At 45.8% G+C, this 288,358-nt stretch overlaps 1 protein-coding gene across 1 annotated transcript; it reads right to left on the minus strand.

Annotated features, from left to right (window-relative positions):
• Positions 1–13,923: 13,923 nt before the first annotated feature.
• Positions 13,924–235,088, minus strand: HECA (hdc homolog, cell cycle regulator). The gene is made up of 4 exons (XM_069234306.1): positions 234,442–235,088; positions 118,733–119,773; positions 59,673–59,827; positions 13,924–18,133 (listed from the first exon to the last, which is right to left on the minus strand). The coding sequence occupies exons 1-4, from the start codon at positions 234,680–234,682 to the stop codon at positions 17,969–17,971; spliced, it is 1,602 nt and encodes a 533-aa protein (XP_069090407.1). The 5' UTR covers positions 234,683–235,088; the 3' UTR covers positions 13,924–17,968.
• Between the last annotated feature and the right edge of the window lie 53,270 nt (positions 235,089–288,358).

Here is a 288,358-nt window from a genome sequence, read left to right on the forward strand (position 1 = left end):
CATCTCTCTTGGTGAGGCCCTGTTCCCCACCATTACTGTACACTGCCTTCAGCCATAAAATACCGGGTCTGGCAACAGAGTCTGGGTAAGGATCAACACCGAGGCCTAGATTAACTAACATTTATGCAACGCAGAGAAGTGCTGAGTGAAAATCAGCATTGTATGGTCTTCCTCTTCTGGAGCATATGCCTCAAAAATGTTCATTAACCATTAATGTGCAATGTAATCAGCAATTAGACCCTAGTCATTACTTAGCACCTAAAATGAATGTGAAATGCATGCGTATGTTTTTGTAAGTTATTAATATTTTTCTGAGATCACAAATACAGAAAAGGAAGCCCATGAGGCTAAGACTCTGACATTTTAAAGCAGGCGTTCCTGTTTTGAGCCACTACACTATAAATGCGCACTGTGATCAGCAATTTGACCCTAGGGACTACCTAACAATTAAATATGAGTAATGCATGTGCTTCCAAAAATGTTTTTTTCCAAGGAGTCCAGCATCATGAGTTTGCAAACCTTAGCCATGCTGAGGGGAAATACTTACAGCTAAAACGTGCTTTATTTAGTAGGCTAAGGCCATATCTATGGATATTCTAGCATCCCCAGTGTTACAATCTTTAAACATTAAAGGAAAATCAAGGGGGAAGCCTCTGGATTCTATAATCTCAGTGCATCAGCTACACTTATGCCCATTACTAGCACAACTCTAGGTCAAATGGCAAACGTTAATTAATGCATTCTGATGAGGAATGGGCTAACATTATTATGAACATGGATAAGGGAATCAGAGAGGCCAGAATGAAAATTCCTCTCAAAAGTCTTCATAACTGGTGCTGGTTCCCACCAAAACGCAAGGGAGTAGGTTTACTACAACATTATACCTTCTGGAGGTGTCCATAAGAGGCTTGTGATCTACTACACACTTTATTCCGATGTCCAGTTTTGAAGGAATACTGGTCTTCCATTACTGCCTCTCTACAAGCAGCAATACATATGCCCAGCCCTTTAATGAATAAATTGATTCTATTACATGATGTTAATGATCTCCCAAATCTAACAAACCATATGAGACAATTGATAACTATTACAATAATTGTCGTGAAAATGTGTATCTTACAACAATGGAGTACACCACAACATTGTAGGAAAGTACCCCCTTTTTCTGCCTGATGTCAGTGTGTTTGACTGTGTTCACTGGGATCCTGCTAACCAGGACCCCAGTGATTATGCTGTCACTCCCAAAAGTCTGTATTTCGCCCACAATCGGTGCACTTGTGCCTCATTATAAGTCCCTAGTATATGTACCTAGTTACCCAGAGCATCTGGGTTCCAGGGGGTCCGTTTGGGCGGCAGCATATATTTTGCCACCCACAGGGAGCCCAAGCAAAGCGTTCTGCAGGACTGCCATTGCAGCCTGCATGAAAAGTTGCAAGCACCCTTTCACTGCCACTTTTCACTCCATCACATCACTTATAAGTCACCCCTATGGTAGGCCTTCCAGGCCAGATGGCAGGGAGCCAAGTATCTGTGTGTGAGGGCATGCTTAGACCTCCTCCAAAGGGTCCCTGGGTTTTGCCATCTTGGATTCAAGGTTGGGAGGGGACTCTGGGAGCATCTTAGGGACCAGTGCCAGCAGGTGACATCAGAGCCCCCTCCTGATAGGTGGTCACCCAGCTAGGTGACCAATCCCCCTTTCGGGGCTATTTTGGGTCTCTCTCTTTCATGGTTCCTCAGATTTGGATAGCAAGACTCCAGCAAGAATCCTCTGCATCCTCCACTTCTAACCGAAGAAACTGCATCTTGAATCTTTAGGACCCTACACGCTGCAACAAAGAAGCATGATGCCTTCTGCAACATTATTTCTCCAGCTCCTTCCAGCAACTGTAATATTTCCCCTGTCGTGCATCCTTTGAGGACAGCCCGTCTTCAGCCTGCACCAGAAGAAAGATGGAATCTCCCCTAAAGTGAAGGAGTCACTCCACTGCTTCTGCAGGTACCACCTGCGACGACGACTGGCTGCGTGGATCCCCTCTCCTGCTGAGTTGCGTGGATCCTGAATCATGGGTGGTGGACTGAAGTGGTCCTGACGGTCCTCTCTTTCAACTGTCCAACTTGGGTGAAGGTAAACCCTTGCCAACCCACACAGAAAAGTACCCCCGTTCACTGCATTCTTTGCAGCTGCCAAGGCTTGTTGGAGTCCTTCTTCCAAGATCTTCAGGCATCCTGAAGCACCAGCCTCCAGCACTCCTTCCTGCAACGCACAGCTCCCTGAGTGGTTCTCCGGCGGCGTGGGAGCCTTTCTCGTAGTGCTGTGTGGGCCTCTACTGGGACTCTCCTCTACCTGTTTTGTGGGACTCCTGTGGGTGCTGCCCAGGCTTCTGTGGGCTCTCTGTGTTGCAGAGGGCCCCTCTGGCTCCCCCTCCTAGGATGAGTCCACCTGGTCCTTCCTGGTCCCCAGCAGCTTCCCTTTCAGCTAACCGCAAGTTTTGTGTGTGTCCAGGCTTGTTAGCGGAACACGAAGATGCAAACCAGACTGCAATCCTCCATCCGGCGTGGGACGTCACCTGCATCCGCCAGGAACCCGACTTCATCTTCTTAGGTGCAGTGCAGATGCTTCTTCTTCACCAGTGGTTCAGTTCTTGCACCTTCATCCTGGTGGGTAGGGCTACTGCCCTTCCTGAACTCAGCTGTGCTTCTTGGACTTAGTCCTCTTCTTCCACAGGTCTTCTTGTCCAGGAATCCACTGTTGGAGTCTTGCAGTCTCTTCTGGGTTTTGCAATATTCTTCTTTACTTCTCTGTGTGTGTGCTGGGAAACTTACTGTGATTTACTCCTGGTTTCCTGATTGTTGCGGTGGGTTGTGGTACTTACCTTTCGGCTTTCCTAGTACTCCCAGCTCCCCTCTACACACTTCACTTACCTAGGCGAGGGACCGACTTTCGCATTCCATTTTTTTAGTACATGGTTTGTTCTCCCTGTAGGAGGCTGGCCTGGTTTACAGTGGGTACCTTGGGGACTTACACCAGGTTAAGTTATCCCTTATTAGTGAAATGTAGTAGTGTTCTATCAGCTTAGGCTGATAGAGGTAGCTGTAGCAGAGCAGCTTAGGCTGAACTAGGAGACATGCAAAGCTCCTGCAATAACACTTATAGTTACACAGTACTTATACACAAGTAAAGACAATACTCTGTGTTCCCAAAAATAAAGGTAGTTTATTTGGGTGACACAAGGCCAAAAATATCTTAGAGGCAATACTCCTTCTGGACATAAGTATTATACACAATATATACACTAGACACCAAAACAAGGTAAATAATTAGACATAGGATAGTGCAAACAATAGGAAATGCTGTAGAATCCAATGGGGCAAAATAGGTCTAGCGGCAACACAAACCATATACTAAGAAAGTTGAATGCGAATCACGAATTCCCCCCTAGACAAGTGTTGTGTGTGCAGAATCGCTGGGAGAGTAAGACTACAGTAAAGGTAAGTAAAATACCCACCCCAGAGCCCAGAAAAGCAGGAGTAAAGTACTGCAAGGTTCCTTAGGACAAACTACAAGTCATCATTAGAGTTATTTCAAGAACCAAGGAAGACTGCAAACAACAAATGGTGTATTCCTGGACCTGAAGACCTGCAAAGGAAGGAGACCAAGTCCAGAAGTCGAAAGAAGTTCCAGGAAGGACAAGGGCCCCTGCCAACCCAGAAGAGGGTGCAAAAGAAGAGTCCCCGTTAGTACGAAGACTGCAGAAATGCACCCAAGGAAGATGTCCGCGGATTCCTGCGTGATGCACTGGATGTCCCACGAAGAGAAGATGGATGCAGGCGAGTTTTGGTGCTGGATTTCTCCAACAAGCCTTTGTTCCGGCAAAGTTGCGTTTTCCGTCAAGTTGCACTATCTGGACCCAGGAGGGACTTGGAGGCCTCAACTCTGTGTGAGGAGGAAGAGGGGGCTCTCAGCACTTCAGAGAGCCCTCAGGACACCAGATACCACCTACAGGAGTCCCAGGACACGGGGACAAGGGAGGTACAAAATGTGATTGGTGCAGCACTACAAAGGAAGGTCCCACGCCGCTGGATAACAACTCAGTGAGTTGAGTGTCACAGGATAGAGTGCTGGGGACCTGGGCCAGGCTGTGCACAATTCTTTTTCTTCAAATATTGCACAGAGGCCTCAGGAGATGAAGAAGACGCGGTGTGCAGGGGTACTATCATTCTTGGGGAAGGCAAGGTCATACCTTCTCAAAATGGGACAGCAGGACCTCAGGACAGTCTGTGTCGATGGGGTCCACCCTTTGTGTTCCAAGGAGCACGCTCGTCACCAGGAGAGGAGTCCAAGAGAACCGGTCGTCGACTTAGAAGTTGCCTACGTGAGCAGGGAAGTGACTCCGTCACTTCATGGGAGATTTCTTTGGTCCTTCTGGTGCAGGGTGAAGACAGGGAGTCCCCAGAACGTGCACACTGTGGAAACTGTAGCAGTTGCTGGCTGGAGCTGAAGTTGCAGAGGAAATGTAGCTCTTCTGGATAATTTGTCGCTGTTACAGCAGTTCCTGGAGCAGTCTGCGGTTGATCTGAGGTCAGAGGATGAAGTAGTAGTTGCAGAGGATTCATGCTGGAAACTTGCAAGTAGAATCTCTTATCAGGTAAGGACCTATCAGGGGGGGTCTATGACATCACCTGCTAGCACTGGCCACTTAGAAGCCTCAGAGTGCCCCACACCTTGCAAAGCAAGATGGCTGGAGTCTGGGACACACTGGAGGAGCTCTGGGCAGCACCCCTAGCGTGGTGATGGACAGGGGAGTGGTCACTCCTCTTTCCTTTGTCCAGTTTCGCACCAGAGCAGGGACTGGGGGTCCTTGAACTGGTGTAGACTGGCTTATGCAAGGAGGGCACCATCTGTGCACTTCAAAGCATTTCTAGAGGCTGGGGGAGGCTACCCCGCCCCAGCCTGTTACACCTATTTCTAAAGGGAGAGGGTTTAACACCTTCCTCCCAAAGAAAATGCTTTGTTCTGCTTTTCTGGGACTGAGATGCTCAGACCCCAGGAGGGTAGAACCCTGTCTGTGAAGTGGCAGCAGCTGTAGCTGCATTGCAAGCCTCAGAGAGCTGGTTTGGCAGTACTGGGGGTCCATGGTGGAGTCCCCAGGATGCATGGAATTGGCTCCCCAATACCATATTTGAAATGGGGGGAAAATTCCATGATCTTAGACACATTACATGGCCATATTCGGAGTTACCATTGTGAAGCTACATATTGACCTATATGTAGTGCACATGTGTAATGTCGTCCCCACACTCACAAAGTCCCAAGAATTGGCCCTGAACTATGTGGGGGCACCTTTGCTAGTGCAAGGGTGCCCTCACACTTAGTAACTTTGCACCTAACCTTCAGCAAGTGAAGGTTAGACATATAGGTGTCTAACCTTACTTAAGTGCAGTGAAAATGGATGTGAAATGGTGTGTGCACTATTTCACACAGGCTGCAATGGCAGGCCTGTGGAAGGGTTTGTCTGTGCTCCTTATGGCTGGCAAAAGAAATACTGCAGCCCATAAGGATCTCCTTCAACCCCAATGCCCTGGGTATCTAGGTACCATATACTAGGGACTTATAAGGGGGGGTCCAGTGTGCCACTTGAAATTGGAAAATGAAGTCACTAGCCTATAGTGACAAATGGAAAAGCAGAGAGAGCATAAGCACTGAGGTTCTGATTAGCAGAGCCTTAGTGACACAGTCAAACACTATACACAACACACACATTAGGCCATAAACTATGAGCACTGTGGTCCTGACCAGCAGGATCCCAGTGAGACAGGCAAAACATACTGACATACAGGTAAAAATGGGGGTAACATGCCCAGAAAGATGGTACTTTCCTACACTCCCCCAGGCCTATTTCTCTCGATTGTGATTTTCACTAATTGCACTGTTTTCTAACTGTTTATATGCCTATTTCTGCATACTAGTGTATATAATTTGTGCATTACTTACCTACTAAGGGAGTATAGCCTCTATGGTATTTTTGGTATTTGTGTCCAAAATAAAGTACATTTAGTTTTGTAAACCTGACTGTCTTCTTTCATGTGTGCGAGTACTAAGTGTGACTACAGTGGTATTGCATGAGCTTTGCATGTCTCCTAGATAAGCCTTGGTGGCTCATCCACAGCCAATTCTAGAGACACTGACTACACTACACTAATAAGGATACCTGGACATGGTATAAGGTGTAAGTACCATAGGTACCCACCACACACCAGGCCAGCCTCCTACAAACATCCTATGCATGATGAATGACTTATTGAAATGTATAAAATGGCACAATATGAAAAATTGCAGATTGCAGGATGATGTTTGAATTTTCATCCAAAATTTAAAACCCTTTCTAGCTAATACACATTCTAATTCTGGTAATGCTTAAGATGTTTCTTCCTATTTAGGAAATACAATAAAAGAGTTCCTCCAATTTTTCACCTCTTCTCCTTATTACCTCCCATCACAATCATTATTTGTATTTATTCTGACATCATTGAGACTGTTGGTGCTTTAGTCATTAATACTTTTTGGGACTTACTGTTCACATATTGGACATTGTTGAAGTAATAGGAATATCTCCATTTGGAATGTTATATCTGTGGAATTCTATATTATCTCTTCTATCTTCTACTTATAATATATGGATTAATATTTATTGTATAGTATCTACATCTTCTCCTCCCTTGTTCACCTCCCTATTTCTTTCCAGCTCTTCTTTTCAAGATTAAATTCACAGTTTGATGCATTATGAATAATATCTCTGCTATTGTAACTATTGATATATGCATTATGTTTTTAGGTTTAGAAATCTGAGAAGTTATCATGTCATAGTATTTTACTGTGTGACTATGATTTCATTTATTGTCTAATTCACTTTCTAAACCTTGGCAAGCGCTGGACGGTTGGGAGCGGTCCGCCGCCGCAGTGGGCATGTGCGTAGGACGGCTCCCAGCTGTCCTTGCATACACCTTGGGCTGCTCGCCCCACCAGGGAAGGCAGTGAAAGCACTTCTGCTGCCACCCCTCCCCCCTTGGAGATATGACAACATTGGTGAGTCATCATCAAATCCAGCCAGGACCATGCTGGAAGCCATTTCCTTCCAGCGCAGTCGGAGGAAAGGTTGGTGTTTTCCTCCAAGGAGGGTTTGGGCCAGCCAAGGAAGCATTGCGGAGGAAGAAAAGGGTTTTCCTTTCTCCCAATGTCTCTTCAGGGTGCATTCCTGCTGCATGATCATGCTTGGGGCCATAATCGTGCAGCAGAAATGCCTGCTAGACACCAAGGATTCTATTTTAGGGCCATATTGTTGTTGTGGGCAGCGGCCCCTTGGGGCAAGGGTCGCTCCCCTTTTTGGTATAAATGTTTTGGCCGTTTCTGCCCACTTGAGGACAAATAGGCCATAAATTATTATGCCCATCTACCCCCAAGAGGGGCAGAAGCCACTAGACACCAGAGATTTATGTACATGGCAATTGTTTTGCTTTCGGGAGCAGCCACTTGGGCAAGGGTCACTCCCTTTTTGGGGGTGAATGTTTTGCCCATTTCTTCCCCTCTTGGGGGCAGACCAGCCATATATTATTAGGCCCACCTGCCCCCAAAAGGGGGTGGAAGCCACTAGACCACCAGGGACTTATTTATATAGCTATTTGTTGTTTTAGGGAGCGGCACGTGGGCAAGCATCGCTCCCCTTTAGGGTGTGAATATTTTGGCTGCTTCTGCCCCCCCATATTTCTAGGCCCATATGCCCCTCAGGGAAAGTTTCTGTGGCTGGCAGTGTGTGTGGACTTGCTCTTGGCTGACGGTCTGCGTAGGCGGGCCCTTGCCTGGTGGTATGTGTAGACTGGAGCATGCCTGGTGGTGTGTGTGGACTGGGGGAATATTTCCATTTGTAAACGTAATGTTTTATTTCTCCATTTTTATTTTTGTGCAAAACGTCAATTCCTTTGCCGTTACTCCTGCTAGATATGCAGAATGCGTAGTTGAATGCATTTGGTAAGAAAAATCTTCTGTATTGTTTACTCCAAAGGAGTATCATTGCCATGCATGAATTAATTTCTAGTAAATGGTGCGATAATAGCAGCATATTTTGCTTCTGCTTTATTGTGTGTAAAAATTCTCCTTGGATTTGTGCACAATGTGTATTGTGTTATCTTGTGTGTAATGTTCTTTTCTTTTTCCTTTCTTGTGGGATATGGTAGGTGCTTGCTATGTCTATGCAGAGAAGATGGAGGTGATCCTGAGTCTAGCTGTCTCTGGCCAGTGAGTGGTATCGGGTTCGAGTATATCGGTTTTTGTATGCTTTGTATTGATTTACTTTTCCGTCCAGGTTACTATATGCCAGTAGTTTTGCTTTCTGTTTGATAAAGCCACACTTTGTGTATTACTTCTTTTACACAGTGTTGGGGATTGTTGACTTATTTGTCAAGTTACTTTTATTAGTGGGGATTATGGCTAGCCTCAGGATTACCACTCAGGAGGCTGTTGGTGTGCTTTTCGATTCTTCTTCTGTCATAATTATGAAACTGACACTGCATCTGAGGCAGAGGGGGAAGTGCAAGATTCTGACAGTGAATGTTCTGCCCATGAGGAATCACTGGATGATGAAGCCACTCTCAGTGCGGTGGAAGTGCCTAGTTTAGAGGAGAACACTGATGTGTGAATAGTGTAGCAAGAGTTATCTGGATTGCAGCCCGGGGTGAAAGGCTTCCCATTGGAACCTTGGGTTACCCCATACTTGGCGAGGATGGCCTTGCCTGCCTTTGTCTCAGGGTGTAGAGTGAACACTAAAAACTTTTTGCCCATACATTTTTTTCAGTTGTTTAAGGACGGTGTATTTTTGGACGAGATTGTTGAACAGACTAACTTGTATGCTGCACAACATTTGAGGGACAGCAGTGCCAGCCGCAAGCCCCACTCTAGAGCTACCCAGTGGGCTTTCACAAATCTGGATTAGTTGAAGAAGTTCTTGGGTTTAACTTCGTTGATGGGCTTGATAAGGAAGCTGTCACTGTCATTATATTGGTCTATCAGTCCCTTGATAGCAACAGCCGTATTTCCTGCACTCATGAGTCGTGATCGGCATGTGCTACTGCTCTGGATGCTGCATTCTGTTGATAATGCTTCTGCGTTGCCACAAGATCACCCCGATTGTAACCGTCATTTTAAGATTCAGCCTGCCTTTTATCACTTTGTAGATTGATTTTCAGAGATCTTTGTCCCAGGGAAAGAAATAGTTGTGGATGATTCTTTGGTCCTGTTCAAAGGTAATTTGGTTTTTAGGCAATACATTCCTACAAAGAGGGCACATTATGAAATAAAATGTATATACTGTCTGAGAGTAGTACTGAATAAGTCTGTAATTTCAGGGTGTACACTGGTAGGGATTTCACTATTGACCCCCTGGTTGTCTGTCCACTTTTGGAGTTGGTGAGAAAATTGTGTGGGAACTTGGTAGAGGATTTTTTTAAGAAAGGTCACCATTTATATGTAGATAACTTCTCCACGGGTGTACAATTGTTCAGGGAATTGTACAAAGTGGACATTGTTGTTTGTAGCACAGTCGGTCCTAACTGTAAAGGTTACCCAAAAGAGCTTGTTTGTAAAACACTTTAGAGGGGACACTGCAGTGCCTCGCGTAGTAAGTAGAATTTGCTAACAGGAACTTCACCTGTGAATGTTTGGGGCCAGGATTCTGAAGTGCGCAAACATGTGCATTTTAGACTACAATAAGCAGCTGGGTGCTGTAGATGCTGGAACCTTACCCTGCTGTTCATAAGGCTTACGTTTGGTATAAGAAATTGGCTATCCATTTGTTTTATCTAGCAAACTTCAATGCTTTTGTTGTATTTAAAGATTGTTCTCCAACGTCAAAGATGACATTTGTTCAGTTTCAGCATTCTGTGATAGGCAGCCTTGTTGTAGTGGAACAGGCAAGTGTTCCTAGAGTTGGAGTGGAGAAGGATGTGGCAAGACTGAAAGATCGCCACATTGTGGATTACATTCCTCCAACTCCCCCACCCCAAAAAAGCCCTGTAGGAGATGTGGAGTCTGTATCCGAAGAAGTGTGCAGAAGGAGAGTGGTATGTACTGTTCTGAGTGTCCTTCTAAACCTAGGCTGTGAGTGCCCACATGTTTTAAATTGTACCGCACGCAACAGAGTTTTTGGGAACAACCGTGAGCCTAAAAGTGAACTGGCTGGTCTGTGTTGTTTTGTATTTTTTGTTCAGATTTCATGGTTGGCATTAATGTGATGTATTTAGTTAAAGCTATTGTGCTTGTAGTTATCGTTTTGTATTTTACTTATAATTAGTTTGTGTTTTCTTTTTTGTGAAAAAATATTTGATGCCCGCGTGTGTGAGCTGATGCTTGGATACCGGTGTGTGTGAGCTGGCGCTTGGCGGTGTGCATGGACTGGTGCTTGGCTGGAGTTGTGCGTGGCTTGTGGTGTGCGTGGAGTGGCGTTCGGCTGGTGTGTGTGAGCTGGCAATTGGCTGGCGGTGTGCAAGTAGTAACTGGCTGCTGGTCACTACACACACACACAGGGCACTAAGCCCAGCCACACAAGTGAGGCACCATTTTTTATCAGGAGGCTTGGGGGAGTGCCAGGTGGATGGAAGTTTGTGGCTCCCTGTGGATTCTAGAACTTTCCACCACAGAAATGTGAGGAAAATTTGTTTTTTTAGTCTAATTGTTTGAGGTTTGCAGGGGATTGTGGGTATCTAAACATGGATAGAGCCACACAATTTATCCCACCCTGGAAACCATTAGATGTCTAGTTTTCAGAAATGTATAGGTTGGCTTAGGTACCAGCTGATTTAGGGAAATCTGGAGCTACCCACTTTCGGAAAGGAGGGTCAGTTTTGGGTGGAAATATATGCTGCCTCAATTTTGTATTTTGGGCCGGTTCCTGTTGCGGGCACTAGTTCTACCCACACAAGTGAGGTACCATTTTTATCAGACTTGGGGGGAATGCCGAGTGGACGGAAGTTTGCGGCTTCTAAAACTTTCCATCACATAAATGGGAGGAAAATGTGTGTTTTTAGTCAAAGGTTTGAGGTTTGCAAGGGATTGTGGGCACTAAACATGGATACCCCTGGGTGTCTAGTTTTCAACAATGTACAGATTGGCTAGGTTTCCCAAGATGTCAAATCTAGAAGAAGAAGGGAAATCTAGAGCTACCCGCTTAGGGAAAAGAGGGTCAGTTTGTGGTGGGAAAATGTGCTGTCTCCATGTTGTGTTTTAGGCTGGTTTCTGTCATGGGCACTAGGTCTACCCACACAAGTGGGATTCCATTTCTATTGGTAGACTTGGGGGAGCACGGAATAGTAGAACATTTGTTATAACCAATTAGATTTTGCTACTTTTGTGCCTTTCAAATGTAAACCAGAGTATAAGAAAGATGACATATTGAAAAATACACTCCAGATCATACGCTATTAAGGGTACCAACAAATTCAGCAATATATAAATTACCACTGTTCGTAAACTCTACATCTTGTGCCCATTTCAGAAATATACGTTTTCTTGATACCCAGTTTTCAATCTGTCTATTTTGCTATAAGAATTGATCTGTTCTCAATGAAAACTAATAGTATGGTACAACTCAGGTGCTTGCTCTGGGTACCTTAGGTTCTTGTAGAACCTACAAATCCTTTATATCCCCAGCAACCAGAGTTATCTAGCAGATAAAATGGTATATTGTCTGCCATTGTGACAATAAGTTACAGATAAAATTTTTGTCACAACTGCCCACAATATTTTCAATATTTCTTTATTTCAACAGTTATTTTCCTAGTGAAAATCATAAGGGATCTACGCATATGACCCCTTGCTCAGTTCTGAATTTTATCTAGTTTTCAGAAATGTATAGCTTTTCTGACTCACGCATGGGTTTCACCACAAACTAGAAGTAGGTTGAAAGCACAAAAAATAGGTTAGGTAGGCTACTTCTTAGAAAAATCCCAAAATTGTGGTACAAAATAGGTTTTTTGATCCAGCTATGCTTGTTCCTGAAAGCTGTGAAGACAGTGACTTTAGTACGGCAAACCGTTCATGGATGCCATTTTTAGGGGGAAAAAACAGACACTTATCTGAAGCTCTTTTTTACTATTGCTTTAAAAAAACTCGAAATGTTCTTATATTTTGGCTATTTTCTCTGTGCACTCCAGACGAATCCACAAACACTGGGTATTTTTAGATTTCCTAGATGATGATAAAAAGGACACAAATTTGGTGTGGGTACCTTACCTAGAAAAAAGAAAATGGGGCCCTAAGCGCAAACTACCCCAAAAAGGCTATAAAATGCTCAGCACTGGAGGGCAAAAGGCCTAGCAGCAAAGGAATTAAAGTATTGTTTATATATTGACATATAGTTCTCAATAAAAACAAACAATCAAAAAATGCTGTTTAAGGTGAGGCACCTTTTAAATCCACAGTAAACAATCCCTCCGGAACGTGACTGCACTGCCCCAAACACCACCCATCTCTAGGGTCATAACCCCCTCATAACCATTTTAATGATTTACTATCCAAGTTGCAGCTGAAATAGTAGAAGCTGTGAAGCTTGGGGCATATCTCTGGCTGGGAATGAGTTATAGACTTCTGTTTTATGCTGATCATTATTTTATGCATAGTAACCTTTACTTGAGTGCATTAAAGTAACTTTCACTGAACCAGCAAAGCTTAAGAGAATATAAAGTTATTGTTTGCGGAGTGTCTACAAGGACGTGATCTCCTTGAGCAAGCTTTGGTCTGCTCCGATTCATTAACCATGAGAGAGTCAAGTGAAAAAAGAGTTCTTGGTCATTAATTTGGGGATTCAGTACTACTGTGACTTCAGGACATGAATGTCTTGGTTACAAGTAACTTTAGATGCATGTAAGCAGAACTATTGTTTCTAAAACATAACATGTATGTTAAGTGGGGTCTGGGTCAACCCCTTGTTCAAAATGGGAAAATTGAAAGAGACAGGGCATTTGATAAAAAAGGATTTTTGCAATATAACACATTTTACACTTTGTAAAGAGGTGTTGTTTATAAAACTTTACGACTTTAGTCCAAAGTACCTACTGGATTGAACAGCAGTTGCAGATGTCAGAGTGTGTCATGCAAGATAGGGGCTGAAACCAGGCAGAGGCCATTTCGACTTTCATTCTCTATATGCCAAACAACTACATTTTGAAGGGCGATTTCGTACAGAAACTGGCTAAAAGATATAGGTTTTGTTTTTCACTCATTGTCCCATTACATAAAACCAACAACTTACCATCTTGAGCAGCACAGAAGAAGTGTATGTCTTCCATAGGTTAGTTCATCCACTGTTTACATGAACGAAACCAGCTATAACATTAAGTGAATTGCACCCTTTCTCTCCATGGGATTCAAGGATAGTTGAACCAAGTATGATGGCTCAGTGGACTAGTGGATCCCACTCCGGCGATCTGTGTTTGACCCCATGGCCACAGACTTGAATTTAAGTGGACCCACCCAACATTTCATCATTCTGAAGCCAACAAAGTGAGCACCAATGGTTTGGGTAACAATAAATTGTGTGATTCTATATTGCCTTGACGGCTTTAAGAATTTAGTGGCCTGCACATGCCTTTCTGTTTTCACCACTCGACAAGCCACTGTACCAAGTCCATCACTGGTTTGTTATCTCTTCGCCAGTACTGATGACCGAGCTCCATTTGCAGGCCTCTGGAAGTAGCATGTCCAGTGGAGTTGGGCGGAATAAAGAAATCCAGTTTTAGAAGATAAGTGCATTAGTGATTTAAAATATATTATTTACATAAATTATGGAATTCATCTGAATTTGGCCCATGGCGACCTTCCTTCTCCATCCCTCCCACCTCATGAGACAATTGCAGGAGATATGACAACTCACTGACAGTGTTGTTTCTGCACCTTTTATTACCGTTTTTGACACAGAAAAAAATCACCAACATATAAAAAACTCATCAAAAAGTACAAATGATAAGTGAATAAAACATTTTAATGTTGCCAACATTAATTCGTTCTTTTTTTCGTAGCAATGGTCAAATAGATCATCTTTATAAGCAACAAGAAAAGTGTTAGTCTCGCCTTTACACATTGTTCTACACCTCGTCACTTTTCACGTTTTTTATTTATCTTCCCTGATCATTGCTGAGCAGTAAAGTTGCTCATTACGTTCACATTTATTTTGCAACAATTTACCCGCATTTCTCTTACCACATAACTTCACCACATTTCGCCATCGATCCAGACTGCCCAGTTGCCCAAACAAGAGTTTTGCACAAAAGCATGAAAATGTTGGCAGAGCGAGAAAAAAAACATTTACACCCAGCATACATTCTGCCAAGTGACTCTAAAAGTAAATTCCACAAGGTGAATAAAAAATAATAAATCCCTGCTGACAGTAACCGTTCAATCTCTCTTTCCTCACTACAACAGTAAAAAGAGTGATACTTGCTTTTACATTTCGTTTCGGCCTTTCACGCACCGTAAATACTGTTTCCCCAGTTAAATATAGCTATCTTCAAAGAAAAATACAATATCGGTTGACGTACAGAGACATTTCTATTGTTCTTGACTCAACAATCTATGCAACTTTTTTAGATGTGCAGTAATAGGAAACCAAAAAATAATCCTGACCTGGAAAATCACTGCACTCGGGAATATAATATATTCACTTCCTTAGCAAATGCATCTTAGCTGGAAAACTCATGTTCTGCAGATGCATCTTAATGCAAGGAACTTTCTGGGACTAAATTACTGTTTTTTAAACAATTATTAACATTAACTTTAAGATAAAAACTCACTCTTTATTTGAAAGAAATATCTTACAAATCTGTAAAACAATATCAGTCTTTGCAAATTAACCCAACAGTGAATTTAGGAATCCCACCACAAAGGGAGCAAGTCAAACGAGAGGCAACCTAGTAAGTGTGGTGAACCTGAGCCAGCTGGGCATCAATACCATTGCCGTATTTTGCAGATCACTTGTAATCTCTTGTCTTGCTCGCTGTCACTCAAAATATTCCTGGGAGCCCAGGAGCGCTGGTTGTGTGATTCTTTGGGCAGAACATTTTCATCAGGTCTATGCCAATACTGGGCATCCAAGACTTGGAGCCTGTGGAACACCACCATAGGTGCCCCACTAATTAAGTGACAGGGGCTTAAACCATGTCTCATCTGAGAGACTTGTGCCCGGAGAATCCACTGGTTAGAGCGACGGCTTAACCACTGGGAATATTTTCATGACTGTTAAATTTGACTAATAACACTTGTAGTCTGCAAGGCAAGCAAGCGCTAGTATGACAGTCTACTGACAGATAGCAAGCTGGAGGGACGGGAAAAGCCTACTCATTTTTTTTAGTATTTTTGAGGGAGAGAAGCCAGAAACAGGGAAATATAACTTCTGATACTGGTGTTTTGCAGTGTAATTTCATGTGTTTCTTTTAAAAACATGCGTGCATATGCACCGGAAGTAATAACCCTTTAGTAATCTACTTGTTGCTGTCTCTTCTCTATCAGTATGTCCCGTGGTCGGAGTCAATGTCAGGAGAAGTATGACATCACTTTTTAGAGCTGTTTATGGAGAAACGAGGCAGGGAACATTAGCATTTAATTAAAAAATAGAATGCCTGAACCTCATTTTTTGGCCACAGTTCCTGCTGAAACAGGGACATACAGCCAACCCTAAATGTGCTGTCTCCGCTCCTTTTATTACGCCGCACATGAGCCAGTCCCTCTCGAGACTTTTTCCTGATGTAAATGCAAAAAAAAAAAAAGGATGCGTCACGGCTTTCCTGCATAGTTGAGAAAGTACGTTTACAAACTGTCAACAAATGTTTTTCCAAATATATGCCTTATACTTTTCTAAATATATGCTTAAAAAGTGCCTGCAAATGCCACTCCATTAAACCTACATGCCACAGACTAGAAACGGGTGTTTTTTTAATGAAACCGTAATTAGGACTGAGTGTGAATGGCCAAGGGAGCATTCGGGCTTTGCTCTCAACAGGACATATTTCTGATTGTCAACGGAGCCAAAAAGCAGGAAGAGGAGGACTTTACAAAGTTCGTTATGCACCTTGCAAGATCCAACTGTGTCACGTGTTCATTTTAAAGATATATAAATTGCAAGTCAAGTAGTACGTTTGGGCTTTAAATACATAACCCAAAATGCAGAATGCAGCCTTAATATTGGAACGAAAGAGAGAAAAATAAAGAGTGTGATTCTGAAGCAAAAGAGCCAGGACTTCAGTGTGTGGTTGTCATAGACAAGACACAACCAAAAAAGTCATCCATGAACCACTGTTGATGAAGCCACACCACCACAATATTTCCAGAAGGGAGGCATTGTACTCATGGACCCTCCACCCAATTAGGGGTAGTTGGGTCGTGTATTTTTGCATTATTGTGCGAAAACGTACACTCCATATGGCTGCAACAATTGTATTGCCTATAATTCCACCATAACTTATTTCGATTATGATTCTCTATTATCCTTTGCAGTTAAGATATTTTTCAAAAGTCAGGGGAATAAATGTAATTGACATTATGAAAACTAGCCTAAATGGAGAAGAGAGTTTGCAGTACTGTTTTGTATACACTTCAATTCTGAACAGAGAACAGTAGAAATCATTTTACTTTATATTCCTTTGGAAAATGCGCAAGATACAAACGCATTTTTCTTAAAATGATCCCTGTGGCAGCTACGTAGCTACTGAATAAGGTATGACAGAAAACCCCTTGCAACCAATGTACCACTATGTGCAAAACTATGTTTTGTTTCAAACAAGAGCAGGCATTTTCCCAGCATTAACCACAAAGCAGTGAACCACAAGCACTCGCTCTCATTGTTTTAATAGAAATGCAAAACGAAAATATTTTTAGTTATTCAAGAGTAGAGACACTGCACTTCCAATGGCTTTAGCATTTGGCAATTTGTACTACATGGCGTAGCACTTCCCAAATTAATACTTAATCATATGTCAATTTAAACAAAATCATTGTCAATTGGCCTTATGTATACATCTTTTCAGCTCCTCTTCAATACCAGAATTGGGAGAATTTGTTTTTTCTAAAACAAATTTGTTCTCAAATGAGGAACAAACTGGACTGCACCAAAATCAAATATGTCAGCAATACAACATGAAGATTGCATTGAAAAAAATGCACAGTCAGTATGATTTTAGAATGGGTGAATCCTAAATGCACCTAGAACTTGATTTCAACCTTCAAGGCACAACACAGATAAATGTATCCTTCATACTCATCGGAACTGCCTGGGAACATGCCATATTTCTCTGTGAGCTCACCTTTTATGGAATCCAAAAGGTACACATCTCTGTAATTCAGAACAAAGTGCGTGGAAAGGATCAACCCCTTTCTGGCTGGCCATTGGATGAAAGAAAAAAATTGGAAAAGACATTGCAAAATAGACCCGCACTCAGTTCGTATCCTCTAGTTATCTAATATAAAAACCCTTTCCCCTCAAAAAAAACTACACCACACAAAAAACTAATTTCCAGAGCAAATGGCCTCATAAGAAAAAAATACATTTTGGTATAAATATTTTATCATGTTTTGAATACTGGTAAAACAGAAATCGTGTTCCAAAGTGCTAGGTAAGCAGGGAAAATGCTAGTATAGATAAATATCGCAAACATTATGGCAAAAAAATAGAAACTATTTTTAAAATGTTTCCGGCACCAATTTACATTCACTCGTCATACAATAGCTTACTTTTTCCATCTGGGAGGAATCTGAATTTGGATCAGCTGATACCATTTATACGTTTTATATGTTTTTGCAACATACTGCTATGTAATGTAAAAGTGTTTTTTAGATAGAAAAGAATTTACCTTTGTCGATGAATAGTTCCTATAAAATATACGTAACAAAGTAGCAATACCTAAAAAATAGCCATTACTAAAAACAAAGCTTTCGTCAATAAGCCTCTAGAACTTTAAATGAGGAGAATGGCTTGACAAAGTGGTAGTCTAGATTGCCACAATGAGGGCACTGTTGCACGTTGCTGTATTCAGAGAAGTACTGCATTCCAATGCGGACATCGACCACAGGCTTCCCACAGTGCTTACAGTTTAGTCGAGCCTATCAGAAAAATAAAAAAAGGAAACACCAGATTAGAAAATCCTGCTATTTTTTAAGCGCGGAGAGTGAAGAAGAAAGGATGGAAAAAGTCTGAAGGGAGAGAAGAAGAGTTGTGAGGAGGGACAAAACAACAGCTGTAAGAAAATGTATTATTATTTGGGGCCAATGACTATTCACCTCAAGGAATAAGAACAATCCTTGGCAGATTGAACCCTCGAAGTCAATACATTAATCTGAGCTCACCACCTGGAAGCTGTGGCACAGAGCAGAAAGGCTCAACTTATGGCAATATGCAAAGTATGTATGCAATACCAAAACAGTAATAGAGTCAAAATGCAATACAATGAAAATCCCAAGGCAGATTAGAAAACAGAGTAAAATGTAATAAACAAAATGACACCAAAATGACAAAAATCTAGTAAGAGGAACAGGAGACAGTGGGTTTTAAAGGTCTCAGTAGATATAGCACCAAGACATGCTAGGCACCGTCTATTTTTCCAGTACAGAGGGACCTAGGTACAATTTGAGGCTGATTGCCACAAAGCAATGGTTGAATACACCAAGCAGGATGTCCCGGCCAGAGTTTACCTTCTGACTTCGTTTTTTTTTAAGTCTCCAGAGGGGTACACTTCCAAAGCCAAGGACTTCAGGGAGGAATTTACAGACTCACAGTAGGTCAGAGAGAGGCCAACAGCAGGGTACAGTCCATATCCAGTTGCCACTGTTCAGCTGGGCACATTCAGAAGATAGGGCCTTGCTGTTTTATGTTTCCCTGTAGCCACACAGGATGTCAGGCAACTGAGCCTTGGAGTCCACTTGTTTACCCTGGGTGTAAGAGGGAGCAGGTCCAGTATTTTGTTGCTACTCTCAGGTCATAGACAGCATGCCCAGTTTACTTCACATTTCAGCAGGTCCAGAAAGTGTTCTGAAGTGGGTGCCTGGATGTGCCAATTTTTAAGCCTGGCACCAGCTGTGGTATAAAATAACTCCTAGGCATGCTCTCACAAATGAGGTTAAAGTTCCCTGAGCCAATTCTAACCACTTAGGGCATTTTCAAGATACCAAAAGTCTTCGACCACAATAAATGTGAGCTCAAAGGGCTAGGTGGGGTGGATGGAGTGTACAATGGTAATTCTAGTGTCCTCGCACAACTATCAAGAAAATCCAGTTTAGGATGACCAATGTACCCAGAATAACCCAAGAGACAGGGGACTGGCAGGGCAAAAGCAGAGGCCTTCAGCAACAGAGTACGCATGCACAAGAATTCTCTTGACATCCTGTTCTCTCCCCTTTCAAGTGTGACACAAGTGTTATATGTAAACTCAGAAACAAACATCTTGTGGGACACAAACAGTTCTTCAGCAACCAGACAGTGGAGCCACAAGGACCGTCCTGAAATTGCATCCTGTTCTCTTCCTTTTTAGGTATGCTGATGTGTTAATTGTGAACCCAGAAGACCAGCCACGCAGAATTTGCCACCCCAGCAGGACCTCACATGGTTGTGTCAACAGGGATGCCCACCGTCCTCAACCTCCATATTCTGTGAAGGTCAATGGAGTAATCTCAGCCCATTCAGGTTAGCCCTTTGTTTGCTCCTGGGTGACATTTCACAACTAATCACACTTATTTAAGTCAAATTATGGTTGAGACATGATGGCATTTAACTTCCAGGCCCTGGGTACACTTTGTACCATATGCTGGGGACTTATAGGCAAGTTAAATATGGCAGTTAGAAGTATGCTAATTCAACCATGTTTAAAGGGGAGAACATACACTTAAAATCTGGTTAGCAGCGGTAAACTGCACAGAACTCTAAAGCCAGCAAAAATACAGTGTTCAGTAAAAGGCAAAAAAATCAAAGGTGAACCATGCAGAAAAGGTGGTTTTCTTACAACAGCATTCTAGTGAACAGGAGAAGAAGCTCCTTTGGGGCAGGACTACAACACAACAGAGGTAACAAGGCAATTTAGCTCTGCAAACATAGGAAAATGTATAGGGCAAACCAAAGGATGAAAGCCTTGCTTTGAATTAAATAAAGTCTGCTTTGCCTGGTATTCTGTAAAAAGAACAAATCATGGCTCTTCGTTCACAACAAATGTGGTAGAGTTCCTCCACGGAAGATGCACCCTTTAGTAATGGACAAACACATACATTTAAAAAATCTTTATTCAAGACAAAATCTGATTATCTCAATACCTGTATCGCCCACTAAAATAATTTTTGAACAGCTATTCTGAATATTGGCAACGTTATAGAAACCTCCTTGCTGTGCTACTGAAGCAGAAACCCAGCACTGATTCTGTGGTGAAATAGCAATATTCTTTAGTACTAGGATTAAGATGATTTCAGGGTACAAACGTTTCAAGAATTTTTACACCCCCCCATACCTGTCTGTACCAGTCCAATGATAGGAGAATTTATTCAGAATGTCAGATCTGGTTCTCCAAACAATATGGGCCAATCTGCAGTTTTTCATTCAACATCCTGCTTCACAGACATTTTAGATCTCTACAGGAGTAGTATTTGAAAAAAAGATTAAATTAGCACTCCTTTACTCAAAAAGGCGTAGCCGGACAGCTCTTTTGAAAACAAGTACAGCCAGATCACCCTTCTTCTTTTCAAGAGTAGAGTTACAGAGAATGCTGCACCAAACCAACTCTCTGTATACTTAAAAGAAAATCACCTGTTGGACCCCTGGGAGTTAGGGTTCAATCCTGTTAGAGGGCATTAAACTACTCTTGCTAGAGCAGTATTGAACTGAGGAGCACAGTGGAAGATGGAGATGCAGTTGGTATGATCCATTGGACCAACTTGCCGTATCTGATGTAGTTGTCTATTCTATCCTCCTGGCAAGGCTGGGCGAGGTGGGGAACTCAAAACTGTGGACGCCTGGTTTGTCTCACTCCTGGAAGGTTGCGCCCCACTCACTGCTGTTGTCAACTTATCATTCTGCATGGTATGTGGTCCCATGTGGAGTCAGTTAGATGATGGCACAACAGCTGGTAACACAGCGCTAACTGCTTAATAAGGAACTTAAACCATCCCTGTGCTCAGCTCAGTACTTAAAATTCTGAGTTCGTGTTACATACCTCTAAACAGGCAGTCATTGCCCAACCCTAGATTTTGTTTTAATTTCTCCTACCAATCATCCCTCCTGTCTTTTTTTTCCTACTTTACAGACAGATGCTCTGAGAACCTGGGATTTTTTCTGTCTTCCTACGCTACCTGTTTCAAATTGTCAGCTCAGACACTGGGGAAGAGTGTCTGGATTTGCGATTCTTCCCGGGACTCCCAAGTCTAAGACTGCAGGAGGAGGAACAAACTGGGGTTGTCTGGAATGTTTTCAGGTTGTATTTCTAGGATCAGTTCATGATGTTGATAATAAAGTCAGTTGCATATGATGTCTAGTGTTTGGTCAGCCTTAAAGAGGGTGGCCTATAAATTCTATACCATTGCTTAGGGGTTCTACTCTACCTGTTGTGCTATTTCAAAAACATTTCTTACCACAAGCTTTAACACTACCAATGATATTTAAGTTAGAAAAAGAGCAGCAAAGGTACTTTAAAGCCATGCCTGCTGTGTTTGCTTATGACATTATCAACGTTCCGGCCAATGAGAAGAGACTAAGGGCCTGATTTACATATTGGCAGAGAGGGTTCTCTGGCGCAACAGAGTTTCCCTCACGACCAATATAGTGGGCCACCAAATTTAATTGAAGGCAGACCTTAAGTTTGACCACAGCAGAGACTACCCAGGGCCATCTGAGAAATGGCTACATGTCCACCCATCCAATTTAGATGAGCAGACATGTAGTCATTTTATACTGTTCCTTACCACCAGTTAAAACCTTCCGGTAAGGGACAGTAAAACAATTTTAATGCTCCCCTTGCCATGGGAGAAGTCTGCCATGGCTAAGGGAGCATTACAGTTTCTCTTTTTAAAAAGAAAATCCTATTTTGGGATTTTCTTTTTGAGTAGGAAAAAAGAAGCAGCAGCAAACAATAAAATGCATTGACAGGAACTGTTGTGGCAGCAGTTCCTGCCAATGCCTTTATAAAATGACCGCCTGCTTGGCGGCCATTTATAAATTAATTGGGCGGCCTCTCCACCGTGAGGATTTAATTTATTCTGGATCCACGGGCTGTTACGCGTACCTTAAAATCGGGCCCCAAGTGACTGCAGATAAAATCAAATTGTTTAGGGGTGAGTGAAGGTTTAAACCTTACTAGAGGGTGTGGCTTCGGGCGTCAAGATGGCGGTCGCACTCTGAGAGTGCTCTGGACCCCTCCGTCATCCGCCCCATGAAGCTGCCATTATCTACACTATTGGCATTGCCCTAAATATGCCAGACGGCTCCTGGACCCCAGGGATCCCCCCGGAAACGAACAACGGCAAATCTGTGCCGTAAACGCCGGCCGCGACCGGATCGATAAATTTAAGATGGCGGCCGGGACTGCGGCGCTCTGCTGAACCCGAGGTGAGGGGCTCCCCCGCTGATGCAGCTGCTCTGTGGGTGACGCCGGGGACGTCGGCCCTGCGCTTCGGAGCCCGGGCCCCCCATAAGCCGAAACGAGATTGTGGTGGAGACGACCGAGGAGAGCTCCTGGCGACCCGGACCCCGCTGTGCATCTGCGCGGAGGTCCGGGAGGTGTAAGAGACGACCCGGGATGCGGAGAGGTCTTTTCTATCCGGACTGACTGAGGCGAGGTGATCGTGACGCCCGGCCGTGCCTCTGTGAGGAGCCTGTCCTGAGTGGTGAGATCGACGCCGAGGGTGCCGGCGCTGCGCACCGGGACCCGGGCCCCGGTGGATTGGGCCGAGATTGCACGAGTGGCTGCGGTAGGGCTCCCGGCGGCCCGGACTCCGCTGTGCAGGTATGCGGGGCTCCGAGAGGCAAGCTGAATTAAATGAGGAGACCGCCATGTGGGGCATTCCCACTCCCGGTCGTCGGCTCTGAGCGCCTGGGACGGAGTGGGTGGCCCCCCGGTGGCCGCTGGTTTTGGGCCCTGGGAGGTGAGAAGACACCGGGCCGGGAGGTGGGGCCCCTCCCCCCCCTTGGAAGGAAAAAGGTGCTCCGGCACAAACTCGGCAGGGAGAAAGGTCCCAATCAAAGCAATGCACCGCATGATTGAATCCATAAAAGAATAAGACCTACCGTCCCGACTGATGCGGAGGGACCTCTCCGTGCCCTAGCCACGTCCCGGGGACGCAGCGCAAGAAGTGTATTCCGAACAGCCCCGGCCAGGGGGATCTACTAGAGGCGTGCAGGACCACGGGGAAAGCAAAGAGCCCTACGATCTACTGATGACCTAGAGGTGCGAGGCAGGGCCTGCCGCAGGACCGAGCAGTCGCTTGGCAGCGTGAATTAGCGGAGTGGTGAGGACCAGTGCCCGCCAGACCCCAGGGAGGTGACTGGGTCAGTGCCCACCCGCATGTGCATTTGATACCCCGCTGGTGGACCTGGGCGCCGACAAGCCGCCCAAAATTACCTGAGACAGAATGGGAAAGGACAAAGCGAACAAACAACCCCCGGCCTCCCAGCAAAAGATCGACCAGTTCACGATGCCAGCGGGCCCCAGAAGAGAAGGGGAAACTGCTAGTGGAGGCCCAGCGCTAGACGGAGTAAGCGCCATCCTCCAAGCAATTCAGTCGTCGCAGTCGGCTGTGGAGACCAGAATCGGGGAAGTGCGTGAGGATATGGGCCTTATCAGGCAGGACCTCAGAAATGCAGTGAGTCGAATTACTGAAGTGGAAGGCCGGGTCGCCCAAACTGAGGACGAACTGGCTGATCTTAGAACAAAAGTGGCCCAGCTACAGACTCGAACTAGCGAGCTGCACCGCCATGCAGAGGATGCAGAAAATCGATCTAGATGCAATAACCTGCGTTTTATCGGATTCCCGGAGGGCGCAGAGGAAGACAAAGTTTCGGAATTTTTGGAGCGCTGGATCAAGACCTGGATACCAGACCAGGCCCTCTCACCCTGGTTTGCAATTGAACGCGCCCACAGAGCCCTTGCACCGCGGCCCACTCCGGGTGGCCCGAAGCGCCCAATGATCGCACGTTTTTTTTACTTCAAAGATCGAGACAATATCCTTAAAGAGGCGAGACGCTTGGAAGATCTTCAATGGGAGAATCACAAGATCTTAATATGAGGTCCAGACCCGCCGCCGATCGTATGAGCAAATCAAACAAAAACTTAGAGCAATGCAACTCTCATACATGCTCCTCTTCCCCGCGCGGCTTAAAGTCATTATGGCTGGTAGGGCGCATTTCTTTGAATCTCCGGAGGAGGCATGGGACTGGCTGACCGAGGAGAGCATTGGAGCCCAAAGGGGACCCCTGAAACAAGGAGGAGAACCCGCTCGGGATAGGCCCCCCCCTATGGGAGGACCCCAAAGGAGCCGGAGGCGCACCAGATCCCGGAAGGGGGGGCGAGGGGACCTAACCGTTCCCGGAAGTGGAGAGATGGCTGGAGACCCTGACCCCCGGATGGAGGGGGCCTCCGTTGAGTCCCCGGAGGTGCAGGACCGGTTGCGAGCCGAGGATGGCGGCCGTCTGAGTCAGTCCCCGGTGCTTGGCTGAAATGTTACACGGAGCTCCCATTGTGACACATGGAGGGGACCGAAGGGACCGATCGCCCATATGGGGCCCTCCGGGGCGCATCGTCGGATGGCCCGGCGGCTCCCTGGGGTTCGCCAAGTACGACTTGACGACTTTTCATTGATGATTGCAGAATGATCCTACTGAATGGAGGGGTCCACCACTCCACTCCCACGACAGTGTTATTGGCTGTTTTGTTCTGGTTGGGTACATGGGCGACAGATGCTTCCGGGGTGGGAGTATGGGGTGGGGGGCAGTTGGGGGGTGAGAAGTTTGAGTTAGATAGTAACACTCAGTCACTTATTCACTATAGGTTTAGTATTTCAATGTTATGTTTTAAGCGGTCATGCTTGTTTCCACTGACGGACACCGGACAAGATACGGCACCCACGCAGCCCACGACTGGTCCTCACTGACACAAATCATCTCCTGGAATGTAAGCGGGCTCTTAGACAAGATCAAAAGATCCGCAGTTTTCAACACCCTCCGCAGATACTCCCCCTCAGTGGTCCTACTGCAGGAAACCCATCTTCTAGGAACTAAATGCCCTATGCTCACACGGGGAGGATTTGATAGGGTTTACCACGCAGGTTTCTCCAGGGGATCCAGGGGAGTGGCCATCCTACTTAGTCACTCACTACCTATGGTGATTACATCTACACTGTCTGACCCACAGGGCAGGTTCGTAGTAGCTTAGGGGTGCTTCATGGCTCACCGCTGGACCTTATATGCGCATACGCCCCCCCAGCGGGATTCGATGCCTTCCTAATCTCACTCCGCAAGGTGGTAGCAGGACTCCCCCAGGGAACCACGTTGATAGGAGGGGATTTTAATGCTGTTCTGGACCCCAAACTGGATGTATCCGGTGACATTACCGCTGGTAGGTCCTCCCGGGCTGCGAGTCTTAACGGATGGGTGGAGAGCCTTGGCCTCTGCCAGGTATGGAGAACCTGGCACCCTAAAGAACGTCAATACACACACACATCAGCCGCCCACTGGACACATTCCATAATTGACTTAATATTTATGCCTGCTTTAGACATCACCGGTCTCACAGGGGCTGATATACTGCCACGAGGGGTCTCAGACCACGCACCTGTGCGAGTCCGACTGGGTGGAACAGACCCCACCAGACGCCCGATATGGCGACTGAACGCATGGTATTTACAAGATAACTAATATACCCTTGAAATAAGAGACCGCCTTGCTCAGTATTTTGAACTGAACTTGGGTACGGTCCAGTCCCCAGGTATAATATGGGCCGCTTGCAAAGTTACACTAAGAGGACATGCCAAGTATCTTCTTCGAGCACGTGAGCGTGCTCGAGACTCACGAGTGTCTGAGTTGGAGGCTGAGACGCTAAACTTGGAGCGCCAACAAACGACCTTATCCTCGGCCTCTACTCTGAGGCAACTCACTAGGACCCGAGAGGAAATCAGGCACTTAGTGCTTGAGTCGGCAAAACACCTATGGAGAGCATCGGCCGCCCGAATATATGGCTGGGGGGAAAAGAATGGAAAACTTCTGCATTGGTTGGCCACTCGCCCCTTGGCCAATAGAATCATACCTGAGATCAGAGACGACTCGGGTGCTCTCTCTAAAGCGCCCATTGAGATTGCACGGAGCTTTGCCTCTTATTATGCACGCCTGTACACAGAACACCCTCGGCCCACCATTGAAAGGGAATCCCCCCTCCTGAACGACATAACTCTTTCTAGAATCTCCCAGACGGCCAGGAGTAGGATGGATGAGGAAATCAGCCTCACAGAAATAACCAGTGCGATTGCCAGCCTGGCATCAGGCAAGACCCCAGGTCCCAATGGATTCCCGCCAGAGATATACAAGAAATGTAGTGATATTCTGGCTCCACACCTGCTCAATATGTATGAAGAGGCTGAACAGAAGGGCCACTTCCCTCCTGGGATTGACCTAGCGACAATAGTAGTGATCCCCAACCCCCGTCGCAACACTGCTCGGCATACCGACCAGGCCTAGATTCCGGGGTCTAGTGAGACTACTTTATTCTAATCCAACGGCCCATGTCCAAGTGAACGGGGTAATCTCTGACCCATTCCCTATCGGCCGTGGCACCCGGCAGGGATGCCCATTATCCCCCCTGCTTTTTGCACTAATAATAGAGCCTCTGGCGAAATTGTTACGGGAAGACCCGCTGATAGAGGGCTGGCCCTGGCCCGTCTGCCAAGAGGACCGCGTGGCATTGTACGCGGACGAAGTCCTGTTGTACATCTCAAACCCAGCTAAGAGTGGCCCCCGCATTCTACACATTTTAGGTCTCTTCTCGGAAGCCTCAGGGTTGACCCTAAATCCTAGTAAATCCTTGCTGGTATCAATCTCGAGACTGTATAGACTGGCAGCAAAAAATTCCAATACGAAGGAATAGCTTTAAATACTTGGGTGTGCATGTCTCCTTGCTCCCTGAGCTAGCATGGGAGCTTAACATCACACCATTAACCAAGAGAATAAAAAACGACCTCCAACGATGGAGAGACCTCCCCCTTAATCTGCATGGGAGAATCGCACTTTACAAGATGATGGTTCTCCCCAGACTTCTTTACCTCCTCCAGAATTTCCCTCACCCTATCCCCATGAGATGGTTCAGAGAGATGGACTCACAGGCATGCCAATTTTTATGGAATGGCACCCATCCTCGATTGGCGCTTAAAACCTGTCAGAGAGACGTTTATGAAGGGGGATTGGGAATGTCCAACATCCATTACTACCACCTAGAAATGCAACTACTAGTGATCAATGATTGGGTGGGGGGTGGATGGACAGATCCGGCGTATCGGCTAGAACTCCAGACCATGAGTTATCCAAAGATCTTTGATGCCCTGTACGGAGGCCCGATCTCACGCGGGACACCGGAGGTGACCGGGGTGGTGCTGCGGGGTTGGCGGACAGCCCAAAAGGTGACAGGGTGGTGGGGGCGCCACACCCATCAGACCCCACTATGGCAGGGAACACATTTAAGGGAAGTAGCAGGTCTGGAAGGATTTCAGAAGTGGGACAACATAGGTATTTCTACACTGGGCGACGTATGGGACGGCTCACACATGCGCTCTTTTGAAGACCTCCAGAAAATGTTTTCACTAAACAAGACACAATTCCATAGGTACCTCCAGATCCGCCACGCCTTACTGACAGAAATCCAGATAGGGGACGACATACCCGAGTACAGCCCTATGGAGGCGAAAGCTCTGATGGGGAACCTGGGTAGAGGAGGTGTCTCCCAGATATATCGTTCGTTAATCGCCATCACTGCCGATTCCCTAGAGGGGCTCCGCCGGAGATGGGAGGGGTGGGTGGGTCCTGTGGAAGAGGTAGACTGAAATGAAGCATTAGCAGCTCCACACACTTTAACGATGACGACTTGTCTCCGACTAATACAGACTTACTATCTCCATACGGCCTACCTAACACCCGTCAGGTTGTACAGGGCAGGTCTCCGTACCGCAGCCGACTGTCCACGTTGTATGGACCCAGACGCAGACTTTTTCCACATGGTATGGTCCTGCCCAATCATTAAAGCTTACTGGAAGGCTGTTACAAGGGAGGTCTCAACGGCCTTACAGATGGACATGGGGTTGACACCAAAGCCGCTCCTGCTGGGGATTATGGGTGATATTGGACTGAGGAGGGCGGAACGGACCTTTCTGGGGGTGACGTGCTTAGTGGCTAAAAGAGACATAATGGCAGACTGGAAAACCAAAAACGCACCAACTTTGACTAAATGGAGGCGAGGAGTGGATTGGTGTGCTCAACGTGAAAAACTCGTCTACGAGGCTAGAGGGTGCCCGAATAAATATAATAAGGTGTGGGGGAAATGGGAGGCCACAGCAATCAACCTCCCTGCATTATCGACTGGCTCAACGCCGGAAGAGCCTGAACAAGCCCTTCCTTCTCCCCCTTCTAATGGGTGAAAACATTCACGAGACACTTTTGCAGGGAGGTGCATAATCTTCCCACTCAGTGTGTTGTCCAGGACTCGGGATTGACCTTGTTCGGTGCCCGTTGGCGCCTAGTTACATGTATGTATCACTGTTTTACCTTGCAAAACCAATAAAAATGTCTTTATAAAAAAAAAAAAACCTTACTAGAAGCAGAACAAAGCACACAATTTCAATAAAATGTATCAAATGTGTGTACTTAACGTGTGGAATACATTTCCTGCATAACCAAGTTTTTGCCTGAGAATTATTTCTGTAGAAATATTTTTGCGAGATTCTCCTACTAAAGCAGGTTTTTCAAAATATGTCTTCATGCAAGCCCACTTTGTGGGGATTCTTTTTTTCTCCCATTATAAAAACGTTTGCGAACTTTGTTGATCTAACAATGATTGCATAGTTTTAAACAAAACACGTAGTGGAGGAAGCAACTTCACAACTCTTGCACTGCTACAATATGAAAACACTACATTGGTCCTTTATCAAATTTTTTATGTATGGAAGGTGTGAAATAACACTTCAGAGTGTAAATGTGTACATCATACCAAAAGCTCTGATCGCAGGATCTGGAGATTCCCGAATGCAGGAACATTATTCACTTTTATTTGTAGCCTGTCTCTTCAATTGGGTACATCAGATATTGAAGAGCTTCCATTCTGAAGAAGACTTTGTATTGGAGAGCCCTCTAGTGCCCATTAGCGGTATTACTTGAATCGTTTTGAGAATTAAATTTTGATGTAACTATTTAGGATTTCAGACATAGCTCTGAAATGCACTGCTGTGTGCGCTTTAAGAATGCTATGCTTCTCTGGCTTCTATGGCACCCGTTTTCCTGCAAGCAAAACCACTATCTACAATGCTTAAAAAACGTGCTTGCGTTACAGCTCATCTGTTCAAGACCAGAACAATGGAGGGGATGCAGGGGTCTTTTTGCAACGAGGACTCGTTCACATTTCAAAGCAGAATGAATCCTTATAGGGAAAAGGCAGCTTTCATAGAAGCGAAGGAGGCTGAGACAGAGTTTCATAAACGTTAAATCTCAAGCAGAGTTATGTTTGTTCTTCGTTTTAAATATACTGTGAGGGCCTGGTTGTTGGATTTCAAGTAGTTTTGATCTTTACACTGTTTTTCTTTTCTGTCCTGTCATGTGCCTTAGTAAATACATCCCCTAGATCAGAGGTCTCCAAACTTTTTAATGCTGCGCCCCCCCAGTTGAAAAATAAAAATCATTGGGCCCCCTTCAGAATTGTTCACACTTATTTTATAAAGATGGCAATGTTTAAATATGTCTAAACCTATTTAAACATTGCAGTTAAGTACTGTTACCTTTGTAAAACTGCAATAACCTGCTTCTGCTTAAAAAAAGGGCCTTTTATCTGTATACTATTTCGTTTGGCCAGAGTCTCCCCCCCCCGCCCACCCCCCCCCCCCCCGTGATCACTTGAGGCCCCCCAGTTTGAAGATCTCTGCCTTAGATGATGTTGTTTTCTTGCACTTGTACCCTTTGGCTACGAAGAGGACGTTCTTTTCTGTCTAAATATTAGTTTTTTTCTGTCGAGATCTTAACCCCCTTAACGATCTTCTGTTCCCCATCGATAGGATGCCTTTAGCAGTGTCTCCCAATCACATACTTATAGCTGTAGTCTTTATGAGAGCCTGTCCGCCCAACCTGCACCGCAGATCTCTGAAAGTAAGGAGATTTGGGGATTCATTCATGCTACCTTGGGGTCTAGCCATGCCACTAACTACATCCTTGATCTGTTTTCTTTCTGCCCTGAGTTCACTTATTTGTGCACTGTCCTTCCTTTGTCTGGCTTTCGCCTTCGCCCTATTCAAGAATGTTACAAATTCTCAAAGCCACATAGCACCTTAATTGGAAAGGGATCATTACGACGGAAAAGCCACTAATGGACACTGATGTAGGAGAATGTGTGGTGTTTCACACCTTGGACTCTTTAGGAATTAGCAAACTAGGAGACATATGGGGAACCGATGGAATGATCACTTAGGGACAGCTGCAGAGAAAATGCAACCTGGCCGATAAAGAGGTAGTCTTAAATACATACCACATAAATCAATGGTAGAAGATCCCATCCCAATAAAGGTGAGGGTGTTAGTTGAACCACTCCCTCAGAATGTGATATCTCTCATATATAGGAAAATTGTTAACAATGAAGGAGATGTACTAGAGAACTTAGAGACCCAATGGGAGAAAGATGTGGGAAGCTTCCAGGATGGGAAATGGGAGATGGGACTTCGTTCCCCGTGGGAAGAAGCAAGTAAAGTGGGATTTCAACTAGTTCAATGAAAACGTTTACATACATCACACTTAACCAGAACGTGTTTGGCTACAGTTGGGGCGCCCCTACGAATTTATTTCTTAGAAGAAGGGGTTGGAAGGGCATTTATTTCCACACACTCTAGGGCTGCTTCACCCTCACGCCATTTTGGAGGGGTGAGGGAATTTGTCACTAACACTGTTGAAACAAAGATACAGTCAGAGCCGAAATTATACATTTTAGACATTTTAGGTGAAAGAACTGTAAATAGATACTGAAAGATCTTTTCCACTTGGGTCACATGGTGACAAGGCAAAACATTGTCTAACAGTGTGGAGCACCCACAATTCCTGAAATGGATCAGTGGAAGGTGGATCTAGATTAGTGCATGCTAGCGTGAAAAATGTATATGATGGATGGGGATGTTTGAAAAAGAATGGACAAGATATGGGTTTCCTGGAATGGATACAGAGGACTAGATACTTGGTAGTAATCTACTCCAAAACAACATGCAATGTATTATATCTGACGCATGCATAGATGACACATCGGCTTGCTTGAAGGTTATTTGTCTTGGTCCCTCACAAGGTTTACAATGTCCTACATATCAGAAGCTGACCTCACATCGCGCCTTCTTCGATCCCCAATTCCTACTCCTGCCTGTTGCCTTCCTTTTCCCGGAAGTTCCTCTTTGAGGTCAGCAGCTAGACCACTGACTTATGCCGACATTACATCATGCTTTGCCCCATGGGGGAGACAGAGCCATTTGAGGAGGGAGACAAAATGTATAAAGTAGTTATATTGTGGTTTCAATGGAATGTTAATTATTGTGTACTGAGCTGTGCATTACAAGGTTATGCACTTGTTCCTTTTTTCTTTCTTTCTTTCTTAATAAAAAGACACTCATGGCAGACATATCTGCTAAAAATGAAGACACTGAGGCGAGATTGTGCTGCCTATTCCTATAATTGGCCTGGTTGAATCCACTAACATGTTATGATTGAATGTATGTCGGAACAACGCATGTTGCAACCACGAATGCCTAAACAATGCGATTCGAACAACAACCGTGTTACCACTAATGTCGTTACCACGAATGCCTTAACAACGATTTTTCGCTGTAAAGGCATTCTGGTAAAGGCATGCATGGAATGGCATGCATGGTTTCAGCATGTGACCCCTCTGGACCCCCCATCAATGGCCCCTAAAACTACCACAACCGCACCACCACTGCTCCTAAAGCCTAAAACTACCCCAAACCCCCACCCTCACCCCTAAAATTACCGCAACTCCCCACAACCTAAAATCACCCCAACCCCCCACCCTGCCCCTAAAACTACCGCGACCCCACCACCTCTGCCCCTGAAACCACCATATACCGCCCCTAAAACCTAAACTACTCCAACTTCCCACCCGCCCCTAAAACTAACGCCACCCCCCAGCCTGCCCCTAAAACATAAAATTATGCCCCTAAAACTACCCCCCAACCCTATCCCAGCCCACTTACCTGACCGCATCCTCTCCGATCCAGTGTCTGTTTTCCTCTGCCTTAACCACGCATGTTCGTTGTTCCAGACATGTGTGGTTAAGGCAGAGGAAAACAGGGTTGTTGTTCAGGAAAGTGTTGTTCCGCTTTTGTGGACAACAACACTCGTTGTTCCACCGTCGTGGTTTAGGCTGCTTCCCGTTATGCTCAGATGTCTTTATTGAAAACCGGTTAGTCAAGCTCTTTCATAACTTCAGTTTTTCAATCACATTACTGATGGAGAGCGTACACAGATTTCTTGCCCAGAGACCTCCACCTGGGGCACCCCAGAGGCCGATAACTCATGTGCTAAACTTAAAAAAATAAAATAAAAAAAAAGGGTACAATTCTGCAAGTAATATCAACTGATTGGTGCTAGTTAAAAGTTGTTCTTGTTCGCAGGGCAGCACTGCATCTATAATGTTCTCACTATGACGTGTCTGACATTGCCATCGTGCTGTAGTGTAAGATGCTTTTCACCATGAGGTACAGAATCAATAAATAAACACGATATTATGTTTTTGAATATATTTCTTGTGATATCAGATTACACTAAGGGTTTAGGGTCACAAGGGTCTCAGTATCACTCAGAAAACGGCTCTGGATTGACAGTCCTTCTTAGAACCTCAAATCTAAGTCCGAATAGGGTTTCAGGGCACATAAGCAAGACCAACAAGGGTACCAGAGAAAGATGTAATGGTAGAAAGAGCAAAAAGTAATTCAATCCAGAACCTGCCTCCTGAAAAAAGTGAAACCCTTCTTTTGTGCAACCAACTTCAAAACAACAGTGCATTCCCAGCTGGGCTCGCACATGGACGGAGGCAATGCTGTGCTTCATAGCCTACTTTGCACCATTCTGGCACCCACCAAAACATAGTACAAACCGGGGCACATCTCATCAAGGATCTACACTGAAGGAACTTTATTGGATCCTGCTACAAGTCTGCATCAACCTCAAGACCAGCTGCGTCCTCTTCATGGCGATCAGAAACACCGCCACGGCCCACATGGCTAGGAACTGATCATATCAGAAGAATAACACCAAACCACAAACCATGGCAATGCTAGGCTGGAGACTACAATGAGTAATACATAAAGCATAGAGCAAAGGCAAAGGCTAGGGAAGTCAAAAGATGGGGGAGCTGCAAACCTGACCGGGAGCTAAAGACGCAAGAGATAAATCTGTATAAGTAACCACTCTTACTCCAAGGAAAAGGGTGTTCAGGCCGAGGCGAGTGCGGTCTTGCTGCAACCTCTGAAATGGCAAGGCAACATCTATGGTACCAGGCATGAGAGAAAAAGCTTTTGCAAAACCAATAGGACTAACTTTTAACATGATTTTCGAGCTATTGGCTGTGGCAGTATTTGCACTAGTACTGACAAAAAGAAAATAATTGTAAGTAAAGGCACTATGTCTGGTCTTGGTAAGCGTGCAATGTTTTATCTCTGTTTTTTTTAAACATATGCAATATGCTAAGAAAATTGGCAACAATATAAAGATAAATGAGTGGCCCAGCAGTCAAGGCACTGAAGTGCATTCCTTCTCAGGTAGCTGTGAATATGTACATAGGAAACATGTTGTCAATCACAATACAAGGCAGCCATTGGATGAAGTTTGTTGACCCACTGCCCAATAGTGTATGCTGTGGTGGGCAGAACCAAAATGTGACCGACATTTGAACAACTCAATGGAGAAGCAGGGCTGACCGAAAGGCACTCTTTGTAAATGTATATTTGTTTTTATAGTGTATTATTTCCAAAGCATGAGGCTAATTAAATAACTAAAGGTGCTTCTAGGCCAGACCTAAAAACAATCCAAAATAACCACAACGCATTAGTACATATGTACACTCATGGGGAGGCCATCGTGGAATGGTTTTCTAATAAAGATAAGCATTCCAAGGTAGTCACCGATGAGTGTGTGTATGTGCATACATTGCAAAGCACTATCAGCTATTTTGGAATTGGATTTTAAACTTCAAGTTATCATTTCAAGAAGCAACAGCCTTTTTAGAATGGTAAATTTGAAAAGAACAAAGTATACTGGAGATGATCCACAAAGAAAAAGAAGCAAACAGCCAAGCGGCAGAGTGAAGCAGCAAGGCTGTTGGACCTGGTACTTTTTTCACAGAGTTATCCTCAAGCTTTTTTTGTCTTCTTCCACCTATTTCTCTTTTGCTTGTTTTTGTTGGCTTTAGGATTCTGTGCACTTTACCACTGCTAACCAGTGCTAAAGTGCAAATGCTCTCTGACTAAAATGTCTTAGTGATTGGTTTCTCCATGACTGGAATATCTGATTTACTAGTAAATCCCTAGTAAAATGAGCTGTGTGCGCCCAGGGCCTGTAAATCAAATGCTACAGGTGGGCCTGCAGCACTGATTGATTGTGCCACCTGCATGAGTAGCCCTGTTAACTTGTCTCAGACCTGCCACTACAATGTGTGTGTGTGTAGTTTTAAACTGCCATTTTGACCTGGCAAGTGCACCTACTTGCCAGGCCCAAACCTTCCCTTTTACTACATGTAAGTCACCCCTAAAGTAGGCCCAAGGAAGCACCCTGGGCAGGGTGCAGTGTATTTAAAAGGTGGGACACGTACTGCTCTGTTTTACATGCCCTGATAATGAAATACTTCGAAGTTCTTTTTTTACTATTGCAAGGCCTATCCCTCCCATAGGGTAATATAGGGATTGCCATGAAATATCTTAAGTGTAGTTTCCCATTTGGGCAGACAGAGATATGGAGCTTGGAGTCTCTGAATTCACAATTTAAAAATACAACTATTGGTTAAGTTGGTTTTTGAATTATAAGTTTGAAAATGCCACTTTTAGAAAGTGGGCATTTTCTTGCTTACCCTTTCTGTGCCTCTCCTCTGCCTGTGTGCTGAAGACACGTCTGGATCAGGATGACAGTTGGTCTGTTTTATGTATTCACTCTAGACAGTCAGACAAAAGGAGCAGAGATGTGCCTTGCATATCCTGATGGCCCATCACCAGGCTGATGGGTCTTCCTGAGCTAGAGTGGTGGGAGGAGTTGAGACTTGCACTAGAATAGGTCAATGCCTTTCCTCACACAAAGCAATCTCCAACCTCCTGGAGTATGTCTGGGGCAAGGGCAGGGAAAAGCAGGGTCTTGTACACTACAAAGACTTCTCTCTGAAGTTTCCCAACTTCAAAGACAGAAATGGGTTTAAGTACTGGACCTCTGACACCACAGAGTTAGAACATGTGTGGACTGAGGACGTTCTGCCAGGAAGAGGAGCTGGATGCTGTAAGAGGGACTGCCGCTCTGCCTGTTGCTTTGCTGTGCTGGCCTGCTGCTTGCTGCTTCAGTCCTGGGACGGAAAGGAATGGACTTGGCCTTCTACATCCTGCTTTCCAAGATTTTCCAAGGGCTTGAACTGAGCTTCCCTCTTGTTAAGATGTCTCAGGGCCATCAAAGACTTTACCTACCAGCACCTGGGCTCTCTTGCTGAGAGTCCTAACTTGCCAAGTGGTGCCAAATCCAGTTAATGCTCAGGGGCAACTAAGAAGAAACTAAGCATATCAACTCCAGAGCAACTTTGGAGCTGGCGCTGCTCTCAGATTCTGCGCCGCCACCTGCACATGTGGCCCGTGGTGTGATCGCGACACTACATAGACACCTCTCACCTTGACCTTCTGGATTCATGGACTCCACTGCGTCATAAGAAGTCGACGCTTCGCCACTTATTGTGCATCACCTCCCATTCAACCGTAAGGAGCTGAAGCCTCACCTCCCCTACCTAGCAGTAAAGAGCTAACGACTCATCTCCCAGTAGCAGTATGGAACCGACGCTGCACTGGCTTCAGCAATGCCTCACCTCCCCGACTTCGTGTAACATCTTTGTCTCCTTATTGTTTTCTGAGGTACTGTACCCGGGGCCCGTGCGACTCTGTGACTGTCCCGCACTCTCTCATGAGTGGTGTTGGACTGTTGGGAACGACTCCGTTAAGACACAGTGATAGCCCTAGCTGGAGTTATTGTGTTTCTGAGAGTTATGCTAGGATTTAATCTTTGGAAATGTGTATCTTTACTTGTGTATTTTAGATTTGTTTGCTTTGGTCTTGTTTTACTCAGACAAATATTGGCTATTTTCTAAACTGGTGTGGAGTACTTTTGTGGTGTTTTCACTTTGTTACTGTGTGTCTATACAAATTGCCTCTGAGATAAGACTGACTGCTCGTGCCAAGCTACCAAAAGGTAGGGAAGGGGTTATCTTAGCTGTGTGACTCCCTTACCCTAACTAGAGTGAGGGCCCCTACTTGGGCAGGGTGCAAACCACTGCTAACTAGAGACCCTATTTCTAACAAAGGTCATCGCAGAACTGTCTAAAAAAATAGGAATAAAACATGGTAGCGAAGAGGAGTACCATGGAGCAATGAACTACCATTGAAACGACTGTCCTGGTACCAGTGTGCAGTTGCCAAGCCCTCCCACAATTCATCATTATTTTTTTTTCAAAACAAATTTGACAAAAAACTAAATTGGGTGGGAAGCTGGAGACATGGGAGCAACAGACAAGTGGAGAAGGCAAAGGGTAGTGGTGAGCGCCACATGGAGTGAGGAAATCTATGCACTCCCATGGAGGGAGGAGTGCTGAAACTGAAATGAAAAAAAGTTCCCAGACACCAGCAGAGGAAGGATACATATTAGTCAATAAAAAATGTTCCAAGAGAGGGACAAGAGCAGCAATGTGAAGAAAAGCCAAGGAATGAGACTGAGATAGACAAGAAAGCCACCCAATCACGAGCAAGGAGCTGACCCAAAGCCCACTTTGTATTACTGTTAGGTTAACATAAGGCTTTCAACCACAGCTAAAGCAGCCTGCAGATTAACCTAAAATCACAGAAGTGATTCAAGACGTTGTAAATGGGTAAGGATAGTTTCACAGATAATATAACAACAACAGGCTATATTTGGGGCTTGATGGGGGAACATAAATGAGTCACTATTGAAATTTTCCAAGAGATAACATAGCATTTGAGGATGTGACAAATTCTTCTGCTGGTAAAAAATAAATGAGGTTTTAATAAGATTGAAATTCTGGTTTGTTCAAAGTAGTATTGAACTGAAGGACGGCTATAGCTCTGTAGCACTATATCAGCATAATGGTAATAGTGGGAACATTTACAGATTTGTTAAAAGAAATATACTACAGATATTATAGCTTTTTGGGAGGACAGACGATCTTTTCCACATAGTAGTGCTAGATTATAGACTATAAAATGGACAACACTGCATTCTATTATGAATTATTGGACGCAAATCAAACAAAAACAGATCTGATGTGGGTGTGGCCAAAGGCACATTTAAAATATCTGCATACTGCCCAAAAGAAATAACTGAACATATATTAAGGGCTACTGTAATTATGCACTTCTGTTACCACAGCATTTTCTGCATAATTTTGGATGTGCCACATAATACATCATCTTCTGCAGATTTTAACCAAAAAAACTGTTTCTGGCCCATATGGATGAAAAGTTACTAAAAAGCGTTAAAACGTGTACCATGCAGTGGAAGGCCCTCCAGAAAGGTTGACTGGTCTATTTTCAGTTGCTATTCTATTTGGTTGATACGCTGTTTCTGACCATTAAAGTACCAGTTTTGCGTTGTAGGCATCTCCTTAAGAATTAGTCAATTTCATCTACCATTGTCCTTTCAACATGTGACCTCTTTACTGAAACTGCCAGCTGAAGAACCTGTTAATGTAAATTGTGATGACACTTTTCAGTACCTCTTGGGTGCTGGCAACTGGACAGACAGCAAAAGGACATTCGTTGAAGGTCATTTAACACTGCAGATGTCAGTTAGGGGATCTCTGCGGTTCATGAACAACCTGAGTTTGATGTATATTTCGGTTGCGCCCGTTTAAAAAGTTACATCTAATAAATGCTTTACAGCAGTGGTTCTTAACCTGTGATCAGAGGGCCAAGGGGGGCAGTAAAACCTACTCATGGGGCAACTCATTTACAAAAATAAAACAGCATGAAAATTAATACAATGAAAATAATAAGGTATGTACAGATAAAGAAGCAAAATTAAACATTTGAACACTTTTTCTCTTGTTGATTGGGATACTTGAGCATTTGTTTAGTGTATACTTGCTTTTGTATTTTGGTGCATTGTTTTGAGGATCAAATTATCCAATTTGCTTGGGCCAGCGGTCCCCGCTTCCAATAATGACTCAGTGGAGGTTTCCCAATTCCAGTAATGATTCAGTGGGAGGCCACAGAAGTCGAAAGGTTAAGGACCGCTGCTTTTAGGGCACTCCGATTCAGTCGTTTTGATATGCGTCTAACCGTATACATGCTAAATATTCTGTTTTTTGGTAGTAATTCTAAAATAAAAAATCATTGTAACAACTAGAAAAGAGTCTTCCATTTCTTCCATATCCAATTAAAATGTTTTTACCTTCTCTGTAAAGAGAGGAGGGGTCGGGGCACAGCCTGAGCATAACAACATAATTCACTAATAAAAGAAACATGTAAGTGCCGCTGTTTCTCTCCGGGATCCTGAGGTTATGCATTTTTGCCCTAGATGACGTTAGTTACTAGTAGCCAGCCATCCCGGCCCTGCTAACTGCGTGCTGTGGCTTTCTCATGCAAAGTGGTTATTTCCATTAGACGAACCTACTTGTTCCTTGCGCCTGGCTCCGCAAACAGTTCACAGTGACTTTACTAATAATATTTATTGGGGCATGGCCAAGACAGGAATGGAGTGAGACATGTTTCGTCTTAGATCTGGCTCCCCCTGGCCTCTTACGCTGTATTACTGCTCTGGGACACCCTTACAGTTTCTGCTGGAGCTGCTAGCGCCACTGTAGGCTTGTGCAACAGGTCTGCTGAACAGAGGTGCGGACACCCCTGAATCACTGGGTGTCCTGAGGAAGGTGCGGCCTCACTGATCCACCATCTTAGGCACCCAGCCCTGACACACGCCTCTCACTGCATCAGGCCTCTGGCCAGGGCCGGCTGTTGGGCGGTGCGTCCGCACTGGACGCTGACCTCAGGGGGCGCTGTGATAAGCAATAACTTCCGAAACGTGCGATTTAAAAGCACCTGCTGAAAAGTTCCTTGCGCGTTTAGCCTTCAAGAAACAATAAAAATGTCAAGATACCTCTTGTGATTAATGTTCCTGCTAGGGAGAGAGATGGGAGTTTTGCCTAGTGGCAGCTTTGACTCAACATCAAGTATCATAGAGGGTTAATATGCCTGCTTCAAAAAACAGAACTATGGGGCATATTTAAGAAAAGAGGCGCTGCACACAGTGCAGTGCCACTTTTCTTGCACCCCTTAGCGCACCCCTAACGCCACCATGTGTGCATCATATTTAAAATACAGTGCACCATGGCAGTAGTTAGGGGACTAGCTTCAGAAGTTTTTACGCTACTCTGGCGCTTTGCAGGATTAGCGCCAAAAATGTTGACGCAAATCTTGCAAAGCACCCAGAGGCCCATTGTAACCAATGGAAGCCTAATTTAATGTCTGCTCTGAGCCGGCGTTAAAACTGGCAGAAACAAATGACGCAAAGAAATCTAACAGATTTCTTTGCGTCATTTTTTGGGGCCCCCTAACGGGGGATGCCCCCTTTAGATTCATTATGCGTGGCGCAGGCATAATGTAGGGCAAAGGGCTACAAAGTGACGCACTGCATGCATTGCGCCTTTTGTAAATACAGCGTAGTGTTTTTCCCCTTCTAACGCCATGTTAGTGTAAAAAAATTACACTAATGTGGCATTAGAATGGCACTGGGGCTCTTAAATATGTTCCTATGGCAGTGCTTAATTTGTACTTGTTTACTGTGCACAGCACCGGCACTTTTTTTTAAGGACTGCGCTTATTTTTCTTCCTCAAGCATTTACTGCGAGAAAAAGACACATATGGGAAAGACAGAGGAAGAGAAAAAGGAAAAAGCGTCACAATGAGAAAAAGCAGAAATACACAAGAGTGGCAGGGAGTGCCTGTAAATGGATTGAAGAGGCTCGAGATGGCTTCAGGATTACGCTGCCTCTGTATTCCGTGTTCACACAATTAATTGCAGCAGCCGCATGTTTAAGAGGAGGGCTCTGGGCACCGGCACCTTTTTATTTACAAATTAAGCACTGCCCTATGGGGCATATTTGAAAAAAGTGGCGCTGCATACAGTACTGCACCACTTTTCTTGCGCCCTTTAGCACCCCCCAAATGCCATCATGTGTGCGTCATATTTAAAATACCGTGCACCACAGCAGTAGTTAGGGGACTAGCGTCAGATTTTTTTTACACCAGCCCGGCGCTTTGCAGGAATAGCGGCAAAAATGTTAATGCTATTCTTGCAAAGCACCCAGAGGCCCATTGTAACCAATGGAAGCCTCCTTTTAATGCCTGCTCTGAGCAGGCGTTAAAAGTGGCGGAAAAAAAATGATGCAAAGAAATCTAACAGACTTCTTTGTGTCATTTTTTGGCCCCCCTAACGGGGGGATGCCCCTTTGCATATGTTATGCCTGGCGCAGGCATAATGTAGCGCACAGGGTTACAAAGTGGCGCAATGCCTCCATTGCGCCACTTTGTAAATATGGTGCAGCATTTTTGGCCTTCTAACGGCACATTAGCTTAAAAAAAAGTACACTAATGTGGCGTTAGAATGGCACTAGGGGCTCTTAAATATGCTCTAAGGGGCATATTTGAAATAAGTGGAGCTGCACTGAGTGATGCACCACTTCTCTTGTGCCCCTTAGCGCTCTCCTAACACCACCACGTGTGCACTGTATTTAAAATACGGTGCAACATGGCTGTAGTTAGGGGACTATTGTCAGCATTTTTTATGCTAATTCGGTGCTTTGCAGGATTAGCATAAAAAATGTTGATGCTAATCCTGCTGAGCACCCAGAGGCCCATTGTAACCAACAGACGCCTCCTTTTAATTCCTGCTCTGAACAGGCTTTAAAAGTTCAGGGAAAACATTTTTGGCCCTCCCTAACAGGGGATTGCCACCTTTGCATACATTATGCCTGGCACAGAAATAATGTAGCACAAAGGGATACAAAATGGCGCAATGCATGCATTGCGCTACTTTGTAAAAATGGCACAGCGTTTTTGGCCTTCTAACGCCACATATGCGTAAAAAAATGAAACTAATGTGGCATTAGAATGGCGCCTGGGGCTCTTAAATATGCCCCTATATTTAATGGGGTTAGCTGACTGGATTAATAAAGCCAGCCTTTACAAGTGTTTTGAAACACATGAATGTATGTGAAAGGGGAGCTATGGAGAGGTGAGGGGCACATTTGCTGTGTGGTAGTGAGTGAAACCGAGGAGGAGGTAATGGCGTGGGGGGCACCACAATAAACTGTCGCACAGGGCGCCACCAGTCCTAAAGCCGGTTCTGCCTCTGGCCCATTGTCCCAAGCCATCTACTCTAGAAGTCGGCCACTGGGGATGCCAGGCTCGTTCCTGCACCAGTTTGGGGACCCCCTAGTGGTGAACCTACCGAGCAAGAGGGAGGCCACGGAGAGGACTGCCAACAAGCGAACTTCACCAAGCGCCCCAACCCCGCAATGAGTGACTGAGTTGGATGATTGGGTTGGGTGGGGGTATGTGAGTCGACAAGCCACAGATGGGAGTGGGGACACTCACTGGCCTACTGATGCAGGGACCCCGGCATGGTTGAGGCCTGAGATCGTAGGGTTGCACTTGATCGAAGCGCTAGCCTTCGGTGGTCGGCCATGAATATTTTAAGGCATCTCTCGGCCCGCTGCACCCCATGCCTGATGACCCATCTGAGGTGCTGATGCCAGGCCTGCCTGCCGCAGCACCTGAGCAAAAACAACAGATGATGGACGGAATGCAGAACAAATGAAACATTCACCCCCAATCACAGATCTGGGTTTAATCCAACAGTTTTTTTTTGTTTTTTTTTGCTTGCCATGCCATTCCAGTTTGGACCCAGCCATATGCAAATCAGTCTTGACCCTGTTCCCCATGGGAACAGCCCAGCCCGAACTGCCAGACCAGGTCTTTCCTGGACCAGAAATAAGCATCCTGGGACCGGTTTCAGGGTATCACCCTTCATCAGCCAGGCTAGCTTGAATCTGGTGGCATAGCAAGCACGGGACCCAAGTCTGGGCATACCCTTCCCACTTGGGGTGACAAACGCAAAAACAACAGATGATGGACGAAACGCAGAACAAATCAAACATTCACCCCCAATCACAGTTCTGGGTTTAATCCATCATTTTTTTTTGCTTGCCATGCCATTCCAGTTTGGACCCAACCATATGCAAATCAGTCTTGACCCTGTTCCCCATGGGAACAGTCCATCCCGAACTGCCAGGCCAGGTCTTCCCTGGACCAGAAACAAGCATCCTGGGACCGGTTTCAGGGTATCACCCTTCATCAACCAGGCTAGCTTGAATCCGGTGGCATAGCAAGCACGGGACCCACATCTGGGCATACCCTTCCCACTTGGGGCGACAAATACAAAAACAACAGATGATGGACAGAATGCAGAACAAATCAAACATTCACCCCCAATCACAGATATGGGTTTAATCCATCAGTTTTTTTTGCTTGCCATGCCATTCCAGTTTGGACCCAGCCATATGCAAATCAGTCTTGACTCTGTTCCCCATGGGAACAGTCCAGCCCGAACTGCCAGGCCAGGTCTTCCCTGGACCAGAAACAAACATCCTGGGACCGGTTTCAGGGTATCACCCTTCATCAGCCAGGCTAGCTTGAATCTGGTGGCATAGCAAGCACGGGATCCACGTCTGGGCACTGCTTCTCCTACCAAAACACTGGGGGTGGCCATCCTGTGCAAGGCAAGCTTTTGCTCCACAGTTCTAAAGTCTACCTAAGACAAGGATGCCCGTTACTTGAAACGGATGTGTGAGGGAACAACACATGCACCAACCACACATGCCTGAACAACGCAGTAGGAACAATGACAACGTTGTTTCCACAAATGCCTTTACCACGCATGCATTTCCAACTATTTTTCGTTATAAAGGAATGGCTAGTAAAGGCATGTGTGGAACGGCATGCATGGTTTTTGCATGCCACCCCCCACCCTATAAACACAACTACTCCGAACCCCCATCCACCCCTAAAAACGACCCTAATATCCCCCACCCACCCCAAGCCCTCAAACCTACCCCTACCACCCCACCGCCCTAAAAACTGAACCCACCCCAAAGATAAAACTACCCAGCCCCTAAAAACAAAATTACCCTGATTTCACCACCCCCACCCACAAAATAAAACTACCCTGACCATCAACCCACAAAATAAAACTACCCCAATCCCCCCACCCGCCCCAAAAATAAAACCACCCGACCCCCCCATCCCCCTGAAAACTACCCCGATACCCCCACTCACCCTGAGGCATAAAACCTACCCCAACTCCCCACCGCTCATAAAAAACAACTGACCCCCACCCCCTAAAATAAAACTAGGCCACCCCTAAACACAAAATTACCTGGAACCCCCACCTCTACCCCTAAAAACAAGACCTCCCCCACCCGCCCTAAATACAAAATTACCCCACCCCTAAAAATCCTCCACCCACCCACCCTAAATATAAAATTACCCTGACTCCCCCACCCTGCCCCAAAAAACAAAATTACCCCAGCCCCCTCACCCCCACCCTAAAAACCAAAGTACCACGACACCCCCCACCGCCCTAAAAACAAAACTACTCAGGCACCCCCAGCCAGGCCCCTTAAAACCTCACCGCCCAACCCCTAAAAACTACCACACCCCTAAAAAATACCCTTAACCACCCCCCAGCCCCACTTTCCTGACCGCATCCTACCCCGACCCATTCACCCTGCCTCTAAAAACCCGCCCCCCACCCACCCTAAATACAAAATTACCCCGACCCATCCACCACCGCCTCTTAAAACCTGATGCCCCACCCGTCCTAAATACAACATTTCCCGACCCCCCCACCAGCCCTAAATACAAAATTACCTTGACCTCCTCACCCCGCCCCTGAATAACAAAACTACTCTAAAAACTACCCCCAGCCCCACTTACCTCACCAAGTCCTCTCCCAATGCTGACTCCCTTTTTTTCTGCCTTAGCCACACATGTGTTGTGCAGCACATGCATGGTTAAGGCAGAGAAAAAGGGAGTAGTTGTTAACGCAAGCAAAGTTCCTCTTGCATTAACAACACTGTTGTGGTTCCGGTGTCGTTGTTCCGGATGTTTCTGCTTGAAACTGAACATCCTACAGACCTGGGGGTCGGTGGACCTTTGGCGATACAGGCACCCTGACACACAGGACTACTTCTTTTACTTCCACATTTGTGTCTTATACTCCTGCACCAATTACTTCTTCCTCACTCACTAACTGCTTCATGATCTGAAAGCGGTGGGCATTTTTAGACAACTCAACCTCGGACCATGCTCATGTGGATCTGTTGCGGGTCAGGAATGCTGGCCTGTGTCGAGGTCCTCCGCAATGGTGATTTTTTCCACAACTTCTTAGAGTCCCGGTAGACATGACAGAGACCCATAAAAGAATCATGGACTATTTCGAACTTAACAATCTCCCGGTTATATCACCCCAAACACTATAAGATGGGTTTAAGGCTACAATCAGGGGATGAACTCGACCATAGCTACTGCACGAGCGAGGGAGTCCTGGCTGATGGAGACAGGCCTGGTGGCTGAGATTAAAGCCCTAGAGCGCCTTGACCCAACTGCCCCACCAAGCACAAGTGATCGACAGTTGAGATCTCATAGGACCCACAGGACTGAGCGATCCCTTCTGGCTCTGAAGCAGAAATACTATGAATGGGAGGGGGGGGGGTGTTCCCTACTTGCCTATAAACTGTCAACACCAAGCTCAATCCCATACCACCCAAATCCGGACGGGTGACATGACTGGGGTAATCATAAGGAAGGGCAAAGCAACAAGCATTTCACAGCTACTACCAAACTCTTTACGCTCAAGACGATATCTCTCTGGACTTAATAAATACATACTTACTCAACTGCAACTAGGACCACTTTGAGACACAGCATGTAGAACTTTTAGATGCTATACCGAACTCTGCAGGAACTCCCGGTCAGGAAGACGTCAGGCCCTGACGTCCTCCCGGTTACTTCTTATAAAGCATTTCTTCTCAACCTCCAAGATCGCCTGCTGTCAGTATTTTACTTCCTCACCCAGGACACACAAACCAGGAAAGGACCCCATGTTATGCTCATCCTATCACCCTATCGCTCTCTTGACCACGGACGTCATGACCTTCATGAAGATCCTGGCAAACTGATCGAAGCAATACCTTCCCGGCCTTATTGACCCTGATCAGGTGGGTTTCATCTGGAATAGGCAAGGCGCAAATAATATCCACTGGATTGCACACCTGGTAGAAAAATCCCACCATCATAATATCCTTTCTTGTCTTCTATCGCTCAATGGCGAGAAGGCTTTTGACAGGGTCATCTGGACTTTTCTCTGTCTGTGCTCGATAAGATTGGTTTAAGCTCAGACATTATCAATAAGATCATTGCATCTTATATCCGCCCTGCCACCTCAATTCATATTAATGGACAGCAAACAAGTCTGCTCCATTATGCTAGAGACACCTGGCAAGGATGCCCACTGTCACCCTTGCTGTTTGCCCTGGTGGTCGAGCCCCTAGCCATTACAGTTGGACAAACGGCATCCATTGTGCGCCTCCCCCTTGGTGGGTGATCCCACAAAATAAGTCTATTTGCAGATGACCTACTCCTTATTCTCACTCAACCCACTACCTTCCTACCTGTGTCTCACATTCTTTGAAAATGTCTCCAGTTTTACAGTAATTTGGACCAAATTGTATGCTCTAAACCTCACCATACCCAAACAGGACCACCCCGCCCTTCAAGTGCCAGCTCTCTTTCAGTGGATGCCTAGCAGAATTTGGTGCTTAGGTCTTAATTTACGCTGACATCTTGGACACAAGCTAACTGGCCAGAATATAGAAAGTCCATTCTGGCAGACCTCTGGCGTTGGAAGCAGGCTGCACATCTCAAGGCGGGGCCGATTTAATGTTATCAAAATTAATGTCCTCAGTAGAATTCTTTACATTTTCAATCTTTGCCCACGCTCATCCTTCCTGACCACATTCTATGTCGACAGCGAGACGTATGCACCTTTATTCTGGGAGGTAAGCACCCCAGGCTATCAAACTCAGTCTTAATTTTGCCCAGAGACAGGGGACGTCTAGCCTGCCCCAATCTTCTTGACTACTATTGGGAGGTCCATCTCCACTATATTTCCGAGTGGGTGGTCCACAAAAGCGAAAAGCACTGGTCCACATGCACCGAGCAGTAGCTTGTCATCCCCACTGGGATTTAGCATGCTCCCCACACAGACAGTCCTCAAGATATGGGACAAGACAGCGCTTAGCAAGGGTCTCAACCTTCCCTTCCCCCAACAAGCCACTTGCACGAAACATGGACTACTCACCAGCCTTTGACACTCCCTTTTCCCCACACACACACACACACACATTTCCCAGCTGTGAGTGTAGAATTCTGTGCGATTTCTTCAAGGGAGGTGCTATTTAATCCTTTGAACAATACAAAGTGGACTTTAAAGTCTCTGAATCCCTGCAACTACAATATTGCCAAATACGCCACGGGGCACTACACCAATTTAACATGTAGGGAACCACGCAGGCCTATACCCTCCTTGAGAAATTGGTTAGAGCATACAATGGTACTGGAGGCTTAATATATTGCACCTACCAAGTATTCCAACATACTACTCTGCCGCAGCTTCAAAGCTATCACTAGCAATGGCAGATTAGCATTGAAGGCAGCATCTCACAAAAACAGTAGAAAATACATTGGCAAGACATCCCAAACATTTACAGACGTATACAGCAACACAAGACAGCATACAAGATCATGACACAACAGTACTACACAGCAGCACACTATCTACCCCACTACCTCTGTCTTCTGTTGGCGCTGCAAAAATGAGCTGGGGGATTTGAAACTGCCATATTTGGTTGTCATGCTCTCTCATTACTACTTATTGGAAGGAGATCCTAGGTCACATAAAAGGCTGTGTGGGGAATCCCACTGCCTGCCGCCTATACCACACTTATTTGGAGTATCCGACCCCTTGAATTAGAAGCAATGACACACACTGACTGGAGGCTCATTAGCCTCATTTTAGGTGCAGCGGAGCAGCTTATAGCAATCAACTAGAATAAAACCATTGCCCCATCCATCGCTCAATCTTTTACAAGTCTTCGGCATGTTATGGCAATGGAACTTTTGTCCCACAAGTTTTTGTCCCTAAATTCAACCATATTTGGCAACCACTGAATTGTGTCTGATAATCATTAATAAACAGATTCAAGGACAAAAACTTCATATTTATTCATTTGATTTTTGATTTGTAGAGCGCTCGAATGCCCTGAGGCGTCTAGGCACTGTATTTGTCGTACTGAAAGAGATGCTTCCCTAGTTGCTTAATAGCCAGGCTTCAAGAGATTTCCTGAAAGATAGAAGATTTGGCTTGTTCTTCAGATTCACTGGTAGCACATTCCATAAACTTAGCAATTACCTGAATGATACTTCTACCTCCCCAAGAAGCCCATTTATTCTTGAGGATCACTAAAAGTTTGAGAGTGGAAAATCCAAGTTTTCTTGGTGGGGAATAGCACATAAATCTGTCAAGTAACTTGGCCCAACATTATTCAATGCCTTAAAGGCAATGCACAGTTTCTTAAATGTAAGTATTTTTCCTATAGGCAGCTAGTGCAGTGTGACCAATGGCTGTGAGGCAGACTGATATTTAGGGATATCCAAAAGAAACCCTACTGCCGCATATTGCAGCATCTGCAGTTTGTGGACCAATCTCTTTTGGATATGCAGATATAAAGCATTGCTGTAATCCAATTTTGATGAAGCCAATGCCATTACTACATACTTCCAGAGTTCTATTGGTATGAAAGGACATATCTTCCTGATCATTTTCAAGGTGAAAAAACAGATGATAATATTGCATTTATGTTATCTCCAAATGTTAGTTTGTCCTGAAAAACAACCCCTTAGTTCCTCACTTTCCTCATAGGTGTGGGTAATGAGCCCAAACTGGTGACCAACGGAGGAATTATTGCCCAAAAGGAGGACCTCAGTTTTCCCAGAATTAACCTTCAAACAAATGACTTTCATCCAATAATCAATCTGTCTCATACAGAGTATTGAATCTGACTGCTGCTTCCTCAGGATTGCTAGATACAGAGACCACTATTTGTGTGTCATTTGCATAAGAGACAACAGAACAAAATATTTGATGAGCTTTGTCAGAGGGGTGACATGCAGACTGAAAAGGGTGGGGCTCAAGGAGGAGCCTGCGGCACACCACAAGACAAACAGATGGTTTCGGATTCCCCCATCGCTACATGTTGTTCCCTTTTCAAAAGAAAATATTTCAGCAGACTGAGAGCAGAGCCTCTTATTCCAAGATCAAAAAGCCAGTCAATAAAGATGTTATGATTGAGCGTGTCAAATGCTGCGGAGAGGTCCAGTAGGATCAAGGAATCCTTGCCGCCTCCATCCAATAGGCACTTTAGATCTTCCAATGCAATGATCAGAGCTGACTTGGTGTTATGTGCCCCTCTAAAACCAAATTGTGTTGACTGCAGAAGCTTATTTACATCAATGAATGATGCCAATTCAGAGGTTAAACCATTTTTTCAGGATTTTAGACAGAAATGGAAGCTGGGTTATGAGCCTATAGCTGCTAGGCTCCTGAGGATAGGGTTTCTTTAGAAGCGGAAGAATTTAAGCTATCTTCCATTCAAGAGGAAAGCAACAGGTAATCATTATATATTTAAAAATTTAGGTGGGCACTTACAATTTCCTGGGCAAGGTGTACAATTTCAGGTGGGCAAGGATCCGGGGGAAAACTGGACTTAGAGGACCTGAGTAGGCTAAAGACCCGTTCTGTGATAAGCGGGGAGAAGGTATTTAAAATCTCTGAACTGAGAGGAGCTTCTCTTACCAACTGCTGTTCTGGCACACTCTACATACTGATAACAAGGGTGTTAAAAACATCCTCCAACTCTTTTTGAAAAAAATCTTGCCAGTGAATCGCAAAAAGCTTTAATATCATTGTTACTGGTAGTATCGGGCATATTGGCTATACCTTTTACTGTCCTAAATAACTCTTTGACAGAATGCTCAGATTGTAGAATCTTATTAGAAAAATACTTTGTTGTTCCTCAAAAAGTAACCTTTTATATTCTGTGACCAATTGCATATAGACTAGCTTTTTACAGAGCTGTTCATGAGGTCTAAGCCAGTCCGTAAACCATTTTTCCAATGTTTTTTTTTTCTCCAACTCGTGTAGTTTTGTTTTTGGGCGCAAGTTCCTCTATTGTTGTCCAAATCCATGACTAGTAATTCTGTATTGCTAATGTAGGATCTATCCTGTCGGTAGGGTCCAGTGTCTCACAGTAGTGTTTTAGAAATTTTACGGCATTAATATTGTTCCAGGCCCGACCCCTCCTGAACCTGGGAATAAAGCATCTTGTGGATTGCAAAGAAGAACTACTAATCCAGAATATAACTGCTCTATGGTATGATCAAACCAGTGGCAGGGTGTCAGTGCCTGGAGGAATGGGTTTCTGGTTAAAATGCCATCTAAAGTATGGCCTGCACTATGAGTGCGAAGGTTCACCATTTGATATAATCCAAGGCTTGCCATAGAGTCAATCAATCAAAAACCTGTATTGCTGTCCTCAGACTTTTCGAGATGGAAACTGAAATCCCCCAGCAAAGTAAAGTCTGAGGATTTGATAATGGATTCAAGCGGTGGACTCATGTTTTGCACAAAAAAGGATCAGATACCTGGAGGGCGATATACCAAAAGCCCTTTTAAAGGGTATAACTTTTGGTGAGTTCAATTAGGAACAAAAAGGTTTCACAGTTAGAGCTACTTGAAACCGATGAACAGGATACACAAAGATGGCCGCGAGAGACAATGGCCAGCCCGCCACCCGTTTGACAACCCAGTCTAATCTAGAACTAGCGAATCCTGCCGGAACTTACTGGACCAAGTCAGGTCCGAAAGCTAAGTCTGCCCAGGTTTCTGTAACAAATAAGATATCAGGCTTATGGGTGCCTAGAAATTCTGCTAACTCAACATTATGTTTAATTACAGACCTTGAAAACTTCATGTAGAACTGCTAACAAGGACTGGTCTGGGCCCATGAATTGTCTTTCTTGAACAGTATCCTTACTAAAAGCGATGTCGTATGAACGACACCATCCTAAATCCGACTCAAGGTGAGGTTCAAAAGTGACAGTGAATATTCTCACTTCCCTTGGTAAAACCCATAAAGGTATCCCCTGAGTACCCTCGTGTGAGCAAGGTGCTTCTGAAGAAAAAAGGCCAGGGTTTCTGGCGCCTGGAGCGAACCAGGTACAGACGGCCTCACCTTAAGAGCACCCGCTGAGACCCACACTGCTGCCATGAATTTAAAGGATCTGGAGCTCTTTCAGACTCCCCCGTCACCGCTGTAGTTAGTTCCCCTGACCAATTAGAAAGCAACACTGCCTGTCCTCAGCTGGTGCAATACCTTCTCTTAAACATACTAAAGTGTGATTTAAGAATGCGTGCTAAACATTAAAGACAAAGCTATGAATTACTAAAAATGAGTCTAGGCAATTTAAATTGCAATGTGGAAGGTTGTGCAAATACAGCAAATGTAGAGCAGCTTTTTCTTACTGGGGCGCCCCGCACTGCCGCCATGAATTTAAAGGGGCCAGAGCTCTCACAGACTCTGCCCATCTCTGATGTTATTGGTTCCGCCCAACCAATTAGAAAGCAACATGGCGTATCCTCAGTCCGTGCGACCTCTCAAGCATACTAAAGCGCGATTTAAGAATGTGCAGTAAACATTAAAAACAAAGATACAAATTACTAAAAATAGGACTAGGCAATTTAAAAAGGCAAAGTACAAGTTTGGGGAAGAAGGACATCTCACAGGCTTGTTGTGTGTAAAAGGCCACTTTATTGGAAACAGGTGCACTCACATTTACTTATACCCTAGGCCTTCTGCCTCACAAAACTAAAGCCTCACTAGACATAAAATTTCCTACTTCCTCTCTCCCCCCAACCCTACCCCTCCCACCCCCCTCCCCTACTTTGAACCGCATGTCCTATTAACCTTTCAACTGTAACTCATCTTGTCATAATCCAAACGTCAACGTTACTAGTCTCCTAAAGTCCAACTATCTGTCCTAATTGTCCTGCTGTCGTCCACTCCCTTTCCCACCTGCAAATATGTTGTCGGCACTGCTGTCCTTCCCTGTTGTCATATTCCTGCGATCTGGCCCAATCCCCGCCACCAGGAAAAGGCGCTCCCTTGCCTTTTCCTGCCCCCCCAACCCATCTCTGCTCCTCAAGTTTAAACCACCGGGAAGAGAGCCTTCAAAGTTTCCCTCAACTGCAGCAGGTATAGCTCCATGCCCATGAAGGACAAGTGCACCAGGTCGTCCCTAAAAAAACTCTTTGTCCTCAAACTTCAGGTCACCGTGCTCCAAGCATGTGATACCATGGCTCACACAAAAAACTCTAATCTCCTTGTTTATTTTCCTCTGTGCTTTCTCTATAGCCCCTGGTTTCCCTGCCCCCTCCAAAATCTGCGGGGTACAAACACTGTCCATACTAGATGGCACCCATGCCAAAATCTCTTAATCTCCATTAAATTACCCTTCATGTCCTTAATGACGTCTAGCCCAGTCCTCTGCACCAAGTCATTCTCCCCTAAATGCAGGAGCAACACGCCTGGACAAAACACCTGGCCCTTCAAGTCCTTCAAAGTCAACAACAACTGTCTCCACTTCATCCCCTCTTTCCCTGACCACCTCACCCTATATCTGTCCCTGTCCAGCCCTAAACTGTCCCCTATTGCTGTAGCCCAAGCTTGACGTTGCGCCCACTTCACAAAGGAGTGTCCAACAACCCGTATGTGCAGAAACTGTACCTCCGGGCCCGGCACAGAACCTGTGATAAAAGGAAAAATTCATGTCACTCTACTAAACAGCCAAACCCGACCCCCCTTTCCTCACATAACGCCTATACGCGTCCGACTTCCATCTCTCCAAAACCATTATGCGACTGTCCGCCCATCCCCAACACCCTGCTTCCGTCGCCATCCCGATCCGAAATGAATGAGTACCAAACTGTAACTCATTCTGACCAATGTGCTGCAAGCCTGACCACAAAACACCCAATAACTGATGGGGTGACACCCACTCCCCTGACCGATGCCTAAAAACCCCTTGTCATTTCTCCCAAGACGTCCGCCTCAACTCACGCGCCCAACGAAAAGGACATACAGCGCAGTCAGGGTAAGAGGCCAAAACCACCCGCGCCCCAAAACCTTGTTGGTCTGTTTTAGAGCTCCCGATTCGCACAACCAAATGACCACGTCCAAAGGTTATGTCGTCCCACGTCACCTCACTGTGTCCCCTTGTCCCCAGGAGCTCCGACGCCCTGAAAGCTTCGAAAAACATCCAGGTCATCTAAGTATGAAACAGTAGGCATTCAAACCCATCATAACAAATGCTCCCGAGAACTTGCGTCACTCTCTTCAGTAAATCCAGTGTCAGCGGTTGTCTTTCCGATCCTTGTCTCCCGTCCTCTTTTTCCCAACCATCCAGAATACGCTGTCCCAACTCACCCGCCGATGGGGGATAACCCCATAATAGTTTGCCCATAAATGCAATGCCCGCCAATTTCCCAGAGATGGTAACCCTGGACTGTCGTCCCTCCACCAACTCCATGATAAAACGTACCACATCGTCCACGCCATCGCGCTCGTCGTCCCTACGACAAGCTCCTGATCGTGTGAATTCCGTCCACACCCGCATATACGCCTGCTGTGTGGATGGCGCCAACGAGTTCAACAGCAATTGAAGCATTCTGTCTCTCCTGCTGACCACAAAACCTCCGGCATCCGCGTCCTGCACAAGTCTTCGCCCGCAACCAGCCAATGGAATCTCTTCCATTGTGAACGAGACAACGCATCCGCAATGTCATTGTTCACTCCCGGCACATGTCGAGCAGTAAAATGAATATCGCGACGTAGGCAGTGAAGAACAAAAACGTGTAGTAACCGCAGCACCTGCAGCTCCCTTGCAGACTGTCTATTGACTACGTGCACAACTGCTAAATTGTCCACACGGAAAAGGACCCTCCGATGTTCCAATAGATGCCCCCAGACGCAAACCACATGATGATGCGGTAGCTGCTTGCCAAAAGGGCCATCCCCAGTCTTCTACAAAAAGTCAGTCCGGCCCGCACGACCCGACACGCCAAATTGAGATGACCCAGCAGCACCTGAATGTCCCTCACTGTCACCTTACGTCTCCTCAAGATCTTAGCAATCGTCCTCACCATGACCTCCTTCTTCTCGAGCGGCAACCTCGCCACCATCATGTGAGTATCCAACTCAATGCCCAGAAAAGTCAGCGCTACACAGGGCCCAACCGTTTTCTCGGGGGCCAGGGGCACACGCAGGTCCCCCATAAGAGCCTGAAACCGCCGCAGGACGACCGCACATTGGTCCGACTCTGACGGCCCCACAAAAAAGAAATCATCTAAATAGTGCGTCACAGCAGTATGCCCTGTTGCTGTGGCAAAGATCCACTGTAGAAACGTACTGAAACACTCAAACAAAGCGCATGAAATGGACTAGCCCATGGGGAGCGCCCTTGTCCACATACCAGCGGCCTCCAAACTGAATACCCAACAATTCAAAATCGCTGGGGTGCACTGGCAACAGTCTAAATGCCGACTTAATATCAGTCTTGGCCATCAAGGCCCTTTGTCCGAAAATCTGCACCAATTCAATGGCCACGTCAACCGACGCATAGGACACCTTGGTCCGTTCCTCCGGAATGAAATTGTTAACCAAGGACCCCTCTGGCCACGACAAATGATGTATGAGTCTGTACTGTCCCGGCTCCTTCTTAGGAACAACCCCAATAGGGGAAACCATGAGATTCTCCCTGCCATGCGACCCTCTTCTATTTCCTTTTGCAGCTTGTCCCGCACAATGTCCTCTTTCTCAGTCACCGATCGTAAATTATCCGCCCACCGGCGCACCAGTGGCCCTTCGTATCCCAAGAAAAAACCCTCCGCAAAACCGTGGAACAAAAGTGTAGCAGCCTGTCTGTCTCCATACGCACGCAACCACGGGTCCAATCTGTCCAATCTAACCGGCGTACAAGCCTTTTCCCAAAGGCCCCTGTCCACCCCGATAATGCCCAGGCTGCTGACCCTGCCCTGTGCCGGCAACCCCTTGTGTTGCTGGGGCATTACAATGCAAGATCGCATGTCGTCCCGAGCAGCGAGAGCATTCGTCTCGAAATTTACAGTATTCGCGGGTGCACAGACCCTTGTTGTAGTCCCAACAAGCGCCTGTCTTGGCGGGACCACTCCCTGCGGCAGACCCTCTCTTTGCCACAGTGCCTGCCCCACCCTGAGTGGGGCGCTCTCGACAGGGCCGGTAGGTAATGGGCAAACCACTGGCCGTAAACACTGTCTTACCGAATTTTGCGGGCCCCATAGTATGCTGCCAAAGATCCGTGTCAATCTCACCCCATTTAACCTCCTCATTGGCCGCCATTCTTGCCCGAAATTCCTCATCATACTGTACCCAGGCGTAACCGCCATAATTAAGATACGCCTTCCTAATGACGTCCATATATTTAAAGAGCGCCACAGCCCTTTTCAGGGAAGCGCTCACAATATACACTGGCATATATTAAGAACGCAGCCGTCCAATTTTTGATAGTGACCGGCACCTTCGGACGCATAGCAAGCTCGTTCTCCTCCTCCTTCGAACCCTCTTTTGCCCTGATTTCCCGATGCAACAATTTGAGCATCTCCACGTACTCCCCCTTCCAAATCTTTTCCTTAGTGGCCAACATTAAGTGGGCCCCCAGAGGTTTCACTGTCCCCATGTACGGCAACTTATTGGCCTTGTCTGCCCCGACAACAGACTTGCCTGTCCCCGATTCCGCTGCCTTCTCCTCCTTCGTCTCCCCACCGCCGAAGATGCCCCTTTGTCCTGCTGCGACCCTTTGTCTGCCTTGTCCCCTTCAACTTGATCAGGTCCGACCCTGACATCTGCGACGTAGACCCCTTTATATAGCCGGTCCTGAGTATTGCCTACCTTCGCTTCCACTGCCACCGAAACAGCCCCAGTGCGCACCGTACTGTGCCTCTTACCTGCCTTCAACACTTGAGGCCGCTCCAGTGTCCTCCTCCGTAGTGGAACTTGCTGTCTGCGATCCTGTTCTGGGGTCTGAAACGACTGAACAACAGCGTTAGACGCCCCCCCACTGGCGCTCCACCATGCACACTCGTCCTCCTCCCGCAGTTCTCCTTCCTCCAGACTGTCCTCATCAAAATCCAATTCCTCCATCACGTCAAGCCCCTCATCCTCCACAGACAGGGCGCCCCCAAAAAGCCTTGCCTGCACCTGAGCTGCATCCACTGAAAATTGCGCAGATCCTGTAAAGGCCTTACCAGGTTGCCGCCCCCGCAGAAAAGCCACGACGGGAGTGCAGAACCCACTCCGCCACTGCTCCCTGCGGAAACCCCCTTGGTCGCGGTCCCGCCGTCCGCAACTTCTCTAGACGTCCTCCGGCCGGCCGCGCTGGGACCCCGCATCACTTCCTCCTGGGGTCCTCAGGCCGCCCCTGACCCGCCCAGGTCCCGATGCAGCCGCTCATCACCCTGCCACGAAAAGCCCGGAGTGCCGGTAAATCCTACATGCAAGACGCTCCCCGAACCTTCAAAAACCTCCCAATCCCCTAACCCCTCACCCTCCCCCTCCTCACCACCCTCTACTCCGTCCTCCTCTACTCCCCTGACCTCCCCTCCGTCACCAAAACTCTCCTTGTATTCCGCCTGTGCGTAGGTGCGGCGAGGGGGGAGCATGCGTAAAGTAATACCATCCTCCTCTACCCCCCAAGATCCCCCTTCCTCACCATCACTCCAATCCCAACTTGTGGTCCCTCCTGCCACCATTACCTCCTCAGCCCCTTCTGACTTGCCTGAGGACTCCCCATCCCCCCCAGGATGACCTCCAACCACACGGCCCTGCCGCTCTGTGTCCTCTAGGTACAAAAACCCTTCCTCTTCCTTACCTGCCGTGGCCCCGATCTGCCTAGGGGACCTGGGCCCCCCGACCCGTACTGCCTGCTCTGCAGGCTCACCCGCCCTTTCATGAGCTTGGCATGGAGCCGCGACTCTGTGCAGCTCCTCTCACTCTCCTCCGCAGGCAGGCCCGGGCCGTGGACGCGCGGCCCGCCGAAATCCTCGGCTGCCGTGCGCCCAAGCCCAAGCTGCACAGAGTGCTGCTTCCCGGGGCGCGGGCGCGAAACCCAGCCCTGCGCAGACTTGGAGCCACAGGGAGGCCGGACCTCCGAGGCGGCGAGGCCCTCCCGCGGCCCCTTACAGCCGCGCCTCCAGCCCTGCACCTCCCTCTGCCCCTCCTCCTTAACGCGTTCCTGTCTTTCTGAGCCCGCGGCGAGGAGCAGGCGATCACCGCTGCCGCCACGCCACCGGAGGCCCGTCGCGGTGGGCGTGACAGGCCTTCCACACCCTCCTTCAAAATGGCCAGACGGCCAGCCTCCCACAGGAGACGGAGCGCCTCCTGCACCTTGCTCTCTGCTGCCATGGCACGTAAACGACTACCGAAAAACTTTCACCTGAGAACTGGATTTAGTTTATTGTTTTTTTTTTTTTTTTTTTTAACCAAGTTGAACCAAATACTGCTAAATACTATCCTAAGCACGCACACCAAAAATACCCTACTACCGGCTACTGTGTCGCACCAACAAAATAGTGCTGATACCTAAGATGGCAGGATTAAATACTTGCCGCCAATAGCCCAAAAGCACCCAACGGCGTCCATGGGCTATACCACTTCCCCAAACCTCCCGGGGGAGACCTCATTCTTCGGCGGTCTCCCCCGGGGCCTCCTTTTGCAAATGCTGGAAACAAGGAAGTGTAGAGGAGCTTTTTCTTACTTTTTGATAGGGAACAGACAGGCTCAGCTCTGGTGTCAGATTCAGTGGCGTGTTTGGAGTGTAGAAAAGTGTTTCCAATCTCTTGTACAATCAGTGCGAAAAGAAGCATTGTAAAAGCCAATAGGTCTCAGCTATGAGAGCTATTGGCTTTGGCAATGTTTTGTAGCCATGCTGTACCACAGCTCGGATGCTTTACAGTGTGGCTAAAACTCATTTCAATTTTAAAAAGTGCTATGACGCAGCTAAGACAAAAGCGCATTTATTTGAGTAAATTCATCATTATCTTTTATTTATTATTATATTTAGCCATGCTGCACAGCAGCCACGCATGTTATACAGCATGGCTACAAATCATTGCCAAGGTCGGCAAATGCCCCTGCTGTACTGCAAGAACAAAGGCACTGGCAGAGCCATCCGTCTCAAAGGCAAGACCTACATGCTTTGCCAATGCTAGTTACGTCCAAGCACAACACGCTGTGTTTCAGGATAAATCAATTAATCTCCCTATGCATGAAGAAAAAAAATTACATTTTGGCAAAAATTCCTACCATATAAAGAAAGAGAGCATTTGCGTCCATGTCCATGTCTTAATGAAAATATTTAGAAACTATCTGTTGTCCTAACATACACCCATTTCAAGGGAGAAAAGGGCTTCTATGAAGTGTATGAGACATAGTAAAAGATAGCTTCAGTTGGCTAGAGGTTCAACAAGGACGAAAGGGAAGAAGTTAAAATAAACATAGTACCTCAATCACACCGCGATCAGTAGAAGGACAGCAATCAAGCTGAAGCAATCAGTACTTGGTCAGTGCACCAACAGAACAAAGAGGAAATAAAGCCAGTATGCATTGGCAAATTAGAAGGTAGCAAATAAGAGAGACAATGAAGCCAACAAATGTAAAGCAATAGGTGAGCTGCAAGCCCCTTGTATATAGTATCTCTTGCAAGGGAGAGTACATGCAACACATGTGCTGGCCCAGACAAGACCTAACAATGAATTCTGCTTAAGAGGGGTATGCACTGTGAGCCTATCTTACATGGCTAAGGAATGGGCAGCACATTACAAACTCCGGTAGCCCACCTCAGGGGAAAAAAACACGATGGGTACGAATATAAATGTTAAGATACCGAAACACTTGTTTGTTCTTTTTTAAAGGTAACTAAAAAATAGCAGGACTAAATGGGAAATTTCCAAAAAGAGCACACATTTTCCCTGCAGATCTCAAGGAAAACCGTGAGGATTTGTTTACAAGTAATTAGTGTTTTGCTATAAATACACATTGGCTGTCATAGTCCATTGCTAGCCTAGCAGCTGTAATAGTAGTATTGATTAGCATGCCTATGTTGGGGCGTCATCAGTGTTCTCGGGCTGGCACTTGGCAAGTACCAATCCTTCTACTTGTTTTACATGGCGTCATCATGTTTAGTTTCAATAGCAGTGCCACGAGCACTGTTTGTCCTATCCTTGCCACAGAGGACTAGGAAAGAGGGACCAGATGATAAGAGAACTTTAAAAAAATAACTGCATTAAGCTAAGAATAAAACTCCAAAATCTTTCAAAAGCCCCTAAGTACTTTTAAACCTAGATAGAAACTCAGTAGAGACTTAGAAATAATTTTTCATAGCTGCCAATGGAACCATTGTTTGAACACAATTATTTTCTGTTTTTTTTCGGGCAAGATGGTATTCATTTTATCAGATACGGATGTGCTAATTGTAGATACTAAACCTTCCCACACTTCTCCATCCAACTTTTATAGCACCTGCAAAACGCTTCCACGACGCGCAGGTCTACAATCAGCCAGATTGGAGGTGCATAACTTAATACTCGTGCAGGAGTGCCTTAAGGCCTTCGTGTACTGTACAGTCAAGGATCTCAGCCAATGCTACTTGGCTGCTGCAAACGTGAAAGTTGGCACTGCACAATTATCAAGAGTATGGCTGTTTTTGTTTCTATAGAGTAAACTGTGTAGCCCAAGGATATTTACCCAAAAGAAAAAAAGCACAATATCTAATACCAACTGCAGTACATTGAACAAATTAAATTTCGCAAACAGTATCTCGAACATCAACATGCTCTATGGATAACTCGCCTAATACCCACCTGACAACATGGAGAGGCAGCCAAGATATCATAGGTATACATTGTCCCCAACTGATGCCAGCTTCCATCCCATCGGGATTTACATTTGATACAGATGATTTTGTGAACGCCTTCTAAACAGTCTACACAAACCGCATATAGATGCATAAGCCTGCCTGCAGGAAGGAAGCGAAAGGTTGTTCAGACAAAATGTATAGCGTACATTGCGACAGCTTTTAGAACACTGGTAACAAAAAATGACAGTACCGAGTGCAGTTTTTGGGAGATCAAGTGTGCCAACCCGCCATCCACGTACGTCATTCATATGTCACTGAATTAATAATGCACTCCTCCAACATTGCAGCTCAAAATAGTTGCTTGTAACTATCAGGTAGTATGCCTATACCTGGATTTCCCAAAAACGTTTTGAGTGAAGAATTACCACGAATAAGTTAACGCAGAGATATTTGCAAATTAGAGTCAGGTATTCAAGCTCTTTTAAAATTAATTTTAAGAGCCACTGAATGAATTACGAATTTCATCGACATAACGAAAGCATTTATTTAATCGTCAAGAATAGCAATTCATAAAACTAGTTAAAACAAAACACATAATATTTTCTACATAAATTAAAATATAAATAAAAACCATTAGCATTAAACTCATTCAGATCAAATCATCAATCAGTGCGCAAAATTTAAAACGTACAATATTAAATAAGCTAAAACAACAGATTCTATACTGTAGCTGATAGTCACAAGATTATATTTTTCAGAAAAACTCAAAAGTACCAGGCAACTTAGCCAAGGGTGATAAGCTCTTTTTGTCTTGTGGAGCAGGCCGCAAATATATATTTGACACAGCTGTTACAACCAGTAGTGACATATCACTTTTGCATACTCTATAGGCACTGACACGGTTAGAAAGTGTTAGAGTTTTGTATACAGGCACAATCCATTTTCTCCACAATGCTGCAAATCTTGGACAAAAGAAGAGAAAGTGTTCAGCAGTTTCATTGGTCCCCAAGACACAATCTGCACTTGCTATCGACATGTCCCATAGAAGACCACGGGGCCGTCAGAGCAGCAACAGGTAGAATGCTGTATCTAAACTGTAAAAACAAAGACTGAGCACGGGCTGGTCTAATTAAATCCATAAAAAGCTCCACTTCTGGATGTTGCTTGACTTGTAAAAATTCACTAGTGAGGCAAGCCAGTCCTGCCCACATGGATGAGCCGAGCAGATGCTTTTGCCCAGAATTTCTGTTTAACTAAGGGGACAGCATTAGATGTAATCAATTTGGGTTTATCCCAATAATGGGAAAAGCCAAGCTCTGCTCATGCTAATTTTAACTTCCTAAACTAACTTACTTAATCCAGAACCTTGGCTTGTCCCATTATATCCCTTAAACCCTCCCTATAAAGCTCTAATTCCTCCATCCTCCAAAGGCAGATCGAATATAGTAGAGGCTTTAAAATTGCCAAGTCTGCGATTGAAGTTAATCCTAGATCTAATTTAAGCGGTATCAACGGTGCACCCTTCCCCATCCCTGTGGTATACCTACGAAAATTATTATCTCTTACTACAAGAGTATTCAATTTGCTTAGGCACCACGACTCTGCCCCATACTGAGCTGCAACCCTTACCTAAGTTTTTTATATTTCCATTACAGGATTAATTGGTGTGCTCAGAGTTGCTCCATCCCTCTGCCCTAAGGCTCCCAGTGACTTACTATGTGGGAGCATTTCATAATGTGTGCATCCCAGTCGCCTGAATAAGATAATATGACTCCTAGATAATCAAACACAGTGACTCTTTCCAAACCAAGAGAGTTTAGGGTCACAAGACGTTCACCTGTTTCCTCCCAGAGCTGCATACTATCAACTTCGTTTTTGCTGCATTAACATTTAGCCCAAACTCATTACAGAACAAACAAAAATTATTGACTAGGTTCTGGAGACCTCTCTTTTGTTGCCAGTATGAGGGTATCATCCGCATAAAACAACCCCGGCATTTTCTGACCTGCCAGGCTGGGGGAGTCATTCACACAGTGCTTCAAATACTCAATGCAATTATTGATGTATGAAAGAAAGAAAGACACAGCCTTGCCGAACCCCCCTCTCAGCCTTAACTGGGTCTGTTAATTCACCATTATTACCACTTCTAATTTGTGCAAAAGTGTCTTAGTGTAAACAAATATTTAAAAGGTCAGGTGAGACACCTATATTCTGGAGCGCACACCACAGGAATTCCCCTAGGAATTAGGTCAAAGGCTACTTGAATATCAATATAAGCTACATATAGGTCCCCCCCTTATGTCCACAATCTTCCATCTAATCAATACAAATCTCAAACCCTGGTCTACAGCACTTACTGCTGGTCTAAATACTGCCTGTAAACTTGATTTAGCCCCATTTTCCTCGATCTAATCTAACAACCTGTCTAAAATTTGTTTGGAAAAAATATTTGCAGATAATGGAACAGACTGATCGGCTGATAATTTACGGGGTCCCTCTGGTTGCCCTTTGTAAAAAGAAGGACTATTTCTGCCCCCTTCCAAGTGGGTGGCATTTGCACACCTGCTGCTACTGCACTGCACACAAAATTAATTTAACATGGCCAAATATCCGTATCAGACTTATACAGGTCCCCTGGTATTTTATCGAGGCCAGGGACCTTGTCCCACTTAAGTGAGCTAATGGCCACCAAAGTTTCAGTTAACGAAAACTCAAGTGGAGTTGATCTCTTCCCCCCCATCATTGCCACTCACTTCTAGTCTGGGATTATCAAAGCAGAAAAAAGGGGTCCAAAATATGAAGTCCATTCTTCTGATTGAACTGACGACACCGTTGGAGACTGGGGGAGCCCACTGTCATGTGATACCAATTTCCAAAACCGTCTTTGGTCATTAAGCCTGGTGGCTTCCATGATGTTTTCCTAATATTTTATCTCCTATTGCCTCCTGGCCCGTGTTAATTCCAACCTATTTCTTGCCCTAGTTTGTTTTATAGAATAATTATCCCCACTTTTCAGTGCCTTTAATAGCCCTTTTTTGGTTTCCCAGCATATTTAGTATAGCACCCTCTGATTCACTTGGCCTCTCCTAACCTGCTAGTTTTTTAACAATATCCCTTTAAGGGAATCGTAAAGGTTCAAATACACTTCTGCTATCTTCCCATGACTGAGGCCAAGTGTAAGCATAATTTCCATTTAGTTTGACAGCTGTTTGTAAAGACAGTCTTAAATGTTTCCCATTTGACATTAAGCTTGTTATTGGTCCCTTTAAGTTGGTGCCCAAGAACACCAAAACCAGAGTCATCTAAACATGAGAACACATTTCTAACAGAGAGCAGCAATGGACTGTGATTGCTCTCTTCATGCTCCAACACCTCCATGTCAACCAAATAGCCCCACAGATGAATATCTAGAAGTACAAGATTAATGCGGCTCCTATGTATCCCACGTCTAAACGTTGGGGCTAAATTGGCATCCGAACGAGAACTACCATTATGCCCGGAGTCCATGTGACAGAGTGATGTCAACAACCTGCAACGAGTCAACCTACATCCATTAGGTGCAGCCAATTGCGGGTTGCCCCATAATTGGTCCTCTTCCCTGCAAAGTTCATGAGCCACTAAGTAAGGTTTGAAGGTGGTATTAAAATCCCTGCCATGAGGACATAGAAATCTCTTTTGCACCCTGAAAACAAGTTATCTAGCATACATAGAGTTTCTGACTCTGCTCTTACCCACACTTCTGTTATAAATGTTTATCAGAAGGAGTGGGATCTCTATTTATTGAAAAGACTAGTCCCTGATTATCGGCGGAGCTAAAATCTAATTCTCTTGCTTTAAACTTCAGATTACTGCTAAACCAGATTGATAAGCCTCCTAAGGGCCTGCCAGAAACCGTCCCAAGAGCGGGGATCCAAAAGCTTTTAAAACTAGGCCTATGCCTGGGCTCCATAGCCCCCTTTTCCTGAAAAATGCAGATCTTGTGCTGGTCTATAAAACTCCCCCAAGTCAGATTACTAAATTTGGCCTCTAGACCTGCCATATTCCAATTTATGATAGTAGCCAGACACTTCAAAATAGGAGAGTTACGAACTGGGAGTGCATCAAATAAATCTTGGCCACCTGTCCCTCCCTCTTGAAATTGGATTGGGTGCCACTGGGGGATTTGTTGATTCTGTACTAGAGAGCTTAAGTATTCAGGCCCATATGGGCCCCCGCCATCAGTCCCCTTAGGAAGGGGTCGAAATTCGACTGGGGAACCGAGAGTCCACAATTTTCTGAAAGGATCCCTCCTCTGAACATTACTACAGTGGAACGTTGCAGATCCTTGACAACTCCAAGAGGCACATTCTCTAAAACCCCACTGCTATCCCAGTGAAACGCACTAGCCCCCTAGCTACTGTGCCTCCCTCTTTGTTAAACCTTGCCGCTTGCCAGTTAGCATGTTCCCTATCACTTCTATTCCTTGAAATGTATCCCCAGCCCCATTAAATGTGGAGGAATCTGTGGTACTCTGCTGTTGCTGCTCCAAGGTTATCACAATAGGTATAGCCCCCTGGGGCTTATGGGGCTCAGTATCAGCTCCTATTGAAGGAAAAACAGCCCGGCTATGAATGACAGAGCTAACCAGGTCTCTGAAGGGTGAGAAACCCCAAACGGACCTACCATCGGTGCTGGACAAGATGGAGGCAATGACCGATGAGAAGTTAGTTTAGATAGAAGTTCATTTGCAAGCATTTGAAAAACTTTCCCCAAATTCTCCTCAACAGAGAGATGCTCAAGAACTTGTTGGAATCTCTTCTCTATCTCCTCCGCAAGCGAATCTGCTGAGAGACCATTTATAACAGCTGGAACCACCTCGGCCCCTTTTCAATCCGTTCCTGGCTCTGTGAATACAGTATTACATGCACGTTTACTCTTAATGGGTTTCCCAGTACGTTTCCTTTTTCCTCGAGCAACCATTTTCCTACCTGGCTGGCAATATTCTAAACAATCCTCTGCAACTGCAGGTTTGACCAAAGATGTAACAGAGGGGTTTGCAGGCTGCTTCTCCTCGGCATAGCCCAATACAGACCCCTGATGACTGGGTGACAGTATTAACTGGGGCATAGAAGAAGACCACAGTTGAACAGCAGAAGCAAGCGAGCAACACTGCAAAGCCACCTCTCTGCAGACTCATTCTCCCTTTCGAGAGCTCTGAGAGATTTTTGTAAAAACCCATCCAAGTTATTGTTCCCTGACGGGTTGCTTGCCTCGGAGGGTAATTTGCGCTTGCCCATCTTGCTCCGTCAATTAGGAAATTCAAAAGGTTGTCACCATCAAAAATCACCTAGCCCTTCTTACAGCAAAGGGCATAAAATTAGTAGCGGTTGCGTTCCTGTTTACAGTTTTAGTCCTGGGCCGGCGTTGGAGGGGTGGCCCAGCCTCTTGCAGATGATGACGGGCCTGCTTTTTGCCTGGTCCTCGCCCAGGTACGCACCCAAGTGCGTCCGGCGCTGCAGGTGGGCGCAATGGATTTTATGTGCCTCTTGGCACTCTGGTGGATGTCAGCAGCATGACCCTGGCTGCAAGCAATGGTGGGAGGCACCTAGTTCCGTGAAGCGTGTCCCCCACTGCAGATGAGCGTGATGTATTTTATGCACCCTCTGGCGCTCTGGCGGATGTCAGCGGCATGTCCCTGGCCGCAAGCAATGCTGGGAGGGTGAGTTCTCCAGCCCCTAGTCCTGTGAAGAAGACCCGTGCTGCGGGTGAGCACGATGGATTTTATGCGCCTCCTGGCACTCTGGTGGATGTCAGCGGCACGACCCTGGCCGCAAGCAATGCTGGGAGGGCGAGTTTTGCATTCCCCAGTCTGGTGAAGTGTACTGCGCTGCGGGTCAGTGTGATGGATTTTATGCACCTCGTGGCGCTCTGTTGGATGTCAGCGGCACGTCCCTGGCCACAAGCAATGCTGGGAGGGTGAGTTCTCCAGCCCCTAGTCCCGTGAACAGTGTCCCCAAACAGCCACTGAAATGTGCCTGTAAATATGAAACTACTGCCCTGTCTGTCTCAATCACTCTCTCTCTTCCACTCCTTCCCTCCCTCTCTATTCAGGAAAAATGTCATACATTTGTTTCACTGAATATTTGTAAATGAACAAATAAAATTCTACTCAAGGAACACATGGTACACAGAAAATGCAGTTTCCATACTGACGGTGAGGATAGGTCCAATAATTCTCAATGCCCTGTAGTTGATAAAATACATAGACTGGCCGAACCTAGGTTACACAAATCCCCCTGGGCGTGTTTGTGTAATAGCACTTTACCCTAGGGCTTGAGGGCTGCTCTGGTCTCATAGTTTTCACTCGCTCGCAGTGCACAGACACTGTAGAAGATGCGTATCACAAAAACATCACACACAGGCGTTCCTGGTTTCCAGTGCCTGACAGGAAGAGATTTATGTTGTGCCATGGCAGCTATGCATATTGGCCATTCTTCAGGTAAGTATTTTAACTCACGAAATAAGCAGGGAAATGAGATTTCACTTGAGAAGGGACCAAAACTAATAATAATAATAACTGGAAGTATATCTTTTAAGCATGATCAAACGTAAGCTCTGGTTTACATTGCCAGTGCAATGGGCATGTCTTACCTGCTCTGGCAGATGCTTGGATGTAGGCGACCTAGAACCAAGCAAATATGATTAAGGTTGGAGCTGCATTAACGGGGCAGCATTACCTTCCAGCACAACCAAAAGGCTCGGTTCACAATGCTACTGCTGCTTTCCAGGCAGATTCTTGATAGAGAACACGACAAGAGGCAACTTGAAAATCTAATGCTAGTATGCTGGGAAAGAAAGCTAAAATAGAAGACACTAGAGAAGACAGGCTGTTAAGTGGATCGTTTGCAACACTTAGTACAGCATGCTACAGAGCTGAACATCACTATTTCAAGATGGCCCACGGAATGTGCACCCTGGTGTGAGGTGGCGATCTTGGAATGTTTTTTTCTTAAAACGAAAAGAAAAAACATTCCAAGGTGGGTACTATGCATGTGCACACATATCATAATTCTATGTCAGGACCGGAGGCTTCGGATTATGCTTTCTCTTTCTTTACTTAGGAAAATACAGCACCCAATCAACACTAAGTAACACAAAAAACTATATATCCCAGCAATCCTGGTAGTCCATAGTGCCCAATCCCAGGCCTGCATTTCATATAAATGTCTGTCCCTTTACTCCTTCCTCTTTCTTTGCTGCTTGCAGCTATAAGCTAAGTACTCCTATGTGTTTCTTATTATATGTAGATTTCATGCTTGATGTGTTACATTACCTTCGGCCGTGGAGCGGGAGCAGGAATCGAGCGGCGCTCATTTGAGGAATCCTCTAATTTTTCACATGCTGTCGCACCCGGGGTCGGCCGACCTCTTTAGATAGGAATGGATCGGCTGCGTCGGGTGCCAACTTCTGTTTATGTTGAAGCGGAGCACTTCTGCTGGGCGTTTTCTGTATTTTGCTCCCAGATATCTGAAGTGTTTTTTCTGTCCTCCAGTGGAGGACAGTCAAGCGCTGTCCTCTTTCTATCTCCAGGATCACAAATGCAAGTGAGGCAGTTCCTGGCTTCGTTTCTCTGTTGGGGATTTTCTCGGGTGCAACGCAAGTCAGAGAAGTTTTATTCCCCTGTTAGAACGCTCGACAGGGTGCAAAAATGGTGCAGGTCCTTTGCCCTAGGCAAAATTGTGCAGGTGCTCCCTCCACTCTGATTTTAGGCCGTTTTTTGAGAGATTTTGTCTCATAATTATCAGGAGTTTCTCCTGTTGTTTAATCTGCCGGGGCATTCCACCCCACCCCCCTTTTTTTGAACTCCTTCATCTTCTCTTGTCTGGTGACATGGTGTATTACACGGATGAGGAAGAATATTTTCAAGATGAGGCAGAAGTGCACTATGATTACCAAATGGAGGAGAGACTCGTTCAGGCCTTGGGTCACCATGTACAGGATTCAGTTAACCAAGCCTTGATTAAGGCTTAGAAGCCTTTTCCTCAACCTCTTAAGAAGTTTGGACAGAGAGAACTAATGGGGTGATCCCCCTCCGAGACGCTGTCTAGAGAAAGTCAGATTTCTGATGTGGGCCTTGCCCCAAGGGCCTCAGTGGAAACTCTGTCCTCCGCAGACATTTTTTCACAAATGGCTTCTTCGGTCCTCAAAGACCACAAACACGGCCTTGGAGTTTCTTCTGACCCTCCTGTTCCTTTTCTGGCTTCTGCGCCACAGCACACTGAGGTTTCTCACTCCCCTGCTTTGCAGTCTTCGAACTCTGAACAAGGGCTAAGCGACACAAAACTTTCAAGCAAGAGTAAACTTAAAACCCATCATACTTCAACTGATACCATGACTCAGAAGAACCTGTTTTTTGATCCGGAAAGTATAATTAATCTGGAGGATATCGGGGGCGCGGGGTGAGCGGCGCCGCCGCACCGGCGCGCGAGGCGCGAGTGTGACCCGGAGGACCGGGGGCCCTCCCTGACCGCCTGGGCGGCTTGCGGTGCTGCGCTGGGGCCGTGGCGGAGGCCCTGGCCCCCGAGATCCCTCTGCTGGGGGGAATTTAAATTTGAAGGCGTGCTGGGGACCAGGACCCAGCTGAAAAGCGGAGTGGTGCCCGGGGGGGCAGGGAAGTGAATCGAAGACCGGGGGGGTGGAAGGAGAAGACGAGCGGTGACGCCCCCGCCCCCCCCGTCCCTGCAGCAACAAGAGGGGACTCCAGGGCCTGGGGACTTGGCTCCGGCCTCTCTCGGGCCTGAGCCCAGGTGGAGCGCGAGCTGGACTGCGGCAAAATCTGGACTGCGAGCCGAGCGGTGGAGGGCAACACCTTGAGGCAAGTGGATACCCTGGGTTCCGGGTCGTGCTTGGTTGACTTTAGACCCTGGTCGGAACGACCTGAGAGATCGAGAGCGCGATCGCGACGGCACGAGGCCTACAATGGAGGCGCAGAGCCCTTAAGGTGGAGAGACCTGGGTCTGGGTCTCGGACGGGTCCCCCCCAACTGGTGGAGAGAGCGAGAAAAGGAGCTGAAAAGAAGGGACCAACGGTGTCATTGCCGGCCGTCCTTACGTGATCAGACACAGCGAACCCACCCACAGTCCATGGTACTTAACAACGCACTAAATTCTCAGGCTTGAAACCGCGTTAAGGAAGGTGTGGCCCACCTGACGCCCGCCTCAAGTGCCACGATGGGGAAGGATAAAACGAACAAACAACCTCCGCCCTCCCAACAAAAAATCGACCAGTTCACCACTGCGACGGGCCAACGAGGAGTGGGAGAAGTGGCTGGTGGGGGTTCAACCCCGGACGGGGTGAGTGCCATTCTCCAAGCTATTCAATCATCGCAGATAGCCGTGGAAACGAAAATTGGTGAGGTGCGAGTGGACATGGGCCTCATCAGACAGGACCTTAGAAATGCTGTAACCCGAATTACGGAAGTGGAAACCCGAGTCTCCCAAACCGAAACTGATTTGTCTGACCTCAAAGCCAAAGTAGCCCAGCTGCAGTCCCGAACCGGCGAGCTTCACCGTCGTGCAGAAGATGCGGAAAACCGGGCCAGGCGCAACAACCTACGCTTCATAGGTTTCCCGGAGGGCATAGAGGATGACAAGGCCGCCGAATTCCTGGAGACGTGGATCAAATCTTGGATGCCTGACCAATCCCTCTCGCCCTTGATTGCAATTGAAAGAGCCCACAGGGCGCTTGCGCCTCGCCCACCTCCGGGCGGTCCGAAGCGCCCGATGATCGCACGATTCCTTAACTTTAAGGACAGAGACAATATCCTCAGGGAAGCAAGGCGGCAAGATGGTACGCAGTGGGAAAACCACAAAATCCTAATTTTCCCGGACTACACCAGAGAAGTCCAGACCCGCCGTAGGTCGTACGAACATGTTAAGCAAAAACTAAGGGCAATGCAGCTCTCGTACATGCTCCTTTTCCCCGCTCGCCTCAAAGTCCTCATGACTGGGAAAGCTTACTTTTTTGATTCCCCGGAGGAGGCTTGGGACTGGCTGACGGAGGAGGGCATTGGAGCCAGAAAGGGTCCCCCTGGGACCACTGGAAGAACCCCACATGTCGGGCCCTCACCATCAGAGGGGCCCCGGAGGAGCAGGCGGCGCACCAGATCCCGGAGAGGCAGACAGAAAGACACGATCGCTCCTGCAGAGAACGAAGCAGCCCGGGACTCTAGTCCTCAGACTAAATCTAACATTGAGACTCTTCCGGTGGCCCGAACACCGTCCCAACCCGCCGAGGATGGGCGATTGAGTCAGTCTCCGGTACTCGGCTGACAGGAGATGTAGGACCCCTGCGCGAGACGTAAGGGGATTTGGGCTTCGCCTGATCCTCTCAGGCGACCCCTAGCGAGATTAACATTGATGACTCCGGAGGCTTCCTAGAGTATGGTGTTGAACGCTTGTTTTGTGACTACTAATTGCAATTGATCCGAAAGAAAGGAGGGGTCCACCACTCCACCCCAATGACAGTTTTACTGGCTGTCTGGTTTTGGTTGGGTACATGGGCGACAGATGCTTCCGGGGGGGGAGTATGGGGAGGGGGGGAGTTTAGGGGGGAGGGGAAGTTCAAGTTAGGTTTAAGAGGCGACAAGTTGGTTAGCCTGGTTTGTAGATTTAAAATTTTACGGTCATGTCCGAAACGGTCATCCCTGGGCTTGCTCCCGCACATCCAAACATGCCCAACAGTGTTACACCTCACGCTTGGTCCTCAGTAACCCAGGTCCTCTCCTGGAATGTAAACGGCCTGTTAGACAAGATCAAACGATCTGCAGTATTTAACACCCTCCGCAGGTATTCTCCCTCAGTAGTTCTACTACAAGAGACCCATCTTCTTGGGTCCAGATGCCCTATGCTTGCGAGAGGAGGATACGATAGGGTATATCATGCAGGGTTTTCCAGAGGCTCTAGAGGAGTGGCCATTCTGCTCCACCGATCTCTGCCCATGGTAATCACTTCCACGCAATCTGACTCACAAGGTAGATTCATGGTGGTCACGGGGACTCTTCACGGACAACCGCTAAACTTGGTGTGCGCCTATGCGCCCCTGGCAAATCACGACTCCTTCCTACTTTCGCTCCACCGAGTAACCTCAGGATTACCCCAAGGAACTACCCTGCTGGGAGGCGACTTTAACGCAGTCCTCGACCCAAGGCTGGACATTTCTGGGGAAGCTACCATACATAGATCCAAGCGGGCCTCAGCCCTAAGTAGTTGGGCGGAGAGCCTTGGCTTGTGTGAGGTGTGGCGCACCTGGCATCCCAGGGAGCGCCAATACACACATACCTCGGCAGCCCACCAGACGCAATCCAGAATAGACCTGGTATTCATGCCCGCCCTAGATTTCTTAAAAGTAGCAGGAGCTGAGATTCTTCCACGGGGGGTCTCCGATCATGCGCCAATACGGATCCGGCTGGGTAGAGCAGACCCTGCCAGACGGCCTATGTGGCGCTTGAACGCGTGGCACTTACAAGATACAGAGTACACCCAAGAGATCAGGTTGCACCTCGACCAATACTTCGAATTAAATGAAGGCTCGGTTCGATCCCCAGGAATGCTATGGGCTGCTTGCAAGGCCACTATTAGAGGACATGCCAGAAGCATTCTTCGGTCCCGTGAACGAGATCATAATTCCCAAATCACCGAGCTAGAGAACAAGGCCCGGAGACTCGAATGCCAACATATAAACTTGGCATCGGCCACGACCATGAGGAAACTGACCAGGGTAAGAGAAGATATTAAACATATAATGCTAGATTCGGCCAAGCACATGTGGAGAGCCTCAGCAAGCCGAATTTATGGATGGGGGGATAAAAACGGGAAACTACTGCATTGGCTGGCCACCCGCCCCATGGCTAACAGTATTATACCGGAGATCTTAGATGACTCAGACACCCTTGTCAAAACAGCAGTGGAAATCGCACATAGCTTCGCCTCCTACTACGCCCGTCTATACGCCAGGCATCCACGCCCTGCTGTTGAGAGAGAGTCCCCCCTACTAAATGAGATTACCCTTCCCGTGGTAACTCCAGAGGCGAGAGACAGACTGGACGAGGCCATCGGTCTTGTGGAAGTCTGCAGCGCAATATCGGGACTGGCATCAGGCAAAACACCAGGCCCCGACGGCTTTCCAGCGGAATTTTATAGTAAATGTAGCGATATTCTGGGTCCCCACCTGCTCAACATGTACGAAGAAGCGGAGAATCAAGGCCGCTTCCCAACAGAGATTGATCAAGCCACTATTGTGGTGATCCCCAAAACTCAACCCCCATCACGACAATGTTCAGCGTACCGGCCTATCTCGCTCCTAAATGTGGAAGTCAAGGTGCTCTCTTCGATCCTTGCTTCCAGACTGAGGGAGGTAATGCCCACGCTGGTGCACCCTGACCAGTGTGGTTTTATGCCCACTCGTAGCACAAGACACTGCATCAGACGATTACATCTTGCTTTGGCGCACCGCAAAGTGCTATCGCATACGCAGTTGGCACTGCTTTTACTCGACTTCGAAAAAGCCTTTGATACGGTAGATTGGTCCTTCCTCAATCAGGTCCTATGTAAAAACGGGCTTGGACCTAAATTCCGGGGACTGGTGAAACTCCTATACTCTAACCCGACGGCTCGAATCAGGGTGAACGGAGTAGTCTCCGACCCAATCCCCATTGGTCGTGGGACTCGACAGGGATGCCCGTTATCTCCCCTGCTCTTCGCACTAGTGATAGAGCCACTGACGATATTAATGATAGGCGACCCACTGATCGAGGGCTGGCATTGGCCCTCTGGTTCGGAAGACAGAGTGGCTTTGTACGCAGATGATGTGCTCCTGTATATCTCTAATCCATCCAAAAGCGTCCCACGCGTCCTAGAGATCCTTAGACTTTTCGCGGAAGCCTCAGGGCTGACCCTGAACCCAGCCAAATCTTTACTGATCCCCCTTCATCGCTCACACGACTGTATAGATTGGCAACGGAATATCCTGATACGGAGAAACAGCTTTAAATATCTTGGGATACATATCTCACTTCTCCCCGAGCTAGCGTGGGAACTCAATGTCACGCCGCTATCAAAGAAAATCAAAACCGACCTTCTGCGCTGGAGGGCCCTCCCCCTGAATCTACTTGGTAGAATAGCGCTGTACAAGATGATGATTCTCCCCAGGATCTTATACCTCCTGCAGAATTTTCCACACCCCTTCCCCGTGAGATGGTTCAGGGCGATGGATTCTTTAGCACGCCAATTCATATGGAGTGGCTCACGTACAAGACTGTCGCTAAAAACCTGTCAGAGGGATGTTTATGAGGGTGGACTGGGCATGTCGAATATTCAATACTATTATCTAGCGATGCATATACTTGTAATTAATGACTGGATGGGAGGTGGATGGACAGACCCCGCATACCAACTAGAATTGCAGACAATGGGCTACCCACAGATCCTTGACATACTCTACGGGAGCCCGATACCCCGGGATACTCCAGATGTGACCAAAATGGTACTTCTGGGATGGCGTACAGCCCAGAAAGTGACGGGTTGGTGGGGGCGCCTAACCCAACAAACCCCGCTATGGCAGGGGAAGCAGCTGATACATGTAGCAGGTCTGGAGGGCTTCCAGAAATGGGACACCATAGGGATCTCCACGCTGGGAGATATTTGGAGAGGGACACATATACGATCTTTTCAAGACCTCCAGAAACAATATTCCTTGAACAAAACACAATTCCATCGATATCTCCAACTACGTCATGCCCTACTAGTTCACCTGCAGACAGGAGACACCATACCTGAGCACAGCCCCATGGAAGCCAAGGCACTGATGGGAGTCCTGGGAAGGGGAGGGGTTTCTCAGATTTACCGCTCCTTAATCACCGCCACTGGGGGACCCCTGAGAGAGCTTCGCCAAAGGTGGGAGAGTTGGGTGGGACCCATGGAAGAAGCGGACTGGACAGAAGCACTAATGGCCCCACGCTCCCTAACAATGGCCACACGCTTCCGTTTAATACAATCCTATTTCCTTCACACCGCATACCTCACACCCGACATGTTACATAAAGCAGGCCTCCGCCCCACAGCGGAATGCCCCCGCTGCAGGTATCATACAGCGGATTTCTACCACATGGTATGGACATGCCCGATTATAATGGCCTATTGGGAAAGGGTGGTGCAAGAGATATCTGAGGCCCTACAGAAGGAGGTAAAGAGGTCGCCATTGCCCCTCCTTCTCGGGGTAATGGGAGATACAGAGCTACGAAGAGCAGATCGGTCCTTCTTAGGGGTGGCATGTCTGGTGGCCAAAAGGGACATAATGGCAGACTGGAAGGCCAGGGTGGCTCCGGCACTGACTAAGTGGAGACGGGGAGTGGATTGGTGTGCGCAGCGAGAGAGACTTGTGTACGAGGCCAGAGGTTGCTTACACAAACACAAGAAGATATGGGGGAAATGGAAGGATGTAGCGGGCCTTTAAGAGGGGATGGTGAGTAACATTAGTGATGAAAGCAGCAGGGACCGAGGACTTGACCATTATTGTATTGTTTTGATGCCCGTTGGCATCATGTTGTGCTGTATTCATAATTGTTCTATGCAAAATTTAATAAAATGTCTTTATCAAAAAAATAATAATCTGGAGGATATCATGGCAGCTGCGGATTGGTCTTCTGACACTACGATTTAGGTTTTCTATCATAAACCTATTGTGGATGTGGCGTCTACAGTGGTGGATCAGCTTTGAACTAGCATAATCCGAAGCCTCCGGTCCTGACATAGAATTAAAAACAATTCTAGCTTTCGCGTCAAGAATTTTCAACTCTATTAAGGACACGGAGGCGAGCATTATCCCACCCTTATTGTTATTATGATTGTTAAAAATGGGGTTTCTGGTTGGCTAGGGTATGCACCTAAGCCAGGCAGAATCCACCCACTCTAGTCAGTGCAAGGGAGTTACATGTCCAAGATAACACCTGCTCACCTCCTTGGTAGCCTGGCACGAGCAGTCAGGCCTATCCCAGAGGCAATGTGTAAAGTGTTTGCACAACACACCCAACACACCTGACGCACTATCCCCGCATGTCTCCCTCGGAGAAACGGATGCTCCGAATGTGGGCAGGCTCCGGAAAGGGTGCCTGCTTGTGCCCTGGGGACGATCCGCAGAGTGCGCTTCGCCCCAGGGGCACAGTGGGAGAACGCTCGCTCCTTCTCTGATATTACACGTGCCCCGGGGGCACCTCCAGAAGCGCACTCTCGATGCCCTCGATTCTCTGCAGTGGTTACTCACTGTGATGAGCGCTCCACAAGCACTGAGGTGCCATGGTTGCGCTTTCCAAAGAACTTAGGATGCCAATCAGCAGCGCTCTTCAAAGCACCACGGCAGCAGGCAGGCGATATGGCCATATAAAAAAAACAGCACAACAGCACTCCTCCAGGGTCACCGCAGGCAGTTGCAGGGGTCAGGGGCCACAGCACCCTGCCCCTGGGGGACAAAGTACTCAAGAAGCACAGGGCGGCAGGGCCCAGCAGCAGGCCACCACAAAGTAAATGCAGGCAAGTGGCAGTTCCTTACAGTGACCAAGCAGGTCACAGGTCAGCACAGCAGCAGTAGTCCATGGCAGTTCCTGGTGAGTCCCTCCAGCACTCTGTGTCCAGTTCCAGGTAAGTTCCAAGAGTTCCCAAATTGTGGGGAAAACTCCTCTGGACGTATACTCAGTTTTCCAGTGTGTCCACAAAGGAAGGGAGAGGAGGTTCCAACCAGTTACAACTGGTTATGGGAGTGCCCCCTCTCTCCTCTAGCACAGGCTCCAAACATCAGTTGGGGGTAAACAACCCTATTGTGAGAGGCCAGGGCACACCCTTTACAAATGCAGGTGTGTCCCACCTCCCCCTTCTCTCAGCCCAGGAAGACTATTCAGCATGTAGATGCACCTCTGTGACACCCCCACCCTCCCTGTGTACAAGCTGTCTGAAAAGTATGCACAAAGCCCAACAATCACTCTGCCCAGGCGTGGATTGGAGTCAAGCTGCAAAGCGCCAGTCATAAGCACAGAAAAATGTTCACTTTCTAGAAGTGGCATTTCTGTAATAGTAATAAAAAATCCACTTACACCAGTAAGCAGCATTTCTCATTACCATTACAACCATACCAAACATGCCTACGCTACCCCTCATAAATCAGACAATACCCCCTACATATAAGGCAAGGAATTTCTAATGCAATCTTATGAGAAGGCAGCACTCACAGCAGTGAGACACCAAGTTAGGCTGTTTGACACTACCAGGACAGGCCACGCAACCTGCCACATGTCCTGCCTTCTACATACATAGCACCCTGCCCATAGGACTAGCTAGGGCCTGGGCCTGGCAAGTAAATTTAGAGGCCAGGTCCCTGTGGCAGAAAACTGCGCACACAGGAACTTCGCTAGCAGGCCTAAGACAGGTTTGAAAGGCTACTTTAGTGGGTGACGCAAGCAGGGCTGCAGGCCCACTAGTAGCATTTAATTTAGAGGCCCTGGGTATAGAGATACCACTGTACAAGGGATTTACAGGTAAATTAAATATGCCAATTAGGTATAGGCCAATCATACCAACTTTAGATGGGAGAGCACCTGCACTTTAGCACTGATCAGCAGTGATAAAGTACTCAGAGTCCTAGAGCCAACAGCGAGTGATCAGAAAAAATAGGAGGAAGGAGGCAAAAAGTCAGGAGGTGAACCTGCCACAAGGGCCAGGTCCAACAATGATGATTTGTGATATTTACTACAAATGTGGTATAATTACGATCTATCTGTTGTGTTTTGTAATATGCATAATGTGTTTTCTGATATACTTTTGTTCCCTCCTGTAAGTATTGTTTCTTGAATCATTACCAGGTTGGCACTTTTTGTTTTGTTTTTGGATCAGATAATTAAGGTACATGACTTCAGAGTTTCATGGGGGACTAGATAATCGCACCAGTTTGGACAACGGCTTCAGTTGTTCATTTTCGTTGGAACTTTGGAGAATACAGTTGAATATCAGGCTGTTTTGTTCTGCTTATTTGCAAAGAAAGAGGAAGGACTAAAGGGACAGAGACATTTATATGGAGTGCAGGCCTGGGATTGGGCACTATGGACTACCAGGATTGCTGGGATATGTAGTTTTTTGCGTTACTTACTGTTGATTGGCTGCTGTATTTCTCAGTAAATGTTCTACTGCTATGCCCATTGTTGGCACCACGACCTTTGAGTACATTAACCTGCTGATCAAATTGGTTAGTACCTGTCAAAAAATTCAGGACGCCACTGAATATGGCGTTCATATGCAGCCAGTCAATAACGATAAGCCCTGCCTCCTAGGAACATGTTTTTACAACCTTGTAAGCGACACACTTTGTGCGACCATCTAATGCAAGTACTTAATTAAAAACATTTAATCCACATTGCAGAATATAAAGTGCAAGGTTTGCTCTAAAGAGTACGAATATGTAATCAAGAAATCTGTGCAACCACCTAATACAAGTACTTGATTGAAAACATATAACCCACAGTGCAAAGTATAAAGTGCAAGGTTTGGTCTACAATACAAATAATGGTAACAACCACCTGACACAGCCATTGTATTTAGCCCAGGGGGGCAGAAATATGTAAGAAAACGATTTGAGCGGGAGTGTGGGAAAGTGCAATGTGTCTTTATAATAGACATTTATAGGCGGGCGTTAAATGGGGTCAGGTAACAAAGTGCTGATAAGACCATTCAGTGCACACTACAAAACTGCCAACGGAAAGCTACCCAATAATGTTTTTGTAATTCTTGTGACTTGTATATCTACCACATTCAAGCAATTCCATTCTGGGTGATAATGGTTTTGTAATTCTTGTGACTTGTATATGTATCACATTCAAGCAATTCCATTCTGGGTGTCAGGTGCTGCGGGTGCACACATGAGCAGCAGCCGTTTACGAATGATTTTAATTAAAGCGAGAAAAAAAATCTGAGATTTCAGAATGCTGAGTGGAAGCATAATGTATGTGTAGGATGCTGCGCAAATGGGGACGAGCAATAGCAATGTGCAGCTGGAGGGCATCACAAATAGTTCCTTCATCTAAGTCAAAGTTATGGAGCACAACATTTAGAAGAAATACGTGAGCTATCAAAATAAGGAAAATGAAGAAAATGAAAACAAACAATGGCAAAGCCAATAGGTCTCGTCTGTGCAAAAGCTATTGGCTTTGCCAATGTCTTTTAGTCATGTTGTACACAAGCGTGGCTATTGCTCAGCGTAGCTAAACGTTAGTGGTGTAGAGAAGAGTCACATGGAATGTTGTATAGTGGAACGGCGAGGAGTGGAGTGGCAGAGAGTGTTGTGTATTGGAGGATCATAGTGTGGAATCGGGTAGAGAGGCATACACTGTAGTGGCACAGAGTGGAGTGGTGTAGACTGCATTGGTGTAGAGTGTTGCAAAATATAGTGGCATAGAGTGCAGTGGAACTGAATGCAGTGGCACTGAGTGCAGTCTCAATGAGTGCAGTGGCATTGAATCCAGCAGCATACAATGCACCATCGTAGAATGCAGTGGTGTATAAAAGAGTGCAGTGGTGCAGTGTGGAGAGGCGCAGAGCAGAGTGTGGCAGAGTGCAGTGGCACAGAGTGGTGGAGAACAGGGTGGTGTAGAGTTGAGTGATGCAGATGGCAGTGGTGCAGAGTAGACTCGAGTGCCAGAGTGCAGCGGCGTAGAGCGCAGAGTAGAGTCTAGTGGCAGAGTGTAGTGGCGTATAGTGGTCCAGAGTAGAGTAGCACAGAGTAGTCCAGAGTTAAGTATAGTGCAACAGAGTGCAATAGCATAGAGGTAAGTAGTGCAGAGTGGGGTGGTGTAGAGTTCAGTTGCAGAGAGTGCAGTGTTGCAGAGTGTAGTCGTGTAGAGTGACATAGGGAGCAGTTTTGTAGAGTACAGTGATCTGAGTAGAGTGCAGTTGCAAAAACAACAAGGTGATGGATGGACTGCTTGAATTAACCTCAGCCACTGGAAATCACTTGGGCCGTATCCCAATTTGTTTTTTTGTTGCCCACAATGCCATCCCAGTTTGGACCCAGCCATGTGCAAATCAGCCTTGACCCAGATCCCCATGGGAACAGTCCAGCCCAAACTGCCAGGCCAGGTCCTTCCTGGACCAGAAAAAAGCATCATGGGACCGGTTTTGGAGTATCACCCCCTCAACAGCTAGGCGAACTTGAATTCAGTGGCACAGTGAGCCCTGGATCCACGTCTGGATATACCTGGCGCACTAAGGGCAGCAAATGCATAAACAATAAGGTGATGGATGGAATGCTTGAATTAATCTCAGCCACTGGCAATCAAACAGGCTGCATCCCAATCTATTGTTTTTTGCCCACCACGCCACCCCAACTTGGACCCAGCCATATTCAAATCAGTCTTGACCCTCCTCCCCCATGGGGACAGTCCAGCCCGAACTGCCGGGCCAGGTTCTCCTGGACTGGAAACAAGCATCATGAGACCAATATCGGGGTATCACCCCTCATCATCCAGGCTACCTTGAATCCAGTGGAACAGTGTGCTCAGAACCCTGTCTGGGCATACCTGGCGCACTAAGGGCAACAAATGCAGATCCAACAAGGTGATAGATGGAATGCTTGAATTAATCTCAGCCACTGGCAATCGCTTGGACTGCATCCCAATCCATTGTTTTTTGCCCATCATACCAACTCAGTTTGGACCCAGCCATATACACATCAGTCTTGTCCCTGCGCTCCATGGGAACAGTCCAGTCTGAACTGCCGGCCAGGTCATCCCTGGACCGGAAACAAGCATCCTAGGACTGGTTTCAGGGAGATCAACCCTCATCAGCCAGGCAAGCTTGAATCCCAGTGGTGCACTGAGCCTGGGACCCACGTCTGGGCATACCCAGCACACTAAGGGCAGCAAATGCAAAAATAACAAGATGGATGTATTGCAGAAGAGTGCAGTGGGATAGAGTGCAGTTGTGTAGAGTGCAGTCGTTAAGAGTTGAGTGGCGGAGAGTGTAGTGTCGCAGAATGGATTGTTTCAGAGTAGAGTGAAGTGGCATAGAGTGGAGTGGTGTAGAGTAGAGTGCAGCTGTATAGAGTGTGATCACGTAGAGTAAAGTGGTATAGAGTGCAGCGGTGCAGAGTAAATTAGAGTGGTGTACAATGGATTGGTGTAGCCTGCAGGGGCATTCAGCTGAGTGTTATAGAGTAAACTGTACCGGCATAGAGTTTATTGGCATAGACGGCAGTGGTATACTATGCAGTGTTGCAGAGTGGCGTAGAGAACAGTGGGGGCGGATTGGAGTGGTGCGGAGTAAAGAGGCATTGAGTGGTGTAAAGAGGAGTGGTGTAAAGAGGAGTGGTGCAAAACAGAGTGGAGTGGTACAGAGTGGAGTGGTACAGAGTGGAGTGGAGTGGCATAGAGCAGAGTATGCATGGTATGGTATGGTAGAGCACTGCCATTACAGAGAGCAGATTTTCAATTGAAATCACTATTACATTTGTACAGACTTACAGTATACCAATAAAACTATACAGTGCACACACAAAAATGTGTGGAAATTGCATCAAGTAGTGTCATGATTTATTCTGATGAACATAAAATATTTGTTTCCAACACACTTCAGAAATAACAAAAAATTTGCTTAATTTGTGTTCCTTATTCTAAATGTTGTTGTGTGCTAGAAAAACACCTCTTTCCTACACCCTGTATTCAGCAGATTGTCACATAAATCTTCTCACTTTGAAGTCAGAGAAATAAAAGTAAACAAGTGCCTTTGGAAGTGCCTGAAATTCTACCTTAGCCTTTGAATGCACAGCAAATGTGACAAGATAAGAATACGCTTTAAAGGCTTGTTTACAGAAAGTAAGTTTGTGGAAGAATACAGTAAACACAGTTTAGGCAACGGGAGCAACAAACTGAACCTCAATAAAGCCAGCAAATAGAAAGCCAGAAAATGTGAGTTACAAATCACAAAGCCAATAAAGTCAAAATACAAGAGATACAATGAAGAGGCCCAATAAAGGAGTTGGGAATTGCTTTGAACTACAAAAAAGGTGGTTTGGTTGTAGTTGATGAATCAAGGAACTCCAAAGCAGAAGCAACTCCTTAAAGTTTAAGATAAGGCAGATGTTATAATTTAGAGATGCACTCAATGCAACAGCAAAAAGAAAACAAGCACTGGCAAAGCCAATGGGGTTAGTCTTGGCAATCATTATTCCACGCATATGTCCCAAAAATAAAAGTAAAAACGTGGTGCCATCTACACATGGCAGCCATGGTGGGGAGGGGAGGTAGGTAGCCAAGATGGAACCCATGTAGGAGCCTTCTTCTGGGGCTCCAATGCACTTGCCACAAACAGCCCAGGGCACCCCACTGCTGAAATATATGGCTTGGAGAGCGAGGGCATTGCCGGCAATCACAGCTCGCCAGCTGGAGCCGCATTGCAGCGGTGAGCAATTCTTTTTGTGGTAGGAAGCAGCCGTCTGACAGCTCCTACATGGAAAATTGCAGCCACTGCACATGAGATCACTGAAGCCCACCAGTGACAGAGAAAGCCGGAGAAGCTCAGTGGCTGGCAGGCAGTGTGTGGCAGTTCCTGACAGCCCCCACTTGCCTCATGCATCAGTACACGACTAGGACAGACTCCTACCCTCCCCATCAGGAGACTGCCAACAGTCTAGCGGTGCCCGTGGGCAGAGCAGGTCAGGCCAGGAGCCCCCATCACTGAAACTCAGCACAAGAGCCAGCGCAAGTGCACCCACCAAAGGTGAATGGCAACACTCCCACCAGACCACAGGGAGGCTGAATTCTGGAGGTGGCAGGGAGTGTGAGGCAATATCCCACTTCCCTACTGTGTGCTGGAGTTGCACCCCCATGTTGTGCAGCATAATCTCCACCAGGCTCAAAGTCAGTGACAAGATGGTGGTACTGAGGACAACACATCCACCAAGCCAGTGTGACAGTCAGCAACTTGAGGAGGGTCATATACCCTATCCTATTCGGGGGGACATCTTCCCGCTCGAGCTCCATAGCCATGTGATCGGCAGGACTGGCACCTTTCCAAGGCAGTGTGAGAGGGACAAGCCACACTGCCCCAGATCCGCACAGCAGTGATCCCTGGCATGAGTGCGCAGGGTGGCCTTTCATGATTGCACACTGCAGCGCACTGTCAGGATTGGATGTGGAATGACTGCCACGATTGCACCTTCCCGCAACGGAGTAGCATTGAGTACCTTCTCAGCGGACTGTGAAGGAGATACAGTTGTAGTGATCTCTATTAAATTCCAGCATAGCACTGACCAGCTGAACCCAACCCAAGTGAGGAGCCCCGACATTGGGGTTACCCTGGTGGCCTGCATGTGATGCTCTTTACAGCCACATGCGTGCATTTGCCATGCCGCCAGGTGAGTTCTAGAAGTAACTCCCTACGTTCAAATCCCCACTGGTCCCTGGGGCCCAAAGTGGCATTGGAGGACAGTAACATTCAGTATTTTTCTTGGCAAGCGCCCCAGAATCGTGAGTGGTTTGCCTGCTGCTATGGTGGCTCATTGGGGCAAGAAAGATACCACCATTAAGGACATGCTTTCTAAGTCTGCCACTAGAAGTATGGAGCAGACCCAAGAACCTACGTCTCCTCCATGATTCCTTTCCACAGTTTCACAGGAAGGCCACAGGGATGATGCCCCAATTTTACATAGGTTCATGGAAACCCTTTTCCTCATGTTGCGCGATGACATAGCAGCACTTAAGCAGGAAGTAGCCAGAGATATCAAGGAGGTCGGACGTGAGATGGACGATATGGGCCAATGGATCAATGCCTTGGACAAGGACAGTGATGCCAGGGAGGAGGAACTCAAGGTGTACTGATGCGAGCTGACTGAGCTTCAAGAACAAAATGAGAGTTCATCTGGAGGATTTGGAGCACAGATCCAATATCCAAATTAAAAGGGTCCTTCAGCAGGCAGACTGGAAGATTATGCCCTTTTCCTCTTCTGCCACATAGTGCCGGTGCTCTCTGACAGGATATAATTTTGGACGGCATTCACAGACTAGGCCACCCCTCCAACACCCCTGGGGCTCCGCAGGACATACTGACCTGTATACACCACTACAGTCAGAATGCACAGATTATGTCTGCTATGAGAGACCAAAGGACCAAGGTTCGGTCACCTTTGAGGGATCGAAAGTTTTACTCTAACAAGACCTCTCCTACATCCCTCTCCAACATTGCAGGGCATTGAATTCAGCCACCACCTTCCTCAGGGAGAAAGGAGTCAAATACAAATCGAGGCATCCCTTCCACCTTATTTTTATCTAGAATGGTGAGACGCACTGTGTGCACAGCCTTGACGCAGCCCAACTGATCTTGGGGCTGGAGCAGGGGAAGGATGGCCCCCCACCCTCATAACACCAACGGTCTTTGTCCACAGCTGCCTGAAAGACCCTGCCACAGAAGAAGAACAGCAAGCCTTCAGCTGCCGAGAGACAAAGTGAATAGTCAGTCTTCTTGTAGCACCTGCATCAACGGGACCCCTCCTCAGATCATGCTTTGGACCGATGATGATCATAAATGAGTCTCCGGGATGCATGCCGTATCAGGGGAACCTTCCCTGTGGTGTCGCAGGAGTCAGACTGTTGACAGCCTACCCCCCACCCTGCAGCTATGGTTTAAGTATTGAATCTCAAAGTCCGGGGTCTCAATGTTCCAATGAAATGGCTTTCGCTCCTCGCTATGTTGAAAGACTCCTATTGCGACGTATGCTTCCTGCAAGAGACTCATCTTCTTCAACGGGACTAGGGATATATGAAGTCCAAGTGGTTTGATAGACAGTGCTTCTTCCCTGGGCCTGGGAAAATGGGAGGTGTGACAATTCTACTAGTGGTGCACTTCCAGGGTCAGGTGCCTGAAATTCAGGTACATTTGGAGCTAGCTGGTTGGCTCCTCACCTTATGACTTTCTCTCCACACTTGTACCCTCACTGTGGCCAGCATCTACGCACCTGATGAATGGCAAGAAGAGTTTATTCAACGAGCAGTGGGGAGGGTCATCATGCCTCCTGATGCTGAAGTTTTAATTGGGGGGGGCTTCAATCTGGTATCTGGTAACTTGGAAGACCAAGTTAGGGCCTTAAAAAATGTCCACAGACAATCCGGTTAGCATAAGATAAGACGCCAACTCACACTGGCCAGAAAGCAACATAAAGCATTAGATAGGGGTTCTGTGGAACATCCCCTTCTTTGCGCTAGGCAGAAATAAGGTGCTGGGGGCAATAAGGTGGGATGCCTTCCCACTCATCGACTGAGGGCTCAAGTCCAACGCCATAGGGTCGAAGAGATACAGGGCCTATTTGGTACTAAGGTATGCCACAATGAAGGTATTGCGGCAGAATTTAAACGCATCTATGCAGAGTTTTATTCAGTGGATTGGCTCGATCACGTTATGGCCTCTGAGTATATGGCACAAGTTCCCCTGACCAGCTTTTTTGAAAGGGGTGCTCTCCACCTAGACAGGGCCATCACAGCAGAGGAAGTCCTTGGTACCCAGCCAGGGAGGACCACACTCCCTTCTTCATACCACTTCATTTCACTTCTCAATGTTGATGCAAACATTTTTACTAGCATACTCTAATCTCCCTTGGGTCCGACTATGCAGGAGTTAATAGACCCAGATCAAGCAGGGTTTATTCCCAGGAGAAATTGCAGCAATAATACCAAGCGAATCCTCCACCTTAATGATAAAAAAAACCTCAATTTGCGTATGTCTTCATTATTAATCTCGATCGATGCAGAAAAAGCATTTGAATGGGAGCACTGGTCCTTCTATCAACTGGTCTTAATGAGGGTGGGGTTGGGTCTGCGTTTCGGCAGCTGGGTCTTGTCCAGCTATGCCGGTCCCATTGCCTCTGTGTTTGTCAATGGGTTGTTGTCCAAGCCTTTCCAAATTTCACAAGCAACTTGTCAGATGGTGTCCTCTGTCACCACTTTTATTTACTCTCTATATGGAGCCACCGAGTCGATTTGTGTGCATCCACAACCTGGCCAGCTACACAGATGGCATCCTTGTGACCATCTCTCAAACTCCTAGTTTCTTGCCTCCCCTGCTGCAAGAGGTTGAGATGTTTGCCAGAGTCTCTGGCTTCAAGATTAATGTATGGAAAACCCAGGCCTTCAACCTCCCCTTCCTGGTTGGTGAGAGGACTCAGCTGGAGAATATTTTCCCCTTTCCCTGGGCGACTCAGGGGGTCAAATATTTTGGTATCCAACAGTTCTTCAGCCTTGACAGAACTGCAGACTGCAATTATACATCCCTGCTGGCCACCACCTGTTCCATAGTTCAGTCTTGGAAAGGAGGCCCTTTATCATGACTTTGTAGAATATCACCCATCAAGATGTCCCTTCTTCCAAAGATTCTCTACTTAATGCAGATGCTCCTCTACAACCACACCCAGACGTCTTAGAGAGTATCCAACATCTTATGGAACAATTATCTGGGATGGAAAGCGGCCACGTATGGCTAGGAAGCACGCTTACTTGCCAGTAGCGGTGGGAAGGCTAGGTATCCCCCATCTGGTGCGCTATTATCAGGCGTCATAGCTGAGATTCATGATGGAATGACAGTGCCACATTCTGAGAAACACTGGTGCTTTATAGACCAAGCAATCAATGGCATACACATATGGAAAATACCTTGGCTTCTCAAGAAACATCGCCCTCCAGGGGTCTATATATCTGATCGTGGGACATGGGACAGACTCCAATTAGCTATAAGGCTCTCCACGCCTGTTTTACCACTCACACCTATAACAGGGAATCCAGACTGTCCCCCGGCATTACATGGCAGACATTCTCTTCTTGGTAAGAGGCTAAATGCAAGCAGATTGGGTATCTGTTCGATTTACAAGGCTTGCTTCACTTCCAACTCAAGGCTGACTATGACCTACCTGACATTGAATAATGGTGCTAAATCGCCCTTAAGCACTGGGTAACACATACTCTAGTTTGCCCTTTCACAGGCAGATGCCTCACACGCATTGAAAAGTGGACCCTCACCAGACTTAAGACAAATATATCTTCTTTGATATCAATGCACTTCTCAACACTAGCCCAAATTCTAACATCTCCTCTGCCCACTCACGTTGGGAATTGGAGTGTGAATGCCAGTTCTCCGATAAGGAATAGTTGGACATCCTACATTGAGCTGGCACATCAGTCTGTAGTGTTTCTGGGAAAAAAACCCTAATTAAAATTATTCACTACTGGTATTATATGCCAGCGAGAATTGCCAAGTGGAAGCAAGGAAGTGATGACGGCTGTTGGCGTAGTTGTGGACAAACTGGTGCATTATCTCATCTGTTATGGCATTGCTCTAAAATACACTGTGACTGGACAGACATCCTGGCAGATGCTGATGAAATGTACGACACTGAGATACCTCGGTTTCCCACTTATATTTTATTGGGTCTCCCCAACGCTTTGACCTACCACTGCGATCGACACATGATTACCCTTGCCCTTAGGGCAGCCAAACAGGTTATTTTGTTGAACTGGGGCACAGAGGTGGTGTCAACACACAGACTGGCTATATAACCTATGGGACCTTCTTGATACTGATAAACTGACAGCCTTTGTTGAACATATGCTTCCCCCATTTGAGGAAACATGGGGTCCATGCCTTCAGATCCTGACGCAGAAGTTCCAGGAGTTGATTGTGAGCATCTCGTCCTTTTTCCTTGTTTCCCTCCAACCCCTCCTTCTACTTCACCCAAGTTTAGCATCTTCCCCAACCTGGGTACCCGACAACTTTCATTTCCTATTTGTTAATGAAGTCCCTTCTAAGGAATCATTTTTTCATTTTAATCTTTCACGGTGGTCCACTGGGTTAACTTGGTTGTCACTGCTCTCCCAAACATCAAAGTTGCAGGACTTTCACCTGTGGTCGAGTGAAGTGTTAAATAATAAGCTTGTAGAGTAGAATTTTAAACTGCTTCCAAATTGAGCTTCTCAAGAGTTGTACACTGCACTGCTTTCTTTAGCGTACTCAAAAAACGCTCAACAAGCCCATTGGCCTGTGGCCATAAAGTTGTGTTTTTTTTATGCTTTATGTTCAGATGCTCTACAAAATCCTTTAAATTCTGTACTGTTGAAGGGAGGACCATAGTCAATCTTTAGTGTGGCTGGCATGCCCAATGTTGCAAAGATGCCATCAACTTTTTCAATTGCTCGTTCATGAGTCATGGATGAGAGATCTTCAGCTAAGGAAACCTTGAGTATTCATTACCATTAACTTTAAATGATGTCCATTATCAAGTGGACCAAAAAAATCAGCAGCTATTCTCTTAGGGAGCTTTGACACGTTCAGTGTACATTGAGTAATCTGGTTGATAGACAACTGCAAATATGACAGGCCTTGAATTTCTTTTCAACTCTTCTAATTATGGAAATCAAACTCAGTCTTCAAGAGCTCTCTTTGTGGCGTTTACACTCCAATGCCCTTCGTGAGCCATTTCAATCACTTTTTGTTGCAGACTCCCTGGAATCAGGATCCTCGATCAATATAACTCTTTCCTGAGTTATAGACAATTAATCTTTGACATTTTTGTATTTTTGATATTCACCATCATTAATAAGAGTTTGATGGGCTTGTTCCACGACTGATGTCTAATTATGTTTTTTAAAGTTGGCAGGTCACTAATGTGACTCGCGGCATTGACAATCTGGGCTAATGATACACTGCTGCTGTACTTGACTTGACAATGAAATTGATGTAGGTCTCAGACGTCTTGACCTTGTATGGGCGCGTTCAAGAAGTAGTCAGCAGGATTTTGATCCTTTCCTGGACGTTGCACAATTGTACTCTTGCAATCTCAATTCCCATCTTTCAATTCAAGAAGGTATCTTGGCTTTTAGATTGACAAAGATGGTCAGCAAAGCTTGTTAATCGGTCACCAGAGTAAAAGCTTTCCATACAAGGAACACACAGAAATGCTCACAAGCCCACACCACAGCCAAACCTTCTTTCTCAGGCTGTTAGTAAGCATGTTTGTCTGAGACAAACTTCTACCAGCATAGCCCACAATACGTCGTCTAGCTTGCTGTGCAAGTATAGCACCTAACCCAACCGGGCTACCGTCAACCACAATCTCTGTATGAAGCTTTGGATTAAAGTATGCCATTTCCGTAGCATTTTTAATGGTATGTTTGATTCTCTTGAAACTTTTCTCACATTATTTTGACCACTGAAAAAAAACATTTTTCGTCAACTCTCGTAATGGAGCACTGACAGTGGCAACGTCTTGTATGTTTCTTGAACAGTAACTGGCTATTCCAAGAAAATAACTTAGCACTGAAACATCTTGTGGGTGTTCAGCATTTGTCAAAGCCTGTACTTTTGCAGGATTTGGAGACATGCCCACACAAGAAAAGACATGGCTAAAGAATCTCAATTTTGTCCTATTGAACTCACATTGTCAGCGTTCGAAGTCAGACCAGCATTACTGAGTGACTGACATACTTGTGTGAGAGCTCTATTTTGTGCCTTCTGTGCAGTTCCGAAAACTAATATGTCATCACTATAACTCAATGCATTTGACAACAGATTGTATGAGATGTCGAATGACATCTTGGAAAAGTTCTACAGTCAATGACGCACCAAAACTAAATCTATTTAAACAAACTAACATGTGTAGAAAAGGTTGTAATACACCACCAACTTTCTTTAAGTTCCAATTGATAATAACCTATATTCAAACCAAGTCAAGAGAAAACCTTGGCACCATTCAGTTGTGTTATCATGTCAGTAAGGTGCGGACATGGATGTTGTCTCATTCAATTGCTTTGTTTGTCTGGCGCTTGTCAACGCACAGTTCCGTCACAGTCTTTTTTGGGCACTACTACTATGGGAGAAACCTATGGTGTTGGACTAGTGGAAAGTTAAATAATATCATGCTTAAGTAACGATTCAAGTTCTCTTTCAACAGCTTCCTGTAAATGAAAAGAAAAAACTTGTCTATGTCTACGAGCAATAGGACAGACATCCTCATTAATATGCAGCTCTATTTTCACAGTCGTTAACTTTCCTAAACCAATTAAACAATGAAGGCTATTTTGTGATGAACATTCATGTTGTAATTCACAGAAATTAGTCAGCAGTTGTGTTGAAACTGGGCAAGGAGGCACTTGACGCTGTACCGTAAGACACATGGATCTGTGCTGGTACTTTTGCTTTCTTTTTTCACTGTCACTACAAATGAATCTTTACTCTTCATGGGTGTCAACACTTTGGTCTTTGATGGCATAAGCCGCAGTTACGGAAACAGTTCATCGTACTTTTCATCAAGAATTATATTTATCAATGCACTGTTGTTGATAATGAGGGTATAGAAATTCCATTTATTTTTAATATAATTTTTGTATGGTTTTTGTATGGTTTTATTGCTTTGACATGTTGACTTTTCTTTGTCTGACCTTTTTCTTCACATGCGACCAATCCAACATGTGCATGTTTTGCTGATGTACAGATCCACTTGGCACAATCACTTTCTTCACTTTCACTTATTACTGAAGCAGAAGAACTGTTTGAGGATGACTTAGATTAAGACAGACTTTGTTTATTATCTACTTGCTTCAACTGATGTCGCCGCTTGTCTTTGTGGTCATGCATTTACCGTTGTTTCTGGAACGTTCTGGTAGCCATTATGTCTTTGAACTGTAACACACTTACTTTTTCCTTCGCTTTAATCTGACAAGCATCTATCAATAACTCGATGTCAAATGGTATCTTCATCATTAAATTCATTGAACTTGCAGTGTCTGATGAGTGTGTTGAGTCTTTCCACAACTTCACTGATCATCTCATCAACTCTGAACGAGGCAAACTCTCCAGGAGAGCACTTTCTTTTTCGAGTTACTTATCCCCTATCTTGCCATCAGTCGTAGCATCTTCCCAGGCCTGGGTACCCACCAATGAGCAGGCCACACACGGAACTGTAAATCACACGTCTTTATTCCTCTGCATGGACCTCTAAGCTCCCAAATTCTAAACCAAGCTCTTATTAAATTACATACTAACAATTACATCACACTGATACAGAGTCTGCTGGGAGTCAGAAAGGTTCCGTTCTAAATCATGCAGGACACAACATCAAGGACACTTGATTCCATCCTATTCCTTCTCCATTCATTCCTCCCTTTCGAGTTGTTAACCATTTTGTTTTCTTCCTCGCTGGCCAGTAGATGCAGGTGAGGCTATGTATTATATTGGTTAGAATCCATTTATATGAAAACCAATAAAATCAATTGATTCCTAAATATGTCAGCCATGCGTTTGCAAAAAAAATATATATATTTTTTAAAGGAACCATTGCATGCAATTTTAATAGCAATGCACAGGTAATTAATAGCAGGCAGACTTATAAACTTTTGGAATTGTTTCTGCATAGAAGAACATGATTGTTAGTGGTGCAGAAAATATTATTGGCATTTTAGTATGAAAAAATGGCTTAAACACACAAGTACAACTGAAAAAATAACAAAATGATTAATAACATGAAGCCTACTCATAAGATAAGTATGAGCCACGCATCCTCACCAACTTCACACTTTTTAGGTGTATGCCAACGTGATCAGGAAAAAAGGTATACCTTCATTCAGACAGCAAGACAACAAATGTTTGAAGTAGGGTGACCCTTTACCAGATGCATTTTGCTGTGGTAGGTGGAACCAAAATGTGAATGAATGCTAACAGACCAACAGATAAGGAGGGCTAACAAAAAGTCCTTTTACGTATGTATATCTGTCTGTGTTTATATTCATATTTTTTTCCTTAAATTAGGCTGGCCTATGGGGACAACTGATTCACTACAACAAAATGGAAAATAATAGATATTAATGCTGGTAATTAAAATGAGACCATGGAGATAAGTAAATTATTTGAAGCAGATAGCCCCTTATGTGCATTCAACTTAGGCAGTTTTTTCATTTATAATGTTAAACTTGAAGAAATGCAAAAAGCGTTAGTTTTGGATGCAATATCCAGGATTATATACTTGACTTTTAATGGAAAGATCTGTACTTCCCAATAAGAAGCAGCAGTATGTTGTGATGGGCTCCAAAATAAAATATACAAAAAACACATCCAAAATATAATATACTTTTTGGGTACTCTAGAGGATACAGAAGAGGAGACAGATGTCTAGAGGAACTTTACTCAGCTTAGACAAATTTTATAGACTATGGCCCTCATTATGACACTGGCGGTAAATCCTGCATACAGCCGCAGTGACGGGTGCCAACATACCGCTGCGGGGGCGAATATCCGCTCGCCATATTGTGACACACACACCAATCTGACAGACACACACACCAATCACATACACAAATCCGCCAGCACAAAGGTCAGTGGAAAAGTGGCGGTCCCAACACCCATACAGTTCTGCCAACAAAACAATGCCCATCACATTATGACCCACGAATCACCATGGCAGACATTCAATGGCGGTAAACAATTGGCGGTACATACAGTCGCACTCAGAATCGACACTCACATACAAAACAACACCACATTGGCCAATAGTAAAGACACACACCGGACACTCATACACACACCACACCCACACCACTATAAAACACACACCCAGATTACCCACAAACCTTTACAAATACAAATCATTGCCCCCAGACTGACACCAAGACCCCTGCAACAACTAGACACACACACCACTTACACCCATACATCCCTCACGCACACATCACGCACCCCACCACATTACTCAACACACTCTCACCAACACACACCAACCAACACCCATGTCCCCACAAAGGCACCACCATTTCACTGATGAGGAGTTAAGGGTCATGGTGGAGAAAATTGTCAGGGTAGAGCCACAGCTGTTTGGCGCACAGGTACAGCAGATATCCATTGCCAGGAAGATGGAGCTATGGTGGAGAATCATGGACAGGATGAAAACCGTGGGACAACATCCAAGAACAAGGGTCGACATCAGGAAGAGGTGGAACGACCTATGGGGGATGGTACGTTCCATAGCAGTAAGGCACCAGCTCGCCATACAGAGGACTGGCAGTGGACTCCCACCTCCTCCCCCACAGCTAAAAGCATGGGAGTAGCAAGTCTTGGCATTACTGCATCCTGAGGGACTCACTGGAGTAGCCGGAGGACTGGACACTGGTAAGTCAATATTTACCACTTATCACCCTCATACCTGCATGCCATCACACCCCCTCACCCTCACTCCCATCACTCCACCACATCCCACATATTGTACCTACACATATGACTAACCAAAATGGCAAGCCCTGCATGCTATACCAATGAATGGACAGCCCTCCCAGCCCTGCATGGACACCCCTCACAAAAGCATGCCCAGCATAGGGAAACTAACAATCACACAATATGTCACCGTACACAAGCAAAAGTTGGCAGGGCAACACCAACGATAGAGGGGAAGCCAGGGATGTACAATATGTCACGAACATGAAGCATAATACATCACTTACATCCCCACAGATACCCTAGCCAATGTCAGCGGAGAGGAGGTGTTACGACTATCCAGTCCCCCAACAGAAGATGCCCCCAGTGATGACAGTAACTCTGGACTTCAGCATCTGGATGACCTACCTGGCCCATCAGGGACCACTGGACAGCCGGTCACCCAAGCCCACTCACAGTCCACCACAGAGCCTCCCCCATGAGTATCCAACACCACAGCACCCACCCAGCGTGACCCACACCTCTGTCCCCAGGACACGTCAATCAGCAGTGTGCCCACCTGTATAGGGACCCCAGACCACACTTCATACCCAAGACAGTCAGGAACCTGGGGTCAGTGGCAGTGGGCACACCGTTCAGGGGACACAGGCACAGGCCAACAGGGACACTGGGAGGCCCGCTGTGCACCAGGGGGAGGACAGGACCAGGGAACAGACTCTCCAGGAGGCACTCTATGAGATCCTGGGAGCCTACCAACATTCCCACGACACGATGGGCCAGATCCTTGACAATGTGCAGGAGAACAGGTGTCGGAAGGACCAACAGTATCAGGGGATCAGGGAGGACTTGCAAGCCATTAACACCACCCTGATCTCCATAGCAGGGGTGCTGGCAGACATGGCCAACATCATGAGGTAAGCAACAGCACACCAGCAGGCCCCTACCACTAGCCAGTCCATTGACAGCCCTCCACTTCCGCTGCAGCTAGTGGGCAGGAGGCCCTGGCACACGACCCACAGGCCACCAGCACCCCTCCCCTGCAGAAGGTGAACTACCCCGCAAACGTTCCCTGCGAACCAGACAGAAGCCAGATAACTGTACACTGTGGGAGCATAGAAATAATGACCTGTAGCTGGCTGTAGTCAGTACACAGTTGTTCTAACACCAACATCTGTAAAATGACAAGCCATAGGTGACAGTAAGTTGAGATGCAAAGGAAGTTAATGCCATCATGCAACAGCCACACAGAATACACCAATACTCATAGGAATGTGAAGTTGCTCTGTCTCACCTGTGTGTCATTGGAATTATTGACTGATAACTGATGTTCGGTTGTCCTCATCCTCAGCCTTTTCATCCTCACTGTCATCAGGTTCTACTGCTGCCACAGGGGCATCTCCTGTCTCCTCCTCCTGCAGAAAGGGTACATGGTGTCTGAGGGCCAGGTTGTGCAACATGCAGCATGCCACTATTACCTGGCAGACCTCCTCGGGTGAGTAGCACAGGGATCCACCTGTCAGATGGAGGCACCTGAACCTGGCCTTCAGGAGGCTGAAGGTCCTCTCAATGATCCATCTGGTTCACCCATGTGCCTCATTATAATGTTCCTCAGGTTTGGATAGCCAAAGTCACCTGCAAGTATTGAGGGACCACATTCAGCTTCACACAATCCGATGGGGGGGGGGGGGGGGGGGGGGGGGGGGGGGGGACACCTGAAGGTATACACTAACATACAGTGGGTGGGGACCAAGGCTCACCTATTAGCCACACCCTGTGCCTCTGTAGTTGGGCCACCACATTTGGGATGCTGCTATTCCTCAGAACAAAGGCATCATGCACCGACCCAGGATACTTAGCATTGACGTGGGAGATGTACTGGTCCACTGGGCACACCATCTACATATTCAGTCAGTGGAAATAATTCCTGAACACCTGTTCATTCTGGCGGGGGGAGGGACAAACGCAATATGTGTCCCATCAATCGCCCCAATAATGTTGGGGATATGTCCCACTGCATAGAATCCGGCCTTCACAGTGGCCAAATCTTCCACCTGGGGGAAAGAAATGTAGCTGCATATGTGTTTGACTACGGCTGACAAGACTCTTGTCAGCACGATTGAGAAGATCGGCTGTGACATTCCTGCTGCCAAGCCTACTCTCACTTGGAAAGAACCAGTTGCCAAGAAATGGAGCACTGATAGCACTTGCACAAATGGGGGGATCCCAGTCGGATGATGGATAGATGAGATCAGGTCTGGCTCCAATTGGGCACACAGCTCTGTGATTGTGGCCCTGTCCAATCTATAGGCGAGGACAATGTGCCTGCCCTCCAGTGTAGCCAAGTCCACAAGGGGTCTGTACACAGGGGGATGTCTCCACCTCCTATTCATCCGCAACTGTAGGAATTTAAGGGACACAAGAATGAGTAGGCTGTCACAACTGGAACAATGGAACCACAACTTCAGTGTACTTGGTGCACATATGTAATGGGACAGTGTTAAAGGCAAGGGATGTGCCAATCTAATCTGTGACGCAGTTAATGTTGACACGACCACTGTTCCCCCCCCCCCCGAAATGGCGCCTGTCCTGTATGTAGGGACAACTAGAAGTGAGGTAATTCCGCCAACGTTGTGCGTCATAGCGGGAGGCGGTCTTGCATCACTGTGCAATTCCTCATTGGATAATATGGGGCTCTATGGAGTACAGTGGCCAATGGGGAGGTGTGATGGTGTACACCGCCGCGGACGTGACCGCCATTTTCTATCTGATTCCTCACTTGTTTCCTGACCTTCAACAGGAGAACACCTAAACTGTGTGTGCTGCTGTGACCTGTGTCTGGAACCCACCATGGCCCGTGTGACTGGGGAAAGGGCCCCTGCCTTCAATTCGGAGGAGTTGGAGCGACTGGTGGATGGGGTCCTAGCCCAGTACGGACTGCTGCATGGGCCTCCAGACCAACAGGTGAGTACACATTGGGCACGATGCATGTGGGAAGGATGCATGGAGATGAGTGTGCAAGCATTGTGTTATCAAGGGTGAGGGGCGGGGGAAATGTCTTGTGGTGGTGTACATGATGTGCACCGGGCGATGTGTGTGCCAGTGGTGATGGAAACGGGTATGGTGGGCCATTTGTGTGACAGGCTGGACTGATTGTTTAATGGTGTTCTCCTGTCTGTATTGCCTCTGCAGGTCAGCGCCCATCAAAAGAAGGGATTATGGTGTGCCATCGCCAAGGAAATGCGGACCCTGGGTGTCTATGGCAGGCAGAGCGCCCACTGTCAGAAACGGTGGGAGGACCTGAGACGTTGGGCACGGAAGACCGCAGAGGCCCAGCTGGGGATTGCGTCCCAACGAGGAAGGGATGCCTGTCGGAACCTGACCCCTCTGATGGCCCGCATACTGGCAGTGGCCTACCCTGAGCTGGATGGGCACTTGAGGGAATCACAGCAGCCACAAGGGGGTGAGTACACTGTGTAGCATTCCAAAATTTGGCAGGTGGGGTGGGATCCGGGTGGTGGATGTGAGGTAGTGGGTTCCCCTAAGGACAGGCCAGACATTGCAGCGTGGGTCAACTCTAAGGTAATGGGTTTATAGCAAATGCAGGTAAACTAGCTTGTTAGCATTCCATTTCAGACAGGGCTTTGTGGGTACCAGGAGGGGTGCAGTTGGCAGTGTGTGACCCTCATCTTGCCTTAGCATCTAGCTATATCACTGGCATTGCAATGCATAGTGCTTAAGCCTGATCCCTGTGTGTGACAGCTGTGGTGTTGGTGCAGTAATCTACCCAGTGTTTCCTTTGTCTCTCTCCCATCTTTCTCGTTCTGTCATCCTGTCCTTGTGTGCATTAGCATTATCTGGTGGAGGAGCAGGTGCACCGGTGACAGAGGGAGCTGTATCCCACAGGACCCAGGAGGTAGAGTCCACCGACGCTGAGGGAACCAGTGGGACGGAGGGCGAGAGGAACACGACGGCAGAGACAGGAGGTGACAACACAGACTCAGATACCTCCTTCGGTGGGAGCTCCCTGGAGGTGGCGGACACCTCTATGACCACCCCAGCTGCAGGTACAGCCACCACCCCCGTACCAGCACCGTCCTCCCAGTAACCCCTAAGCAAGCTGCCCATATCCGCTCACCCAAGAGAGTGGGCATCTCCTTCGCCCCAGGCACCTCAGGCCCTGCCCCAGTGAACCCTGCTGCCCTGAGTGAGGAGGCTATTGACCTCCTGAGATCCATCTCCGTAGGGCAATAAACCATTTTGAATGCCATCCAGGGGCTGGCAGACCAAATGCAACAATGCAATGCATTCCTGGAGGGCATTCACGGTGGATTGGTGGCACAACAGAGATCGATTTAGGCTCTGGCCTTCTCTCTAATAGCAGCCATTGTCCCTGTTTCTACCGTCCCCCTCCAACTATCACTTCCCAGTCTTAATCTCCTCAACCCCAACCCATCCCAGGCACACATCGATGCGCATGTACACAAGACAACACCCAAGAGTGGCACAGGCAAACACAGGCACCACACTTCATTCCACCAGCATTCACGCAAATACCAGGCAGTTGCAGACACAACAACATCCACTGCCTCCACTGTCTCCCCCTCCTCTTCCACCTCCCTCCCAGTCACGTCCACACTCACACCTGCATGCACTGCACCAACATCCACCACCAACATCAACACACCAAGCAGCACACACACACCTCACTAGCAGACACCTCCACAACATCCATGCACACGTCCCCCGTGTCCTCTCCCACCCTGTCTGTACCCCCCCTCCTAAAGGACACAAACACAAGCACTCACACACCCAACAGCCATCCACCTCACATCAGCATACTGTCCATGCACCTGCACCCAAATCCAGCAAACATACACCTCCTACAACCACTACCTCAACCGCCACTCCCATCCCTCTTCCATCCTCCTGCTCCACCGTCCCTAAGAAGCTTTTCCTTGCCCAACTTGACCTCTTCCCTCCCCCGTCCTGCCCGTAAGAGCAGGGTCCCAACTATCCACCCCAGCACCTCATCCAAACACTCCAACGGCCAGTGGTGGCACCACCTAGTCATGGTGGGAAGTCAGTGAAGGATCTCACTCCACCAGCCACGAAGGGGAAGGATCCCACACCTCCAGCCAGAAAGAGGAAGGAGCCTGCTCCTCCAGCCAAGAAGGGGAAGGAGCCTGCACCTCCTGCTTTGAAGGGGAAGAAGTCCTCGACTCCTGTCCGGAAGCCTAAGGAACACGTACAACCTGCCATGAAGGGGAAGAAGCCATCTACCCCTGCCAGGAAGGGTAAGGATTCCACGCCCCATGTCATGGAGAGTAAGAAGCCCTCTCAGGGTGACACCTCCACCACCACCAGGGGTCACAGGCCCCCACCGCCAGCTGAGGAAGTGCAACCATCACCACCTGCAGAGGCTGCCCAGGAGGCACCTCCATCAGCCACCACACTGCAGCTATCAACACCTGCAGAGGCTGCCCATGTGGCACCTCCATCTGCCACCACACTGCAGCCATCACCACCAGCAGAAGCCATGTGGGCCACCCTCCAGAACCAGTGGGAGAGTCACCCACTCCAGAGACTGTGGCTTTGCACTCCCCAGCAGAGAGAAATGGGCATGGATGCAAATAGTTTTTTGTGTGCAGCTGTACATGTGTATGGTGTGTGTGTGTCTGGTGTGTGTTGTGCGTGTATGTGTCACTCTCCTTTTCCTCCCTCCCTTGTGTGCTAGGAAGATGTATTCACCATTGTTGTCTTCCTTGGTGTTCCAGGTGGAGCATAACGTAGAAGATCATTGGAAAAACTTCAGTTTGGGTTCCATGGTGGTGTTGTTCTTCCCTGTCTCCCCGATGGCGAGTCTTTTGGTGAGTCTTTGTCTCCCGCCTGGCTGTTGATGGTGACCACAGGCGTGCGTGGTGTTTCTGCCCTGGCGGATGTGAGGTACATTGGCTGTCTATGGGAGTTATCAACGCCATGGCAGGAATTTGGCAGTAATTATCGTCAGCCTGTTGGCAGTATTACCGCCACTTTATCACTCACCGCCAGGGTGTAATGAGTTCTAAATAGCAAACTCTATATAGAATGCATGAATACAGAAGACCAAGCATAGAAAAAATATGTTCACTTGCACACAATAGTAGGAATACCCAGGCAGATCAATTCAGCTTTGGGGTTCACCCGAATATAGTAAGAGAGAAATTCAGAAGGTAATGACAACTGAAACAATTGATGAAGCAGTTCTGTTACAGCAAAAACACCATTTTTGCTGGGCTTAAAATAAAGTAGGGTTAAGAACATAATGCAGATTTTAACTGTGGAAGATACAGCTTATTTCACACAGTCTGAAAATGTAGCCAGGTATGAACTAGATATGAACTAATGCAAATATACAGGGAGTGCAGAATTATTAGGCAAGTTGTATTTTTGAGGATTAATTTTATTATTGAACAACAACCATGTTCTCAATGAACCCAAAAAACTCATTAATATCAAAGCTGAATATTTTTGGAAGTAGTTTTTAGTTTGTTTTTAGTTTTAGCTATGTTAGGGGGATATCTGTGTGTGCAGGTGACTATTACTGTGCATAATTATTAGGCAACTTAACAAAAAACAAATATATACCCATTTCAATTATTTATTATTACCAGTGAAACCAATATAACATCTCAACATTCACAAATATACATTTCTGACACTCAAAAACAAAACAAAAACAAATCAGTGACCAATATAGCCACCTTTCTTTGCAAGGACACTCAAAAGCCTGCCATCCATGGATTCTGTCAGTGTTTTGATCTGTTCACCATCAACATTGCGTGCAGCAGCAACCACAGCCTCCCAGACACTGTTCAGAGAGGTGTACTGTTTTCCCTCCTTGTAAATCTCACATTTGATGATGGACCACAGGTTCTCAATGGGGTTCAGATCAGGTGAACAAGGAGGCCATGTCATTAGATTTCCTTCTTTTATACCCTTTCTTGCCAGCCACGCTGTGGAGTACTTGGACGCGTGTGATGGAGCATTGTCCTGCATGAAAATCATGTTTTTCTTGAAGGATGCAGACTTCTTCCTGTACCACTGCTTGAAGAAGGTGTCTTCCAGGAACTGGCAGTAGGACTGGGAGTTGAGCTTGACTCCATCCTCAACCCGAAAAGGCCCCACAAGCTCATCTTTGATGATACCAGCCCAAACCAGTACTCCACCTCCACCTTGCTGGTGTCTGAGTCGGACTGGAGCTCTCTGCCCTTTACCAATCCAGCCACGGGCCCATCCATCTGGCCCATCAAGACTCACTCTCATTTCATCAGTCCATAAAACCTTAGAAAAATCAGTCTTGAGATATTTCTTGGCCCAGTCTTGACGTTTCAGCTTGTGTGTCTTGTTCAGTGGTGGTCGTCTTTCGGCCTTTCTTACCTTGGCCATGTCTCTGAGTATTGCACACCTTGTGCTTTTGGGCACTACAGTGATGTTGCAGCTCTGAAATACGGCCAAACTGGTGGCAAGTGGCATCGTGGCAGCTGCACGCTTGACTTTTCTCAGTTCATGGGCAGTTATTTTGCGCCTTGGTTTTTCCACACGCTTCTTGCGACCCTGTTGACTATTTTGAATGAAACGCTTGATTGTTCGATGATCACGCTTCAGAAGCTTTGCAATTTTAAGAGTGCTGTATCCCTCTGCAAGATATCTCACTATTTTTGACTTTTCTGAGCCTGTCAAGTCCTTCTTTTGACCCATTTTGCCAAAGGAAAGGAAGTTGCCTAATAATTATGCACACCTGATATAGGGTGTTGATGTCATTAGACCACACCCCTTCTCATTACAGAGATGCACATCACCTAATATGCTTAATTGGTAGTAGGCTTTCGAGCCTATACAGCTTGGAGTAAGACAACATGCATAAAGAGGATGATGTGGTCAAAATACTCATTTGCCTAATAATTCTGCACTCCCTGTAGTAGTTAAATTGTTTGGTTGTCTTTTCTTTCACAAGTTCTGGAAAAATGGGCATGCAAAGCGGGAGTCCTCATACCAAATGAAGATGATTTTCCTTAATAAAAGACCTCGGCTCCAAGGGTATAAGAATTGTGTTTTTTCACAAATCTGAGGTCCGGAGCACCATTATTTAAGGGTTACACACATTAGTTGTGAAACATTATAGGAACAGTAATGTATGATGATCCACAGAACATAGTAAATTAATATAAACATATGGGAATACAACTGGAATACTAACACCACAATTAAGATGTTTTGCTAAACTTAAACGATAATCACTGAGGACACCAGATTAATGTCAAGCATTTCTTAGACTGTGTGATTATTACTTGATGTTGAATTACAGATTTGATAACTGGTGCATTTTAGCGCTAGACAGCTCTCAATCAGTTTGACCATTAGCCAGAAAACAGATGATGAGAATAGCAGCAGAAAGGAAAAAATATACACCTTCTACTAAGAAGCAGCACCAATTTTCAACAAAAGATATTTTATTGATTAGTGCTGCGAGAAAAGCTTTTTCTATCTTTGGATCTCTTCTAGACCTATTGTCATATTATTCAGTAGTATTAATGATTTTATTAGCAGGGTTTAGAAATCCAGCATTAAAGAGCTGACAAATGGAATGCAAATTAAAAGAACCAAAAATCTTCCCATTGCAAGGGGTACTTTTGAAGAAATAGTCAACGAGTTAAAGAAACCTTAGTGTGTTCCAATGCCCAGTACAGTAGAGCAATGCGATCAGGCCGTTGGTATCAACACCACTATAATAAAAATGAAAAATCTCTAGATTGCTTTGTTCAGTTATGCGTACAATTTAGCATACTGAGAGTAATTCCAGGCAGAAATTCAATGCTACGAGGTTTCCCAATTTCCAAAAATAATTCACTTTACAATGCCCTTGGACAACCACTACAGGTCTGTACTGTTTTTTAATATTTACGCTTTCCGTTTATGGTACTGTTGTAATCTGTGGTTCCTTCTGCTGTGTATTTTTCATGCACAATTAATATCAATGTCTTAATACAGTATTTTTAGAATACACACTAGGAATGGGGCATGAACAGCACACTGCGTAAACAACTGGTAGCTTGTGTTTACTGTATTGTAAATGTAGATGCTGTGGTTTCTCCTTTGTACACAGGTATTATTTTGTCAGCCTCAACTATGGTGGTCATTATGACTTTGGCGGTCTTCAAGGGAGACCGCCAAAATCACGGGTAGTTGATTGTCCGACTGGGGAGGGAGATAGAGGGTGGAGGGTGATGTGTGTGTGTTGTCTGCGTGCATGCATGTAAGTGTGTATGTGTGTGTATGCAAGAATGAGTGATATGGTGAATGCGTGTTTCTCTGCGTGTCACTATGCGTGTTTGGATGGGTGTGAGTATGAGTGTTTGGATGGGTGTGAGTATGCATGTTTGCGCTTGAATATGCGTGGTTGCGCTTGAATATGCGTGGTTGAATGTGTGTGTGAGTGCTGAGGTGAATGCGAATATGGAGGCATGTGAGTGAATGCGTGTATGTAAGTGTAGGTGAATGAATATGCATGGTGAGTGTGGGTGTCTGTGTGCGTGTGCATGTTTGCAGGGGGAGGAGGGACGGGGTGCTGTGTCTGGGGGGGAGTTTAGTGTTTGCTGTGGGGGTGGGGGATTCGTCTACCAGTGACGGGGAAGAAATTCCCTGTCACCAGTAGCCTTTCTGTCAGGGTTTTCGTTGCAGTGCTAGTGTCAGGGAAACCCTGGTGAAAGGGCAGCCCCTAATACCGCCAGCGGTCTTCTGTGGACTGCCGGGTCGGAGATGCACATCTCCAGCCTAGCAGCTCCGACCGCCATGGCAGTATGAGTGGAGATGTGGCGGTTTGGCAGAGGTCAACCCGCCACACTCATAATGTGGCAGTCTTCGCCGCCAACCTGTTGGTGGTGAAACCGTCACCTTTGCCCTGGCAGTGACCCTCTATGTTTGCAAGGTTAAGAAGAGTATTAGAAAGGAAAGTCACCAAAACAGTGCCGTCATTCAGGATACCAATTGAAGGGCCTGATTTAGATACTGACAGACGGGTTACTTTGTCACAACGGTGACGAATATCGCGTCCGCTGAAATCGAAATCCCATTATATTATAGGGGATTTGGATTTCAGCTGTCGGGATATCCATCACCGCTGTGACAGAGTAATCCATCTGCCAATATCTAAATCAGACCCTAAGTTACTGAAGGCAGCAGAATCATTCTATTAATGGTTCCAAACAAGATCTACATCCCAAAATGGATAGGGCTTGTGCCCAATATGGAAACAACCCTTCAGATTGATGTTCAACTACATAATTCTGAAGGAAAGATGCAAGTTCCTGTTGGCTTATATTGCATACAGATGGGTACTGCAGGCCTTCACCCGGATACTAGGTGATAGACAAAAAAAGCATATGACAAAAGGTTAATCTCTCTCTCCCCCGAGCCTACTTAGGGAAATACAACCTATAGTTCTCTCTTTCTTTGGATGTGCACTACAATGCCAACAGTGAGATGAAGAATGCCATAACGAGATGACTACATGTACAAGGTATTACATCTTTACTACATCAGTACAGCTGGAGTTCAGGGAGTGTCTCACTGACTGAAAGGAACACTAGTCACCAAGATGAGTTTCTCCACAGAATATAGTAATTTACAGTAACATGCCAGTTGTTTCAGTCCACAGCAACATAGCGCTATTCTGACTGAAGGAAAGGGAATGGTTAAGGAATTTATGGTACAGACTCTTGCACTCACAGACAGCTGGAAATTTACTGAGATTGAGATCAGGATGGATATTTTAGGTAAATTATTTTTTTATTTTACAAGTCTGAAACGGACTAGGTATACAGAAGTCGTATGTATTGCCAACTACTACACTAGCTCTTACCTTGATGAGCATGGGGATGCTAAAGAGCCTGATTGCAAGATGGCAGCCATTGCGTGAGGCTCTGCTGGCCAGAGTTGCATATCCACTACTAACCCACCTTAAAATGTGGCACTGGGACTTGCTGACAGGCTGCCCACATCTATGATGCTCAGCTGAACCCAACTATCCCTGTGGAGTCGCCGCTGAGGACACAGAGGAGCGGTTTGCTGGTTGCAACTGGGTGACAGCCTGGCTGCTGTTGCCGCGTGGAGTGGGCCCAATAATCTGTCTCTTGTGGCCCTGTGCCACTCTGCTGGAAGCAGCTGGAGAAATAAAGAGCTGCGGCTGCTCCTGCAGAAGGGGCTACAGCTACTGGGCAGACCTATGGAGCGTTGACGAAAGCGGCACTGGCTTCTTTGCGGGTCACCTGCTCGGCTCCAGAGTTGCAGCCTCTGTGGCCTGCTCAGACGCCAGGACATGTTTCGATGCACAGCCGCCCCCCGTCCAAGTGTGGGCCAGATGAGGAAACAGAAGTGCGTCGCACTTTGTAATTATACTGGTCCCTGGGGAGGTGCGGCGATGCACTGGAATTGCCAGGTGTCCAGCGGCTGGGAAGCGAAGCTGAGGAGTGGCCTGACATTTCAGCATGACCGCCCCTGGGGACTACTTCCAATCCCCTGTGGGCTTCATTACTCTACTGTTGGCGGGAACATGAATGGTGCATCACTGACCTTAATAATTAGTGCAGGTGACAGCATCGCCCACGCACGTCCCCCTGCCCGTCTGGATTGCTCCTTGGGCTGCTGCCCCCGGCGTGAACACACTGGTCCTGCCTCTCCCACTGGCCTAAACAACATAACGCCTGGTTCAGGCTCCCGACTTTTGCAGCATAATTAGACTCACTGCCTCGGTTGCAGATGGCACTGGGAGAAACCGTACATCCGGTGGAGGCGCACAATTGCAGCTGAGATCCCTGCCCAGCCAGCCTGCTTGTACCCCCTGTGGAGCCTTCCCAGGGCATTGTAGGGTCCTAGCCAGCACTACTTGTGACATCCCTGCAACACAGAGTGCCCTGGGCTCTTCTCCTGTGACACCCCCTTCATGGACTTCTCCTATGTGGTATCCGGCCCATTCCCCAACCCCCCGCCGTCCTTGCAACTCCTGCATGATCGCCCCAGGGAGCAACTAACGCATCTCACTGGGCCCGGTCCACGAGCTGCTGCAGGGTATAATACTAGCCTCTACACACCTACCGCTTTGCCCCTCCCTCCAATAAACAAAGACTGAACTTCTCGTAGAAAGTCCCTAGCTAGGGGGCAATAGCACTGCCTAAGATGAGGACCTCAGAAGGTCACCTATCCTAGACACCAGACCCTTGGATGCCGTTGCCACTCCTGGTGGCTTATTCAGGTGGATGTGTTAAGGGAATATTTCTGCTCAGGAGAGGTATGGCTGCACCACGTCAAATCTCCCCCCGGCCAGCCTGCTCGTGCCCACTTCGGTGCCCTCCCAGGGTGTGGCGGGGCCTTGCCGGCATAATTTGTGGATTCCCCTCCACCAGCCCTCTTACTTCGGAGGTGAGGTGGAGTCCCGGGACTGGTGGAGAGCACCGGTGGGAAGCGCATTCTGAACAATCTCCCCTGGACCACCCTGACGGGGTAGCCAGGCAAGATGGTGAAAACCAGCGCCAAACAATCTAAATTATCCTTTGATCAGTGCTGCCAGATGAGCCACTGCCCAGGACCCTAATGGTGCTCAGCCAAGGCAATCGCAAACGGATGACCCCACATAGGATCCAGATAGCTGCCCAATATTCTTAGACCTGAAGCACAGTCTAAAGGCTTTTGATACTAAAACCGATTTATTAACAGACAGATATGACCGCATGAAGCACAAAGCCGACAATCATGATGAACACATCGACCACCTGGAATGACGCACCTCAAAGGTTGAAAATAGCCACCAGACGACTAGCAAGAGACTATTAAAAATGGATTTTTTTTATTCCTGGAAGTGGTGCGTAGAATAACAATTTGGGAGGGCAGTGTAAAAGGAACAATATATGGATCATAGGGATTACAGAAGAAACGGCGATGGGCCAAATGGAAAACTATGTTGAGACCATGCTGTTTGGGGATTCCCTTTCTAATGTGCTCATTGTAAAGTGTGCCCATCAATCACTTGGACAGAGGTCATCCCCAGGGCACCTGAGAGACACATCATCGCCCTTCTCAATTATCGGGACCGCGAAACGGTTCTGCGCCTGGCCAAGGAGTGACAGACTTTACACTACCAGGGCAACACGGTCTAGATTTTTAGAGACTTCACCTCTGTGGTACAGGCTGTCCAGAGAGATTTTCTACTGATCAAACGCACCCTAATGAAGACAGATGCAAAGTATTCACTTATTTTCCCTGCCAAACTCTGAATATTTCATTCAGGAAAGACAGACTATTTTAACTGACCCGAAGGCGGCTGGCAAATTTGTTAAAACCATTCAGAGGGCCTCACCATGACCGTTCCCAGTTGCAGAAAACACTGAGACTTGACATCTCAGCAAAAACAGCTGTGTGATGGAACATTATAGGGGTAGTACTTACTACAGACCAAGCTGGTGGTCTGCTTTGGCATGTCTTGGCCACCTACCTGTTTCTACTCCGGCCACCCGGCAACTTTGTGACTGGGAGGGTGTCAGACCTCTAGTCCCCCCCGTACGGAATGAGTTCCTGCTACTTTTCTCTATTCTCTAAATTGGACATTTTCAGTGATAGGGATGGGCAGATTTGGCCTATTGTGGGGTCAAAGTGGGAAGTGGGTGGATTGTTGGGGTAATATTGTTGTTTACAGTTGTTAAACTAAGTGAAATTCTTCCCTTTTCCCTTCACTGGCCACTCAGCATCATTCAGCGAATTTTCAAACAGGCAACCAATATCAAGTACATAAGGTACTCCTTTTTTCCTCCTCTCGTTATCCTATGCGCCTGCTTAGGTGTTTAACGTGTAACATACGCAAGGGGCAACATGTGCTGACCTACCTGTAGCATCAGCAGATAGACATAGGCTTTTTGGAAGAGGTACACTGGTACACACTCTAGCACGCTTACGAGCAGGATGGGTTGGTGAAAAACATGTAGCCTATTACCTGTGTTATGCAAAAGGTGTGGCGAAATTACTCCGCAAGGGTTTTTACTGGCACACCCGCCGGGTCCTTTGTGACCTTTCAGGCCGTTAGGTATTGGTTGCTAGGACACTGTAGGGCAATCCACTGAGACTGCTATCAATCTATGACCCTAATGTTGACGACCCCTGCTTCTTCGCTGGGGTTTGCAAGCTGGTAGGCACCCTGGGTCCAGGCGCAGCTTTGTGGGTTAGAAACTTCAGCATGGTCCTGCACCCTATAGTTGACTGTTCCAGCGATACCAGATGTCCACACATGGGCTCTGCTGTGCAGTTGCATCGTCTTATAGACAACAATTGCCTCTGGGACCTCTGGTACGCTAAGCATGTGGGAGACGCTGAAGGCACATGTATTATGTCTACACATTCCACTTGGTCACACATCGACTACTGGCTGGTGACATGTCATACTGATGCTTGGACCACTAAGGTGGAACATTTGGCCAGGGTGCTGTCCGACCACGCACTGGTTCTGCTGGAACTGAGCCCACCGGACTGCACTAGGCGCAGCTTAACGTGGCGGCTCTCTCCGGGAGCCTTGCGGGATCATGTCTTTAGAGAGGAAGTTAGAGGTGCCATTGTGGACGGTTTTGAACAAAACAGGCATTCTGTTTCTACCCCCTCTACACTCTTGGAAGCTTTCTAAGTGGTCCTTAGCTGGGTTTTTTATTGCTAAGCAGGCGGACGTGCTGTAGGCGCTGTTGGTTGAGCTAGGCTGCCTGAAGGCAGAGATCTGCACATCTGAGAGCCAAAATTTTGAGCAGTGCTCACCCGCGGTGTTGGCAAGCATCAAGGGCAGGCTGGCAGACCATGAAGATGCGGCACAGCTGGAGACTCACTATCTGTGAACTGAAACATGAGGCAGGTAAGCATTGGCTTTACACCTGAAACCACTTACCTGTGATGAAAGGGTTTTTACCCGAAACACATCACAACATTGTGAGACCTGTTATTTTATTCTGAATAAAAGCGATTGGAAGTTACTGGAGCTGGGCCTTAGCATTTCGTTTTGGCTACATATATGTATGTATACATACATACATATATTTCCATGTGGCGATCGCCACTAGGTAGTTATAGTTAGGACCATGTCTCCATAGAAAAAGCATATTTTGACTTGCCTATATCTTTAGCAAATCTTCATGGAAAAAAAAAAGTGCCCTGGTGATTCTTGTTGCGCACTGAAAGTTTCGGGGTGATCCATTAAGCAGGGGCAGAGAAAAAAAAAAGGCCTACCTCCAATGCATGTCTGGCTTGGACTAGGTGACAGCTACACTTGTGCATTACCTTAATACACCCGCTACACAGGATACTCAGCTGCATCTGCATTCACCCGCATACTGATGTGTCTTCCTGAGGAGGAGTGTGGGAAGGGCTCTCACTTATACCTCAAAGGGTAGTGGCCAGGGCCCTCACAAAGGGGCTGATTACTTCCAACTGATAGTTTGGAGATGGGGCTGAGCTGAAAGGGGGACCTGTGCATTTCACAGAAACCTTTTTAAGTTGCCCCCCACATCAAAGGCGTTTTCTAGTACTGGACCTCCGACCACTCAAATAAGTACACTTCTGGACTCAAGGAAACGCTGCTGGAGTAATCAATCAACCAATCAGTAATTTGTTAAGCGCGCTACTCACCCGGTAGGGTCTCAAGGTGCGGGGGGTGTGGAGGGGTGCTACTGCTCGAAGAGCCAGGTCTTGAGGCACTTCCTGAAGGTCAGGAGGTCCTGGGTCAGACGTAGGTTGACGGGGAGGGAGTTCCAGGTTTTGGCGGCAAGGTGGGAGAAGGATCTGCTGCTGGTTGAGTAAAGGCTGCTGTGAGTCAGTATTACCACTCTGCCAGGACTGCCCGTTCCCAGGACCGGCTGCCCCGCACTTTTGACTGCTGAGCTCTGCCCAGTAGCCAAGGACTCATCAAACTGCCCAAAGTGACTCCGAGTGGCTTTGCAATACTTTGCCACACTCTTTCTTCAACAAATCTGAGCGGCTTTCCTGGACGCTGCCGTCCACTTTTATCAACAACCCTGAGCGGCTTTGATGGACTTTCTCGCCCACTTTCATCAACATCCCTAGCAGCTTTGCTGGACTATGCCGCCCGCTTTCATCAACAACCTTAAACCGCTTTGCTGAACATGGCCATTCGCTTTCATCAAAGGCCTGAGCAGCTTTGTGCATTTTACTGTCCCCTTCAACCTTCATGGCCCAGTGCTGTGGCAGTGTTTTCCCCATGTTGCCACCTGCCTCCACCTCGCAGTTCCCCAGTGGTCCCCACCTGTTTCCTTGCGACCGTGCTGGAGAGTAAAGCTACCTAACGCTCAGCCACTCTTTAAGAAGAACGCTCCCTTGACATTACTGTACTCTGTGGAGATGACACTCGTACAGAGGCGTCCCCTGCACCACTGCTTTATCCTGTAACCATACATCAGCCTTGTTTTGCTTCACCCTAAAAAGTGATTAACTACATAATTAATGGATTGGATTTCTGCCTTTCTGATCTTGATTTATGCAGATAAACAAGCTTTGTTTTTCAACACCTTTGTGGAGTCCATTGTGGTGGACCTCCTGTGATTACTGTGTGTATGTTGCACAAAAACTTTACACATCGCCTTCTAAGTTAAGCCTGCCTGCTCTGTGCCAAGCTACCACAGGGTTATCACAGGTTAATTTAGATCGTGCGTTTTAACTTGCCCCAACTGTGAATGTGATTTCTTCTTGGACCACTGCCAACTAGAGACCCCATTTCTAACAGTTCAATTGAGCACTGGAGGGAAATCAACTATTTAATAATTAATTTATTCAAATTTTGCCTGCCTCCCCAGGCCTCCTATACAGAGCAATGGATCCTCAAGAGATACCAATTATATATTAATTTATTACATTTTTCCTGCCTCCCACAGGGGCCCTACGGATCCCGGAGGGACAGCAACTATTTAATAATTATATTGATTTTTGCATGCCTCCCAAAGGTGCGCTGTGGGACCTGTAGCGATACCAGGTATTTTTATACTAATTCGATTGATTGTTACCTAAACCCTTCCAGCCTTGAGGTATTCTACCATTTATTCTTTTATATGATTGTTGCCTGCTCCTTCCCAGTCTCACTTAGGAGCCCCATTGGTCCTGAAGGTACACCATCTATTTATTAATTTACATGATTTGTGCCTAAGCCTCCTCTCCCATCTCTCCTAGGGGCACTACGGGTCCTGTAAAGACAACAGTTATGTTTATATTAATTCAATCCATTTGTATAATATTGTTATGATGACAATGTTGGTGATGTTTACATGCATTGCACTGACAAGAATTGCCAGGTTTCACTCTCCGCCTCCTTGACTGCAGGTGCACAAGAGGATATTATTAAGGTGCAGAGAAGTCTTTGAATTTGCTGACACGGAGGTCCAGAGACCTTTCTGCTAAGTGTTTCTGCTCGTCTTGCAATGCTGACCCATACAAGAAGTAAAGAAGATAGCCTCAAAGATGGAGGTTCTTGACATGAAAATGGCCAATGAGAAGACGTCTGCTGTGCATGCCACCACTGACACTTGACCTCATCCTTTTTTCAGGGCAACAAAGCACACCTACTGCACCCTCCTCTAGGCAGGAAGAGGTTCTGAAACGATCACCCCTGGATCAACAATAGCACCACCACCACTATCAAACTAAAACAGATGTTTCTCAGAACTGCAGTGAGTTCAGTCATGGCTAAAAGCAATGAATCAGAAAAAATTGGCCCCAGCAGCAAACTGAATTTTCATCACAAGAAATGTAACAACCACCACAGTATGCTACACTAGATCTTCCAGAGGTAAGGGCACACAGGAAAGCTGCTGTTCTGACTGCTCTTCTATTCCAAATTAAGTTCACAACCTCCCACAAGAAAAAAGAGCAATTCACCATTTCTCTAACCCCCTCGTCTAATGATCTTGATATGGACTTGCTCCCCACTAAAACCCACCATGGGAGAAAAAGGGAAAAGAAGGTTGCAGAAGCCTTGGAAGTGGGAAAATTATGAACCACTGATAGTTTGTGTGGAGAGTGGCACAGGGCAGGTGGCTTTATTCACCCTCCTCCGAGTCGTGTAATATGACTAACAACCCCAAGATTCTATCATTTTAATAGCCCCAAAACCTGTAGTAACCACCACCAACATTACCAAAGTATCTGCCCACCTAAGAGAAAGGCCAACAACCACCTAGGTCCACCTAAACAAAATCTCCAGGCACTAGCTCTGTAAGAAAGCTCTCCTTCCCAGTTTGGGGGTTGCTCACTTTGCAGCGAACCACATTGGACACACCATTTTGGATACAGATAAACAATCACGGAGGACTCGGGCATTTGGCCTGGTGACTAATTGGTTAGTGCTAACAAAGAAAGCTAACTGACCATAGGCTTTGCAGCTGGAAATCAATTTTATCCAAGTCAGAAATAGATGTTCACAAGCTGACCATTACTTGAAAAAAAAAAAAAGATGCCTGTCTCCCATGCCTGGCCCTATATTCCCATTCTTAGCTGTAAGTGAGGCAAAGGTTTGCATCACACCGCTTATGTATGAAGCTTCCACAAGAGAAAAAAGAAGCATTGGCAGGTAGATGGACAACGCACTTCAATCAGATAACACTGGGTCCAAACCGAGGTGGCATGGTGTGCTAAATAATGATGGACTGGGATGTGGCACAAGCAATTACCAATTGCTGAGATTAATTTGGTCATTCCATCCATCACTTTCTTTTAAAGTTTAATGTGTTGCCCTAAGTGGTTAGTATGCCCAACTGTGTCAATGAAGCCAGGCTATTCCCAGCTGATGAATCCTTAACAAGAGCAAAACTAGGCCTGGGTTGTTTGAGCTCCGGTTTAGGGAGGGCCTGACTTCGCAGTTCTGACTGGACTGCTCCCACTGGAGCAGGATCAAGACTGATTTGTATATTGCTGGGTCCAAACTAAGGTGGCATGGTGTGCAAAATAACAATGGACTGGCATGCGACCCAAGTAATTACCAGTAGCTGAGATTAATCCAAGCATTCCATCCATCAATTTTTGTATAGTTTAGGACATTGATGATGGGCACAGCTAAACATTTGTATTGTTTAGGTGATCATGCAGGTTAGTTGCAGCTAGCTGTTTGTGACTGATGGTACTAGATTGGCCCTTAGGAAATTATATGGCAGCTTATATGGTCTGCACCTCGTGCACCATGTTTTCCTTGACTCTTGAATATTGCCATTTTCTCTTTTCATTCTACCTTCCCTTTTGCAAAGTAGAATCTCCATGAGGCTCTTGGCCTGTACTTCACCCCTGCTCTCAAGAAGGACAATGCCAGAAGAATGCCGCCTCACCATTTTCTTCACTTTCATTGTAAATAATTTTGAACTCTGTGTACCGCTACCATTTTGGACTTCAGTCTAGATAGTTATTTATATCTGCGGAGTCTGTTGCTGCTAAAGACGGAGTATCACTAACTGTGATCTTCTCACCATAACAGAAGTGCCACTCTCACGGACTTGTTGAATGCTTTGTTCGTCTCGCTAAACGCATACTTAACTCTTTTACTTACTTATCCAATCATCAAATCCCTTACCCTCTTCCTTCAAATTGTGATATTATTGTATGCTAATCCCCTTCCCCCAAGTTTTGAGATTTATTGTGCTGTTAGCTATTTCCACAAAAAACAGATCTGACAATTGGAGGGGGGGATATGTGCAAGCACGAGTGAACTGTAGCAGGGGGAGGTTATAAAACATTGGCAATTTGTCTACATCATCCCCCTCATCTAGGCCAGAAAGCGACATAAGTGCAGACAATATATTATAAAAATAGTAGGACATGGACAGCAGTGTGCAATTTTTCTAATACAAAGTATGTCTAACGGAGGATCACTCTGTCTTATGCTTACTTTAGTAAATGACTCCCACTTTACACTATGTTGTCTGAATTATGTTGGTACTGGATTTTCCAGTCAGTCATTCTTTTTTTGTTTCTGGTTGCAGAATGAGAATCCTTCTATGGTGGTTTGCTTGCTCCTTTCAGAATAAGAATAATATTGTTTTTCCTGTGACCTCCTCACTCCTTGGGCCAGTTAGGGCCACAGGCGGTTAATCCTCTTAAGTAAACCGATGCAGCAACAACTTTGAGAGAGAAGGCCAACAATACATTTCTGTTAATGGTAAGAACTAGAAGTAGGGAGTAGTTGAGTCCTATGCCAGGACTATGCATAGTGTAAAAACATCTCTTGTATTCCACAGGCTTTTGTAACTATTATTCCTCCTTAGTGGTGAGTGTAAACTTGATTTGGTGGATAGAACAGTACACAGATATTACTACTGACTGATGGGAGGGGTGAGTGTTCTCAGGTGACAACAAATCACGAAGGGGAGAGGCGAATGTAATATATCATCAATTTTCTAACAATGATTGCATGAGGGTAATGGCCTTGGGACATGCATTGGGGTTATCCTAGTGGAAATGTAGCTCAAAACTAGAGAGACTTTGATAAAGGTATACAACAGGACAATTTATTTGTCATGGGTCTGGTTCGAGGCTCAGTGTTTACTCTTACAGGTAGGCAGATAGCCATGATAATAATAGTAATAAAAACCTACAAATGGGAAAACATCGTGTTTATTTTTTAGAAAAAAAAACAACTCACCCACAACATCTGCAACAACCCCTCCCACTCCTTAAATACCTTACAAATCCACAAAACAAAACTATTCTAAATCTAACCTCTTCTATCCCTTCCTAACTGCTCCCGACTACACCACCCTCAACATGCCCATCCATCTCCAAAATGACACCCCTATAAACGGTTAAATTTTTCTTTAATTTCCCTCCTACCCCGATTTAGTTCTTGAGTACTTTTGAGGAATTTTTGAAGGAGGGCCTTCACTGTTAAGAGGAGAGTGGTGGTGGCTGCTGTGTGGGGCGCGGATCCGCATGACGATCTGTGGTGGCTAGGGCAATGGTGCCCTGTCCTCGGTTTTACCGGCTTGGCCCTGGTCAAAGGGAATGCCACTGCCTCCTTCGCCACGATCACCAGCCTGCAATAAATATCGCAGTCGTCTTAATTTTTTTTTTTTTTTTTTTTTTTTTAGAGGCACAGCACAGCAGCTACCACCTGCAAGTACCCGCCTCCATGGTAACATCAGTGGAGCTTGGAAATGGGTCTCGACCAGGAACACCAGGTTTTGTGAGAAAAGAAGAAAACAATGTGAATTGTACCACCCATTGGAAACATGCTTTCTCAGTCAATCAGGCACACTGGTGCAGGGTCTCTAGGGCCACTGGAATATTTTATGTGTTCCTATGTCCCTATGACTTACACATTATTCACATCATTACTATTTACTGCACCTTGCTTTAGTTAACCCACAACAAGCACCAACATAATTAAAAAAATACTTTTGTGCTCAAAAGAAAAAAAGAAAAGGTTAAATAAATGATTTCACGTGGTAACACTTTGTTCCACCCAACACTTAAGTAATGTGTGTTTAAAAATTGACTAGACTGCAAAGTTAGATACGTTACAATTAGAAACATTCACACTTAAAATTTATGATGCACATTTTATTTTACTATATCATGCAACATTAATAAAGCTAACCTGGCAGGGCAACATGTTTTTTGGACAACTGCTAGCCCATGACAATAGTTCCAGTGTCACTACTCTTTCCGTACTCCAGAGTCCTCTCCAGAGTCTCACCGCCTGACACCATACCCTCTCACTCCTACTTAATTACCAGTACAACAAATTTTATTCCTGAGTTAGGGAGAAGGTGAGAGTGGAGAAAGGTTGATGTTTTAGGCCAGGGCTTGGGCTAGGTTTAGGTTGTGCTATGAACACATTGGATGGTTAACTGAAGGTAGAAGACAGACCAGTATAGGTGATCACATATAAGGGAGTACCTTCAGAACAAGTTGAGTGAGAATTTAGAGCAAATTTAAGGAAAGGGACGATATGGGCAGTGACAGGTATAGTATCGGAGAGCATTAGGCGCTGGGCCTGGATAACATGAACATACCTTTTCTTCTTTCCTTAATTTAAATGGCGATGGGGAAAGACAAACACAGGATGATGGATAACTGTGGGGTTCGGTCTTAGAAAGAAGCATAAAAGTAAAGGACTACTTTAACAAAATGTAATGCAGCAGTTGTTACTCAGAAGGGAGTAGGAATCTGGCTTACTACTTGTCCCAACAACCCCTTGCTCCTCCTTCTCTTCCTCAAAATCTTCATCATGGCTATCCTCATGAGTATCTGCCTTGGCAGGTTCTACAAAAAGAGGCACTTATTTAGTAATGTCACCACCAACTGCAGTGTTTTTCACAAGTAAATAAAAATACCTAACAACACTGAATTTATTACTAGACAAAGAGTCACTTTCAAAGGTGTACTTTGATATTTTAAATATTAAACAAAAACACTGAATGCTTTAAAAGTTTAAAAAACGGGGAAACTGTTAGGAAAGGATCAGAAAAACAATGATTAAAGGAAGGAGAAGAGAATGGAGAGGGGGGCGAAAGAGAGAAGTTGATGACGCAACCTTAAAAAAAGGGTTGGGGGTGCAAGGGAAAAACAAAGAAAACAGGAGAAAGTAGGCTGCAGAAACAGAAAGGGCTATAAACAGCAAACACAAGGCAGTGTGCGGGGTGTACGAACACTACCTAAAGTAGATAAAGGTAAAGTTAGTAAAGAGATAAAAATAGGAAAATACAGATTGACAGAAGGTCACACTGCATTATTATATGTGAGTTTTTTGACTGACATTTAAGAAGAGTAAATAAATAATTTTACATGACGTAACAGCTCTAGAGGGAATGCTTATTGGCATGGTGGAGGCAGCCGAAGATGCAGGCTTCCCAGTCCGGAGTCTCCTCTTCTTCACTGTTCCTGAAAGCAGCAAAGAAAAAAAAGATACTGATTATTAGTAAAGGTATGTACAATAATAATAAAGCACATGCAATATGTATTTTCAGGCAAACAAATATACGTTAGAACAACTGACTCAATTCCCACCCTTTAACCTCCAACCCAAAAGCTGCTCCCTGTCATACGAGTTAATTATAACTACAAATCATAATTCTCCTCCTCTACCTTCATACGTTTCTGATATCATCTGCAATTAAAGTCGACAATATTTGGCTGCACGCCAGGGAGAAGGAAACTGTGCAGCGACAGTAAAGTCATAGAAAAGCCCTACCACACTTGAGATCTTCCTTCGGTCTTCCCCGCTCCCAGACCAACAACCTAATCCTTCATTTACCTTGCTTTAATGCTGCCTGCTGCTGACATCCTAAGAGGCCACAGCTCAAGTTGAATTTGTGAAAGTTTTGCTCAAATCCCAATTCTCAACATTTGGCGTCATTTCCAAGTCCCTTGTGACATACTACCTGACATTATACACTAGTCTCAGTCTGGAGCAAGAACTCCTATGTACAAACTACGTTGAAATAAAACATAGGGACTCATTATGACACTGGCGGGCAACAGATGCCGCCCACAAGTGCCATACCTCCATCATGCTACAAGGGCGGCCTGAACCCCGCCGGCCCTATTATGGTTTCCCCACTGGGCGGGCTGGCAGAAACACTGTTTCCACCCACCAAACCAGCAGGGAACAGGGCCTTAACATTGTGTTTACCAACATGGACAGGCTGCCAGCAGCGTTGCCCTGGTTGATTACAACCGCCGGGACCGCCAGGCAGCAGGCTGGTGGCAGCTTGGCGGTGTCGACGGTTGGACCGTGGCGTGGCAGTCTGACTGCCATGACCGCAGTGTTCTGACCACCACTGTGACCCTGGTGGTCTACTGACCGCCAGGATCATAATGACCCCCAAATTGTATAAAATACCTTGCTGTGTAAATTCTACTTAATGTACACAAAGACAAATCTGCATAACTATCATTATTTAAACACTGAGGGGGTCATGCCAGGGCCACCGACCACGGGAGCACCGCCAACAGGCTGGCGGTGCTCCCACGAGCATTCTGACCGCGGCGGTTCAGCTGCGGTCAGAAGCGGAAAGTCGGCGGTCCCCCGCCGACTTTCCGCTGCTCGGGGGAATCCTCCATGGCGGCGGAGCGCGCTCCGCCGCCATGGGGATTCTGACACCCCCTACCGCCATCCTGTTCATGGCGGGTTTCAGATGGCGGTAGGGGGTGCCGCAGGGCCCCCGTAAGAGGGCCCCGCAAAGTATTTCAGTGTCTGCTTTGCAGACACTGAAATACGCGACGGGTGCAACTGCACCCGTCGCACCCCTGCAACTACGCCGGCTCAATTCTGAGCCGGCGTCCTCGTTGCAGGGGCATTTCCTCTGGGCCGGCGGGCGCTCTTTTGGAGAGCGCCCGCCGGCCCAGAGGAAATGTTTGAATGGCCGCCGCGGTCTTCTGACCGCGGTGCGGTCATTTGGCGGCGGTACCTTGGCGAACGGCCTCCGCCGTCCGCCAAGGTCAGAATCAGGGCCTGAATGTGCTTTTTCTACAGAGCTAAACCTTATTTAAGACTTAAGTAATTTTCTGTATGTGCAAATGCATGCATTTTTTCCAGATAACTAAAACATCTATATTCAGCCCACCATCACCTGTGCATATTCACCTGCCCTAATAATATAATATAATATTATATATATATATATATATATATATATATATATATATATATACATACACACAAACACATTCACACATATGTACATACATATATATAAATAGACATCTGCAGTGTCAAAAAGACAAAATAAAAAAACTTGAAGCATAACATACCTTTCTCCACCACGTCAAGCAGATAGTGGTCCTCGTCCACGATGTCAGCCTGACCTGCTGCTGGGTAAAGGAGACCCCGGTGTGGTGGCCCATGGTATCCCCCAGAGCTAGGTCCACACCTCAAGGCTGTACCTCTTGCTGGGCCTGCCGGTTCCTGCCAACATGAGGGGGAGATGGCACTGTGCATAAAACACCTCCTCCAAACAAATATTGTGCACAGTGGCCACCGTGCACAGACTTTGGGGGGGTTACAGCAGCTAACTCCTCCTGTAGCACACTCCTTGCCATAGTTGAAGAGGGTAGGAAGTAACAATAAGAACTAAAACAGAGAGACTGAGGGAAAAAATGAAAAATAAAAGCAGAGTGCCATGAAAAGGAGACAAAAAGGTAAAAGAAACTTGAAAAACATGGGTGCAATATGCAGAAATGGGATGCATGCTGTTGGATGGGCTCAGGAACACAGAAGGGAAGGAGCAGACTAGATATGAAATGCCACTTCCTAATCAAAAAGGTCACACGTGTGTCATGTCATTTTGCGCTATTTTTTATGCAAAATATGTCTGTGTCATTTTTCGCACAAAAGGCAGGGAGCTCCATTTTGTGTAATTTTTTGAACATTTAGTATAATAGTACTAACCGTCATTCCATAAATTTTGCAAACAGTTTTTCACATATGCAAATGTGTCCTCCCCATGTGCGCAACCTTTGAGACAATGTATGGGATTTTATTTAATAAAAGTCATCTAAAAGCGTTGTAATCACTGGAAAATATCTTTGCATGTTAGAAAGGATTAGCCTCTCCCTTTAATAGAAAGAATTCTTTTATCAAATATAAGGGAAGAAAGATGTAATCTTCACAGTGATAAAAATTCAGACTCTGCTGTGCCTTCACCAAGAGTGCACACAATCACTGTTTCTTTATGTCCACAGTGACTCCTACAACACTGGAGCTTAAATCACCCATAACCTGTGTAGTGTCTTGCATGATTTAGAACGCAACCTTTCTGGTTTCCACAGGACTCCATGTTAGTGTAACATAATCACTAGAATAGAATGTAATAAAAAACTTAGTTTAGAATGATGGAGTTCACAGGTGCAAAGAGGAATAAAGACGTGTGATTTACAGCTCCGTGTGGGGATAGTCTTTTAAAGGGTACCAGGCTGGGGAAGAGAAACAACCTATTAGTCATCTATTTTTTAATATCTACTTTTTATTCAATCTAAATTAGTAAGTGAACCCTGCCCTAAAGCAAGTGGATATAAGTACACTGGCTAACTAGAGGAACAGGACAGCTTCCAGAAGAACCAGCTCAGGCAAGTGCCTGGGCAGAGCCCTGTTACCTGCTCTAATTAGACGTACTCTGCCAACTCTTAGACCAATAATTAAAAATGTAAGTATCTTCCCTCATGAAGCAGCTGGCTGTTTGAATCCAAAGATCATGTATAATGCCCTCATAAATTGGGAAATGACCCCAAAATCCCGGATACATCACTGCAAGCTTAAGCATCTTCATTAGCGCAAACAGAAATGTTCAAATTCTAGCCAATGACTGCAATACTATTCAATACTTACAAAATAAATGAAATACAAAGTAACCTCAAAGGAGTAAAAATTGAATTTACATTTATGTAAAGCAATTTAGAATCCTTGTGTGGATGCTAAGTTCCCATACAAGTACAACATGATTTCTAAAACAAAAGTGTCTTGCCCACTAAACAGATTACCTGTTTATAGCTTATTTGTCCCCAAACCAATTATAAAATTCGTAATATAATTTATCCTTAGACCAGAAGATGGTAAATGAAATCAATTGGGAAGGTTGCATTTTTTAATTTGCACATAGTTTAAGCTATCAATATATATGTTCTTACCATCGATTTGTGACATTACATTTCAATTGACAATTACTATAGCCCAACATCCCTTGATAAAATAATTTCACTGAAATGTTCAATGTTAAAAAACATATAAGAAGCTTTCAAGATAAAAAGATAAATCATGCTGCCCATTTACCTTGAAGGTGACAGGGAACATCATAATCAATTTCCTCGTGTCTTGATGGGCTAAGAAATAGAGTACCATCTACTAATGGAAACTGCTCAAACACAGGGAGCACACGGTGGCACAGGGCACAGTTCACAACATTCCTGTGGCTAGCGCTAAGTGCTGAAAGAATAAATTTTCGGAGGTCCTCTCCCTGTCCTAATTGGGCATCATCTTCCATTCGAACATGGAAAGTGTTCAGCTTATGCCGTGGTATATGGGCAAGAAGGTCTGAAAGGTCGAGTCTCCTCAGGAACTGGACTGGGGCTGGCAAGTGGCCTGACCTATGCCCCTGTACACCAGAAGCTGCATAATCATAATGGGCATTCCTGAGCATACCAGAGGGAGACATGCTCTTCTTGTGAGGTTCCAAGTGAATGGCATTCTTTAAAAACTCTCCTAGGTAGCGTGAACTGCGGGGACCGCTAAAATGGGATGGCGAAAGAATTGAGTACCCAGAAGGGGGAGACTGTCCAGGAGATCCACAAGGAGAGCGTAGACCATAACCACCAGTGGCTGTCCCCTTTTCTTGAGAGTTCTGCCTATCCATTGAATGCTTTCGTTGGGGGTCATAACTTAAACTCTTCTGAGGTTTGTTTGCAGCACGACACTTTTTAGCATCATCTAGGGACTCGGAAATAGATCTACCAGGGGTCTTCTCTGTAGGAGCTTTCTTCTTCTTGTCTTCGTGCATCCGCTTCACCTGGTACCAGTCGGTATCCTTTTTTAAATGACCCTGCCCACATCGGCAAGAACAGAAACGGAAAGCAAGATCATATCCCTTCTTTGTCCACATGTTCTGGCGACATTGTTTTTCATTCCAACTCCTAGCTCGGCCAATGCAGTTAAACTGTACAAGGATGCTGCTCTCCCATTCATAGAAGCACTGAAGGTGCATCCATGTGCTGTAGGGACAGTGCTCGTTGTTGCATACTACTTTCTGGTAATCATCCTTCTCCAAATCAATAGACCTTCCCAAGTTACAGATCAATGGGGTAGCACATTGTACTTCTGTAGAAGGAAAGAAAAATAAAATACATTTTTACAATGGATTCTCTGGCAATGAATTTACTCCAAGTAGACACTGTAGTTCAGCACTTCTGTTCCAAAATCTGATGGCCTAAATATTCCTGACATATTGTTCAATGTTATTAGGAATGCTCCTACCTGTCATTTTGCACCTGGGTATTACTTTCAAAGAAATCAGGATTTTTGTTCCTACTCCTGTTAGGTCCTTCTTGTCTCAACCACAAACATGCCACTCAGACTCAAAACCCCAACCTACAACCCACAAAAAGGCACATATGCTTTTTCTGTTTTTATCACTATTACTGTCAAGAATAAAGTATTCAGATTTTCTCCCAGATCAAATTTCCCATTGTTCAAAGGCATTTATAACACCGTCGTTCTACTCTCATTCTCACCCTACTGGACATCAGACCACTTCGTACAGTCCTTGTGTAAATTCCTGACAAGCACTTGATTTTAAAGACCCATATGCTGAATCTCATTTTGCTTATGAAATTCCGGGTTCTTTATGTCAAACAACTACATATATCACTGACCACTTTGATGCTCACATATCATCACTACAGTTCAAATGTGTTACTGAAACATGGATAGATCCAAAAGACTCAGTCACACCAGCTGCCCTCCACAAAGAATTTGACATGTTCTATAAACATCACGAATCTGCTGCAAGTCTATCATAAGTATGTCTTACAGCTATACTACACCCTTCACATTTTGTTATGGAATGTAACTCTGTCACACCTCTTTCTATTTGAATGCCCTCATTTTGAAAATCTATCCCTAGCCTTGGCACGAGTGATTGATACGTTATTCTTAGTCAGTCTATCACCCGAAACCACGGCTGTCATGCTAGTTGATTTCAACACTGATGTCAACCATGCCAGAGGTCATTACTCTAGGCTAACTTGTAAAGCCTTTTGTCTGTGTACCCCCGAATCTCCCTTCAAATGACAGTGCCCCCAGCTTAGACTTCTATAAATCTAAGGGTAGAAGAAAACTACGAGGGGGTTCACAAAAGCTTAAAAACCTGGCTTTTTAACTGAGGTCCAGGGCTAAAGCTTTCAGCTGATTCATGTAGGTATCAGACTGCACCTCCACGATGTCCATAGGGTAGCTGTTTGCACTTAATTATTTCACTCATCTATTCATTCATTTCAACAATCTAACTCTCTCAACCTTCCTTACTCAATTTGTCCAACAGCTCACTTATGAGCATTCACTCTCTGCCCCTATTTTCAAAGCAAACTACTTGATTTTATGCTCATCCCCAATGGACGCTCACATACTTAACCAAGCATTAACTCCCCCAGAAAAGACCACATCATCCTACACATCAATGTCTGCAGCCCTGATTATATTATATTATATACCTGTACAACTACACAGGATGGACCTGCTTGACGGTGCATGCTGCTTGCGGTGTGCTTGCCTATTGCCAATGTCTTGTTCTGGGCATGGCAATGCCCCAGAGCTGCGCGCTTTTAGTCTGAGGTTTTTCACTCCATAGTGTTGATTACTGGTAATACACAGAGAGGATGCCAATGGTGGCCTTGTTTGGCTATGGCTATATTACCCCTTCAAACGTGAGCAAGCTCACGGCTATCATCTTATCACTGGCTAAGCGTAGAGTAGCCATCCATTGGGGGCAGATTTCCTGCACTTCGAGTGGCATGCTGGCTGCAGGATGCTGCTTATTGCCAAGAGCAACTGGACACCTATTGGGGGCTAATGCCGTGCACTCCCGCCCAAAGGACATTGGGCTCCTTTGGTGGCCTATTCACTGGTGCAGTGAACTGCAGAAATGAGAAATTAGCATGTTACTTTTCAGGAAGATGCCTCTTGACTCTGTCAGACTGCGCCTACCAGGATGTATGCTCAAATTCACTAAAGCGAAGACATGGCTTGCTCTGGGAGGACTTTCACAGGATTATGAACTCTCATGACATGCACTGGGAATGGACTGATTCACAAGGTGATGTTTATTGTACTGCTAGGTTCTGGGGACTTTGACTGCATCGACGTGCTTTGTGTTAATGTCGGTATCTAGTCAGTAGCTCACTGTGTGGTTTGGTTAATCTTTCTGTTGTACTGAGGTTCCTACCTTGTATATGTTTTACGTTCTATTACAATAAAAAGTATAATCAAAAAAAGTCAGCAGCCCCACTCTCCCAAAACCTACCATACAAAACCCAATATACAAAAGGGAGCACAATAACTTGGAACGTCTACTTCACTCAACTACTTCAATGATACCTGAAGGACAATCTTTAACAACCATTATTCTCCATGCACCTTCACCACGACTACTATCTTCTCAACCTCGGATCTCTCCCTCTGTTAGACAAAAATTGGGGTTTTCCTTCGCAAGTGGAAAATGACAAGTCACAGAACACATGTAGACTACAAAATAACCCTACACAGTATCTTCTGCACTAAAGAGTGCTGATTCTTCATACTTTCAAGATATACCTCTGCTGACACCCACAGTGACTCACTTGCATAACAACTGTCTTCTTGACCCACAACAATTCACTGACTGACTCAGTCCTGCCCGTCTAACGCAGGCTTTGCAGCACATCCAGACTCTAAATTCATTAACATCTGATCACCCTAGACTCATCAACCCCTACCCGGCAAATCATAATCTCAATCTTTCATTCCCTTTAACATTCACAATTTAACTACTCTATTCCTGGAAATTCTTGCTGAGCTCACCCTTTCATCCCCTAAAAAAAAATCACATGTCTAGCACTATCATCAAGCAACCTATCTCAACTTGCCTCTTTAATCATTCTCTCCGTTCTGGTACTTACACCCAAAGCTAGCTTCAATTGAACTATTGTCCTATCCTTACTCAAGAAACCTACTGCTGATCATACAACCCTGCAAACTATCTTCTGGAGTCAAAACACCTGTTTTTTTATCTATCCACATTTCTTACTTCCCATTACCTGATAATATTGTCTAATATGGCTTCATACCTCTACACTCTACTGAAACTGCATTTTCGCACATGTACAGCTTCATCACATCTGCATACCATAAAAAACATTAAATCCATACTAATACTCTTTGACCTTTAAGCTGGCACTGCCAAATACATTACCCTTACTACTACACTCATCACTTTAGCCTTAACCCATTTGGTTTTTATCTTACCTCCCCAACCAGTACTTTATGGTCTCATGTATTATCAGACTTTAGACTTACTACTTCTTTGCCAGTTGGTGCTACAGAAGGTTCTGCTCCGAGTCATACATGTTTCTCACTTTAAACTACATCCCTACCATACAGCATATTACCACTAGTATTCGCTCATCTGTATGCTGATGACATGCAAACTTTCTTCTCCTTTGCAATAAGCACGTCTGTACTCCCTTCAAAAGTCCCCAGATGCCTCACTGTTATTTAACACTAGGTGGCTAGAATTTCTTCATGCTAAACTTCTTCAAAACAGAAATTATCCTGGAACTACATTGGCTCCCCTTTCTGGCCTGCACCATCTTCAAAACCAGATACATAATTTACATAGACACCATGAGCAGCACCCCAGTAGTTCTCGTACATGGCACACCCACAGCCAGGGTACATCAGACGGCAGACTAAGAAGAGTAAAGAAAAACAATAGGTCTTCTCTGGCTTTACACCAAGGATAAGGAACAGCAGCAGCTCAGTATTCATCAGGACTGCCCAAAGGCTGCTCAAATTTAGGAAGGAGTTGAAGACTCACCTCTTTAAAGAACACTGCTTTACAATGTGTTACTATTCCAAAACCCAGCCTTTCTCTCCTATTACTCGTTGACTTTATGGTCGTCTTAGGCCATGATAAAGTATATAAAAAAGTATAAATAAAAAAAAGGGATGGATGGAATGCTTAAATTCATCTCAGCCACAGGTAATTACTTGGGGCAGCATCCTAGTCTATAGCCTTTGGTTTTTTGGCACACCATACCTCCTCAGTTTGGACACAGCTTTATGCAAATGAGTCTTGACCCTGCACCAATGGGTAAAGTCCAGCCCATACTGTCTTACTGTGCCACTGGAGCCAAGGTATACCGAGCCCATGAGCCATAACTAGGGCGAAACTTGTCCTGGACTGCTTGCGTTCCGTTTCAAGGAGGACCTGGCTTGGCAGTTCAGGCTGGACTGTTCCCATTGGGGCAGGGTCAAGACTGATTTATATAGCTGGGTCCAAACTGAGGTGGCATGGTGTGCAAAATAATGATGGATTGGGATGTGGTCAGAGTAATTACCAGCAGTTGAGATCAATTCAGTTCATCCCTTTTTTGTATACTTTAGTGTGTCTTAGACCATGTACATTGCTCCAGTGCCTTTTGGCTAGGTTTGTGCCACAGAAATACCACATACATATATACCTACCTACATACATACATACTTACGTCCCTGCTGAATGAGAACGCACATTGATCGCAGTCTGTATTTTGAAACACTAGAGATCCAGTGATGCATTAACAGTTGGTGATTGGTTACTGTTACACATGGCCTCATATGAAAAGAAATGTACAGGCTGCAAGACCTACTGGCAGTATTCATTCAGATATAGGGTCCATGGGTAGCCCTATATGACGTGCCCTTATTGCCAGTCATGCTGGGTTAAATGTATGTGAAGCATGGCTCTGCTAGGGGGATAAAGGCATCATTTTGTTTAGAACTACTGACCAATTTTTGGTGTAGAATTTATATATAGAGACTTACAGGGGTTTCAGCATAATGTTTGATGATTTCAATTCAACCTACATCACACTATTGGCCGCCCTCAAGATTTTTTTAATCTCCATTTTGCATGTGACTGGCCAATTCACCTCATTAATACTTATATTTTCCCTCCTCTTCCCATCCCAGATTGAAACGACCCTGAATGTAAGACATTTTATATATTGTTTTAGCATACATGCCTCATAATGCTGTTTGAGCAAATTATGTTTTTTTGTAAGAACTGGCTTGATAATGAGTGGGAGCAGTGCTCGAAGGCCTCTGTTGATGGCATTAGAATTACAGATGTCCTAAGGTGAGAAGTATTTCTTGAAGGACTTAAGGATTTTACAGACTCCACCCTTGGTGATAGGGGTAAAAGGTGTGAGAGTGGGTCAGTGAGGAATAGGAGCTGAGAGGAAGGGCTCAGTCCAATCTGGGTGACATGTTTGTGAAGCAGCATGTGATGTGTAGATGGCTGAGTGTACAGCATCTGCCACCAGAGAAAGACACTCATTGGCATCAAAAGAAGATGCAGCAGGGGTGAGGGATAATGGGCTGATACTAAAAACAATGGGAATGGAGACAGCTCACAAATTTGAGGAGGATACTCAGTGTTTCCCTTGTAGGAAACAGGATTGTTGAGCTATGTGAGAAAGCGACCCAGTTATGACCTCCCCCCAAAGCCAAAATATGTTAAGACCTACGGCAAGAATCCCAGGATTATTCTCTGTAGACAAACCAAACCAGCAAGGGATTCCTCACAGAAAATTTGATGTGATGCATCAACGTCAAAACAGTGTTAGAATTAAGAAACAATGAATTTGAAGACCCCCCCAAACAGATTTGAACTGAATATAATTTGGATAATAAAATGACACAATATGAATACAATGGGAGTTATTAAGAGGAGTTATTAAAAGAAACAAAATAACAGCCCCCTAGGAAACACTGGGGTCCAAAAATGAATGTCAGTCATTAGGGTACCACTGACTGTGACCACACTGGGACAATACAACTAGAACAATAGCACACATGTTCAAACAAGAATATCTAGTAATAATTTTAAAAGTACATTAGAAATCAGAATCGGGCTCAAGACAAGCACAGCAAACAAGGTGGCACTGAGCAAATAAGAGCTGGTGTCTTTCGCATCTGGTATCCCGAGGTCCATCCTACAATGACTCTGCAAACTTGGCCAAGTTCAAACCTATCAGGACTTGTCTCTCAATAACAGTGATGTTAAGCAGTCAGACTTCTCAGAAAGGTGGTGTGGGATTGCTTCAAGCTCAGAACTCAATAACCCAGCAACAGAACAGTTGACTGTACAACCCAGTGTTTTTCGTTTATAACAAAAATAAAGTACTTTAATAAACTCAAAAATTAAATACTGCACACCACGATATGCAGGTACAAAACCAACTGGAATGGAGCCACTATATTTTTAAACCAAAAACCCTAAAGCAGGGTCCACGCCGGAGCCTTACTCCTGGGGACAAAAGAGAAACTTTAAATAAAAAGGAAAGGCGATACACTTTCCCTACTTTAACAAGAAAAAGACAAATGGGTATTACCTTCCCTAAATTAGAGGCTTCCCTTGCAAAAAATACTTTGCCAATATCAGAAAAAGTGATTTATTTTCCTTTTGTTAGACCATCACCCACTCTAGTAGTGGCATGATTTATCATCGTATCTCTTTCTGGTCCCTACAATCCAGGATAGGAGCGACCATTTTTCAGAGAGCACTCTGTATATTTTAACTTCCGTGGTACGTAAAAAGAAAAATATACCTCAATCCAAGCAGCAGCAGCGGATGCAATCTGTGCCAGCAAGAAGGCTCTGACACCACTAATGGTCTCTAGCTGGTTGCAGACCCAATTCTGGGTTTCAGGTGAGTCGGGCAGGGAGTTGGAGGGTGAGAGGTTGCATGGGCAACCAAATGCACTTCTCTGGTGGCTGCACAGCTCCAACTGGGTTCATGACAACAGGACAGAGGTGTGTGTACAGGTCCAGGTAGAGGTCACAGTAGCACAGTCCACTTCAGCCACAACTTCAAGACTTGCAGTGGCCTGGTTTGTTTGGGTACAATGCTCAAATTCTCAGCAGCAAACTCCACTCAGGTACTCTCCAGGATCACAGTGACACAGTCTGCACTGGCTACACTTCCTGCTGGGATGGCCCACAGTTCTTGACTTTATTCTTAGGTTAGTCATCACCCAGGTGCTGCAGGACTGAGAGATAGCTTATACTTCCAGGACTTAGTCCAGGTGATGTCCTCTCACTTCTGGGAGGCTGACTGTTAGACAGATACCAGCTTTGTTTGCACAGCTGTCCTCTCAGAAATCTGCAGAGCACTTCCTTGGTCAAATAGAACTTGGAACTGGAACAACAAGAGGGAGCGCAGCTCCCACTTTTATACAGCTGAAGCAGACAAGGGGAGGTGTGTTATCTGTCCCCACTCTAAGAGCCGGTTTTGGTTAGTTCTTCTTTTCTTGTGTGCATTCCAGTATATCTCCAAGAAACAGTCTTTGGGTAGTGTTCCTTATAACTGGGTCGTTTCTGTTTTCAAGCACCCACAACAAAGGCACAAAGTGGCGTGACCATTCTGCACTTGACTATAGACTGTGATATCAACAGTGATGAGGAAAATACAAAATATTGGCCTCACCTAAAGGAACCTTCCAACTCTGAACAAAATAACTTGAGTACTACCCGTTACTTCCATCATCTACCAAATGACAGTGCTGAGGAAGACTAATCCCCGTCATCATTCAGTGAAAACTAATTAATAAAATTTCTAAAAGAAGTGCTAGTTCCTCATTTCCCAGTTGACTGTCCAGTTCTCCTCCCTTCAGCTTCAGGGATGTCAGCAATCCAATTCCACTGTCTTGGGAAAAAACCTCACCTCCATCTTGTGTACATGAATAGCCTTGGGCCTCTTAAAAGGGACTCCACAGGTATCCATCACTGTGGTTCGCTCATACACACACAATGCATGTACCACAAATGTTACACATATATGCACTTGCATAACGTGTAGTAGGATATTAGTTCTAGGACCTAGGTTAGCACAGGTGTGGAACTTTACATGTATGAGTAAGCAGGCCTCTAATCCAGTGACATAGATATAAAGACTGGTCACAAACTACTGATTCACAAATCACAGTACATTACCTTCAATCTCTGCATGCTAAGCCTAGGACATGTATGGTAGTCTACTGTCAATAAATAAGGGCATGCTTGTTGCTCCCCTCCAGACCCACGGCAGGTCCACAACCGCACATATGTCAAGACCGTTGCACACATGCCTCACGTTAGATTAGTGTGAGGCTGTGGCCGAAACAGAAATAACAAAAAGAATACCAGATACTCACTTAGGCACTCAAGGGAGAGGGGCATAAGAATGTGCACTATGGATGGGACCGTCCCATCCCAGCAGACACTTATTTTTGATAGGGGTCAAAACATGTTGATATCCTTAAAGGGTACACTAGAACCCAAAAAGAAATCAAAGAAATATGGAGAGTGTTCCGAGATAAAAGTTTCATCCTGTTAAAGTAAAAGGAGAGAGCAGATTACACCCTTAAGCGGTGAATAAGTAGTATAACGAGATACAATGTACTGCTTAGCTACCATTCCAGGGTGGAAATCCTCTCCCTTTTATTGCTTCCACAGGATGAGACTTTTATCTCAGAACAAACTCAATTTTTCATTTCATGCATAGGTAAATGATTTGGACTGGTCAAACTATGGGACAATTAGCCTTTTTTCTTCAAACTATTGAAAAGCAAAAGCTCCAAAAATGGAGAGGGTCCAAATTACTATTCTTCTGTGTAAGTGCCAATTCATAAGATAGGGGACTCAGCCAGAGGGCAGGGACCCAAACGTCCTCAAAAATCGAGTATACAGCGTAGAAGAGAGGTAAGGTCCCACACAAAATTCTTGAAGCAGTCAAATTCAAGGTTTATTGCATTATTTATTCAATCATTATTTTACTTCCAAACGTTCAAAGAAAGACACTTCATTTCCTTTAGCGAAAGCAACATCCAAGATAATGGCACAAGAGGAAGAAAAGAAACAGCCAACACGTGTTTCGCCCCCTCTGGCATTATAAGCCGGGGCTTTCTCAAGGCTGCGCAGACATGGCTCTGGATGCTACAATGCTTCTGCTGGCTGATCTGACTGCTTTCAGCACCAAGAGTGACCGAAGAGTGATCAGTAACGGAGCCATTGGGAAGTAAAATAATGATTGAATAAATAATGCAATAAACCTTGAATTTGACTGCTTCAAGAATTTTGTGTGGGACCTTACCTCTCTTCTACGCTTTCTTCAAACTATGTTCTGCACAATCCTGGAATATGCACTCATGGTAACACAATCCCACACTTTGACAAATGCAGTGCTTTATTCCTATCTGATTAAAAGGATTCTTTACTTTGCAATCTTCTAAATATAATGCAGAGTTCAAGAAATGCCTACATTGTTTTGCTCACGATTTGTGATACAGGTAATTCATTCATTTGTGAACATATATTCATTCTGTTAAGAGTTTCCTATAACAGGAACTTTCTTAATTTAGTTACTTCTCCTGCTGACTTGGACCTAGCCACTTTCCAAGGTCAACCAGATACAAGTTGGTGGTTCACCTCACAGGACTGAGGTGTATGTAGGCATTCTTTCTCGTTGACTGACAGTGGGTTAAGGTCAAACACGACTTGGTGGTTCAGTCTCTCTTAATCCATATGCGCCAAGTCTATTTCAGAGAAGAATGGTCCGGCTATGTTCAGAGTGCCTCCAAAGGTTCAAAGAAAATCTCAAGCCCACCAGGTCACACTTGCTTCCTTACCTCTTGTTGGGAATGGCTCTGGTGGCCCTGGGAGGCCCTTGGTAGCATTCTTGCTACTATTCATCAAGAGATGTTGGTTAGGAGTAGAGAAGAGTCTTCCAAAGCTATACAGCGGGATTTGCACTTGTATGCCAATACTTAAATGTTAAAGTACATATTTCTATTATTTGGAAAGGATGGAACATTTGCTTTCCTAACATGTGAGATTTTGAAGCTGGCCAGTTTGCCACAGCACCTCAGAACTAATGCAGTAGGAAGCACATCAATAATCTGCAAGCCACAGGACATTCCTGTCAAAGAAAGGGTATTATGCTTTTTGCTTACCCTAGATAAGGTCTTGGTTAATAACACTACAACGTATAAAACTAATAATGAAGGTTGAAAATCAAAATTCAGTCTTTCCACTGGTTTTGTCATAATCTTTTAACCATCATCAAAATTAAGTTTGTATCAGTATATAGCAAACAAATTTGCCAGTTCTCTAATAGTCCTATTACAATATCATAACATCGAATTGCACATTCAAGTATGATTTATCATCAGAATACAAGAGATAGAAGAATCTGAGGGCCTGATTTAATTTTGGCAGATGGGTTACTCCATCACAATAGTGATGGATATCACATCCGCCCAAATTTAAATCCCATAGGAAATAATAGGATCGATATTTCGGCGGACAGGATATCCATCACCGTTGTGACGTAGTAACCCATCCGCTGAAATCTAAATCAGGCCCCAAGTTCGTTAAAATGCCAGCTGTCCAAACTAGTACTGAAGAAAATTCTGGACTGTAAAGAAAATTACTAAAGACAATTTATTAACGAGTGATTTAGAGAATCAATAGTATAATTACTCAAACTACAAAGCCAGCGATTAGATGACAGCTCCTGCCTGTCACAAGAATTTTCTTGCTCCAAAAATGTACCGTGCAGCTTTTTCATATCGAAAAATCCAAAATCATCTCTAAAAATGTCACTTTTTAAACCCCAGCCTATTGAAGCTCTTGAACAGAAAACGGCGTTTCGGGCAGGTTATGTTTTTAATATAGAAATAAAGTACCTTACATTTAAATCTATGTAGCTGTGCTCAACCTTTTGGATACATTCACAGCTGAGTTACTAAAATGTTTACCTGTCATTGTCATTTAGAAAACATAGCTTCCCTTTCTTTTAAATATAGGCCTACAGTCTATTTCACCACTATTTTTTGCTGGTATATGTTTTCTCCTAGATGTATATGGGGAACACACCTCCTACATGGATACACTGGAGATTTGTTTTTTGGGCAGCTTACATCACATGTGCATGCATTATAGTAGACTTACTAAAGTTTCAAATTACAATTTAATCAAAGAAGCTTTCTACTGAAGCACATGCAGCTGGAGGCTTTGGAGTGTGCCCCAGCTGCACCAAAAGTCAGAATACGAGATATCCAAGAGGACCAAATGGGAATCTATAACAAAAAAGAATCAGGAAAAAAAGCAGAAACATTCCTTCACACATTAAAATGGCCAAATTGCTTGTGGTCTGATGACATGCAGTTTGCAGACCCATAACTGAAAATGTTTTGAGACTGTTGCTTCAGTGCACAGAACATTTAGGCATAGCTGTCAGAAAGTAGGTGTTTTAGTTAAATTTCCTATGATTGGTAAAGCAATCTGTGTCAGTGACGAAGACTGCCTTCAAAGTGGAAAGGGTGGAATCTCAAACCATCTGATTCAGCATTCCTGCCATCAAAGTGAGAAAGCACCACAACTTGTACATTGGAGCAGAAACTGGTCGAAAGGATTTTACCTAGTAAATAGGGCTCAGCTGATAAAATAGTTGTTTGTCGTTTTAGCTTCATTTTATTACAAGCAAACAACAGTCATTCAAGATTAGATGAGACAGTAATTGCAGTGGTACACGTCATGTGATAATGACACTTAGTTGGAGCTTGATTTTGTCTGCTTGACAAAACCAAGTCATAACAGTAAATACATGTAATGTTTTGTGACAAATTCCACTTTTATTATTTATTAAGCACCAAAAATCAGCCAACATTTGGTAGCCTTGTCTGGAAAAAATACGTTTCCCCATGATTCAATAATTTGTGGAACTATCTTTAGTAGCAATGCCTTTAAGGAAACATTTCCTATAAGGGTATATATGAGGCTCTTGTGGCCCACTATTGTTTAAAAAAACGTTTTAATCTCGATTTGAGGGCACCTGTTTATATTCATCTCTCTTCATGCCCACCAACGCAGCTCAACTGGGTTGAGGGCTGGACAATGACTTTGCCACTCTTCAATTATGATTCATTTCTTTTCAGCCAATCAGTCATAGATTTACTGCTGTTTTTTATATCTCTGCCCTGATGCATTTTTTACGTTTGGCTAAGATGAAGCTGTTGAGAAGAAGCTCCCACAAAAAATGCTGGCATATAGAGGAACTCAGGGTGGACATGAGGATTGTGTGGTGTCCAGGTCTTGCACGTGCAGCTGCAAAGCACGCTCAAGTCATTACCTCTCCACAACCATGCTGGAAGGTTGGGATAAGGTTCTCATGGTAAAACGTAGTCTTCCATATTTACCAAACATATAATTGTGAACTGCAGTAAACAAATTTCATGCTGGTCTCAACTCTCCAGAGGGCCTTATTTTAGAAATATTATGGCTCATTCAAGTGCTATTTAGCAAACCTAAGCCTAGAAGCAATGCCAGGGCTGTTTTGGAGGTTGCACCGGCAACAGGCTGCCGGTGCAAACTCTGGGATTACGACCGCGGCGGAAGCGCTGCGGTCGCACCGGCGGGACCAGCGGTTTTCCGCCACGTTGGTCTCAGCGGTTTTAATCCGCCAGGCGCTGCCCAGGGGATTACGAGTCCCCTTCCCGCCTGCCTTTTCATGGCGGTAGGAACCGCCATGGAAAGGCTGGCGGGAAGGGGAGTCGTGGGGCCCCTGGGGGCCCCTGCACTGCCCATGCCTTTCGTATGGGTAGTGCAGGGGCCCCCTGGCACAGCAGACAGTGAAAAGCGCGACGGGTGCAACTGCACCCGTCGCATGGCCGCAACACCGCCGGCTCCATTTGGAGCCGGCTCCCATGTTGCGCCGACATCCCCGCTGGGCCGGCGGCACTCTGTTTCCACCCGCTGGCCCAGCGGGGATGTCATAATGGCCACCGCAGGAGTGCGGCCACATTGGCGGCCGCACGGCGGTTACAACTCGCCCGCCAAAGTTGTGATGAGGGCCTATATGTATTTTTTCATAAGGTAATAACATGGAATTTTAAATAATTGTACTTATTTTTTCTTACATCACCGTAAGTAATTTTCGGAGTACACAGAGGACTGCAGTACTGTACCTGTCCACCTCACCATCTTGTTAGATTAAAAACTGCTGCAATAATAAAATCCCCAAATTGAAAAGGACCGGGATAAAAATGTAAAGTTGGGACGATTACCCTAGTAATTCTTACTGAAAGCAGTAATGGACTAACCATGTTTTTACTCCACTGCTGCGTACTTACATTTGTCAGATCTGTTTGACAACATGACATACAGACTCACCTAAGCGTCTTAAAACAACCCTCCATTTGACAGCCAGATCCTGCGGTTTACCACTTATGTAGTACTATCTCTCTGCAATAAACAATTTTTTACATTATATTCATCCAAAGATAAATAGATACAACTGGCTTTGATTGCTACAAACCTAGCGATAATCTTTCTGTGGGCACAGACAAAACTCCAGATTATACTGGTTCAATGTATCGGGCACTTCCTTGGTATGGAGAAACTGAGAATGCTTCTAGAACAAAATAATAAAAACTTGGGGGTGGTGTGGGCTCTATATTACCTTTTTCTCCAATTAATTTTAAGAACTAACATGGCCCACAATTTCAGGCTTAAACATATTATGGCATAGTTTAACAGCTAAAGCCACAGCAGGAAGACTCAGACAGACTCGTTTACAGATTAGGGAATAAGCATAGAAGGTGGAGGACATTATGTTTTGCATATAGCAATATGCTGCATCGATGCTGAAGCTTCATACCCCATATGTGTGGGAGGGAGGAGTGTTTAGGGAGTGTCGGCTACTAATTTTGTGTTTCCCTTACCAGCCTCTGAATATAGGCAGGTGTCTTTGTTCCTTCCTCTACAAAACCATCAAGAAACAGAAATTATCCACAAAAACAACCTTGTTACCTACAAATAATGTAGCAATTCTATTAATATGAAGATGAGGCATGCAGACAATATGGCTCAGTTTGACCAAATGGTTGTTGGCACATGGAGGCTATTAGTTCGTTAATAGTAGAATAAGTAAGCTAATGGGAAATGTGCTCAAAACAGAGGAATTCAATCTGGGTAAACAAGAAAAGTGTGCAAACATCATTCATAATATGCAGGGGAAGGGTAACCTCTGTAGTGGTTCAGAAATCTTGCCCTTTATTAATCTGGGGCTCAAGTAGTTTTCCAAGAGTGTCTACTAGGATTTTTTTTGTTAACCTGAAATAAGTCAGAAATGTTCTCCAACCATAGAGGGGAAACTAACCGGAGTAGATGTCTAACACGTTTTAAAGGAATTTTGTGACTTGAACACTAAATCCTTAACAAATGCATAGCATAAGACACATAAAATGACAAAGAATTGCTGATTTTTTTTCAGTTTACGCTCAGTCTCCAAAACCATTTAACTTTCTGTGCCTAAAACTATCGACTGCTTTAAGTGTGAGCCTCTCCTCTCATTTTTTCCATTGTCAATATGTTGCAGTGATTAAAAAGATTGATACATGTGAGCAGGTATTTCAGCCTGAGCATATAAGAAGCAGTAGCGGCTTGCGGTGATTCCTAAGGGGGGGAGCGCGAAGGGAGGGGGATATTAAAACATTAACAATTATTAAAGGGAAAAAAATGTACCTTCTCTGCCACGCGCTGCTCCTCTCTCCCCGTCATCCCTCCAGGGACAGGCTCCCAGCATGCCCTGTGCCAGTCCTGACACTGCTCAGAGCAGCGTCAGGATTGGCTGGGAGCACCAAGCCAGGGCACTCCCAGGCAGACTGGGAGCCTGTGCAGGTTCTTTCACAGTTGCCGGGCTTGAGAGAGCCTACTGTGCATGTATGTTTGTCCGGCCAAACATACATGCGCTCCCTCTCAGTGCACGTCACCCCCGTGGCCCCGCCCCTTTCAAAGAAAAGGATAATAAACATAGTTTATTATCCTTTTCTTTCAAAGGTTTTGCAGCTGCCGCTGCTGGCTGGGAAGGAGACACTCCTACTCCCTTATGAGGAGCCACCCTGATAAGAAGATATTTTTAATCAAATTCTACAGTGGTGGTGAAGAACGTAATAAATTTAAACACTACTCTATTCAAACAAAAAAATCCCAAGATTACATATCAGTGAGAAGAGACACCATCACTCTAATAGGTTAATAGGTTGCTTTATACATATCTACCAAAAACAATAATTATCTTTTACACACCTAAATGGAATTTAGAAATGCAAAAATGCCATTTGTGGGTGCAAACAGGCTGATTCACAGTCAGGATCGGCTGAAATTTACTCACTCAGATCAAACCTTCATTCTAGGAAAATCTGCCAGTATGAAAAAATATATTATAATATCCTGGTTGTGAGTAAATGCAGAATAATGTATGTTCACGAAGGAAAGAGGGCAGGAACGTGTCACTGGGAAAGCAATGATCACTCAAAACATTACAACTTTGTGGATATTTACAAGCCATATCGAGGAGCAGCAGGCGGTGTGCAATCTATCAGATAGGGGACTAGATCCAGAACTTGAAATGGGAACATGCTGCAGCAGTGGTTCTTAACCTTTTGGCTTCTCTGGATCTCCGTTTTATCTTTATTGGATCCAGGGAAGCCTCACTGAGTCATTAATAGAAGCCAGGGACCCAGGCCTAAACATTGTTGATGATTTGAACAGCAAGACAATCCACAAAAAATACAGAAATCATCATTCCATCAAACATATGCACAAATGATAACACATCTTATTTAATTTGCAAACAAATCAAATTAAAAAAAATACATGTAATTTTAATGGGAAGGTTGGAGCTTTTTTAAATTCAACTGAAGCCACACATCATCCATACTATATCCTGTTTGATGCAGCTGCACTGCTCCCACGAGTCAATCTGAGAATACCAATTACATTTGTAGCCTCCAATTTCAAATTTCTTTACATTTACAGTACGTTTTTTATATTTTTCAACTGTACATTTAACCACTTTATTTATATACATGTTATTAATGTGTTAATATTATTTAATTTTCAATTGAGGAGGCTTAGCAGACTCCCTGGGGGTCCCCAGACCACAGGTTGGGAATCATTGCGCTACAAAACAAACTCCCTCCCCGTCTCCCTGAGCCACTTCTTATAATAATTTCGTACAATAAAAGCAGCTATTTACTGCTCGTAATAGTGTTTTTGTGTGAAAAAAGGTGATATTTGCACTATGGAAGGGCATGAAGAACAATAATAAATCTCAAAGAAACACTGAAACAAATCAGGCATTTAAGTAAAGCAGGTCTTTAGAAATGCTAAACTGAAGCCGGGTCAGTTTAATTATGCACATAGGACGCATTTAGGCCTCTAAACTATGCATAATATCTATAAAGACAAACTGGAGAAATGCCCGGAATGTTCAGGTGCACATGCATTGTCACGTGATCAAAGAGGTCAGAGAAATGCAGGCGTACTGCGAGAAGGTGGCTAAGCTCGCGAAAGTGATTGCAGAGAAAGCAAATTGTGAAATCACCAGGGTGTGCCTTTAAGGTCTATCAACGACGAAGAAATAGGATAGTCTGAGGATGAAGCTTGTAAATTTGTGCTTGCTCTCACCAAGTGAAAAATAAAGATTAGCTGGAAATCGAAAAGAATATCATGCAACTTGATGTGTAATGTGTAATGTTAAAAGGTGTCACTAATCTGTTTAATGAGCACAGGTATGCAAAATGTAAGATCGTAAGATATATAAGTGCTCAATTTTACATTTTAATTATACTGTTTTTTCAAGTACTAATGACAATTTCCACACTACAGAATCACCCAGGCACGTCAGCATTTATTTAAGGAGCTGTCGAAAAACATTAAGTGAGCACAGAAAAACCCAAACTATGAAGAGTTTGTAGTGGCAGAAAAAGTTTTAGAACGTACACCACTGACAGTCAATTGGAACAATCAGTGGCAATGTTTAGCAAAATGAGAAATTACAACCCGCTGGAGTAACATCTGCCTTCCGTAACTATATTTGTAGTAGATTCTGTATTTCCATGCAGATTCCAATCTATTCTAATCAATTCAAACTTGCATACATTACATTTAAAGTCATCCGCCAACAAAATTTAGTCCATCTTCTTCATTACAATATCAGGAGGATGGAAGAACCTCAGAGACAGGAAGGGTTTCACACTTAAATATAAGAAATTCACAACACACCTCACAGCAACCCAGTAGTTCTCAAGGCCAGCCCCCATCTGTATCTACATGAAGACCTATGTCAAACAATGAACTATCTTCGGTTCTGTAAAAAAAAAAAAAAATCCACTTTTTTATTGTTGGAAAATGGGTTATTGGTAGGGCAGGTAGGTACCTACACCTAGCAACAAGCCACTAACCTCCACATAGGTACAGTTAGGTCTCAGTAAATTAATCCCAGCTCTACCCTTGGTAGCTTGGCATCGAGCGTCAAGGCTTAACTTAGGAGACAAAGTGTAAAGCATTCAAATATCACAAAACAGTAATTAAATAAAACACAGGAAACAGTTTAAAAATCCAAAACCAATTTATAAAAATAGCTTATATTTTTATCTTTAAAATGACACAAAAACGATTAAAATCGGTTCAGGGGAACCGGAGATATGAATTTTTAAAGTATTATTATTTTCTAGCGCTTAGAAACAAAAAGCGCCAATCGGGTCATCTGGTTGCACCAGGACCGGGGCAAAGTCAAACTTTCAGGCCGACCGCGATGGAGCCCTGCTCGGCTACAAGTCGCGGGAGGCCTCGGTTAAAAAGTTACCTTCTGACTTAGTCTCTTTTTTGATGTTTTTCTTCCCCGGGACGAACCTGCCAGTTGAATCCGACCTCCTGGAGCCCTTGTCCGGATACGCGAAGTCGGTTTCCTCGGTGGTGATTTTTACCTTCGGACTTAGTCGTTTTTTCGAGATGAAAATCCTTCGACCGGGGTAAACCTGGATCTTGATCCGACGTCCATGGAGCCCTTCTCGGATACGATGGCTGGGAGGTCCCGGTCAACTTTTTACGTTCGGACTTAGTCTCTTTTTTGGATGTTTTTCTTTACCGGGACGAACCACGGAGTCAGGCCGGGTCGCGGTTGAGGCAAGCCGGCTAGAATTTCCGCGTCGGGTCGGTCACTTTATGGAGCTTTTTTTCAAAAATTCTCCAATCTTTTCCAAACTTCTGGGGCTTCACCCAGATGTTCTTTTAAGGTTCTTTTGGGGTCCACAGCTCACCCCAAGGGTCCAGAAGTTCTGTGATGGTCCTTGGGAAGTGCGGACTTCAACTCCCAGAATGCACCTGGCGCAAACTCCTTTTTGGCCACTGGACAGTGGTCAGCTGGTCGCTTTCTTCAGGAGTTGGTGCAGGGGACTCTGGTTTAGCAATTTTTCACCTGTAGCAAACAGGGAGTCCCTTCTTGAACCAGTTGAAGCCAGGCAAAGTCCTTCTTGTGGTGAAGCCCAAGTGTGCAGCTGGTGCAGTCCTTCTGAGTGCAGGGTCCAGGTGCAGGCCAGGGGTCCAGCAGGGCAGTCCTACTTCTTCTTTAGTTCCTTTCTTGTTGAATTCTGGAGGGGATCTGAGGTGTGGGGGCAGGTCTGCCAGTTTTATCCTTGCTCCTGGGTGAAAAGCAGGGGGGTCCTGATCCTCCAATCAGGGACAGGGTTGTCCCCCTGTGATTACCACTTCCTGGGAAGTGTGGCAAAAATCCATCCCAAAAGGCAACAGTCTCCAAAAATCCAACATGGCTGAATCTGATTTTTGGAGGTTACATCTGGCTGAGCCCACCCACTGGTGTGGCTAAAAATCATAAACACACCCCTCTCCTGCCCTCTCCTAATCTAATCAAAGGGGCACCTAGTTGTCTGGGGTTGCAGGATGTGGGGGTGTTGCTGGGTGCTGCAAATGTCCTTCTCTGCCTTTGAAGACCAGTTTGGCAGCCCTCCCCCTTCCTGCCTCACCATCTGCTGAGGGGAGATTCTCTCCCCCAAGCACATTCCTTTGTGTGAAGTCAGGCCACTTCACACCTCATCAAGGTAGCCTGGCAGAAGCTGCTGCAGGCTGGCCAATCAGAGCCCAGCAGCAAAAACAATGCAGAGCTGAAATTGGCAACTTTTTAGGTAAAGTCTAAACTTTTTACCTGGACAAGTTATATTAAATCCAACAACTGGAAGTTGTGGGATTTATTACAACAATTAATTTCATACCAAATTCTTGGTATGTAACATTTAAGGAGACTTTAAAATTTAAAATAAAGTCTGCCCATTCTAGCCTATGAAGGCCATTTACTTCAATGAGGGAAAAACGAATTTGGCTGTTTTTACCTCACCAGGGCTTATAAATCTATTTTTATAAAATCCCTGCTTATAGTTACATGGCACCCAGCCCTAGGGGCACATAGGGCACACCTTAGGGGTGACTTATATGTAAAAATAAGGTAGTTTAAGACTTTGGAAGTACCTTTAATTCCAAAGTCGAATTTGCATATAACTTTAATTTAAAAGCAGCCAGCAAGGCAGGCTTGCTTTTAAAATGACACTGGGCACCTCAGCAATGCACCTAGGTGTGCACCACCTATGCTGTGGTCCCTAAACCTACATGCCCTACCATATACTAGGGACTTATAGGTAGGTTAACTTAGCTAATTATAATTAGCCTAATTTGCATATCCATTTTACACAGAGCACAGGCCCTGGGACCGGATAGCAGTACCCAGGGCACCATCAGAGTCAGGAAAACACCAGCATAAAGTGGAAAATGGGGGCAAAAAGTTATGGGGCCTCTGCAATCAGCCCTAGTTTCTCACATCTATGCTCTATCTTGATCTGTAAAAGCTTTCCTACACCCCTTGCTTCCCCTCTCCATTCCCTTCATTAATCTCTTCCTTCACCATCTCCCTGTCTTTTCTGGTTGACAAATGCCACCACACCCATCCTTCTCTCAATTTTCTTATTCTTATCTTACATCATCCGCATGTGCTCGATTATCACCCACCCTTACACCTTTAACTTAAGTGACGTAGCTTTTTTAGCAAGATGGGGGGGGCTTCAGGTTTGGCAACAATTAAGCTGGCATATCACGTTAAAATAAATTAAATAAGAGTCACGGCGTGGGTGGGCTTAAGGGACAGTGGAACGGGAGAGGAGTGGGGATTGATAAGGGTGCTTAAAATTCATTTGTTTCCAAAATAACCAACATGTTTTAAGACCTTTGATTCGGCGGGGATAATCCCAGGTGAAATCCAGCAGACACCTCACCATATCCAACTGAAAGCACCTTTATTGAACTATTTATTAGAGAATACATTTATTGGGGGGGTGTAACACTGCAACCCCACCTCCTTTGAAGCTATGCCCCTGTTTACCATTTTTGCCTACCCTCTCCTGTTTACTGACCCAGGTTCTCGTCCCCATCGCTCCTTCACTCCTCCGAAACCATTGCCCTATCTTGTTCTAGAACTGCCCTAACCCAAATCACTTTCCTGTGCTTATACCCCCTCTAATCAGATTGTCCTTGGCTTCACTTCCCATCTCTACCTCACTCTAATCTTCCTTTTAAAGTTTGATCTTTGATTCCAACCAGCTTGGGAAAAGCAAAGTAGACATTAAAGGAGACCAGGAGCAATAGGAGATATGCTTTGCTAATAATTTTCCATGCCGTATAGGGGTGGAGAAACACCACTCAGGGTCGTCTACAAATGGCACTAAACTCCGGCATGCATGGGAACAATGAGTGGGCAACTCTGATGGAGAGGTTGTGGAAAAGAGGGGACATTAACCACATACTTTGGTCCTATCCCAGGCTGAAACCCTTCTGGGCAGCGGCACTAGCAATAATAGAACACCTAACTGGCTCTGACCTAGCTAGGTGACCCGAGTTAATATTGTTTGGGTGCCCTGAGACTGATACCTAGCCTCTGTATGGTGTTCGGGGCTGGCTCATTTCTCACCTACTTCTCTAAGCAAACAATCCTGGGGCTATGGGAACAACAACTACCCCCCTCTAAGAGCAAGTGGACAGCAACTGTTGTGATGAATTCTGGGAATGGAAAAACTCTCAAAACCTGCAAGGTAGGAAGACAAGGACTTAATTGAACAATGGAGTCGTTTCTTGAATTTCTTCAATACAGACTACATGGAACTCTCCTGTCCGAAACTGCTCTGGGTGTTAAAGATTTTGGACCCTTCTTAACTGGATGATTACAACTCTACAATTTGACCACAGCGCATGGAACCCTATCCCTCACCTCGATCAGTGTAGATGAGCAGAAATGGAGGAACTAAAGACATTTGTGGGAATAGTGAAAGAGGCGGCAGGTAAGGGGATGGGGGAGGGAACGGCTGGTGGGTGGGAAAGAAGGATAATCTTGAGCGACCGTATAATTTTTTTAAGTTTTACTTTCAGTTTTATGGCTAAAATGGATAAAGGTCAATAAAAATGTATTTAAACCTAAAACGTTATGTATTACATACGCCCTTGATGAGCAATCTTGATTAGATTTTTCTCGAACAGGGCCATGCCCTGATGAAGTTTGTTATTGGGTGAAACGCAATGGTTGAGCTTTTTGTATACGGAAGAATAAAGAACATAAAGGACAAAGAAAATCTTCTCTCTATTAATGTGCATGTGACTGATTTAATAAAAAATTTCTTCATTCTTTACTCATGTATGTTGCCTCTCGAATACAAAAGAAAGTGACTATGAATAGACTGGATGCATTCCGGTTCTTGCACCTGCTGCTCACTTAGCTAACAGCTGCCGTCTAGATTGTTTCCTTTATTAAAAAAAAAAAAATCAAATGTTACTGAGACATTATAGTTAGGCTCTGAATTCATCGCACAAAACCAGAGAAATTCAGCAGTTACAGTTAGAATTATTTCAAGCTACTATAACTTGTGGCCTATGATAACTATAACTCGCGCCCCCGCCATGCATAGTATTTTCTTCAATACTTTGCTAATGTTTCATTTATATTTTTATTCAGGTTATATAAGTTGTCATGAGTGATGTACTATCTGGCGTAATTAGCAATGCACAGCGAGAGCACGAGTTAAAGCTACCTTAGGGCGTGAGTTATAGTAATTTAAAATAACTATAACTATAACTGCTGACTTACTCTGGTTTTGTGCAAGTAAATCCAGAACCTAACTATAACCTCCCTGTAACCTTTGTTTTTTTCAGTGAATTTCTATGGTTTTATTTAGCATAAAGTAATTTTCATCACTATACATTAATCCAACCACCGCCACGCATGGTCTTCAGCCACGTGCATCCAACCACCCCAACCACCCAACCCCGTGCTGCACATGGCCTTTGGCCATGTGCGGCGGGAGTTGCCTGCAGGGCCCATAACTCTGGGTGTGAGAATAGGTGTGAGAGGGTGTCTCTGGTTCTGAGAGTACGTGGAAGAGACTGTCTCTGGGTGTGAGTGTCTCTGTAAGTGGGTGTGTGAGTGTCTGTGTGGCTCTATGAGTGTACATATGAGTGTCTGAGTGGGTCTGTGAGTGGGTGCGTGAGTAAGTTGGTCTGGGAGTGGTTGCATGAGCCTCTGAATGGGCCTGGGAGTGAGTCTGTGAGTGTCTGAGTAGGTCTGTGAGTGAATGCGTGTCTGAGTGGATCTGTGAGTAGGTGCATGAGTGGTGAGTGAGTGTCTGGGTGCATCTTTGAGTGTGTGTGTGTGTGTGTGTGTGTGTCAGCAGCTGTGTGAGTGACTGCCACAAAATAACCTCATCTGCCCTTTTACCCAACAAGTGTCCACAGCTTTGCATGAAATATCTACCCAAGTGGAGCTCTTTCGGCCTCCTGGGGTAAATGTCTAGTATGTATTCTACACTACCGCTGTGTAATGGAGGGCAAGGAAATGTCACAGGTGACCTTGTGTTAGTTTTGGCAACATGATTGTTCCTGTTGCCGGTTTCTGTATAATTCTGTGATAATATGAATCCTCCTAAGGAGAAGCCAACGAGACTACAAATATGTAATCTCCACCAAACCAGGATCTTTCCTCTTATCTATATGAAGTAAGTGCTTGTTTGTTTTGTGGAGATGTCTTCACATTCCTCAGCATTAAGAATGAGTCATCAAAATCGGTGGGAAACACACTGTGGGGAGCCCTTTGGGAAGATGTACATCATCCTGGCAAAAGAGGGGAAGAGCTTTGCCTACCACTAAGGTGGACAGCGTGGGGGCAAGCGGGCGCAGTGTTCAGGTGATTTGCACATTTGAATATTCGTAGCAAATTAAAGGGAGAACCAGGTACTGTAGGCCCCCACCCTCCCTGGGCAGATTTTGGCCTCAGCTACCCTATCCCTCAGGGCCAGGCCATGTCACCTAGGTGCCCTGTGCACCGAGTGTGCTTGAAGGGGACCGCAGGGGAGCCTCAAAGCTCCTGTGGGCCCATCCAGCTCCCCAACTCCTGCAGGATCCGGCACAGCTTTTGCACACAGGGAGGTGCTAAACATGCAGCTCCCTGTCTGCAAAAACAATAGTTTCATCTCTTTCCCTGCCCGTATCTATGCGGGCAGGAAAAGAGATGAAAACTGTGCTTCCAGCGGGTGAGAGCATTTTGACAGCTCTCGCCTGCTGGAAGCAGAGTGTTTGCTCTGACTTGGCGGGAGCTGTTAAAGTTCCCGTCAAGTCACAGCAAACAGCTGTGTCCTGGGAGTGGTCACTCTGGGACATAGCAGGAGCCGGCCCTACGGGTAGCAATCCACATGGCCATTATTGGCTCCACAAGGGGAGCAGTGCGGCCCCCCTCCAATGTTTCATTTTGACCCAGGGAGGTGGTGGTCCTCATATGTCCACAACACACCCCGTTTATTATTTTTTCAGCCCCAGGGAGGTGGTGGTCCCCAGAACTGCAGAGGGAGGGCCACACGGTATCCCCTGCATAAATCTGATTCAGTCCCTGGGAGATGACGGTCCTCAGTGCTGTGTACAACCTCCCCAATTACAATTTAAAATTTTGCCCCAGGGAGATGGCAGTCGTCGGGGCTTCGGGGTGACCACATGGGCCCCTGCATAAATTCCACATTAGCCCTGGGGAGATAGAGATCCCCGGGGGCGGCTGTTCCGGCCTCCCCCATTATAAATTATTGTTTTGCCCAGGGGAGGTAGTGGCCCCCAGGGCTAACACAAGCCCTACAATGGGGACCCCATGCACCCCCATATTTTTTGAAGCGCCCAATGACCCAAGGACCTTGCAAACCCAGGGGCAAAATTAAAGAAAAGGGCAGGAGACTGCCCCCTTTTTTTAAAATCTCCCAAAAATCCGATGATCCCGATCTGCAGATTTTTCTGAGTTTAAAAAAAAAAATTTTTTTTAGACCTGGTTGGGTCTGTGAGGGACCCCTAGATCAAAGCTATGGCTGAGGGTGACCCTACCATGGCCCTTTTTCCCAACATTTTTTGTGGGTCGTCACCGAAGCAGAGTCCCAAAATGGCTGCCAACACTTCCTTGTTGAAGTGATGGCAGCCAATCAGGTATCATCAAGATATCAGAAGGGGGGGGGGGGGCAGTTGGATCCACGAAGGATCCATGTCCCTAGATTTCTAGTTTTTAAACTCAAAAACTACTGAATGGATTTACACCAAATTACAAAAAGAATGCTTTCCGAACCAAGATCTAGTTTTCTGCCAAGTTTGGTGTAATTCCAGCCAACCCAACCTGGGCTGGAGTCGTGTTCAAAATTCTTATGGGAAAATGCATCTGTAAAACACATTTGGGTCCCCCCTTTTTCTCGGCCCCCACTTGACAGATCACCCTGAAACTTTCAAGACAGCTGCTTAACCGACTGAGTATACGTTTTGAAACTTTCGTTAAGATTCGTCAATCAGCGCCAAAGTTATAAACAAAAACAAAAAATGCTCTTCCTATGGAAATTAGGTCCTAACTATATTCACATTTTTCTCCCCTCCATTACAGGATATATCATAGGACAGTGGGTCTGCCCACTTCAGCCATAGGCTGAATGCACAGCGAGTGATTACATTTTGCTCTTTCAAAAGTAGCACAATCACACACAAAATAGTTTTATTAACTTTAGTATTTTTTGTTTTTAGCCAATGTTTTATTGTTTAGCGGTTTCTCCAAAAAGGTTTGCAAACAATATGATAAAATAAAACAAGCACTGACAAAGACTAAAGGCCGGCAGCCAACGCCAGACCTACTAGCTTCATCAATGCTTGTTTCAACTGACTCCAAATGACAAGTTCCTGTACATTTTTAATACCTATGCTAGAAATTCATTGTGAAGGGTTGCTTTCTACTAGTCTGATGCACTGTTCTTTTACCAAACTCATTATGGTGGAAAACTACTCCCTGTTTCGTTTCACGTTCCAGGTCACAGTTCTAGTCAGCATATAGAAAGAGGGCAGATGGATGAGCCGCGCCATCAAATTCGACCCACAACATACTGATACGAATGCCCAGCAGGACACCTATGCATTGAGGAGCTAAGCAACTGGACACCCCATTCAACTGAAGCCACCACTGCCATGATGAATATCATCCACTTTGGAGCCCCTTCAGACCCATGCCCCCACTTCATATACAACCTTGGAAGAACCATCATCTCCCCTGCATTCATCACATCATCAACACCTCCATAACCACCGCCACCTTCCTGTCTTGCAGGAAAAATATAGAGGTCAATGCCCTATTGAAGAACCAGCGGACCCCAACACCCCAAGTAGCTACAGACCCATCCCACTCCTGTCTTTTCCAATTAAAGCCACGGAGGAAGCCATCAATACCCAACTCGCAGACCACCTAGAACGCCATCAAATCCTAGACAGCTCTCAATCTGACTTTGACGGCAACCACAGCACAGAAACAGCCCTCATTGTGGCCACCGATTACATCAGAAGCATCCCCGACTGAGGAGAAATGGCCGCACTCATCCTCCTCAATCTCTCCACAGCTTTGAATATGGTCTCCACAACTCATTCATCATCTTGGGTATCTGCGGATCAAGCCTGTAAGTGGATATACTCCTTCCTCAGGGACAGAACACAATGAGTTAGACTTCCCCACTACACCTCAGAACCCAAGAAACTCATCTGTGGAGTCCCTCAAGTATAGTCGCTCAGCCCAACACTCTTCAAAGTCTACATGACGCACCTCGTGGACATTGTCAGAACCCATGGCATCAACATAGTATCCTATGCAGACAATACACAGCTCATCCTCTCCTTTACTAACTCAACCAGCACTGTCAAACCAAATTTCACCAACTGCATGAGCAATGTCGCTGCTTGGATGAAAAACAACTGCCTCCAGCTCAACAAGGACAAAAGCAAAATCCTTATCTTCTTCAACAACCACTCTCCCGGGATCCCTCTTGGTGGCCCTCTGAATGTGGCCCCCTGCTGACCATTCCAGACACCAACCCCTCCATGATCAGCCCCATTGCCTCATCATGCTTTCACATCCTGCAAATGCTACACAAGATTTTCAAGTGGATCCCACTTAATTACCAGACGAACACTCACCCAAGCTCTTATCACAAGTAGACTTGACTACAGAATGCCCTCCACTTGAGAATCCCAGCCCATGTTGTACGCCGACTCCAAACCACCCAGAATGCCACTGCCAGACTCATTCTTAACATCCCACGAAATAACCAAATTTCTCCACACTTAAACAATCTCCACTGGCTTCCAGTCCAGGAAACATGTAAGTTCAAGCTACTCACCCAAGCCTGCAAAGCTCTCTACAACACCAGTCCAGCGTACCTCAATCTCCGCCTCAACGTCTACCAATCCAACAGACAACTTCAATCTGCATCTCAGGCAACTGCACACCTTTCTTACATCAAGAAAACCAGAAGAGGATGCTGTAGGAGGCTGGCCTGGCTTGTAGAGGGTACCAGAGGTACTTACACCTTGTGCCAGGTCCAGTTATCCCTTATTAGTGTAGAAGAGGTGTTTCTAGCAGCTTAGGCTGATAGAAGGTAGCTATGGCAAAGCAGCTTAGGCTGAACTAGGAGACATGTAAAGCTCCTACTATACCACTGGTGTCATATGCACAATATCATAAGAAAACACAATACACAGAAGTACTCAAAATAAAGGTACTTTATTTTTATGACAATATGCCAAAAGTATCTCAGTGAGTACCCTCAGTATGAGGATAAGATATATACACAAGATATATGTACACAAACCAAAATTATGCTGGTAATAGCAAGAAAAGTAATGCAAGCAGTGTAAAATTACAGTAGATTGCAATAGGAGCACATAGGTATAGGGGCAACACAAACCATATACTCCAAAAGTGGAATGCGAACCACGAATGGACCCCAAACCTATGTGAGCTTGTAGAGGGTCGCTGGGACTGTAAGAAAACAGTGAGGGTTAGAAAAATAGCCCACACCAAGACCCTGAAAGGTAGGTGTAAAGTGCACCTACTACCCCCAGAGAGCACAGAAGTAGTGATAGGGGGATTTCTGCAGGAAGAACAAACACCAGCAATGCAACAAAAGTGGATTTCCGGACCTGAGTACCTGTAAGACAAGGGGACCAAGTCCAATAGTCGCGACAGTGTCGAGAGTGGGCAGGAGCCCAGGAAATGCCAGCTGAGGATGCAAGGAAGCTGCCACCTGTTGGAAGAAGCTCGGAGTTCTGCAAGAAAGAAGAGAGCTAGGAACTTCTCCTTTGGAGGATGGATGTCCCACGTCGCGATGAAGCTTGCAGAGGTGTTCCCACGCAGAAAGACCGCAAACAAGCCTTGCAAGCTGCAAGGGTTGCGGTAGAGGTTTTTGAATGCTGCTGTGGCCCAGGAGGGACCAGGATGTCGCCACTTGGATGAGGAGACAGAGGGGGCGCCCAGCAAGTCAGGGAGCCCTCACAGAAGCAGGCAGCCCCCACAGAAGTACTTGAACAGGCACTTAGAAGAAAAGTGAACCAGAGTCCACCCGAAGTCACAAAAGGGAGTCCCACGACGCCGGAGGACAACTCAGAAAGTTGTGCACTGCAGGTTAGAGTGTCGGGGACCCAGGCTTGGCTGTGCATGAAGGAAATCCTGGAAATGTGCACAGGAGGCGGAGCAGCTGCAAATCACGCGGTACCTAGCAATGCAGTCTAGCGTGGGGAGGCAAGGACTTACCTCCACCAAACTTGGACTGAATAGTCACTGGACTGTGGGAGCCACTTGGACAGAGTTGCTGAGTTCCAGGGACCACGCTCGTCGTGCTGAGAGGGGACCCAGAGGACCGGTGATGCAGTCTTTTGTTGCCTGCGGTTGCAGGGGGAAGATTCCGTCGACCCACGGGAGATTTCTTCAGAGCTCCTGGTGCAGAGAGGAGGCAAACTACCCCCAGAGCATGCACCACCTGGAAACAGTTGAGAAAGCAGGCAGGATGAAGCGATACAAGGTTGCTAGTACTCGTCTTGCTACTTTGTTGCGGTTTTGCGGCGTCCTGAGCAGTCAGCGGTCGATCCTTTGGCAGAAGGTGGAGAGGGAGATGCAGAGGAACTCTGTTGATCTCTTGCATTCGTTATCTGAAGAATTCCCCAAAGCAGAGACCCTAAATAGCCGGAAAAGGAGGTTTGGCTACCTAGGAAGGAGGATTGGCTACCAAGAGAGGTATGAGCCTATCAGAAGACATCTCTGTTTCCAAGATGGCAGAGGTCTGGGACACACTGGGGGAGCTCTGGGCACCTCCCCTGGGAGGTGCAGGTCAGGGGAGTGGTCACTCCCCTTTCCTCTGGCCAGTTTCGCACCAGAGCAGGGCTGGGGGATCCCTAAACCGGTGTAGACTGGCTTATGCAGAGATGGGCACCATCCGTGCCCATCAAAGCATTTCCAGAGGCTGGGGGAGGCTACTCCTCCCCAGCCTTCACACCTATTTCCAAAGGGAGAGGGTGTTACACCCTCTCTCAGAGGAAATCCTTTGTTCTGCCTTCCTGGGCCAGGGCTGCCTGGACCCCAGGAGGGCAGAAACCTGTCTGAGGGGTTGGCAGCAGCAGCAGCTGCAGTGGAGACCCTGGAAAGGCAGTTTGGCAGTACCCGGGTTCTGTGCTAGAGACCCGGGGGGATCATGGAACTGTCTCCCCAATGCCAGAATGACATTGGGGTGACAATTCCATGATCTTAGACATGTTACATGGCCATGTTGGGAGTTACCATTGTGATGCTGTACATAGGTAGAGACCTATGTACAGTGCACGCGTGTAATGGTGTCCCCGCACTCACAAAGTCCAGGGAATTTGCCCTGAACAATGTGGGGGCACCTTGGCTAGTGCCAGGGTGCCCACACACTAAGTAACGTTGCACCCAACCTTCACCAGGTGAAGGTTAGACATATAGGTGACTTATAAGTTACTTAAGTGCAGTGGTAAATGGCTGTGAAATAACGTGGACGTTATTTCACTCAGGCTGCACTGGCAGGCCTGTGTAAGAACTGTCAGAGCTCCCTATGGGCGGCAAAAGGAATGCCGCAGCCCATAGGGATCTCCTGGAACCCCAATACCCTGGGTACCTCAGTACCATATACTAGGGAATTATATGGGTGTACCAGTATGTCAATGTGAATTGGTAAATTTAGTCACTAGCCTGTTAGTGACAAATTTGGAAAGCGGAGAGAGCATAACCACTGAGGTTATGGTTAGCAGAGCCTCAGTGAGACAGTTAGGCATCACACAGGGAACACATACAGGGCACATACTTATGAGCACTGGGGCCCTGCCTGGCAGGGTCCCAGTGACGCATAGACTAATACAACATATATACAGTGAAATATGGGGGTAACATGCCAGGCAAGATGGTACTTTCCTACACAAACCCCCCACCCCCCCCCCACCCCCAATGAAGGACAATAAGACTAGCCATGACCTGATGAGTCTTTATTGTCTAAGTGGAAATATCTGGAGAGTCCATCTGCATTGGAGTGGGTACTCCCAGGTCTATGTTCCACTGTATAGTCCATTCCCTGTAGAGATATAGACCACCTCAACAATTTAGGGGTTTCACCTTTCATTTGTTTTAGCCAAAGTAGAGGTTTGTGCTCTGTCTGAACAATGAAGTGAGTGCCAAACAGGTATGGCCTCAACTTCTTCAGTGCCCAGACCACAGGAAAGGCCTCCCTCTCTATGGCAGACCAACGCTTTTCTCTAGGGGTCAACCTTCTGCTGATAAAAGCAACTGGTTGATCCTGGCCCTCAGAATTCAGTTGTGATAAGACTGCCCCTTCCCCTAAATCAGATGCATCAGTTTGAACAATGAATTTCTTGGGGTAACATAGGCTCTTTAAGGACAGGAGCAGTGCACATGGCCTGTTTGAGCTCCTCAAAAGCTTTCTGACAGCTAGCTGTCCACAATACCTTTTTAGGCATCTTTTTACTGGTGAGATCATTAAGTGGGGCTGCTATGGAGCCATAGTTTGTAATGAATCTCCTGTAATACCCAGTGAGGCCTAGGAAGGCTCTCACCTGGGTCTGTGTTGTAGGGGGAACCCAATCCATGATTGTTTGGATTTTCCCCTGCAGTGGTGCAATCTGTTCTCCACCTACCAGGTGTCCCAGATAAACCACCTTTCCCTGCCCTATCTGGCACTTTGAGGCCTTGATAGTGAGGCCTGCCTTTTGCAGGGCCTCTGAAACGTTCCAAAGGTGGACCAGGTGCTCATCCCAGGTGGAGCTAAAGACAGCTATATCATCTAGATATGCTGCACTAAAAGCCTCCAACCCTTGCAGGACTGTGTTCACCAACCACTGAAAAGTGGCAGGTGCATTCTTCAAACCAAAGGGCTTCACTGTAAATTGGTAGTGCGCTCCTATAGTTGAAAATGCAGTTTTAGGTTTAGCATCCTCTGCCAATTTGATCTGCAAATACCCTGCAGTCAAATCAAAGGTGCTTAGATACTTGGCAGATGCCAGTGTATCTATGAGCTCATCTGCCCTGGGTATAGGGTGAGCATCAGTTTTTGTTACCTGATTGAGACCTCTGTAGTCTACACAAAACCTCATCTCCCTCTTTCCATCTTTTGAGTGAGGCTTTGGTACAAGCACCACAGGACTCGCCCATGGGCTTTCAGTAGGTTCAACCACTCCTAGATCAAGCATTTTCTGAACCTCTTGTTTTATGCAGACCCTGACATGGTCCGGCTGCCTATAGATTTTACTTTTGACAGGCAAGCTGTCTCCAGTATCAATTGTGTGTTCACACCAAGATGTGGTGCCTGGCACAGTTGAAAAGAGTTCAGAAAATTGTCCAAGGAGATTTATGCAGTTTTCTTTCTGTTCTGCAGTCAGACAATCTGCCAAAACTACTCCCTCCACTAAAGCTTCCTCTTCAGTGGAGGAGAAGAGATCAGGGAGAGGGTCACTCTCTTCCTCCTGTCCTTCATCTGTTGCCATGAGCAGGGTGAGATCAGATCTGTCATAGTAGGGTTTTAGGCGGTTGACATGAATCACCCTAAGGGGTCTCCTGGCAGTGCCCAGGTCTACCAGATAGGTAACCTCACTCTTTTTCTCAACAATTAGATGGGGTCCACTCCATTTGTCCTGGAGTGCTCTTAGGGCCACAGGCTCCAATACCCACACCTTCTGTCCTGGTTGGTACTGGATCAGAACAGCCTTCTGGTCATGCCATTGCTTCTGGAGCTCTTGGCTGGCCTGAAGGTTTTTACTGGCCATTTTCATGTACTCAGCCATTCTGGATCTTAGGCCAAGTACATAGTCCACTATGTCCTGTTTGGGAGCTTTTAAAGGTTGTTCCCAACCCTCCTTCACAAGTGTTAGTGGACCTCTTACAGGGTGTCCAAATAGGAGTTCAAAGGGGCTGAAGCCCACTCCTTTCTGGGCTACCACCCTGTAAGCAAAAAGGAGGCAAGGTAACAGGACATCCCATCTCCTCCTGAGTTTTTCAGGGAGTCCAATTATCATTCCTTTGAGAGTTTTATTAAACCTGTCTACCAGTCCATTAGTCTGTGGATGATAAGGTGTGGTGAAGTTGTATGTTACACCACATTCCTTCCACATAGCTTTCAAGTATGCAGACATAAAGTTGCTACCCCTGTCTGATACAACCTCTTTTGGGAAACCCACTCTGGAAAAGGTTCCCAGGAGGGCTTTTGCCACTGCAGGAGCTGTAGTGGTCCTTAGAGGAATTGCTTCAGGATATCTTGTGGCATGATCCACAACCACCAAGATAAACCTATTGCCTGAAACAGTAGAAGGGTCAAGGGGGACAACTATGACAACCCCTACCCTTTCAAAGGGAACCCCAACCACAGGTAGTGGAATAAGGGGAGCCTTTGGTGTGCCATCAGTCTTGCCACTGGTATGGCAGGTCACACAAGACTTGCAAAAATCTTTAGTGTCCTCTGACATCCTAGGCCAGTGAAACAGGGGGACAAGCCTTTCGCATGTTTTGATCTGGCCCAAATGCCCAACCAAAGGAATGTCATGTGCCAGAGTTAGGAGGAACTCTCTGTACTGCAGGGGAATGACCAATCTCCTGGCTGCTCCAGGTTCTGGATCCCTTGCCTCTATGTACAAGAGGTTGTCCTCCCAGTAAACTCTTTTTGAGTCACTGACATCTCCATTTTGCTGCTTGACAGCTTGCTGTCTGAGACCCTCTAATGTGGGACAGGTTTGCTGTGCCACACTCAGCTCTTCCCTGGCAGGCCCCCCCTCCACCCAAAAGCTCAGCAGTGTCTGCTGCCAGCTCATCTGGTGAAGGTTCTGCACAGGGAGGAAATCCTTCTTCCTCAGAAGGAGAATCATCTGTAGAGGGAGGGATAGTGGGTAGGGATTTACCCTTGCTACCCCTAGCTTTAGGGAGCACTTGGTCCATTGTTCCAGGATCCAAGTTACCCTGTCCTTTTTGCTTTTTAGCCTGAGCCCTTGTCAAAGCCAAAATATGCCCAGGAATGCCCAGCATTGCTGCATGAGCCTCCAACTCCACTTCTGCCCAAGCTGATGTCTCTAAATCGTTCCCTAGTAGACAGTCTACAGGTAAATCTGAGGCAACCACAACTTTCTTTGGACCAGTAACCCCCCCCCACCAGTTGAGATTCACAACAGCCAAGGGGTGGCTAAGAGTGTTGTTATGAGCGTCTGTCACTTGGTACTGGTGACCAAGTAGGTGTTGTTCAGGGTGTACCAGTTTCTCTATTACCATGGTAACACTGGCAACTGTGTCCCTGTAGGCCTGAACCTCAACACCATTTATTAGGGGAAGTTGCTTGTACTTATCTATATAAAGGGGACAAGCAACCAAGGTGGCCAAATCAATGGCACCTTCAGAGACTAACACAGCCTCTGTGGTCTCCCTAACAAGACCAACCCCAACTAAATTACCAAAAGTGAGCCCAGCTACTCTCTTGGATTGGCTATTAGTAGGTTTGCTCCCACCACCACTGCTTTACTAGGGCACTAGAAGTTGCAGTAGGGGTTGTGGTAGTGGGAGGTTTGGTGTTTTTCTTTGGACAACTGGCATCAGTTGTCCAATGGCCTTTGACTTTACACAAATAACACCAAGGCTTTTTAACTTGATTTGAAGAGGATTTGGACCCACCACCCCCACCTGAGGATTTTTGTGGGCCTGATGAAGACTCAGTTTGACTTTTGTCCCCACCCTTGTCAGAAGACTTACCATCCTTCTTCTTGCCATCCTTGTCACCCCCTGTATGAACTTTTCTGTTCACTCTTGTTCTGACCCATTTGTCTGCCTTCTTTCCCAATTCTTGGGGAGAGGTCAGATCTGAGTCCACTAGATACTGGTGTAACAAGTCAGACACACAGTTTTTCAGAATATGCTCTCTCAGAATAAGATTATAGAGGCTTTCATAGTCAGAAACTTTACTGCCATGTAACCACCCTTCCAAGGCCTTCACTGAACAGTCAACAAAGTCTATCCAGTCTTGTGAGGACTCTTTTCTGGTGTCTCTGAACTTAATCCTGTATTGTTCAGTGGTTAAGCCAAATCCATCCAAGAGTGCATCCTTCAAAACTGCAAAATTGTTAGCATCACTTTCTCTAACAGTAAGGAGCCTATCCCTACCCTTTCCATTGAAAGATAGCCACAATATTGCAGCCCACTGCCTTTGAGGGACCCCCTGTACCATACAGGCCCTCTCAAGTGCAGCAAACCACTTGTTTATGTCATCCCCCTCCTTGTAAGGGGGGACTATCTTGTGCAGATTCCTGGAATCATGCTCTCTAACAGGATTACTATCTGGAATACTGCTGTTGCTGCCACCATGGGGTCCAAACCCCCATCTCTGTCTCTCCTTCTCCAGGTCTAGGGATTCCCTTTCTAAGGCCAGCTGTTGCTGTTTAAGCTTCAGTCTGGACTCCTCCACTCTCAACTTTTTGAGTTCCCTTTCTAACATGTTGTCTTCAGGGTAGGTGGGTTGGGAATGCTTGGACACAGAAGATAAATTGGTAACAACAGAGGGAGATCTGTCCCTAACTGACTGAACCCTAATAACATGGCCTCCAGGAATAAAGACACCCCTACTATGAAGGGACCCTCCATTACTACCAGCATTACTAGGTGGCCTGCTAAGGGGCAGATTTGGAACAGAACCCTCCCCACCTCCCTCAAGGAGATCCCCTGAGTCAGAATGGGAGCCTTCTATTAACCTCTCATTTTAAGTGCCTGCTTGGGACTCATCATTCACAATAAGCATGTTATATAGAAACTCTTTTGTAGGGTTCTTTCCTATCACTAAACCTCTATCTAAGCAGAGACTCCTCAAATTGTCATAAGTAGTATTGACCATTTTAAGAGCAGACTCTACATCAGACATGATAGTAAAGGGTTTAGGAATAGTGAGAAGGAAGAAAAAGTTTCAGAACTTTTTAAAGAACAGAGAAAAAAACTTTGTCTAACTTTTAGAAACTTTTAGAAGTTTTAGAGTACTTTTCAGAACTTAGTAAAACGTTTAAGAGGAGAAAAGCAAAACTTTTTGGTTAGGTGTACATACACTGAACTTGTTTTGTATATTATTCTCTTATTAAAAGTACACAATGACAAAGTGGTAAGTAGTTACAAGTACTTATCCCACCGCGGCACAACCAATGTAGGAGGCTGGCCTGGCTTGTAGTGGGTACCAGAGGTACTTACACCTTGTGCCAGGTCCAGTTATCCCTTATTAGTGTAGAAGAAGTGTTTCTAGCAGCTTAGGCTGATAGAAGGTAGCTATGGCAAAGCAGCTTAGGCTGAACTAGGAGACATGTAAAGCTCCTACTATACCACTGGTGTCATATGCACAATATCATAAGAAAAAACAATACACAGAAGTACTAAAAATAAAGGTACTTTATTTTTATGACAATATGCCAAAAGTATCTCAGTGAGTACCCTCAGTATGAGGATAAGATATATACACAAGATATATGTACACAAACCAAAATTATGCAGGTAATAGCAAGAAAAGTAATGCAAGCAGTGTAAAATTACAGTAGATTGCAATAGGAGCACATAGGTATAGGGGCAACACAAACCATATACTCCAGAAGTGGAATGCGAGCCACGAATGGACCCCAAACCTATGTGAGCTTGTAGAGGGTCGCTGGGACTGTAAGAAAACAGTGAGGGTTAGATAAATAGCCCACCCCAAGACCCTGAAAGGTAGGTGTAAAGTGCACCTACTACCCCCAGAGAGCACAGAAGTCGTGATAGGGGGATTCTGCAGGAAGAACAAACACCAGCAATGCAATAACAGTGGATTTCCGGACCTGAGTACCTGTAAGACAAGGAGACCAAGTCCAATAGTCGCGACAGTGTCGAGCATGGGCAGGAGCCCAGGAAATGCCAGCTGAGGGTGCAAGGAAGCTGCCACCCGTTGGAAGAAGCTTGGAGTTCTGCAAGAAAGAAGAGAGCTAGGAACTTCTCCTTTGGAGGATGGATGTCCCACCTCACGATGAAGCATGCAGAGGTGTTCCCACACAGAAAGACCGCAAACAAGCCTTGCTAGCTTCAAGGGTTGCGGCAGAGGTTTTTGGATGCTGCTGTGGCCAAGGAGGGACCAGGATGTCGCCACTTGGATGAGGAGACAGAGGGGGCACCCAGCAAGCCAGGGAGCCCCCACAGAAGCAGGCAGCACCCACAGAAGTACCTGTAACAGGCACTTAGAAGAAAAGTGAACCGGAGTCCACCCGAAGCCATAAAAGGGAGTCCCACGACGCCGGAGGACAACTCAGAAGGTTGTGCACTGCAGGTTAGAGTGTCGGGGACCCAGGCTTGGCTGTGCACAAAGGAAATCCTGGAAGAGTGCACAGGAGCTGGAGCAGCTGCAAATCACGCGGTACCCAGCAATACAGTCTAGCGTTGGGAGGCAAGGACTTACCTCCATCAAACTTGGACTGAAGAGTCACTGGACTGTGGAGCCACTTGGACAGAGTTGCTGAGTTCCAGGGACCACGCTCGTCGTGCTGAGAGGGGACCCAGAGGACCGGTGATGCAGTCTTTTGTTGCCTGCGGTTGCAAGGGGAAGATTCCGTCGACCCACAGGAGATTTCTTCAGAGCTCCTGGTGCAGAGAGGAGGCAGGCTACCCCCGGAGCATGCACCACCTGGAAACAATCGAGAAAGCAGGCAGGATGAAGCGATACAAGGTTGCTAGTAGTCGTCTTGCTACTTTGTTGTGGTTTTGCAGGCGTCCTGAGCAGTCAGCAGTCGATCCTTTGGCAGAAGGTGAAGAGGGAGATGCAGAGGAACTCTGATGAGCTCTTGCATTCGTTATCTGAAGAATTCCCCAAAGCAGAGACCCTAAATAGCCAGAAAAGGAGTTTTGGCTACCTAGGAAGGAGGATTGGCTACCAAGAGAGGTAAGAGCCTATCAGAAGGAGCCTCTGACGTCACCTGATGGCACTGGCCACTCAGAGCAGTCCAGTGTGCCACAGACACCTCTGTTTCCAAGATGGCAGAGGTCTGGGATACACTGGAGGAGCTCTGGGCACCTCCCCTGGGAGGTGCAGGTCAGGGGAGTGGTCACTCCCCTTTCCTTTGTCCACTTTCGGCCCAGAGCAGGGCTGGGGGATCCCTAAACTGGTGTAGACTGGCTTATTCAGAGATGGGCACCATCTGTGCCCATCAAAGCATTTCCAGAGGCTGGGGGAGGCTACTCCTCCCCAGCCTTCACACCTATTTCCAAAGGGAGAGGGTGTTACACCCTCTCTCAGAGGAAATCCTTTGTTCTGCCTTCCTGGGCCAGGGCTGCCTGGACCACAGGAGGGCAGAAACCTGTCTGAGGGGTTGGCAGCAGCAGCAGCTGAAGTGGAGACCCCGGAAAGGCAGTTTGGCAGTACCCGGGTTCTGTGCTAGAGATCCGGGGGATCATGGAATTGTCCCCCCAATGCCATTGACAATTCCATGATCTTAGACATGTTACATGCCCATGTTTGGAGTTACCATTGTGATGCTGTACATAGGTAGTGACCAATTACAGTGCACACGTGTAATGGTGTCCCCGCACTCACAAAATCCGGGGAATTTGCCCTGAACGATGTGGGGGCACCTTGGCAAGTGCCAGGGTGCCCACACACTCAGTAACTTTGCACCCAACCTTCACCAGGTGAAGGTTAGACATATAGGTAACTTATAAGTTACTTAAGTGCAGTGGTAAATGGCTGTGAAATAACGTGGACGTTATTTCACTCAGGCTGCACTGGCAGCCCTGTGTAAGAATTGTCAGAGCTCCCTATGGGCGGCAAAAGGAATGCTGCGGCCCATAGGGATCTCCTGGAAACCCAATACCCTGGGTACCTCAGTACCATATACTAGGGAATTATATGGGTGTACCAGTATGCCAATGTGAATTGGTCAATTTAGTCACTAGCCTGTTAGTGACAAATTTGGAAAGCAGAGAGAGCATAACCACTGAGGTTCTGGTTAGCAGAGCCTCAGTGAGACAGTTAGGCATCACACAGGGAACACATTCAGGGCACATACTTATGAGCACTGGGGCCCTGCCTGGCAAGGCCCCAGTGACACATAGACTAAAACAACATATATACAGTGAAATATGGGGGTAACATGCCAGGCAAGATGGTACTTTCCTACAGGTGCTTCTTCTCATATCTCGAATCCAAGCCCGGGAACGACCTCCTGACATGGCTCTTCTGGAAAAAAAACAGACATGATCTCCTCCCCCCTCAGGCCGGCCCTAATCAGCACCTGGATACCTCATGGGCGATTATACGAAATCTACAAAGCCACATAACATAACTTTCCAGTTTGTTCTCACTCCAGAAGGTTTCCGGTCTTCATGAGTCCTTCTATTATATATCTTCAGATTGTATGCTGTTTGAATTTCCTACTTTCCCTTCGGAGGTATTTGTCGCTACAGAGTTTTTCCTGTCAGGGAACTAAAATTGTCTTGGGTCTATTTCCTACCACCCTCTGAATTCCAGGTATTCAATTCAGCATTCAGAGGTGGAAAGGGGTAGCCAAAGGCTCTACCTTCACGTCAAGGAACAGATGTAAGTGGTATCTTGACATTACCAACAGCAGACACTAAAACAACACAAGTATAGAAGGATACTTAGGAACTTTAAAAAGAATGACACTTGCACAGAAGAGGAGAAGGTGGGAAGATGTTGTGTCCAACAAAAATATAGTTACGTAAGGAACTATTTCTTATTTTGGATACTTCTTCCCGCAAATATGTCATCACATGAATGAGTCTCAAAGTAATACCCACCTAGAGGCTGAATTGAGTAGTGCCAATTGACCAACAAAATAATTTGACTGGCTAGTGAAGTATCCATCACTGTGCCTGAGCCCCCCCAACGAAAATGCTTGGCCAAGGTGTGTAATGAAAGCCAGTGGCCATAATCTTGTAGACACAATATTGTATTTGCATAGATCTATGATAAAAATAAATCATTAAATCACACCAAATAATTATAATCGGACAGTACATAAAGTACACGTCATTGTTTTTACAAGATCTATGCCAGTATGCAGATGATACTGTATGTAAATGATAATGGAATTCAGGATACTCAGATGACGTAGTATGTTACCACTGATGCAGTAAAATTACAGTCTTTTGTTTCTGTGCTGCACACTCCCTGAAGTGACATAATTCAACATGCTCTTATGTAATGATGAAGAGGCCTAGCAAAATTCAGATAAATTTCACCAAGTGAGAGGACGAGTGGGCTTAAAAGGGTGGAATTTGTGGAGGAGCTGGGGCATTATGGCCACTGATTTTACAGGCCTGAGGTACTTGAGGCAGGGAGAGAGGTGGGGCTTTGTGCCTAAAACTGACCCCACACTGACCACCCCTTCCCCAAAAGAAAAGCTCCTGAGGCTGCTCCTAATGTCCTAGGACCCTTTGCAAACCACCCCTTCCAATGAACATGAGCAGTGCGCAGCATCCAAACTTAAACTAGAAACCCACACTACACAGACATTTCTAACTTTATGTTATTTCTCACAATGTAATACTGATTGGCTCCTCATCAGGAGACTGTGTGAGCAGAGCCAATAATGTGTGATAGAACGTAGGACCATGAGTTTTGGCAGATTTTGATGAAGAAGGAACTGTGAAAAAAAGTAATGTAGTCAAGTGGAAGCTGTGACTGAAAACACACCATATTTGCATTTGTTTTAAAAAACACTTTCTTTGGGGGAAGGGCATCCCAAACCACCCTTGTTGCGGTCAGGCTGGTTCACTGCACTTGCTTGCTAAGAATTATATGAGGTCTAGTCTAACAAAATTTGTCAGGGCTTCTTCGGTTCCTGGGCCGGCCCTGACTGACTTACATTCTCTAACAGTACTCAGGTGAAGAAGAGGGAGACATCAAATGATTATCACACTGGAAAAGCTCTGTCTCTCTCCTTGTCAATGTCACACTGCTTAAGAGAGAGAAAGCTGGTTTGAAACTAGACCAAATGCCAAGGACATAAAGCAACAAGGAACAATAATATTCACAGTAATTTTTGGGACATACATTCCATGTGCCTTCTTTCACTGAAGAGATAAACCACAGTAAGGTAATTACTTTTCCCTAAATCTCAGACGCCCCTATTCTACTAGATTTAAAACCTTTTATGACTGAGCTGTTAAGCTCTTGCAACGTGTACATTAGCACTGAATTTACAACGTGAGCACAAATCAATGTTAGCAATTTTGGTTACATTATTTTATCTGTTATTGAAGCACACACATTTCTTTTTGTTAATCTAGTAAACTATTATTTCCAGTTTACACATAGTGCTCTGCCACATATACATTGTTGTTTATTACTTTGCTAGAATCAAATTCTTATAATACGCTAGACCTAAAAAGGAAGCAAAGGTAAACCTAGAAACCGTTGCTTAAAAGTCTTTTCCGATACAAAAGGGAAGATTTTTGCAAAACATTTATTTATGTTACCATTGCATCTGGGTAGGAGTAAAATTGAAAGCCATGTGAACCTGCAAGAGGTCCGACGTACAAATTAAAAAGTATGGGACTAAATGAAGAACCCTGAGGATCTGCACAGCTCGTTGATTTTGAAGGTGGAATTATAGGTAGTAGATGGACTGCCTGGACGTGTAGGGTAAGGAGGATCTTAAACCATCCACACGTTGCCTAGAAAGCCCACCTCTTCAAGTCTCCTGAGCAGTATATAATGGGAGTTCGTTTCAAAGGCACCAATAAATCCAAAAGGATGAGGGTGGCAGAGATTCCAGAGTCTAAGGTCATGTGAATATCATTGCAGGCCACCCTTAGCACAGTTCCAGCACTAAGAGTAGGGTGAAAGCCAGACTGAAAATAGTTACGTTCGTCATTTTCCTCAATGTTCGGGAGAGCTGGGAGTCGACAGAGTTCTCCAATATTGTAGCTATTACCGGGAGAAGTGAAATCTGATGAGAGTTTGAGAGGGTCAACAGATTCAAAAAGGTTTTCTTTAAAATGAGGAATGACCAACGCAATTTTATAGAAGGAGGGGTTCTGGCCAGTAGTAAGAGAGTGACTGCAAATGGACATTATAACTGGTGCTAGACAAGGAGGGTGCGCCTTTGTGATATTAACAGCACACCTATGGAGGGCAGAACCAGAACTGGCTGAGTTCAGCTTGGTCAAAATAATGTCATAAGACAACTCTAAAATCTAACCAGGAGGCCTGCGCCACCTTGGGTAATGAAAAAAAGAGATGTTCATTCTATTAAATCATCATTATGGAAATAGATGCTAAGAAAAACCCAAATGATGAGTGATCTGCATATCATACTTGGCTTTTGCAAGGTCAGAGCTTGATTTAGACTCTTGAAAGGCAAAAATGTGTTCTGGTTCAAGTGTACGTGTCACAATAAATGGAAAAAAACGCTTCTGGCATGACTGTCAGATACCGCTCGACTTTAAATTAGGCGGTATCCTACTATCAATCTAGAAAGACACAGATCTGCAAGGTTACCTGAAGGGTACTTTGCGCCCCTCTACAAGCCAGAAATGTCCGACGTTTAGACCGCAGCATTGTACATGGGGTGTAAATAAGTGGGCTCTTATTCACTCTGTGCTTTGTACTTCCTGTGGCTTAGACACCTCGCTCGACCTTCAGAATGCAGTTGCCCTAGACTTTTAGGACTGAGAAATAAATGTTTAAAACCTTTTTAATTTAACTCTGTGAAGCGCGCACTGTTAATGAAGCTGGGTCTTGTTGCCTCTGGAATGATTATCACATATTGTTAGCTACAGTCGTGACATTTTCAAAGAAAGTCAGGGTAAATAATCAGCATCTTATAGTAAATAGTGAAATGCAAGTTTATGATTTTTAATTTTCATTACTTCAATACCAATGATGTTTCGTAGAACTACTTTTTGTCGTATATTAATCTATAAGCGTTTTGATGGAAATTTAAAATGCTATATAATTTGAAGGTAAGTACTTATGCATAACTGCACACCTATCTACCGAATTACTAATTCTTATTTACACTTAGTCAAAATAAGTATCGGATGAATGATTCTGGTATTGGAGTGCTGTACATTCACACTTCGTTTAATAAACTGAATGAAAAGAATCAAACCCATCCCGGACTTGCTAACGTTTGCACTGCTTCAATGCTACTTGGCAAAGAAAAATGAGAAAGCTCACATAGGCTTTAACGAAAAAACTATTTGTAAGGCACTTGGCATATTGCTATTTAGGTGTAACTTTGTGGTTGACTGGATTGTGTTTATAATCACCCACTCTGCAGAGGTTGAGAGCATATTGGGCAAACTTCATTCCCCTAGCTGCACAAAGGGCAACGTGGGTACAGAGAAGCTTTACCATTCAATCTATTAAATCTATTTTTACCTTTCTATTCCGTTGAAAATTATAATAAATGTCAAATACAATTTAAGACCAAACCGTGGCACTAATACTACATGCATGTTAAGTTGGAGAAACTACTTTATTGCATGAGAAAGCCATCATTCATCAGTGGCACAGAGGTGATCACTTAACTATCTGCGACATGTCTGGGTCCTGTACGATGTTATCAGCATTCAGCAAATGAAAGCTATACTGGCTGTAGCTAGACGCGAAAAAGGAGAAAAGCCCTCCAAGGATATCTTGCACAATCGCTTGAAGGGATCCATCGCAACAGTGCAGTATGGGGTACCGAACAACACTGCCTTTTGTATAATTTAAATATCTCGACTGACTTTGCTGAATATGCTCGTATTATACATTATGAGCTTCTTTATTTGTTTAAACACAGCATTTTATAATAAAGCACCACTTGACAAGATTTACAAATCTGTTTATGAACACTTTTATGCAAAATCCAATTAAATACTACTTTAAAGCATGGCATAAATCCTTTGGGGGAATACCCTTAACTGTTATCACTGTTAACCAATCCCAGAATACCAGGCTAGATTTTGTTGGTTTGTTCCTTGTACACAGATATTAGGAAAAAGTGTAGCAAAACACACCCTTTTGATTACAAAAAGGATCAAGCATGAATTAAGCATGAGTAATTTTTGTACTGGAAAAGCCATATGTAGGTCTTTCAGCAAGGGTTTTTTATAACATTATACAAGGTGTGATGTTTTAAATGGATGGAATGAATTTGCGTCCTCTAGAAAAGACTTCTTATATACATTATAAAGGGTTGAGAGTTTTTTTGAAGAGTATTTTACAGTGACATTTGTAAAATACAGAAAAGAGTCCAGTGGGCTCTACGAAATCTGCAAACTGTTTCATAGATCCCTATTTCAACCAATCTGCATTTGTATAGCACAGCACTGTCATCCATAGGGATACCTAGGCCCTGTGGGTGACATGTCTTGGTAGAAAAAAGTCAGGTCTTGAGTTTTCTTCTGAAATCTGCCGGGAAGGGTGCTGTTCGGCGATAGAGGGGCAGGTCATTTCAGGTCCCGGCAGCGATGTAGGAGAAGGAGAGGCCCCAGCTGCAGCTGCAACAGATGTGGGTAGTGTGTGCAAGGGCAAGGAAGGAGGAGCACAGGTGTCTTGAGAGTAGGTGGAAGTTCAGTCAATGGTTAATGTAGGCCGGTCCTTGATCATGTAGAGCTTTGTACGCATCCATGAAGATCTGGACTGGCATCTGTTCTGGATGGGGAGCCAGTGGAGGTGTCTAAAGTAGGGGTGACATAGGTCAATTTGGAGGGGTCTAGGATGAGCCTGCCAGTGGCATTCTGTATGGTCTGGAGTCTTTTGAGGCGGATGGTGGCTAGGGCCTGAGTGATGGTCTTTCTGCTGTTGACTGGGATCCATTTGAAGATTCTGCGGAGCATGCAAAGGGTTTGGAAGCAGGAGGAGGCAACGGCATTGACTTGTGTTTTCATGGTTAGCTCGCCGTTGAGAATAATGCCTAGGTTGCGTGCATGGTTTGTTGGTGTGGGTGTGGGTGTTGGTACGAGTTCTGCTGGCCACCAGCTGTGGGCCCAAATGGAAGTGCTCTTACCAAAGATCAGTACTTTCTGTCTTGTTGGAGTTGAGTTAAAGTCAGTTGTCCCTCATCCATTTGGCTACATTGGTCATGGTGTTGCAAAAGTTGGTTTTGGCGATGGAGGGTCTCTCGGTGAGCAAGAGGGTTAGCGGAGTGTCGTCAGCTTACAAGATTATGTTAAGTCCATGTGATCTGATGACATCTGCAATGCGGGCCATGTAGGTGTTGAACAGAGTGGGGCTGATGGATGATCATGTGGTATGCCACACATAATGTCCATGGATTTGGAGGTAAAAGGAGGCAGCTAGTTGCTCTGTGTGTGACCTGTGAAGAAAGAGGCAACCACTTGAAGGTGTTTTGCTGTATGCCGATGTTGTGGAGTCTGTCAATGAAGGTGTGGAGGGAGATGGTGTCAAATGCAGCAGAGAGATTAAGAAGGACCAGGGCCTCAGTTTCTCTGTGGGCGTGGAGAGATCTGATGTCATCTGCAGCAGTGATCAGCATGGTCTCAAGGCTGTGGTTGGCAGGGAATCCTGATTGCCAGGCATCAAGTAGGTGGTTTTGTTCCAGGAATTCTGTGAGTTGTTGGTTGATGATTTTCTCGAGTACTTTGGGAGGGTGGAGGAGCAGGGAGATCGGTCGATAATGTTTTTAGATGGCTGGGGTCGGTGGAGGGTTATTTGAGGAGGGGTTTGACATCTGCATGTTTCCATTTGTCCGGGAAGGTTGCTGTGGTGATGGAGGCATTGATGATGCTGGTGAGTTCTGTGCTGACTAGATTGGCTCGGAGGTTGAAGAGATGGTGTTGGCAGGAGTTGGTGGGTGCCCCAGAGTGGATGGAAGACATGATGGCAGTGGTGGTCTGAGTGGTGAGAGGAGACCAGGTGGTGATAATTCAGCTGGTGTGCGCTGGTTGGTTGAGGTTGAGAGCTGTGGGTTAAGGGTCGAAATTGTTGTAGATTGTGGCAATCTTGCTGTGGAAGTAGTACGTGAGGGTGTCGCCTAGTTTTTGGGAGGAGTGGATGGTCGTCTCCGGGGCTGTCGGGTTGGAGAATTCCTTGACTATTTTGAAGAGTTCCTTTGAGTAATTGGCCACAGTGTTGATGTGGGCTGTCATGGCTGTTTTCTTGGCTTCCTTGATGTGCAGGTGGTAGGCGGTGAGGGCTGCTTTGTGAGTGGACCGGTCGGAGGAGTTTCTTGCAGTGACTATTTTGAAGAGTTCCTTTGAGTAATTGGCCACAGTGTTGATGTGGGCTGTCATGGCTGTTTTCTTGGCTTCCTTGATGTGCAGGTGGTAGGCGGTGAGGGCTGCTTTGTGAGTGGACCGGTCGGAGGAGTTTCTTGCAGTGTGCTACCATTTCTCGAGATGGCAGCAGTTGCACTTGCTAGTTCTGAGCACTGAGGTGTAGCAGCTTTGGTGTTTTTTGTGGTTTTGTAGGTTTTTGCCGGTTTCAACTGGGTGATTCTGACACGCAGTTGGTGATCCATGCAGATAGCTTGGTCAAGGTCTAAAGAAGCTTCGGGTTGTGTGGTCCTAAGGGCCTGTGTCCACTGTATCTCAGTTATCTTCAACCAGGTGTGGTGGAAAAAGCTGTGATGCTTGGTGATGGTGTGCTGATCGTTGGAGATGGTGAAGTGAACAATGGCATGGTCGGATCAGGGGAGTTCGGAGACGTGGCTGAACCTGATTCTGTCGCTGTTGGTGAAGATGGCATTGAGTGTGTGTCCGGCCATGTGCGTAGGTTCGTTGACCAGTTTGGTGAGGCCAATGCTGTTCAGGTTCTCTAGGAGAATGATGGAGTTGGTCTTGTATGGGTCTTTGTAATTGAGGGCGCTGAGTAGGAAGTAGTGGTAAGAGTAAATGGCTGGAGGGGTGATGAGGTTAGGGATGACGTTGCAGAAAGCTGATTGGGGGCCTGGGATCTGTATACGAGGGTGCCCCTTATCGTGGTCTTGGAGTCTTTCTAAAGTTGGATGGTTTCCTTGAAGATGTTGTGCAATCTTGGTGTGTCATCTTGTAGCCGTCAAGGGTTGCAGTGGTGATGTCTGGGTTCGAGGAGGGGTTGAGCCACATTTCAGTGGTGAAAGGGATGTTGGGGAAGAGGGTGGTGATGGTGTCAGAGATTTCTGTGACGTGTTTGCAGAGGGATTGGGCATTGAGCAGGATGCATTGCGGTTTTGGATTGTTTGTGGTCCTCTGGGCAGTTGCAGCGCAGGGTCCAGTGTTGCCTGACAGTCTTCTATTGAATCATGAGTGGCAGTGGCGGCAGGGGAAAGGTCCCTTGGTTGACTGCGGGGAGGATGTGTAGCAGCTGTTATTCCGGTGACCGGGTCTAGGGCCAGGAGTTCCGTGGCAATGTAGGGGCGGGTGGCAGGAGGGCCACGTTGCCTGCACCTGGGTGTGGTCCAGGTGCGGCCGGGCGTATACATGCCTTTGACATGCCGGCTTCACGTCCATTTAAAGTCCGCACTGCAGCCTTCACTAAGTGGGGGTGGGGTAGAGAAAAGGTGGGCAGAGTGAAGAAACGGTGCTGGAGTGGTGAGAAAACGGCAAGGTGCTTGATCAAGGCCTAGGGCACAGCAAACCTTGGAGCTGAGACTAGGGTACAAGACCCAGGCGGGCTGGCAAGGCAGGCTGTCAGGAGAGGCTAGCTTAGGCAGGAGCAGCCAGGCAGTCGTGGCGTGGACAGGCGGCAGGCAGTGCTTAATTTGTAAATAAAAACGGGCCGGTGCCAAAAGCATTCCTCTGAAACAAGCGGCTGCTGCAATGAAATGTGCAAGTGCAGAATACTAAAACAGCGTAATCCTGAAGCCACATCGGGTCTCTCTCCATTTACAGCCAGTCCAGGCCCCTTCAAGCTGACTCTTGCTGCTTTCTCCCCCTGTGATGCTTTTTTGTTTTTCTCTTCCTCGGTCTTTCCATATGAGTCTTTCGCTCACAGTAAAATGCTTGAGGCAGAAAAATAAGTGCCGGTCCTCAAAAATAAGTGCCGGTGCTCTGCACCGGAAGCCACCAGCACAAATTAAGCAGTGGCAGCAGGGAGAGCTGGTGAGGACCTGCTGATGTTGTTTTATCATCAGAATGAAAGCGCAAATCAACACTAAGCAGACATCAGAATGGCAGCCCAGATCGACTCTGAGCAGATAGAGCACTGCCCATTTTTTACGGGCGAGTGCAAAGTGCTCTGTCCCCTGATGTAATCTCTCTTTGGGCTTCTAACCGCGCCTCTGTAACGTCAGTCCCTTATATTGGTTTGTGGGCTTGCCCTTTAAAATCCGCTTTCTTTCATTAGTGTAAGACATGTATACGTCATGCCTTTTCCGGTCTTTAGCCTCCTCAAGTGCATCGACCAACTACTGTAAACATACGAGGCTCCATGTTTTCAATATGATTTCTGAACTACTTTTTCTCTTTATTTCGCAGCACGATCGCGCTTGTCTTTTTTACCCATTTAATGTGGCAAGAAAAGTCTTGTTAGGAGTTTACAATGGTAATATCTCTAACTTGATGAAATGCGAGACCCGTTGCATTGCAAATGCTTCTTTTTAGAAAGCTTCTATTCATGAATCGTAAGCCAAATCTGCACATTCTGATTTCAATCAGTGCCTATTTTTAGCTGCAACTTGCACATAATAGTTATCCTTTACACAGACAGAATGTGTTTTTTAACAAAGCAAAAAGAACGTTTTTTTAATTAAACTTGATAATTACATTTCTTATTTCTTTTTTTTTAAACAAATTTAAACAGTATAGACCAGCATTTCACGAACTGTTTCCAAACATCATTTTCATGTTTGAAAAAAAAATTGTTTTCAAGTTAGCTGCCTCATAATAAGCATGCGGTCTAAAAAATACTTAACGGGTAATGTGTAATATGGCCATTTCAGGGTTTTAGTGACGTTAACAAACAATTCGGACTTGCTTTTTTTTGGTACCAGAATCCACAAATGGCAAGATCGGACTATATTACACATTTATCTGTTACGTAGCAAACATATTATAATCTGCATATGATTCTAGCTCTTCCCAGAGGTACAACAACCACTGAATGTGTTGAGTAACTGATACCTCTTCGGGGGTTAACAATATTCAAATTTTGCAGAACCCTGTATGTAGAAAATTTGAAACAATAGAAGATTCTTGACAAAACAATCCAGCTATCCCTGCAAGTATTTTGTGGCAAGGTTTGCAAGAAGATAAGCATGCCTTTTTCTCGCAACTTCAGATAAACTGTGTTTGATGTGACATGTAAATGAGTGATTGAGAAAGCTAATAATTCTATTATTTGGAAATGACAGAGAATCATACTTTGGTGTTTTAAATAAACCTATAAACACTAGTTGTGCTATTAATGCTTTTTTTGCTGGTGAGACAGCAGATTGCGGATATACAAGGTCATCCTTAGTCCCTTTTTATTCAACCACTCCAAATTCTGAAATAGCAATATAGTTACACATACAGCAAATATGAAAGTGGTTTTCTTTGAGTGCAAGGGAACATGAGAGAAGTCTGATGGGGAGTCCAAATTATATCTGTGTGCTGAGCATCCTTCAAAATCGAAAATGCCCATCTTACTCTCGCACTAGAAGAACATCTGTTAAGAGATTAATCACCTCTTTACTGAAATGCCATGTTGTTTTAACTCTATTAGTAGTGTCCATATCCTATGACTTCTCGTCACAGGAAACTGTGGTATTGTTAGTAAGTGTAGTACGCAACGTAGCAATGTAGAATGTAGTGGTAGAATGTTGAAGTGTAGAACATACAGATAGAAGTAGAATGTATGGAGTGGCAGTTAGGAACAGGCAGTAAATGAGACGGTTTTGTTCCCCTTGTACTGTGATACTGGAAAAAATACACTTTACCACTGCCTCCCACTGTGTCATTAATTCAACATTGGCGACAAGCAGGCAAATTGGAAGAAGGAAGAAACGCAAGAAGGAGAACAACACCATACCTTTATTTATCGGCGTAAAATACAATTTGCAGGAAGTAATTCTGCTTTTCATCCTGTCTCCTGTGCTCTGTGCAGCAGCTCCATGTTTGAATCCTGGGCCGTGTATCTGCGCTGTAGTTCGGCAGTGGGAGTGTCGAGGAGTCACAACGAGCTTGCACCTTTGCTGTTGGTACGTCAGCTGTACAGACGTACATGGAGTGGAGTTGGCCATCTTAGCATGACGACATATTCTGCTGCATGGTGGTGCCATCTTGGATTGCGTTTACGTCAAGGGTGAGCACCGTAGCAGCCATTTTATGAGTCCTCGGGTACATGTGCAGTTTACGGTGATCCGCACACCATAGTTTGGGTGTTAAACTTCATATTGACGAAGCGAATCATTACAATATCGGTGATTCACACACCTTACCTTGAGGAAGTGAATCATTATATGGTGACAATACGGATAATGATGATCGGCTCATCTTATTTTTTATAACATTATTATAAAAGAGTTGATACTTTCTTTTCTCTTTTTCTTTCCTTCCTATTTCTGGTAAAATAGGTAATTACTAATTACTTATGATGACATCAATTCATCCACTGCCATTTTTTCTGTCTGAGCCAGGGGAACCACCTTTACAATGGGAACTATGGATCGATTTATTTGAAGTTTATGTAGAGGTTTCAGAAGAACAATAATGTTCTCCGGAAAGGTATTTAGCCTTATTAAAGCGCAGGCTAGGCGCTTTTGGCCTTAGAGAGTTTAAAAATCCCAAGTTTCTTAATATGTGGCCAACCTAAAATAAATTGCCCTTTTTCAGTGACATAGAGCTTACCATTGCAATGCTTGTTCCAAAACTAATTTGTACCAGTGCATAACCAATAACCAACAATGGGTATTTTGTGTCCAGTATAACTGCTGGGATTTACATCCGACGGAATGAAGGTTCTTTTAGGCTACAACTTGCTAAACCTTTCCATAGGCATAATAGTAAACCAAACACAGGAATACACCACAGCATCCCCCTCACAGTTGTCTATAATTAACCTACAAGACAGCAAGCCGAACACAAAATACCCACATATTAAGACTCTTGGGATAAAACTTGATCCTGCAAGAGATCCACCAGTGTATGTGGTTCAAGAACTGTTAAATATTCATTTGGACTATGATGAGCTTGACAAGGAATATCCTGGTGCATTCTCTAAATCTTTGGCTAAATTAATTAAGGAATTTACGCATAAGATGGTATTGCTTGAAAATACATATCCTGTAAGACACAAAATATGGACTATACCACTAAACTATAGAACTAAACTGAAAGAGATGTTGAAGGATCTGTGAGAAAGAGATTCTTGAACCCATTGAAAGCTCTGATTGGATGTCACCTGTGGTATTATATAAGAAAAGAAATGGGGATTTAAGATTATGTGTTGATTTGAGATCTGTAAATGAGGTAATTTAGATTGACACTTTTCCTTTAACAAACTTTCAAGAACTGTTGTCGTCTGTAAATCATGCTACTGTTTTTCCGACTACAGATTTGTCTAGTGCGTACCATCAAATTGAACTAGATGATAATTCCAAACAGTATATAGCTTTTTTAACACCAGAAAGTGCATTTCAATACAAAAGAATGCCATTTGGCTTAACCACTGCTTCAGCTGTTTTTCAAAGAGAAATGAACAGGATTCTTAGCAATGTGGAGAATGCCAAAGTTTCAAGATGACATTTTAGTTTTTGGCAAAGACAGATTGGAGCATGATAATGTCTTGAGCAAAGTGTTGCTCATTCTTCAAGAAAATGGTTTCACGGTTCGCAAGGAGAAATGTAAATATGGTCAGGCCCAAGTGGAGTACTTGGGTCATTTCATTTCTCAAGCTGGAATTGGTCATAAAACTAGTCACATAAGGGCTACTGTGGAAGCTTCTGAATCTACTTGCAAAGAGCAGTTAATGTCATTTTGGGGTCTTAAAGAATTGTATGCATGATTCATTGAAAACTATGCAACTAAAGTGGAGTATTTAAGGAAGTTGGTTAAGAAAAATGATCAATTTAAATGGGGTAAAGAACAATCTGAGTGCTTTGCATCTATCAAGAATGATGTGGTTTGATCTCCATGTTTGAAACCATTTAAGATGAATGTTAATTGCATAATTTCAGTGGATGCGAGCAATTATGGTATTGGAGCAGTTTTATCACAAAAAGAAGGCAATGATAACTGGATTGTAGCATATGCGTTGCAAACTTTAACGCAACCTGAGAGAACTTACTCTGTAATCTAAAAGGAGCTATTGGCTGCCTCGTGGGCTGTGCAAAGATTTAGAATGTATATTTAGGGAAGGAATTTCATGCTATGCACAGATCATAAACCTCTGCTTAGGTGGTGGGAGAAATTTATCACCAAGACTTGCAAGACTTTCTTCAAAATTGCAAATGTATTTTTTTTTTAGGCGGAATATGTACCCGGGAGATGCAACATTATTGCTGATGGTCTTTAACGATTACCAATTGATGATGGGGATGACGGTGTTAAGGACGGAGAGTGTGATGTAGCTTATACGTATGAGGATGCATTGTTGGGTATGGAACCAAGTACAGAAGTGGAACATGGTTTGATATCTGTAACAGGAATAGGAACAAGAGATGAGAGATGTTGAACTGCAAATGTTAAAAAAAATATATAACAAATGGTTGGCCTGCTACAACATGTTAAAAAAAATATAACAAATGGTTGTTCTGCTGAACGCATGATGGGAGGCGATGATGCAGTGTTATGGAAAGTTAAGGATGAATTGAGTTTGTGCAATTAAGTGGCGTTAAGAGGGGACAGGATAATTCCACCTCGGGTGTACGTGATGCCATAGTAAGGAAGAGTCATGTTGGTCATGGTGGTATGTCGAGCAATAAAAAGAAGGTGAAGGAGAATTTTTGGTGGCCGGGTGATGATGTGATGGTTGACAGTTGCGTGAGAAATTTTACAATTTGTGCTTGAAGTGATAAAAGTGCCAAACCGTGTTCAGCACTTTTGATACCCGTCGAGCTGCTTAATAGGCCTTTGGAGGAAACTGGCTATTGACTTTATGGGTCCTTTTTCTACTTTACCAGTAAAGGATTTGTATGCTATTGTATTGAGTGGCTATATTTCGAAGTGGCCTGAGGTACGGATGTTAAGCAAAATCACTAAAGATGTGGTAGAATTTTTAGAGGATGTATTTGCGAGAGGAGGAATACCGGAATTGTTGGTGTCGGATAAAGGTGTTCAATTAATATCGGATCAAATGGATGGGTTTCTAAGGAAGAATGGTATTAAGCATGTTAAGGTAGCTTTGTATAATCCTTCTTGTAATGGACAGGTAGAAAGATTAGTAGGGTTATAAAAGTAACTATACAACTAGCTCTCAAACCTTTACAAACATGCTTTCGTCATACAGGGTGACTCCTCATACAGTTACTGGAATGATGCCTTTTGAGTTGTTAAGAGGGAGAAAACCAGCTACGATTTTAGTACTGTGGTAGTTGATGGAAAAGAAGTTTGGTGTGTCGGTCAATGGTGAGTTGAGGGACAAGGTGCAAAGTTATCAATTACGCTGTGGTTTGTATTGTCATTATGAGAAAAAAAGAATGAGTGTATTGGAAGTTGGCCAGTATGTTCGAGTTAAGATTCCTGATTTTGTTGAGAAGGGGGAATCATGGTGGTCTGAACGATTGAAAATTATCAAGCTGTTAAAAAATGCTGTGCGATTGGAGGATGGAAAGGTATGGAATATGCGGCGAGTATCATTATATAGGAAAGAGATCTGTGGTGCTCAACGTCACTGGGAGGAGCACGAAGAATGTAATGGTTACTTAATGGATGGCAGAATCGTATGTGGTTCAAGCGGAGAGTCTTCCAATCATCAGGTTATGAGTGAGAATGAAGTTGTACGGCACAGTGAAAGAATGAGAAAAACTCCATCTTATTTGGGAGATTACGTAATGGGGTAAAGTGCAATAATTCTGTACGCAAAATGTATATTTGAATTGTAATTTTATCTACGTTAAAGCAATTCTTTGTTGTCAATCAAGGGAGGAAGATGTGTGGTATTGTTAGTAAGTGTATTATGTAGTGTAGCAATGTAGAATGTAGTGGTAGCATGCTGAAGTGTAGAAAGTAGAGATAGAAGTGGAATGTATGGAGTGGCAGTTAGGAGCAGAGATGAGACAGTGTTTTTTTTCCTTCTACCGTGATACTGGAATAAATACACGTTACCACTGCCTCCCACCGCGTCTTTAAAACCCTGGGTACCTTGGGTTAGCTGGTCTCATCATGGCACACAGTTCCTGTGTGCCTGGGACGAGACCAGTTCGCCCTGCACCCAGCCCAGGGCTGGGGAGGCAGGAGTGCTAGCGCTCCCCCCGTGGGCCTCCCTCCCACACCCCCAGTCGGTGATGTAAGGGGATTTTTGTTTCTCACACTTACGCATAAGGGGAGCAGCTCCTTGGGCAAGGGCCACTCCCCAGCGGGCCAAATTATTTTTAGGCCATTTCTGCCACTGGGGGGGCAGAAATCCCCTAGACACCAGGGATATTTTTTTTTGTTGCTTATTTTTATTATTTTATGTGTGTGAAGCGACCCCTTAGGCAAGGGGACCAAATTATTTTTAGGCCATTTCTGCCCCCCACCCCCTCCCCCCGGGGGCAGATCAGCCTAATATAATTAGGCCACTAGACACCAGGGATATATATATTTTTTTTTTATACTTACGCATAAGGGGAGCAGCCCCATGGGCAAGGGCCGCTCCCCGGGGGGCAAAATATTTGTAGGCCCTTTCTGCCCCCCTCCCACCCCCGGGGAGCAGATCAGCCTAATATATAGGCCTAGTTAAACACCAGGGATTGGTGTGTGTATGTTTTGTTTGGGGGGGCAGCCCCTTGGGCAAGGGTTGCTCCCCATGGGGGAACATTACTGTTGCCCATATCTGCCCCCCCCCCCCTTGGGGGCAAATCAACCTATTTTTGGAAGGCCCATCTGCCCCCAAGGGTAGCAGAAAGCCCACCAGAGAAGATTTATTTTTCAAAATAAGAGGGTGGGGGTATGGTCATACCCCCACCCCAAATAAATGGGGCCAAAGCTGTTCTGCCCACCAGTGGGGGGCAGATTGGGCAATTACCCCAATCCACTCCCCAGGGGGGCAGAAAGTCTACCAGATGCCAGGGAATTAAAAAAAAAATTTGTGGGGTGGTGGCTACCAACCAGTATGGTCCTGGTTATGCCCCCACCCCAACTGAAGGAGCTAACAGTCTTTCAGCTCTCCCCCGCACACTAAAACATCTTATCCCACGGCAAGCAAGAGGACATTTGATTATTTTGGGTTTTGGTTTTACATTTCGGCCATGAGAGCTTGGTAACTCTCAAAATCGTCCCACTTGGAATGGTGAGAGCTGCACTTTTTTGACTGAGACACTGTCATGTAGAAAAATCCACAAGACCTAGACACATCTGAAAACTACACTTCAGGTTGATGCCAGGGTGGTGTGCTTCACATGCACCCCACACCATTCTCTTACCCACAATGCCCTGCAAACCTCCAACTTTGCTGGAAATAACACATTTTTCCCACATTTTTGTGATGGAACCTTCCGGAAGATGCAGGAATCCACAAAATTCCTACCACCCAACATTGTCTCATCTATACCGATAAAAAATTCTGCTGCACTTGTCTGCCTAAAAATGTTTTTTTTTTTTTCATACTGCCCTTTTAGACCCACTTTGGTTCCCCCTCAATTTCAACATGTTTGGTAAGTTTCCCTAGGTGCCGGATGAGCTAGAGGCCAAAATCCACAGCTAGGCACTTTGCAAAAAACAGCTCTGTTTTCTTTGGGAAAATGTGATGTGTCCAGGTTGTGTTTTGGGGCATTTCCTGTTGCGGGTGCTAGGCCTACCCACACAAGTGAGGTACCATTTTTATCAGGAGATTTTGGGGAACGCTGGGTGGAAGGAAATTTGTGGCTCCTCTCAGAGTCCCGAACTTTCTGTCACCGGGATGAGAGGAAAAAGTGTTTTTGGCCAAATTTTGAGCTTCGCAAAGGATTCTGGGTAACAGAACCTGATGAGAGCCCACAAGTCACCCCATTTTGGATTCCCCTGGGTGTCCAGTTTTCACAAATGCGCAGGTTTGGTAGGTTTCCCTAGGTGCCGGCTGAGCTGAGGCCAAAATCTACAGCTAAGCACTTTGCAAAAAATATGTCAGATTTCAATGTAAAAATGTGATGAGTCCATGTTGCTTTTCCTGTCGCGAGCATTAGGCCTACCCACGCAAGTGAGGTACCATTTGTATCGAGACACCTGAGGGAACACAGAATAGCAAAACAATTGTTATTGCCCCTTGTCTTTCTCTACATTTTTTCTTTCCAAATGTAAGACAGTGTGTAAAAAAAGGCATCTATTTGAGGAATGCCCTGTAATTCACATGCTAGTATGGGCACCCCGGAATTCAGAGATGTGCAAATAACCACTGCTTATCAACACCTTGTCTTGTGCCCATTTTGGAAATACAAAGGTTTTCTTGATACCTATTTTTCACTCTTTACATTTCATCAAATTAATTGCTGTATACCCGGTTTAGAATGAAAACCCACTGCACGGTGCAGCTCATTTATTGGCTCTGGGTACCTACGGTTCTTGATTAACCTACAAGCCCTATATATCCCCGCAACCATAGGAGTCCAGCAGACGTAACGGTATATTGCTTTAAAAAATCTGACATCGCAGGAAAAAGTTACAAAGTAAAAACGTGGAGAAAAATGCCTGTTTTTTTACCTCAATTTCAAAATGTTTTATTTAATCAGTTTTTTTCTATAGGAAACCCTTGTAGGATCTACACAAATTCCCCCTTGCTGAATTCAGAATTTTGTCTAATTTTCAGAAATGTTTAGCTTTCTGGGATCCAGCTTTGGTTTCACACCCATTTCTGTCACTAACTGGAAGGAGGCTGAAAGCACAAACATTTAGTAAAAATGGGGTATGTCCCAGTCAAATGCCAAAATTGTGTTGAAAAATAGGGTTTTCTGATTCAAGTCTGCCTGTTCCTGAAAGCTGGGAAGATGGTAATTTTAGCACCGCAAACCTTTGTTGATGCCATTTTCAGGGGAAAAACTACAAGCCTTCATCTGCAGCCCTTTTTTCCATTCAAACAACAACAACAAAATCTTTTGCTGTATTTTGGCTAATTTCTTGGTCTCCTTCAGGAGAACCCACAAAGTCTGGGCACCTCTAGAATCCCTAGGACGTTGGGAAAAAAAGGACGCAAATTTGGTGTGGGTAGCTTATGTGGACAAAACGTTATGAGGGCGTAAGCGCGAACTACCCCAAATAGCCAAAAAAAGGCGTGGCACCTGAGGGGGAAAAGGCCTGGCAGCGAAGGGGTTAATTCAACATTATGTTGATTGTGTGGATCTTACTCTCCCACTAGAATAACATCTGTTAAGAGGTTAATCATCTCTTTACTGAAATGCCATGTTGTTTTAACTCTATTAGTTGTGCCCATAGCCCGTGACTTCTTGTCACAGGAAACATTGCTCAAGCAGCATAGATTATTAATGGGAGCTAAAATAATCTCTCTTTTATCAAACAGATCCATTATTTTGTCACTCATGAAGGAATGTGTTGTACCAAAGACGTTCATTTGGAGACTTTGTACTATTTGAAATAGGAAACAGCAAAACTATATCATGTTACTCTTAAGAATGTGCAATATCCAATTATCTGTTTATATTTAATGAAGGTGAACGTGTTTCTCACCCAAATGTTTTTAAAAAGTACTGGAAACTAAAGGTCGCTCCATCATGGAAAAAAAGACTATTTATCTTTCCGCCTGACCTCTCTTTGCTTGACGTCCCCAAAGGAAGCAGTCCGATTCGTCACTTTGAGAAGAAAAGAGATTGGGGCCATGGAAAATATAAACACCAAAGATCTCTATTCCAACCTTTGTCAAAACATTATTACTACTATTGAACAAGCTCCATATATTTGTTTGTAGTCTACCTAGGTTAACTAAAACCTAAACATGCTATACTAAAAATCTTATTACTGATGAAAAGTCCCTGAGCAGGAGAAAATGTCTATAGTAACCATTCAGACAAGGTGTCTGTTCCCATGAACAGAGCATTAAGATACCCTACTGAAATGGGAGTATCAACATTCCCTAAAACACAGATTTATCACTAAAAGAACGTCAGGCAAAAATCAAGGATATAGTCGAGAACCTTGCCTTCCTGTCTTTGCGAGTGAGCCAGGAACATTAAGATGATAATCCGGCCATACTTTTAGGGAGTTTCAAATGCATTTTTCAATCTGACGCTTCTAGACGCTTTTGCCACTAACACTGGTTAATGTCAGGAATATCGCATAACTTTCTGGTACCTTCAGGCTGGGGCAACCAAACTAATTATCAAAACATTCGAAATTTGATGAGATTTTGACTTGTTCTATTCCTGTCTACAGATAAGGTTTGAAATGGGAGTTTGTTTACTTACTACATTTGGAAGTAATAATACAATTAATACTTAATTGATTAAATCGTCAGGCATGATGGAGCTACTTTTAAGTGAGAAACACATTTTTAAAATATATTTTAAACTTCAAACTATTCGGTATTTATTGCTGCACTGTCAAGCCTGTTTAAGCTAATGTCATTAATAAGGGAACATTACAAGGGCTGTGCAAAGGGAAGATTGCATATAGTGATGGGAATACATTTCTCATTTGTTTTTTTCTGTTGGGAGTACTTGCTAGAATATAGGAAGCAAAACTATCGAGGACCCCGCTTATCTGCTGAGCTGAATCCATCCCAAAGACACAGGATTAAAAGTTCCTTTTACGATAAAACAATTGTTTCCTCAGTTCAGGTAGCATGTTGTTAAAACAAGCATATAAAAAATAGAAGAAATCCCCAAAATGGCTAGATTCATTTACTAAAGCTCCAGAAAATCTTGAATGATCTTCAATGGGTTCAGCCACAGGGAGAAATATCCCCTCGGCAGAGAGAATACGCCAACTGAAGAGGAGATAGGTTAATTATATGCATCTAAGCTGTAAACTTGAAATCCACTGAAGAGGTACCAATTCAATCTTCTTGGAGACTAACATAATCACGAGTTCCCTATGAGGAAAGTAGAATGATTTTGTAAAAGAAGAGAAGATGACAACTTTCCCATGAGGTGCTTTGGAGAATGTTATGGAATTCACTGAGAACTTCAGCTAAGTACACTTCAAGTACACTGTTATCACAACATGTTGAAAGTAATAGACAAAACAAATATGCAGAGTGCGATGAAATACTTCCAGTTGAATCTTCAAAGCCAACTGGACTATTAGGTAAAAAAACTTCCATCTTTGCGCCACTTCAGACTGTTCCACGATAAGCAGTCCCACCAACCAAATGAAAGCCAAAGAGATGGCAATTCTTGTTATTATCATTATACACAGATTTCATCTTGCAAAGAACGATTACATGACAAGGCCCCGAGATTGAGGATGCTAACAAAAGTAATGATCAGTTTTTACTTTTATCATGGTCAGCAAAGCCAACGGTCCCCAACAGAGTAGAGGTTGCTGAGATCAAGAAGCAAAGACTGAGCACTGGAACATGTTTCCTGGAGTCTCAATTTAGCAACAGTATAACATAAATTATATTAATTATGCACTGGACTCCTGAGATAACCTGCAAATAGTAAGTAGAAATGATAACGGTTACTGAAGCTCTGAAAACGTGATAACATTTTAAAACGGACTGTGGAATTGCACAAAAAATATGAAGTATTTAGAAAGATACTGTTAAAAGACTATGTTTTGTCATCCCACCTCATACTGCAGTGTCTGAAAATACATTAATTGTGGGAAACCTTAAAAAAGGTTATGGGGTCACGTCAGAGGTATCATCAATAATGCTGGATGCCACCAGAGTTGCCAAAAATGTTCTTAACTATTTGAAAGTTAGTTTTTAAACTCCTAATTGGCGACCTGCTATAAAAGCCTGGTAGCTAATATGCTTTCGAGCAATTACATTTTAAGAATGACAATTGTCTACAAAACTTGAGAAAATCCTACTTCTTTACTACAATGTATGCTTAATAATTCAGTAAAGTGGTACTGTGGTTTCATAGTGGGCCTTGGCCAGACCGGACTACTGTATATTTGGTGCTTTTAACATGTGTAGAAAATGTAGATATGATTATAATTATTACATTGTTGTCAACTGCTATTTGGATATTAGTAGAATGAGAAGAATCAGAAACAAAGACACTTGTTTATTTCAGTGCTCAATACTTACCCTCAAGTAACTGAAACAGGTTGGCTTCTGAGTCCTGGTGAACCACGGCCACATCAAGTGTATCAAGTCTGAAGACCATTTTCAAGGAAATAAGCAGTCATTAACATGAGGCTTTCAGCCGATAGAACCTCTCATACATTAACATTTTCAACAAATGATCACTTTTTTTTAATATTAAAAAATAAATATTTGCCCGTTTCAGGGGGTGACCACACGATGATTTTGCCAGTTTCACTTAGATGGGATCGTTAGCCACAAACAACTGGCAGACAAAGAAAGGACATGATGAGGTGCACTTACTAACAGGTTGAAGTACATGATCGGCATTCATTAATAAGCTCATTCGTTACTAAGCCCAATTTAACATAACAAAAAAATCTAAAAAAATAAAATAAACTGGACAAGGAATCACAATGCACCATCGTCTAGGGACTCCTCGAGAATATGCCTTACTGATCCAAAGGGCTAAGGTTTCTTTTGAAGTTAAACAGTAACAATAAACATCTTCGGGCATGGCTACGCCAGGCTGCAAGATGGCCACTCAAAAGAGGGCTCTGTCGGCTGACTAAATAAACCATCCGCCATCCATCTGACATAAACAGGACGCCCAGCTTTTTAAACCAATCTGCGCAGGAGCCCTGAGGCATCCTTGACTGGGCAGAGGCCCACTGGGGTGCACCTGTGCAGTAAACTAAGGCGGGCAGGCGAGCGCGGCCATCGAGGAACTGGGTGCGGTCTAGCTGACAGGGGACATGAGGATGGTGGTCTGTACGGCTGGGGACGGCAGGACATAATCACGGCATTGTTCCCTCCACTTGACGATCACTGCACATGCCCAGCGAGGACTGGACTACGTCTATTTGCGAGAGATAAGTATTGCACCATCACTACCAATTTTGTGTGTAAAAGGCCGCTTTATTGGAAACAGGTGCACTCACAATATTCAATCCCTTGGCCTTGAGCCTTACAAAACTAAAACCTCACTATACATAAATTCTCCTATCAAGTACCCCCCCTCCCCTATCCACCCTCCCCCTTCCCTCCCCTTTTGCACTTGCCGCTCCATAGTCCAGTCCTCCTTACTTCGTGGTCCTATCTACTCTGCCAGTTACCTTAATAGACGTTTGCTAGCGTCTTGAGCGTGCAAGTCTCCAGCCCTTCACCTTCGATATTAACTATGTCTCCCTGCTACTGTCCACCCTTATCCAATCAGCATTTGTCTTGTCTTGTCTTGTTTTCTTCCCGTCCGTTCACGTCTGTCATGTGCCCGTTCTCTGTCTCCGCCTGCACCTGCTCCAAGCGACAATACATAAATATCCCCCCTTGCACACCTGCTTCCAATGGACCCTCCACAAGCAAAGCCAAATTATAGGAAAATCAAAAACCCTTAAACCCATCCTCTACTGGGCGGGAGGGAGGGGAAAAAGTTCGACCACTGTCGAGCCCTGTCACTACAAAATGGTGGCGACCTAAGATGTCGCCCACCTTTTATGCTGTAGCCCTGGGCTGTCCCTCCAAAACTAAGTGTAGCCCAAAAAGCGCCCAAAAATTGGCGCGCGTGGGCTATCCCACTCTCGCAAACTTTCCCGGGGGGGAGATAGCCGATTCCGGCTCTCCCCCCCAAAACCCCTATGCGGCTTATTAGGCCTAGGATCATGTGGCCAGGTGGCAGTGCGCGGTCTGGAGTGCGACTGCAACCGGGATTCTGCGGGGCTGACCTCCGGCCTTGTTCTACACTAAGTGGTGCAGCGGAGGGAAGCAACTTGTCTGCCACCTCCCTGGTAGGTGCAAGGGGAGCACCCTGCTGCGACCTAATAAGTTTGGCCCCAGCCCTAAAACTACTGTAACCCTTCCCGGGCCATAACACTGCTAGATGCCTGCGCTGCTCCCCCGGCTCGCCCAAGGGTCAGTGGCCCCGCACTGCTGCTGTTCGACTCAGTAACTGTTCCTGGCATTTTAGGCGGGCAGAATAGACTGCAGACAGGTGCGGCCTCGCCGCGTGGGCACATCAATTATATACGGATCTGCGCCTTCAGGGAGTACAGGCCTCCAAGACCAGTAAAGGCATCATGGTCATCATAATCCTCCACCGCACACCTCAACATGCATCTGCATAGTCAGTTTGGCCTGATCGCTCTGGGAAGACTACTCCATGCTTTAATGGAACAATAGTTACTGGTCACTCCCTGACCTTCATTACCTCTGCAAGGAGCACATTCATTTGCGCCGATTGTGGTGAAGGTGGTCTTCTCATTCTCTTGTGGCAAGATTGTCTAGAGGGAAGAGTTATCTCTAGGGTAGTTGTACTGTGCACTAAGCCTTTGGCATTCTGTAAATTTGTGCCAACGCTGCCTGTGGATCCAAACAAAAGACCTTGACTCCGACCCTGCTCATGCCTCCTGGCATACTTACCTTACTGGAGTATGGCAGGGCTCCATTGACCCACAGTTCCAGACCCTGGTGCTACCACGCAGACACTCTCCCAGGGTCATGCTGTCATCATCGTGGGCTCTGGTGCTTTGACACAGGGCTCGTTCATCTCAGTGCCAGAAGACTGCCTGTTCTCTGTCAGCCATAGCTACCACCAAGGCCTCGACATGGGCAAACATGAGGCCTAACAAACAAAGTTCTTCTTCATAACAAAAGCCACACCTGATAAGTGGAACATAGTGAGGGCTCCGGGCCTGCGCATCAATATGAGGAAGATGACCACCAGGAGAATGACTTGAAGGAGATGCTCCTGGATGTCAAGACAAGCCTAAAGAATATAGACGCCAAGTTCAACCTGCTCCCTAGTTGTTTAGACCAGGTTAAACACAGAGTGGACACACATGAAACAAGACTAGATGACTTGGAAAATCGAGTTTTTGATGTGGATGCTCTCCAGGCAGGCTCCAAAGAGCATTTACTCTGTATAGACAAAGTACTAGAACTGATCAAGGGGAAAAATGAAGATTTGGAAGCAAGATCCTGTCATAATAATCTCAGAATTACAGGAATTCTGGAATCAACTGCAATATCCATGATAGAGGACTTTGTTGAGACATTGCTGAGGGAGCTCTTTGGTGAAGGCCTATCGATGGTCTTCGTTGTGGAGCGTGCTCATCGCTTGCTTAGCCCCCGCAAACCCGAGCGTGCCGGCCTGCCCCATAATTGCAAGACTACTCTACTATCGGGATCGCAATGCAGTCCTATGGCTGGCCATAGAGCATGGTTCAGTTCAACATTAGGGCAATAATAACACCTTTTACCCTGACTTTACACTGCCAGTGCAGGCAGCTCGCCGCGACTTCATGCCTGTTAAAAGGCTTCTTAAGAAAGTTGAGAACCCTTTCACCCTCCTATAGATGGCCAAACTACGAATCTCTCGCGAGGGTAAACTTCATTTCTTCATAGATGCTAAAGTGACTCTGAAATTTAACAAGCAAGTTGTGAAGGACCACTGCTCTTCCAGGGGGGTCAACCAACACCATGGAGGAGACCCCACTGAGCAACAATGATTAACAAACACTGTACAACTCAATCTCCTTCTCAATTACGTTCACTTACGTTGATGTGTCCCGTGTTGTCCTTCTTTGCACCTCAGATGCTGGAAGCTTTGATCTCTCAGTCTGTTTGCTCATGGCATCTCATTTCCCGTGTTAACCTATCAATGTACTCATACATGTGAGGGTGCCCCTTCTACTTCTTGTTCAGCCACTACAGCTGTACATAGCAAGGTTGTCACCTGGTGTACCCCCACCCCAAGGGATGTTTCCCGTTGCTGTCACATTGTGGTTGGGTTGGTGGAGGGAGGGTGTGTTTCCCTCAACCTATCTGGAGGGTTGGAGTCGGGGGGGAGTTGGGTTATTTATTTTCTAATGATGGTTTTCTGTTGTGTTTGTAATTTCCTGTTCCATCCTCGCCACAGTATACACTTTCCTGTAACAGCACCCGCTTGGCGTAGGCTACCGAGAATTTGGCCGACAATTTTAGTGCCCTATCCCTTCACATAACATGGCAACCTTAAATTGCATAACCTGGAATATCTGAGGCCTAAATGATCAGCTTTGGGTGTTTCAATTCTGCTTCATAGAGGGCTCCCATGGAAGCCATCCCACTCCCTCATTGACACAACGGTCGTTATGTCATCTTGCAGGCACCCTTCACATGCACCCAGTGACTCTGCCTGCGGTGTTTGATCCCAACACCGACTACCTCGAGTTTTTCGCTGCCCTTTGGACAAAAATAACCGATTTGGGTCCTTATGCTCTCTTCTGGGGTAGTGATTTTAATGTAGTGCTGGATGATGAGATGGACTGAGATGAGTCCTCGAGAAGTCTTCACCCACACTCTGTCAACTCTTAACACTTTGGTGCAGGACAATTCTCTACAAGATGTCTGGCAGAATAGACTTTAGGTAGTGTCCAAGGATGTCCAGACCTGGATGTCTAGGGTGCTTCACCTACGACGCACCCTCTCAGATCACGCTCTGGTTTCATTGGAGATTCAAGTGCCCCAGACGACTCCCAGAGCATTCACTTCGAGGCTACCGCCAGCTGTGCTGCAGGATGCTGTATTCTGTGAGTAAATCTGTACGGAAATTATAGACTACTTCACTCACAACAAAGACTTGGTAAAACCGCTATCCACATTCTGAGACGCCTTTAAGGTAGTAATACGAGGCGCCTGTATCACAAAACAATCAGGGGTCCTGAGAGCGATCTGAGGGTCCTTGACCAGATTGGAACAGGAAATCCACACCCTAGAAACACAACAATTTCACTCCAAGGATACTGCCACCCTGGCTAATATCTGCGACAAACTGTCGGAATTTCAGGAGGAGGCCCTCAGTTAAACTCGCTATTTACAACGTGAAGCGCAGACTCGACACTACGGCAAAGGGAATTGGCCGGGCAAAACACTGGTGGGTCTACCTTATCAACTACAGGCTTTCGGATGCATCGCTCAACTTTACAATTTCCGCTCCAACCTAGTGTCCTCCTCCCCAGACATACTGAATGCAATGTCCACTTTCTATGCCCACCTTTATACAGCCACCCGGTTCTCGGCATGGAGGAGCTCACTAAATACTTCAATGCCATATAGTTGCTATGGCTTGATAGCACCCATCGTGCCTACCTAGACTTCCCTATCACTACTGAAGAAATAATCCAGGTCATAAGCGGCCTCCCTGGAGAAGAAGGTGCCTGGCCTAGATGGGCTAACTACTGCCTTTTACAAGGAATATGACCCCCTCTTAGCCCCACATCTCCTGGCAATTTATCAGAATCCCTCCAGACAGGCACGCCTCCGGCCTCGCTGCGGGAAGCGGTAATTATCACTCTCCTTAAACCAGATAAACCAGCTGTCAGTTGCAACTCGTATAGGCCCCTCTCACTCATAAACGTGGACAATAAAATGTATGCCAGAAGGCCTACCAATCATCCCGGGAAGGGCCACATCACATAACCTCCAAACTATTTATACTGTTATGCACCACCTAAACCTTCAAATATCAGTGGTGGCAGCTCTACTTGACGCAACTCAAGTGTTTGACTCCCTGGAATGGGCTTACATCTTTCCTCTGCTAACGTGGATAGGCTTCAGCACACATAACACTAAACAAATACAACTTCTCTATACATCACCCACAGCCAGAGTGAGACTTAACAGCCTCACCTCCGTCCCCTGCCCGTGTCCAAAGGTACACAGGGATGCCCGCTCTCTCCATTACTCTTTGCTATTGAGATGAAACCTCTGGTTGCCAGACTGCGTCAATGCCATGCTAACAGGGGTATAGGGTTCAACACTAGGGGCCTAATGGTTTCAATATATGCTGACAACGTCACCCTCTATGCATGGAACCGTTGGGAGAACCCAGCCCCACTGATCCCGGAGGTGGTAAAATTTGGAGGCTATTTAGGTATACAGGTCAATTGGGCCAAGTTGATAGTATTTCTTCTTACTGATAGCACGTTCTCATTTCCCACTGAATACCCCATGAAATGGGCAAAAGACCCAACCAGATATGTAGGGATTTGGTTGAGTCGCGATCCAGAGAAAATATGGTGCGCAAATTATGGCTGCGCCATGTCTTGGTTAGAGGAAAGAATACCTCTGTGGTCCAGACCGCCCCTCTCTCTGGTCGGTCGCATCCCCAAGATGATCATTCTCCTTAAGTTCCTCTTTATAAATGTTACCCTCCCTCTTAATGCCCAATTCCTTAGGTGACTGTAGACTAACTTGGTTTCAGGGAGGCAGCCACGGATCTCTTGGGAAGTTCTGACCCTACCACTTGCACAGGGTGGGTTGGGAGCACTAAATAAGACACTGGACACCTTCTGTGCTCAAGCCCAGTTTTTACAAGTCTGGCTCCACCAAACTCTATTCCAACCCCAAGTAGCCGTTGAGATTGACTGCGCAAACCCCAATCCTCTTTTGACAGCATTATACCTGCTCTATAAAGCTCCTCAGGATGAAATCAACACTTTTGGGTGCATATGTTGGGTGTAGGGGGGTTGAGGAGGAGGGCAGGCCATTCATCGATATATGCACCATCCATCCCTCTTGCCAACAACCCTATGATACCATTGCTCTTGGAAAAGGGTGCACTTGCACGCACACGCAAGCACAATCTTAACTTATTTTTGGATAATTATCCTGACGGCCAAATCCTCCCACCATTTGTGGCATTCAATACCGCTGATGGGAGTTGCACTATTCTGCGTGGTTTGTGCTATGAGAGCCATATCCACAGTGTAACACGAAGGGGAGAGACAAAAGAAAAAAGAGTTCTCCCATGCTGAAGTATATCAGCCATCGTGCAATAATCCTTCTAACAGGGTCAGTCTGCAAGGCAGTAACAAAACCGTCCCAAGGCGGGACAAACAAAGTATTTACCAATGATTTCAAGGGATTTTTGACAAGCAAGCCTGCGAGCAAGTGAAAGTGATGGGCGTGGTTCAAAGCCCACAAAATACTTACAACAAGTCGGAAAGTGCTTTCTCGACCTAAAAACAAACCCGGTAGAATATGCAACAGTGTTGACTCTCATGTCCGGGGTAATAGAAACCCTATTGTTTTGAAGTTCATGTGATGGTCAAAATGCATGGACTGCCTTCACTTAGTGGTGTGAGGGGCATTGTATATACACCTTATAAGGGATCAGTACAAAATGAAAGGAGGCATCATGCCCTCTCCACAAGACAAACAGTGTAAAGTAGATGTTTGACCTGTGTTCCATGACCTTTCTGGGTTAATAAATTTCTAAAATACTCTCATGCTCTAAACTGGCAGTGGAAATTGGCCCCATATTAATCAGTAGATACTGTACTGGGAAACAGGAACGCGCCAAAGAAATAAATTCAACAATGGATGGAAAAGAGGAAAGAAACTTGGACTCCAGTTAATATGAGAAAAGATGAAGACATCAAATGGTGTTTAGATATGGAAGGAGGATGATTGAGAAAACACCAGCAAGCACTGCCATTACAAGGTTGAGAACCTGTTTTACAACATCCACATTTTCATAATAAATATGGGTCAGTTTACGACATTCATCCTCAACTTGAATAAATTCAGCAGAAGTCCAACTGCTAGTTTCCGACCATTTTATAAGTACTGTAGTTTGGGGGGCCTATGAAAATGCAATAACATTTTCGAACTCATTTTTTGTGGTCTGGGCCGCATATTAGGACAGCTAGGATATCCAAACAATGCCTCCGTTCAGCCCAGAAGCTCCATTCCCTGAACTCTATTTCCTTAACACCCCCTCCTCGCCCACCCAGTAGCAAATCACAAGCAAAATTGCTAATTCCTTGTATTGATAGGTTTGGTATTCAAAGAGAAAACACTGCTGACCATTGAACTTACTTCAGCTATCGTTTGATTGGACAAGAATTTAAGATCAAAAAACTAAAAACCCTATCAAGACAGAGCTGAGCTGTACAATTAAACTAATAAGCAGATGCTTAGGAAAGCTGTTGGGCAGCAAGGAAAGTTTTGGGTAAAAGCATTACCATTGCTCTTATTTGTTCAGCAGAGTACACAACAGTTTTTCAAGGAATTTAGGAGCTACTTCTTGGTAGACCGCACTGAACTTTTATGCAGGTAATGGGAGGTATAATTTACATTGGTAAACTAAGCGTTATGGTTACAAAATAGTTTACAGAGCATGATCTGACACAGACCTTATAAATTAGCTGAGCCACCGGAGTAGTTTACTATGAAAAACAATAGCCTGATTGTAAACCGCAAATTGAAGTGTACCATGTCATGACTGTTAAAAAAAAAAAAAAAAAAAATGAACGATATACATGAAGGTGTCTTATATCCTACCAACCAAGAAATCCAGACAATTTATTTCCCCACCCAAATAAGGAAGACCAAACCCGAAAAGAGAAGCCCCATTATTTGAAGAACAAAAGCTATTTATGGGTGCTCTATTGGAAAACCTTGTATGACAGGCACCTATTATCCACTCTTCTGATCTATATCATCCAAATGCTACCTCTTTCCTCCCCACCCAGTCAACTAACACTTCTTCTTACATACCAAATAGGGTTACATTTGGTCCCCTTCTTATTATAACAAGAAGCGTAGATGTATGTGGTGAGCTAAGTAGTGAGTGAAGGTGAGGGGTAAGATGAATGCCTTACTGCAGGAGAAACCTTAGGGTACAGCGGATTGGTCCAGTCAATAACCAGGTCAGGGTGTTAATAGACGCCCTACTCCTTGTCCTAACGGAGAGTACAGTCTGTCAAAAAGTACACCTGGGGACAGCATGACCAACAATGAGACCAACAAGTCCTGGATGTATCCTTTTGGATATTAATTTCTGTACCAGAATATTGAGAAACCAAAAGCTTATAAAAGGCTGGGCTCACAGGTTGGAGATTTCCCAGAATCAAGGCCCAGTGGGCCACAGGGAGCTCACTAAACTCCTCAGCATAAGTGTTGTGTCTATCTATATATACAAGATCCTGGTCACGTATGGAAAAGGGTGTGCCTAGACTTTACTGGTCCCATACATGCCCTACCACATAAAACGTTACTTACTGATAATCTGGATGAAGCAATTCAAGTTTTTAATAACTGCCTTGACAGGATAGGAAATGAGTTTGCTGCACCTGTTAGCTTGATGAAAACGAGAACAGCTGGTTTTCTGCTGCCTGGCTAGGAAGACCTGTTCTGTCTGTGGTGTATCTTAAAAAATTACAAGAAACCGAATTTTTGCTGGTGATCAGTGTATAACAATCAGCCAACCATGAGCAAGCCTGTTCGGGAACAAAAGGGAATTTACCAAACTCTTCGGTATATATGGAAGAAGGATGAGTTCAGTCTTGGGTGGCAGCCAGCATTGGAGAAAAATGGAGATTGACAAGTATTTCTCTCTTGTAGAGGCAAGAACTAAGGGAAAGAGAAAGGGGGAGAGATCTCGTGGGATAGTTTCTGTAGGTAGCAGCTGACCTTGGAGAACCAGAGGTGCTGACCAGTCCTTTTCTTTTGTCCAAGCTGCTTCTCTATTCACATTTAAGAGTGAGCACTGAGGGGAGGAACAGATCTACAGAAGTAAAAACAACCCACACTGGCACTTTTCAAAATAAAATCCCCTAGCTATAAATACAATACTCAGCAATTGTACTTTAGGTTTTACATACTAAAGACTTGATTGGAACAATACCTTACAGTATTCCTGTGGTTTCCGACCTACTGGTGTACTGCAAGTGGATTCTGTCTTCACAACCAGAGTACACTGCTTGCATCAAAGAGGCTATACAAATCTAAAAAGCATAAAAGGATACAACAGCAGCCTAACAAGATGACTAGTGCAGTCCATAAGTTAGTAGAGGGAATAACATAAATAGACATAATTGTATCCTCTAAAAGTGGATAGTGTCCATATACTGGATGTATAAATAACGTTATGCACTGATTTCCGAGATGCAAAACAGATATCCCAATTTGACTTGCTGCTGATGCAGTGAGTCAATGACTTAACTGAACCACTAGGAAATGCCCAGTTTATAAGTACACTAGATCTAGCAAAGGGATATTAGCAGGTTCTCTCAGAATGAGAAGCAAGACAAAATTTCACTTTACAGAAAGGAGAGAGATGAGAGGTACTGCACTACAACACACCTTCCTGAAACAGACAATGTTGAACACAAAACGGTGTGGTGGGGACAAGGTTTTTTTTAACATATGGCCATTAACGATTTGATTATACCCAACGATTCACTGATGCTCATTTTTGGCGAATGCTGTGTTTTCTAGGTTGGCAGGGGATTCCTTCTTATGGAAGAGGTGGTCTCACACACTTATTGGTGTCATGCTTCATCACTGACCACCTCTCCCCCACCCTGGTAGGACTGAACCTCTCAGTAAACGTACACCAGAGGGAGTTCTTAGATAAATGCTACTGGATAGTAGTAGGATCCGGATCAGTTACAAATATCTCACAGACTATCAGTAGGTATAACATTTAATAGTGGTGCCTATGGATATGGTTAAAAACATTGACAGCAAATGTGAGTATAATGACTGAACCGGTCTTCAGAAAGCCAACATGTTTCTGCCCTCACTCTGAGCCTATCGTGGTCTGGGGCATTCTTCTAAGCTATGGATCCCTATTTATGAGAGGTGTACTAGCACCTACCCTAATCTGTGAAACAACAGATACACTCAAGTCCTAACTGAGTGGGAAATAATCTTCTAAGCATGTATTGAAAAAAAGGTAAATAGAGCTCAATTTTAAGGGTATAATATCTCTTAACTTTTAATTCCTGTACAATACAGGCACACACACACAACATGAATATGCAGACTGGAAAGCAGTGCAAAACACTGCAAACAAAGTGCCTACTTAGTGCTAAGAAAACAACATGCATTCTACATTACTGATTAATACACTGCAGCATCTAGATGCCTGCGGGCAAAAACATACTAGCTCGCATTTACATTTTTAGAACCAAGTCCAAAAGGGACATATTACACAACAACAAGGTCCCCCTGTGGAATTGATCCTCACTTGTCGCTTCAAAATCCTTACCCTAAACTTTAGGGGTACAGGCTTCTGGTCTGGGGCTAGGACGATGTCCTTTATTGTCACACACTGAGGGATTGCAGGCAAAAACACACATAGGTGAGACAGTGTTAAATGGTTCACTTATCAGGAGGATACACTTGATTTCACTTCATCTAGGCTAATAAAGTCAAACCAATAGGCGTGACTAGGGGAATACTATCCAGTTCAGCAAATCATTCATATTGTTAATTCCATCAGCAACCCGTAATCAGCAGTGTACACGTTAGCACTGTTTTACACACATGGTTCCCAAAGGTGTATGTGCTGCCAAATCCCCTACCGAAATACGATTGTGGGAGTGTCACAGGGGGGCTCAGTGGAATACAAGTTGTTTTAGACCCACATTTTTAGACATCTCTTCTACTTTATCTGACACTCTAAATAGTGTCTATCAAACAAGTACACAGAAGAAGCAGATGGGGCCTGTACTCATACCACAGCAGCCCTGTGGAATTTAGCCCAAAGTCTTATAATATAGTTGAATAGCCCAAACCCCAGATATCTGGTGTCTTGTATAGCCTGTATAGTGTAAGATATTTCCTTTTAATTTCAAGGTGGGTTAATGCACTACCATAAGCTGCAATTCAGAAATTATATATACACTTCATTGCAACGGATGTGCATTACCACAGACAGAATTCCTAAATCCCTACTATTCTTACGCAAGAGCAAGTCCCATGAAAGAATATTGACTGACAGGAAACGGATAGGATTCACAACAGATGTCAAGCGAGGGGCAAGACCCTGGCCTGCAAATCCTGTGTCCTAGGTTGGGGAGTATTTCATCACATAATGGACAATATTACCATCGATTTAAAACAGAGGGATGGGAGAAACTGAATTATCGAGCCAGTAAAGGTGTAGGGGGGGGGTGGAATTTATATGATTTAATAGAAAAACAATTTCATGGAATACCAGTACTTCGAAACCATTTCACCTCAACTGTTTAGTGGACATTTTCAGAACAAATGGCATTCAACATTTCACAGGAATCAATTGATAGAATGTCTTTTTGTTCAAAATTGGCTTTTGCACACTTATTTTGTTATGGTGCAAATACAATGGTTGCACCCATCCCTGAACCCTAAAGCCCTTTCTACTTCTATACTCCACCCATGACTGAAGTGTACAATCCCTCGCTACCTCCAAACTTCACCCATTCCTGATCCCTAAAGCCCTCTTTTTATGCCTTATCCCCAACCATCTCTGGCTGCTTACAACCCTTACCACACCCAAGATCCACCCATCTCTGAATCCTAAAACAAACATCAACACTTTTAAATACGACCCATCCATGACTCCTAAAACCCCTTTATACCCATCCCTCAACCCTAAAAACTCCTTTCTACATCTAACCTCTACCCAGCCCTGAAAACTTAAAACCCTTCATCCTCCTAAAATCCACACAATCCTACCCTAAAAACTCTTCACCAGCTAGTTACGTTATTGGTTTTTGTAAAAAGCTAATTCCTATACTGGTGTGGCAGAGTGTTTTTAACTGTCCAGCGACCTTCCAAGTGGTTCTAAGGTTCCCATCACAAACTGGAGTGTGATTCTGCTGATAACGATGTACTGCTCGTGTTGTGTCCTGGTCCTCTTCTTGGTTACGTGATTATGCTAGTCTTTTCGTTTAGCAATTGGTGTAATGACTTTGGGCTCTAAGGACAGAGGCTATAGGCTTTAGCACTGGTAATGCATCTTCTAGGTCTCCCACTGCCTGGTTGATGAAGTTATGTCTGCGTGGACTTTACCTGATGGAAGATGCTGCTGGGCATAATAGTAGTCAACAATATGGCACATTATGGCTGTGTTGGATGTATTTTAAAAGTTCTGTCTAATATGTTTTCTTGGTTGATGATGCATGAGGGGCATATACTGGTTGGAAGTACAATTCTGACCATAGCAATAGTTAAGCATATGGCATACGTTCACTGTTGGGTATGTCTAAGTGTTCTACCCAATTTGTCCTGCTGGGTGTTTTTTCTGTCTATAATTATTGAAAAGTGCTACTGAGTCCCACATGGTAGCTGGTTATAAGGCATAACCGGACTGTGTTGAGTGTCTGAAAGGTTTTCTCCCCTGCATGTTCTTTTCTATGGATGTGTGTTGTATCTTAGTGATATGTAGTGTTGGAATCAATGAGCTAGAAATCAACACTCATATCTGGGCTGTGCTAGATCTGTGTAATATGTTCTGCCTAATGTGTTATGTTGCAACAATGCAGACAGTACTACTTATTAAGTTGCTTGGCTTAAGTTACTACTAATAAGGGACAATCACACTGAATGAAAACAGTTAAAAACAACAGTGCCACTATAGAATGAGAGTTGGAAATCGTATATGCATTAGATAATATATTTGTTTGTTTTTTCACAGTAACATCACAATTCATTATATGGAGTGTAATGAAATTGGATTTGTTTTGAATTTGCATTTTATGCTTTCTAAAGCTAGTGGCTACTGAGTGGACCACATTAGTTTCACTCCAGCACCACATCAACACATTCAATAGGGATACTCACAAACATTCTCCCAGGGGCCAAAATGTAGTGTTGTATAACAGAAAGCAAAGCATTTACATAATGTGGACAGTCATTCATGGAGTTATTTCAAAGGTCAAATCATCTCCTTCCTGTGCCTTTGTTCACTTAATTGCCATCATGTGCAAGAGGCTGGCGAGCAACAGAAGACTCTAGCTAAACTCCATCCCGATTCATGGCTCGGACTAAGGCTCAGCTCAAGGTTCTTTTGGATCCTCGAGCACAAAGCAAACAGTTTCATATGGCTTCTGACTGCCACCCACGCTCTAACCACGTGTTAAGAATTAAAGACAAACCATTACCCTTTGATGTAAAACTTTAGAGGGAACGCAATACCCATTTAGTGGATGAACTTCACAGTGTGAACCCAGAAAAGCTGGGATCAATCTCAACTTCCGCACTTGACAAAAGTGTCTGATCTTAGTTAATTGTTTTATTTCAGTTGCCTCCTTTTTCTTCATTACCACACATCAGAGCACCTTGAAATACATGAGTTCAGAATGTGCAATGTACAAAACCATCGCTTGTGTTTGATTTAATGTACTATAATGCTGTTCCAAACAGAATAACAACCTAGGCCACACAGATGGTGCACATGACGAATGACTTGCCTCTTGGGTCACTAATAGCATTGCTGTTGTGACAGGAGGAGGTATGGATGTTTATAAATACATGTTTGAAAACTATCACTTCTAATAGATACCTCTCAAGAAAGTGTTATAATCAGACGTAATAAGGTGAAACTCTTCAGCATGTTAATGAACTACACTTTTTGGAATTTTGAAAAGTTTATCATATTTTTACATGGTTGTTGCACAAAGTCATCAATACTAAGTTTGTTTCTAAAGATAAGTGGTGCAAGGAACCTTCTTTGCTTCTTTTCCTTTAATTAACATGTAAGGAATATGTTACCCTATAAGCACCTGTTTGTTGCATTCACATACTCTGCATACTCCTGCAATCTAGTGTTTGACTCAGACGTTTGCAACTTGTTTTTTTTCAAAGAAGTCTTTCGCATCACGTGGTCTCGACGACTCCTCCTCTGGTTGAGGTCACCCACTCCATTGTTAGATGTTAGTGTGCGCAGAATGAAAAAAGGACTATGCACGCAGAAGAGAATCATCTGAAGTGAAAGATATCTTTACCATCCACCAGCTTCTGAGGAGGAGGGTGGGTGATGTGAATATACAGCACAACAGGCAACTAACAGATGCTTACAAGGTAAGAAACATAACCTGTTCATAGCATGTGTGGCTGCAGGCACACAAGTTCTGCATATAATGTAAAGCAGTACTCTCCTAAGTGGTGGCTAGTTGGTGAGTGTTGCAGAGGTCTGAAAGTCCGAAGGACATCATGATCAACTCTGGTTTGCTCTCTTGCCAGGATGCCCACAAAATAGTGTTTTATAAATGTGTGTGAAGTGGACCAAGTGGCAGCTCTACAAAATGCTTGCTAAGGGTATATTGCCCAAGAAAGCCATAATAGTGCACTGTTTGCAGGTGGAGTGTGGCTTTGGTGAGTAGGTATGGCTCTCCTATCTTTAGCAGAGTAGGTCTGGATGCATCTAACAATCTACTTAGCAATGCCTTCCTTAGAAATGGCATATTCTTTGTGAAGCTGAGAGGAAGCTATTGTGTCTTGTGAAAAGATTTAGTCCTGTCAATGTGATGCACAAGAGCATGCTTAATGTGCAGTGCTCTTCCAGCTACTGAGTCAGGATATGGGGGGAAAAAACTGGGAGCTCAATAAATCGGTTAAATTGGAAAGAGAAAAGCCATATTAGAAAAAACGTAGGATTAATTATAAGAATTACCATACCTTTGTGCAGCTGGAAAAAGGTTCCTGAAAGGTAAGGACATGCAATTCACTGATGTGCCAAAAGGGAAGGCAACCTTCCAAGATAGGAACTGCAGGGAGCATGAGTGCAGTGGCTCAAAGAGAGGTCCCATAAGCCTGGTGAGGACAATATTAAGTTTCCAGACAGGAGCAGACGGCACCCTTGGTGGAATGGCAGGCTTAAGGCCCTCGATAAAAGCCTTAAGGACAAGGATCTTAAAGAGGGAATAAAGCTCCCTGATTTGCTTGTATGCAGCAATTGCTAATAAGTGTAGCCTGATTGATGTGTATTCCAACCCCAATTTCCAGAGGTGTAGGAGGTAACCAATGATATCCTGCACCAAAGGGATGAGCAGGTTAACGCTGTTGGAGGCACAACAGTGCACTAAACGTTTCCACTTTGCAGCACAGCAGATGTATGTGGTGGTGCTACGGGTTTCTTTAAGTATGTCCATGTACTCCTGCAGCACACCAAGGTAACCAAACTCTAAGACTTCAGGAGCTACACTACTAGGTTGAGCTGCTTGGTGTGGCTGCGATCCGGAGTGAGAAAGTCCGGTCAGTTGGGGAGTTTCTCACGAGGGGCAATAGGCAGTTCTAGCAGAGTTGAGAACCATGGTTGTCTGGCCCATGTTGGAGCCACAAAGGTAAGGGTGAAGGATGTCCGCCTGAGCTTCTTCACCATATAGGAGATCAGCGGGAGACGAGGAAAAGAGTAGGCAAAGGTCCCTGACCAGTCCATCCGCAGAGCACTGCCCAGGGTCAGGAGGAGTGGAAATCTAGTGGCAAAGATTCAGCATTGTTTTTTCAATTTATGCAAAAATAACTATGTCTGGTGCCTTATCTGCAGAAGGAAGGGAACAGGACTTGTGGGTAGAGTTCCCACAAGGTCCTCAAAGTCGCTGTCCACTCCTGGCAGATCCTACCCCAGGAGGTGAACCTGATGATTAATCGATCAGGGCCAAATCTGTTGAGCTAGTGTGGGCAGGGTAGGCAATCGTGTGCTTCCTTGCTTCTGCAGATGGCCACCATTTTGTCTGTTCGCACCAGGAATACCTTGCCTTGAATTTGTGGGAGAAATGCTCTGAAGACTAGTTGAATGGCTAACAGCTCTAAGTGTCTGAAGACTCCTCAGACGAGGAGGCCACTGACCCTGGACTGTTATGTCATTAAGGTGCACCTCCAGCTAGCTAGTGATGTGTCCGTAGTGAGGGTCAGCTATGGAACTGGGTCTACAAAGAGCCAGCCCTGCAACAGATTGTTGCTATTCCATCACTGCAGAGAGAGATAGCTCAGTCTGGGGACTCTTGATTCTTCAAGTAATGACTTAGTGGGTGGTCCCCAGATTCTAATAGTGATTCATTTGGTTCCTTGGGTTCCAGTAATGATTAAGTGGGGTTCCACATGAATCTAAAGGTTGAGAACCACCAGAGGTTTCCTTAAAACACTTGCTGGCGTTTGTCTGGTCCCTCTGAAAGTTAACCCATCAGCTTCAGATAATTCATCTCTCCTCTCCCAAACGTTCTTGCAGTCAATACTCAGTGTGCCCTTACTCCCATCTACACCTTATGCTTCCCCACACTTGTTGCAACACATGATCTTCAGTCACATTATTTTTCCATACTACCTCTTTATTTGTTCCTTCTATTACCACACACACATTGTAAGTCTCTTCTCACATAGGACACAATCCTACTTGAGATACAGTCAGCCACCCTACTCTCTGGCCCAGGAATGTACATGACCTTAATATAGCATTAATTTCCTGGAAAGCAACAGCCCTCTTACAGATTGTACTTGATTCAGACTAATTTTCTTTCTTTATGAATGCCTCTTTAAGCTGCTTTGGTCTGTTTTCACTATGAATTTCCTCAAAGGGACTTGTTTAATTTCTTGGCTGCTTAAAAGATAGTCAGAGACTCTTTCTCTATGATAGAATACCTTAACTCATATCCCTTTAAGTAACATGAGCTAAACATAACAGTACTTTAATTTTCACCATATCCTTCGACGAGAGTTGCACCTAACCTCGGTACATCTGTGTTGGTTATTATCATCAATAAGGTTTGGGCGAAACTCCTGAAAATTGGGAGCAAGTAAAAACTTTATGTGAGAAAATTGTTTATTGTACTCTATATTCTATATGAACTCCACACTTTTCTAAGCGTGCCCTATCGTGTTTTTAGTCCTTTCAGCAAAATGTTGAATACATTTATTGCAATATTCTGACATTTCAAAAACGTTAATAGTAGTTCATTGCCTGTTAGAGTGGCCAGTTTCTCTGTGGTTCCCACTAATTTGTTTCAGTTGTATTCTTTGGCTGGCAATGTTGTGATCTAAATAAGATATTTCATCCCACTTCAACAGGAGTCTGTTGTCCTGTAATTTGCTGACTACCTTTCACATGTCCTTCATGTTCGACATCAGAGGAATAATAAACTGGGATATCATCCTGATAAATCATAATCCAAATTATTCCTCTCAAAATCTTCATAGCTTTCTGGAATATAGAGACTGCAGAGATTAACCCAAATGGAATTCTTATGCTTCCTAAGGTTCCAAGTGGCATAATAAACGCAGTTATATTTTTGGACTCTTCATCTCACCTGACTGATGATGCACCAAAGACAAGTTGAGCCTGGAGAATTTCCTAGAACTTTTCAACCACTTCATCATCTCTGATGTTAGGGAGGGGGTATTTATCCACGACTACATATCTGACAAGATGATGAAAAGTCTAATATCACAAATGATGCACTGTAACCACAGGGGCCAACCAATCAGCCCTTCAACCTCTTATTATTCTCTCCACCTTAAGTCTACTCAACTGATTCTGCATTGCTTTCTTTTCCTGGATGGGAACTCGCCTACCATTATAGGCCTATGGTTGGGTGTTTTTCATTAATAACATTTTATGCATATAGCCCTTAAAACATTCTAGGCATTCAGAAAATCCATCAGGAAATTCTCTAACTAGGTGTTCCTCTAGATCCTCCTTTTCCTCTACACTCTTCACCATGATATCTTCTCTTAATCTGATAGGAGGTACAGCATTGAGATCTAAAATCAGTTCCTAATACCTTTTGTGAACCCAACTAATGACACTGTTCACATCTGTAAATACATATATTTTACCAGTAGTAAATCTTCCTACGTATTCTATATTTCCTATAAAGAACACTTCTAGTTGTATTGTTTTCCCCATATGAAAGTGTCCGATATCTGGCTTCAACTATCTGGTGTTCTTATTTACCTTTTTGTAATAAAATCCTTTCAGTACCACAGTCATTTTTGCCCCCAAGTGAAACATACACAATCCCCATGCTTTACACTTTAACAACATCCACATGACCCTCCACCTTGTCCAATTCAAATTGCAGTACTCTTTCTCCACAATCTATATACCCTTCATCACCCACAATCACTTCTCTCAGCCCCCTTTTCCTTTATTCACTCTACGGTTTTCTGTCAAGTGTCCTTTGGGCACACACACTTTGCAAACCACCTTCTATTCTGCACACTTCTTGTCATTGGCCATGAGGCCACAATTGTCACATTGATAACATCTCTCTTTAAACCTTTCCTTGTGCTACAGTTCTTCTGAAAGAGAACTGAGAGACACCCATAAGATGCTGGTTGTTTGAATATGTGGCACTTTCCTTCAAGTCAAATTTTCTCACTATACCCAAATCCTCAAAATGTCTTAAATAATTCACTGAAACACAGAATAATGTTTTAGGTTGCTGAGCAGAAATAAAAATGCAATAAAAAGGTACCATTCTTCTTCCAGTAATTCCAGGCAAATGTCACCCACCAATATCATAATATTGTTTTCACTCACTTGTGTGAGCCCTCTCCTGTGCAGCAACAACCTCTGTGGTGTGAATTCTCCTTTGTGACTGAGCTGCCACAATGCTTACATCAGCATGCAGGTGAGTCTCCCGCGTGCACAATTTGTGTTGAAATGTCAGCTCTATATCGTGTTGCTGCAAGCATGAACCATCCCTTGCAGTGAAACCTGCACTAGCAGCTGTTGCGAGGAGTCCACAATTTTGAAAAGTCACACCCAACCGTGAGCAACACCGGCATTCCATGATCCATTACCTAAAACGTTTTTTAAACACTTCCCTGTTGTGGCAAACCGTAAACATAAATAAGTTGTGCACAATGGACGAAACTCCCTAAAATGGGCAGAAATCTGCGAGTTCTTTAACATTAAGCTCGTCAGTGGCTAGTTGATAAATTATTGCCAATACTGTTGTATAATAAAGAATACCCGTCAACTGTGCGCCCATCTCAAACTCCACAGAGCAGATTTTGGTCTGGATGTGGGGTTGAGGAGTTAAAGATGAATATGGACAAAATCCAGGCAATAGCTTGTAACTCGTTGGTGGTGAAGAAAGGATGGAGGAAACAGATCAACTAAGGTATCACTGAATATATCCAATAATACGTTTATTCCATCAGCAAAGGCCTCATTCACCAAAAACTCAGCACGTCAAGCAGGCTCTATGCAAATGCTTTGAAAGATGCACCACTGTATATTGTAAGACTGGTGAAGACTGAGTGAACCAGGAGTTCCAGAGCATTACTCAAAACATTCAACAATCCCAAAATACTCCAAAATATTCACCTATTCAGGCATTATAACCCAGGACGTGATATTTTGGATGAAATAATGTTGTTTGCTCGCATTTTCAAACCGTAGTTCTTGTTGTAGTTATTTTTTATTTAACTATGGGTATCTGTCAAGATGCATTCATAATATTTATCTACATATTTTATCCTATCAATATGAGTTGAACAGAGACAAATCTTTACACTTTGTGAAGAAATGCTGTAGCTCTTACATTTCGGCACAGAGATACAAAGATATTATTTGGAGATAAGTGAGTGTGAGAAAGTTTCCATTTGGTGGTGATCACCCCCATTTTTGGACTGATGCTGCTAGTTTTAAGACTCTGTGCACTGGGACACTGCTAACTCCTAATACTCATATTTAAGTTTCTAATAAGGCCATAATATACAGTGCATATAAACACCCATGGCACAGAAATTTAAATATCTGAAGTGGACTGTAGCATTTATAATGTCACCCACTAGTGCGACAAAGGAAAACATGGCTTCAGTCTACCATTGCAGACTGACTGCTGCAGTTTAAACCTGCATCCAGACCTGTCAAAATAATCATTTTGACACGAGAAAAACCTTCCTTTTAAATATTAATAAATCGGCCTATGTAGGCCTTGTTGCCCACAGCATAGTTTTTTTTCCCCTTAATGGATATGTAGATACTATATTTTATTGTGTACCTGAAGTGACAAGCCCCCAAAAGCTAATTTAATTGGGGAAGGCTCTGGCTGTCCAATGAGAAAAGCATGAATACAGATTATAATAATATTATTTCTTCTACCTCCAGAGAAATGGATCAACCACTAGTTTTTAATATTTCTTAAAAGTCTAATACAAAAGTGAATTTTGATTTTTAATAATATTTAAGAAAAGTAACTTTTATAACTTTACCTTTTCCCTGCCTGAAGCTTCTGGGAGCTAATTTGTATTTGGATGACAGCAGCTTCCCTGTCAGTGCTTGACATTAATAAGGTAAGAAATCTGGTCCTAGAGTAGGGCAGAGACAATGGCTTAGGCCTGGTGACAGGGTGGGCTGGGAGTGGGGAGCGTGATTCATATCAACTTGGGAAGAGCAGCTAGGAAAATTCCAGTAACTTCATTAACTTGAAAGTGGCAGAGGTGAAGCCTGCCCATTCACAGTTTAGCATAAGGGGAGGCTTCAGGAAGGTGGAGCCCAAGGTAGCCAATTTTGCACTTGACCAGTGGGAATGGAATTCTGGTTCCAGAACCAGTTTGGTATAGCTTAGGAGGAGATTGCTCATTTCCCTAAACACATCCTTGCCTGGCACACATGGGCCCTCCAAGAGTAGAAGGACTGTGGCATCTTGGATTCTTCCTAGAATAGTGTATTCTGGGCCTCTTTGAACTAAAACACACATGATGTGCTGTTAAGGTGGGTAGGATTATAGCAGCAGGTTTTACCCCCATTGATCAAGGAGTAAACTGGTGTCGCCCCCGACCGACTGGCAACTGGACTGTACAAAAATGGTCTTTACAACCAACTACTCAGAACACTTTTTCGACCTGTGGAAGAGCAGAAGAAGGACTGCACCTTCTGTTTGACACCTGTGAGGAGACCCGAATGGCTGGACCTGCACCCACTTGTTCAAAAGGACAAAGAGGTGGACTCCAAGGGTCAGTTTGCTGACGTTTGCATAGCTACAGGGACATCACAGGCTACAAGGGGCTTTTTTCATGGCGTGACCAGTTGCAACTGGAGAACAGGACCCTGCTGGGGGATGTCCTGACTCCTAACTCTACTCTCTGAGATCCTGGGAGCCTCAGTGGTGTCCAGAAGTACTTATTTTGAAATCTCTGAGCAATTTGGACTTCCAAACCAAAGGTCAGAGCTTTTTACTGTTCGAAAAACCTAGTCAGCAGGTCCTCATTGCAAGCATAGCCAAATTTGGTGCGATCTTTCTGGAAATAGCTAGCAGCCTTGCTCTGTTGGAGGATTCTGAGCAACAACAAAAAAAATAAAAAATCAGATGAGGTTTGAGAGTGGAAATCCTGACTGTGTCAAGGGCCAAGGAGTAGCCAGCCGAGAGCATTTTTCCTGGGCATGAAATTTGAACTTTTCCAGCTCTGAGCTTTTCCCTCCTAAACCACTGGCTTCAGCAGGACTTCGCCCAACTGCTATCTGGCTCTGCGAGGACTTGCTAAGATACCGTGTGCAAGCTTGCCCTGACGGAGGATTTCCACTTCCATTTCGAGATTACGCTAAAAGGTAAATATTTGACCAGAACTCACCCACTTAGCATATACCAAAGCATTTTCCACAGAGTAGTCAACGCTGACAATGAGGTAGGATCCCACCCTGTGGCACCTTTGAGTGGGGAGGGGTTACTCACCCTATGTGGGTAACTGGCAGCCCTTCCATACCAGTTGAGTGTTTGTGCAGAAATGACCAAGAAGTTTCTGCTTGGGCAGAGGGAGGAGTAGGACCCCGCCCGGTGAAATGTTACGTCTGCCTGAGTGAGAGTGCATGGCCAAGAGGGCCTAAACAGCTAGTCAGGAAAGTCAAGTGAACCTGAAGTCTGGAACACTATCTAACCCGTGCTCCATCATGGTTGGCCTGAAATTGTGCTGATATTCCATTCACACGCGAACAGCATTTTCAATTTGTGATTTTTCTTGATCTTTTTTTCTCTTAAATCTTTTAAAAGAATCATATCTACCGTTTCGCTAATTGTATTTTTATCATTTTGTTTATTAAAGTTTACTCTACTTTTTATAAATTGTTTTTTTGTATTGTATTTTTGACTTTTTAACAGCTCAGTACTTTTTGCTTTACACATTGTCACTAAATTAAGCATGTATGCTCTCTGCCATAGCTACCAGGGGTTATGCTCAGGTTTAAATTATTGAAACCTTTGCCTAGACCTAACAAGTTAGTGACTTTATAACTTGTGGTGGACCATCATCCACCCCAACTTATAAACCACTTTCTTACATTGGTGTTTAACCATGAGTTCCAGAATTTGTGTTTAGCAGTGCTGCTCATTATAGTATTAAAGGTCAACATTTAAAAGATCCCTATACTCATTTGACAGTGAAAATTGATTTTTGATTTTTAATTTCCTATTTTTCATAATTAATTTCTGATTCCAATTTTTGTTTTGTATCCTTTTGGGAACCTGGAGGAGGAAAATGTCTGTCATGGAGAGCCTTGGCAAGAATGAGCTGAGAAGCATGTTTTAACAGAAGGGGCTGAAGGTGAGCAGGGAATCCATGAAGGAGGATTCCCACAAAGAAGAGGAGGCTAGAAGATAGCCTGTCCCAAAATGGACTCTGTAGTGTACCTTCCAGGGGTAGAAGCGATCTGTGCTCCAGGGGTGTAGCTTTGGGGCGGTTGTGTTCGGGGTGTTACACCCCCCTAATAAATTTATTTTCTGGTAAATAGCTGGGTACAGGGACTTTCAGTCGGGTATTGTGAGGCGTGAGATGGATTTCACAAGGATTGGTTTTTTTACATAAACACAGACAAAAAAAACATACACCCACTCTCTCTGCTATGAAAGTCTTCAAAAATATTGGTTATTTTAAGAAATATTGTGTTTTCTCTCACTTAGTACACCTACCAATCTGCATTTGTTTCCCTTTCCACTGTCCCTTTCGCCCCTCTCATGTGCCCTGCTTGTCGTACAATGTATTTTAACATTACATGCCAGCATGATTGTTGGAAAATCTGAAGCTCACACCCCCCCCCAGTCTTCATGACCCAGCAGCGCCCCTGGTGCACTCAGACTGCCGAAGCCCAACTGTGCTCACCATCCGCCACATGGAGTATAAAGACAAGCAAACAGTAAAGTAGTTTCAGTCAACACTGGTATCTATAGCACTGGAGAAAAAGAAGAAGAGAAGCTGGCTGCAGAGAGTAAGTCCAATGAAGATGGTGGCAGTAATGGTGAGGTGTCTACACTATAACCTTAAGCCTTTTTTGCCAAAGGGTACAGTGCCCAGCTTTTTAGTTGGAGATAACAGTGACAAATGGTTCACGTGCTATGAGAGAGCATTAAGAATGTGCATGTTAGGGGGCATAGTCAAGACGCCAAATGCAGTTTATTTGCGCTCCGCCACCACTCTGCACTCATCCGATTCTTCTGCCAGGCCGGGAGACCCCTGAGACATCTCCAGCTCTGGTGGGCAGGTGCTGTGGGGAGGGCCTCTGAAACAGCACCGCCGGGGGCTCTGCTGCAGGGGAAGATGCTGTGTGGCTTGCTCCAATGAGCTGAAGACCAAGCTGCAGATCATGTCAGTTCCTCCTCCCATAGCTGCGTATATCCAGCAGTTTACTCTAGGAGTAAGAGACCTGGGGTGGGGAGGGGGCCTAGGGCCCTGTCAAGTTGGAGAACCCAGTCCCCTACGTAGCATTAAAGTGAGAGGAACTCCCATTGGTGAGCGGCACTAGCGGGCATCAGCCCCACAGTTCCAGTAAGAAGGCTGCACCTGTGTGGCCATGTGAACCCCAGGGGGATACCTACGTGCATAGGAGGCGAGTACTGTGGAGGCGGGTCCAACCCCTGATGCTGAGGTAATAAGAGCATGAGCGGCGCAGCATGAATTTTGAGGGGTCAGACAGGGTGGGGCGCATCAGCCTTTAGCCCTGGGGCCGAAGATGGTGGACTGCCAGATGGTAGACTGTGTGCTGAGGCCTACTGCAATAGAAGCCCAGAGGCTTTAGTGGGGCCCTGAGACAAGAAGGGGACCTCCCCTTGGCACGAGGCAGGTGGCTGCACCTGGGAGGCCCCAGAGAGGATGCCAGCTGACGTGCGGGTTCCAGTGGCCCTAGAGACCTGGGGCTCAACAAATGTGACACACCTGGATGACTGTTGAGGCTGAGAGGCGTCACCGAGGCAGCGGTGGATGTCAGCCCTCAGCTCTGACCGGGAGACTGCAATTGGGAGGGGTGCTAGAGTGATCAGGCCAGAGGGGTGTCTTCGTCTGGGCAAGGGGTGAAATCGGAGGGGCATTCACAGCTGCCCCAACAACCCAGAGGGAGTTACGTCCAAGCGGGCCAACACGGATCACGGCATGCCCTCAGGGTGTAGGAGGTGCTGGCCCCCTGGCTCCATTGGGGAGCCAGTACTTTGGGGTGATGAAGGAGCTTGATTTGCAGAGTGAATGCTCTGTTGGTCATGGACGGGGGTGAGGTGCTGGGCGGCGACAATCAACTGGATGGAATCCTCAGGAGGATCTGTGTGCTGGACTATATTGTCTCTCCCCGGTATTCAACATAAGGTGGGCGCTTTGTCAGGCATTGTTGGAGGGCAGTGTCCTGCTGAGCCCCTCTCCTTCTTTTCCTCAGCCCCCACCTTACTGGTGATCCGCAACCTACGATACTCCCTGGAGGAGGAAATGGGTGAATTAAAAGTGGATATCTCTCTGTTGAAGCATGACTTATGCAATACGATAGCGAGGGTGCCTCGCCTCATAATTGCCTGCCTCTTTATCTGTGCTGACCGTGACAAGATCCACAGGGCCTCTCAGCTGCAGGAGAACCTGACATGTGAATTTTCCATGTGATGATCTGAACAGACGCTTAAAGTTCAGCAAGAGTGATGCACTTTCCTGTCAGTTAAGCAGAAGCTACAAGCGCTTCAGATTCAATAGATGTTGTTCTTTCCTGCACAGCTGAAAATGATCTATCAGGATAAGATGCTTTTCTTGGACACACCTGAAGTGTCTTGGACATGACTAAAGGAGAGGCTCCCCTCCTCAATGTTCATGCCTGCCTCACTCACTTGTCATGACACTGTGGGGCGAGCCGTGGATAGCGGCAGCTGCTGCGTTGATCTTGGCACACACGGAGAAGGCACCACTCCACTGCTGGGTTAGCAGATGCCTCGGAGCCCCGCCTTTCAAGGTCCTTGGACCTAGGTGTAACACATGAAACGGCCTCTCTCTCTCCGGCTGCAACGGGAGCCCTGGCACCCTGACATTCTTTTAGTACTAGGGCCTATCCTGGCATTATTAACATTATTAGAGCATAAGGGCAGTCGACTGACCATGTGGACTGTCTTTTTGTTCCATTTTCTCTTTTGTGGTAGATCTTTTGGGGTTTTATTGGAAATCGGTTGGCGACAGTTCCTAGTTTATTCCACAACAAGTGCTTCAGGTTTATGAGGTATGGGGAGGATGGTGGGATGGTTTGGTTACGGTTTTGTCTCTCTGTTTTCTTTACACTTACACCAGACATTGCTACACATGGATAGGTCTGACTTTGAGCCCACATCACCTCTTCCACTTGACTACTGATATGGCACTGCCGGGAGTTACAGGGGGTGGCCATTTTCATACACTGAAGTTCTCCTCTAGTAGTCGACAGGATTTGCAATGACAATCATTGCTGCTACACAGAGCTATCCAGTCTTCTCCATAGGCACCACATCAATCTGCCGAGCATCTACACCCCTCCACCACTCACATATGAGTTTTTGAAAACTCTGGTGGCCTTAGTGACACAATTCCCGATGGGACACTAGGTTCTTGGGGGAGATTTCAACGGGGTGGCGGACTGGGGAATGGACTGGATCTCTAAAGCAGGGTGGTGATGACTGTCGGCCATCCCCCAACACCAGATTTATTGAGGCCATGGCCTTTGTAGACACATGGCAAGCTTTAAGCCCAGGGAAACGGGGCTATACCTTTTAGTCCGAGCCCACAGGGTCTTATCCCAGCTGGACTATTTCCTCTACATGTCTGGGAATCCCACAGTGTACAGGACACTCACGTACATGCGTGTGGTCTCTCAGTCCACTGCCTCTTTGAATTATGGCTGCAAATCGGCCCACAGCCTTCACAGTTGGGATGGCGCCAGAATACTTGGTGGCTTCTAGACACCAAGACTCACATCCACACAGCCATAAAAATGGACGTGGACACCAAGCTTGGCTCGGTCGAGTCCCAGGAGATTCTTTGGGAAGCCTTAAAGGCCATCGTCAGGGGTGACATTATTGGCTGTATCTCGGGAAGGGGCAAGAAGCACCTGCAAGAAATGACCAACTTGGAGACCCACATTTTAGAGTTAAAGGCAGCTCATGCTTCGTCCCACTCCCCCGCTGTCTTGAGAGACTCCCTACATCAAAAAGAGGTACTTCTGCAATTAATTATGGACGAGGCCAGAATGGCTTGGCTCACTACACAGAGCCGCATCTATCAGTGGGCTGACAAGACTAGTAAGACTCTGCACTGGCTCTGCTCTAACGTAGCACATCACACACCTATTACATACATAACAGATGGGAAGGGAGTCAGTCAGGCGGTGGATACATGTATAGCCCAGTGCTTTGCCACCTTCCACACATCACTATGCACTCAGCCACATGTGGGACCTTGAGGCCCTCCAGGACTTTGAAGAGGACTTGCACATGTACCCATCGGACCTAGAACACGACTCGCTGAATAAGGACATTATCTGCATAGAACTGAGGGAGGCTTTATCTCCGCTTCACTCAGGCAAAACCCCAGGTCCTAACAGCCTCCTGGTGGGGATCTTTAAAGCCAATAGAGGATTTCTTATGGACCCTCTCTAGAATCTGTCCAAGCAGGCCCAGGAGGCAGGCACTTCCCCCAAGCTCTGAGTAGGCAAGATAGTCATTATACCCAAGTCAGGACACCCACCAGACAACTGTTCATTTTACCTCCACATCTCACTCTTAAACATGAAGGTTATGACATGGGCAAAGGGCCTGGCCAATAGACTACACTCTGTGATTACTACCTTAGTCCATGCTGATCAATCTGTATTCATATCTAAGACAGCCACACAACATAACATTGGCAGGTGCATAATAAAATGGCATTACAGATAAACAGACTACCAGGAGCTCCCACACTCCTGCTGGTGGATTTTCATAAGGCATTCAATGCTGTGTTCTGTGCCTGGTTGGCGCTTGACTGGGTGGCCAAGATACAGGTCCTCTGGGAGGGCTTCCAATATCTGGGAATGTATATGACTAACGACTTTGCTTGGGCCTGGGAACATAATATCCAGCCCCATCTTGAACAAGCAAATCAGGATTTGGGTTTTTTGGACAATGCTATTGCTATCTGTTAGTGGGTGCTAGCTATAAAATGGTCACCCTACCTTGTTTGCTATATCAGTTGCAGAATTACCCCTCCCCATTCTCCACTTAGCAGCCTCGCAGCTCCGCCAAAAACAGTGGAAATACTTACACAAGGTTTACTACACTTCGGAGATATTATGGAAAATGTGGGCAGTGTAAACACTGACTTGCTTGTAATGCCTGTCGTAAAAAAGGAGACTTCCTCTACACAACCTGGGCATGTGTTCAACTGACTACATTTTGAGAGGGGATGTTTGCGTGCCTGAAGCGAGTGCTGGGCAGGGTATAAAGATGCTAAGCTGGTTCTCCTCCACATCACAGAAGAGATAGATGCAGATAGATATTGTACTGCCCTGCTTTGACTGGGTCTTGTGAGAAACAGGGGCTGGACCACTGCATGAGCTATGAAATACCTACATACAAGGCCCTTGGGCTTGCCCTCTTACAAAATTTGGGCAGAATGGTGCCAATACCAGAGCACTGTCCTGCAAAGACCCAAGAATCCTGGCCACTCCCTAGAGGAGGAACTTCAGTCCTACGAAGGTTGGGGTTGAAACAGGAGTCAGTCAAAGGGGAAAACTGTATCAACCACTGGCTGGTCTCTGGAAGGGGCGAATCTTGTATTTGTTCCAATCCAATGCCCATTTCCACTAATTAGCAAAGTCATATTGTGGGCTCTACTAATCACTTCTCTGTTACATATGATGCTCTAAGGTATGTCTTGTGTACCAAATAAACAAAAATCAATAATATATTATCATACAAAAAAAGAAGAATGCGCATGGTAGACCAGAAGGTAGTCCAGAAGCACTGGGGAGCTTTACTGTGAGAGTTGTACCTACAACAGGGAGGGATGCACTCCTGACTCTAGAGGAGGTGGTTAGCCGACTCATACACACACATGAAAGGAGCCCTACAGCAGAAGTTTGGTGTTACATATGAGGTGTACAGGAAGATGTTTCATGACACACACAAACAAAGAATCACAACAGTCCTAGGTGGACTTTGTAGGTATCTAATTAAAGGCAGGGTGAAGGGCAACACAATGGATATTTATGGTGAACTATATAATTTGATCATAAAAGAGCACATCATCAATAACTGTTATTCAGAGCTACACCAGCATCTAGTGGATTCCAAATGGCATGATCACTAGCTATCTTGGGAAGACAATTGATTTGTGGTGTGAAGGGAGTATATAAACCGTTTCGGGGAGGATCATCATCTCAAGAATGGGAATTCAGCCCTTCCCAGAAATGAATGACAGAAACAACAAGGAGTTCTCACATGGGCTTCAAAAATCTAACCAGGAAGGGGAGTCACACACCTTTCCTAAATCTAAGTGGAGCGAGTACAAAGGAAGAAACCGTTTGACACCTCTAAGGCTGGGGAATGCCTGAACTGCCACAAGCCTGGGCACAGGAAGGGAGGATTTCTCTTCCAGGTAGCCCCTCACGGGTGGGCAGTTCCGAGGGATTGCTAGTGTAGAAATTGGGGTAGACTTTGGCCCAGAGGATAGAAGCCACTTTAGTCTCCATGGGTGTGCTGGATGTTGAAGCAATGACCATCTTTCTTCCCAGCAAGGTGAAGTACAGGCAATGGCCAACCATCAACGGACGAAAGTAGAAGTAGAGGTTTTGAGGGATACAGGAGCCAGCATGACCACCTTAGTGGACAGGTCGGTATCCTAGGAGCAGATCCTCCCAGATGTTCTCAGTAGGGCAGTCAACGCTTACAATGAGGTAAGATTCCGGACTGTGGCAATGGTTACCTTTAAGTGGGGAAGGGGTTACTAGCCTTAAGAAGATCGCTTTGAGAACTGACATACCAGTGGACTATCGGTTGGGAAACCACCTAAAAAAACCTTTGGCTAGGAAGAGGGTGAATAGGAGCACCAACACCGAAATGTTGGGTCTGCGTGATTGGCTGTGCATTGCCACAAGGGCCCAAACAGCTCATCAGAGAAACCAATAGAGCCTTGAACAATGGCCCAGGTTCATACAGCCAAGAGGAGGGGCAAGGGGCATAGGGAACCAACTGTGAGAAAGTAGCCTCTTTCTAGCATGGTTACCACCACTTTTGGCCTGTTTGTGAGTGTTTGTCTCTGAGTGGCCAGTGTCAGCAGGTAACATCAGAGACCCCTCCTGATAGGTCCATACCTGATAAGGTAGCCAATATCCCTCTCAGGGCTATTTAGGGTCTCTCTTGATTCTGCTTGCAAGTTTCCTTCAGGAATCCTCTGCAACTACTACTTCATCCTCTGACCTCGGATCAACCACAGCCTGCTCCATGAACCGCTGTAACGGCAACAAAGTATCCACAAGGGGTACTTTTCTTCTGCAACTTCAGCTCCAGCCAGCAACTGCAACAGTTTCCATGGTGTGCATGCTCTGGGGACTCCCTGTCTTCATCCTGCACCTGAAGTACCGAAGAAATCTCTTGTGGGGTGACGGAGTCACTCCCCTGCTCATGCAGGCACCTTCCAAGACGACAACCGGTACCCTTGGATTCCTCTCACAGCGACGAGCGTGCTCCTAAGGACACAGAGGGTGGACTCCATCGACATAGACTGTCCGGAGGTCCTGCTGACGAAATTTGGAGGAGGTAAGACCTTGCCTTTCCTGAGAGCGACAGTACCCCTGTGTACTGCGTCTTCTTCACCTCCTGAGGCCTCTGTGCACATTTTTGCAAAATTCCTTTGTGCACAGCCTGGCCCAGGTCCCCAGCACTCCATCCTGCGACGCTCAACTCACTGAGTTCTTCTCCGGCGGCATGGGACCTTCCTTTGTTGTGCTGCACCAACTGTGTTTTGCACCTCCTTTGTCCCCGTGTCCTGGGACTCCCGTGGGTGCTGCCTGGCATCCTGAGGGCTCTGTGAAGTGCTGAGAGCCCCCTCTTCCTCCTCATACAGAGTTGAGGCCCCCAGGTCCCTCCTGGGTCCAGCCAGCACCATTTTGACGCAAAACGCATATTTGTCATAACCCAGGCTTGTTGGTGACTTCCAACACGAAATCACATCTGCATTCATCTTCACGTTGTGGGACATCTTTTGCATCACGCAGGAACCCGCTGGCATCTTCCTAGGGTGCATTCCTGCAGTATACGACTAACCGGGGACTCTTCTTTTGCACCCTCTTCTGTCCTTCCTGGAACTTCTTTCGACTTCTGGACTCGGTCCCCTTCTTTTGCAGGTCTTCAGGTCCAGGAATCCAGCAGTTGTTGTTTGCAGACTTGGTTGGTTACTGCAATAATCCATATCACGAGGTGTAGTGTGTCCTAAGGAAACTTGCAGTACTTTACTCCTGCTTTTATGGGCTCTGGGGTGGGGTAATTTACTTACCTTTACTGTATTCTTACTCTCTCAACGATTCTGCACACACCGCACTTGTCTAGGGAGGAATTCGTGGTTTGCATTCCACTTTCTTAGTATATGGTTTGTGTTGCCCCTAGACCTATTTTCTCCCATTGCATTCTATAGCATTTCCTATTGTTTGCACTGTTCTATGACTACCTACTTGTCTAATTTTGGTGTCTATTGTACATATTGTGCATAATACTTACCTCCAGAAGGAGTATTGCCTCTAAGATATCTTTGCCCTTGTGTCACCAAAATAAACTACTTTTATTTTTGGCAACACTGAGTATTGTCTTTACTTGTGTATAAATACTGTGTAACTATAAGTGGTATTGCAGGAGCTTTGTATGCCTCCTAGTGCAGCCTAAGCTGCTCTGCTATAGCTACCCCTATCAGCCTAAGCTGCTAGAACACTACTACATTTCACTAATACGGGATAACTGGACCTGGTATAAGGTGTAAGTACCCAAGGTACCCACAACAAACCAGGCCAGCCTCCTACACCAACCTCAAAACTTCCATGGCCCGGAAGGACTAAAGGAGAAGAGGACCCTGTCCGAACTCCGATTTTCATGTAGACCCTCCTGGGTGGGGTTATACTAAGCAAAGAAAGAGTGCTCAACTGTTAAGGGTCTTCGGCACCACGCTGAGATCTATGAATAGGTGCATACCAGTGGAACCCACAGGGTCTACTAGGAAAAGGGTGTCCTGTACAGTGAGGCTCGAAACCCCAAACCTGGATAGCCAGAGTGGTAGTTCCTCAGCTTCACTGGCCATTCTTCTTGGACTTAGCCATGACATCACCTTTGCTGGGCATGTGGGGCAGACCAAAACCAGAGACAGGATGGCTAATCACTTTTACTGGCTCCAGCTGTCTGAAAAGGCGAAGGAGTTCAGTCATTCCTGCTCCAGCTGTCAAGCCAGTGGAAAGACAAGATGACAGATTAAGGCTCCCTTGATCCCACTACCAGGGGTGGGGAATGACTTTTGAAAGGATGGGGATTGACATTGCTGTGTTCCTAAGACAGCCTTATGTAACAGGTTAATCTTAGTGGTGCTGAACCAAGCCACCGATGCAGCACCCCTCAGGACAGTAACTTCAGACAGGGGGACAAACCTCATGTCAGCGTATCTAAAGTCAACGTGGGAATCAATGTGGGGTGGCTTACAAGTTTACCATACCTTATCACCCCCAAAGCAATGGGCCTGTGATAAGATTCAACAAGACCCCGGAAGGCATGATTATGGGGATAACCAAGAAACTCCAATCTAAGTGGGAACTTTTGTTGCCATGCCTTTTATTTGACAAGAGGGAGGTACCACAGAAGGGAGTGGGCTTCAGCCCCTTTAAGCTTTTGTATGTACATCTTCTCAGAGGTCCTTTAATCCTGGTCAGAGAACAGAAGGAGAAATCTCTCAGGAAACGAAAACAGGGCATTGTAGACTATGTCCTAGGCCTCAGCTGAGTCCATGAAGAAGGACTAAGAACCTGGAAGCCAGTCAAGCACTGATTAACACTTGCATGACCAAAAGGAGATATCAGTGGATGACAAATCTGGCTGGAGAGTTTGGGTTGTGAAGCCAGTAGCTTCGAGGGCCTTCCAGGACAAGTAGACTAGGCCCTAAACTGTGCTGGATAAGATTGGTAAGGCTACTATCTTGGCAGATCTTGGCTCCTCCATGTACCCCTGCAGAGTTATCAGTGTCAAACGCCTGAAACCCATCTTTGTTCGGGTGAACATGACTATGTTGATAGTGATTGATGGAGAAGAGGAACAGGAATGTGAACCTCTCCCCTTGTCCCACAACTTAGAGAACAGTTCAGTGGAGGGGGGTAGTGCTTTCATTTTATTTTTTAAAAATTGAGTGAATATAGGTCAATACTAATGAACTTAAATTATATATTATTTTGATGTATCTATGTACTTTACGTATTGTATGTGTTTTAAAGTGTCTTCTGTGGAAGACCTTTCTTGAAATAATTAAACAAACATCAATACATAATGGTCTTCCCAACACTGACAGAGCAGTATCAGAGCGACTGTTGCCATTTATTAAGTTGGTTTGTTGAACTGTTCTCCCAAACACCTGGACTGACTGGGTGGTGGGTCCATGACACTGACAATAGTGACAGTTGGCCTGTCAAAAAATTACAGGCTGTCAGATAAAATACAGGGCTGCATCAAGAAAGAAGCATCCAAGATAATGACCTGGGGAGGTGCCCGATTACTGGTCCGTGGTCCAGCCCAGTTGTGCTGGTACTCAAGGCAACCACACCAGGGGAGGACCCCAGCATTGACATTGTGTTGTCTACAGGGGTCTCAATGCCATCCCCAAGACTAATGCGCACTCAATCCCCAGAGCTGATGAGCTCAATGACAGATAAGGGTCTGCAGAGTGCCTCAGTACTTTTGACTTGACTTTCTGTTACTGGCAGGTGGCCCCGACTGAGGGTGGCAAGAAAAAAAAGAAAAAAAACAATATTCTCAACTCCTAAGAGCCACTTCCACTGCCCTTTCATTTGATGATTGTCCCTGCTACCTTTCAGAGATCGGACCGGGTACTGTCTAGGCTGGATAGCTCCACCTGGCAGGAACACCTAATGCACCTTGGGAAAGAGCTTAAAGCCTTTAACCAAGCAGAGCTAGCAAGGCCAGGAAGTGCAAGCTAGTCCAGGGGTTTGTAATATACCTGGGCCACCAACTGAGCCGGGGACATGTATAATCTCGCCATCCCAAGAGCAAAACTATTACGGCATGGGAGCCCCAAAAACCCAGACTCAGGTCCAAGCATTCCCAGGCTTCACAGTTATGTAGAGGGGCATGGCACCATGTAGATGTCCTGAAGCAGCTGACTTCTGAGAAGTAGCCCAAGGTCAGAGGTGGGTCAGAAGGCCTTAACACCCTGAAACAGGTGCAATGTATTAGTTGTCCAAAAATATGGTTCAGAACATGGTATTGGGGCACATATTTAACTTTCCTACAAGTACAGAGTAGATGGTGCAGAAATACACCAATGGCATGGGAAGGTAAAATATTTCCCATGGACTGTAGCACTTATTCTGCCATCCACTAGTGTGACAGATTATTATGGGTTATTGTGTCATCCACTAATAAGGCAAAAGAAAACATGGCTTCTGTCGTTCCATAATATGCCTAGTTCGGCCATGTGCCTCATTGTAGCGGTCCTCTGTCCTTGTCCTAGCATTCCTCACTGGGGTCAGTAGCCATGAGAGGTTGGGGTAACCAGAGTCACCTACAAATTCCGAGGAATACCTGTTAGACACACACTAACCCTTAGGGACTACCCCATACCCAGACACCTACTCATACTGTGTGGGGACCTTGGACTCACCTATTAGCCACAGCCAGTGCCTCTGGAGTTGGCCCATCACATAAGGAATACTGCTATTCCTCAAAATGTAGGCATCATGCACAGAGCCAGGATACTTGGCATTCACATGGGAGATGTGCTGGTTCGCCAAACACACCATTTGCATAGTCATCGAATGGTAGCTTTTTATTTCTGTACACTTGTTCATTTCTGCGGGGGGGGGGGACAAAAGCCACATGTGTACCATCAATGGCACCAATGATGTTGGGGATATGTCCCAGGGCATAAAAGTCAGCCTTCACTCTGGGCAAATTCTCCACCTGGGTTAACACGATGTAGCTGCGCATGTGTTTCAGCAGGGCAGACAACACTCTTGTCAACACGTTAGAAAACATTGGCTGAGACATCCCTGATGCCATGGCCACTGTTGTTTGAAATTAGCCACTTGCCAGGAAATGGAGCACTGACAGGACCTGCACTAGAGGGGGGGATTCCTGTGGGCTGGCGGATAGATGACATCAGGTCTGGCTCCAATTGGGCACACAGGTCTTGGATTGTGGCACGATCAAGTCTGTATGTGATTATGAGGTGTCTGTCTTCCGTTGTCAACAGGTCCATCAGGGGTCTGTACACCGGAGGATGCCGCCATCTCATCATCTGCCTCAGCAGTTGTAGCCTATGGAGGAGAATGGTGAGCAGAGGGTCATTTACCACATAGGTTGCACAACTGTGTCTGCAGTAATGTTAGTAAATCCATGTGTGAAGTAGTTTGTCTGTATATGTTCCAGAATGTGCTGTGACTCAGTTAGGTGCCATGCCTTGTGCCTCCCTGAAATGGCGGGCATGGGTGGGAACTGGTGGCCAATGAGTATGACGGTCCAGACGGGTGAGTAATTTTCTTTCCTCCTGTACCTTTCTTCTATGTCAGCGCCCACCAGAAGAAGGGTATTTGGTGTGCCATCGCCAAGGAAGTGCGGACCCTGGGGGTCTATCATAGATGGAGCACCCACTGCCGCAAGAGATGGGAGGGCCTGCGCCGCTGAAGCAAGAAGATGGCAGAGGCCCAGCTGGGGCTGGCCTCCCAACGTGGAAGGGGTGCCCATCGCACCATGACCCCCCTGATGTTCCGCATCCTGGCGGTCGCCTATCTGGAGTTGGATGGGCGCTTGAGGGCATCACAGCAGCCACAAGGGGGTGAGTACAGTTTCAGACAGCTGACTCTGCGCGGTTTAGGAACTAGCTGGGTGGGGGGGGTGGGCTGTGGGTGCCCCTAAGCCAGGGCGATCATGCCAGGGTAGCTCCCTTGTTTGCAGGCTCCGAAGCACCCCTACCCCAATGGTACAATTGGACAGCTACTAGTGTGCAGGGTCCTGTGGGTGTCAGGTGTGCATATGTTGGCGTTAGGCATTGTACCCCATGGGGGGGTGAATACCATAGTGACTGGTTGGGCAAGGCCTAGTGCACAGGGCAGCTCTGTGTGTGTTGTGTTTGCCAACAGTAGTGGTGTTGCTGGCATTGACCATGTGTGTCCTCTGTCGTTCCCCTCCTTCTTGTTTTGTCACCCTGTCCTTGTGTGCATTAGCATCATCTGGCAGAGGAGCACAGGCACCGCGACGGAGGGAGCTGCATCCCACATGGCCCAGGAGGATGAATCCACAGAGGGTGAAGGCACCAGTGGGACAGAGGGCGAGGGACAGGAGGGGATACCAGCGACAGAGACTCCTCCTCTGATGGAAGCTCCCTGGTGGTGGCGGACACCTCTGTGCCCACCCCAACAACAGGTGCAGCCGCCACCCCCCCCTACCAGCACCGCCTCATTGAGTTTCCCGTGCCCGCTCACCCATGAGGGTGGGCATCTCCTTCGCCCCAGGCAGCCCTTCTGCCCTCAGTGAGGAGGCTATTAACCTCCTGAGATCCATCACTGTTGGGCAGTCAACCATTCTGAATGCCATCCAGGGTGTCGAGAGGCATTTGCAGCAAACAAATGAATACCTGGAGGGCCAACAGAGAGCATTTGAGGCTCTGGCCTCAGTACTGATGGCAGCCATTGTCCGTTTCCAGCCTCCCCCCTCCAACTTCCACTTCCCAGACCCAATCCCCTCTACCTCAGCTTATCCCAAGCACACCATCAGACCAGCATGCACACACAAAGGTGGCTCAGGAAAACATAAGCACCACACATCCCACAGGCACTCACACAAGCACCATACCTATGCACACATACCAACATCCACTTCCTCCACTGTGTCCCCCTCCTCCACGTCCTCCACGTCCTCCACCTCCATCCCAGTCTCGTCTCCACTCACACCTGCATGCACTACATGCACTGCCTCCATCACCAGCACGCCCATCACAACACACCGCTCACGTGCAATCACCACCCCCACTACCATTCACACGTCCCCTGTGTCCTCTCAAAGTGTGTCTGTGAGCCCTCCTCCCAAAGTATACAAACGCAGGCACACACCCACTCAACAGCCATCCACCTCACAACAGCCTCCAGCCCATGCACCTTCACCCAAACTCAGCAGACGTACACCTCCTACAACCACTACCTCTTCCTCCACTCCCACACCCTCTCCATCTTCCCGTCCCAGTGTGTCTAAAAACCTTTTCCTAGCTAACATTAACCTCTTCCCTACACCCTCCCCCCCCCCCATCCTTCCCCTAGGGCCAGGATGTCTAGATCCCAGCCCAGCACCTCAGCCACCAAATCTGCATCCGCTGTGGTCCCTGCAAGTCCGGGAGGCTCGAAGCGGTCACCCGTCAGAGCTGCCAGTGTGCCACCTACAGATATGAAGGACCACCCTATCCTGCCACCTGCAAAGGTCAAGAAGGGCCCGGCTTCCAGCAGGGGAAAGTCACACCACCCACCCAGCAAGGCCTCGCTCAAACACAGAGAGGACAGTGCCAAGGTCCCTGCAGCAACTGCCAAGGTGGGGAAGGGCCACAAGACAAAGGGCAAGTCACCTCAGGGCACGATGCCTCCTGGTGAGGGGCTGGTGACCACCATTTCGTCGGGGATGGCAGCGACCTGCACCACAATCACCACCGCCGCTTCGACTGCCACCTGCACGGCCACCTGCCCCGCCGCTGCCACAATGTCAGTCTGCAGCATCCTCCCCAAGGATCAGCCATCCGAGGCTGCCAGAGACGGTATGGTGACTCCCTCCACCACAACAGACACTTGCATGACGGCCAGCACCGGCAGCATCTCCGCCGCAGCCACCGCCACCTGCACCACCATCTGCACCGCCACGTGCCCAGCCAGTACCACTCTGTCGGACATCTGCAGCATCCCTAGTGGGCAGCCTGGGCAGCCGTCAGAATCTGCAATTGAGGTCCTGGGCCCTGGAAACGCCACTTGAGGCACCACCTCCAGCACTGGCACGACCAGCAGTTGGCAGCCTAAGTCGCCACAGGATGGAGTGTGGCTCTGCCTCCATGGAGTATCATGCTACCTGCTCCAGGTACAGCGCGTGGCTCAGACACCCAGGTGAGAGGATGTAAACTGCCACACCCCAGGTGCAGCATCACTGGGCACAAAGCCCCCTCCAGAACCAGTGGAGAAATGCATCCACTCACCAGTCCTTGGCAGGATAAAGCACTCTGGGCACAAAGCCCCCTCCAGAACCAGTGGAGAAATGCATCGACTCTCCCAGTCCTTGGCAGGCAGGATGAAGCACTTTGGGCACAAAGCCCCCTCCAGAACCAGTGGAACATGTCACCCACTAGTGAGACTGTGGCTTTGCACTCCCCAGGACCAGGCAGTGGGCAACCCACCTACTTGAGAGACTGTGGCTTTGCACTCCCCAGGACCAGGCAGTGGGCAACCCACCCACTTGAGAGACTTGAGAGACTGTGGTTTTGCACTCACCAGGACCAGGCAGTGGGCAACCCACCCACTTGAGAGACTGTGGCCTTGCACTCCCCAGGACCAAGCAGTGGGCAACCCACCCACTTGAGAGACTGTGGCTTTGCACTCCCCAGGACCAGGCAGTGGGCAACCCACCCACTTGAGAGACTAGAGAGACTGTGGCCTTGCACTCCCCAGGACCAAGCAGTGGGCACCCCACCCACTTGAGAGACTTGAGACTGTGGCTTTGCACTCCCCAGGACCAAGCAGTGAGCAAACCACCCACTAGAGTGTCTGTGGCCTTGCACTCCCCAGGACCAGGCAGTGGGCGTGGTGCCCCCTCGAGGAGCAGTGGCATCGTACCATCTTCCGGCTGAGGTGCCCCCCCTCACCCTCCCTCTGAGGTGCCTGTGTTTTTTTCAACCTGATGCCCCTGCAGTGTTCTCTCCATTTTGAGGCAGGTGTCATGTGTGGGCTTCGCCCATGCTTTTTGGGACCACTGGTCCACGGACATTAAGGGATAGTGTATGGCCTTGTGTACTTAATGTAAATATTTGTATATACTGATTATTTGCTTTTCTCTTGACATATCTGATTGTTCCAATATAACATAATGTTCATTTCTGTTTGTCCTTGCGTTCTTCAAGGGGGTGACGGGGTGTATCTGTAATGTTGTTGGATATGTTTGTGTGTATGGTGTTGTCGGTGAGGGTGGGGGGGGGTGGTTTTGCGTTCCGCGTGTGTGTAACTCTATTTTCCCTCCTCCCCTCCCCTGTGTGCTAGGTGCAGTACTCACCGTCGTCGCTGCACCTTCTTTCTACTTCATGGTGTATTAGTAGATACACCAACTTGGGTAGGATCAGCAATTCGGGCCCCATGGCGTCCTGGTTCTTCGTGGAGTGTTGAGAGGTGAGTGATTCCCCTTCGTTGTTCTGTTTCTGCCGTGCTTTTGATGTCGTTGGTACCGCCCCGGAAAAGCTGGCGGATTGGTGCCTTGTAATAGTTTGGGCAGTACATTGTCTTCCGTCTGTCTGTTGGCGGTGACCGCAGCAGTGTTTGTTGCTACCGCCGTGGTGGTCGGAGTGTTAAAGTGGCTGTCTAAGTTGGCGGTTTCCGCCGTGGTCATGATCACATTTTGTTTTACCACCGGCCTGTTGGCGGTATTACCGCCGCTTTAACACTGACCGCCATGGTTGTAATGAGGGCCTAAGCTAGAAACTTGGCCTATCTAACCTGCACTCCACCGTGGTTGGCCCACAATCGTGCCTAGGTCCCTGTCACATATGAACAGTACTTTCTATTGGTGCTTTACGTTTTCTTGGCTCTTTTTCTCTTAAATCTTTAAACATTCATATCTTCGGTTCCCATCATCATATCACCTTGTTGCATCAGTCTCCTCCCTTGATATAGAGAAGGTGTTTGACTCTTTGGGCTGGAAAAACATATGCATGCTGTTCTGGAGAAAATATGCTTTGGCCAACAGATAAATCACTGGATGTCCTTGTTATATGCTAACTTGATGGCCAGCACATAGTCATGTTAGGTGAACTTCACCTGGTAAACTATAAAGGGGTACTTCTCAGGAGCATGCCCTGCCCCTGATTCTCTTTGCCTTAGAAAGCGAACTATTAACACAGCATTTCAAAAACGAGCGGTTCAGAAGAGAGCTGAATGTGGCAGCATTTCAACATAATATTTCTCAGTATGTGGATGATGTCTTATTACACATTAAATAAATAATCTTCAACTCATTTGAAAAATGTGATGGAAATGGTGAATGAGTTTGGTCCACTGTCTGGCATGAAGTGAACTGTGATACATCCTGTCTTCAGGATTTTTGCTGATTTGGTATCATTTTGTTTATTAAATTCTACTCTATTTTTATAAACTAGAGTCTGATTTTTATTGTGTTGGGTTTTTAACGTTTGAACTGTTTAACTTTTTTGGCATTTCTAAATGCACGTTGCCATAGCAACTAGGGTTTAAGTTCAGGTATAGACTGTTGAAACCACTGCTTCAACCTAACATGTTATTTACTATATTACTTGTGGTGAACCATCATATACTCCAATTAATAAATCACTTTCTTACAGTGAGCAAAACAATGATAACAATGGGGTGACAATGACATCCTTAACAGAGTTACCTTAGAGTTCAGAAGAAGGAAAGCTGTTTTGGCATCCTCCTATCTTATGCATTCTCCTCACACTCTTAATGTTCCCTGCTGCTCAGCCAGTGAGTGAGGTCACTGTATGGTTGCAATGTTGAGAGTGTTGGTGCTTGTGCCAATGACAAAGGTCTGGGCGTGCTAGCAGATAGAGCGTGTCAAGAGTGTCATGCTGAGAGGCATGCAGAGAGCCATCTTAGAGAGCATGTGTTATTGCACTGAGTTCCATCAGAAAAAAAAATAAATTAACATGAGCCGGCCAATGTTATAAGCTGTGGCATATTTCAACATTCGTCAAAGGGCAATGTCAGAAGAGGCAATAACAAGTAGAGAGAACAAGTTTACCCGGTGGAGTACAGTCTTGCTGTTGACTGGGTTGCTGAGTTTCCTCGCCAACCTATTCTGTAAGAGAGGTCATGGGGTACCTGATATGTTTCAGGAAGTCTTCTGATAGGAAGACTAGAGTGCCGACCTGGCAAATGGGACTAGTTTGTGTGCAGGGAGAATGTGTGCGACAATTTTTCATATGCAGATAAAGAACTGTGCGTGCATTTTAAATGGAATAAAATGTACAGTGGCAATGTATTCCGGAGAGAAGTCGCTCACCGGCGTGGAGGATTTGAATATTTTCAGGAGAAAAATTTAACTTTAGATACACTGTGATGCCCATTTTACTTAATACCATACATTGCGTGAGAGTATTTTTCAATGCCGCCATACTGGATTTTAAAGATGTGGGGATGTATGTTGTATGTTGGGATCTAATGTAATGTAGTAACTTAGGAAGAATATTAATTTTTTTTTTACTAAACAAGGTGAAAGGAAAAAAGATAATACAGCCAGCATAATTATATCCATCACAGATTGCAACAAAAGCCAATATCACTGTTGGAGCAGATACAAGGAAGTAAGGAGAGCCAACACCATTGTTGGAGCAGAACCTTAAGTATCACTGGTTGCGGGTCCTTGAGGGCACACGCAGATCATGAAGGGAGTCCAGGCATGGCATTAATGGAGTGCATTTGCAAAGGAAAAATATTTAGACCTGTCAATTTTAATGAAATTAGGGAGACCTGGAGACTTTTGTTCTCTTTCAGTGGAGCATTTGTTGGGCCCATCGGTCTCTGGGATGCTTTATCAAGAAAGATCCAAATGCGACCAGAATTGTTGGCAAGCCGAATGGTTCCCTAGGTCACTGACAGCTATCTGTTCAAAATGATGTGTAAGGTATAGGGCATTCAACCAGTGCACATACAATGATGGTGCAGGTTCCTTTCACATCCTTGTAACCATCTGAATGGCAGTGGTTAGAATAATGTTTAATAAGGTTTTTTGGCTTTGATGTGTTGACTGGTGACATGGAATAACCAGATTGTTAATGAGCAAGATGTTTTTAATCACTATATACATTTTTTTCCAGAAATAGGACAAAACAGTTGTTCATGAAAGGTGTTTCCAGTACTGTATCTCCGCAACTTATAGTTGAAAATAGCAGTTTTAAGAACATGATACTGTCTGAGGTTAGGGGGCAAAATGTTAAAGTGCAGAAGGAGATAAGACTAAGGGGCTCATTCTTTTTTTCGTTAAACACCTGGAGAATCTTTTTAAGAATACCTTTGTCAGCCCAGGTTTATCAGTTTTTATTGTTCATAATAATTTACTATTTCAGTTGGCTTAATCATTGATCCTTAGAAGTATCCTTGCTTCTGCTAAAGAGACCTCTCATTCTGACAAAGAGGGATATCGGTATGGGGCAAATGACTGCTTTTTCTAAATTACCCAGACAGACATCTGGACTTTGTATGGGCTACAGAACCAGAGTGGCCTGTGCAATCTGAATGCCTGGTAGCATCTCTCGTAAGTGGGGCAGCTTTCACCTCTATCCTCAGTGGATTTATGTAAAGAAATATTATTTACGTGAATGTAGACTCTTTTATAGACTTCTGTCAATGTCTTTATAGATTTTTTGATAGCTGTGGGGGGGAAGATGTGCTAGCTGGAAAAATATCATGCTTTTACCATCAACTTTGTTTATTTACACTACCCACCAGGGCAATTTCAGTGGAGTCCACATCTCAAGCGTAACAATAATGTCACTGAATGTTAATAAGGGGTTATAATCTGTGGATTACCTGAGGTTCCTTATGAAGTTAATACTTCCAGATATTTCAATGACTTTGTGATCCAAGTTAGATCACAAATGGAGAGGTCTTTCTTTTAACATGAGTGGCTGAGTTTAATTTTAAGTCTTTCCAATGTTGAGTTTATGCTGGGAAAGCTTTGTGTTGTTGTGGATATCTTTTACACGTTCCTTGACTAAATTTTGAAGTATGGTTAGGAACAGAAGGACGTTATCAGCAGGCTTATAATGGCTGGCTAATTTCAGCCGCCAATCATCTGGCTCCTCCAATAGCTCTATTTAACCAAAGGCAATCTCCCTCCCAGCCTTGGTTTTCGGAGAAGCTCAGGCTTTTATAACAGGCTTGTAGAAGTCACAAGCATCGTTGGAGACTTCATTATTACCCCGATGAAAAATCGCTATATAAACTAAAGGTCTCCGAGTACAAGACAGCAACTCTGGCAGAAAAATCTGCTTTTTTGTGCATAAAATTATGGCAGCCAAAAATTCCCCTAAGGGACTCTTCTCTACTGTCAAGAAGTTAGACATTCATGAAGATCAGGGAAAGACTGTGCAATCTCAATCTCTTTGTGATAACATCGCATCCGCCTTTCAATCCAAAGTGCTGGATATTTTTACACCTTAAACAGCAATCAGGCACTGACTTCTTCCCAGTGGAGCGAGGACAATTCCCCTGATGTGGTATCTAAGCGGTTGTCCAATTTCTCTCCTCTAAATACAGACCAAGTTCACAAGTTAATTTTAACTACTCAATCGGTTTCACCTTTGGACTCTTGCCCTCCAAAGGTCCTGCAGTCAATCTCCAAAACTATTTCCACTCATTTAACTCCTATCTTTCACAAAATGTTTTGGCAAGGGCACTTTCCTAACGGTTGGAAGATAGTGTACATTTTGCCTTTGTTAAAAAAACCTCACCTTAATTCTTTGGACTGTAATAACTATAGTCCTATCTCTCATCTTCCCTATCCCTCCAAACTTGTGGAAAAGGCAGAACTGATATTCTTCATTGAATCTAATTGTTTGTTGGATCATACTCAATTTAGCTTTAGAAGCCAGCACAGCACTGAGACTGTTCTATTAACTGCTGCTGAGGGATTGCGGGCTATACTAGATCAGGGATGTGTGGCAGCACTGATCATGCTTGATCTGTCGACTGCCTTTGACACGGTCAATCAAAAGTTTTTAATTGACTATGTCCAATCCCTTGGCATTGGAGGTCTCGCTCTAGACCTCCTTAAGTCTTTGCTCCCTCTCCTAGAGAAATATGTTGCCTCAGACAACTTCTCCTCTGGCTACCTTTCTTTTCCTTGTGGGGTTCCCGAGGGCTCTTCCTTAAGCCCTACCCTTTTCAACCTGTAGGTGACCCTGCTAACCTCACTGATAAAATCCTTTGGGTATTCTGTAGTCAGCTATGCTGACGATACACAGATTGTCGTCTCCATCTCAGGAAACAAGCATTCAAATCATAGGCAAAAGAACGCAACCAAGTTTTTCAGCTTCAAGTGCCAGATTCGTCATTGGATGTCAAATAACTGTTTAAATAAATACCATAGATACACTGATGTCTTGCTTTTAGGGAACAAAAATTTGTTTTGGTCTCCAGACTGGTGGCCTCCTGATTTGGACATTCTTACTGTCCCAGTCGCCAAAGTCAAAAATCTAGGTGTCCTCTTTGATGAGCAGCTTTCATTTGATAAACAAATTAACTCAGTCACTTCTTCCTGCTTTCTCGTTCTGAAAACTCTTAGAAAGATTCTTCCATTCATTCCTTTAAAATTAACTAGTAATCACTGGACTCATTCTTTTGAAATTGGACTATTGTAATGCCCTGTGTAGGAGTCTTCAGAAGCGGCCATTGATAAACTGCAAATTTTGCAGAAGGCCGCGGCTCTGCCATTTCTAGGAAACCCAAAATATCAGTCAGCATCCGAGGTCTTGCCCCAACTGTATTGGCTTCCTGTGTGCAAGCGCATCCATTTTTAAACACTTTGTATAGCATTTAAAGCTCTTCATGGCCCTGGACCACAATATCTAAAAGACAAATTAATTTGGTATGTACCAGCAAAAACATTGAGGTAGTCTTCGGCTCATAACCTGTTAGACCCCCAGTTTAAGAAAGCCCGTGGGGTGGATGTAGTTTCATCTACGGGACTTCCAATCTGTGGAACTCCCTCCCTGCAGATTTGAAGAACTGCTCATCCCTTCACTGCTTTACAAAAAAACTTAAAACTTGGCTTTTTAATCTCTGATTTTAGGATCTCATCTTACTCCTCTTGTATTCTGGCTGTAGTCAGTGCATTGACACCCTTGGGTATACACGTGCTTTATCAAATGTATTTTCATTTAATTTAATTTATGCAAATCATTAATTAAGACTATGTGAAAGATTTAAGATAGTCTAAGTATGTGAAAGATTTAAGATAGTCTATTTTTTATTTAGCAACGGCTCCAATGCTAAATTAAAGATGAAAGGGTTACTTACCCCTGGTGTGTAACTCAGAAGTGTATTATGGTGAAGAGTGATTGACTTAGGTACGGGCTTTGGAACAAACATACAACTCTTTCAAGTTAATGGATTTAGGAAAAGGACTGTGCACACTAGAGCCTGGAACAAGAAAGACCACTCAAGCCTGTTAAAGGCCAACTCCATGTCAAGAGCTAGTGCACACTGTGCTTCCTCAGATTTCTCAAATCGGCTGAGTACATTACAGAATAGCCTAGTAACTGCTGAAGCATGCAGTCCTCTAACCAACATGTCTGGTCTACGTTCACAAATGAGCGTATTAGGGCTTTTCTCTGCTAGCAAGGATTCTGGTTAAGAATTTTTTTCTACCAAAAATTCTTTTTTTTATTACCCTTCAGGTTCGGGACGTATATGATCCTTCTGACCTAGTAATTCTTCAAATGAAGGCCATCTAATAAGGTGATGAATCCAATATTTACTTTGTCTATTCTGCTCAGTGTGTTTTTATTACACAAAAAAGTGGTCAATTATTGAATAAGAGTTAAATGGAGCTAAGAGGAATTTCAATACCTTCCTACTAGATGTGCCACTCTCCAGAGGTTGAGATTTTGCTCTGAGATAAAATTATGTAGTAGCCTGTCATTTTTTGTCAAACTTTAACAGGAATCAAATTTCTGTCTAGTGTAGGAAGCAATTAAGGACCCTACCAAGAGTCATGTAGTGCAATGAGTTGATTGAGAGGTCAGAGCTTACATTGCACACTAAAGTTGATCATCACTTTGAGGTGGGTAGTATACATTAACAATGGGATTGTTTTCCTTGTGGTATTCAAATTCAGCTTGGAACCAACTACTGTGCACTTCAGTAGATGTGACGAAGGGATGTAATGAAATAAAAAAATAACATTGTAATTTCTTTTTCTGTCACCTGAAGCTAATCAAAATGTTACACCAATCCAGCTTGTTTGTTTGTTTTATGGCTCCTTATATGTGATGTGAATTTCCTGAAGCAAAATTATATTTCCCTTCTTTCCTTCTTAGGGGTTAATATCCTTTAGAGCCTGATAGGATGGTGTACAACTCAACTTCCACATGATGATTTCAAGTGTCATGAAAACTCTTAAGTCACCATCCTTACACAGACATTTCTTACTCTGGGGTTCGTAAATTATACACTAAAAACAGACACATTTCTGGTACCATTGGCTTCACTGGGCCGCACTGCAAACAGTGTTGATACACAAACATTTTGAATGATAAGCCTTACTGTCTGAATGGAACATGTGGAAGCCCCAGGAAAAAAAATCTTCATGGTTTCTGCAGGAGTAAGTGCTAGAAGACACAGCATTTAGAGAGGTTATCAAAGATACATTGTGGTGTGTTTAAAGAGAATGGGGGACCTGACAAACATTGAATGGGGGATCCTTTAAAGTTGTGTAGGGGTGGATGTTTTAAGACCATTAAGGAAGTGAGACAGGTGCTTTTGAAAGAACGGTTTCAGAATGAGAAAGAGTTGAGGAGATTGGAATTCGAAATTGCTTATGACCACACAGAAGTTTTAAATACTGAAAGCTTTGAAGGGGCACACTGAAATAATGGAATGGTTGAGGTGTCAAATTTGCAAGACTTACACTTTCACAACATGTTAGGAAGATCAAAGGCCAGGCAGACTGCTGACAAATGTGCTCAGGTTTGAAAGAGCTCGACCTGAACTGGTGTCAATATGTGATTCAACTTGAGTGATAATTCACACACAGGATCGGATCATTGATATACTTAGGGAACACTATTCGGTCTTGTACATCAAGTCTCCAACCCCACATCATAACCAAATTTCAGGGTATGTGGAAGGTGAAGGTCTGTGTATCCTGAATGCCTCAATCAAATGCTTTGGATCTCCCTACAATGCTACAGTAGCTCAGGGATGCGGTTGTAAATATGTGCGGTAGGAAGAACCCTGGGTTCAGACGGAACACCTCAAAAAGTTTACACCACATGCGTTGCACAACTTGGTGCCAGACCTCTGAAATACATAATACAGCTAAAGAGTTAGGGGTTTTACAACAGTCAACAAAGAAAGTCATATTTGTGGTGCTTCCAGGACCAGACAAGGATACCTTAGATACAGGGATCTTATAAGCCACACTTGTATCTTAACTTAGATTATAGAATCTTTGAAGCTACCATCACTGATGCAGGTTAGGTGAGGTGCGTCAGGATACAGCACTTCACCTAACCTGAGGCAACTCTTTCAGCATTTCTGTGTCAGTGACTTCATCAGATGACCTTGTTGCATCAGTCTCCTCCTTTCATATAGAGAAAGTGTTTGACTCTTTGGGCTTGGAAAATCTGTATGCAGTTCTGGAAAAAATTGCTTTGGCCAACAGATAAAGCACTGCATATCCTTGTTATAGGCTAAACTTATGGCCATCATGTACTCATGTTAGGTGTACTTCACCTAGTAGACTATAAAAAGGGTACTTGACAGGGGCGCACCCTGGCCCCTATTTTGCTTGCTTCAGTCAGCGAATCATTAACACAGCATTTAAAAAACAAGCGCTTCAAAAGAGAGCTGAACATGGCACCATATCAACGTAATATTTCTTGGTATGTTGATGATGTCCTACTACACATTAACGAACCTTCAACTCGTTTGAAAAATGTGATGGGAATGGTGAATGAGTTTGGTCCACTGTCTGACATGAACTGAACTGGTATCCATCCTGTCTGTCTCCGTATTTGTGGCATCCTAAGTGTAAGAATATAGGTTATTTGGTGAAACCAACCACCACAATCCTTGTCAAGTTGAATCACAAAAGTTACTGAAGTAAGTGTGTTTAACCCTCTGGGAGGTTACCACAAAAGCAGTCAGGCTTAATTTAAAGGCAACGTGTAAAGTATTTATGCAGCAAACAAACAGTGATAAAGTGAAAACACAGTACAAGAAAAATCCCAAACCAACTCGACACAGAATAAATTATAATAAATAAACTTACAACAAAAGGAACAAAATCCATTCAGTAGAACTGGAGATATTGATTTTTAATTTTTGGGGTGAAAATAGCACCAAGAAGCAGAAAGCTCCACTTGCGGTCATCTGGTCGCTCTAGACTGGGGGGGGAGTCACAATTTTACATCAACTGTGATGAAGCGCAAGATGGATAAATGGACCAGGTTAGTCCTGCTGAAGATTTACCATCTCAAGTCTGGCCCAAAAAGCTCAATCCATGTTGGAAGAGACTGCAACAAGGAGGCTTTCAGCAGTAAGAGCATGTCGAGTGTCGCAGACAGTTGTTGCTGTAGAGTTGAATGATAGCCGCGGACGGTCGCTATTGGCTCAAACTGCAAGTCTTGCATTGCCGGTTGTCATGGACAGCCGCTGTTGGCACGAAGACCAGGTCTCATCAGAGCTTCTTAATGGTAGTTGTTGATGGGAGCACAGTCTTGCCGCAAAAGGGGCAATCTGCGGGCACAAGGAGCCCAAACTTCAGAATTTTCATTTTTTTCTTGTGGAGGATCTCTCACTGATGCCAGCCAAGTATCCATGACGTGAAGGGCACCTCCTGGGGATCAGGATTCACTCCAGAAGAAGCAAGCAGCAGAGCTTGGGTAAGTCCAGGAAGGTCCAGTTAAAATCGGTCAGCTGAGCAGTTGCAGGGAGGCCTCTGGAAGTGTGTTGTGTACCTGTAGCTCAAACAGCAGGTCAGCCAACTGACCCTTGGTATCACTGTGAGTAGCTTCAGATCAGGGCAAACAGGCCCAAACTACAAGGCAGTCCTTCAAGCAGCCAGGCAGTCCGTTTGGCAGCATGGCAGTCCTTCTGAATGTTCCACTGGGGCAAGAGTGTTCTGGTGTGTGGTCCTTAGGGTCCGATTTTTATACCTGGTGCCATCCTTTGTGTGGATAATTCATTGACCTGCATCCAAAACTGGTTATGGTCAGTTATTCCCCCCTCACCTGGCTTGGCGCCAAACTGTGAATGGGGACAAAGGCCAAGGGCAAGCCTGGTGCTAGGTCCCTTTGTGGGTGCTGTGGGCAAGGTCCTTTCAAATGTAATTAGGGCAGGGTATAGCTTTTTCTCAGACATCTTGCCAGACCCTCTCCCAGCTACACCAAGGTCCCATTGTTCACTGTCTGGGCCCAAAACACATTCTTGATAGGTGAACCATAACCAGGCCCAGACAGCTGGAACCTCATAGGAAGACCCCAGAAAATCGGACAGGGAAATGTCACATTTTTTTAAAGTGTCATTTTCAAAATTATAATCTGAAATTGGACTTTATTATTAAAGAGGATTTTGAATTACAATCAATTTTATTGTAAACAACATTTCCATATCCTCTCCCAGTCTGAGTTTAACACATATTAACTGAATTAAGGAAACAAAGTGTTAGTCTATGGGAGACATAGGCCTTACAACAGTGAAAACCTAACTTAGGAGGTTTTCACTTACAGGAAATGTAAACCTTAAACCCACGTGCCCTACTTTTTTAAATGCCATGCACCCTGCCCTAGGAGTCTTTAGAGCCTGCCCTGGGTGTGACGTATTAAGTATTAAAAAGGAAGGTTGAGGCCTGGCAAAAGGTTTATTTTTCCAGGTCAAAACAGCAGTTTAAAACTGCACTACAGGCTGTAGTGGCAGGCCTGATACATGCTTTAAAAAGCTACTTTATTGGGTGGCACATGAAGTGCTGCAGCCCACTAGAAGCACTTAATTTGGAGGCCCTGGCTACATCTAGTACCATTTACTGGGGATTTACAAGAAGGCTTAATGTGTGAATTAGATGTAGTCTGATTTAACCAAGTTTAAAAGAGGGAGAACAAGCACTATATACACTTTGGCTTTTTGACCGCTGGGCTACCTCCCATGTTACACAGACCTTAAAGGTGTTTACTTCAGATAGAACTGTATTGCCTAGTTCATGCAGAACTTACAAGGTTCAGGCATCAAACAGAAGAGCTATCTCGAGATTTACACGGACCTTAGAAGATTTATGCCTCAGAAAGCTAAGCTACTTTTCAGGTCATGCAGGCCTTACAATACGAGGTCTAACACGACAGATCTATCCCTGAGAATGCTCTATTCCTATTCCATGACTCATTATGAAGAACACAGACCAAGAGTTGCTCGGGATCACACTGAATCTCATTAACAAGCTGGCGGCATGTGACATATCTTAGTTCCAGAGTGCTGTCTCTCATGAGAAAAAACACACAAGCACAGCAGAGCTATCCATAAGATTACACTGATCCTTCATGCATTACCTGTAGGCAGCATACATATGCTTCATTTCACAAAGATCCAACATGGTGTTCTCTTAGAGAAAGCAAAACTGCGTTTCAGATTAATATTTACAAGTTCCAGCCTAACACAGCGTAGATATCAGTCATGTAACACAGACCATATATGTTTGGGTTTTAGACAATACAGTTTTGTCTCCGGTCAAAGGTGTGTGCTTTACGCAGCAGGACTCTTCCTAAGGTTGCACAAAATGTACAAGCTCATGCTTCAAAAAGCAGTGCTATCTCACAGTCTTCCCCAAACTCGCATGTAGAGGCTTCAGACAGCTGATCCATCCCTCAAGTGAAGCAGGGTTGACAAGTTCAGGTATCACACAGCAGACATGCACAAATAAGACAAATAAGACATTCTGAGTTCTTACACGACAAAGCAGCTCCTCGAGTTACATAATTCCTATTACAAGAATGTTTAAAAATAACACAGATGAACAGTGTGAGTTGCTCGTGATTACATCAATAGTTGGCAAGGGTCTGGAACCTCTTTGTTTGAAGCTCTCTTCATGTGTTAGTTGACAGCTCTTCACTGTCTGTTCCCTGATAGATGCTGCATCATGGAATTTAAGTATTCAGTGTTCACTCTGTGTTTTTAATTTACTGTATTAGTTTCAGGCATGCCACAAATTTGGCACCTGCATAATATATTGCTACTTGCTCAACTGTTTGCATAGTTGGTTATCACCAAGTAGGACCAGATGGTAAATGCCCATGCTAAAACCAGTGCAAGAACATTTTGGGCCTGATTACAACCTTGACAAGTGGGATACCCTGTCACAAACGTGACAGATATCCCACCTGTCGTATCCATTATATCCTATGGAACTTGTAAAGCCGCAGGTGGGATATCTTTCATGTTTGTGACAGAGTATCCCATCTGCCAAGGTTGCAATCAGACCCTTTGTGTTCGGCCTGAATATGCACAAAGGGTAAAACAGGTGCCAAATTGCATTTGCACCCAATGTTGCCTCTTGAGCTCAAGCCTAAATTAACTCAAAGGCCTTCTTGCACAATCTCCCATTTCTCTCTTTACTCATTGTTCTGTTTTTCCTTGTACTGCTTCACACTTTCACATTCTCACTTTCACAACTTATAGCTGTCTAAGAGGGCACTTCTTTGCAACCTAAAGCACCTAAAACTATGCCCTTGCACTGCACTGAATATCTTTTGACATTCATTGAATCCTTGGGAGTTTTAAAGTCTGTAACTAAACATAAAATAGCATGACTGGATGCACAAACTTAATTTCGCTGAGAGATCCACAAGACCGGTCTAATCAATAAAACATCACATACTTTTGGCAGGTACTGAATTCTCCTCAGTGTCACACACTTACCTTGTTCAGTTATACTGAAGATACCTATGTAAAAGTCCTAATGAAGGAAAAGTTTACATGCAAAGAGTAAGAAAGGGAAATGGGAATCAGCATCCCCGAGACTAATCTGACCCCAATCAAAAAAATTAACCTAACTAATGATATCACCAGATTCTCCGCAGTATATGTATCACAGTTAGTTACTGGGTCCGAAAACAGTACCCACTCAGTGGGTAGTCACAGGACACCAGCTTGGTGTATACATTATAGATGTACATTGGCTGCAGGGGTATGGAATTCCTAAAGCCCAACGCCCAGGACATATTGCTTGGGGTAAAGGACAACAAGTTTTCAAGTTTATTTTGTCTTTGGGACAAGTAGGCCCAAACCCTGCAGCACAAACCCTTTGGCTGCCAATTTACAGTATCATGTTATGGAGCAGGGAGGATAATTGCCTTCAGTTGAGGTAATATTTGTGCCCATTTGTTATTTGTGTCCATATGTTAATGCTGCCCATAAGTTATTTGTGTCCATATGTTAATGCTGTTCGAACTTGTATTTATGGTTCATTAATGCAAAGCCTTTATAATTAGGGTGAGCGCTCTAAATAAATGTTGTAAGCTCGACCAGCACCGGCACTACTGGCAGTGATTCCAGTAAAAAAAAAAATTGTACACAAGTTTATAAAGTTTAGCAATGTGAGGGTATGTATATTACTCCCAGAATGTTTTCTGATTAGATGCAAATATTTGCAGAAGCTTTATTTTGCTTTCAAAATGTTCACAAAAAATGCAACTAAAAAAAAAGTTTTATTAAATTACTGTGAACTTTTAGGTACCATTTCTTTGAAGCATCGTTTTGCAAAATGTGTTGATATATTCTGTATTGCAAAAAAAAAGAATTAACGGAAAGTTCATGTAACCTGTTTCAACAAGGTTACGGGAAACATGAAAATAATCACTGGCAAAGACAATAAGTCAAACATTGGTGGTCAGTCTTTTAATTTTGTTAATGCGTGTCTTGCTTTGACATGGCTTTTGTCAAAATGTATTGTTGTGGGAGCTGGTAGGTCCTCACTGTTGTAACAAACATTGGCAAAAGCAAAAATAGTTTTGAGTCTCAAAATGCACACATTGCTACAGTAGTTCCTGCACTGAACAAAACGACTTTGTGTGTCGATATGCTCCTTGTGAAAGCGCAGATTGTGATCATTCTTTACAGCCAGCCAATAGATGGGTAGAGAGAGAGAATTGTAACAAAAACAAAAGGTCTTGGATAACTTCGGCCTAATTAAAGGCCCACTTCTTAAAGAAAGTGACAAAAGCGCACCTCTGGTATAAATCTCTGCATCAGTGCATATTTACATATTTCATGAATTCACTAGAATATGCAGATCAGGAAATTTTACTCCTAGAAAATATTTGTGAACTTTATTTTACCACAAGCAAATAAGCATGTGTAGATTTGCTCATGTGAAACTCAGATGAGCGTTTACAAGTACACTTTTCCTCCAACCACTGTTTTCCTCTCCTCAACACTGGAAGAAGTTTTACTTTTGATCCTGGTCAGGAGTAAATTTCCAACCTTTCTCAGTATGGAAAGAGATTAGAGAAGAGCTAGTAAAAAGCCATAATACATGCAAGTTAATAGGTTTGCACGGGCTCAAAATGGCATTCCTACTCTGGAACTAATGCTTACTACTACCTCCATCCTCAGTAAGTAGATCTTCCGGAAGGTGGCAAAATAAGGAAATTGTTAGTATTTAAGTCCTACTATACAGAATGAACCTTGGCATATTCAGAGAGGCTATTATCAGAGCTCTTATCTAATGAGATTACTGCAATAAGGTGTTGCTGCACTACATGGCACCAAAGGGACAAGTAGATTTATGAAGCAACCTGTTCCATTGACAAGTAGGTGTTTTATTAAATTCCACACCCCTTCAATAGCTATTTGCAGAGTGTGCATTATGACCATAAAGGGTCTCTCCTCAGTTGTTAAGATGCTCAGTCGGAAAGGTTTTCAGCAATATTTGTTAAATTACCTCTGAAGAGGCCAGACTAATTGGGTGCTAGTGTCATAACTGGAATTCAGTCTTGCTAATTTTTCAGCCTAAAAATTGCCTCCTGGTTTTATGGTATTTACTTTTTTTAACATTGACGTCTGTATTTATGAATGTGTTCTTTATGGCCTTCTTACTGGTATTTATCCATATTTATTTTGTTCTGAGAATAAATGCAATTGTGAACTGGTATACTCCCACATTTATTTAACTGATATACATGCACTCATACTGTTATGCCTATCACTTTTAGCAAATTAGCAGTCAAATATAACAAAACACTAAACCCACAGCTAAATATTAGTATACAACAAATACATTTTAATGTACGCCCGGATAACTCATCCTGAGGTTTTTAACTCCCCATGCTGTCGATATGTTCAGCTGTTGGCCTGGAAATCACGAAAGACAGTATGGAGAGTCACACACAAGAGACACAATTTTCAGTATTGTTCTGCTTTTGAAAATAAATACAGACAAAAACGCGTAGTTTTCGGCCTGTATTTATCAGTAAAAATGGAAAACAGGGAGCCTTGCTCATAATTGCGACAATTAGCTAACAAATGGCCAGTTAACTGTTATGATTGACCACACAAATGTAAATCCCGTCCAAGGGGGTTTCAATAAGTGCATTTTTCATCTATGTGAATCCATACTAATGACAGTTTAAAATAATGCATATTACCTGTAACTACCTAGGTTTTATAATGCCCCATACACAGAAAAAAATAACACCTTTGAGTACGATAAAGTTAACAAAATAGTGATTTTCTTTTACGAAAATATAGAGACAGCAAATATTACTTAGTTATACACATGATGAGCAATGTACACATTCTGGGTAGTGTAATCTTCTAAGCAGGTATACTGTAAACAACCTCTTCCTACCAGTAAACTCTTCTTTACTCTGCCTGGTGTTCTTACGTCTTTTCGCTGGAGAGCCGCCTGAAACTCAGGTGGGTGGAGATCTAGCTTCATAAAACAACTACTAAATAAATAGCTAAGAGCTGTCGAATATTGTTTCCCAGCTGTCTGCCGCTGCAGAATAGAGTGTGTACTTTAGAAAGAAGGCAGGGATAAGGAAGTAATAGGATGCATGCGTAAAGTGTTGGGACTCTACTACTTGACTGGATATACAATGTAGTAGCAGGCAAGGAAGACGGGACTCTTGCAACAAGAGGAAGTTTTAGGCCAGCATGGCCAGTGATTCAGTCGTGCAACAAAGGCCATGCAGTGGTGGGCAGCATCCAGTTACAACGGGATAACTTTCAGTGGGCGGGTGAAGCGGCTGCTGGAGATGAGGGGCTACAACTTGGTGCCCAGGGGGCTCAAGGGGCAAGCAACCTGGTAGCGGAAGAGAGAGGCCACACACGGGAGAAAAGAATAGTCCTGCTGCAAGGAGCATGCAATGAAGGTATTGATGCACAGGAGGGCTTTCCGATGCTGCCCGGGAGAGTTCGTGTAGGAATCATGGAGTTGAGGGAAGGTAACAGATAAGGGGAGTAGCCGCACTTCCTGGATTTGGCTGGCATGTTCCAAACAGCAACTCAACAAACACAACCCACCTTCAAACGAGGAACCCGCCCCACTCGCAATCCCCAGGAATGCTGCTCACCGGTGCAAGTGTCACTGGACGCGGCTGCTGCGGGGCACGGACCCGCTACTGCGTTGGGAACTGCAGTTACTGCCGCTGTTGCTCCGGCTGTGCAACCCGCAGCTCCGGCTGTGGCCGCCGCTGCAGCCTGGGGCCCCTGGCCACCTAAAGCTGCAGCTGCCAGGGCCCCATTCTCTTGCTCGTCGCCGCTGCTGTTGGCGCGTTTGTTCTTCCTGCCTTTGCTGTTTTTCAGGTTCGGCATGGCTTAGACTACGACCTCTTCTATCTGTTGTGCGGGCAGGGGGCCTCAGTCTGACTTCATTATGTCCCAACACCAACTGGTGGCCCGGAATTCTATGCAAACGTACGGAGCACAGGGCGTAAGTCTCTCTGGAGCTCTAAAAATGCAACAGGAGGACTACAGAGTAAGGTATCTAAATTCGGCCTCTGTGCTGTGGCATAAAGGCTGCAGCGTGCGGGGCCCGCTGAGCCTTCCCGCACTGTTTACATCGTGCAGCAACAGCGCGGGGCTGTCAGTCTGTGAAGGGGAAAGAGTCGGGAGGGGTGTGTCAGCTTCCCTGCCTCCCTTGTTTTGTTTCAGCCTCTCTGTTAACCCTGTGTGCAGTTGGCAGCGATGCGACAGGCTGCCGTAAAGCCGAGAACTACGCCATCGCCATTTCTGGACGAAATGTTTAACAGGACGGACAATAGGAGGGGTAAGGCAAAACTGTTAGCAGTGCACCCTAGAGAAGGTTCACATTACAAAGTCGTTAGGCCGCCAAAACCTCTCAGCATTAATACTTTCCAGCAGCTTCATGCATTAAGAACCGCACGTAACTTCAACTGATTTCAAAGAAATTACAGTTTTACAACTTTCAATGATATAATTGAGATTGTAGCAAACTAATGTCACATTTGAAAGTTTCCTTAAGTTTTACCTTAATTTAAAATCACATATTGTAATAGAACAGCAGACGTTTCTCTTCCAAGATGGCCACCCTGGAAATCACGAAGCCCATGGATTCCCTGCAGCATCGCTGTCCTTCCTTGTTCAGTGGTTCCTGTTGCTTACCCGATACATCCCACACCCAGCTCGGAATGAAGTCATAACAGTCTGATTGGCTCCTAATATTTGTGTTTTTTTATTCACTGAGGTCTGTAGGTGTTTCGCAGATATTTGAGGAATCTGTCACGATTTTTTTCAGATTCGTACACGAACGAGAGCTGATGAAACGACGCTACAGGTAATCTGCGCATTTTTAAATACAATTAATTAGTTTGTAGATGATCCGATGTCTTGTATTTGGAAATTATTTTGGAATGCTGCAACTACAAAATAACAGAATCTACTTCACGGTTACACCAGTTCATCTTGGCTGGGATAAGTTGAATGCTGCAACTTTGAAGTATCTGGTATTAATAGTACCAATGTGCGATTTCAACTGTTACTGTTGTTGCCCACCATGTAAAGGGCTATTGTATCTATCCCTGGATTCTCTATACGGCTACATCCTACAGGACTGAGTCTATGCTGTACAAAAATAAAAAAAAAAACAAATATTTGTGTCTCCTCTCCAGTGATTATCTTTAGGACATACCATTATTAATATTTTTTTATAACTCTGTTTTTATTGAGTTTGGAAAACATAACCAACAAATATACAATGCAGTGCATACCAATGTGAGATATCACAGTATCTTTTTGTCACATTTCTGGAGGACGGAGTAAACATATAATCCGAAACAGGGATCTATAGCACCTACTGCAACATCAATTTCCCTCAACCTCCCCACCCAGATAGGATCCACATGGAACCAATCCTATCAATATCATGAGTAACAGAGACACAGCCTTACCACAGTTGGTTGTCACCTCTCTGATCGAAGCAAGGTTCACTTAATCAGCCATCATCATTAGTGCTCCCCTCTGAACTTAACTCTTCCACGCCAGTAAACCGTTCCAGTAGTGTCCCCCATGCAATCTCATCCATTAGTGCCCCCTCCGCTCTATGTGTTATCCACATATATTGTTCTTTAGCAGCACCCCATTCCATTAAATCTCGGATCCAGCAAGTGATGGAAGGTTTCCGGGCACTCATCCAGCCAATGGCCACGCAGCATGTTGTAAGTGCACATCGTAATAATAATCAAAGAAATTAAAGAAAGGTGGTTGATGCTAAACGACGCACACCTGTAACCAGTAACAACACAAATATAACATATCATTAATTAGTCCTGTGGCGGGTGCCAACCTGATGCAAAAAACCCAACCACCAAGGGTTTCAAAGTGCACACGAACAGAGGTGGAGGAAAACAACACCTATGTCATGCGCTGTAAAAAACAAAATCAGAGAAAAGATCATCAGGGCACTCCAAAGAATATAGGGTCCATAATTGAGTAGCTTTGTGTAAAACACTTTAATCCGTTATGATCGGTCGTTGAATCGCAGTTTTAAGATATTCAAATCCACAGACGAAAATATATATACAAGTTTAACAAGTGTCTGAATCCTCAGTATTCACAAGTATATACGAGTAGCAAAAAACAGCCAACACGTGTTTCGTCCTCATGGACTTTTTCAAGGCTGCGAACAGAAACAAATGACAGCTAATTACAATTAATGGCACTACCATCCGGTAGGTATACAGATATCCAAAGTGATCACGCAAAGAGTTAATTAACCTCAGCGTGAGATGATTCCCAATAGAGAACACCCTTTACTCCAAAAAGTTGCAAAAATTGTAAAAAGGAGGAGAAAACAAAAAGGAGATGATAGGAGGTCACCGTGAGTGCACAAGAGAAAGATTTATACTAAGGGAGTAATTAGAGAGGCCTTATTAGAGTGGGAGACCCGATAGTCAAAATAACAAACAGAAAACGTTATTGAGTACAGAGTGTATAAGTATACAAGACAGACAGTGCTCGTGGGTATATTGATTTACCTCGAGAAAACTTAGATCGAAGCTAAAACTTATTCTGTTTGCACTCCAAGTCGGTTGGACTGAGTCTGTGGGGGAGAGGCAAAAACCAAAAGAAGATACAACGTTGCTTATAGAGTTTAAAAATTGCTATTAAAGGTAAGAGGTCAGAGGAGTTGTGAAAGAAATAACAACGAGACAGAGGAAGTCAAAAGGCAAACCTACCAGAGAATACGTGGTAACAAAAAAATTATATATGTGTCCCATCTGTAGAGGGAACAGGTATTTTTCATGTGAAACAATCCTGGAACCAGTAGTATGTCCACATTTCGAGACAAAAATACTTTCAAGGTCTGAGTAGACCCTACCTGTGGGGATAGAACGGAAGAAGGAAAACAATATCAACCGCTATTGTGACATAAGTAAAATGCGCGATGAAAAAGAGTGTACTATAAATAATAACTGCATGTTTAGAATAGAGGGCCAGATGTAAAAAAGCAGCTATCCTATCCTATTAGACACGTTGCCATGTTACAAGGACAAAGCGTAGTAGCAGAAGTGCGGGGAAATGAGATAAAATCCCCCTGCCACAAACGGCACTAATGGTAACGTGTGAAGAGAAAAACACATAATAATATACGTGGATATAACGAAAATGAGCAGTTGCATAGGAAAAGAAGCAGGTCTTATTTCCATTTATACTGTAGTGCTTGTTATGAGAGGAAAGTTATGCATAGAGAAAGCCCCAAAGGCTAAAATTTGGTCAGGGAAATCAAAACCCCGTACCTATTAACTAACTGTTGAAATTATTCATTGCTTAATGCCTATACTAGTATTAAAACCTTTTAGAGGAGAGAGATTATAGTCTTAAACCCCCATCTGTACCTCCCCGTAAATACCGGGAGAGCCAGTAATACCAGCGTGAAAAATGTTGAGTCCCGTTGTCGTATACTCGCTTACAAAATCACCAGTAGTTTTAGCCCCTATACTCGTGAATAACTGCAATAATTAAAAAGTTAGGACATACGTCCCCTACCTTTGCTGCCCGTAAGATGTGGCTGAATAAGTAAAAATCGCGTAGTGGCAGTCCCGCAGCGCCTGATAACGCTGCCGTGTAGACAGAAGGAGTGAGGCGTTCGAGTGCCCGCGTCTAATAGACGCGCACTCAAAAATAAACAACGGACTACAGAAAATTCTTGCCGACGGGAACAGGAGTTCCTGTTCACTAATTTAAGTAAAAGTATGCGCCATATTGGAATATGTAGACGGCAACCGAAAGGAAACGGTTGCATAGAACTTCAAAGGAAAAGAGAAGAGAGAGAAGAGGACCGATGGAAGTGAACTGAAGAGCCCCATAGTGTAGCAAGAAAACATGTCTGTAGTAAAAAATGGTGTAGAAGAAAGACAATGTTATAGAGCAGAGAACATGCATAGTTGGTGAATAGGACAAAGCGTGCTATTGATTCAAATGTGAGTGAAGAATTTAAAGAAAACATATATATATATACACAGGACACCAGAAACATATTGCTTATGGTACAATAATACATTGAAAAGATAAATCAAAAATGGCATCTGTGTCCTCGTGAATTCCAACATAGGTTTGTACAAAGAAGCCAAAATAAAATTGATTGTAAAATATGAGATGTAGAACATAATAAAGTATCTTCAATGCAAACTAACATGTAGTTGTGTGAAATCTGGAAGGGTGGTAGGTACAAATCCCAGGCCTTTCTTAAGGATGTTAATTTGGTCCGGACTCAAGGTTATGGAGGATAAATTGACAATTGAGATGGTGTCTGAAGTGTCACCCATAGAGACTCGTGTATCTGTCATTGTTGAGCGTTGCGAGTTATTGAACGTGTGGCCACACCTTCCAATCATTTGTTTATGTTTGTTCCTATGTTTTCCCCGTCTGATGGTCTTGTGGTGTGTTCTTCTCTCCTCTGGGGTTGTTTTTGGTCTAATTACTCCCTTAGTATAAATCTTTCTCTTGTGCACTCACGGTGACCTCCTATCATCTCCTTTTTGTTTTCTCCTCCTTTTTACAATTTTTGCAACTTTTTGGAGTAAAGGGTGTTCTCTATTGGGAATCCTCTCACGCTGAGGTTAATTAACTCTTTGCGTGATCACTTTGGATATCTGTATACCTACCGGATGGAAGTGCCATTAATTGTAATTAGCTGTCATTTGTTTCTGTTCGCAGCCTTGAAAAAGTCCATGAGGACGAAACACGTGTTGGCTGTTTTTTGCTACTCGTATATACTTGTGAATACTGAGGATTCAGACACTTGTTAAACTTGTATATATATTTTCGTCTGTGGATTTGAATATCTTAAAACTGCGATTCAACGACCGATCATAACGGATTAAAGTGTTTTACACAAAGCTACTCAATTATGGACCCTATATTCTTTGGAGTGCCCTTATGATCTTTTCTCTGATCGTAATAATAATGTCTAATATTAGGAATAGCCAATCCTCCCTCTTCCATGTCCCTCTGTAGCATCGACAATGCCACCCTACTACGACACCCAGCCCACACTAGTGAAATCCAGAAGCTGTCTAGGCGATTAAAGAGCCGAGCAGAGAGCGGAAACAGAGAGTTCTGAACCAAATGAAGACACCGTGGCAGGAACACCATCTTAGCCACCGCCGTCTTCCCCATCACCGAAAGAGGCAGTCTATTCCAAAACGAAACCGAGCACTCAAGGCCATTCACCACTCATTTTACATTATGTTTTTCATGCGCCGCCACAGTGTGAGTGACCCAAATTCCTAAATATCTGAAGCTTTCGGGCTCCCACCTGAGCCCCACCGCTGGTAAATCCTCCTGAGGCACTCCACAGAGAGAACCTAAAGGGAACAGAAGTGACTTCTTCCTATTCACCTGGAGACCAGACACTGCCCCAAAAGCCTCCAACAGCCTCAACAAAAAAGGCACCGAAACACTTGGCTCTCAAAGATATAGCAACGCATCATCAGCATATAGGGAGACAATGTGTATAGTCTTCCCCACAAATACCCCAAGGCTCCAATTCCTCTTGGAGCCAGATCGCCAGTGGTTCCACCACTAGGGCGAAAAGGAGCGGCAAAAGTGGACATCCCTGCCTGGTTCCCTTGCCAATCACCCAGGCTTCCGAGAGCTCTCCTCCCACCCAAACACATGCGGAAGGTGCAGCATACAGCAGTCTCACCCACGCACAAAATTGTGGGCCAGGCCCCACAGCACCGCCAGGAGGTGGCCCCACTCCACTGTGTCAAAGGGATTTTCCAGGTCCAATGACGCCAGCACCAGTTCGTCCTCCTCACACTCAGTTTTATGCAGCACATGTGCCAAGTGACGTAAGTTATAGGTCGTACCACCGCCAGGAATGAAACCGCATTGATCGTCATGCACCAAGCTCTGGATCGCTCCACGGAGCCGAGTAGACAATATCTTGCATATGATCTTCACATCGCTATTCAGCATAGTAAGCGGGCGATAAGAGGAGGGATCACCCGGATCCCCCACAGATTTAAGCATCAAACACCCAATGCTTATCGATAGTGATTAGCTGCGTCCTTAACCTGCAATTAGTACATACATAGTTTCCAAGCTGAATGCTGCTTCCCTTTTTTCCTTGCCCCTTTTGGTTTCGTATTCTCATGTTGCTCTATATTTGCCTTCCTCGTCTTTTATTTTCGCTTCTTTTGACACCTTATTGTGTAATAATGCTGTGTAAATCTATATAAGTGAGCAAATGGATCGCAAAATTATTAACGGCTATTGTATTGTTGTGTGAAGGTTGCGTTTAATAAACAGATTAAAAAAAAAAAAACACACAATGCTTTGGCACATGGTTTCCGGCAATATACCCCGCTCCCGGGCCTCCTCAAATACCGGCAACAACTTCTCTCGTAGGAGAAGGGAAAACGTTTGCTACAGTTCAACCAGGAACCCGTCTCCCCCGGGGACGTAGATTTTGTCAATTATTCCACTGCCTCCCTCACTTCCTCCACAGTTATCGCAGCCTCCAGATTCTTCATACACTCCATTTACAACCACGGAAGCAGCATCCGCTGCAGGAACTCGCCTAAATCATCATCTGGGACTGAGGCACCAGCACTCGATACTCTCTGCAGATGTTCCACCAACACCTGAAGGATATCCTCACGATTAGTAATCGTCACACCTTTGGCATTCCTAATATGTAAGATGGGGGAAACTCCACTTCCCATTTTAGGATCCACACCAATAATTTGCCAGATTTATCCCCCTCCCCAGGCTGGCGCTGTCTAGATGATCTAAGTGTTACCTTATCTAGTGTGTCCCAGCAGCTGTTAACTGTCTCATACAATCGGAGCTGTTCCCTTTCAGCCTCCCTTGTTGTTGGTGTCTGATGCTGCAGGACAGCTAACTTATCCTCCCTTTCAGTAAGTTCTTGTCCCATTTGTTTACGCACGCCACAAGTGGTGCCTATGCATACCCCTCTCACTACAGCCTTCAGGGCCATTCCGTGCCCCTAGAATTCGTCGTGTCCCAATTCAAGTCCATATAATCTTTAATGGCAACTGCCACCTTATCGCTCCACCTAGCATCTGTCAGAAAATCTGTAGGCATGCGCCAACTACGTGTTAACCTAGTATTATAGGATCCCTGTTGCAACTGCATCAACACCAGGGCATGATCAGAGAGAAACCTACCCAGGATGCTTAATGTCCAACACCTGTGAGCAGTTCAGTCCACCCAGAAGAAACTGATCTAGCCGACTGTGCGTGTTATGCGTCTTAGAATGACAGGTGTACTTCCTACCCTCCGGGTGTAGTTCCCTCAATCCATCCCACAACCCTAAATTGCGCGTTACCTCTGCTATAGATCTCGTCATCAACCGTTTAGTCCCCAGTATAGGCGGGTGACTATCCTTCTCACCATCCAAAATACAGCTGTGATCGCCGGCCCATATAAAAGGCGCATCCACTCTGTCCCCCAAAATCTCAGGTATATTACCGTAGAAGGAATGATCATCTACATTGGGTACATAAGTGTTAAGAATAGTGATGGGCGCACCGTCTAAGGTGCCCTGTATGAGTACAAATCTGCCCTCTACATCCACTTCACTGTAAACATGAGTAAATGGGATCCCTGGGGCAACCCATATTGTCACACCTCTTGCGTAAGAGGAAAAGGATGAGGAGAACATCTGACCCAACCATTTCTTAGCTGTTTTTTGCGTTTCCTCCTCCGTCATGTGCGTTTCCTGGAGACAGACTATATGAACCTTATGACGCCTCAAAAAGGAATGCACCCTGTAACGCGTAGTGTAACTCTTCAGCTCCCTGAAATTCCATGTCAGCATGTTAATCTGTCTGCCCATACCAAGGCCTTGTTACCTTCTGTGCCTCTAGTCCTCCACCCCTTACCTCCCTCCTGAGGAGATAAGGCAAGACGAATACCCATTTCACCTCTCACATATATACATGCACTGCTGTTCTGAACCTCAAACATTTGCAAACCTGACCAACCAGATAACCCAACTCCCCATTACCTGCCCCAGATGAACAGTAGAACAAGCTCATCAAACCATACTGTAGTTCCATATTTGTAAGTGCTGCCAGGACAACAGCTTAAGCTCCAACTCCCCAGTTACTGGGCCCTACCACAACTGTGGATTAACCACCCCCCACCCCGTATGCAATATACTTGTGCCTGAATACCTCCCCAACATAAACCATTGAGCAAGTTGCCCCTCTGCCTTTGTACAATACAAATTTCTTTATTTATGCTTTTCAACACAAGTTAATACAAAAAGCAGTTGCACAACATAATGTTGACATATCTCACGCAGTCGAATATTGCCTTCCATAGCCTTCATTTATTTTGGCAATAAATACAAAACCTAACAGTCCCATTCAACTTGGACCCTCTCCCATCTCTCCCCATACCTTCCCAACTTGGTAAATAATATATCTCAGCTACCTACAGGCCCCCAGGAACCACAAAACTTTAACAGCATGCATTTAGGGGTTATTGGTCATCCTATCTTTAAGCCCCTCTCTCTCCTGTTCACACATTTCTTTGCCAATCAGGTGTTTTTTTATAAATGTCCCAATATTGTGCAGGCCTGTTGGTTGGGGGAGTTAGTTTGTTATATGCGTCAGTTTGCGTGTTGCAGTACACCATATCCTTGTGCCACTCCTCTATCATTGGCACTGGACTCCGATTCCAGCGCATTGCTATACCACGCTTAGCCAGCAGCAGCCCCATAGCTATCAAACACCGAACCGACTTCTATAATCCCCTGTCCCAGCCAAGCAGCGCCACAAGCGGCTTGTGCTCCAACTGTTGCCCTCCTATGCCTGCTAGATCTGCAAATACTTGTCCCCAGAACTGCTGAATGTCTGGACAGGATAATGACATATGGAAAAAAACCTACTGGTCTTCCCCACATCTTGGACAAGTGGCCTCCGTACGCAACCCATACCTATAGAGTTTGAGGGGTGTATAATATACCCTATTTATGTATTTAAAGTGTATCAAGTGGTGTCTGCTATTCAGAGAGACTACACGGGTCATCGAACAGCAGTACTGCCACTGTTCATCCATTAACTGCAACCCCAAATCTCTGCCGTTCAACTCTGGCCTTTATCAGCTCATGCACACGCCCCTTCTGTACCTGTGCATAGAGTTTAGACACCAAACGCCAGGGTTGCTCATCTGTAATATTCCTAGAGAGGGACTGAATGTCCGGTGGTTCCCGCAACTCTTCACCCAGAGGGGCACTCATTGCATATCTGGCTCTATAAAACTCATATTGCTGAAGCGGAGTCATCTCACTTGCCCGCTACATCACTATGTCCCATGTACACATGCTACCCTCTCAAAAAAATTCCCCCAGTCGTGTAATATTTAGCTTATGATCGCCCTCCACTGCTCTTTTATTGTGCCACAACGCATACCACGCACACAACTCCAGAGGCACTTGTGGGGAATATAGCAGGGTGAGCCCCTGCCAGCCCATCAGGCTACGCCAGGCCTGTGTGGTAGTGTTCAAGGAAGCAAATGGCCCATATCTTTGAGACGGGGAATGAAAGACCCTACTTTGCAAAGGATCTGGGGCCGCCAGCTCATGTTCTATTTTTAGAAATGGCAAGTCCTGAGAGCCATGTATCCAGGTGTGGGCAAACATAGCATGGGCGACTCTGTAATACAGCTCCAGATTAGGCGCGTTGAGCCCACCCATCTCATACGGTAAGGTCAGGGTCTGCCATTTGACTATCGGCTGCTTTCCTGCCCAGGCTAGCTTAACAAGCAGAGCCCTTAAGGTTGCAAAAAATGCCCGCTGTAACGACATAGGGCTATTCTGGAAAAGGAACAAAAATCTCAGAAGCACCACCATTTTCATGAGGGCTATTCAACCCACCATTGAGAGCGGCAGCCTGACCAATCTCTCCACATCTCTTGCCAGTGCTTTGATCGCGACCTCATAGTTGTCCGCCATTACTTTCCTAGGGTCTGTATGGTCTTGGATGCCTAGGTACTGAACCAATCCCATTTCCCACTTAAGGGGGAAATCCACATCCACTGGAGTCATGGCTGGCGTTAGGGGGAAACACAATGGACTTATCCCAGTTAATCCGTTGGCCAGAAAGGGCACCATATTTGATCATCTCTCTTAATATCAGTGCTATGTTACGATGTTGGTCTCGCATATGTAGCAAGGTATTGTCCGCATAGTCAGAGATCACCAAATTCTAGTTCTGGGAACTGAGACCCCGATGACTAAGATATTTTTGCAACGCACATGCCAGCAGCTCCGCAACAATGGCATACAGCAGGGGCGACAGCGAACATCCCTGCCTACTACCCCTAGTAATATGATAGGCGTCTGAACCCATGCCGTTGACTCTGAGCCTGGCCAAAGGCTTCGCGTACAATGTTGTCACTAATTATAGAAAGACATCCCCCCCACTCCCAGCTGCCACAAAACCGCTGTCATAAAATGCCACTATACCAAATCAAAGGCCTTCTCTGCATACACAAAAACAGCCACAGCTTTCGGCTCCGGATTCATATTCTGTATAGCCCCAAGCACTGTACGGAGGTTAGCAGTAAGACTACGGCCCGGAATCAACCCAGATTGCTCCGGCTGAATCAATTTTGGTAAGAGTATGGCCAGTCGGTCTGCCAGGATCTTAACATAGATTTTGGTGTCAACATTTATTAATGACAGCAGGCGGTAGGACGAGCACTTCGTTGGGGGGTTGCCAGGCTTCAGAAGCGCAATCATCATCGCCTCTCGTATTGAGGGCGGCATAACACCAGCCTCTGCCATCTCTGCGTAGACTGCCCTCAGATGTGGGAACAATATGTCCTTAAAAGCCTTGTAGAACCTTACTGTCAACCCGTCAGGCCCTGGAGCCTTTCCCTCCGCCATACCCCCCAGGGCCCTGCTCATCTCTTCGAGGGACAGAGGCACCATACGGGACTCTCTGTCTGCTGCAGTCAGCAATGGTAATTTTTATATGTAGCAGGTAATCTAGCAGTGCCTCCAGATTCAGGACATCTTAGGGATGTAGAGTGCCTCATAATACTCGCGGAATCTATTTGCTATGTGTTCTGGATCTGTGATCTCGCTGCCATCCTGTGACTGGCTGGAACCAGTTCGCCCGCACCCGGACCTCGCTTGTGCTGACGCTGCCACTGGTGGCCACAGGCAGCCTGGCTTCCCATCCTGTGATTGGCTGGGAGATCGGGAGTGGCGGGATGTCAGGAGGTCAAAACCGCCGCTGTCCGAACATACGGCGTTCGGAGGTTGTGAGGAGGGAGTTGGAGGCGAGAGAGCAGCCGTGAACCATTCCTCGAAGAAGGAATCCGGAGGAAGAGAGGCGGACGACGAAAACGGAGAGCGGAGCCCAAGTAGGAGCCGGAGACAGCGGGAACATTCGTGCACTGGAGGAGACGGGTGGAGACGCTTGACGGAAGCCCCTATACCCAGCAACCGGGAGGACGAGCCGCTGCATCCCGCCACGCTTCTGGCGAAGCGTGGCAGTTCAGGTGCGTGGGACCACATCCCTGAACCAGAGTGAGAGAGTGAGTGAGGGGGGGGAAGAGTGAGAGAGTGACAGAAAAGGGTAAATTAAGGAAGACAAAACAAAAGGGGCACGTGCACAATAGGGGGGGGTGGGAAGAAAACAAACCGGGAGAGACATAGAACTTACCACTGACCACCGTAGAGCACAATATCCAGAATAGACCACCTAAGGCACCGCGCACAGGATAATGAGCACTGAAGAGGAATAACAAGACAGAATCACATAAGTTAGAACAAGACAAGAACCAGACTGAGAAACGTACCTCTGGGAAGAACAGTGAGACAGGAAAGAAACATAAGAAAGACTTAAGGTAATGAACAAATAGATACGATTACCTGGTCCACTTACCAATATTATTCTCTTCTCTCCACATGCGCCTCCCGGAGAACACCCTACGAAACAAGGGAACAGAAAGAGAAGAGTGAAGAACCAACCGCAAAGAACACCCCACCACCCTATACCCAGCATCCGAAGACTAACGATTACGTACCTGCTCATTTCCACATAAATTACTCCAAATAAAACTTCCTTGTTGTCACAATTAGAACTCTGTCCAGAGTGTTTCATCCACTACCATACAGTCACAAGTGGTGTCAGAAGTGGGATTTAAGGAGAAACCGCCACCATGGAAGAGAAGGCAACAATGGCAGACGTAATCGCCCAGTTGGCTGAGGGGCAACGGCATCTCCAGTTGATATGGGAACAACAAATGAAAGAAGCCAAAGAAGAACGGGAGGCGTTGCAGACTGCACTCAAAAGCCAGGCAACAATTATGGCCAATAACCAGCTGGTACATGAAACAGCACTAGGCAAGCTTACCAATACCATTGCCTATACTAAAGTACATCCCACTGTACCAAGTAGTGTGTTGCAACGGTATCAGGAACAGGAAGATCCAGACTCTTTCTTCACAAACTTTGAAAGAGTGGCCAGCACAGCTAATTGGCCTGAGGACAAATGGGGTCAGTATATCGCCCCCCCTTCTCACCGGTCACATACAAACGACATACCAAGCCATTAATCCAAGTGGTACCCTTCCGTATAAGGACATTAAGAAGACGATTTTAGAACAAGTGGGCTTAGATAGTGAAAGTTACCGCACCAGGTTCAGACAAATGAAATGGCAGCATCAGGAGAACCCCCGTACCTTATATTACAGAGTCCAACATGCTGCCGGGAGGTGGTTACATCCCACAGAAAACACAAGGTAAGACATGTTTGATGTCATAGTCTTAGAACAGTATTTGGATGCTTTACCACCTACCACCCGGAATTGGGTACGACAACATCCCGGACTCACTAATGAAACAGCTGTAGATCTTGGCTGTGCCTATCATAGAGGTTCGGACTTCCGTGCTTCCGTTAGTCGAGCTCCTCCACCTCCTATCAGACCAGCCATACCTAGAAATATTCCCCATCGACCGGTAGTGAATCACGGTCCTGATCGATCTCAACCAGTGGGCCCAGCACCCTCCAGATACTCGGGTCCTGGTCCCCAGTGCTACAACTGCTCAGAGTGGGGGCATATTGCCCGGTATTGCCCTCATAAGAAAGATGCAGAGGAACCCATGGAGATAGGTCTGACCAAGGGAAGAGTGTTCTGGACTGGAGGAGAGAAACCTAAATATATCCTCCCCATTGTTGTCAATGATGTGGAAAGAATAGCCCTCATTGATTCCGGTTATAGCCAGAGCGTGATCAGGGGAGATTTAGTATTGCCAGGACAAGCGGATACAGAAACACAGGTCCTAATCACCTGTGTACATGGCGATCAACGGTACTATCCCATTGCTACTATAAGGTTGAAGTGGAGAGACAGGAACGAGAGCCTCCGGGTTGGGGTACTCTCCACACTCGAGGAGGACATAATCCTGGGTACGGATTATGAGGAATTTCCCTCCTTATTAGAGAAAGCCAGGCAAGAACACGTTTTGAGGAATTGGTGGACGGAGGCACCTAATGGAATAGTTACGGAGGAAACAGAACGGGTACGAGTTACCCTCAGTAAGAAACAAAAAAGAGAGCAACGACGTTCTTATACGCAGAACTACCCACCCCGATATGGTCCTCTTGTAACTGGGAAGGTTTGCACGGTTACTGGGGATTTCCGTCAGAATCAGAATGAGGACCCCTCCTTAAAACACGCATGGCAGCAGGCAGAGTCCGGGGCAACACAAGGGGTAGGTCCCAGGTTCCTAATTCGTAACAATCTATTGTACCGAAATCCCACACCCACCAGGGGAAATGACCTTCAGTTAGTGGTGCCCAGAAGTCACTGCCAACAAGTGTTGCAACTAGCACATGGGGATAACGGGGAAGGACACTTGGGAAGGGAGAAAACTGAGGAAGCAGTGCTTAGACGGTTTTGTTGGCCGGGGGTTTATGGAGAAATACGCAAACATTGTTCCGAATGTCCCAAATGCCAATTGTACAACCCTTCTCCACAAAAACCTGTTCCCCTTCAACCTCTTCTGATTATTGATATTCCCTTTACCAGGGTTGGGATGGATCTCATTGGTCCCCTCACCCCTTCCACTCGAGGTAGACAATATGTCTTAGTCTTGGTGGACTATGCTACACGGTATCCGGAGGCCATACCCCTTCCTAGTATACACACTAAAGCTATATCCCAGGCAATGATAGAGTTTTTTTCGAGGGTGGGCTTCCCGAAAGAAATATTGACTGACCAAGGGACCCCTTTCATGTCTAGATTGATGGCTGAAGTATGTCGATTACTAGGAGTAAAACAAATTCGTACCTCAGTGTATCATCCGCAAACAGATGGGCTGGTGGAAAGATACAACAAAACCATTAAATCCCTACTAAGAAAGAGCATATCTGACGCTGGCAAGGATTGGGAGAAGAAGCTACCGTTAGTTTTATATGCCATCCGTACCCACGTACAGGCTTCCTTAGGACACAGCCCCTTTGAGATGCTGTTCGGCCAACAGCCTCGTACACTGTTGGATATGTTAGCCGAACAGTGGGAGGGCACGGAGGAAGAAGTAAAAGATCTGTTAACATATACCTGAGATTTGAGAGAGAATCTTCATACAGTATGGGAAGAAGCCCATACTGCTTTACGTGACGCCCAGAATAAGCAGAAGCGACTATATGATACCCGAAGCACAGTTCGGACCTTAACAGTAGGAGATAAAGCGCTGGTTTTACTCCCTAGTACAGATAATAAGTTGTTGGCCCGATGGCAAGGACCATTTGAAGTGATAGCACAGATTAACCCCACCACCTATAGGCTGGCCATACCCCAAGGAAGTGGCAGGCAGGGAACAGATTTATCACATCAATCTGCTTAAAAAATGGTTAGAACCCACAGGGGACCATACTATTCAGTACATTAATTCCGATGTTACTGAAGACATCCCGTATCCCATGCTACCTAACCATGAACTGACCAACCGGTCACCACCATGGATCAATCCCGATCTTACTGGGTCATATCACAACCAACTAACCCGTCTAGTACATCACAATCACGAGGTCTTCTCAAAATATCCAGGAAGAACCCCCCTAGTCCAACATCCCATTCGCCTTAAAATGAATACTGTCTACCGACAGAGGCCATACCACATCCCAGAAGCCAAACAGAAGATTATTGAAGAAGAAGTTCAAGCCATGTTAGCAGCCGGTATTATAGAACCTTCAGCCAGTCCTTGGTGCTCGCCAGTCGTGTTGGTACCCAAGCCAGACGGCAGTACCAGATTTTGTGTAGACTACAGGGGGGACAACAACTTAACCTATTTTGATGCCTATCCCATGCCTAGAACTGATGAGCTTATTGAGAGATTGGACCAAGCCAAGTATTTATCCACCCTAGATCTCACGAAGGGTTATTGGCAAATACCCTTAAAAAGTGAAGACAAAGAAAAAACAGCGTTTGCTACCCCTTCGGGATTATATCATTTTACTGTCCTCTCTTTTGGGCTTCACGGGGCTCCCGCCACCTTCCCAAGACTCATGGACGAAATCTTACGACCCTTTAGGCAGTATGCTGCTGCCTATCTGGATGACATTGTTATCTATAGCAACACCTGGGAGGATCACATGCTCTAAGAAAAGCCCAGTTAACTGCAAATCCTGAGAAATGTCGGCTAGGACAGACTAGCATCAAATACCTGGGTTACATTGGGGGGGGGGGTCGATTAGCCCCCAAGTCGAAAAAGTTGAAGCCATCTCCAACATGACGTTCCCTAAAAAGAAGAAAGATATTAGGGCTTTCCTGGGATTAATTGGCTACTATAGGCGCTTTATTCCCCATTTTTCCACGGTGGCAGAACCCCTTACTAATATGCTCAAAAAAACCTAGCCCAACACCCTTGGTTCCCCTTCGATGACTGCGTTACGCAGCTTTGACTGTCTCAAAACCGCTCTCACTTCTGAACCTGTGTTGTGTTGCCCTGATTTCCATAAGCCTTTTGTGTTACTAACTGATGCCTCTGACGTGGGTCTTGGGGCTGTGTTATCCCAACCACAGGATGATGGTACCCTCCATCCAATCTTATATATCAGCAGTAAACTTCTGCCACGTGAATCGCATTATACGGTTATAGAGAAGGAATGCCTGGCGATTAAGTGGGCTATTGAATCTCTCAGATACTATCTGTCCGGCAGGACCTTTATCCTCATTACTGATCACGCTCCTCTTACCTGGCTCGCCCATAATAAGGACACTAATACCCACATTCTCCGATGGTTTCTTTCCTTACAGCCTTTCTCCTTTCGGATTCAACATCTCCCGGGAAAACAAATGGTGACTGCGGATTTTCTTTCACGTTATCCGGTCTATGAGCGTCTCGACAGGCCGTTCTCTAGGGGGAGTGTATGTGACCAGCTGGAACCAGTTCGCCCGCACCCAGACCTCGCTTGTGCTAACGCTGCCACTGGTGGCCACAGGCAGCCTGGCTTCCCATCCCGTGATTGGCTGGGAGATCAGGAGTGGTGGGATGTCAGGAGGTCAAAACCGCCGCTGTCCGAACATACGGCGTTCGGAGGTTGTTAGGAGGGAGTTGGAGGCGAGAGAGCAGCCGTGAACCATTCCTCGAAGGAGGAATCCGGAGGAGGAGAGGCGGACGACGAAAACGGAGAGCGGAGCCCAAGTAGGAGCCGGAGACAGCGGGAACATTCGTGCACTGGAGGAGACAGGTGGAGATGCTGGACGGAAGCCCCTATACCCAGCAACCGGGAGGACGAGCCGCTGCATCCCGCCACGCTTCTGGAGAAGCGTGGCAGTTCAGGTGCGTGGGACCACGTCCCTGAACCAGAGTGAGAGAGTGAGTGGGGGGGGAGAGTGACAGAGTGACAGAAAAGGGTAAAATAAGGAAGACAAAACAAAAGGGGCACGTGCACAATTGGGGGGGGAGAAAACAAACCGAGAGAGACATAGAACTTACCACTGACCACCGTAGAGCACAATATCCAGAAAAGACCACCTAAGGCACCGCGCACAGGATAATGAGCACTGAAGAGGAATAACAAGACAGAAAGCACATAAGTTAGAACAAGACAAGAACCAGACTAAGAAACGTACCTCTGGGAAGAACAGTGAGACAGGAAAGAAACTTAAGAAAGACTTAAGCTAAAGAACAAATAGATACGATTACCTGGTCCACTTACCGATATTATTCTCTTCTCTCCACATGCGCCTCCCGGGGAGCACCCTACGAAAGAAGGGAACAGAAAGAGAAGAGTGAAGAACCAACCGCAAAGAACACCCCATCCCCCTATACCCAGCATCCGAAGACTAACAATTACGTACCTGCTCATTTCCACATAAATTACTCCAAATAAAACTTCCTTGTTGTCATAACTAGAACTCTGTCCAGAGTGTTTCATCCACTACCATACGGTCACACATCCTTGGCCTTCACTACCATAATCATGTCTTTCTCTCTGTTGGGACGTGCCACCCCCGGTCTCTCACCCTCCCCATAAATGCGGGCTGTTGCGTATTTCCCCATATATGTTGGACCTTAGTGAGTACCGTGTCCTGAAATTCCACCAACTTGGTGCATATACGACCCAAGAGCTGGCTATCAGACGTGTGTAGGTGCTCCCGCTCTAACTGGGCAAGCTCTTTTTCCAAAAAGTCCAGACGTCCCCGAATCGATCGCAGAACCCCAGCATGCTTTGCTATAGTTATCCCACGTATGTACACTTTAAATGTCTCCCACACAGTGCATATGCTATCTACAGAGCCGATATTGATCTGAAAAAAATCTTTTATGGCAGCAGCCAACTCGTCACGAAATGCCGAGTCAAGTATCGAGTATGAGGGAAATCGCCATGTAAACGGAGGGTTCGGCCTGGGCCTCAAAGCCATCTCCAACAGGAACGGGGAATGATCTGAGTACGTTCTGGGCCAAGGGGCCTCCACCTGCAAGTTATCTACCATATTTTTAGAGACCAGCCAAAGGTCAATTTGTATATATAAATCATATAATGCAGAGTAGTGGGTGTACCTCCCGCAGTAGGGTGCCTGTATTGCCATCTGTCTACCAGCCCCACTCTGCCGCCACCCCGGTCACCACTCTGGCCGCCAAAGCTGGTTTCCTATGTGCACCCCCCAACCTGTCTTGTGAAGGGTCCAATGTGCAATTAAAGTCCCCTCCCCAAATCTGTGGGAGCCCCCCCAGGTGCCTGGCCTGGCTGCCAGATCGTAATAAAATTGGGGGTTATCAAAATTAGGCCCATAGATCCCAATCTGGAGAAACGTGACAGCTCAATTTCTGAAGCGTGCCACTATATACCTGCCATTAGAGTCCGTTTCAATCTCCTGAAGGCAGAAACTGGAGGACCTCGATGCCCAAATCAACACCCCCTGAGAATGGGGCGTAAAACCCTGCAGCCAAAATTTGCCCCCGCATCTTCCTAAGGGTAAGCATAGGGCTACCCCGAACTAGGTGAGTTTCTTGCAAAATAGCTAGGTCCACTCTGTGCCACTGTAACTAGGCCACTTCCTTATGTGCCTTTCTGGCATCATTTAAACCTTGCACATTCCACGTGACCATGCGTAACATATTTGGACCCTTATTGGTATCTGATGCTGCATTGCTTTTTGCCATTAGCTACAAAATGTGTAGAACCCTGGATCTGCCATCCTGCACGTGTGAATCTGCAATCGCTTTGCTAAAAAAACCTTTAGCACATATAACTGCCTGTGAATCCAACCCCCACCCACTACAGGCGTTGCCCCAACCCGCCCTTCTATGGACCAAAGTAACCCTCTCTTAAGCCGACAAGTGTTCCACACGCTCAGGTGGATGTTGCCCAGCTATGCCTATCGTCCCTCTTGTGCCGGCCACTTACTGTGTTGTAGTGGTCAATTAGCTATGTACTTGAAGCTTACACCATAAGACGCCTGGCCATCTGTTTTGTAGCATACTATTCAGCGCCACTGCAGACAACTAGTGCCCCACTAAAAACATTCCACTCCCCACCTGTATTCATCTCTGGTGCCTTGTCTCCAGCCCTGTATCACCCTTGTCGAGCGTTCACATGACAGCTCTCCTACTCACGCCTGCAGTCACACAAATCCTAATCACGGCCATCTCATGAGAGGGTGTCCTCCGTTTCGTATCCTCTCCCCTCCGCCATCCTTCGATTCAGGAATTGGGCAAGGTTTTTGTGGTCTGTAAAGAGGAGCAGCTTGCCATCCACCATCACTCACAACCTGGCCGGGTATAACATGCGGTATTCCAAACGTAGATCCTGCATCTGCCTTTTCCCTGCAATAAATTGATGTCTAGCTTCTTGCACTTGTTGTGTGAAATCTGGGTAAAGCGAAATCATCATCCCCTCATGCTGAAGGGTTTTGAGTTCTCTAGTTCATCGCAGGGCAGCATCACGGTCTCCGAGGTTTAGTAATTTAGCTATAATGGGGCGCAGCAGGGCACCCGGGGCGGCCAGGCCGCCAGTGAGCGATGCACTCTTTCAACTACAAAACAGACTCGGAAACTTGTTGCACCCCAGCAGCTGGAAGAGCAGGCGTTCCATGTTATCTATAGCAGTAGATTCAGCTACACCCACTATACATAGGTTATTTCTGTGGGATCTGGCCTCCAAGTCATCCACTTTTGCTTGCAGGGCAACCAGCTCTTTGCACACATGAACCTGTCCGGAGGACATAGTTGACTGGCTGTCCTCCACCTCTGAAATGCACCTCTCTGACTGGTCTAGCCGGTCTGCGTGCCTCTCCAGCCGCTCTGTCATTCTGTCCACTCTGAAGGAGAGGGAGTCTATTTTACTGAATATCTGGGTGAGGCGTTGCTGCATTGCTGGTAATATTTGTCTCAGTTCCAGTTCTTCCCCCGATGACATATCAGCTCCTCCAGACGCACCTGCCACCGTGAGGTACCCCGCAGAGTTGATCAAACTGTAGTTTGGCTTGGTTTTTGTCTGTCTTGCCCATGTTTTGAGATTTAGTTGGTGTACAGCTTATTCTCTCCCAAGAGGCACCACTTCAGGATGCCTCCTCCGCGCCGATAGATACCGGGTTGCATGCCAGGGCCTCTGTACCACTACACTAGGACAGGGCACCCACTGTCACCAGATATCCGTATTCGTAGCCACCACCGCTGCAACTTACCACCCGGGGTAGACCCCGCACCACACAGCTCACTGTCCTTCTGACGATGACTGTAGTTCTCCTCCTATCCCCACCAATGCCCGCGGGGACACCCCAAGATGCTCGACAACTCGATCAGGCTCCAGCGCCGATCACTCCATGCTTTCAACACCTCCGGGCACTCTTCAGCCAGCACAGGACCACGAAGGCTCCCCACCTCACCTTAGCAAGGAGTGTGCAGAGGCAGATGTGCTCAGGCCTCAGTCTAGCAGCCAGGGGTCGCCTCATGTCACCACCAACCCCAGGCTGCGCGGGCCGCACCCAGCTCTCACCAGCCCGCCCACTTCACTAAGCCTCCAGGCCCAGCCTCTGTCTCTCGTCAGCCGTAGCGCTGCACATTTCCAGATAGCCCTTTTCAGTCCACAGCGCCGTGCACCAGCTTCGGACCCATTCTGTTCTTACTCAGCGCTATGCACTTCTCGGCCTGCTGCACCCCCACCGCAGGCTGCATAGGCCTCCGGCAAGCTCCCTCCGGAGCCGGCTCACTTTCGGACCTCTCTGACTGTCTTCGCCCAGTCGTCTTTCCTTCTACTCTCGCCAGCCAAGTTGAAGTCTCTCCGATCGCCACAATCTCTCTGTGGTCCCCCGTTTGGGGGCACTCCCAGCCCAGGCCGCTTACCACGCCGCCTCGGTGGCCCACTTCAGACTCGCACCCAGCCCCGTATCTCCAGGTCACCTACACAGCGCCAGCAGACTAAAATTACCAGATCCGGGACACAACAACCGTCAGCAGCTTGGATTATTAGGGTTCATAATTCAGTACGACCACAGGATTGAAGCATGGATCGGAAGGTGGCTGGCGGAGCTCCGCTAAGGCGCGGGCATCTTGTAGCCGGGCAAGCTCTACCCCATCGGATACTTAACCTTCATCCCGAAAACCCCCCATCATGCAGCACAGGTGCCTCCCACATAGACCCAGGCCCCCCAAAATGAGGGTGCGGCAACAACTTTCAGATAAGAGCAACAAAGTCAAGTATCTGCAGGGATCCTCTCCGCACCCTGATCTAGTGCCCCTCTCCAACCATCAGCCAGTCCAGGAGTCACCACTGCCATTGTACCATCGTGTTGAATCTCGATTCTATTATCAGTATCTACAACCTGTTCCGCGGTTCCCTCCATCTGTCTCTCCCTGCGGGTCCTCCAGTCCAGGCCATCCACACCAAAGGCACGATGAACCGCCAGGTGGGTCCTCTCAAGTCTACCAAACCTCCAGACATTCAGAAAAGTGGGACTTGCCCCCAGAGAGCACCTTGATGCATATCTCTGATGTTCATGGCACGGAATTTGGCTTTCCCCTCCAGAAACCAGAAACCCTTTTCTAGAGGTCTTAACCTTGTTCGTATAGTCAGGATAAATGGACATTTTACAGTTCTCAAAGACCGCCCTGTCCGATTCACGGGCCGCCAGCAGGATACAGTTTCTGTCTTTATAATTCAAAAGACGGGCAATGATAGCCCATGGATGTGTCCCGGGCCGAGGAGGCGCCACCAGGGCCCTGTGAGCACGCTCCACCACAAACACCCTGGACAGCCCGACCAGCTGCAGAACATCCTTAATCCAGCTCTCCACAAAGCCTTCCACCGTGGCACCCTCCACGGGTTCCGGGAGCCCAAGCAGGCGGATATTATTCCGACGGGACCTGCCCTCTGAGTTCTCCAGTCTTGCCTTCAGACTATGGAATTGACCTGCACCATCTGTTTTCGCAGAGCACCCACCTCCGTTTGCATCCCCGCAATGGAGCCCTCCGCCATTTTGACCTTATCAGAGACCTTTCGGAGGTCCGCCCGAAGGAGGTTCACCTCCACCACCACCGTTTTTATCTTCCCTTCGAGGGCTACCCTAGAACCCTCTATAGCTTCTAGAAGCTCAGCTCGTGATGGCTCCTCTGCAGTCACCGGTGTGCTCAGAACATCTCTGCCCCCCCATTCGAGTCAGGCGCTGTGGCAGAGACACCTGCGTGGTATACTGTTCCATAGTGTTCCCCTGCGACATCACCGCTTGCCAGTGCCACCCCAACTCTCCGCCAGCCAGAAACCAAACTGTATCACCACCTCGAGTGATCCAGAAGGGGAGTAAAAGTACCTGGAAGCTATAGCTCCACTCGGGCAGCTGAAATCGGTTTGGTTGACTTTCTCTGACAAGGGGAGGGATAGATTTCTCACTGTTAGAGAAGAAGAGGCTTTTTACATGGCAGCAAAGTGTCAGACAATGAGGGCTTGTACAATCTGTTGTTCAGAGGGCATAATTTGAATAACTGTGTGTCTGACTTGTTGCACCAATACTTGGTGGACTCAGATCTGACCTCTCCTCCAGAATTGGGAAAGAAGGCAGACAAATAGCGCAGAATAAGGGTAAGCAGAAAAGCTCATAAAGGGGGTGACAAGGACAAGAAGACAGATGGTAAGTCACATGACAAAGGTGGGGACAAAGATAGAAACAAAGAGTCTTCATCAGGCCCACAAAACTCTTCTGGGGGTGGGTGTAAATCCTCTTCTCACAACCATCAGAATAAAAATCCTTGGTGCTAAGTCTGTAGGAATAAAGGCCATAGGGCAGGAGACAGCTCTTGCCCTAAGAAAAGCACCAAGCCTCCCACCACCACTGCTACAACTAGTGGCCCTAGCAATAGCAGTGGTGGTGGGAATACTAACACTAGAAATAGTCAGTCCAAGGGTGTAGCATGGCTCACTCTGGGAAATGTAGTGGGGGTTGGTTTAGTTAGGGAAACCACTGAGGCTGTTTTAGTCTGTTATAGTGGCATTGACCTTGCCACCCTTGTTGCTTGTCCCCTTAATATGGTTAAAGACAAGCAACAACCCCTAATAAATAGTGTTCAGATTGAGGCCTACAGGGACATAGGTGCCAGTGTCACAATAGTGACTGAAAAACTGGTGGCCTCTGAGCAACACCTACTTGGTCTTCAGTACCAAGAGACTGACGCCCATACCAACACTGTAAGTCACCCCATGGCAGTTGTTAACCTCAGCTGGGTGGGGAGGGAGTTGCTGATCCTGAAAAAGTTGTAGTATTCACAGACTTACCTGTAGAGTGTCTACTAGGGAACGATTTGGAGACTTCAGCTTGGGCTGAAGTGGAGTTGGATGCCCAGGCAGCCCTGCTAGGCATTCCTGGGCATATCTTTGCTTTGACCAGGGCTCAGGCCAAGCAAGAAGCAAACAGGACAGGGAAACTTGGATCCTGAAAGTATGGACCAGGAGCCTCCCAAAAGCAGGGGCAGAAAGGGTAAAAAGTTATCCATTATCCCTCCCTCCACTAATGATTCCCCTGTTGAGGAGGAGGAGTCAACTCCCTGGACAGAACCTACATCTGAAGAACTTCAAGCTGATACAGCTGAACTCTTAGGTGCACGGGGGCCTGCCAGGGAGGAGTTAAGTGTGGCTCAACAGACTTGTCCCTCACTTAAGGGTCTGAGACAGCAAGCTGTCAAGAAAAAGGCAGGGGATATCGGGGGCACCCACAGGGTGTACTGGAAGAACAATCTCTTGCATTCTGAAGCAAGGGACCCAAAACCTGGTGCCACCAGGAGACTGGTCATTCCCTTGCAATAGAGAGAATTTTTGTTAACCTTGGCACATGATATTCCTCTTGCTGGACATCTGGGGCAAAGTAAGACCTGGGATAGACTGGTCCCTCACTTTCACTGGCCTCACATGTCTGAAGATTCTAAGGAGTTTTGTCGCTCCTGTGCCACTTGTCAAGCTAGTGGCAAGAAAGGTGGCTCCCCAAAGCCCCCCTAATCCCACTGCCAGTGGTTGGGGTACCATTTGAAAGGATAGGGGTTGATATTGTTGCCCCCCTTGACCCTCCCACAGCTTCTGGAAACAGATTTATTCTGGTGGTGGTGGACCATGCCTCCAGGTATCCAGAAGCCATACCTCTTAGAACCACTACAGCTCCTGCAGTGGCCAAAGCCCTACTGGGAATCTTTTCCAGGGTGGGTTTCCCTAAAGAGGTTGTATCACACAGGGATAGCAACTTCATGTCAGCATACTTAAAAAAATGTGGAAAGAGTGTGGAGTAAATTATAAATTCACTACACCTTACCATCCCCAGACAAATGGATTGGTTGAGCGTTTTAATAAAACACTCAAATGCATGATTCTAGGACTCTTTGAAAAACGCAGGAGGATATGGGATGTCCTGTTACCATGCTTCCTCTTTGCCTACAGGTAGGTATCCAAAAAGGAGTGGGCTACAGCCCTTTGAGCTCCTCTCTGGTCACCCTGTTAGGGGTCCATTTTCTCTTGTCAAGGAAGGTTGGGAGCAACTCCTGAAGCCCCCTACACAAGATATAGTGGACTGTGTGCTTGGCCTAAGATCAAGAATGGCTGAGTACATGAAGCAGGCCGCTAAAAACCTTCAGGCAAGCCAAGAATTGCAGAAGCAATGACATGACCAGAAGGCTGTCCTAACAGTGTACCAGCCACAGCAGAAAGTATGGGTCCTGGAGCCTGTGGCACCAAGGGCACTCCAAGATAAATGGAGTGGACCACACATTATAGTGGAGAAAAATGGTGAGGTCACTTACTTAGTTGAACTTGGCAGTCCTAAAAGTCCTCTCAGAGTACTTCTTGTGAACCACCTAAAGCCCTACTATGAAAGGGCTGACTCAACCTTGCTCATGGCCACAGATGAGGCACAGGAGGAAGAGAGTGGCCCTCTCCCTGATCTCTTCTCCAATACTGCAGCAGATGGCTCAGTAGATAGAGTGGTCCTAGCAGACTTCCTTACTGAATCTCAGAAGGAGGAGGGCAGGAACCTCCTAGGCCAGTTCTCTGAACTGTTTTCTCTAACACCTGGTCAGACTACATGGTGTGAACACACCACTGACACATGAGATAGTTTGTATATTTAAAGTAAAATTTATAGGCAACCTGATCATGTTAAGATATTGCATCAAAGCTGAAGTGCAGGAGATACTTGACCTAGGAGTGATTGAGCACTCTGACAGCCCCTGGACTAGCCCAGTGGTGCTGGTACCAAAACCTCACTCCCAAAATGGGAAAAGAGAGAGGAGGTTCTGTGTAGATTATAGAGGGCTCAACACAGTCACTAAGACTGATGCTTACCCTATACCCAGGGCAGATGAGCTCATAGATACACTGGCATCTGCCAAGTCTCTAAGCACCTTTGACTTGACTGCAGGGTATTGGCAGATCAAATTGTCACAAGATGCAAAACCCAGGACAGCTTTCTCAACCATTGGAGGGCATTATCAATTTACAGTTATGTCCTTTGGTTTGAAGAATGCACCTGCCACTTTTCAGAGGTTGGTGAATACAGTCATCCAAGGTCTGGAAGCCTTTAGTGCAGCATATCTAGATGATATAGCTGTCTTTAGCTCCATCTGGGAGGATCATCTGTCGACCTATGGAAAGTTTTAGAGGCGCTGCAAAAAGCTGGCCTTACTATCAAGGCTTCAAAGTGACAGATACTGCAGGGGAAGGTGGTTTATCTGCGACACCTAGTAGGTGGGGAACAGATTCAGTCACTACAAGGGAAGATCCTTTCTAGGCCTCACTAGGTATTACAGGAGGTTTATTAAGAATTATGGCTCCATTGTTGCCCCTCTTAATGACCTCACATCCAAGAAGATGTCTAAAAAGTATTATGGACAGCCAGCTGTCAAACAGCTTTTTAGGAGCTAAAACAGGCCATGCGCTCTGCACCTGCCCCAAAAAGCCCTAACTACTCCCAAGAAGTTCATAGTTCAGACTGATGCTTCAGGGGTAGGGATGGGGGAGTTCTCTCATAGCTTAATACAGAGGGCCAGGACCAACCTGTTGATTTTATCAGCAGAAGGTTGACCCCCAGGGAAAAGCGTTGGTGAGCCAAAGAGGGGGAAGCCTTTGCTGTGGTCTGGGCCTTGAAGAAGTTGAACAGACACAAACCTCTGTTATGGCTTTAGCAGAGAAAGGAGAAACACAAAAATTGTTGAGGTGGTCCATTTCCCAACAGGGTATGGACTTGATAGTGGATCATCGACCTGGGAGTAACCACTCCAATGCAGATGGACTTGCCAGATATTTCCACTTAATCAATGAAGACTCAATAGGCAAGGTTAGCCTTATTGTCCCTCGTTTAGGGGAGGAGGGGTTGTGCAGGAAAGTACCCTCTTTCTTGGCATGGTTACCCCCATTTTCTGCCTGATGTCAGTGTGCTTGACTGTGTCTACTGGGATCCTGCTAATCAGTAGTATGCACTCTCCTTCCAAATTGGTCACTGGATACTGTTAACGCAGTATTCCACTCACAATTGGCATACTGGTGCCCCCTTATAAGTCCCCAGTATATGGTACCTAGGTACTCAGGGCATTGGGGTTCCTGGGGATCCCTATGGGCTGCAGCATATATTTTGCCACCCAAAGGGAGCCCATGCAAAGCCTTCTGCAGGATTGCCATTGCAGCCTGTGTGAAAAGGTGCATGCACCCTTTCATTGCCATTTACACTGCACCGGGTCACTTATAAGTCACCCCTATAACAGGCCCTCCAGCCCTGAGGGCAGGGTGCAAAGGACCTGTGTGTGAGAGTACCCCTGCACTGGCAGAGGTACCCCATGACCTCCTGGACCATTTTCCCGGACAACGTGAGTGCGGGGATGCCATTTTACGTGTGTACTGGACATAGGTCACTACCTATGTCCAGCTACATAATGGTAACTCCGAACATAGGCTAAGTTGTAAGTACCTACTGCAAACCAGGTCAGCCTTCTACAAACCCAGATAAAATAAAATCTCAGTACATGTAGATCAAAACAAGCAAGTGCCTCTGTACACTCAATAAACCAAATCCATACTCGCAAACACTTACCAACAATTAGTCATCAGATCATCTATCTAAATGCAGAAATGAATTATCAACACAGGACCTCCATCTTGCTTGTGTTTGTGTACCTTGGAAGGAGGGGCACAGACACAGTGGGAGAGGACACAGGGGACGTGTGCATGGAAGTGGGGGTGGTGACTGCCAGTGAGGGGCGTGTATTGATAGGCGTGATGGTGGTAGTGGATGAGGATGTAGTGCATGCAGGTGTGAGTGTAGACGCTACGGGGAGGGAGGTGGACGAGGAGGAGGGGGACACAGTGGAGGCAGTGGATGTTGGTATGTCTGCATCTGGATGGTGTTTGTGTGAGTGCCTGTGTGATGATGTGTGGTGCTTGTGTTTGCCTGAACCATTCCTGTGTGTTGTCCTGAGTGCATGCTGGTCTGCCTGTGTTCTTGGGATAGGCTGGGATTGAGGGAAATGGGATTGTGCAGAGGAGGTTGGAGGGGGGAGGCTAGAAACAGGAACAATGGCTGCCATCAGGGAGGACGCCAGAGGCTGGATTGATCTCTGTTGGGCCGCCATGCCAGAGTGTATGCCCTCCAGGAATGCATTTGTTTGTTGCAAATGGGCTGCCAGCCCCTGGATGGCATTCACAATCATTGACTGCCCAACAGAGATGGATCTCAGGAGCTCAAGAGCCTCCTCACTCAGGGCAGCAGGGCTAACTGGGGCAGGGCCTGAGGTGCCTGGAGCGAAGGAGATGCCCACCCTCCTGGGTGAGCGGGCACGGGAAACACGCTGAAGGGCTGCTGGAAGGGTGGTGCTGGTACGATGGTGGCGGCTGTACCTGTAGTTGGGGTGGGCACAGAGGTGTCCGCCACCACCAGGTTGCTTCCATTGGAAGAGGTATCACTATCAGAACTTTCCCCTCCATTGTCCACCATGGTGCTCCCCTCAACCTCTGTCCCACTAGTGCCCCCATCGTCAGTGGATTCGGCCTCCTGGCCCTGTGGGATGCAGCTCTCCCCGTCACCGGAGCCTCTGCTCCTCCACCAGATGATGCTAATGCACATAAGGACAGGGTGACAAAACAAAAGGGGGTGGGGAGACGAGACAAAGGATACCCTTGGTCAATGGCTGCAACACCACCACCGTTGGCGTACACAACACTCTCACACCCAGGGAACAGCCCTACGCACTAGGCAATGCACTACCAGTCACAATGCTAGTCACCAACTCATGGACAGGGATACCTAATGCCAGTTGCAGCATACCTGAGACCCACAGACCCCTGCCCAGTAGTGGAGGCCTACTAGCTGGTTTGGAGGAGGTTGACATCAGACCCTGCCAAACATGGGCCCTACCCTGCACTGGCCAGCCTGGCCTAAGGGCACCCACAGGCCCCCATCCCCCACCCGTATGCCACCCCACCACACGCAAGTAGTATATTGGGGCACTGTACTCACCCCCTTGTGGCTGCTGGGATGCCCCCAAGCGCCCATCCAGCTCCAGATAGGCCACCAGCAGTATGCAGGCCATCACAGGGGTCAGGGTTTGACGGGCACCCCTTCCTCGTTGAGAGGCCATCCCCAGCTGGGCCTCTGCCGTCTTCCGTGCCCAGCGTCTCAGGTCCTCCCACCGTTTAGGACAGTGGGTGGTCCGCCTGCGTAGACCCCCAGGGTCCGCACGTCCTTAGCGATGGCACACCATATACCCTTTTTTTGATGGGCGCTGACCTGCAGAGAAATACACATAAGAAAAGGTATCAGTCAGATCGTCCTGCCTGTTACACTAATGGCCCACCATAGCCCCCACATCCCCTTACGCACAGACATGGCCCACCATACAGGCAGCACGCTGCCCAAGGCCTTTAACCCACCCCCCCCCACACGAGGCCTTCACACACAGCACTCCATCCATTCATGCCCCATTCATCGTGCTCGCAGTGTACTCACCTGTTGGTCTTAAGGCCCATACAGCATTCAGTACTGGGGTAGGACCCCATCCACCAGTCTCTCCAACTCAGCAGCAGTGAAGGCAGGGGCCCTTTCCCCAGTGGCACGAGGCATGGTCGGTTCCAGACACAGGTCACAGCAGCACTTGCAGTATAGGTCCTCTCCTGTTGAAGGCCAGGTAGCAAGTGAGTGAACAAATAGAAAATGTCGGTCACGTCTACGGCAGTGCGTACCGTCACCGCCGGCGTACATCACCATTGGCCACTGTAACCCATAGGGCCCAATGGGATCCCATGAGGATTTGCATGGTGGTTTTCGACCGCCGCCCTCAATGGCGCATGTCAGCGGAATTACATAATTTCCACCTGTCCCTCCATATAGGACAGGCGGACGCCATTTCAGAGGGGGCCAGGCCATGGCACCTAACTGCGACACAGTACACATAGGCACCATTTGAGCCTCTACAACAATACTGTGTTACAGTCACAACATGCAATGCAGTGTAGTGATTGGAAATATGGAATACTGACCAGCTACTCACCGTTTGCCCCCTAGATTGCAACCGCTGCGGATGAATAGGAGATGGAGACATCCCCCTGTGTACTGGCCCCTGGTGTACTTGGCAACAATGGAGGACAGACACATTATCCTCACCTATAGACTGGACAGGGCCACAGTCACAGAGCTGTGTGCCCAATTGGAACCTGACCTGATATCTGCTATCCGTCAGCCCACCAGGATCCCCCCTCCTGTGCAAGTCCTATTTGTGCTCCATTTCCTGGATAGTGGCTCCTTCCAAGTGACAGTGGGCTTGGCAGCCGGAATGTCCCAGCCAATGTTCTCAATAGTGCTGACCAAAGAATTGTCTGCCCTGATTAAACACATGCCCAGCTACATCGTTTTCCTCCAGGTGGAGGAATTGGCCACAGTGAAAGCTGATTTCTATGCTATGGGACATATCCCCAACATTATTGGGGCTATTGATGGTACATATATTGCATTTGTCCCCCCCCCAGGAGAAATGAATAGGTATTCAGAAATCGAAAGAGCTTTCACTCCATGAATGTGCAGATAGTGTACCTGGCGGACCAGTACATCTCCCATGTCAATGCAAAGTATCCTGGGTCTGTGCATGATGCCTTTATCATGAGGAATAGCAGCATCCCATATGTGATGGCTTAACTCCAGAGGCACCGGGTGTGGCTAACAGGTGAGCCCTGGTTCCTACCCAGGGGTTGTTGGTGTACGGGTATGGTGTGGGCCCTAAGGGTTAGTGTGTGTCTAACAGTTGTCCCTCGATATTTTCAGGTGACTCAGGTTACCCCAATCTCTCATAGCTACTGACCCCTGAGAGGAATCCCAGGACAAGGGCAGAGGACCGTTACAATGAGGCACATGGGCGAACAAGAAGAATAAAAGGTGGATCCCTGTACCACTCACCCAAGAGGTTGTGCCAGATCATCGAGGCATGCTGTATGTTGCACGACCTTGCCTTACGTCGCCGTGTGCCTTTTCTGCAGGAGGATGAGGCTGGCGTGTGGCAGCAGTGGACCCTGTGGACAGTGAAGATGAGGAGGCAGAGGGTGAGGACAACAGAAGTGCTATAATACGACAGTATGTCCAATGACACACAGGAATAAAACTTTAATTACACTTTACATTGACAGTTATGTGTTTGACATTGTCACTGGCAGGCTGATTTTCCCACTTCTGCGGCCACTTACTGTACCCTTTGGCATCTCTATTTTGCAGATATTTGTGCCCTACTATTGCTCCTAGTGTGTTGACTGCAGCCAACTACAGGTCATTCCTATGTATACATTACTGTACAGTTATATTGCAATGTTTAAAGCGTGTTCAACGAATACATGGTTAAATGATTTGACAGATTCCATACCTGTATTTATTCAAATGGTGTTTATTTAAGTGCTAATGATTAGAGGGGGATGTGTAATGGGTTGGGGTGATAATGGAGGAAAGTCCAGGATAGAGTCCAGCCTATTTGTATCACAGGTGCATTGTTGAAGGGGGCATAGGAAGGGGAACAATGTCAGTTCAAGGTAGACAGGGTCACAGAGTGGGACACAAGGGTGACATTCAGGAGAGTCTTATTTCCGGGTGGGGGTCTTGCTAATGTTATCTGGCTTCTGCCTGGATCGCAGGGACCGTTTGCAGGGTCGTTCTCCTTCTGCAGGAGGTGGGGTGCTTGTGGCCTGTTGTTCCTGTGGCGGGGCTTTCTGTACACTAGCGGCAGCGGAGTTGGAAGGCTGTTCATCGGTTTGGCTAGTGTCAGGGGCCCGGTGGTGTGCCACTGCCTCCCTCATGGTGTTGACATCCAGATCCAGGCATCCAGAGCTGCTGTCATCACTGTCGGCCTCTTCTGGGGTCGGACTGGAAGTCACTCTCCAGTGATGTTGGGGTGGGGACCTGTGGGGATGTAAATGCAGTGTTATTGTTTCTGTGTGTGTCATCTTGTGCATGGGTGTGTTGCCCTGTATGGTTGTTATTGCCCTGGCATCTTTGCCTTGTGTGAGTAGTGATTTTGTGGGCTAGGTGGTTCTCTCTAATGTGCATGCTTTAGTGATGGGTGTCCATGCAGGTCTGTGAGGGGTGTCCATTTATTGGTGTTGCAAGCTGGGCTTGGTATTGGGATGAGTGGGTTGTGATTGTGGGGTATGTGGGAGGTGGTGAAGTGATGGGAGTGAGGGTAAGGGTGGGAGGTTGTGATGGCATGCAGGTAGGGGGTGATAGTAATAGAGATTTGACTTACCAGAGTCCAGTCCTCCTCCTACTCCTGTCAGGCCCTCAGGATGCATGATTGCCAAGACTTGCTCCTCCTATGTTGTTAGTTGTGGGGGAGGAGGTGGGAGTCCACCGCCAGTGCTCTGTACAGCTATTTGGTGTCTTGCTGCTGTGGAACGTACCTTCCCCCGTAGGTCGTTCCACTACTTCCTGATGTCATCCCTTGTTCTGGGGTGCTGTCCCACATCGTTGACCTTGTCCACGATTCTCTGCCATAGCTCCATCTTCTAGCAATGGACGTCTGCTGCACCTGTGATCCGAATAGCTGTGGCTCTACCTGGATGATTTCCTCCACCATGTCCCTTAGCTCCTCCTCAGAGAACCTGGGGTGTCATTGCAGTGCCATGGGTGTATTGTGAGTGGTGTGGGTGAGGGTGTGTGGGGTGCGGTGTTGGGGTGTGTGATGTAGGGTGCGTGAATGGTGTATAGATGATGATGGTGTGTGTCTGTGGTCTTGCTATCTCTCTTGTGGCACTTGTTTGTAATGGTAAAGGGTTGTGGGTAATGTGGGTGTGTGTTTTATAGTTGTGTGGGTGTGGTGTGTATGTGTGTCAGGTGTGTGTAGTTTGAATTGTCCAATGTGGTGTAGTTTTGTTAGGTTGTATGTATTTTGAGCATGGCAGGATGTACCGCCAATGGTTTACCGCTGTTGAATGTCCTCCATGGTGATTCGTGGGTCATAATGCTGTGGGTGTAGTTCTGTTGGCGTAACGGTGTGGGTTTTGCTACCGCCAGTTTATTACTGACCTTTGGGCTGGCGGACTTGTGTGTGTGGCTGTATAGTGACGGATTGCTATGTGCGGGTCATAATATGGGTGGCGGAAATCCGCTGCGGCAGCAGTATGTTGGCGGCAGTCAGCATGGCGGTAAGTGGGATTTACCGCCAATGTCATAATGAGGGCCTATGTTTTTTAAAAAGTCAATACATATGATAAATCTTTTAACATGTGCTAAAAATTATGGAAACAAATGTATTTGTTAGATGTTGTGTAAAAATACAACCATTCTATGTTATACTTATTTAATAAACTATTTAATATAATACATATTTCTTTTTTATTCTAAATGTATCTAATAAACTATTTTTGTAAAATTATAATTTTCTCTAAACTAAACTAACTTTGAAAAAGTACACGTTTTATTCTATATTTGATGGGGATGGGGTTGTGCACAACCATGAATTCACAGGCACGTTGTGCTATCCTCTTCTGAAGGATTGACACCTGGTACCTTTATGTGAAGAGTCACTTTTTATTATCCTTTTGCCAAAGTGGTGCAATTTGGCTTTGCTTCTACATATGTTTATTCAGAGGCTTAGCTGTGGTTCAATATCCCTTGTCTGCTCTGGTTTCCTTAGCCATGGCCAGCCCCTTACCTTGTCTCCCCTGGGCAGCCCCATCACAATGTTCACTGTCTGCTTTGTAGACAGTGAACTTTGCGACAGGTGCTGATGTACCCTACGCACTACAGCATTGCCGCCGGCTGTATTGCGAGCCAGAGACAATGGTGTAGGCCGTTTCCCACTGGACCAGCAGGTAACTCGTAATGGGCCTGGCGAGGCTGCCAGACTGTACTGGTGGCAACCTACCCGTCGGGACTTCGGGGATGGGCTTTTCCGTCCGCCAAAGTCATAATAAAGCCCACCGTCTTTAACATGCATTAGCCTTTTCTATGGATGCGTTCAGCACAAATGCCTTTACAACATGTCTTTCATGAAATTAGCTAAATATTTGAAAAGGTATTGGAGTGTTACAGAATGGGATAAAAAGGGGCTTTGGGGTCTACCCACAAAAAGTAAGGAAACGATGTGGGCACTTATGTTTGTGGATTGGGGTTGTAAAAATAATGGGTTTAAAGGAGCTTTAAATATGGTTTTAGAGAGTGAGTAACAGGGGTTAGTAGAGCCTGCCCCTCAAAATGAATGGAAATAATGTGGGTGTTTTTTATGTGGGAGTGTGTTGTAAAACGTTCTGGGTTTGAGGGGGTTTGGGAGTGTTTACCCCCCTCAACGGCATTGAAAAGAGGAATATATGGTTTTAAGGAGTTTAGTAACATGGGTGTTTGTGTGCTATTGACCCCAAAAGAATGGAAATAATGTGGGTATTTATTGTTTTGGGTGTGGGTTGTAAAAATAGTGGATTTTAAACGGGTTGGGGAATTTACCCTACCCAAAAAAAAAAAAAAAAACGTTAAATATGGTTTTAGGGGGTGGGATAACAATGGGGCTGAGAGACTTACCACACCACAAAGTATGTACAACTCTTAAAAAAGGGGTTTAGGTATTAATTAATGGTGTGAATTTATGAGTGATTATTTTTGATTTGTGGGTATTTAGTGTTTCGAGCATGGGTATTTATTTTTGGGGTGTGAGTGTTAATTCTCTTTTCAATTAAAAAAAAAAAAATGTATATAAAAAATATGCCACTCATGTCCTTAGGAGCATGATGGCAATGCTGTAAGGGATAAGAGTTGGGATTGTTTTAATTTACGTGTCAATTTGTTTGGGGTGTTTGTATTTTTTGACCTGTGGATATTTATTTGCTGGATTCAAATTTTTTTTTTTTAAATATGCACTTTTAGTAGCAGGTCGCAATGGTTGTATGCGACAGGGGAGGGACAAATTTTAATTTATTGGTTAAATAATTTTTTGTTGTGGGTTTTTATTTTTTGAGGTTTTGTGTGTTCATCAAATTAGGTATTTATCAAAATATTTTATATTTAAAAAACTATTTTAAAAAATGTGCAATCTTGTTTTTAGGAGTGGAATGGAAGAGCTTTAGGGGAAAAGGATGTGGCGTGTTTTAAATGTTAGGTAAATAATTTTTTTTGTGTGTGGGTATTTTGTGGTGCATGTGTTAAGTCTTTGGGCTGCATTTTTTAACAATTATCTTTAGATTACAGAAATAATATATTTTTTAATGGCATTTATGTTTTTGGGGGTGGGATGCCAGGGTTTCTATGGGATAAGGCTTAGGGATGTTTTAGTGTATCACCTGAGGGTTTTGGGATGAAGGTACATAATTTGTTTGAGGTTCAGGTGTTTTATTTAGTGGATTAGAATTTAAAAAAAACATGCACACTTTAGGAGTGGGTTGCAAGGGATGTAGGGCATAAGGGTGGGAAGTATTTAATTTAAAGGTAATTTTGTTGTGGGTATTTATTTTTGGAGTTTTTTGTTTACTTATTAGTCGGGGGATTCTATTGATAATTTAAAATAGTAAACATACCATTAAAATGATAATGTTTAGACAAAACATCTATGACTTTTTGTGTTGTTTAAATCTTTAATCAGATATTTTCTACTGGACATCTCTTTCCTTTCTTCACGTGGTTCCTCCAGCAGGAGGCACTGCCCTCCTGGTTGTTGTCCTCTGGCTTGGTGCTTGGAGGTTGACTTGGTTGCATGGAGTACCCGCCATCATCTTGTCTAGCCCACATGTTGCTTGTATTTTAATAATACACGCCTGCCACCTTTGTCGTCTTCCCTATTTGGGCTGCATTTGAACATTACATTATCCGATACTTAGATTGGTCCAGTTGGTGCCTTGCATTGTGGATGGTCTATAATTGTTAGGGTTTGTATTTGTATGTATTCCTGACTTTAGCTGTTGTTTTTTGTGTTTTTTTTTTTTGCAGGGTGTGGGGTTTCTAGGAGGTATTCCCGACCAACTCTTTTTACCTCTTTGTGCTCTGTTTCCTTCATGGTCGGTTCCTCTTTACATTAAATTGAGAAGTGTAAGAATAGTATAAATACAAATGGGGGCAGTATTTGACGGACAACAGGTTTGGTATAGGAACCAGACTGTCAATATGGATGGTTTTGTGAAGTAGGCAGCAGCTTTTGAATTGTATTTTGGCAGCAATAGGGAGAAAAATTATGTCTCAAAGTATGGGCGTACTAATGTCAAATTTCTTTGTGGAATGAGCTAGTGTGGATACTGTACAGACTAAGGGCCTGATCACGAGTTTGGCGGTCGGACCGTCAGACCACCAAGGCAGTGGTCCCAAAAAGACCACTGCGCCGGGGGTCTCCACACAACCATTTTACGATGTATGTAGGCTGAACTGCTGTCTACGAAACCAAATGGCTGCCCACCGGCTGCGCACCAGCCTGCAGTTTTGCTGGTGCGTACTCCATGGCCATCATGGTTGTGTGGAACCGCCGAGCCCATTACAATAACACAGTCTACGTGGCAGTCTCCGTGCGATGGTCGGTCACAGCGGTACGCATTCAGCAAAGCAACAGAGAAGTGTCTATTGGATGGATTAAAAAAACACACAGCTGATATACATTAGCTCAGTGGACACACCTGCAAATCACACTATAAAACACACCCCTTCCCAGACCAAGGTCCTTTGCCTCTCCACTGCAAGAAAGAGACCAGAGCCCACCGTTTTATTCCTCAGTGATGGATAAGGCTCCCCTTTTTTCACCATCCTATTCAACACCTTTCACCTACTTCTGTCAATTTATTCCCTATAACACTTCTTTTTTGTAACTCCCTGTCACCCACTTTAATTTACAGCTATGTCATGTCCCAAAAATTCCCGTTTTTCTGAAGATGAGTTGAGAGTCATGGTGGATGAAATCATAAGAGTAGAGCCACAATTGTTTGGAGCCCACGTCCAAAATACTCCTCTCAGTAGGAAAATGGAAATGTGGCAAAGGATAGTCGACAGTGTAAATGCTGTAGGCACCACCCTGCACACAAGGGTGGACATTAGGAAGAGGTGGGATGACCTGAGGGGGAAGGTTTGTTCCCTGGCCTCCTGGCCACACATGGAATCCCTGAAGACTAGTGGTGGTTCTCCCAGTGCCCCATTACAACTCTTTCCCTGTGAGGAGAAGGTCTTAGCCATCCTGCATCCTGAGGGCTTGACAGGAATAGCTGGGAGAGTGGAGTCTGATAAGCTACAACACAAAAACAGGAACAAATTTTCAATTGCCTGCATGCTCACATCTCACCTTTTGCCACTGTGTTGTTCATCTACTTACCCAACATGCAATACCCAGAGTTGCTGAGATGTAAGCTTGTCAATGTTCATTGTCGTACAGAACATCACATGTATGTATCCCCATCACATGCCATATGTTGGAATGGGGTATGTGGGTGTTTCAATATCAAGAGATCATCCCAGGACCCACTGTATGTGTCTGCAAGTGAAAGTATGGCCCAACCCAACTGCAGTGTGGCAACAGATATGTATCACAAAACATTTGTCGGAAGTACAAAGGGTGACATGACTACAGCTACCAGGAGGCCCTCTTTATGTAACACAAACCAACAGGCCTTCCTGCACTTGTCCAAATACACCTTTGTGTTCTCTCTCAAATTATGTACCCTCCCCTGGGAGTTAAGTATTTGTGTAGTGTGGGGAGTCAGCAAGTGACATGACTACAACTACCAAGAGGCCCTCTTTCTGTAACACAAACCAACAGGCCTTCCTGCACTTCTCCAAATACACCTGCGAGTCATCTCTCAAATGATGTACCCTCCCCTGGGAGTGAGCAATCTACATATCTCAACTCGGAGACATGTCTGCTACCTAGATGATTCTTGTCCTGGTATCACAAAATGAAACTATTGAGGACAGGAATGACACATTAACAAGTCTGTACATCAAGCGTTCTTAAAGCTTTAAGCTGCTACATCAGATTAGTAGTGACAGTAAACACATTGACCCAGCACTACTCAGATGATAGTTAAAACTACATATCCAACAAAGTTGTGTGTTCATCTGTATCTCACACAACTTGGCATTGGAAAGGTCTAATACACGTCTCCTCTCCACTGTGTTGGCTTAATTGTTACTAAGAAGTCATGTTCATTCCCTCCTCTAAAGTGCAACTGAGCTGCTTGAAACCAATAGTTGCTGCAGGCATCTCACATGTCATGTCAACAACGTCAATACCATGGTAACATAGCACAATCAGCAAACCTACCACTTAACTGTGTCCAAGGTCTCTACTTACAATCACACAAAACCTTTGGATGTACATTCCACATTTCAAACAATAACAATGTACTCTATTTCTCAACAGGTCGAGCTGGCACAGCACCTGGCCAGACATTGTCAGGCAACCAGACCCCCAACCCACCTCTGGATGTAGCCCTCAGTGATGATGACACTCCTGGACATGTGGATGACGTTATCTTATACAAACAAAGCAACATCTCCAAAATGTGATTGTGTCAAAAGCTTCCTCGTCAAACACACTTCGTCAGTGTTTGCCAGAGCTACAGTTTCCAAAGATTTCCAACAAATATACTCCTCACATCATCACAACAAGAGTTAATTGTGCAGTCGAAGTCATGACATCTCAGGACATACTTACACTCATGAGAAGCTGTTGATGAGATCTTGTTGCAAGACAGCTCCTTCCTCCTTGTAGGAGGCTGGCCTGGCTTATAGTGGGTACCTTGTGGTACTTACACCTTGTGCCAGGTCCATTTATCCCTTATTAGTATAATAGAGGTATTCTAGCAGCTTAGACCGATAGAGGTAGCTATAGCAGAGCAGCTTAGACTGAACTAGGAGACATGCAAAGCTCCTACTATACCACTTATATCACTTAGTACTATATCATAAGAAAACACAATACTCAGAGTTACTAAAAATAAGGGTAATTTATTTTAGTAACAATATGCCAAAAGTATCTCAGAGGATATACCCCCTTAGGAGGTAAGTAATATACACAAAATATATAACACAAACCAAAATCAGGTAAGTAACAGAACAGTAGTGCAAACACTGTAGAACACAAAAGAATGCAATAGGGAGAAATAGGCCTAGAGGCAACACAAACCATATACTCCAAAAGTGGAATGCGAACCACGAATGGACCCCAGGCCTAGTGTAGTGTGTAGAGGGTCGCTGGGAGTATAAGGCAACACTAAGGATGTCCAAGATACCCCCACCCCAAGACCCTAAAAAGTAGGAGCAAAGTTACCCTATTACCCCAGAAAGAAAGTAAAGTCGAGATAGGGGATTCTGCAAGGACAACAACTGACTGCAAAACACTGAATACGGATTCCTGGACCTGAGGACCTGTAAAGGAAGGGGACCAAGTCCAAGAGTTACGCAAGTGTCCGGGGGAGGGGCAGGATCCCACTAAACCCCTGATGAAGGTGCAAAAGGGCTGCCTCTGGGTGGAAGCAGCCAAAGATTCTGCAACGACGGAAGGTGCCAAGAACTTCTCTTTTGGTCAGAAGATGCCCCACGGCGTGCTGGAGGATGCAGACTTTTTTCCACGCAGAAAGACCACAAACAAGCCTTGCTAGCTGCAAGGGTCGCGGTTGAGGATTTTGGGTGCTGCCCAGGTCCAGGAAGGACCAGGAGGTCGCCCCTTAGAGGAGGAGACAGAGGGGGTGCTCAGCAACACAGAGAGCCCACACAGAAGCAAGCAGCACCCGCAGAAGCACCTGAACAGGCACTTAGAAGATCTGAGGACGACGGTAGACTGAGAGCAACAAAAGAGGGTCCCACGACGTCGGAGTCCAACTCAGTGAGTTGGGCAATGCAGGATGAAATGCTGGGGACCTTGGCTAGCCTGTGCACAAAGGAAGACTTGCAGAAGTGCACAGAAGCCCTAGCAGCTGCAGTTCACGCAGTATACAGGATTACTGTCTGACGTGGGGAGGCAAGGACTTACCTCCACCAAATTTGGACAGAAGGGCCACTGGACTGTTGAAGACACTTGGACCCAGCTCCTGTGTTCCGGGGACCACGCTCGTCAGGATGAGAGGGGGCCCAGAGGACCAGTGATTCAGAAGTTTGGTGCCTGCGTTAGCAGGGGGAAGATTCTGTCGACCCACAGAGATTTCTTCTTGGCTTCCAGTGCAGGGTGAAGGCAGACAGCCATCAGAGCATGCACCACCAGGAAACAGTCGAGAAAGCCGGCAGGATGAGGCGCTACAATGTTGCTGGTAGTCTTCTTGCTACTTTGTTGCTGTTATGCAGGCGTCCTGGAGCAGTCAGCGGTCGATCCTTGGCAGAAGTCGAAGAGGGAAGTGCAGAGGAACTCTGGTGAGCTCTTGCATTCGTTATCTGGTGAGATACCCACAGGAGAGACCCAAAATAGCCCACAGAGGAGGATTGGCTACAGAGAAAGGTAAGCACCTATCAGGAGGGGTCTCTGACGTCACCTGCTGGCACTGGCCACTCAGAGCTGTCCATTGTGCCCTCACACCTCTGCATTCAAAATGGCAGAGGTCTGGAACACACGGGAGGAGCTCTGGGCACCTCCCCTGGGAGGTGCTGGTCAGGGGAGTGGTCACTCCCCTTTCCTTTGTACAGTTTCACGCCAGAGCAGGGCTGGGGGGGATCCCTGAACCGGTGTAGACTGGCTTATGCAAGGAGGGCACCATCTGTGCCCTTCAAAGCTTTTCCGGAGGCCAGGAGAGGCTACTCCTCCCAGGCCCTTCACACCTATTTCCAAAGGGAGAGGGTGTAACACCCTCTCTCAGAGGAAATCCTTTGTTCTGCTGTCCTGGGACCAGGCTGCCCAGGCCCCAGGGGAGTAGAAACCTGTCTGAGGGGTTGGCAGCAGCAGTAGCTGCAGTGGAGACCCCGGAAATGGTATTGGGGTGACAATTCCATGATCCTAGACATGTTACATGGCCATGTTCGGAGTTACCATTGAGACCCCACATATAAGTATTGACCTATATGTAGTGCACACGTGTAATGGTGTCCCCGCACTCACAAAGTTCGGGGAATTTGCCCTGAACAATGTGGGGGCACCTTGGCTAGTGCCAGGGTGCCCACACACTAAGTAACTTTGCACCTAACCTTCACTAAATGAGGGTTAGACATATAGGTGACTTATAAGTTACTTAAGTGCAGTGTAAAATGGCTGTGAAATAACGTGGATGTTATTTCACTCAGGCTGCAGTGACAGTCCTGTGTAAGAATTGTCTGAACTCCCTATGGGTGGCAAAAGAAATGCTGCAGCCCATAGGGATCTCCTGGAACCCCAATACCCTGGGTACCTAGGTACCATATACTAAGGAATTATAAGGGTGTTCCAGTGTGCCAATCAGAATTGGTAAAATTAGTCACTAGCCTGCAGTGACCATTTTAAAAGCAGAGAAAGCATACACACTGAGGTTCTGGTTAGCAGAGCCTCAGTGATACAGTTAGGCACCACACAGGGAACACATACAGGTCATACTTTATGAGCACTGGGGTCCTGACTAGCAGGATCCCAGTGACACATAGGCAAAAAAAAAAAAACATACATACAGTAATAATGGGGGTAACATGCCAGGCAAGATGATACTTTCCTACACTCCTCACCAATGTTCCCTCTCATTTTTTTCCACTGTGTGCGGCAGTGTGCAGTCTCTGTGCGCTGCAGTCAAGGATACGTGCGCCAAGAAATTGGCCATTCACACGCGCGCAGCGCATAACTAGCCAAGATCTTTGGCATTAGCCTCTCCATACCACTAAAGCAAAAAAGGGATATCATTGCTCCATGCAATAGGGCATCAAGGCAGTTTTGTGACCTGGTTGCACACCCCAAGGACATGACCTGTTAAGTGCCACCTACACCCCAGTTAGAGAAAACAGAGGAACATTGCCCGCGGCCTTTAAATGCTGTTTTCATTGACTTCAATCCAGATTCAAATATGAGCATTTTCTGCAATAGGAGAGCACGACTATCGCTCTAAAAGGCTTATTTGAGCTGAGAAAGTGATAATGCATATAAACAACTATGAAGTATGACAATGATGGAAAAGTTGATAACAGCACATTTCCTACTGTTCTGAAGCATTTCCTAGCTCATTAACCATTAATTTTCAACATAAATATCACTCGCTCGCTTGTATGCTAAAGTACGCTAAATGATGTTTAAAACACTCCCCGCGGCCTTTAAACGCTGTTTTCATTGACTTCAATCCAGATTCAAATATGAGCATTTTCTGCAATAGGAGAGCCCGACTATCGCTCTAAAAGGCTTATTTGATCTGAGAAAGTGATAATGCATATAAACAACTATGAAGTATGACAATGATGGAAAAGTTGATAACAGCACATTTCCTACTGTTCTGAAGCATTTCCTAGCTCATTAACCATTAATTTTCAACATAAATATCACTTGCTCGCTTGTATGCTAAAGTACGCCAAATGATGTTTAAAACACTCCCCGCGGCCTTTAAACGCTGTTTTCATTGACTTCAATCCAGATTCAAATATGAGCATTATCTGCAATGGGAGAGCAGGACTATCGCTCTAAAAGGCTTATTTGCGCTGAGAAAGTGATAATGCATATAAACAACTATGAAGTATGACAATGATGGAAAAGTTGATAACAGCACATTTCCTACTGTTCTGAAGCATTTCCTAGCTCACTAACCATTAATTTTCAACATAAATATCACTTGCTCGCTTGTATGCTAAAGTACGCCAAATGATGTTTAAAACACTCCCCGCGGCCTTTAAACGCTGTTTTCATTCACTTCAATCCAGATTCAAATATGAGCATTATCTGCCTTAGGGGAGCACGACTATCGCTCTAAAAGGCTTATTTATGAACGTGCGTGCTTGCCGAAGGGGCCTGCGCGATGGGGGAAGGAAAGGTGCGCGCACGCCTTACAGGGAACATTGCTCCTCACCACTATCATCATCATTTGGCATTTCCAGATTCTCACCCGGTGGCACTGCAGGCTCCCCCTCCTCTGGGATGTAAGGGGTGTTCCTTCACAGGGTGATGTTATGGAGCATGCAGACACCACAGTGATCTGACATACCTTCCTGGGTGAGTAGAGAAGGGCTCCCCCAGTCTTGTCCAGATAGCTAAATCTGGTCTCCAGAAGCCCAAAAGCCTCCTCAACTGTCCGCTGTGTTCTTCCATGGGCCTCATTGAAGCGGTTTTCCCCTGGTGTGGTTGGATTCCTCATTGGTGTTAACAACCAAGGACAGTTGGGATATGCTGAGTCTTCTGTTTTGTAACGAGACATAAGTCCCACAGTGAGTCACACACTTCCTGAATGTAGCACCTGATATTGCACACACAAGATCACAACAGATGTAACATACCAACAAGCCAGGCTCTCTCCGGTTGCGGTTGTGACATCAGCTGGTGTATGGTGCTGTTCCACATAACAAAGGAATCATCGCCTGAACCTGGGAACCGGGCACAGACATTTGAAATGTACAGATCTGACAAGCAGACAACTTGCACGTTGATCAAATGGAAGTGCTTCATGTTGCAATAGACATATTTACTGTCATGCAGTGGCACAAATGCAACATGGGTGCCATCTAAGGCTCCCACCACATGTGGGAGGTGACCAAATCCATAGAAGTCAACCTTCACATTGGCTAATTCCTCCCGTCTGGGGAACCTGATATAGCTGTCAATGTGTTTCATCATTGCTGATAACACATCTTTTAAAACAGCACTGAACATAGGTTGTGACATACCACCAGATATAGCAACTGCATTTTGAAATGACCCTGTGGCCAGGAAGTGTCATACTGCAATGAGTCCCACAATGGATTGTTTGCCTGTTCAGACAGAACTGCTTTATTATGTCACGTCCCTCCATCTTCCATGGCCTTAAGATCTGGAAATGGACGGTAGCCTGGAGGTTGTTGTATCCTCCCTCTCCCAGGGTGCCTAACTGGGGAATCCAATGATTTGGAGCATTAGTCCCTGTATCCAGACCAACATATCTGATGAATGACAACAAAGTAATGTGACAAAACATTATTGTCAGAAAAAATATTACACCCATTACAAATCAAAACAGTCTGCTACTAGGGGTACAGCTACGATCCCCATGGTTGTCTAGACATGTGTATACAAACTAATATGTGCACATAACACACCTATTTGTCCCTCTTGTAATGTGTCCAAGGGCTTCAGCCTTACTGGGGTCCCTCTGATTCTGCCATGACTATTGTGCGGGGATTGTTTACATTGTGTGCCTTGGATGTGTGTTCGACAAATTATTCTGCATCCAAATTACCTTACATTCTCTTGCAACGTGGGTGATATGTGTGAGCCATTACAAGAATATTACAGGGGAGGTGTGTTTGAGTTCAGTGACACGTTCATACGATGTATCTGTTATGTCACGACATGCCATGGCATGTGAACAATGTGATGGTTCCACTTCAATTTGTAGCTGTGAGATTGATGAGGATCTGCTGTTGTGTGACATAATATTATGAGTACATCACTATCCCTGTGACTGTAGTGTGTGGCAGTGCAGTGTCAGTTATATGGCCATAGGGAGCACCATTGGGCTGTGATTGTGTCCTACCTTTTGTACGAATCCAAACCCGGGAACAGACTATCTTTTGGACCACAGAGCACAGCCCACAATCCAGGTCAATGGCGGCCTGTCATTGTGGAAGGTGTTTGGCTTACCGTCGGTTGCGTCCACGATGCCGATGATTTTGTGTGTCATTGAGTAGCACAAGCGGTGGCAGGACATGTAGGATTGCCTACATGGTGGCACTGGATGTGTCAGGCTACCTGTGGGTGAGTTTCCGCCTTATACCCCCATTTCCGCCAGCTCAAATGTGGTGGTTGGCCTGCCACAGTCACGTCACCAGTAAGCATCATATTGATCAGGACGCCTGTTACACTGGGGGTCGCCCTACGATACCCGCATTGGGCTATCTCTCCATCACGGCAGTTGGGATTTGCCGGTGGTGTGGACTGTACTGCTGCAGTCTATTGTCTATGTAGCCGCATGTATCATAAGATGGCAATCAGACCGCCAACTATGGCGGTTGGACCGCTGCCGCCATGGCAGTTTTCGGACCGCCAAACTCATAATCAGGCCCTAAGTCTTTGAGCAGAGTAATGAGTATTGAGGGCACACTAATGAATATGGTATTGCCAAAGTCCAAACTGGAAATGACATATATATGAACAGCTATTTGAGTTGGTCGGGTGAGATGAAGTGGTGAAGATTCCTCACAGTGTGAACATGGAAATTTGCTGCTTTTACCTTTTTATTGATAAGTAGGACAAGAGAAAGAGCTGGGGGTGTAGGAGAAGTGGTTTCTGCCCAGGGAAACATTTTCTTTAAAACAATTCATATTTGCACAGAGGTTTTCTGATTCGAAAGTCATATAGTTGTTATAGGAATACAAATGAAAACCTGTGCCAGGCAGCTTTCCATGAAGATACCACACAGTGTTCATCAATTCCAGTATAGAATCCACACAGATATAGATGTAAATCTTCAAGTGGAAATGTACTACTTTCTTTGTGAATCAACCCTATTTCTAGACTGGAAAGATGATTGTGAGTGGTATAGTTTCCTTTCTAGGGTGGGACAGAAAATGGGTCACACCCAAATTTAGTGGGGGTGTAAGAGAGGAGGTTTTTTAACATGGAAAAAAAATATTTTTTTTAAAAATGTGCATTTGCACAGGGGGTTCCCGATTTGGAAATCTCATTATTTTTAAAGAGATCTGAATGAAAACTTGTGCCATGCAGCTTTCCATGCAGTATTCCAGTATGGAATCCACCTCTACGAGTGTAAATGCACCACCTTCTTTGTGAATGAGCCCCATTTATCTCTCAACTTGGACAAAAGAGTAAGGTCTTTGGTGGCCATGTCTTGGCCGTTCATCCATGTCTCTTTATCTATGTTTATGGTCACCTGATGTTACTAGAAGGTGGGCCTTAACAGTAGTAACAATTTATTCTATGGATTTAACAATGGATGTTACCTTTCCTCGAGAGAACAGCTTGCCCTCTTTATTTGAAGTGTTTTATGTCCCACATGTTGGGAATCATGTGAAGTAATTTTATGGTCTCCCTCGCTGCCTTTGTCACAGGTATTATCTTCCCTCATGGGCTTCTGTCCCTGGGCCTTTTGCTATTAACCTTTTGTTCTTTTAACAATCCATTGCTGCATCCATCCTTGTTTTGTTTTACTGTGGGGCTTAGTGAGGGTCTTAGGCTTTTAACTACACACATCGGGGTTGGCCCTTAGGTGAGTGGTGATGGGTAATTTTGATACTGGCACATTATGTTCAGATCCAAGAACAGATTTGATATGGGGATAGATTCTTTTCATAAAGTTAATTTGGGGACTACCACCAGTTCCAACTAGAATGCAGCCTTCAGCGTTGCCCCTGCTGGGATCTTTGCCCACTTCGTGATGTTAATGTCTTTTCTAAATACATTTCTTTGAGCAACAATTCTTCTAAACCTTATGTAGCTTTAATTGCCTGGGGATCCTGGTTAGGGGGCACTGTAAGGACTCAACATTTAAGTGTGGTTTTGTATAAAATTCAATAATTTGGAAAGGGTGAGCAGAGGAGACTTACTCGATCCTGGATCAACGGAGCCCATTTTGCATGGAGGCGGCGTTCCGATCCACCACACCAGTTATGCAAACTCAGTTTTCAAGGTTTAACACTTGATCCTTGGGTGGAATTTTCATTGGGTTTCTCTTCTTGATATTACCTGCTTGGCTGTATGTTCATCCCTTTTAGAGTCTATACTTTTGTGTTGCTTCTCAATCCTAGGTTCCTTCTGCCACTTATTGATGTTGGCTCACTAATAGATGGAGGGGTTTGGGCTTTTAAATCAGTTCCTTTGTAGTTTCTGAAACCAGTATAAGTGATTATCACCTTTATTTGGCCATTTACCAAATTTCATGGTTTGATTCACTAAATTGTCTAAACCGACTCAGTCTCCTTCATAAACCCTTGAACTATTTGCCTTAATTCATGTACAGTTCATCTCATCATGCCAGTGCAGCTTATTTCAGTCTGTGCTCATGGGTTTTCCTTTCTTTTTCTCTGATGTTCCCTTCTCTTGTTTTGACTTCTTTGGATCTGATAGATTTGCCAAGGTTTTCTTATCTGTCTACAGATAAGCATCACTTTCTATAAAATGTGTTTTAAGATTTTCCTGCCTCTTTGTGGCGGGAGGTAGCTAGGTGTAGCATTAGGCCCAAACCTCGCCAACTTATGGCCTAAACTTAATAAAACAAAATACACAAAATGAAATCGTTAATATGATAGACTAATTCATTTTTCCTCTACACGTGCACAATAACCAATAATAATATGCATTCACTGAAAGTATTACGTATTTATGATGGTCACTCAAATGGGCACATTTTCCAAGTCGCACATTATTTTCTTTGTTAGCTTAATTCCATGCAAATTCTTAACCCATAATACATGAAAATCATTAGAAATTAATTCAGCTTTCACAATCCCTCCGCTGATGACTAAATATCTCATCACACTTACATCATTCTATGCAAATTTTTGTTTACCTAAAATTTGGATTCACTGTAACTTTTAACTCTTCTTTCCGGTTTCAAATTTCCTCTAAAGTACTTTTCCATTTTTTTTTTAAATAAAACTTTTATTTTTTATTTGTATTAATATGATGTCGAGCAGCACAAACAAAACCCAACAGGTCACTCGTACAATTGACACAATTATGATAACACATCAGGCAGGTCCAAGGTAAAACAGGTTGATGCATAGATTGGAGCCTCTGCCCCACACACTGAGCTACACATCCCTACCCTACGATAAAACTAGACTCCTTGCCCCGTCCCAGCTGCCCCACACCTTTGTATATTTGGCTGGTCGCCCCGCACTTCAAAGACCAGCTTATCCTGCTGCACACACCAGTCCACCCCATGACACCACTTGGTGATCGCAGGGGCAGTCTTGGCCTTCCAGTTCGCTGCAATGTCTCTCTTGGCCACCAGGCAGGCCACTCCCACAAAAGTCCAGAGTGCTCTGTTGGGACCCACCTCATCAAGTACCCCCAGAAGAACTGGAGAGCAAGTTCAACCTCCATTCGTATCCCTTTCGAGACCTCTCTGAGCACTGCTCCCCAATAATTGGCTATCTGCGGACAAGACCACACCATGTGAAAGAAGTCTGCACAGGAGCTTGCACAACGGGGACAATCCACCTGAGGCTATAGATCTGCGTTATATAACCTGTCAGGTGTGAGGTATGCCGCATGTAGAAAGTAAGTCTGGACCACTCTGAGTCGGGAAGTCATGGTCAGGGATCGCGGGGCCATCAATGCCTCTCTCCAATCGCCATCATCAATCGGCCCATCCATTGCTCCCAGCGCTCCCTGAGCTTATCAAGCAATTGGGTAGTATTAGCGACCAGGGAGCGGTAAATGTGCGACACCCCACCTTTACCCAGGGCGCCCATCATGACCTTGGCCTCTATGGGGCTGAATTCTGGGAGCTCAGTTCGAGCCTGAATATGTATCTGCATTGTATGCCGGAGTTGCAGGTATTTATGAAATTGGGATTTATTAAGCTCAAACTGTTCCTGGAGCTGCTGAAACAACCTCATATGGGAGCCAGTCCAAACATATCCCAGCTGGGAGATACCTATGAGGTCCCATTTGCGGAACCTCTGAAGTGCCGAGACCTCTTCCATCCACAGTCCCTGCCACAGCGGTGTCTGCTGTGTGAAACAGCGCCACCACCCTGTTGTCCGCAGCGCAGCCCTCCACCCTGCCAGCACCACCCTAGTCACTAACGGAACATTGCGCAGTAGGGATTCGCCATACAACAAAGCCAACAAGCCAGAAAAGCCCATCCTTGAGAGATCCAACTGGTACGTGGGCTCCGACCAGCCTCCCCCAACCAGTCATGGATTACCAATAGGTGCATAGCTAGGTGATAAAGGTGGAGGCTGGAGTGTCCCTTCATAGACATCCCCCTGACAGGTGCGGAGTGCCAACCAGGGGTGCGAACCGTGCCACAGGAATCGCCGCGCCACCGCCTCCATCTCAGTAAACCATCTCCTAGGAATGTGGTGTGGGAAGTTTTGATGCATATAGAGAAGCCGAGGGAGCAACATCATTTTATACAATGCAATTAGGCCCAGAATATTGAAGGGGAGCAACCGCCAGCGTTGGAGGTCCTCTTTAACTCTCTTAGTCAAGGGCGCCACCTTAAGGGACCAAGCTAACTCAGGCAACAGTGCTACTTGCACCCCAAGGGACCGGAAACTATTACGGCGAAGAGGAATATCGTGCTGCCAATCATAGCAGTCCCTGGTCAGACTCAGCAGGACCAGGAGAGATTTATCAGGGTTTACTACCAGTCTGACGCCTCCGCAAACAGGGTTAAAAGCTGCAATACCCGAGACCCGCTGCTAACTGGATTCACCAAGAACACGAGCACATCGTCTGCGTACAATGCTATGCGGTCCTCCTGCCCTGTGGGCCAGGCCAATCCCTCAATCAAAGGATCCTCCCTTATCAGCTTCGCCAGCAATTCTATCGCCAACGCAAACTAGAGCAGGGAGAGAGGGCAGCCCTGACGAGTCCCTTTCCAGATGGGAAACGGATCAGATACCACCCCGTTCACCTGCACTCGGGCCGTGGGTTTAGAGTAGAGGAGTTTCACCAACGTCCAAAACCGCGGGCAAAACCCGGCCTTCTCCAGCAACACACGGAGGTAAGACCAATCCAGCGTATCAAACGCCTTCTCGAAATCCACAAGAAGGAGTGCCAGTGGAGGGGCCAATACAGCCCTATTAGCCAAGGCTACATGCAGTCGTCTGATACAATGCCGAGTACTTCTAGTCGGCATGAAGCCACACTGGTCCGGATGTATTAGTGAGGACAACACCTTTCTCAGCCTGGCTACCATAATCGTGGAGAAAATCTTAACGTCCGTGTTAAGGAGTGAAATGGGGCGGTACTCCGCGCAGCTCCGCGAGGGGGGCCTTGTCTTGGGAATAAATACAATAGTTGCCTGGTCGAGCCCCGAAGGGAATCTCCCGACCCTCTCTGCCTCCTCAAACATGGCTAACAAATGAGGGGCAAGCACATCCCGGAACCTGCTATAGAGCTCAGCCAGAAACCCGTCTGGACCTGGAGTCTTACCCGCTGCAAGCTCCGATATGGCTGTTCCGACTTCCTCCACCCCAATAGGCTCATCCAACTCCTGCCTGTCCGTCACCGAAATCTTCGGGAAGGACACATCACATAAAAGGGAGTTGGTCCTCTCCGCCATGGGCGGGGGGTGCTCCTTATACAATTCTGCATAATATGCGGCAAAGCTCTGTGCAGTTTCACTGAGCGTGCGCGAAACCGCTCCACGATCGTCAAGGACTTCCGGGACTATCCGTCCCGCCATCGGGCCAGTTGCTATCCAATGCAGGAGCTTGCCATTCTTATCTCCCCACCCATAAACCCGGGCCACAGAAGCCTGCCACATGTGTTTTGCCGTCTCAAGAGTAATGTGTTTGATCTCTTGCTGAGTCAGGATGAGCTGCCTCATGGTCGCCTCGCTGTCGGCTTCGGAAAGGCGGGCCTCTAAGCGCACCACCCGGGCCTCCAACAATTACACCTCCTGACCACGTGCTCGTTCCCGCACACGAAGGAGGTGCTTAACGTGCCCCTGAAGAGTGGCCTTACAGGCAGCCCAGAGCGTACCCGGGAATGTCACTGAGCCAAGATTGATAGAGAAATATTCTGACAAGCGGTCCCCTATGGCCTGGGCATAGTCACTATCTTGAAGGAACCAGGCATTAAGCCGACACACCGGGCGCCGGCCCACATCAGCATCATCCACCCGAAGCAACAGCGGCGCATGATCCGAGACCCCATGCGGGAGCAATCCCACCCTGGTGACCCGAGGCACGTCAAGGGCCGGAACAAGAAAGAGATCTATCCTGGCATGGGTATGGTGCACTGCCGACGTGTGGGTGTACCGCCGCCGGGGAAGCCATATCCGCCAGACATCACAGACCCCAAGGCCCTCCACCCAATTAAGTAGTCCTGATGCCCTAGAAGCTCGAGCCGAGGACAAGGGGTCCATGACGTCTAAGTCCGGATTCAGTACAGAATTAAAATCTCCTCCCAAGACAGTCAGCCCCGTGGGAAGCCCCGCCACCACATTCCTAAGGGCAGTCAGAAAACCTTCCAGCGCCCCCGGAGGGGCATAAACACTAAGGATATTGATGGTGTGCCCTCCCACCATTCCAGAGACCACCACATACTGGCCCTGCGGATCCGAGTGAGAGGTAGTCACCACCATAGGTAGTGAACGGTGCAGTAGAATGGCCGTTCCTCTTGAGCCTCTGGAGAAGCCCGCATGATAGACCCTATCGCAACCTCCCCTCAGCAACATGGGGCACCAAGCACCAAGCAGATGGATCTCCTGCAGCAGGACTACAGATGGTACAAAGCGACGGATGGTGCTGAACACCGCGGATCTTTTAATTTCATCAAGGAGCCCATTTACATTCCAGGATAATACCCTCTTATCAAATTGGGACGTAAGCAACTGATCGAAGACCCTGGGTTCCAAGTACCCACCCAGCGTTTCCAGTGTGACCTGTCAAACCCACCCTGAAAGGAAAAACAGTGAGTCAACCATGTCAAACAACAGCAAAACAACCCCTGAACTCCCCCCAACTGCCCCCTCCCCATACTTCCACCCCAGAAGCATCTGTCGCCCCAAACAGCAAGAACAAAGTGTCTGCAGTAGTTGTAGAGTGGTTGACCCCTCCATTTAGGTCAGAGTTCTGCAATGTGACCAACTGCCGTCCTTCGCCTCATCCTCAGAGGGGGCACCTGCCCACAACCTCCCACGAATACACAGTACAAAGGATCAGAGTCAGGAGAGCAAAGGAGATTGGCTCAGATGCTCCCCCTCATCATCTCAGGTCGGCCTCTTCCCCTCAGGGCCTCCCATTGTGGCCCCACATCCAGAGGGAGCCAGGCCAGGTCCAACATCTTCTGTTAAGCCCCAGCAGGGGCCACTCCTCCCCCTCCGAAGGGACCAGGTGCATCTGAGGCACCCCCACGTCTCCGGGTTGCCCCCTCGGCCTGCCGCTGACATTAATTCACAGACCAGTGGTGCAGTCTTCCATCCTCCAGGCACCGAGGGGAGGCGCCGCCTTAGCTCCCTCAAATGTACAGAGAGTACATAGGTCAGCATCAGAAGAGCAAGGGAGATTGGCTCAGGCGGTCTCCCCAAACATCTGGAGCCGATCGTTTTCCCACCAGGCCATCTGGTGCAATCTCTCTGCCGGAGGGAGTCAGGTCCGGCTGTGCGTCCTCCAAGGAACCGCTGCGGAGGCCACTCCTTCGCCGCCTACGGGACCGGGTGCGCCTGCGGCCCCTCCGTGCCCCCAGGGAGCCAGTTGATCCACCCCCGGGTTGGGGGGAGCTCCCCTGGGTCACGCGGTGCTCCTCTGTAAGCCACTCCCATGCGCCTCTGGCGAGTCAAAGAAGAAGGATTTCCAGGCCATCAGTACCTTAAGGCGCGCAGGAAAGAGGAGCATATATATCAACTGTAGCGCTCGCAGCTTCTGCTTGACTCCTTCATACGAATGCCGCCTGGCCTGCCCCTCCCTGGTGTAGTCTGGGAACACCAGGATCCTGTGATTGTCCCAGCAGAGGTCCGGTTGAGCCCTAGCCTCCCAAAGAACAGCATCCCGGTCTCTGAAGCTAAGGAATCTTGCAATCATTGGCCGCCGAGGCCCACCAGGCGGCGGTCGGGCTTCAGGGCCCTGTGGGCTCGCTCAATGGCGAACCCGGGTGACAGCCGCTGGTCCAGGACCCACTTCCGTATCCAGTGCTCCAGAAAGTCAACTGCCGAGCTCGCCTCTGCGCCCTCCGAGAATCCCACAAAGCGCAGCTTGTTGCAGCTGGGGAGGTTTTCGGCATCCTCTGCCCTGTGGTGCAACTCACCCGTGCGGGTCTGCAACTGGGCAACTTTAATTTTAAGCTCTGCAATTTCATCCTCTGCCTGGGAGACCCGGTCCTCAACCTCTTTGAAGCGGCCCACTGCCTTCCGGAGGTCCTGCCGCAGCAAGCCCACGTCTTCTCTCACCTCACCAACCTTGGTTTCAACAGCCAGTTGCGAAGACTGAATGGCCTGAAGGATGGCATTCACCCCGTCTGCCGCCGGGGCCTCGGTCCCTGGGTCTCCCGCCGCTCACGGGGCAGCCTGCCTGGCAAACTGATCAATACATTGCTGGGACGCTGGAGGCTGCTTCGCCGTCTTGTCCTTTCCATTGGCGTGTATGGATGCAGGGCCGAGGGAGCACCCCCAGTTCCTTCCACCAGCTCAGTCACAAGGGGGGAACCCCTGGGTACCCCCAACCGGACACCCCAGGGGGGAGAAAATTAGAGGCAAATGCACGCCGGGGTCCACCGGGCAACTTCCCAACAGTCCACCAGGGCCTCTGTTTCAGGGAATCCTCAGCCTGTGCTGTCCATCACATTCGGGGCCCCCCCCAGGCCATCTCCGTCTCTGGAACTCCGACAGCGGGCCGTCACCCTCGCCACTTCCAGTCTCAGAGCAGAAACCAAGCCTCTGCCGCTTCTCCAATCTCTCCTCCCGGCTTGGCCGTGGCACGGGCCCCCGGTCGCAGCCCCTGTGGCCTCCCCACCACTCTCTCTCCTCACCTTCAGGGGGACAGGGGCCCCGGCACTGCTCTGCCACCGGGGTCCCCACGCAGGGCAGTCACCCTCTGCAGCCCCCAGAGTCGTCCCAGATCTCGGTCTCAACGACCAGTACTCCTCGGGGGGGCGACCACACCCCAGCCCAGGTGCGCGCCGCAAGCAGAGCCAAAATCTACCCCCGGCAGGAGTCACTCCTCCAGTTTCGGGCCTCCGTCCGCCGTCGTGAGGCCAGCAGTCACCAACTCTGCCTCGGCCTCACCGGCCTGTCACCAGGCCTGGTGCCGTGGTGTGATCCACAGGTCCCAGTCCAGGGGCCGGCTACACTGCTTCTTCTCCCTGCCACGGACGCGACACCA

The sequence above is a fragment of the Pleurodeles waltl genome, chromosome 5, assembly GCF_031143425.1.
Source record: "Pleurodeles waltl isolate 20211129_DDA chromosome 5, aPleWal1.hap1.20221129, whole genome shotgun sequence".
NCBI classification, from domain to species: domain Eukaryota; kingdom Metazoa; phylum Chordata; class Amphibia; order Caudata; family Salamandridae; genus Pleurodeles; species Pleurodeles waltl.

Bases quoted from the DNA above. Each gene is read 5' to 3' on its own strand.
- HECA (XM_069234306.1), bottom strand. From the start codon at position 234,682: ATGCCGAACCTGAAAAACAGCAAAGGCAGGAAGAACAAACGCGCCAAC. The intron at 119,774-234,441 runs GTGAGCAGCATT...TTCCTTCTACAG, and splicing joins GTCCAGTGACACTTGCACCG to AAGTACAATGTGCTACCCCA. The intron at 18,134-59,672 runs GTGGGTATTAGG...TTTTTCTGATAG, and splicing joins CTGCCTCTCCATGTTGTCAG to GCTCGACTAAACTGTAAGCA.